Here is a 288,358-nt window from a genome sequence, read left to right on the forward strand (position 1 = left end):
ACCAAGACTGTGGGATAGTCTGCCACTGCTGAGGGGAGGACGGAGCTTCAGAGAGTGCATCGTCACCTTGTACACTCACACCCTCCACCAGTACAGATACTCTCACATCGGTGGGTATGCACTTGGGGTTAGATTCGGGCACACAACCTGGTGGACACAGCACTGACACGCCTGAGCAGCTGACAGAGGTTGGACAGCCCAGGCTTCTGACAGTCAGAGGACTGTGGGAGACCAGGCCCATGCTGAGCCACAGGCTCATGACCTGCTTCCGGTGTTGGCAGCATCATGGGAAATGCTGCAGCTGCAGCGAGAGTTCAGGCAACATCTGGAAGAGATGCCAGAGGCAATGTATACACAAGCATGGACAATGAAGAATTCCATCTAGGCCTTGCGTTCTTCCCTGTCTCTGACTGGTGCATGAGTGGCAATGTCCATTGAGAGATTGGTGGCTCTGATGAAGAACCACACCCAGCAGAGCAGGATATTCCTGCAGATCTACATACCCTTGTCTTGATCATGAGCTCAAGGCAGCAGTGAAAAGGTGAGAGGTGGACGAGGAACATGGAATGACCATCAGGTCCTCTACCCGCTGAGGTCGGCAGGGAAGCACAAGTGTGCCCTACAAGGGAAGAGGAGTGGCTGCCCCCTGCAGCTGGAGGCTCCTCTCAGGGTACTGCTGGTGTGGACAGCAGTTCCTCTGCCCCTCTGTCATTGATACCAAGGCCTCCATCATCCCTGACAACAGAGGGTGCGACTGCTCCTGTGCACGAGGATCCCAACATGCCGGGGCCCTCCAGGCTTAAGACATCCAGCGGACAAACATCAAGATCATCCCTAGCCAAAAGGCATGAAAGTCAGCAGCCTTCCCCCACCTCAGCTGACAGTGCAGAGAAGCAACACGTAGGAGTGCACACAAAAGAATAAAGAGCACCTCGAAGCACAGGGGATTCATGGGTGAATGTCTAATGCAAACAGAAAGGCTATGATTTGCTGTCAGGGATAATAAAGATAAGTTCAATCGCACAAGATCTCTTTCCTCTTATTTATGTCCTTTGGGGCTTCACATTAACCCTGCCTCTGTCAAGGGGCTCGAGGCAAGGGATCCTGCTGCAAGAGGTCAAGTCTGGAGCCTTGCCAGCTGAATGCTGTGCACCTGGGTACTGAGTGAAGTTTTGCTAAAGGAAGGAAGTTGACAACAGGGCTGCATAAAGGAAAGTCTTTATTGATCAACCTACAAATGGTAGTAAGGATCAAAGGAAACGCAAATGTATAAAGGCATCACAACCCTCCCCAGCGCGTATCTCATGGCATCTTTCCTGTTGTCCCAGGGGGCCTTCAGCTGGCATTGTTTGGCCAGCTTATTCCTCCGCATCCACATCATCTGAGGAGACGTCAAGATCCTCGCTATCCTCATTGATCAATGCCTCTCCCCTTTGTAGTGCCAGCTTGTGCATTGCACAGCAGACCACCTCAAAATGTGAGACTCTTGCCGAGGCACAGTGAACAGCTCCAACGGACACCGGACTGATCTAAGCACCTGAATCTCATCTTCAGCTGATCAGTGGCCCGATCTATAGTCATACACGTTGTCCCTTGGTAGGTGTTGCACCTCTCCTCTGCATCAGTGCGAGGGCTCCTCACAAACATCACAAGCCATGTCCTGAGTGGGTAGACCTTGTCTTCAAGGATCCATCTCTGAAGGCGGGAGGGAGGCTGGAAAAACTCTGGCACTGGACATACCGGAAAATGAGGTGTCAGCCTGGTGAAGCTGCAACATAGGACTACTTGCATGCCAAATAGTGGAAGCAGCATGCAATAGATAGGACAAAGTGATCCCACAATGAACGGATCATATCTAAGCTCTGCAGTCCTACCACATCAATTTGTGAATGGTGATGGACAGTTAAACAACTAACAGGAGGAGGAGACTCCACAAATATCCCCACCTTCAACGATGGGGGAACCCAGGACATCAGTGCAAGAGACAAGGCTGAAGTATCTGCATCCATCTTTAGCCAGAAGTGCCGAGTTGATGATTCATCTCGGCCTCCTCCTGAGGTCCCAAGCATCACAGATGCCAGTCTTCAGCCAATTCGATTCACTCCATGTGATATCAAGAAATGGCTGAAGACACTAGATACTGCAAAAGCTATGGGCCCTGACAACATTCCAGCAATACTTGTGCTCCAGAACTTGCCGTGCCCCTAGCCAAGCTGTTCCAGTACAGCTACAACACTAGCATCTACCTGGCAATCTGGAAAATTGCCCAAGTATGTCCTGTGCATAAAAAGCAGGACAATCTATCCTGGCCAATTACTGCCCTATCAGTCGACTCCTGATCGTCAGCAAAGTGATGGAAGGGGTCACTGACAGTGCTGTCAAGCGGCACCTGCTCAGCAATAACCTGCTCACTAACATTCAGTTTGAGTTCTGCCAGGGCCACTCAGCGCCTGACCTCACTACAGTGTTGCGACCAGGTAAGAAAGGGATCTCAGGCTCCCCTCTCACCCTTTTTCTGGTTTGGCCGTGACAGGGTTTAACTTTTAAAAACACAATGTTTTTAGCTTCCCCTCAGTGAGTCCTTGCTCACTGCTCTCTAATTGTACCTTTAAAGGAATCAATCAGACAGGCTTTCTCAGGTTTAAACAAGAAAGGTGTAAGTTTATTAACCTTAAAATTATATCTCAGTTTAAACTACTAAAAATACGCGACACAACCACGCTAGCATGCATACATGATAAACACACATAGAAATAGATACAGAGGAGGAGAAAGCATTAAAGGGGGAAGGTTTGAAGTAGTAAATGGAATTCAGTTACTGGTTTTGGGTTGGATGTCAAGTCTTTGATTGAAGTTAAGTCTTGCAGTTCTCATTGGGGCGCAGTGCACACTTTCAAACTTGTTTTGCTGGTACTCGGATGCTGCAGGGGTCTTCTGTCTTGAGGTTTAAGTTACTTCTGTGGGTCCCTGGAAATTTGCATGTGAGAGAGAGAGGAGAGACCTTGCTTCTCTTTGGTCTTCAAAAGCAACCTGCCTCAAAAATTAACTGTGAGTACAATTCAATCAATTCCCAGGTTGGCCAGCAGATTAGTAACGTGACTAGCTCTTTGTTTGAAACAGCATCACCTGTGAGGTTTGTTGATGCCTCAAAGCCTACTGGACACATTCATTGTGGGGCAGTGGGGTGGGTGCTGGTAGAGTGTAGGCTCTTATACAGACAATGACTCTCAATGTCTTTTGATCATCACTATTGATAAAACCTGCCTGGCTAATTGAATCAGGGAACACTCCCATTGTCTCCCTAGGCAACTGTCTCTCAGAATGCAAATGTGCAGCCGTGTTTTCAGCCACTACTCTGTTTTTTTTAAATAAGTTATGTCCAAGGTCCAGTAACAGTTCAAATAGTGTTCCATATGATGAAATTAATATGTTTCCATTTGGCAGGTAAGGTTTCCATCACAACAACGTTGGTCCAAACATGAACAAAGAGCTGAACTCCAGAGGTGAGGTGAGAGTGACTGCTTTTGCTATCAAAGCAGCATTTGACCGAGAATGGCATCAAGGAGCGCTGGCAAAACTGGAGTCAATGGGAATCAGGGAGGAAACTCTCCAGTGGAAGATTCTTGTGGTTGTTGGAGGTCAATCAGGACATCACTACAGGAGTTCCTCAGGGTAGTGTCCGAGACCCAAGCATCTTCAGCTACTTCATCAATTACCTTCCCTCTATCATAATGTCAGAAGTGGGGATGTTCACTGATGATTGCACAACGTTCAGCACCATTTATGACTCCACATGTACTGAAGCAGTCCATGTCCATATGCAGCAAATCCTGGACAACATCCAAGCTTGGGCTGATAAATGGCAAGTAGTATCTGTGCCAGGCAATGAAAATCTCAATCAAGAGAGAATCTAACCATCTCCCCTTGATGTCTAATGGCATTATGATCGCTGAATACCCCACTTTCAAAATCCTGGGGGTTATCATTGACCAGAAACTGAACTGGACCAGCCACATAAATACTGTGGCTACAAGAGCAGGTCAGAGGTGAGAATTCTGCAGTGAGTAACTCACCTCCTGTCTCGCCAATGCCTGTCCACCATCTATAAGGCACAAGTCAGGAATGTAATAGAATACTCTCCACGAGCCTGGATGGATGCAGCTCCAACAACACTCAAGACATTTGACACCATCCAGGACAAAGCAGCCTGCTTGATTGGCACCCCATCAACTGCATTCCATATTCACTCCCTTTACCACTGACTCACATAGGCCGCAGTGTGTACCATCTACAAGATGTACTGCAGCAACTCACCAAGGCTTCTTTGACAGCTCCTTCCAAACCCACGACCTCTACCACCTAGAAGGACAAGGGCAGCAGATGCTTGGGAACATTACCACCTTCAAGTTCTCCTCCAAGCCACACACCATCCTGACTTGGAACTATATTGCTATTCTTTCACTGTTGCTGGGTCAAAACCCTGGAACTCCCTTCCTAACAGCACTGTGAATGTACCTACACCCAATGTACTGCAGCCGTTCAAGAAGGCAGCTCACCACCACCTTCTCAAGGACTAGCCAGTGACTCCCACATCCCATGAATAAATGAATGAAAAAACCCAGGCATGGCCTTAAAATGTAGGCATCATGTCAACATCCCGGGAAATGTGCACAGATCTGCAGGATCCATTTCTGGCTGTTGCAGACAAGTTGTACACTGAGGAAGTGGAATCCCTTCCTGTTGTTGAACACCGCTGGCTGGTGTGCTGGAGCCTTGATGGCCACATGCATGCAGTCGATAAGACCCTGCACCTGGGGGAATCCAGCAATGGTTCTGAAACCAATGGCCCTCTCAGCTTGAGAGTTGAGATCCATGCGGAAGCCGACATAATCTCCAGCCCTCCTGAAAAAGGCATTGGTCCCCTCCTTGCTACATTGATGGACCGTTGACTGTGAGATCCCACAGGTGTCCCCAGTGGATCCCTGGAATGATCCAGAGGTGTAGAAGTTCAGTGCCAGGGTGACCTTCAGCACCAATGGCATTGGATTTCCACCAAGTCCCCTGGGACGCAGCATGTAATGAGAAGCTTTTTATGTTGTCTGATGCAACATAAATGAGATGATTGTAGTTCCGTTGATTGAAGATCTCAAACAGGTTTATTAAAGCTAACAAGTATATACAGTGCAGAGATAACTATTTACAGTTCTTGCCTCTTGGTGTTACAGTTCCAGAGAGAATCTGGCAAGCAGTCACATGACTGCATCCTGGTACTCAGTTCATTACCATACTAAGATCTTAAAGGGACATCACTCTTAAATGCAATCACACAACACAGCTCATCCTGCATCATCGTGCATAGTTTCATGACAGCCTCTCTGAAGAGACGGAGTCTTCATTGGCACTGCCTCTCGGACATCTGTAGGGAGTTGAGCCTCGACCAATAGACCCTCTCTGGAGGGTAGCTTCTTCTGTGTGGAGGATGCTGCTGTCTTTCCCCTTTGCGCCCTTCCCCACTGTCTGAAGGCCAATGCTGACCGTCCTGTGGGCTCACAAGTCTTTATGGTGCCACTGCCTATGTCTGGACCTCCCTCCCGCTCTGCTGTACCTCCACTTCAATAGGGCCCCCAAAGCCTGGATGAATGAAGCCCATGATAGGTAGTCTCCTACTAAGTTCAAGGCCTTCACTGCCAGTGGCTCTTCTCATCCAACCCACAAACATGTCACCTTGGACAAGAAAGCGCTTGCCCATTGCCTTCTCTGGTATGGTATCCCTCCAGTGCTGGCACCTTTTCCCCCACTCCTCTGACGATTCCCTTTGCCCTTGTCTACCCTGCCTGTCAGTTGATGTTGCCTCACTTGATGGCCTCCCTTTGCAGCCAGCAATGAGCTCCCACCCCCATGTTACCTCCCTCAACCAGTCGAGGCTCTGAAGCCCCGTGATTCCTGAGTGCTATTAATAAAATTTTAAACTGAGAATAAAATCTCTGTTAAAGGCCTTCGATAAAATCAGGATGGGATGTCATGAGGTTGGATTCCTGATCCAATGTCTCCCTTCCCGATTTTATGTCCTTCCCCACCTCCATTCCTGTCCCCAAAGACTGCATAAAATTCAGCCAATTGGTTTCTTTGCTTGTTTTCCTCAATTCACTGGACTTCCTGGTAATTGCAGAATCCCATATACAAGAAGTATAATATATCTACTTGGTCATCCATTGTTTCTATATTACGTTCTATTCAAGATAGGCTTTATGTAGGCGCTCTATCGATTCCCCCGTGGAGTGTTCGAAGACAGGGAAGGCATTTAATTGGGCAGGATGGTGGTGGGTGGAGACCACGCCACCTTCTCGCCTCCACCCCAATTAAGTCCGTGGTGGGAAGGTCTGTGGACAGCCTTCCCATCCTGCCACCAATTGTGGCCCTTAAGTGGGCAATTAATACCCAATTAAGGGCCTCTTTCTGCCACCTCTGGTATTAACCCAGCTGCAAGCAGGCCTGTCGCCATGTGGCGAGCATGACATACAAACCTGTACAGGGTTTCTTGTGGTCCCCCTCATTCAGAGGCACTTACTGTCTGATCAAGGGACCTGGCATTGGGAAGGGGGGGGACGCTCAGAGCCACACCCCTACCCTTGCTGCTGGCCCCCTAAGTCCCTCTCCCCCAGGACCCCCACCTGACGAAACTCCTTACGTCATCACTTACCTCTGGCCTGGGTCACTCCACGATCCTAGGCTTCTGCTGGATGCCATTCCAGTAGAAGCCACCACCACACTGGTGGCGCTGCCGAGCCAAAGAGCTGCAAGCCTCTGATTGGCCAGCAGCTCATGGCAGGTGAGACTTCCCGTTCCTGGGCTCCTGATCCCGGGAAGGCCCACCGATGGTCTCTCAAATGCCTGATTGGTTTGTGATACAGCGCGCCTTCCCCAAAGGAGGCAACGCAGATCTCTTCCCAGCTCTCCAGCCAATGACTGAGACCCTCATCGCTTCCATAAAATCCCCCTCAATGTATGCAAACTACCTTAATTTGAAGAAATTTTTAAGTTAGCCTCTCAATAGCTGTGATATAAGACACTACAGCACTGGAGCACCAGCACAGTGCTGTGGAGTAGTGCGGTGCAGATTTAATCCCTCACACAGTTATACCCAGTCATGATATACCATGCAGAGACCAGACATCTCTCTGTTGGGGGTTGGGAGGCAGGTTTGGCAGAAAAAAAACTTGATGGGAAACTAGATACTTGAATCTTGAACTGCCTTAATGAAAAACACATTTCAAAGTCTTCATTAGGGTATAATAGTTATCTCTTGGAATGTGTCCCCACAAGCTTTTAAATGAGCTTCCTCTATAAAATAGATTAAGCAGCTCATTAAAGCTCATCTCTTTGAAATGTGCTTTATCTGCTTTTTGTTCCACGCATAATTACACTAAACTACAGCATTTCTAATTTATGAAAGGTAAATATATTAGGCCATTTGCTTTTTCTTTCATTGCTGAAGGTCCCCATGTTTGACATTTTTAGCAGGAGGTTTCTCTTCAATGTATGTTGTAAAAAGTATGTTCATGAGGAGCCTGTCTGGTTCTGGCAGGCCCAGATTAGACTGACCACCAAATGAGGAAATACCTTCCTTTTCACCAAATGTCACAAGAGCTGCAGTGAGAGGCACACTTAAGTGTAATGGTGATCAGCATTTCCGAACCACATTTTTTGACACCCTGAAAGTGATGAAACCATCCTATTGATAGGATCATTTCCATTAAACTAGCTACAAAGAAAAGATGGACATTTGTTCTGAATATCAAAACTACAAATGAAATGACACAGGCACTTCTACTGTCTAGCACTCTATTTTATTACAACATATACAAGTTCAGTAACAATGTTGTTTGGTTTCAACAACACATTCTCTTCCCATCAGCTGATACCACATTAAATCCTAACATCTGATTCAAGACCATATGGATGGGGGCTGTGACCATAATGTCAGCACTAACAGAAGTGATGTTTCCCATCCTTGTCAGGTCTCCGAGTGACGGTACTCCCAATTAGTGAGCAATTTTAGAACCTGAACTTGGGTCCATGAAGAATGGCATTGAGACAGGCAAAACGTTGGACCCTAACACTCTATGGAATGAAGAAACTTTTCTCCCACCAATCTGGGCTGAATTCCAACCTAGGATCAATGGAAATGGGAACGCACAAATTTATGGGATGCTGAATATATATAGGAGTGTGCAGGACCACAATTTATCATTTTGGTCCATCAGGCTAACCCCAAAGCTCATTCTTCATTGTCTTTATCCCTCAATGATTTTCCTCTGTATGAAACATTTAGAACCGCTCTGTCCATCAATTTCCTTCTGAGCTTCAAACTTTCTGTAATTGAGAGCTGGCACAGACTTGATGGGCCAAATGGCCTTCCTCTGTGCTGTGATACAGCACATGCATTCGAATCCCACCACAGCAGATGGTGAAATTTGAATTTAATTAATAAATACCTTGAGCGGCACAGTGGCGCAGTGGTTAGCACTGCAGCCTCACAGCACCAGCGACCCGGGTTCGGTTCTGGGTACTGCCTGTGTGGAGTTTGCAAGTTCTTCCTGTGACTGCGTGGGTTTCTGCCGGGTGCTCCGGTTTCCTCCCACAGCCAAAGACTTGCAGGTTGATAGGCAAATTGGCCATTGTAAATTGCCCCTAGTGTAGGTAGGTGGTAGGAGAATTGTGGGGATGTGGTAGAGAATATGGGATTAATGTAGGATTAGTATAAATGGGTGGTTGATGGTCAGCACATACTCAGTGGGCCGAAGGGCCTGTTTCAGTGCTGTATCTCTCTATGACTAAATATGGAATTAAAAAGCTAGTCTAATGATAACCATGAAACCATTGTCAATTGCCATAAAAACCCATCTGGTTCACTAATGTCCTTTAGCAAAGGAAATCTGCTGTCCTTGTCTGGCCTACATGTGACTCCAGGCCCACAGCAATGTGATTGACTCTTAAATGCCTTTAGTGGGCAATTAGAGATGGGCATTAAATGCTGGCTTAACCAGCAATACCCACATCCCATGAACAAAAAAAAAATTATATGATTCTATTTCACAAGTCGCAACTTCTCAGGTTTCAACTTTCTGTGACAAGGATCAATAAAACCTCCTCACAGTCTTCTCTAGTACAATATATTCAGCTTTTGTATGCTCAGATTTCTGGTACCAGGTATTGGATGGCTCATCCTTTTTGCTGCACCTTTTTTGGCACAATGTTGTCCTTTCTCTAATATGGTGACCAGAAGTACACTCAGTGCTCCAGATCTGAGGTGTACTGTTGCACAATGGTTATTTTATGGGACTAGTCATCCATAGGTCTGGACTAAGGATCTGGAGACTTGAGTTCAAATCTCCATCATGGCAGCTGGGGAACTTAAATTTAACTAATTAAATAAAAATCTGGATTAAAAGCTAGTATCAGTAACAGGTGGTTGTCAAACCCTATCTAGATCACTACTGTCCTTAACTGGTCTGGTTTATATGTGATGCCAGACACACAACAATATAATTTCCCTCTGAAATAACCTGGCAAGCCACTCAGTTGTAATCAAGAAGGTGACTCACCACTGTCTTCTTAAGGCCAATTAGGAATGGGCATTAAAGTGCTGGCCTTGCCAGTCATACCCATGAATGATTAAAAAATGAGGATGAAGCTCGGTATCACATCATGTGGTTTTTGTTCTATTCAGTACACTAGACATCTTATATGCCTTATTTGTGTCAGCTGTACATCAGTTAGTAACATTCCTACTTCTGGGTCAGAAGTTTACCACTCAAGCTGAGTAACAGATTAATCCCCAACCTCGATACAACAATAATCAAAAGGACTACTGACATATTGGCTGTTATCAAAGAGGACTGGAATGCAAAAGTGAAGATGTGATGCTTCCGTATTACAGAGCTTTGGTCAGAGCCCATCTGGACTACTAATAGAAGGAAAGGCTTGCATTTATATAGAGCCTTTTAGGACCTTGGGATATCCCATAGTGCTTCACAGCCTAACGAAATTCTCAGCGTAATTGATTCTCAGTGAGTCAATCCTCAATTATGGTGAGATTTCAGATCTGACTGTGCTTTATTAAGGCACTATGGAAATCAAGGACAACAAGTTCATTTTGTCATAATGATTGGAGCCTTGTGTTGCCAGCAATAACATGTAACCACCTGCGCAACGGGACAGTGTTTGCTCCAATTCCATATTAATAACATCACATGTTGGATAGCGTGTGTACCATACCAGTGGGTGGACAAGTTAGGCAAGAAACAGCTCAGCACCTTTTCTGCAAGACCCGATAAAAATTCCCCTCACACATAGTAACGGCTAAAACCTCGAAACTTAGAAATGCTGCTCGCACCAAGAATGTATGCTCTCCTTTTCTCTCACAACAGAGTCGAGGGTGACGAAGAGATATGAAAACCTGGACAGCCAGATGCTTCTTATTTGCGATACTCATAATATCTATTTTGGCACTAACTCGAACATGGTGGTTGAGGATAGCAAAGTTTTGCCTCTGTGTCATTTTAACAATGGTACCTTTTAATTACACTGGAGTCTCATGGATATTTGCACCAATTGCTTTTGTGATAAGCCATGAAGAGGAATTAAGTGTCCAGCTACAGAAAGTCATGGGTTTAAGCCCCACTGCAGGAATTGAGCAAGATAGGTGCAGCTGACACTTCAGTGCAGTCCTGAGGGAGCAGTAGACTGTCGGATGAGGCATTAAAGTGAGGCTTGATCTGCCCTCTGAATTGGGAGTAGTCAAAGATCCCACAGCACTGTTTGTAGAAGAGCAGGGGAATGTTTCCAATGCCCTGGATAACATTTATCACTCAACCAACAGCAGCAAAATAAATGCACCGGTCATTTATCTCATTGCTGTTTGTGGGGCCTGACTGTGTGCAAGTCGACCACTGTGTTTGTCTAGATCACCACAGAGACTCCACTTCGAAAATAATTCATTGGCTGTGAGGTTCTTTGACATGTCCTGAGGACGTGAAAGGTGCAATATAAAATGCAATTTCATTCTTTTGTTTCTTCTCAAGCATTGGCCGATACTAAGTTTGCAAATTGCAGCCTGCATGGTGCTAGGGAGACTACAAACGGCTTTATCTTTCCTCTGCTGCTGAGGAGATAAAACATTAACCGACCTTTCCTTTCTGCACTTTACTCAGACCACGTCTGCTCAGTATCGAGCAGCGGTAATAAAAATAAATTGAAAAAGAAGCTTTGCTGCCATAAATTCAGTAAACGTCCTATTTACACCAGTAAATAGGGTTTCTGCCAAAGTTATGGTAGCAGAGCAGGAAAACCCCTGAGAAAATTCCTGGCATTTGTGCTCAATAATATTTTTCTGATAAATCAATGGCCCCTTTAACCTTTCCCTGATAACAGCTATCAGACTGGTTTGATTCCACACTTTGCGCTGATTAGCTTTTAAGACTTGTGTTTATCTGACTTGGCATTACAATTAGATGGGGAATAGAATGCTTATCGTAAATTCATCCCATTCAGGACAGTGTCTTTTGATGAAGTAAGTCTGTAATAAGCATATTCTAATGTTTAAGTATATGATGGTAAAGAGTGCCCTCTAGTGCTCCTTGTAGCACACTGATTAATGGAGGCTGACCAAAAGCTCCAGATGCATTGGAGGAAGAATTCTGCTGGTTGCTACATGCAACAAAATCACACATGAATTCAAAAAGAATGAGTTTATGATTTTACTGCACACATAGATCTGTGGAGTCCTTCCCCCACCCCAAAAGGAACACAAAGTGAAGCTAATGAGGTCAGTCATGAGAACAGAGAATGTTTCAGGTGCAAAGTACTGCGGATGCTGGAAATCTGAAATAATAACAGAAGATGCTGGAAATACTCAGCAGGTCTGGCAGCATCCCTGCGGTGAGAATGCTTCAGTTCTCACCTGAAATATGAATCTATTGTTCTTTTCAGAAGGTGTGCTTTCTCAGCATTGCTGAGAATTATACATTTTAAATTTCCGGCATTCCGTTTTACTTCTCATCGAGAGTAAAATTCATCTGCGCTGAGTGACTCCTCATCCTCCATCTCTATTCTCAGCTCTCCTTCCCTTTCCTCTGAATTCACTGCCCTTCTTAAAATTCTCCCTTCATTTAAACTCTCATATCCATATTCAGGGCCATCTCTTCCATCTGGCATTTTCCTATAGCCTCTCTACTGAGGTGTACAAAATCATGAGAGGTATAGACAGGGTGGATAGCAAGAAGCTTTTTCCCAGAGTGGGGGATTCAATTACAAGGGGACACGAGTTCAAAGTGAAAGGGGAAAAGTTTAGGGGGGATATGCGTGGAAAGTTCTTTACGCAGAGGGTGGTGGGTGCATGGAACGCATTACCAGTGGAGGTGGTAGACGCGGGCACGATAGCGTCTTTTAAGATATATCTAGACAGATACATGAATGGGCAGGAAGTAAAGAGATACAGACCCTTAGAAAATAGGCGACAGGTTTAGATAGAGGATTTGGATCGGCGTAGGCTTGGAGGGCCGAAGGGCCTGTTCCTGTGCTGTAATTTTCTTTGTTCTTTGTACTTCTGTGGCCTCAATCACCGAGAAGGTAATTTCTGGCCACTTTATTCTCCATCTGCAACCATCTGTGGAGTATAGAACTAGCGAGGACAGTAGAAATGCATTGGAGCAATCAAGTCTAGAGCTAACAGAGACACGGATGAGGGTTTCAGCAGGTGAGAAGCTGAGGCATGGGCAGAGTCAAGCACTGTTACTGAGGTGGAAATAGGCGATCTTACTGATAGTGAGGATATGTGCGGAAGCTCATCTTGTGGACAAATATGACACCAAGGTTGTGAACAGCAATAGGTTCAGCCCCAGACAGTTGCTAGTGAGAGGGATGGATTTGATGGCAAGGGAACAGAATTTGTGACAGGGGCCAGAAACAATGGCTTCCATCTTACCAATATTTGTCTTATGAGGAAAGGTTGGACAGGCTAGGCTTGTATCCGCTGGAGTTTAGAAGGGTAAGAGGCGACTCATGCTTCTAATTCATATGTTTATTCGCATATTTAGTTGGAGGAAATTTCTGCTTATCTGGTACTGGATGTCGGACAAGCAGTCTGACAGTTTAGAAACAGTGGAGGGGATCAAGGGAGGTGAAGGTGAGGTAGAATTAGGTGTTGTCAGCGTGTATGTGGAAGCTGACATGTTTTTGGACGATTTTGCTGAGGCCAACATGTAGATGAGAAATAAAAAGCGACCAAGGCTAAATCCTTGCAGGATACCAGAGATAATGATGTCAGAGCAGGAAGAGAAGCCATTGCAGATGATTCTTTGGCTTTGACTAGATAGATAAGAATGGAACCAAGTGAGAGCAGTCCCACCCAGCTGGACGAAGTTGGAGAGGCGCTGGAGGAGGATGATGTTGTCAACCATGTTAAAGACTGCAGAAAGGTTGTGAAGGACGAGGAAGGAAAGTTTACCTTTGCCACAGTCACACAGGATGTTATTTGTGACTTTGGTAAGAGCCGTTTCAGTACTATGGTGGGCATGGAAATCTAATAGAACGGATTCAAACATGGAGTTCCGGGAAATATTAACAAGGGTTTGGGAAGCAATGACACATTCAAGGACTTTAGTTAGCAAACATGGAATAATACAAAAATACAATGGAGAAGTGTTGTTCTCTGCCAGTGAGATGGCAGTTTTAATTATTTGATTTACAAGTCCAAAAACAGTCGCCTATTGCTACACAAATTACCTTCACTCTTGATATTTACTGTGGTGTTCGAGAAACAAAGTAAATAATAAAGGGCAGGCCAATGTTGAGATGAATACTGCAAACATTGTCACTGTCACCAGATGTTGTTGGAAGTAAGATTACTGGTCTGTAATGTAGTCACATTTGTAAGCGCTACATGCTCGGAAGTTTTGGCAACATTGTCAAAGTGGCAGATTTGTGTGGTTAAAGACTTGCGGCTCTCGGTACTCGTTCGGGCTCTGCTGAGGCGTTCTTCATTCTGACGGTCTCTCCGGAAACAAGAGAACGCAGTTTTGAACTCTTGTCGGAATTTACCTTAAAAAGAGCAAGAATATTTCAATCATTTTGGATCCTTTCAGCTAACTGATATTATTACCAACAGGACAAGGAAATAAAGACAACTGTATTTAGAATTCATATAAGTATGTTCAAGCAGAGGGTAGGATTTGTGTTGCTTGAGTGAGCTACCAGTCCAATTCAATGTGAACCTCACTGAGAATATTCATTCTTATTTCTCCTCCTCTTTACCCTTTAACAAAGTGCTGATCTTTCATTGTGGAAATCTAAGTTTCAAGTCATCTAATAAAGAACATAGGAACATAAGAAACAGGAGCAAGAGTAGATCATTTGGCTCTTGTATGGCCTCACAAATGCCCTGTGTTAATTGTATTAAGATTTCTTTACTCTTCTACTCCAATTTCTTTGTAACAAAAGCCAACATACCATTTGCCTTCCTAATTGCACACTGTATCTACATGTTAATTTTCTATGATTCATGGACAAGATCAGCCCGGACCCTCTGAATGTAACATCTTCCAGTCTCTCACCGTTCAAAAAATATTCTTTTATATTTTTCCTACGAAAGTGGATAACTTCACACTTTGCTACATTGTACTCAACCTGCCATATTCTTGCCCACTCAACCCAACCTGTCTATATCTCTCTGAAGTTTCTTTGCATCCTCCTTCCAAAGGATAAATTGCCAGATAATAGGCTTGCCAGCAAAATTGAAGCCCATGGAATAATAGGGACAATGACACTATGAATACAAAGCTGTCTGAGTGACAGGAAACAGAGTCATGGTGAATGGTTGTTTTTCAGATTGGTTGTTTTTCAGACTGGAGCAAGGTAGATAGTGGAATTCCCCAGAGGTTGGTACTAGGACCACTGTTTTCCTTGATATATATTAATGATCGAGACTTGGTTGTACAAGGCACAATTTCAAAATTTTCAGATGACAAAACCTGGAAATATTGTGAACTGTGAGAAGGACAGTGATAGACTTCAAGAGGACATAGACAGACTGGTGGAATAGGCGAACACTTGGCAGATGAAATTTAATGCAGAGAAGTGTGAAGTGATACATTTTGGCAGGATGAACGTGGCGAGGCAATATAAAATAAAGGATACAATTCTAAAGGGGGTGCAGGAGCAGAGGGGCCTGGAGATATATGTGCATAAATTGTTGAAGGTGGCAGGGCAGGTTGAGAAAATTGTTGAAAAGGCATACAGGATCCTGGGCTTTATGAATAGAGACATAGAGTACAAAAGCAAAGAAGTTATAATGGACCTGTTTAAAACACTGGTTCAGCCTCACCTGGAGTATTGTGTAAGGTTCTGGGCACTACATAGAGTCATAGAGTTATTTAGCACAGAAATAGGCCCTTCGGCCCATTGTGTCTGTGCTGGCCATCAAGCACCTAACTATTCTAATCCCATTTTCCAGCACTTGGCCCGTAGCCTTGTATGCTATGACATTTCATGTGCTCATCTAAATACTTCTTAAATGTTGTGGGGGTTCCTGCCTCTACCACCCCTTCAGGCAGTGCATTCCAGATTCCAGCCACCCTCTGGGTGAAAGTCTTTTCCTCAAATCCCCTCTAAACCTCCTGCCCCTAACCTTAAATTTATGCCCCCTGGTTATTGACACCTCCGCTAAGGGAAAACGTTTCCTCCTATCTAACCTATCAATGCCCCTCATAATCTTATACACCTCAATCATGTCCCCCCTCAGCCTTCTCTGCTCTAAGGAAAACAACGCTAGCCTATCCAGTCTCTCTTCATAGCTGAAATGCTCCAGCCCAGGCAACATCCTGGTGAATCTCCTCTGCACCCTCTCCAGTGTAATCACATCCTTCCTATAGTGTGGTGCCCAGAACTGTACACAGTACACCAGCTGTGGCCTAACTAGTGTTTTATACAGCTCCATCATAACCTCCCTGCTCTTATATTCTATGCCTTGGCTAAATATAAAGGCAAGCATCCCATCTGCCTTCCTAACCATCTTATCTACCTGTGCTGCTGCCTTCAGTGATCAATGGACAAGTACACCAAGGTCCCTCTGACCCTCTGTACTTCCTTTACACTTTAGGAAGGATGTGAAGGCATTAGAGAGGGTGCAGAAACGATTTACTAGAATAGTTCTGGGGATGAGGAACTTCAATTACATGGTTAGATTGGAGAAGTTGGGGCTGTTCTCCTTCGAGAAGAGAAGATTGAGAGGAGATTTGATAGAAATGTTCAAAATCATGAGGGGTGTAAACAGAGCAGAGAAACTGATCCCTTCGGCAGAAGGGTCAAGAACCAGAGGTGATTGGCAAAAGAACCAAAGGCCACATGAGGGAAAAAGCTTTTTTGTACAGAGATTGGTTAGGATCTGGAATATACTGCCTGAGAGTGTGGTGGAGGCAGTTTCAATCATGGCTTTGAAAAAGGGAATTGGATAAGCAGCTGAAGAAAAATCGTTTGTCGGGCTATGGGAAAAGAGCGAGGGAATGGGACTAGCTGAGTTGCTCTTGCAAAGAGCTCGCACGGACATTATAGGCCAAATGGCCTCCTTCTGTGCTGTAACTATTCTATGATTCCTCACCACGTGCTTTCCTGCCTAACTTTGTATCATCAGCAGACTTGGATATGCTACAGTCAGTCCCCTCATCTAAGTCATTAATATACATACAAATAGCTTAGGCCCAAGTACTGATACTTGAAGTATCCCACTAGTTACAGGCTAGATCAGTGCTGACTCTGTTTAATCATATTATAATTTTCTAAGTGCCCTGTTGCCACGTCCCTTATAATAGATTTTTAAGGAAGGAGAAAAGAGAAAATGAGAGTAGGTTAACAAGAGACATAAAAACAGATTGTAAATGTTTTATAGATATGTACAAGGGATGAGATTAGTGAAAGTAAAAGTGGGCCCAACAGAGGCAGAGACTGGTGAAAGTATAATGGGGAATAAGGAATTGACTGAGACATTAAACAAATACTTTCAGGTTAGAAGACACAAAAATGTTCCGAAAGTAATGGAGAACCAGGGTCTAGTGAGAATGAGGAACTTAAAGAGATCAGTATAAGTAAAGAAATAAAACTGGAGAAATTAATGGGACTAAGTGTGGACAAATCTCTGGATCTGATGACCTGCATCCTAGTGTTTTAAAAGAGGTCGCTGCTGAGATAGTAGAGGCATTAGTTTTAATCTTTCAGATCATCTAGATTCTAACATTTTGCTTACTACTGATGTTAGGCTAACTGTCCTATAATTTCCCATTTTCTCTCTTCCTCCTTTCTAAAATAGCAGGGTTAGTTTGCTACCTTTGAATCCTTGGAACTGTTCTAGAAGCTACTTGAATGAATGAGCGTCAGCTGAGAGTGGTCAGGTGGGAACAGGCTACTCTGACAGAGCAGCCAGGATGAGCTCCAGCAGATGGAAGCTCCTGGACAGCAGGAGGCCAGAGGAGCACAGCAGGGGGCTGCGAGGGAAAGAAGGCGCTACCCAAGAAATCAGGTCTACCGCCCAAGAGTCAGCTACCTGCAAATGACAGAGCACCAGTGCCGTAGGAGGCTGCACCTATCCAGACAGATGGTCTCAGACCTTTCTGCTCTGATCCACAATGGCCTGAGGCTTCCAAGCCCCCATGGCAGTCCCCTAACTGTAGCTGTCAATATCACCCTGGTGTTGAATTTCTATGCCACTGGATCATTCCAGGGATCAGCTGCAGACCTAGGTGACAACTTGCAGTCAGCACCTAATCACGCCATCAGGCAGATCACAGGTGCCCCATTCTCGAGGGCAGGAGAACACATCCATTATGAATCAGATGGATCCGCACAGGCACAGAGGGTATTGGGCTTTTCCGCCATCACTAGATTCCCTCAGACTCAGGGGTCATTGATTGCACCTATGTAGCCATCAAGGCACCACCAGACAAGCCACCCAGATTCCTGAACAAAAAAGGGTGCAACTCACTGAATGTCCAGCTGGTCTGTGACCACAGGAAGTGCATCTTGCAGGTTTGTGCTCGATTCCCGGGCAGCTGTCATGGCTGCGTTACCCACTAAGAGTCCCAGGTGCCGCACTTCTTCAGGTCCACCTTCAGACTCAGTGAGTGGCTGCTGGAGGATAATGGTAATCCCCTAAAGAGATGGCTCCTGATGCCCATCCACTACCCAGAAGATGGAAGTGCTACAACCAGAGCCATCTCCTACCACGAACCTGAATTAAACAGACTATTGGCACCTTGAAGATGCAATTCCATTGCCTTGACCGGTTGGGTGGTGCCCTCCAGTATGAGCCAGCCATAGTGTCTTATATTGTGGTCATCTGCTGTGCCTGTACAGCATGACAATACAAAGAGCCCTGGAGCTGAATGGAGAGGAGCTACTCCACCTCGAGAGAGGACTGGGAAGATGAAGAAAAGGAAGAAGATGAAGAGAAAGGGATCACTCCAGAACTGGCTGGCACCAAGCATTGGATGATGCCCGCCGATGCCGACCCAGACCTCAGGACAAATGTCAGGCTGGCATGGCTGCAAGGGCCATGCTGATTCAGCAACATTGCACTTGATTGCCTCCAAACCCTTATGACAGGTGATCCCAGAACTCACCTTCCAGCATACAGAGCTATCATTCTGTGATGACTCACATCTGTGACGTCCCACGTCCCATTGCCAGCTATGACCATGGAGAATGAGGATTCCACCACCAACATCACAGAGCATGAAAATACAACAACACCAGGAACCCCAGTCTCCTGACCACCCACTGAGACTCCATCCTCCTTTTAACATGAAGCATCAATAACACACATATCAGTTTGATAACATAAACAATTGGTATTGAGATGAAATAAAAAGAGCGGACAAATGTGGACAACAGCACCCAGATGACCCATTAAGTGAAATTAATGGCAGGGTGCCTTTCTTTCCCTACCACCTCTATGAGGTGCTCCCCCTGTGGCACAGGATGAGGTGGAGGCAGCCTGCTCCATACTCTCTGCCTCTGGCTGAGATGCCTACGGCTTCCATCTTCATCTTGGAGGTGCCCATGTGTGCACCTCTACAGGCTGCCACGCATGCATCATTGTAGGGGCTGCCTCTGTCACAGGGTGTTGGCACACAGAATTTGAGGGGGCAAGGGGCTGAAGGGTGATGCTGGTGCCCTCTGAGGCTTGGCCCCTTCATTTGCCACTTTGACTGCCTCAGCCCTTTCCTGGCACCCTTAGATGCTGGATGAGGCTGCCAAATGGGATGCAGCTGCATTCACTCCGAGCATCTCTGCGCCATCAGTGACACTGAGCAGTGTATGCTACAGAGAATCTCAGTCTTTCTGTGCATATCAGAGCACTGCTCCTGTACCCATTCAGAGTGGTGCTGCATATGGCTCTCAAAGAGGTTGCCCAATTTCTCAATGGAGAAGCTCATCTGATCAAAACCCTGAATCATGACAGAGCACATGTTTTGCATGGACTCCTCCATTGCCTGCCCATGCCTCCTCAAGACCTCAGGGAACTCCGACAAATGGGAACTTATCTGCCTCTGATTTCAAGGAAGACCTTCCATGTTTTTGATTCCCGAAGCCCAGTATCTTCACCGAGCAAAGCATCACTATGTCGGCCTTCCGTCCTAGAATCATAGAAGGTTTAAGGCACAGAAAGAGGCCACTTGACCCATCATGTCTGTGCCAGTCAAAAAACGATCCACCTAAATAATCCCATCTTCCATCATTTGGTCCCTAGTCCTGCAGTTTACAGCACTTGAGGTGCATATCTAGACTTCTTTTGAATGACTTGAGGGTCACTGCCTCAACTACCCTTTCAGGCAGTGAGTTCCAGACCCCCACCAGCCTCTGGGTAAAAAAGTTATTCCTCATCTCCCCTCATATTTTTCTACCAATCACTTTAAATCTGTGCCCCTCATCACTGACTTTTCTGTTAAGGTGAATAGACCCTTCACCTCTACTCTATCCAGGCCCCTCACAATTTTGTACATCTCAATCAAATCTCCCCTCAGCCTTCTCTGTTCCAAGGAGAACAACCTATCCAATCTTCCTTCATAGCTGCATTTTTCCAGTCCTGGTAACACCCTCGTAAATCTCTTCTGTATCCTCTCTAATGCAATTACATCCTTTCTGTAATGAGGTGACCAGAACAGCACACGGTACTCAAGTTGTGGCCTCTAACCAATGAGTTATACAGTTCCAGTATAACCTCCCTGCTCTTATATTCTATACCTCGGCTAATAAAAGAAAGGATTCCAAAAGCCTTTTTAAAAACCTTATCGACCTGTCCTGCAACCTTCAGCGATCTGTGGACATTCACTCCAAGGTCCCTCACTTCCTCTACACTTCTCAGTATTTTCTCATTAGTTGTGTATTCCTTTGCCATTTTTCTGCCCATCTGACCAGACTATCAATATCTTCCTGCAGCCTACAGCTATACTCCTCGCTATCTACTATACAGCCAATCTTCATGTCGTCTGCAAACTTCTTGATCATGCCCTCTACATTTACGTCCAAATCATTAAGACAGACCACAAAAAGCAGGGGACCAGTACTGAGGCCCACGGAATGCCACTGGAAACAGCCCTCCAGTCGCTAAAACAGCCGTCAACAGTTACCCTTTGTTTCCTGCCACTGAGCCAATTTTGTATCCCCCTTGCTGCGTTTCTGTGGATCCCATGGGATTTTTTTTAACCAATCTGCCACGTGGGACCTTGTCAAAAGTATTGCTAAAATCCATATAGACCACATCAACTGCACTACCCTCATCTATCTTCCTTGTGACTTCTTCAAAAAATTCAATCAAGTTGGTCAAACAAGACCTTCCCTTAACAAATCCATACTGACTATCCTTGATTAACCCGTGCCTTTCTAAGTGACAGTTTATCCTGTCTCTCAGAACATATTCCAATAATTTGCCCACTACTGAGGTTAGACTGACTGGCCTGTAACTATTTGGTCTATCCTTCGCTCCCTTTTTAAACAGAGGTACAATGTTAGCAATTCTCCAATCCTCCGGCACCACACTTGTATCCAATGAGGACTGTAAAATGATGGTCAGACCTTCTGCTATTTCCTCTCTTGCTTCTTTTAACAGCCTAGGATACATTTCATCTAGGCCTGGTGATTTATCAACTTTCAAGGATGCTAGTCCTATTAATACTTCCCCTCTCCCTATGTTTATCACATTCAATACTCCACACTCCTCCTTTTCTGCAGGATGAGGAGTGACTGAGTTGGCTGCCCTCCCTCACCTCTTCCAGCAGGGCATTAATATGAACTGCTGTGCCCCTCAGTGATGCCCCCTTCTGAATAGCACCCCATATGTGAGGGTGACTGCCGTCTCAGTGATGTGACTGGACGTTTGATCTGACAACATTAGGGAGAACAATAGACATCCTGTGAGTTCCGCCTGTCTGCATGCTGCTGTATACAGAGATGGTGACCTGTAACCCAGGTGCCACTTGCCACTCACCTTTCCCAACATAATTAAATTTCTTGTGCCACTGCACCCACATCCTTCAGTTCTTTGCTTGATTTGCTGATCTCCATCACCAGCTCCATCCAGGCCCTCTTTGTGTCTCTAGGAGTGTTCCCTCTCCCGGATGCTGGGAATAATATAGGTTGCCTGTTGCCTCTAGCCTTGGTTAGTGCCTCTAGTGAGACATCAGAGAAGTGTGAGGCCGCCCAGCGATGCCTGCCTGTGACAGCGCAGGCCCTTTCAGTCCCTTGCGGATCCATCTCTTCAGCGAACAGCAAGCCCAGCCATGTCTGCTCCTTGCCTTTGCAAAAGGCCTTAGTTTTCAAAGTCCTGCTTCCATACAGGTTCCAGTGTTACTAATGGGGCGCCACATTCACCCCTGGTCAATTCGTCCCTTTGTATTTAAATATTGTGTCGGGTCACGATGCGGAAATTATCCGGGCATTAGGATCCCAACCATGGAATGAAAATCCAGCCCATAGTCACTTCTCCTGTCACACTCAAAATACTTTTTTACATGAAGGGTAATCAGCTCGACTACTGGTGTAAGTTACCAAGGAAGTGTAAATTCAGCAAAGGTAAATTTAAAAAACCTGTTATTCTAAAATATGTATGGCTAAGTTCTTATTTCACTCAGAATTGAGCCTGAATTGCTACTAAATTGGCAATTTCATTCAGAGAGACTATAAAGATGGCTTGTGGAAGAAATGCTAATGTGCGCTCATGAAAAAGTTCATCTCCTGTTCACAAAACTATTTGTTCCATCTGCCTACCCACCTGTGGAGTTTTGATAGTCATGCGGTTTTATAATCTACCTGCTACTTTACTTGCCCTCCAGCAAATAAAAGCAAAGGATATGCCATTAGAAGAGTGGAATATTTATCCCAACAAGCCAAAGAGCCTTATTAAAGCAAAGTTACAGGTGATAGAGGTTATTTCTGTTCATGTGGAAAATGCCTGCAATATTTATTATTTTACAGGCTAAGAACATTTCATCATGCTTCTGTATTATAGGGACCAGTTATAACTGATTATCTGATAGTCTGTCCCGTACATTTAAAGAGACAAATCGACAGCAGTTTGTCCCACCTCTATAAGCAGTCTAATCAATAGCAGTTTGTCCTGTCTATATAAGCAGTCTAATCAATAGCAGTTTGTCCCGTCTATATAAGCAGTCTAATCAATAGCAGTTTGTCCTGTCGATATAAGCAGTCTAATCAATAGCAGTTTGTCCTGTCTAAATAAGCAGTCTAATCAATAGCAGTTTGTCCCGTCTATATAAGCAGTCTAATCAATAGCAGTTTGTCCTGTCGATATAAGCAGTCGAATCAATAGCAGTTTGTCCTGTCTAAATAAGCAGTCTAATCAATAGCAGTTTGTCCTGTCTATATAAGCAGTCTAATCAATAGCAGTTTGTCCTGTCTATATAAACAGTCTAATCAATAGCAGTTTGTCCTGTCTATATAAGCAGTCTAATCAATAGCAGTTTGTCCTGTCTATATAAGCAGTCTAATCAATAGCAGTTTGTCCTGTCTATATAAGCAGTCTAATCAATAGCAGTTTGTCCTGTCTATATAAGCAGTCTAATCAATAGCAGTTTGTCCTGTCTATATAAGCAGTCTAATCAATAGCAGTTTGTCCTGTCTATATAAGCAGTCTAATCAATAGCAGTTTGTCCTGTCTATATAAGCAGTCTAATCAATAGCAGTTTGTCCTGTCTATATAAGCAGTCTAATCAATAGCAGTTTGTCCTGTCTATATAAGCAGTCTAATCAATAGCAGTTTGTCCTGTCTATATAAGCAGTCTAATCAATAGCAGTTTGTCCTGTCTATATAAGCAGTCTAATCAATAGCAGTTTGTCCTGTCTATATAAGCAGTCTAATCAATACCAGTTTGTCCTGTCTATATAAGCAGTCTAATCGATAGCAGTTTGTCCCGTCTATATAAGCAGTCTAATCAATAGCAGGTTGTCGTGTCTTTATAAGCAGTCTAATCGATAACAGTTTGTCCTGTCTATATAAGCAGTCTAATCAATAGCAGTTTGTCCCGTCTATATAAGCAGTCTAATCAATAGCAGGTTGTCGTGTCTTTATAAGCAGTCTAATCGATAACAGTTTGTCCTGTCTATATAAGCAGTCTAATCGATAGCAGTTTGTCATGTCTTTATAAGCAGTCTAATCGATAGCAGTTTGTCATGTCTTTATAAGCAGTCTAATCAATAGCAGTTTGTCATGTCTTTATAAGCAGTCTAATCGATAGCAGTTTGTCCCGTCTATATAAGCAGTCTAATCAATAGCAGTTTGTCCTGTCTATATAAACAGTCTAATCAATAGCAGTTTGTCCTGTCTATATAAGCAGTCTAATCAATAGCAGTTTGTCCTGTCTATATAAGCAGTCTAATCAATAGCAGTTTGTCCTGTCTATATAAGCAGTCTAATCAATAGCAGTTTGTCCTGTCTATATAAGCAGTCTAATCAATAGCAGTTTGTCCTGTCTATATAAGCAGTCTAATCAATAGCAGTTTGTCCTGTCTATATAAGCAGTCTAATCAATAGCAGTTTGTCCCGTCTATATAAACAGTCTAATCAATAGCAGTTTGTCCCGTCTATATAAACAGTCTAATCAATAGCAGTTTGTCCTGTCTATATAAACAGTCTAATCGATAACAGTTTGTCGTGTCTTTATAAGCAGTCTAATCAATAGCAGTTTGTCCTGTCTATATAAGCAGTCTAATCGATAGCAGTTTGTCCTGTCTATATAAACAGTCTAATCAATAGCAGTTTGTCCTGTCTATATAAGCAGTCTAATCGATAACAGTCTGTCGTGTCTTTATAAGCAGTCTAATCGATAACAGTTTGTCCTGTCTATATAAGCAGTCTAATCGATAACAGTCTGTCGTGTCTTTATAAGCAGTCTAATCGATAACAGTCTGTCGTGTCTATATAAGCAGTCTAATCGATAGCAGTTTGTCCTGTCTATATAAGCAGTCTAATCAATAGCAGTTTGTCCTGTCTATATAAGCAGTCTAATCGATAGCAGTTTGTCATGTCTTTATAAGCAGTCTAATCGATAGCAGTTTGTCCCGTCTATATAAGCAGTCTAATCAATAGCAGTTTGTCATGTCTTTATAAGCAGTCTAATCGATAGCAGTTTGTCCTGTCTATATAAACAGTCTAATCAATAGCAGTTTGTCCTGTCTATATAAGCAGTCTAATCAATAGCAGTTTGTCCTGTCTATATAAACAGTCTAATCAATAGCAGTTTGTCCTGTCTATATAAACAGTCTAATCAATAGCAGTTTGTCCTGTCTATATAAACAGTCTAATCGATAACAGTTTGTCGTGTCTTTATAAGCAGTCTAATCAATAGCAGTTTGTCCTGTCTATATAAGCAGTCTAATCGATAGCAGTTTGTCCTGTCTATATAAACAGTCTAATCAATAGCAGTTTGTCCTGTCTATATAAGCAGTCTAATCGATAACAGTCTGTCGTGTCTTTATAAGCAGTCTAATCGATAACAGTTTGTCCTGTCTATATAAGCAGTCTAATCAATAGCAGTTTGTCCCGTCTATATAAACAGTCTAATCAATAGCAGTTTGTCCTGTCTATATAAGCAGTCTGATCAATAGCAGTTTGTCCTGTCTATATAAGCAGTCTAATCGATAGCAGTTTGTCCCGTCTATATAAGCAGTCTAATCGATAGCAGTTTGTCCCGTCTATATAAGCAGTCTAATCAATAGCAGTTTGTCCTGTCTATATAAGCAGTCTAATCGATAACAGTTTGTCCTGTCTATATAAGCAGTCTAATCGATAGCAGTTTGTCCTGTCTATATAAGCAGTCTAATCGATAGCAGTTTGTCCCGTCTATATAAACAGTCTAATCGATAACGGTTTGTCCCGTCTATATAAGCAGTCTAATCAATAGCACTTTGTCCCGTCTATATAAGCAGTCTAATCAATAGCAGTTTGTCCTGTCTATATAAGCAGTCTAATCAATAGCAGTTTGTCCTGTCTATATAAGCAGTCTAATCAATAGCAGTTTGTCCTGTCTATATAAGCAGCCTAATCGATAGCAGTTTGTCCTGTCTACACAAGCAGTCTAATCGATAACAGTTTGTCCTGTCTATGTAAGCAGTCTAATCAATAGCAGTTTGTCCTGTCTATATAAGCAGTCTAATCGATAACAGTTTATCCTGTCTATATAAGCAGTGTAATCGATAGCAGTTTGTCCCGTCTATATAAACAGTCTAATCGATAACAGTTTGTCCCGTCTATATAAGCAGTCTAATCAATAGAAGTTTGTCCTGTCTATATAAGCAGTCTAATCAATAGCTGTTTTTCCTGTCTACATAAGCAGTCTAATCAATAGCAGTTTGTCCTGTCTATATAAGCAGTCTAATCAATAGCAGTTTTTCCTGTCTATATAAGCAGTCTAATCAATAGCAGTTTGTCCTGTCTATATAAGCAGTCTAATCAATAGCTGTTTTTCCTGTCTATATAAGCAGTCTAATCAATAGCAGTTTGTCCTGTCTATATAAGCAGTCTAATCAATAGCAGTTTTTCCTGTCTATATAAGCAGTCTAATCAATAGCAGTTTGTCCCGTCTATATAAGCAGTCTAATCAATAGCAGTTTGTCCCGTCTATATAAGCAGTCTAATCAATAGCAGTTTTTCCTGTCTATATAAGCAGTCTAATCAATAGCAGTTTGTCCTGTCTATGTAAGTAGTCTAATCAATAGCAGTTGGTCCCGTCTATATAAGCAGTCTAATCGATAGCAGTTTGTCCCGTCTAAATAAGCAGTCTAATCGATAGCAGTTTGTCCCGTCTATATAAGCAGTCTAATCGATAGCAGTTTGTCCCGTCTATATAAGCAGTCTAATCGATAGCAGTTTGTCCCGTCTATATAAGCAGTCTAATCAATAGCAGTTTGTCCTGTCTATATAAGCAGTCTAATCGATAACCGTTTGTCCTGTCTACATAAGCAGTCTAATCGATAGAAGTTTGTCCCGTCTATATAAACAGTCTAATCGATAACAGTTTGTCCTGTCTATATAAGCAGTCTAATCGATAACCGTTTGTCCTGTCTACATAAGCAGTCTAATCGATAACAGTTTGTCCCGTCTATATAAACAGTCTAATCGATAACAGTTTGTCCTGTCTATATAAGCAGTCTAATGGATAACAGTTTGTCCTGTCTATATAAGCAGTCGAACCGATAGCAGGTTGTCCTGTCTATATAAACAGTCTAATCGATAACAGTTTGTCCTGTCTATATAAGCAGTCTAATGGATAACAGTTTGTCCTGTCTATATAAGCAGTCTAATCTGTAGCAGTTTGTCCCATCTATATAAACAGTCTAATCGATAACAGTTTGTCCCGTCTATATAAGCAGTCTAATCAATAGCAGTTTGTCCTGTCTATGTAAACAGTCTAATCAATAGCAGTTTGTCCTGTCTATATAAGCAGTCTAATCGATAGCAGTTTGTCCTGTCTATATAAGCAGTCTAATGTATAGCAGTTTGTCCCGTCTATATAAACAGTCTAATCGATAACAGTTTGTCCCGTCTATATAAGCAGTCTAATCGATAGCAGTTTGTCCTGTCTATATAAGCAGTCTAATCGATAGCAGTTTGTCCTGTCTATATAAGCAGTCTAATCGATAGCAGTTTGTCCTGTCTATATAAGCAGTCTAATCTATAGCAGTTTGTCCCGTCTATATAAGCAGTCTAATCGATAACAGTTTGTCCTGTCTATATAAACAGTCTAATCAATAGCAGTTTGTCCCGTCTATATAAGCAGTCTAATCAATAGCAGTTTGTCATGTCTATATAAGCAGTCTAATCGATAGCAGTTTGTCCCGTCTATATAAGCAGTCTAATCAATAGCAGTTTGTCCTGTCTATATAAGCACTCTAATCAATAGCAGTTAGTCCTGTCTATATAAGCAGTCTAATCAACAGCAGTTGGTCCCGTCTATATAAGCAGTCTAATCGATAACAGTTTGTCCCGTCTATATAAGCAGTCTAATCGATAGCAGTTTGTCCTGTCTATATAAGCAGTCTAATCAATAGCAGTTTGTCCTGTCTATATAAGCAGTCTAATCAATAGCAGTTTGTCCCGTCTATAGAAACAGTCTAATCAATATCAGTTTGTCCTGTCTATATAAGCAGTCTAATCAATAGCAGTTTGTCCTGTCTATATAAGCAGTCTAATCAATATCAGTTGGTCCCGTCTATATAAGCAGTCTAATCAATAGCAGTTTGTCCTGTCTATATAAGCAGTCTAATCAATAGCAGTTTGTCCCGTCTATAGAAACAGTCTAATCAATAGCAGTTTGTCCTGTCTATATAAGCAGTCTAATCAATAGCAGTTTGTCCCGTCTATAGAAACAGTCTAATCAATATCAGTTTGTCCTGTCTATATAAGCAGTCTAATCAATAGCAGTTTGTCCTGTCTATATAAGCAGTCTAATCAATATCAGTTGGTCCCGTCTATATAAGCAGTCTAATCCATAGCAGTTTGTCCTGTCTATTTAAGCAGTCTAATCAATAGCAGTTTGTCCCGTCTATATAAGCAGTCTAATCGATAGCAGTTTGTCCCGTCTAATATAAGCAGTCTAATCAATAGCAGTTTGTCCTGTCTATATAAGCAGTCTAATCAATAGCAGTTTGTCCTGTCTATATAAGCAGTCTAATCAATAGCAGTTTGTCCTGTCTATATAAGCAGTCTAATCCATAGCAGTTTGTCCTGTCTATATAAGCAGTCTAATCAATAGCAGTTTGTCCCGTCTATAGAAACAGTCTAATCAATAGCAGTTTGTCCTGTCTATATAAGCAGTCTAATCAATAGCAGTTTGTCCTGTCTATATAAGCAGTCTAATCAATAGCAGTTGGTCCCGTCTATATAAGCAGTCTAATCGATAGCAGTTTGTCCCGTCTATATAAGCAGTCTAATCGATAGCAGTTTGTCCCGTCCATATAAGCAGTCTAATCGATAGCAGTTTGTCCTGTCTATATAAGCAGTCTAATCGATAGCAGTTTGTCCCGTCTATATCAGCAGTCTAATCGATAGCAGTTTGTCCCGTCTATATAAGCAGTCTAATCGATAGCAGTTTGTCCCGTCTATATAAGCAGTCTAATCGATAGCAGTTTGTCCCGTCTATATAAGCAGTCTAATCGATAGCAGTTTGTCCCGTCTATATAAGCAGTCTAATCGATAGCAGTTTGTCCCGTCTAGATAAGCAGTCTAATCGATAGCAGTTTGTCCCGTCTATATAAGCAGTCTAATCAATAGCAGTTTGTCCTGTCTATATAAGCAGTCTAATCGATAACCGTTTGTCCCGTCTAGATAAGCAGTCTAATCGATAACAGTTTGTCCTGTCTATATAAGCAGTCTAATCGATAACAGTTTGTCCCGTCTATACAAGCAGTCTAATCGATAGCAGTTTGTCCCGTCTATATAAACAGTCTAATCGATAACAGTTTGTCCCGTCTATATAAGCAGTCTAATCGATAGCAGTTTGTCCCGTCTATATAAACAGTCTAATCGATAACAGTTTGTCCCGTCTATATAAGCAGTCTAATCAATAGCAGTTTGTCCCGTCTATATAAGCAGTCTAATCAATAGCAGTTGGTCCCGTCTATATAAGCAGTCTAATCAATAGCAGTTTGTCCTGTCTATATAAACAGTCTAATCGATAGCAGTTTGTCCCGTCTTTATAAGCAGTCTAATCAATAGCAGTTTGTCCTGTCTATATAAGCAGTCTAATCAATAGCAGTTTGTCCCTTCTTTATAAGCAGTCTAATCAATAGCAGTTTGTCCTGTCTATGTAAGCAATCTTAGCAATAGCAGTTTGTCCTGTCCATATAAGCAGTCTAATCAATAGCAGTTTGTCCTGTCGATATAAGCAGTCTAATCGATAGCAGTTTGTCCTGTCTATATAAGCAGTCTAATCAATAGCAGTTTGTCCTGTCGATGTAAGCAATCTTAGCAATAGCAGTTTGTCATGTCTATATAAGCAGTCTAATCAATAGCAGTTTGTCCTGTCGATATAAGCAGTCTAATCGATAGCAGTTTGTCCTGTCTATATAAGCAGTCTAATCGATAGCAGTTTGTCCTGTCTATATAAGGAGTCTAAACAATAGCAGTTTGTCCCGTCTATATAAGCAGTCTAATCGATAACAGTTTGTCCCGTCTATATAAGCAGTCTAATCAATAGCAGTTTGTCCTGTCTACATAGGCAGTCTAATCAATAGCAGTTTGTCCTGTCTACATAAGCAGTCTAATCAATAGCAGTTTGTCCTGTCTATCTAAGCAGTCTAATCAATAGCAGTTTGTCCTGTCTATATAAGCAGTCTAATCAATAGCAGTTTTTCCTGTCTATATAAGCAGTCTAATCAATAGCAGTTTTTCCTGTCTATATAAGCAGTCTAATCAATAGCAGTTTGTCCTGTCTATATAAACAGTCTAATCAATAGCAGTTTGTCCCGTCTATATAAACAGTCTAATCAATAGCAGTTTGTCCTCTCTATATAAGCAGTCTAATCAATAGCAGTTTGTCCTGTCTATATAAGCAGTCTAATCAATAGCAGTTTGTCCTGTCTATATAAGCAGTCTAATCAATAGCAGTTTTTCCTGTCTATATAAGCAGTCTAATCAATAGCAGTTTGTCCTGTCTATATAGGCAATCTAATCAATAGCAGTTGGTCCCGTCTATATAAGCAGTCTAATCAATAGCAGTTTGTCCCGTCTATATAAGCAGTCTAATCAATAGCAGTTTGTCCCGTCTGTATAAGCAGTCTAATCGATAGCAGTTTGTCCTGTCTCTATAAGCAGTCTAATCAATAGCAGTTTGTCCTGTCTATATAAGCAGTCTAATCGATAACCGTTTGTCCTGTCTATATAAGCAGTCTAATCGATAGCAGTTTGTCCCGTCAATATAAACAGTCTAATCGATAACAGTTTGTCCTGTCTATATAAGCAGTCTAATCGATAGCAGTTTGTCCCGTCTATATAAACAGTCTAATCAATAGCAGTTTGTCCTGTCGAGAGAAGCAGTCTAATCGATAACAGTTTGTCCTGTCTTTATAAGCAGTCTAATCGATAACAGTTTGTCCTGTCTACATAAGCAGTCTAATCGATAACGGTTTGTCCCGTCTATGTAAACAGTCAAATCAATAGCAGTTTGTGCCGTCTATATAAGCAGTCTAATCAATAGCAGTTTGTCCTGTCTATATAAGCAGTCTAATCAATAGCAGTTTGTCCTGTCTATGTAAGCATTCTAATCAATAGCAGTTTGTCCTGTCTATATAAACAGTCTAATCAATAGCAGTTTGTCCCGTCTATATAAACAGTCAAATCAATAGCAGTTTGTGCCGTCTATATAAGCATTCTAATCAATAGCAGTTTGTCCTGTCTATATAAACAGTCTAATCAATAGCAGTTTGTCCCGTCAATATAAACAGTCTAATCGAAAGCAGTTTGTCCCGTCTATATAAGCAGTCTAATCAATAGCAGTTTGTCCTGTCTATATAAGCAGTCTAATCGATAACAGTTTGTCCCGTCTATATAAGCAGTCTAATCAATAGCAGTTTGTCCTGTCTATATAAGCAGTCTAATCAATAGCAGTTTGTCCCGTATACATAAGCAGTCTAATCAATAGCAGTTTGTCCCGTCTTTATAAGCAGTCTAATCAATAGCAGTTTGTCCCGTCTTTATAAGCAGTCTAATCAATAGCAGTTGGTCCCGTCTATATAAGCAGTCTAATCAATAGCAGTTTGTCCCGTCTTTATAAGCAGTCTAATCAATAGCAGTTTGTCCTGTCTATATAAGCAGTCTAATCAATAGCAGTTTGTCCTGTCTATATAAGCAGTCTAATCAATAGCAGTTTGTCCTGTCTATATAAGCAGTCTAATCAATAGCAGTTTGTCCTGTCTATATAAGCAGTCAAATCAATAGCAGTTTGTCCAGCCTATATAAGCAGTCTAATCAATAGCAGTTTTTCCTGTCTATATAAGCAGTCTAATCAATAGCAGTTTTTCCTGTCTATATAAGCAGTCTAATCAATAGCAGTTTGTCCTGTCTATATAGGCAATCTAATCAATAGCAGTTGGTCCCGTCTATATAAGCAGTCTAATCAATAGCAGTTTGTCCCGTCTATATAAGCAGTCTAATCAATAGCAGTTTGTCCCGTCTATATAAGCAGTCTAATCGATAGCAGTTTGTCCTGTCTATATAAGCAGTCTAATCAATAGCAGTTTGTCCTGTCTATATAAGCAGTCTAATCGATAACCGTTTGTCCTGTCTATATAAGCAGTCTAATCGATAGCAGTTTGTCCCGTCAATATAAACAGTCTAATCGATAACAGTTTGTCCTGTCTATATAAGCAGTCTAATCGATAGCAGTTTGTCCCGTCTATATAAACAGTCTAATCAATAGCAGTTTGTCCTGTCGAGAGAAGCAGTCTAATCGATAACAGTTTGTCCTGTCTTTATAAGCAGTCTAATCGATAACAGTTTGTCCTGTCTACATAAGCAGTCTAATCGATAACGGTTTGTCCCGTCTATATAAACAGTCAAATCAATAGCAGTTTGTCCCGTCTATATAAGCAGTCTAATCAATAGCAGTTTGTCCTGTCTATATAAGCAGTCTAATCAATAGCAGTTTGTCCTGTCTATGTAAGCAGTCTAATCGATAACAGTTTGTCCTGTCTATATAAGCAGTCTAATCTATAGCAGTTTGTCCCGTCTATATAAACTGTCTAATCGATAACAGTTTATCCCGTCTATATAAGCAGTCTAATCAATAGCAGTTTGTCCCGTCTAAATAAGCAGTCTAATCGATAGCAGTTTGTGCCGTCTATATAAGCAGTCTAATCAATAGCAGTTTGTCCTGTCTATATAAGCAGTCTAATCAATAGCAGTTTGTCCCGTCTATAGAAACAGTCTAATCAATAGCAGTTTGTCCTGTCTATATAAGCAGTCTAATCAATAGCAGTTTGTCCTGTCTATATAAGCAGTCTAATCAATAGCAATTGGTCCCGTCTATATAAGCAGTCTAATCAATAGCAGTTTGTCCCGTCTATATAAGCAGTCTAATCAATAGCAGTTGGTCCCGTCTATATAAACAGTCTAATCAATAGCAGTTTGTCCTGTCTATATAAGCAGTCGAATCAATAGCAGTTTGTCCTGTCTATATAAGCAGTCTAATCAATAGCAGATTGTCCTGTCTATATAAGCAGTCTAATCAATAGCAGTTTGTCCTGTCTATATAAGCAGTCTAATCGATAGCAGTTTGTCCTGTCTATATAAGCAGTCTAATCAATAGTAGTTTGTCCCGCCTATAGAAACAGTCTAATCAATAGCAGTTTGTCCCGTCTATATAAGCAGTCTAATCAATAGCAGTTTGTCCTGTCTCTATAAGCAGTCTAATCAATAGCAGTTGGTCCCGTCTATATAAGCAGTCTAATCGATAGCAGTTTGTCCCGTCTATATAAGCAGTCTAATCGATAGCAGTTTGTCCTGTCTAAACAAGCAGTCTAATCGATAGCAATTTGTCCCGTCTATATAAACAGTCTAATCGATAGCAGTTTTTCCTGTCTATATAAACAGTCTAATCGATAACAGTTTGTCCTGTCTATATAAGCAGTGTAATCAATAACAGTTTTTCCTGTCTATATAAGCAGTTTAATCAATAGCAGTTTGTCCTGTCTCTATAAGCAGTCTAATCAATAGCAGTTGGTCCCGTCTATATAAGCAGTCTAATCGATAGCAGTTTGTCCCGTCTATATAAGCAGTCTAATCGATAGCAGTTTGTCCCGTCTATATAAGCAGTCTAATCGATAGCAGTTTGTCCCGTCTATATAAGCAGTCTAATCGATAGCAGTTTGTCCCGTCTATATAAGCAGTCTAATCGATAGCAGTTTGTCCCGTCTATATAAGCAGTCTAATCCATAGCAGTTTGTCCCGTCTATATAAGCAGTCTAATCGATAGCAGTTTGTCCCGTCTATATAAGCAGTCTAATCAATAGCAGTTTGTCCTGTCTATATAAGCAGTCTAATCGATAACCGTATGTCCTGTCTACATAAGCAGTCTAATCGATAGCAGTTTGTCCCGTCTATATAAACAGTCTAATCGATAACAGTTTGTCCTGTGTATATAAGCAGTCTAATCGATAACAGTTTGTCCTGTCTATATAAGCAGTTGAATCGATAGCAGTTTGTCCCGTTTATATAAACAGTCTAATCAATAGCAGTTTGTCCCGTCTATATTAGCAGTCTAATCAATAGCAGTTTGTCCTGTCTATATAAGCAGTCTAATCGATAGCAGTTTGTCCCGTCTTTATAAGCAGTCTAATCAATAGCAGTTTGTCCTGTCTATGTAAGCAGTCTAATCAATAGCAGTTTGTCCTGTCTATATAAGCAGTCTAATCAATAGCAGTTGGTCCCGTCTATATAAGCAGTCTAATCGATAGCAGTTTGTCCCGTCTATATAAACAGTCTAATCGATAGCAGTTTGTCCCGTCTATATAAGCAGTCTAATCAATAGCACTTTGTCCTGTCTATATAAGCAGTCTAATCAATAGCAGTTTGTCCTGTCTATATAAGCAGTCTAATCAATAGCAGTTTGTCCCGTCTATATAAGCAGTCTAATCGATAGCAGTTTGTCCTGTCTATATAAGCAGTCTAATCAATAGCAGTTTGTCCTGTCTATATAAGCAGTCTAATCAATAGCAGTTTGTCCTGTCTATATAAGCAGTCTAATCAATAGCAGTTTGTCCTGTCTATATAAGCAGTCTAATCAATAGCAGTTTGTCCTGCCTATATAAGCAGTCTAATCAATAGCAGTTTGTTCTGTCTATATAAGCAGTCTAATCGATAACAGTTTGTCCCGTCTATATAAGCAGTCTAATCAATAGCAGTTTGTCCTGTCTATATAAGCAGTCTAATCGATAACAGTTTGTCCTGTTTATATAAGCAGTCTAATCAATAGCAGTTTGTCCTGTCTATATAAGCAGTCTAATCGATAACAGTTTGTCCCGTCTATATAAGCAGTCTAATCAATAGCAGTTTGTCCTGTCTATATAAGCAGTCTAATCAATAGCAGTTTGTCCTGTCTATATAAGCAGTCTAATCAATAGCAGTTTGTCCTGTCTATATAAGCAGTCTAATCGATAACAGTTTGTCGTGTCTTTATAAGCAGTCTAATCGATAGCAGTTTGTCCTGTCTATATAAGCAGTCTAATCAATAGCAGTTTTTCCTGTCTATATAAGCAGTCTAATCAATAGCAGTTTGTCCTGTCTATATAAACAGTCTAATCAATAGCAGTTTGTCCCGTCTATATAAACTGTCTAATCAATAGCAGTTTGTCCTGTCTATATAAGCAGTCTAATCAATAGCAGTTTTTCCTGTCTATATAAGCAGTCTAATCGATAACAGTTTGTCCCGTCTATATAAGCAGTCTAATCAATAGCAGTTTGTCCTGTCTATCTAAGCAGTCGAATCAATAGCAGTTTGTCCTGTCTATATAAGCAGTCTAATCAATAGCAGTTTGTCCTGTCTATATAAGCAGTCTAATCGATAGCAGTTTGTCCTGTCTACATAAGCAGTCTAATCAATAGCAGTTTGTCCTGTCTATATAAGCAGTCTAATCGATAGCAGTTTGTCCTGTCTATATAAACAGTCTAATCGATAGCAGTTTGTCCTGTCTATATAAGCAGTCTAATCAATAGCAGTTTTTCCTGTCTCTATAAGCATTCTAATCAATAGCAGTTTGTCCTGTCTATATAAACAGTCTAATCAATAGCAGTTTGTCCCGTCAATATAAACAGTCTAATCGAAAGCAGTTTGTCCCGTCTATATAAGCAGTCTAATCAATAGCAGTTTGTCCTGTCTATATAAGCAGTCTAATCGATAACAGTTTGTCCCGTCTATATAAGCAGTCTAATCAATAGCAGTTTGTCCTGTCTATATAAGCAGTCTAATCAATAGCAGTTTGTCCCGTATACATAAGCAGTCTAATCAATAGCAGTTTGTCCCGTCTTTATAAGCAGTCTAATCAATAGCAGTTTGTCCCGTCTTTATAAGCAGTCTAATCAATAGCAGTTGGTCCCGTCTATATAAGCAGTCTAATCAATAGCAGTTTGTCCCGTCTTAATAAGCAGTCTAATCAATAGCAGTTTGTCCTGTCTATATAAGCAGTCTAATCAATAGCAGTTTGTCCTGTCTATATAAGCAGTCTAATCAATAGCAGTTTGTCCGGTCTATATAAGCAGTCTAATCAATAGCAGTTTGTCCTGTCTATATAAGAAGTCAAATCAATAGCAGTTTGTCCAGCCTATATAAGCAGTCTAATCAATAGCAGTTTTTCCTGTCTATATAAGCAGTCTAATCAATAGCAGTTTGTCCTGTCTATATAAGCAGTCTAATCGATAGCAGTTTGTCCCGTCTATATAAGCAGTCTAAACAATAGCAGTTTTTCCTGTCTATATAGGCAATCTAATCAATAGCAGTTGGTCCCGTCTATATAAGCAGTCTAATCGATAGCAGTTTGTCCCGTCTATATAAGCAGTCTAATCGATAGCAGTTTGTCCCGTCTATATAAGCAGTCTAATCGATAGCAGTTTGTCCCGTCTACATAAGCAGTCTAATCAATAGCAGTTTGTCCTGTCTATATAAGCAGTCTAATCGATAACCTTTTGTCCTGTCTATATAAGCAGTCTAATCGATAGCAGTTTGTCCCGTCTATATAAACAGTCTAATCGATAACAGTTTGTCCTGTCTATATAAGCAGTCTAATCGATAGCAGTTTGTCCCGTCTATATAAACAGTCTAATCGATAACAGTTTGTCCTGTCTATATCAGCAGTCTAATCGATAGCAGTTTGTCCTGTCTATATAAGCAGTCTAATCGATAGCAGTTTGTCCTGTCTATATAAGCAGTCTAATCAATAGCAGTTTGTCCTGACTATATAAGCAGTCTAATCAATAGCAGTCTGTCCTGTCTATATAAGCAGTCTAATCAATAGCAGTTTGTCCTGTCTACATAAGCTGTCTCATCGATAGCAGTTTGTCCTGTCTCCAAGCAGTCTAATCAATAGCAGTTTGTCCTGTCTATATAAGCAGTCTAATCGATAACAGTTTGTCGTGTCTTTATAAGCAGTCTAATCGATAGCAGTTTGTCCTGTCTCTATAAGCAGTCTAATCAATAGCAGTTTTTCCTGTCTATATAAGCAGTCTAATCAATAGCAGTTTGTCCCGTCTATATAAACAGTCTAATCGATAACAGTTTGTCCCGTCTATATAAGCAGTCTAATCAATAGCAGTTTGTCCTGTCTCTATAAGCAGTCTAATCAATAGCAGTTTTTCCTGTCTATATAAGCAGTCTAATCAATAGCAGTTTGTCCCGTCTATATAAACAGTCTAATCGATAACAGTTTGTCCTGTCTATATAAGCAGTCTAATCGATAGCAGTTTGTCCTGTCTATATAAGCAGTCTAATCGATAGCAGTTTCTCCTGTCTATATAAGCAGTCTAATCAATAGCAGTTTGTCCTGTCTATATAAGCAGTCTAATCAATAGCAGTTTGTCCTGTCTATATAAGCTGTCTCATCGATAGCAGTTTGTCCTGTCTCTAAGCAGTCTAATCAATAGCAGTTTGTCCTGTCTATATAAGCAGTCTAATCAATAGCAGTTTGTCCTGTCTATATAAGCTGTCTCATCGATAGCAGTTTGTCCTGTCTCTAAGCAGTCTAATCAATAGCAGTTTGTCCTGTCTATATAAGCAGTCTAATCGATAACAGTTTGTCGTGTCTTTATAAGCAGTCTAATCGATAGCAGTTTGTCCTGTCTATATCAGCAGTCTAATCAATAGCAGTTTTTCCTGTCTATATAAGCAGTCTAATCAATAGCAGTTTGTCCTGTCTATATAAACAGTCTAATCAATAGCAGTTTGTCCCGTCTATATAAACAGTCTAATCAATAGCAGTTTGTCCTGTCTATAGAAGCAGTCTAATCAATAGCAGTTTGTCCTGTCTATATAAGCAGTCTAATCAATAGCAGTTTGTCCTGTCTATATAAGCAGTCTAATCAATAGCAGTTTTTCCTGTCTATATAAGCAGTCTAATCGATAACAGTTTGTCCCGTCTATATAAGCAGTCTAATCAATTGCAGTTTGTCCTGTCTATCTAAGCAGTCTAATCAATAGCAGTTTGTCCTGTCTATATAAGCAGTCTAATCATAGCAGTTTGTCCTGTCTATATCAGCAGTCTAATCGATAGCAGTTTGTCCTGTCTATATAAGCAGTCTAATCAATAGCAGTTTGTCCTGTCTATATAAGCAGTCTAATCGATAACAGTTTGTTGTGTCTTTATAAGCAGTCTAATCGATAGCAGTTTGTCCTATCTATATAAACAGTCTAATCAATAGCAGTTTGTCCTGTCTATATAAGCAGTCTAATCAATAGCAGATTGTCCTGTCTATATAAGCAGTCTAATCAATAGCAGTTTGTCCTGTCTATATAAGCAGTCTAATCGATAGCAGTTTGTCCTGTCTATATAAGCAGTCTAATCAATAGTAGTTTGTCCCGCCTATAGAAACAGTCTAATCAATAGCAGTTTGTCCCGTCTATATAAGCAGTCTAATCAATAGCAGTTTGTCCTGTCTCTATAAGCAGTCTAATCAATAGCAGTTGGTCCCGTCTATATAAGCAGTCTAATCGATAGCAGTTTGTCCCGTCTATATAAGCAGTCTAATCGATAGCAGTTTGTCCTGTCTAAACAAGCAGTCTAATCGATAGCAATTTGTCCCGTCTATATAAACAGTCTAATCGATAGCAGTTTTTCCTGTCTATATAAACAGTCTAATCGATAACAGTTTGTCCTGTCTATATAAGCAGTGTAATCAATAACAGTTTTTCCTGTCTATATAAGCAGTTTAATCAATAGCAGTTTGTCCTGTCTCTATAAGCAGTCTAATCAATAGCAGTTGGTCCCGTCTATATAAGCAGTCTAATCGATAGCAGTTTGTCCCGTCTATATAAGCAGTCTAATCGATAGCAGTTTGTCCCGTCTATATAAGCAGTCTAATCGATAGCAGTTTGTCCCGTCTATATAAGCAGTCTAATCGATAGCAGTTTGTCCCGTCTATATAAGCAGTCTAATCGATAGCAGTTTGTCCCGTCTATATAAGCAGTCTAATCAATAGCAGTTTGTCCCGTCTATATAAGCAGTCTAATCGATAGCAGTTTGTCCCGTCTATATAAGCAGTCTAATCAATAGCAGTTTGTCCTGTCTATATAAGCAGTCTAATCGATAACCGTATGTCCTGTCTACATAAGCAGTCTAATCGATAGCAGTTTGTCCCGTCTATATAAACAGTCTAATCGATAACAGTTTGTCCTGTCTATATAAGCAGTCTAACCGATAGCAGTTTGTCCTGTCTGTATAAACAGTCTAATCGATAACAGTTTGTCCTGTGTATATAAGCAGTCTAATCGATAACAGTTTGTCCTGTCTATATAAGCAGTTGAATCGATAGCAGTTTGTCCCGTCTATATAAACAGTCTAATCAATAGCAGTTTGTCCCGTCTATATTAGCAGTCTAATCAATAGCAGTTTGTCCTGTCTATATAAGCAGTCTAATCGATAGCAGTTTGTCCCGTCTTTATAAGCAGTCTAATCAATAGCAGTTTGTCCTGTCTATGTAAGCAGTCTAATCAATAGCAGTTTGTCCTGTCTATATAAGCAGTCTAATCAATAGCAGTTGGTCCCGTCTATATAAGCAGTCTAATCGATAGCAGTTTGTCCCGTCTATATAAACAGTCTAATCGATAGCAGTTTGTCCCGTCTATATAAGCAGTCTAATCAATAGCACTTTGTCCTGTCTATATAAGCAGTCTAATCAATAGCAGTTTGTCCTGTCTATATAAGCAGTCTAATCAATAGCAGTTTGTCCCGTCTATATAAGCAGTCTAATCGATAGCAGTTTGTCCTGTCTATATAAGCAGTCTAATCAATAGCAGTTTGTCCTGTCTATATAAGCAGTCTAATCAATAGCAGTTTGTCCTGTCTATATAAGCAGTCTAATCAATAGCAGTTTGTCCTGTCTATATAAGCAGTCTAATCAATAGCAGTTTGTCCTGCCTATATAAGCAGTCTAATCAATAGCAGTTTTTCCTGTCTATATAAGCAGTCTAATCAATAGCAGTTTGTTCTGTCTATATAAGCAGTCTAATCGATAACAGTTTGTCCCGTCTATATAAGCAGTCTAATCAATAGCAGTTTGTCCTGTCTATATAAGCAGTCTAATCGATAACAGTTTGTCCTGTTTATATAAGCAGTCTAATCAATAGCAGTTTGTCCTGTCTATATAAGCAGTCTAATCGATAACAGTTTGTCCCGTCTATATAAGCAGTCTAATCAATAGCAGTTTGTCCTGTCTATATAAGCAGTCTAATCAATAGCAGTTTGTCCTGTCTATATAAGCAGTCTAATCAATAGCAGTTTGTCCTGTCTATATAAGCAGTCTAATCGATAACAGTTTGTCGTGTCTTTATAAGCAGTCTAATCGATAGCAGTTTGTCCTGTCTATATAAGCAGTCTAATCAATAGCAGTTTTTCCTGTCTATATAAGCAGTCTAATCAATAGCAGTTTGTCCTGTCTATATAAACAGTCTAATCAATAGCAGTTTGTCCCGTCTATATAAACTGTCTAATCAATAGCAGTTTGTCCTGTCTATATAAGCAGTCTAATCAATAGCAGTTTTTCCTGTCTATATAAGCAGTCTAATCGATAACAGTTTGTCCCGTCTATATAAGCAGTCTAATCAATAGCAGTTTGTCCTGTCTATCTAAGCAGTCGAATCAATAGCAGTTTGTCCTGTCTATATAAGCAGTCTAATCAATAGCAGTTTGTCCTGTCTATATAAGCAGTCTAATCGATAGCAGTTTGTCCTGTCTACATAAGCAGTCTAATCAATAGCAGTTTGTCCTGTCTATATAAGCAGTCTAATCGATAGCAGTTTGTCCTGTCTATATAAACAGTCTAATCGATAGCAGTTTGTCCTGTCTATATAAGCAGTCTAATCAATAGCAGTTTTTCCTGTCTCTATAAGCATTCTAATCAATAGCAGTTTGTCCTGTCTATATAAACAGTCTAATCAATAGCAGTTTGTCCCGTCAATATAAACAGGCAGGAAAAAAGACAGAGGCGCAAGGGGAGAGCCAACTGTGCAACAGCCCCAACAAACAAATTTCTCTGCAGCACCTGTGGAAGAGCCTGTCACTCCAGAATTGGCCTTTATAGCCACTCCAGGCGCTGCTTCACAAACCACTGACCACCTCCAGGCGCGTATCCATTGTCTCTCGAGATAAGGAGGCCCAAAAGAATCGATAACAGTTTGTCCCGTCTATATAAGCAGTCTAATCAATAGCAGTTTGTCCTGTCTATATAAGCAGTCTAATCGATAACAGTTTGTCCTGTTTATATAAGCAGTCTAATCAATAGCAGTTTGTCCTGTCTATATAAGCAGTCTAATCGATAACAGTTTGTCCCGTCTATATAAGCAGTCTAATCAATAGCAGTTTGTCCTGTCTATATAAGCAGTCTAATCAATAGCAGTTTGTCCTGTCTATATAAGCAGTCTAATCAATAGCAGTTTGTCCTGTCTATATAAGCAGTCTAATCGATAACAGTTTGTCGTGTCTTTATAAGCAGTCTAATCGATAGCAGTTTGTCCTGTCTATATAAGCAGTCTAATCAATAGCAGTTTTTCCTGTCTATATAAGCAGTCTAATCAATAGCAGTTTGTCCTGTCTATATAAACAGTCTAATCAATAGCAGTTTGTCCCGTCTATATAAACTGTCTAATCAATAGCAGTTTGTCCTGTCTATATAAGCAGTCTAATCAATAGCAGTTTTTCCTGTCTATATAAGCAGTCTAATCGATAACAGTTTGTCCCGTCTATATAAGCAGTCTAATCAATAGCAGTTTGTCCTGTCTATCTAAGCAGTCGAATCAATAGCAGTTTGTCCTGTCTATATAAGCAGTCTAATCAATAGCAGTTTGTCCTGTCTATATAAGCAGTCTAATCGATAGCAGTTTGTCCTGTCTACATAAGCAGTCTAATCAATAGCAGTTTGTCCTGTCTATATAAGCAGTCTAATCGATAGCAGTTTGTCCTGTCTATATAAACAGTCTAATCGATAGCAGTTTGTCCTGTCTATATAAGCAGTCTAATCAATAGCAGTTTTTCCTGTCTCTATAAGCATTCTAATCAATAGCAGTTTGTCCTGTCTATATAAACAGTCTAATCAATAGCAGTTTGTCCCGTCAATATAAACAGTCTAATCGAAAGCAGTTTGTCCCGTCTATATAAGCAGTCTAATCAATAGCAGTTTGTCCTGTCTATATAAGCAGTCTAATCGATAACAGTTTGTCCCGTCTATATAAGCAGTCTAATCAATAGCAGTTTGTCCTGTCTATATAAGCAGTCTAATCAATAGCAGTTTGTCCCGTCTACATAAGCAGTCTAATCAATAGCAGTTTGTCCCGTCTTTATAAGCAGTCTAATCAATAGCAGTTTGTCCCGTCTTTATAAGCAGTCTAATCAATAGCAGTTGGTCCCGTCTATATAAGCAGTCTAATCAATAGCAGTTTGTCCCGTCTTTATAAGCAGTCTAATCAATAGCAGTTTGTCCTGTCTATATAAGCAGTCTAATCAATAGCAGTTTGTCCTGTCTATATAAGCAGTCTAATCAATAGCAGTTTGTCCTGTCTATATAAGCAGTCTAATCAATAGCAGTTTGTCCTGTCTATATAAGCAGTCAAATCAATAGCAGTTTGTCCAGCCTATATAAGCAGTCTAATCAATAGCAGTTTTTCCTGTCGAGATAAGCAGTCTAATCAATAGCAGTTTGTCCTGTCCATATAAGCAGTCTAATCGATAGCAGTTTGTCCCGTCTATATAAGCAGTCTAAACAATAGCAGTTTTTCCTGTCTATATAGGCAATCTAATCAATAGCAGTTGGTCCCGTCTATATAAGCAGTCTAATCGATAGCAGTTTGTCCCGTCTATATAAGCAGTCTAATCGATAGCAGTTTGTCCCGTCTATATAAGCAGTCTAATCGATAGCAGTTTGTCCCGTCTACATAAGCAGTCTAATCAATAGCAGTTTGTCCTGTCTATATAAGCAGTCTAATCGATAACCTTTTGTCCTGTCTATATAAGCAGTCTAATCGATAGCAGTTTGTCCCGTCTATATAAACAGTCTAATCGATAACAGTTTGTCCTGTCTATATAAGCAGTCTAATCGATAGCAGTTTGTCCCGTCTATATAAACAGTCTAATCGATAACAGTTTGTCCTGTCTATATCAGCAGTCTAATCGATAGCAGTTTGTCCTGTCTATATAAGCAGTCTAATCGATAGCAGTTTGTCCTGTCTATATAAGCAGTCTAATCAATAGCAGTTTGTCCTGACTATATAAGCAGTCTAATCAATAGCAGTTTGTCCTGTCTATATAAGCAGTCTAATCAATAGCAGTTTGTCCTGTCTACATAAGCTGTCTCATCGATAGCAGTTTGTCCTGTCTCTAAGCAGTCTAATCAATAGCAGTTTGTCCTGTCTATATAAGCAGTCTAATCGATAACAGTTTGTCGTGTCTTTATAAGCAGTCTAATCGATAGCAGTTTGTCCTGTCTCTATAAGCAGTCTAATCAATAGCAGTTTTTCCTGTCTATATAAGCAGTCTAATCAATAGCAGTTTGTCCCGTCTATATAAACAGTCTAATCGATAACAGTTTGTCCCGTCTATATAAGCAGTCTAATCAATAGCAGTTTGTCCTGTCTCTATAAGCAGTCTAATCAATAGCAGTTTTTCCTGTCTATATAAGCAGTCTAATCAATAGCAGTTTGTCCCGTCTATATAAACAGTCTAATCGATAACAGTTTGTCCTGTCTATATAAGCAGTCTAATCGATAGCAGTTTGTCCTGTCTAAATAAGCAGTCTAATCGATAGCAGTTTCTCCTGTCTATATAAGCAGTCTAATCAATAGCAGTTTGTCCTGTCTATATAAGCAGTCTAATCAATAGCAGTTTGTCCTGTCTATATAAGCTGTCTCATCGATAGCAGTTTGTCCTGTCTCTAAGCAGTCTAATCAATAGCAGTTTGTCCTGTCTATATAAGCAGTCTAATCAATAGCAGTTTGTCCTGTCTATATAAGCTGTCTCATCGATAGCAGTTTGTCCTGTCTCTAAGCAGTCTAATCAATAGCAGTTTGTCCTGTCTATATAAGCAGTCTAATCGATAACAGTTTGTCGTGTCTTTATAAGCAGTCTAATCGATAGCAGTTTGTCCTGTCTATATCAGCAGTCTAATCAATAGCAGTTTTTCCTGTCTATATAAGCAGTCTAATCAATAGCAGTTTGTCCTGTCTATATAAACAGTCTAATCAATAGCAGTTTGTCCCGTCTATATAAACAGTCTAATCAATAGCAGTTTGTCCTGTCTATAGAAGCAGTCTAATCAATAGCAGTTTGTCCTGTCTATATAAGCAGTCTAATCAATAGCAGTTTGTCCTGTCTATATAAGCAGTCTAATCAATAGCAGTTTTTCCTGTCTATATAAGCAGTCTAATCGATAACAGTTTGTCCCGTCTATATAAGCAGTCTAATCAATAGCAGTTTGTCCTGTCTATCTAAGCAGTCTAATCATAGCAGTTTGTCCTGTCTATATCAGCAGTCTAATCGATAGCAGTTTGTCCTGTCTATATAAGCAGTCTAATCAATAGCAGTTTGTCCTGTCTATATAAGCAGTCTAATCGATAACAGTTTGTTGTGTCTTTATAAGCAGTCTAATCGATAGCAGTTTGTCCTATCTATATAAACAGTCTAATCAATAGCAGTTTGTCCTGTCTATATAAGCAGTCTAATCAATAGCAGTTTTTCCTGTCTATATAAGCAGTCTAATCAATAGCAGTTTGTCCTGTCTATATAAACAGTCTAATCAATAGCAGTTTGTCCCGTCTATATAAACAGTCTAATCGATAGCAGTTTGTCCCGTCTATATAAGCAGTCTAATCAATAGCAGTTTGTCCTGTCTATATAAGCAGTCTAATCGATAACCGTTTGTCCTGTCTATATAAGCAGTCTAATCGATAGCAGTTTGTCCCGTCTATATAAACAGTCTAATCGATAACAGTTTGTCCTGTCTATATAAGCAGTCTAATCGATAGCAGTTTGTCCCGTCTATATAAACAGTCTAATCGATAACAGTTTGTCCTGTCTATATAAGCAGTCTAATCGATAGCAGTTTGTCCTGTCGATATAAGCAGTCTAATCGATAGCAGTTTGTCCCGCCTATATAAACAGTCTAATCGATAACGGTTTGTCCCGTCTATATAAGCAGTCTAATCAATAGCGGTTTGTCCCATCTATATAAGCAGTCTAATCAATAGCAGTTTGTCCTATCTATATAAGCATTCTAATCGATAACAGTTTGTCCTGTCTTTATAAGCAGTCTAATCGATAACAGTTTATCCTGTCTATATAAGCAGTCTAATCAATAGCAGTTTGTCCTGTCTATATAAGCAGTCTAATCGATAACAGTTTGTCCTGTCTATATAAGCAGTCTAATCGATAGCAGTTTGTCCCGTCTATATAAACAGTCTAATCGATAACAGTTTGTCCCGTCTATATAAGCAGTCTAATCAATAGCAGTTTGTCCTGTCTATATAAGCAGTCTAATCGATAACAGTTTGTCCTGTCTATATAAGCAGTCTAATCAATAGCAGTTTGTCCTGTCTATATAAGCAGTCTAATCGATAGCAGTTTGTCCCGTCTATATAAACAGTCTAATCGATAACGGTTTGTCCCGTCTATATAGGCAATCTAATCAATAGCAGTTTGTCCTGTCTATATAAGCAGTCTAATCAATAGCAGTTTGTCCTGTCTATATAAGCAGTCTAATCAATAGCAGTTTGTCCTGTCAAGATAAGCAGTCTAATCCATAGCAGTTTGTCCTGTCTATATAAGCAGTCTAATCAATAGCAGTTTGTCCCGTCTATAGAAACAGTCTAATCAATAGCAGTTTGTCCTGTCTATATAAGCAGTCTAATCAATAGCAGTTTGTCCTGTCTATATAAGCAGTCTAATCAATAGCAGTTGGTCCCGTCTATATAAGCAGTCTAATCGATAGCAGTTTGTCCCGTCTATATAAGCAGTCTAATCGATAGCAGTTTGTCCTGTCTATATAAGCAGTCTAATCGATAGCAGTTTGTCCCGTCTATATAAGCAGTCTAATCGATAGCAGTTTTTCCCGTCTATATAAGCAGTCTAATCGAAAACAGTTTGTCCTGTCTATATAAGCAGTCTAATCAATAGCAGTTTTTCCTGTCTATATAAGTAGTCTAATCAATAGCAGTTTGTCCTGTCTATATAAGCAGTCTAATCAATAGCAGTTGGTCCCGAATATATAAGCAGTCTAATCGATAGCAGTTTGTCCCGTCTATATAAGCAGTCTAATCGATAGCAGTTTGTCCCGTCTATATAAGAAGTCTAATCGATAGCAGTTTGTCCCGTCTATATAAGCAGTCTAATCGATAGCAGTTTGTCCCGTCTATATAAGCAGTCTAATCGATAGCAGTTTGTCCCGTCTATATAAGCAGTCTAATCGATAGCAGTTTGTCCCGTCTATATAAGCAGTCTAATCGATAGCAGTTTGTCCCGTCTATATAAGCAGTCTAATCAATAGCAGTTTGTCCTGTCTATATAAGCAGTCTAATCGATAACCGTTTGTCCTGTCTACATAAGCAGTCTAATCGATAGCAGTTTATCCCGTCTATATAAACAGTCTAATCGATAACAGTTTGTCCTGTCTATATAAGCAATCTAACCGATAGCAGTTTGTCCTGTCTATATAAACAGTCTAATCGATAACAGTTTGTCCTGTCTATATAAGCAGTCTAATCGATAACAGTTTGTCCTGTCTATATAAGCAGTCTAATCGATAGCAGTTTGTCCCGTCTATATAAGCAGTCTAATCGATAGCAGTTTGTCCCGTCTATATAAAAAGTCTAATCGATAACAGTTTGTCCTGTCTATATAAGCAGTCTAATCGATAGCAGTTTGTCCCGTCTATATAAACAGTCTAATCGATAACAGTTTGTCCTGTCTATATAAGCAGTCTAATCGATAGCAGTTTGTCCTGTCAATATAAGCAGTATAATCGATAGCAGTTTGTCCCGTCTATATAAGCAGTCTAATCAATAGCAGTTTTTCCTGTCTATATAAGCAGTCTAATCAATAGCAGTTTGTCCTGTCTATAAAGGCAATCAAATCAATAGCAGTTGGTCCCGTCTATATAAGCAGTCTAATCGATAGCAGTTTGTCCCGTCTATATAAGCAGTCTAATCAATAGCAGTTTGTCCCGTCTATATAAGCAGTCTAATCGATAGCAGTTTGTCCCGTCGATATAAGCAGTCTAATCAATAGCAGTTTGTCCTGTCTATATAAGCAGTCTAATCGATAACCGTTTGTCCTGTCTATATAAGCAGTCTAATCGATAGCAGTTTGTCCCGTCTATATAAACAGTCTAATCGATAACAGTTTGTCCTGTCTTTATAAGCAGTCTAATCGATAACAGTTTGTCCTGTCCATGTAAGCAGTCTAATCAATAGCAGTTTGTCCTGTCGAGATAAGCAGTCTAATCGATAACAGTTTGTCCTGTCTATATAAGCAGTCTAATCGATAGCAGTTTGTCCCGTCTATATAAACAGTCTAATCGATAACAGTTTGTCCCGTCTATATAAGCAGTCGAATCAATAGCAGTTTGTCCTGTCTATATAAGCAGTCTAATCAATAGCAGTTTGTCCTGTCTATATAAGCAGTCTAATCAATAGCAGTTTGTCCTGTCTATATAAGCAGTCTAATCAATAGCAGTTTGTCCTGTCTATATAAGCAGTCTAATCAATAGCAGTTTGTCCTGTCTATATAAGCAGTCTAATCGATAGCAGTTTGTCCTGTCTATATAAGCAGTCTAATCAATAGCAGTTTGTCCTGTCTATATAAGCAGTCTAATCAATAGCAGTCTTTCCTGTCTATATAAGCAGTCTCATCAATAGCAGTTTGTCCTGTCTATATAAACAGTCTAATCAATAGCAGTTTGTCCCGTCTATATAAGCAGTCTAATCAATAGCAGTTTGTCCTGTCTATATAAGCAGTCTATTCAATAGCAGTTTTTCCTGTCTATATAAGCAGTCTAATCGATAACAGTTTGTCCCGTCTATATAAGCAGTCTAATCAATAGCAGTTTGTCCTGTCTATATAAGCAGTCTAATCAATAGCAGTTTGTCCTGTCTATATAAGCAGTCTAATCGATAGCAGTTTGTCCTGTCTATATAAGCAGTCTAATCAATAGCAGTTTGTCCTGTCTATATAAGCAGTCTAATCGATAACAGTTTGTCGTGTCTTTATAAGCAGTCTAATCGATAGCAGTTTGTCCTGTCTTTATAAGCAGTCTAATCAATAGCAGTTTTTCCTGTCGAAATAAGCAGTCTAATCAATAGCAGTTTGTCCTGTCTATATAAGCAGTCTAATCGATAGCAGTTTGTCCCATCTATATAAACAGTCTAATCGATAGCAGTTTGTCCTGTCTATATAAGCAGTCTAATCAATAGCAGTTTGTCCTGTCTATATAAGCAGTCTAATCAATAGCAGTTTGTCCTGTCTATATAAGCAGTCTAATCAATAGCAGTTTGTCCTGTCTATATAAGCAGTCTAATCGATAGCAGTTTGTCCTGTCTATATAAGCAGTCTAATCAATAGCAGTTTGTCCTGTCTATATAAGCAGTCTAATCGATAACAGTTTGTCCTGTCTATATAAGCAGTCTTATCAATAACAGTTTGTCCTGTCTATATTAGCAGTCTAATCGATAACAGTTTGTCCCGTCTATATAAACAGTCTAATCGATAACAGTTTGTCCTGTCTATATAAGCAGTCTAATCGATAGCAGTTTGTCCTGTCTATATAAGCAGTCCAATCGATAGCAGTTTGTCCCGTCTATATAAACAGTCTAATCGATAACGGTTTGTCCCGTCTATATAAGCAGTCTAATCAATAGCAGTTTGTCCCGTCTATATAAGCAGTCTAATCAATAGCAGTTTGTCCTGTCTATATAAGCAGTCTAATCGATAACAGTTTGTCCTGTCTTTATAAGCAGTCTAATCGATAACAGTTTGTCCTGTCTATGTAAGCAGTCTAATCAATAGCAGTCTTTCCTGTCTATATAAGCAGTCTCATCAATAGCAGTTTGTCCTGTCTATATAAACAGTCTGATCAATAGCAGTTTGTCCCGTCTATATAAGCAGTCTAATCAATAGCAGTTTGTCCTGTCTATATAAGCAGTCTAATCGATAGCAGTTTGTCCTGTCTATATAAGCAGTCTAATCAATAGCAGTTTGTCCTGTCTATATAAGCAGTCTAATCAATAGCAGTTTGTCCTATCTATATAAGCAGTCTAATCGATAGCAGTTTGTCCTGTCTATATAAGCAGTCTAATCGATAGCAGTTTGTCCTGTCTATATAAGCAGTCTAATCAATAGCAGTTTGTCCTGTCTATATAAGCAGTCTAATCGATAGCAGTTTGTCCTGTCTATATAAGCAGTCTAATCCATAGCAGTTTGTCCTGTCTATATAAGCAGTCTAATCCATAGCAGTTTGTCCTGTCTATATAAGCAGTCTAATCGATAGCAGTTTGTCCTGTCTATATAAGCAGTCTAATCGATAGCAGTTTTTCCTGTCTATATAAGCAGTCTAATCAATTGCAGTTTGTCCTGTCTATATAAACAGTCTAATCAATAGCAGTTTGTCCCGTCTATATAAACAGTCTAATCAATAGCAGTTTTTCCTGCCTATATAAGCAGTCTAATCAATAGCAGTTTGTCCTGTCTATATAAGCAGTCTAATCAATAGCAGTTTGTCCCGTCTATATAAGCAGTCTAATCGATAGCAGTTTGTCCCGTCTATATAAGCTGTCTAATCAATAGCAGTTTGTCCTGTCTATATAAGCAGTCTAATCGATAACCGTTTGTCCTGTCTATATAAGCAGTCTAATCGATAGCAGTTTGTCCCGTCTATATAAACAGTCTAATCGATAACGGTTTGTCCCGTCTATATAAGCAGTCTAATCAATAGCAGTTTGTCCCGTCTATATAAGCAGTCTAATCAATAGCAGTTTGTCCTGTCTATATAAACAGTCTAATCGATAACAGTTTGTCCTGTCTATACAAGCAGTCTAATCAATAGCAGTTTGTCCTGTCTATATAAGCAGTCTAATCAATAGCAGTTGGTCCCGTCTATATAAGCAGTCTAATCGATAGCAGTTTGTCCCGTCTATATAAGCAGTCTAATCGATAGCAGTTTGTCCCGTCGAAATAAGAAGTCTAATCGATAGCAGTTTGTCCCGTCTATATAAGCAGTCTAATCGATAGCAGTTTGTCCCGTCTATATAAGCAGTCTAATCGATAGCAGTTTGTCCCGTCTATATAAGCAGTCTAATCGATAGCAGTTTGTCCCGTCTATATAAGCAGTCTAATCAATAGCAGTTTGTCCTGTCTATATAAGCAGTCTAATCGATAACAGTTTGTCCTGTCGATATAAGCAGTCTAACCGATAGCAGTTTGTCCTGTCTATATAAACAGTCTAATCGATAACAGTTTGTCCTGTCTATATAAGGAGTCTAATCGATAGCAGTTTGTCCCGTCTATATAAACAGTCTAATCGATAACAGTTTGTCCCGTCTATATAAGCAGTCTAATCAATAGCAGTTTGTCCCGTCTATATAAGCAGTCTAATCAATAGCAGTTTGTCCTGTCTATATAAGCAGTCTAATCGATAGCAGTTTGTCCCGTCTTTATAAACAGTCTAATCGATAGCAGTTTGTCCTGTCTATGTAAGCAGGCTAATCAATAGCAGTTTGTCCTGTCTATATAAGCAGTCTAATCGATAGCAGTTTGTCCCGTCTATATAAACAGTATAATCGATAACAGTTTGTCCCGTCTATATAAGCAGTCTAATCGATAGCAGTTTGTCCCGTCTATATAAACAGTCTAATCGATAACAGTTTGTCCTGTCTATATAAGCAGTCTAATCGATAGCAGTTTGTCCTGTCAATATAAGCAGTCTAATCGATAGCAGTTTGTCCTGTCTATATAAGCAGTCTAATCAATAGCAGTTTTTCCTGTCTATATAAGCAGTCTAATCAATAGCAGTTTTTCCTGTCTCCATAAGCAGTCTAATCAATAGCAGTTTGTCCTGTCTATATAAGCAGTCTAATCAATAGCAGTTTGTCCTGTCTATATAAGCAGTCTAATCAATAGCAGTTTGTCCTGTCTAGATAAGCAGTCTAATCGATAGCAGTTTGTCCTGTCTATATAAGCAGTCTAATCAATAGCAGTTTGTCCTGTCTATATAAGCAGTCTAATCGATAACAGTTTGTCGTGTCTTTATAAGCAGTCTAATCGATAGCAGTTTTTCCTGTCTATATAAGCAGTCTAATCAACAGCAGTCTTTCCTGTCTATATAAGCAGTCTAATCAATAGCAGTTTGTCCTGTCTATATAAACAGTCTAATCAATATCAGTTTGTCCCGTCTATATAAGCAGTCTAATCAATAGCAATTTGTCCTGTCTATATAAGCAGTCTAATCAATAGCAGTTTTTCCTGTCTATATAAGCAGTCTAATCGATAACAGTTTGTCCCGTCTATATAAGCAGTCTAATCGATAACAGTTTGTCCCGTCTATATAAGCAGTCTAATCAATAGCAGTTTGTCCTGTCTATATAAGCAGTCTAATCGATAACAGTTTGTCCTGTCTATATAAGCAGTCTAATCAATCGCAGTATGTCCTGTCTATATAAGCAGTCTAATCAATAGCAGTTTGTCCTGTCTATATAAGCAGTCTAATCAATAGCAGTTTGTCCTGTCTATATAAGCAGTCTAATCAATAGCAGTTTGTCCTGTCTATATAAGCAGTCTAATCAATAGCAGTTTGTCCTGTCTATATAAGCAGTCTAATCGATAACAGTTTGTCGTGTCTTTATAAGCAGTCTAATCGATAGCAGTTTGTCCTGTCTTTATAAGCAGTCTAATCAATAGCAGTTTTTCCTTTCGAAATAAGCAGTCAAATCAATAGCAGTTTGTCCTGTCTATATAAACAGTCTAATCAATAGCAGTTTGTCCTGTCTATATAAGCAGTCTAATCGATAGCAGTTTGTCCCATCTAGATAAACAGTCTAATCGATAGCAGTTTGTCCTGTCTATATAAGCAGTCTAATCAATAGCAGTTTGTCCTGTCTATATAAGCAGTCTAATCGATAACAGTTTGTCCTGTCTATATAAGCAGTCTAATCAATAACAGTTTGTCCTGTCTATATTAGCAGTCTAATCGATAACAGTTTGTCCCGTCTATATAAACAGTCTAATCGATAACAGTTTGTCCTGTCTATATAAGCAGTCTAATCGATAGCAGTTTGTCCTGTCTATATAAGCAGTCCAATCGATAGCAGTTTGTCCCGTCTATATAAACAGTCTAACCGATAGCAGTTTGTCCTGTCTATATAAACAGTCTAATCGATAACAGTTTGTCCTGTCTATATAAGCAATCTAATCGATAACAGTTTGTCCTGTCTATATAAGGAGTCTAATCGATAGCAGTTTGTCCCGTCTATATAAACAGTCTAATCGATAACAGTTTGTCCCGTCTATATAAGCAGTCTAATCAATAGCAGTTTGTCCCGTCTATATAAGCAGTCTAATCAATAGCAGTTTGTCCTGTCTATATAAGCAGTCTAATCGATAGCAGTTTGTACCGTCTTTATAAACAGTCTGGCGGGCAGCCATAAAGACAGGGCTAAATTGTGGCGAGTCGAAGAGACTTAGTAGTTGGCAGGAAAAAAGACAGAGGCGCAAGGGGAGAGCCAACTGTGCAACAGCCCCAACAAACAAATTTCTCTGCAGCACCTGTGGAAGAGCCTGTCACTCCAGAATTGGCCTTTATAGCCACTCCAGGCGCTGCTTCACAAACCACTGACCACCTCCAGGCGCGTATCCATTGTCTCTCGAGATAAGGAGGCCCAAAAGAATCAATAGCAGTTTGTCCTGTCTATATAAGCAGTCTAATCGATAGCAGTTTGTACCGTCTTTATAAACAGTCTAATCGATAGCAGTTTGTCCTGTCTATGTAAGCAGTCTAATCAATAGCAGTTTGTCCTGTCTATATAAGCAGTCTAATCGATAGCAGTTTGTCCCGTCTATATAAACAGTCTAATCGATAACAGTTTGTCCCGTCTATATAAGCAGTCTAATCGATAGCAGTTTGTCCCGTCTATATAAACAGTCTAATCGATAACAGTTTGTCCTGTCTATATAAGCAGTCTAATCGATAGCAGTTTGTCCTGTCAATATAAGCAGTCTAATCGATAGCAGTTTGTCCTGTCTATATAAGCAGTCTAATCAATAGCAGTTTTTCCTGTCTATATAAGCAGTCTAATCAATAGCAGTTTTTCCTGTCTACATAAGCAGTCTAATCGATAGCAGTTTGTCCCGTCTATATAAGCAGTCTAATCAATAGCAGTTTTTCCTGTCTATATAAACAGTCTAATCAATAGCAGTTTGTCCTGTCTATAAAGGCAATCTAATCAATAGCAGTTGGTCCCGTCTATATAAGCAGTCTAATCGATAGCATTTGTCCCGTCTATATAAGCAGTCTAATCAATAGCAGTTTGTCCCGTCTATATAAGCAGTCTAATCGATAGCAGTTTGTCCCGTCTATATAAGAAGTCTAATCGATAGCAGTTTGTCCCGTCTATATAAGCAGTCTAATCGATAGCAGTTTGTCCCGTCTATATAAGCAGTCTAATCGATAGCAGTTTGTCCCGTCTATATAAGCAGTCTAATCGATAGCAGTTTGTCCCGTCTATATAAGCAGTCTAATCGATAGCAGTTTGTCCCGTCTATATAAGCAGTCTAATCAATAGCAGTTTGTCCTGTCTATATAAGCAGTCTAATCGATAACCGTTTGTCCTGTCTACATAAGCAGTCTAATCGATAGCAGTTTGTCCCGTCTATATAAGCAGTCTAATCGATAGCAGTTTGTCCCGTCTATATAAGCAGTCTAATCAATAGCAGTTTGTCCCGTCTATATAAGCAGTCTAATCAATAGCAGTTTGTCCCGTCTATATAAGCAGTTTAATCAATAGCAGTTTGTCCCGTCTATATAAGCAGTCTAATCGATAGCAGTTTGTCCCGTCTATATAAGCAGTCTAATCAATAGCAGTTTGTCCTGTCTATATAAGCAGTCTAATCGATAACCGTTTGTCCTGTCTATATAAACAGTCTAATCGATAACAGTTTGTCCTGTCTTTATAAGCAGTCTAATCGATAACAGTTTGTCCTGTCTATGTAAGCAGTCTAATCAATAGCAGTTTGTCCTGTCTATATAAGCAGTCTAATCGATAACAGTTTGTCCTGTCTATATAAGCAGTCTAATCGATAGCAGTTTGTCCCGTCTATATAAACAGTCTAAGCGATAACAGTTTGTCCCGTCTATATAAGCAGTCGAATCAATAGCAGTTTGTCCTGTCTATATAAACAGTCTAATCAATAGCAGTTTGTCCTGTCTATATAAGCAGTCTAATCAATAGCAGTTTGTCCTGTCTATATAAACAGTCTAATCAATAGCAGTTTGTCCTGTCTATATAAGCAGTCTAATCAATAGCAGTTTGTCCCGTCTATATAAGCAGTCTAATCGATAGCAGTTGGTCCCATCTATATAAGCAGTCTAATCAATAGCAGTTTGTCCTGTCTATATAAGCAGTCTAATCGATAGCAGTTTGTCCCATCTAGATAAACAGTCTAATCGATAGCAGTTTGTCCTGTCTATATAAGCAGTCTAATCAATAGCAGTTTGTCCTGTCTATATAAGCAGTCTAATCGATAACAGTTTGTCCTGTCTATATAAGCAGTCTAATCAATAACAGTTTGTCCTGTCTATATTAGCAGTCTAATCGATAACAGTTTGTCCCGTCTATATAAACAGTCTAATCGATAACAGTTTGTCCTGTCTATATAAGCAGTCTAATCGATAGCAGTTTGTCCTGTCTATATAAGCAGTCCAATCGATAGCAGTTTGTCCCGTCTATATAAACAGTCTAATCGATAACGGTTTGCCCCGTCTATATTTGCAGTCTAATCAATAGCAGTTTGTCCCGTCTATATAAGCAGTATAATCAATAGCAGTTTGTCCTGTCTATATAAGCAGTCTAATCGATAGCAGTTTGTCCTGTCTATATAAGCAGTCTAATCAATAGCAGTTTGTCCTGTCTATATAAGCAGTCTAATCAATAGCAGTTTGTCGTGTCTTTATAAGCAGTCTAATCGATAGCAGTTTGTCCTGTCTATATAAGCAGTCTAATCGATAGCAGTTTTTCCTGTCTATATAAGCAGTCTAATCAATAGCAGTTTGTCCTGTCTATATAAACAGTCTAATCAATAGCAGTTTGTCCCGTCTATATAAACAGTCTAATCAATAGCAGTTTGTCCTGTCTATATAAGCAGTCTAATCAATAGCAGTTTTTCCTGTCTATATAAGCAGTCTAATCAATAGCAGTTTGTCCCGTCGATATAAGCAGTCTAATCGATAGCAGTTTGTCCCGTCTATATAAGCAGTCTAATCAATTGCAGTTTGTCCTGTCTATATAAGCAGTATAATCGATAACCGTTTGTCCTGTCTTTCTAAGCAGTCTAATCGATAGCAGTTTGTCCCGTCTATATAAACAGTCTAATCGATAGCAGTTTGTCCTGTCTATATAAGCAGTCTAATCGATAGCAGTTTGTCCCGTCTATATAAACAGTCTAATCGATAACGGTTTGTCCCGTCTATATAAGCAGTCTAATCAATAGCAGTTTGTCCTGTCTATATAAGCAGTCTAATCAATAGCAGTTTGTCCTGTCTATATAAGCAGTCTAATCGATAGCAGTTTGTCCTGTCTTTATAAGCAGTCTAATCGATAACAGTTTGTCCTGTCTATGTAAGCAGTCTAATCAATAGCAGTTTGTCCCGTCTATATAAGCAGTCTAATCGATAACAGTTTGTCCTGTCTATATAAGCAGTCTAATCGATAGCAGTTTGTCCTGTCAATATAAGCAGTCTAATAGATAGCACTTTGTCCCGTCTATATAAGCAGTCTAATCGATAACAGTTTGTCCTGTCTATGTAAGCAGTCTAATCAATAGCAGTTTTTCCTGTCTATATAAGCAGTCTAATCGATAGCAGTTTGTCCCGTCTATATAAGCAGTCTAATCAATAGCAGTTTTTCCTGTCTATATAAACAGTCTAATCAATAGCAGTTTGTCCTGTCTATAAAGGCAATCTAATCAATAGCAGTTGGTCCCGTCTATATCAGCAGTCTAATCGACAGCAGTTTGTCCCGTCTATATAAGCAGTCTAATCAATAGCAGTTTGTCCCGTCTATATAAGCAGTCTAATCGATAGCAGTTTGTCCCGTCTATATAAGCAGTCTAATCAATAGCAGTTTGTCCTGTCTATATAAACAGTCTAATCGATAACCGTTTGTCCTGTCTATATAAACAGTCTAATCGATAACAGTTTGTCCTGTCTTTATAAGCAGTCTAATCGATAACAGTTTGTCCTGTCTATGTAAGCAGTCTAATCAATAGCAGTTTGTCCTGTCTATATTAGCAGTCTAATCGATAACAGTTTGTCCTGTCGATATAAGCAGTCTAATCGATAGCAGTTTGTCCCGTCTATATAAACAGTCTAATCGATAACAGTTTGTCCCGTCTATATAAGCAGTCGAATCAATAGCAGTTTGTCCTGTCTATATAAACAGTCTAATCAATAGCAGTTTGTCCTGTCTATATAAGCAGTCTAATCAATAGCAGTTTGTCCTGTCTATATAAACAGTCTAATCAATAGCAGTTTGTCCTGTCTATATTAGCAGTCTAATCGATAACAGTTTGTCCTGTCGATATAAGCTGTCTAATCGATAGCAGTTTGTCCCGTCTATATAAACAGTCTAATCGATAACAGTTTGTCCCGTCTATATAAGCAGTCGAATCAATAGCAGTTTGTCCTGTCTATATAAACAGTCTAATCAATAGCAGTTTGTCCTTTCTATATAAACAGTCTAATCAATAGCAGTTTGTCCGGTCTATATAAGCAGTCTAATCAATAGCAGTTTGTCCTGTCTATATAAGCAGTCTAATCAATAGCAGTTTGTCCTGTCTATATAAGCAGTCTAATCGATAGCAGTTTGTCCTGTCTATATAAGCAGTCTAATCAATAGCAGTTTGTCCTGTCTATATAAGCAGTCTAATCAATAGCAGTTTGTCCTGTCTATATAAGCAGTCTAATCGATAGCAGTTTGTCCTGTCTATATAAGCAGTCTAATCAATAGCAGTTTGTCCATTCTATATAAGCAGTCTAATCGATAACAGTTTGTCGTGTCTTTATAAGCAGTCTAATCGATAGCAATTTGTCCTGTCTATATAAGCAGTCTAATCAATAGCAGTCTTTCCTGTCTATATAAGCAGTCTAATCAATAGCAGTTTGTCCTGTCTATATAAACAGTCTAATCAATATCAGTTTGTCCCGTCTATATAAGCAGTCTAATCAATAGCAGTTTGTCCTGTCTATATAAGCAGTCTAATCAATAGCAGTTTTTCCTGTCTATATAAGCAGTCTAATCGATAACAGTTTGTCCCGTCTATATAAGCAGTCTAATCAATAGCAGTTTGTCCTGTCTATATAAGCAGTCTAATCAATAGCAGTTTGTCCTGTCTATATAAGCAGTCTAATCAATAGCAGTTTGTCCTGTCTATATAAGCAGTCTAATCAATAGCAGTTTGTCCTGTCTATATAAGCAGTCTAATCAATAGCAGTTTATCCTGTCTATATAAGCAGTCTAATCAATAGCAGTTTGTCCTGTCTATATAAACAGTCTAATCGATAACAGTTTGTCGTGTCTTTATAAGCAGTCTAATCGATAGCAGTTTGTCCTGTCTTTATAAGCAGTCTAATCAATAGCAGTTTTTCCTGTCGAAATAAGCAGTCTAATCAATAGCAGTTTGTCCTGTCTATATAAACAGTCTAATCAATAGCAGTTTGTCCTGTCTATATAAGCAGTCTAATCAATAGCAGTTTGTCCCGTCTATATAAGCAGTCTAATCGATAGCAGTTTGTCCCGTCTATATAAGCAGTCTAATCAATAGCAGTTTGTCCTGTCTATATAAGCAGTCTAATCGATAGCAGTTTGTCCCATCTATATAAACAGTCTAATCGATAGCAGTTTGTCCTTTCTATATAAGCAGTCTAATCAATAGCAGTTTGTCCTGTCTATATAAGCAGTCTAATCGATAACAGTTTGTCCTGTCTATATAAGCAGTCTAATCAATAGAAGTTTGTCCTGTCTATATAAGCAGTCTAATCAATAGCAGTTTGTCCTGTCTATATAAGCAGTCTAATCGATAACAGTTTGTCCTGTCTATATAAGCAGTCTAATCAATAACAGTTTGTCCTGTCTATATTAGCAGTCTAATCGATAACAGTTTGTCCCGTCTATATAAACAGTCTAATCGATAACAGTTTGTCCTGTCTATATAAGCAGTCTAATCGATAGCAGTTTGTCCTGTCTATATAAGCAGTCCAATCGATAGCAGTTTGTCCCGTCTATATAAATAGTCTAATCGATAACGGTTTGCCCCGTCTATATTTGCAGTCTAATCAATAGCAGTTTGTCCCGTCTATATAAGCAGTCTAATCAATAGCAGTTTGTCCTGTCTATATAAGCAGTCTAATCGATAACAGATTGTCCTGTCTTTATAAGCAGTCTAATCGATAACAGTTTGTCCTGTCTATGTAAGCAGTCTAATCAATAGCAGTTTGTCCTGTCTATATAAGCAGTCTAATCGATAACAGTTTGTCCTGTCTATATAAGCAGTCTAATCGATAGCAGTTTGTCCCGTCTATATAAACAGTCTAATCGATAACAGTTTGTCCCGTCTATATAAGCAGTCTAATCAATAGCAGTTTGTCCTGTCTATATAAGCAGTCTAATCAATAGCAGTTTGTCCTGTCTATATAAGCAGTCTAATCAATAGCAGTTTTTCCTGTCTATATAAGCAGTCTAATCAATAGCAGTTTGTCCTGTCTATATAAGCAGTCTAATCAATAGTAGTTTTTCCTGTCTATATAAGCAGTCTAATCGATAACAGTTTGTCCTGTCTATATAAGCAGTCTAATCAATAGCAGTTTGTCCTGTCTATATAAGCAGTCTAATCGATAGCAGTTTGTCCTGTCTATATAAGCAGTCTAATCAATAGCAGTTTGTCCTGCCTATATAAGCAGTCTAATCGATAACAGTTTGTCGTGTCTTTATAAGCAGTCTAATCGATAGCAGTTTGTCCTGTCTATATAAGCAGTCTAATCGATAGCAGTTTGTCCTGTCTATATAAGCAGTCTAATCAATAGCAGTTTGTCCATTCTATATAAGCAGTCTAATCGATAACAGTTTGTCGTGTCTTTATAAGCAGTCTAATCGATAGCAGTTTGTCCTGTCTATATAAGCAGTCTAATCAATAGCAGTCTTTCCTGTCTATATAAGCAGTCTAATCAATAGCAGTTTGTCCTGTCTATATAAACAGTCTAATCAATATCAGTTTGTCCCGTCTATATAAGCAGTCTAATCAATAGCAGTTTGTCCTGTCTATATAAGCAGTCTAATCAATAGCAGTTTTTCCTGTCTATATAAGCAGTCTAATCGATAACAGTTTGTCCCGTCTATATAAGCAGTCTAATCAATAGCAGTTTGTCCTGTCTATATAAGCAGTCTAATCAATAGCAGTTTGTCCTGTCTATATAAGCAGTCTAATCAATAGCAGTTTGTCCTGTCTATATAAGCAGTCTAATCAATAGCAGTTTGTCCTGTCTATATAAGCAGTCTAATCAATAGCAGTTTATCCTGTCTATATAAGCAGTCTAATCAATAGCAGTTTGTCCTGTCTATATAAACAGTCTAATCGATAACAGTTTGTCGTGTCTTTATAAGCAGTCTAATCGATAGCAGTTTGTCCTGTCTTTATAAGCAGTCTAATCAATAGCAGTTTTTCCTGTCGAAATAAGCAGTCTAATCAATAGCAGTTTGTCCTGTCTATATAAACAGTCTAATCAATAGCAGTTTGTCCTGTCTATATAAGCAGTCTAATCAATAGCAGTTTGTCCCGTCTATATAAGCAGTCTAATCGATAGCAGTTTGTCCCGTCTATATAAGCAGTCTAATCAATAGCAGTTTGTCCTGTCTATATAAGCAGTCTAATCGATAGCAGTTTGTCCCATCTATATAAACAGTCTAATCGATAGCAGTTTGTCCTTTCTATATAAGCAGTCTAATCAATAGCAGTTTGTCCTGTCTATATAAGCAGTCTAATCGATAACAGTTTGTCCTGTCTATATAAGCAGTCTAATCAATAGCAGTTTGTCCTGTCTATATAAGCAGTCTAATCAATAGCAGTTTGTCCTGTCTATATAAGCAGTCTAATCGATAACAGTTTGTCCTGTCTATATAAGCAGTCTAATCAATAACAGTTTGTCCTGTCTATATTAGCAGTCTAATCGATAACAGTTTGTCCCGTCTATATAAACAGTCTAATCGATAACAGTTTGTCCTGTCTATATAAGCAGTCTAATCGATAGCAGTTTGTCCTGTCTATATAAGCAGTCCAATCGATAGCAGTTTGTCCCGTCTATATAAATAGTCTAATCGATAACGGTTTGCCCCGTCTATATTTGCAGTCTAATCAATAGCAGTTTGTCCCGTCCATATAAGCAGTCTAATCAATAGCAGTTTGTCCTGTCTATATAAGCAGTCTAATCGATAACAGATTGTCCTGTCTTTATAAGCAGTCTAATCGATAACAGTTTGTCCTGTCTATGTAAGCAGTCTAATCAATAGCAGTTTGTCCTGTCTATATAAGCAGTCTAATCGATAACAGTTTGTCCTGTCTATATAAGCAGTCTAATCGATAGCAGTTTGTCCCGTCTATATAAACAGTCTAATCGATAACAGTTTGTCCCGTCTATATAAGCAGTCTAATCAATAGCAGTTTGTCCTGTCTATATAAGCAGTCTAATCAATAGCAGTTTGTCCTGTCTATATAAGCAGTCTAATCAATAGCAGTTTTTCCTGTCTATATAAGCAGTCTAATCAATAGCAGTTTGTCCTGTCTATATAAGCAGTCTAATCAATAGTAGTTTTTCCTGTCTATATAAGCAGTCTAATCGATAACAGTTTGTCCTGTCTATATAAGCAGTCTAATCAATAGCAGTTTGTCCTGTCTATATAAGCAGTCTAATCGATAGCAGTTTGTCCTGTCTATATAAGCAGTCTAATCAATAGCAGTTTGTCCTGTCTATATAAGCAGTCTAATCGATAACAGTTTGTCGTGTCTTTATAAGCAGTCTAATCGATAGCAGTTTGTCCTGTCTATATAAGCAGTCTAATCGATAGCAGTTTATCCTGTCTATGTAAGCAGTCTAATCAATAGCAGTTTGTCCCGTCTATATAAACAGTCTAATCAATAGCAGTTTTTCCTGTCTATATAAGCAGTCTAATCAATAGCAGTTTGTCCTGTCTATATAAGCAGTCTAATCAATAGCAGTTTGTCCTGTCTATATAAGCAGTCTAATCGATAACCGTTTGTCCTGTCTATATAAACAGTCTAATCGATAGCAGTTTGTCCCGTCTACATAAACAGTCTAATCAATAGCAGTTTTTCCTGTCGATATAAGCAGTCTAATCGATAGCAGTTTGTCCCGTCTATATAAGCAGTCTAATCCATAGCAGTTTGTCCTGTCTATATAAGCAGTCTAATCGATAACCGTTTGTCCTGTCTATATAAGCAGTCTAATCAATAGCAGTTTGTCCCGTCTATATAAACAGTCTAATCGATAGCAGTTTGTCCTGTCTATATAAGCAGTCTAATCGATAGCAGTTTGTCCCGTCTATATAAACAGTCTAATCGATAACGGTTTGTCCCGTCTATATAAGCAGTCTAATCAATAGCAGTTTGTCCCGTCTATATAAGCAGTCTAATCAATAGCAGTTTGTCCTGTCTATATAAGCAGTCTAATCGATAACAGTTTGTCCTGTCTTTATAAGTAGTCTAATCGATAACAGTTTGTCCTGTCTATGTAAGCAGTCTAATCAATAGCAGTTTGTCCTGTCTATATAAGCAGTCTAATCGATAACAGTTTGTCCTGTCTATATAAGCAGTCTAATCGATAGCAGTTTGTCCCGTCTATATAAGCAGTCTAATCGATAGCAGTTTGTCCCGTCTATATAAGCAGTCTAATCGATAACAGTTTGTCCTGTCTATATAAGCAGTCTAATCAATAGCAGTTTGTCCTGTCTATACAAACAGTCTAATAGATAACAGTTTGTCCCGTCTATATAAGCAGTCTAATCAATAGCAGTTTGTCCTGTCTATATAAGCAGTCTAATCGATAACAGTTTGTCCTGTCTATATAAGCAGTCTAATCAATAGCAGTTTGTCCTGTCTACATAAGCAGTCTAATCAATAGCAGTTTGTCCTGTCTATATAAGCAGTCTAATCAATAGCTGTTTGTCCTGTCTATATAAACATTCTAATCGATAACAGTTTGTCCCGTCTATATAAGCAGTCTAATCAATAGCAGTTTGTCCTGTCTATATAAACAGTCTAATCGATAACAGTTTGTCCCGTCTATATAAGCAGTCTAATCAATAGCAGTTTGTCCTGTCTATATAAGCAGTCTAATCAATAGCAGTTTGTCCTGTCTATATAAGCAGTCTAATCAATAGCAGTTTGTCCTGTCTATATAAGCAGTCTAATCAATAGCAGTTTGTCCTGTCTATATAAGCAGTCTAATCGATAACAGTTTGTCCTGTCTTTATAAGCAGTCTAATCGATAGCAGTTTGTCCTGTCTTTATAAGCAGTCTAATCAATAGCAGTTTTTCCTGTCGAAATAAGCAGTCAAATCAATAGCAGTTTGTCCTGTCTATATAAACAGTCTAATCAATAGCAGTTTGTCCTGTCTATATAAGCAGTCTAATCAATAGCAGTTTGTCCCGTCTATATAAACAGTCTAATCGATAGCAGTTTGTCCCGTCTATATAAGCAGTCTAATCAATAGCAGTTTGTCCTGTCTATATAAGCAGTCTAATCGATAGCAGTTTGTCCCATCTATATAAACAGTCTAATCGATAGCAGTTTGTCCTTTCTATATAAGCAGTCTAATCAATAGCAGTTTGTCCTGTCTATATAAGCAGTCTAATCGATAACAGTTTGTCCTGTCTATATAAGCAGTCTAATCAATAGCAGTTTGTCCTGTCTATATAAGCAGTCTAATCGATAACAGTTTGTCCTGTCTATATAAGCAGTCTAATCAATAACAGTTTGTCCTGTCTATATTAGCAGTCTAATCGATAACAGTTTGTCCCGTCTATATAAGCAGTCTAATCGATAACAGTTTGTCCTGTCTATATAAGCAGTCTAATCGATAGCAGTTTGTCCTGTCTATATAAGCAGTCCAATCGATAGCAGTTTGTCCCGTCTATATAAACAGTCTAATCGATAACGGTTTGCCCCGTCTATATTTGCAGTCTAATCAATAGCAGTTTGTCCCGTCTATATAAGCAGTCTAATCAATAGCAGTTTGTCCTGTCTATATAAGCAGTCTAATCGATAACAGTTTGTCCTGTCTTTATAAGCAGTCTAATCGATAACAGTTTGTCCTGTCTATGTAAGCAGTCTAATCAATAGCAGTTTGTCCTGTCTATATAAGCAGTCTAATCGATAACAGTTTGTCCTGTCTATATAAGCAGTCTAATCGATAGCAGTTTGTCCCGTCTATATAAACAGTCTAATCGATAGCAGTTTGTCCCGTCTATATAAGCAGTCTAATCAATAGCAGTTTGTCCTGTCTATAAAAGCAGTCTAATCGATAACAGTTTGTCCTGTCTATATAAGCAGTCTAATCGATAGCAGTTTGTCCCGTCTATATACACAGTCTAATCGATAGCAGTTTGTCCCGTCTATATAAGCAGTCTAATCAATAGCAGTTTGTCCTGTCTATATAAGCAGTCTAATCGATAACAGTTTGTCCTGTCTATATAAGCAGTCTAATCGATAGCAGTTTGTCCCGTCTATATAAACAGTCTAATCGATAGCAGTTTGTCCCGTCTATATAAGCAGTCTAATCAATAGCAGTTTGTCCTGTCTATATAAGCAGTCTAATCAATAGCAGTTTTTCCTGTCTATATAAGCAGTCTAATCAATAGCAGATTGTCCTGTCTATCTAAGCAGTCTAATCAATAGCAGTTTTTCCTGTCTATATAAGCAGTCTAATCGATAACAGTTTGTCCTGTCTATATAAGCAGTCTAATCAATAGCAGTTTGTCCTGTCTATATAAGCAGTCTAATCGATAGCAGTTTGTCCTGTCTATATAAGCAGTCTAATCAATAGCAGTTTGTCCTGTCTATATAAGCAGTCTAATCGATAACAGTTTGTCGTGTCTTTATAAGCAGTCTAATCGATAGCGGTTTGTCCTGTCTATATAAGCAGTCTAATCGATAGCAGTTTTTCCTCTCTATATAAGCAGTCTAATCAATAGCAGTTTGTCCTGTCTATATAAACAGTCTAATCAATAGCAGTTTGTCCCGTCTATATAAACAGTCTAATCAATAGCAGTTTTTCCTGTCTATATAAGCAGTCTAATCAATAGCAGTTTGTCCTGTCTATATAAGCAGTCCAATCAATAGCAGTTTGTCCCGTCGATATAAGCAGTCTAATCGATAGCAGTTTGTCCCGTCTATATAAGCAGTCTAATCAATAGCAGTTTGTCCTGTCTATATAAGCAGTCTAATCGATAACCGTTTGTCCTGTCTATATAAACAGTCTAATCGATAGCAGTTTGTCCCGTCTATATAAACAGTCTAATCGATAGCAGTTTGTCCTTTCTATATAAGCAGTCTAATCGATAGCAGTTTGTCCCGTCTATATAAACAGTCTAATCGATAACGGTTTGTCCCGTCTATATAAGCAGTCTAATCAATAGCAGTTTGTCCCGTCTATATAAGCAGTCTAATCAATAGCAGTTTGTCCTGTCTATATAAGCAGTCTAATCGATAACAGTTTGTCCTGTCTTTATAAGCAGTCTAATCGATAACAGTTTGTCCTGTCTATGTAAGCAGTCTAATCAATAGCAGTTTGTCCTGTCTATATCAGCAGTCTAATCGATAACAGTTTGTCCTGTCTATATAAGCAGTCTAATCGATAGCAGTTTGTCCCGTCTATATAAGCAGTCTAATCGATAGCAGTTTGTCCCGTCTATATAAGCAGTCTAATCGATAACAGTTTGTCCTGTCTATATAAGCAGTCTAATCAATAGCAGTTTGTCCTGTCTATATAAACAGTCTAATCGATAACAGTTTGTCCTGTCTATATAAGCAGTCTAATCAATAGCAGTTTGTCCTGTCTATATAAGCAGTCTAATCGATAACAGTTTGTCCTGTCTATATAAGCAGTCTAATCAATAGCAGTTTGTCCTGTCTATATAAGCAGTCTAATCAATAGCAGTTTGTCCTGTCTATATAAGCAGTCTAATCAATAGCTGTTTGTCCTGTCTATATAAACAGTGTAATCGATAACAGTTTGTCCCGTCTATATAAGCAGTCTAATCAATAGCAGTTTGTCCTGTCTATATAAACAGTCTAATCGATAACAGTTTGTCCCGTCTATATAAGCAGTCTAATCAATAGCAGTTTGTCCTGTCTATATAAGCAGTCTAATCAATAGCAGTTTGTCCTGTCTATATAAGCAGTCTAATCGATAACAGTTTGTCCCGTCTATATAAGAAGTCTAATCAATAGCAGTTTGTCCTGTCTATATAAGCAGTCTAATCGATAACAGTTTGTCCTGTCTGTATAAGCAGTCTAATCAATAGCAGTTTGTCCTGTCTATATAAGCATTCTAATCGATAACAGTTTGTCCCGTCTATATAAGCAGTCTAATCAATAACAGTTTGTCCTGTCTATATTAGCAGTCTAATCGATAACAGTTTGTCCCGTCTATATAAGCAGTCTAATCAATAGCAGTTTGTCCCGTCTATATAAACAGTCTAATCAATAGCAGTTTGTCCTGTCTATATAAGCAGTCTAATCGATAGCAGTTTGTCCTGTCTATATAAGCAGTCTAATCGATAAAAGTTTGTCCTGTCTATATTAGCAGTCTAATCGATAACAGTTTATCCCGTCTATATAAGCAGTCTAATCAATAGCAGTTTGTCCCGTCTATATAAGCAGTCTAATCAATAGCAGTTTGTCCAGTCAATATAAGCAGTCTAATCAATAGCAGTTTGTCCTGTCGATATAAGCAGTCTAATCAATAGCAGTTTGTCCTGTCTATATAAGCAGTCTAATCGATAACAGTTTGTCCCGTCTATATAAGCAGTCTAATCAATAGCAGTTTGTCCTGTCTATATAAGCAGTCTAATCAATAGCAGTTTGTCCTGTCTATATAAGCAGTCTAATCAATAGCAGTTTGTCCTGTCTATATAAGCAGTCTAATCGATAACAGTTTGTCCTGTCTATATAAGCAGTCTAATCAATAGCAGTTTGTCCCGTCTATATAAGCAGTCTAATCAATAGCAGTTTGTCCCGTCTATATAAACAGTCTAATCGATAACTGTTTGTCCCGTCTATATAAGCAGTCTAATCAATAGCAGTTTGTCCCGTCTATATAAACAGACTAATCGATAACAGTATGTCCCGTCTTTATAAGCAGTCTAATCAATAGCAGTTTGTCCAGTCTATATAAGCAGTCTAATCAATAGCAGTTTGTCCCGTCTATATAAACAGTCTAATCAATAGCAGTTTGTCCCGTCTATATAAGCAGTCTAATCGATAACAGTTTGTCCCGTCTTTATAAGCAGTCTAATCAATAGCAGTTTGTCCAGTCTATATAAGCAGTCTAATCAATAGCAGTTTGTCCCGTCTATATAAACAGACTAATCAATAGCAGTTTGTCCCGTCTATATAAGCAGTCTAATCGATAACAGTTTGTCCTGTCTGTATAAGCAGTCTAATCAATAGCAGTTTGTCCAGTCTATATAAGCAGTCTGAGCGATAACAGTTTGTCCCGTCTATATAAACAGTCTAATCAATAGCAGTTTGTCCCGTCTATATAAGCAGTCTAATCAATAGCAGCTTGTCCCGTCTATATAAGCAGTCTAATCAATAGCAGTTTGTCCCGTCTATATAAGCAGTCTAATCAATAGCAGTTTGTCCCGTCTATATAAACAGTCTAATCAATAGCAGTTTGTCACGTCTATATAAGCAGTCTAATCAATAGCGGTTTGTCCCGTCTATATAAGCAGTCTAATCAATAGCAGTTTGTCCCATCTATATAAACAGTCTGATCAATAGCACTTTGTCGTGTCTATATAAGCAGTCTAATCGATAGCAGTTTGTCCCGTCTATATGAGCAGTCTAATCGATAGCAGTTTGTCCAGTCTATATAAGCAGTCTAATCAATAGCAGTTTGTCCTGTCTATATAAGCAGTCTAATCAATAGAAGTTTGTCCCGTCTATATAAACAGTCTAATCAATAGTAGTTTGTCCTGTCTATATAAGCAGTCTAATCAATAGCAGTTTGTCCCGTCTATATAAACAGTCTAATCAATAGCAGTTTGTCCTGTCTATATAAGCAGTCTAATCGATAGCAGTTTGTCCAGTCTATATAAGCATTCTAATCAATAGCAGTTTGTCCCGTCTATATAAGCAGTCTAATCAATAGCAGTTTGTCCCATCTATATAAACAGTCTGATCAATAGCACTTTGTCGTGTCTATATAAGCAGTCTAATCGATAGCAGTTTGTCCCGTCTATATAAGCAGTCTAATCGATAGCAGTTTGTCCAGTCTATATAAGCAGTCTAATCAATAGCAGTTTGTCCCGTCTATATAAGCAGTCTAATCAATAGCAGTTTGTCCCGTCTATATAAACAGTCTAATCAATAGCAGTTTGTCCTGTCTATATAAGCAGTCTAATCAATAGCAGTTTGTCCCGTCTATATAAACAGTCTCATCAATAGCAGTTTGTCCCGTCTATATAAGCAGTCTAATCAATAGCAGTTTGTCCCGTCTATATAAGCAGTCTAATCAATAGCAGCTATTCCCGTCTATATAAACAGTCTAATCGATAACAGTTTGTCCCGTCTATATTAGCAGTCTAATCAATAGCAGTTTGTCCCGTCTATATAAACAGTCTAATCAATAGCAGTTTGTCCCATCTATATAAGCAGTCTAATCAATAACAGTTTGTCCTGTCTATATAAGCAGTCCAATCGATAACAGTTTGTCCCGTCTATATAAGCAGTCTAATCAATAACAGTTTGTCCTGTCTATATAAGCAGTCTAATCGATAACAGTTTGTCCTGTCTATATAAGCAGTCTAATCAATAGCAGTTTGTCCTGTCTATATAAGCAGTCTAATCAATAACAGTTTGTCCTGTCTATATTAGCAGTCTAATCGATAACAGTTTGTCCCGTCTATATAAGCAGTCTAATCAATAGCAGTTTGTCCCGTCTATATAAACAGTCTAATCAATAGCAGTTTGTCCCATCTGTATAAGCAGTCTAATCAATAACAGTTTGTCCTGTCTATATAAGCAGTCTAATCGATAGCAGTTTGTCCTGTCCATATAAGCAGTCTAATCGATAACAGTTTGTCCCGTCTATATAAGCAGTCTAATCAATAACAGTTTGTCCTGTCCATATTAGCAGTCTAATCGATAACAGTTTGTCCCGTCTATATAAGCAGTCTAATCAATAGCAGTTTGTCCCGTCTATATAGGCAGTCTAATCAATAGCAGTTTGTCCCGTCTATATAAGCAGTCTAATCAATAGCAGTTTGTCCAGTCTATATAAGCAGTCTAATCAATAGCAGTTTGTCCTGTCTATATAAGCAGTCTAATCGATAACAGTTTGTCCTGTCTATATAAGCAGTCTAATCAATAGCAGTTTGTCCTGTCTATATAAGCAGTCTAATCAATAACACTTTGTCCTGTCTATATTAGCAGTCTAATCGATAACAGTTTGTCCCGTCTATATAAGCAGTCTAATCAATAGCAGTTTGTCCCGACTATATAAACAGTCTAATCAATAGCAGTTTGTCCCATCTGTATAAGCAGTCTAATCAATAACAGTTTGTCCTGTCTATATAAGCAGTCTAATCGATAGCAGTTTGTCCTGTCTATATAAGCAGTCTAATCGATAACAGTTTGTCCCGTCTATATAAGCAGTCTAATCAATAACAGTTTGTCCTGTCTATATTAGCAGTCTAATCGATAACAGTTTGTCCCGTCTATATAAGCAGTCTAATCAATAGCAGTTTGTCCCGTCTATATAAGCAGTCTAATCGATAGCAGTTTGTCCAGTCTATATAAGCAGTCTAATCAATAGCAGTTTGTCCCGTCTATATAAGCAGTCTAATCAATAGCAGTTTGTCCCGTCTATATAAACAGTCTAATCAATAGCAGTTTGTCCTGTCTATATAAGCAGTCTAATCAATAGCAGTTTGTCCCGTCTATATAAACAGTCTCATCAATAGCAGTTTGTCCCGTCTATATAAGCAGTCTAATCAATAGCAGTTTGTCCCGTCTATATAAGCAGTCTGATCAATAGCAGCTATTCCCGTCTATATAAACAGTCTAATCGATAACAGTTTGTCCCGTCTATATAAGCAGTCTAATCGATAACAGTTTGTCCCGTCTATATAAACAGTCTAATCAATAGCAGTTTGTCCCATCTATATAAGCAGTCTAATCAATAACAGTTTGTCCTGTCTATATAAGCAGTCTAATCGATAACAGTTTGTCCCGTCTATATAAGCAGTCTAATCAATAACAGTTTGTCCTGTCTATATAAGCAGTCTAATCGATAACAGTTTGTCCTGTCTATATAAGCAGTCTAATCAATAGCAGTTTGTCCTGTCTATATAAGCAGTCTAATCAATAACAGTTTGTCCTGTCTATATTAGCAGTCTAATCGATAACAGTTTGTCCCGTCTATATAAGCAGTCTAATCAATAGCAGTTTGTCCCGTCTATATAAACAGTCTAATCAATAGCAGTTTGTCCCATCTGTATAAGCAGTCTAATCAATAACAGTTTGTCCTGTCTATATAAGCAGTCTAATCGATAGCAGTTTGTCCTGTCCATATAAGCAGTCTAATCGATAACAGTTTGTCCCGTCTATATAAGCAGTCTAATCAATAACAGTTTGTCCTGTCTATATTAGCAGTCTAATCGATAACAGTTTGTCCCGTCTATATAAGCAGTCTAATCAATAGCAGTTTGTCCCGTCTATATAGGCAGTCTAATCAATAGCAGTTTGTCCCGTCTATATAAGCAGTCTAATCAATAGCAGTTTGTCCAGTCTATATAAGCAGTCTAATCAATAGCAGTTTGTCCTGTCTATATAAGCAGTCTAATCGATAACAGTTTGTCCTGTCTATATAAGCAGTCTAATCAATAGCAGTTTGTCCTGTCTATATAAGCAGTCTAATCAATAACAGTTTGTCCTGTCTATATTAGCAGTCTAATCGATAACAGTTTGTCCCGTCTATATAAGCAGTCTAATCAATAGCAGTTTGTCCCGTCTATATAAACAGTCTAATCAATAGCAGTTTGTCCCATCTGTATAAGCAGTCTAATCAATAGCAGTTTGTCCCGTCTATATAAACAGTCTCATCAATAGCAGTTTGTCCCGTCTATATAAGCAGTCTAATCAATAGCAGTTTGTCCCGTCTATATAAGCAGTCTAATCAATAGCAGCTATTCCCGTCTATATAAACAGTCTAATCGATAACAGTTTGTCCCGTCTATATTAGCAGTCTAATCAATAGCAGTTTGTCCCGTCTATATAAACAGTCTAATCAATAGCAGTTTGTCCCATCTATATAAGCAGTCTAATCAATAACAGTTTGTCCTGTCTATATAAGCAGTCTAATCGATAACAGTTTGTCCCGTCTATATAAGCAGTCTAATCAATAACAGTTTGTCCTGTCTATATAAGCAGTCTAATCGATAACAGTTTGTCCTGTCTATATAAGCAGTCTAATCAATAGCAGTTTGTCCTGTCTATATAAGCAGTCTAATCAATAACAGTTTGTCCTGTCTATATTAGCAGTCTAATCGATAACAGTTTGTCCCGTCTATATAAGCAGTCTAATCAATAGCAGTTTGTCCCATCTATATAAACAGTCTAATCAATAGCAGTTTGTCCCATCTGTATAAGCAGTCTAATCAATAACAGTTTGTCCTGTCTATATAAGCAGTCTAATCGATAGCAGTTTGTCCTGTCCATATAAGCAGTCTAATCGATAACAGTTTGTCCCGTCTATATAAGCAGTCTAATCAATAACAGTTTGTCCTGTCTATATTAGCTGTCTAATCGATAACAGTTTGTCCCGTCTATATAAGCAGTCTAATCAATAGCAGTTTGTCCCGTCTATATAGGCAGTCTAATCAATAGCAGTTTGTCCTGTCTATATAAGCAGTCTAATCGATAACAGTTTGTCCTGTCTATATAAGCAGGCTAATCAATAGCAGTTTGTCCTGTCTATATAAGCAGTCTAATCAATAACAGTTTGTCCTGTCTATATTAGCAGTCTAATCGATAACAGTTTGTCCCGTCTATATAAGCAGTCTAATCAATAGCAGTTTGTCCCGTCTATATAAACAGTCTAATCAATAGCAGTTTGTCCCATCTGTATAAGCAGTCTAATCAATAACAGTTTGTCCTGTCTATATAAGCAGTCTAATCGATAGCAGTTTGTCCTGTCTATATAAGCAGTCTAATCGATAACAGTTTGTCCCGTCTATATAAGCAGTCTAATCAATAACAGTTTGTCCTGTCTATATTAGCAGTCTAATCGATAACAGTTTGTCCCGTCTATATAAGCAGTCTAATCAATAGCAGTTTGTCCCGTCTATATAAGCAGTCTAATCAATAGCAGTTTGTCCCGTCTATATAAGCAGTCTAATCAATAGCAGTTTGTCCAGTCTATATAAGCAGTCTAATCAATAGCAGTTTGTCCCATCTATATAAGCAGTCTAATCAATAACAGTTTGTCCTGTCTATATAAGCAGTCTAATCGATAACAGTTTGTCCCGTCTATATAAGCAGTCTAATCAATAACAGTTTGTCCTGTCTATATAAGCAGTCTAATCGATAACAGTTTGTCCTGTCTATATAAGCAGTCTAATCAATAGCAGTTTGTCCTGTCTATATAAGCAGTCTAATCAATAACAGTTTGTCCCGTCTATATAAGCAGTCTAATCAATAACAGTTTGTCCTGTCTATATTAGCTGTCTAATCGATAACAGTTTGTCCCGTCTATATAAGCAGTCTAATCAATAGCAGTTTGTCCCGTCTATATAGGCAGTCTAATCAATAGCAGTTTGTCCTGTCTATATAAGCAGTCTAATCGATAACAGTTTGTCCTGTCTATATAAGCAGGCTAATCAATAGCAGTTTGTCCTGTCTATATAAGCAGTCTAATCAATAACAGTTTGTCCTGTCTATATTAGCAGTCTAATCGATAACAGTTTGTCCCGTCTATATAAGCAGTCTAATCAATAGCAGTTTGTCCCGTCTATATAAACAGTCTAATCAATAGCAGTTTGTCCCATCTGTATAAGCAGTCTAATCAATAACAGTTTGTCCTGTCTATATAAGCAGTCTAATCGATAGCAGTTTGTCCTGTCTATATAAGCAGTCTAATCGATAACAGTTTGTCCCGTCTATATAAGCAGTCTAATCAATAACAGTTTGTCCTGTCTATATTAGCAGTCTAATCGATAACAGTTTGTCCCGTCTATATAAGCAGTCTAATCAATAGCAGTTTGTCCCGTCTATATAAGCAGTCTAATCAATAGCAGTTTGTCCCGTCTATATAAGCAGTCTAATCAATAGCAGTTTGTCCAGTCTATATAAGCAGTCTAATCAATAGCAGTTTGTCCCATCTATATAAGCAGTCTAATCAATAACAGTTTGTCCTGTCTATAAAAGCAGTCTAATCGATAACAGTTTGTCCCGTCTATATAAGCAGTCTAATCAATAACAGTTTGTCCTGTCTATATAAGCAGTCTAATCGATAACAGTTTGTCCTGTCTATATAAGCAGTCTAATCAATAGCAGTTTGTCCTGTCTATATAAGCAGTCTAATCAATAACAGTTTGTCCTGTCTATATTAGCAGTCTAATCGATAACAGTTTGTCCCGTCTATATAAGCAGTCTAATCAATAGCAGTTTGTCCCGTCTATATAAACAGTCTAATCAATAGCAGTTTGTCCCATCTGTATAAGCAGTCTAATCAATAACAGTTTGTCCTGTCTATATAAGCAGTCTAATCGATAGCAGTTTGTCCTGTCCATATAAGCAGTCTAATCGATAACAGTTTGTCCCGTCTATATAAGCAGTCTAATCAATAACAGTTTGTCCTGTCTATATTAGCAGTCTAATCGATAACAGTTTGTCCCGTCTATATAAGCAGTCTAATCAATAGCAGTTTGTCCCGTCTATATAGGCAGTCTAATCAATAGCAGTTTGTCCCGTCTATATAAGCAGTCTAATCAATAGCAGTTTGTCCAGTCTATATAAGCAGTCTAATCAATAGCAGTTTGTCCTGTCTATATAAGCAGTCTAATCGATAACAGTTTGTCCTGTCTATATAAGCAGTCTAATCAATAGCAGTTTGTCCTGTCTATATAAGCAGTCTAATCAATAACAGTTTGTCCTGTCTATATTAGCAGTCTAATCGATAACAGTTTGTCCCGTCTATATAAGCAGTCTAATCAATAGCAGTTTGTCCCGTCTATATAAACAGTCTAATCAATAGCAGTTTGTCCCATCTGTATAAGCAGTCTAATCAATAACAGTTTGTCCTGTCTATATAAGCAGTCTAATCGATAGCAGTTTGTCCTGTCTATATAAGCAGTCTAATCGATAGCAGTTTGTCCCGTCTATATAAGCAGTCTAATCAATAACAGTTTGTCCTGTCTATATTAGCAGTCTAATCGATAACAGTTTGTCCCGTCTATATAAGCAGTCTAATCAATAGCAGTTTGTCCCGTCTATATAAGCAGTCTAATCAATAGCAGTTTGTCCCGTCTATATAAGCAGTCTAATCATTAGCAGTTTGTCCAGTCTATATAAGCAGTCTAATCAATAGCAGTTTGTCCTGTCTATATAAGCAGTCTAATCGATAACAGTTTGTCCCGTCTATATAAGCAGTCTAATCAATAACAGTTTGTCCTGTCTATATTAGCAGTCTAATCGATAACAGTTTGTCCCGTCTATATAAGCAGTCTAATCAATAGCAGTTTGTCCTGTCTATATAAGCAGTCTAATCGATAACAGTTTGTCCCGTCTATATAAGCAGTCTAATCAATAACAGTTTGTCCTGTCTATATAAGCAGACTAATCGATAACAGTTTGTCCCGTCTATATAAGCAGTCTAATCAATAACAGTTTGTCCTGTCTATATTAGCAGTCTAATCGATAACAGTTTGTCCTGTCTATATAAGCAGTCTAATCAATAGCAGTTTGTCCCGTCTATATAAACAGTCTAATCGATAACTGTTTGTCCCGTCTATATAAACAGACTAATCGATAACAGTTTGTCCCGTCTTTATAAGCAGTCTAATCAATAGCAGTTTGTCCAGTCTATATAAGCAGTCTAATCAGTAGCAGTTTGTCCCGTCTATATAAACAGTCTAATCAATAGCAGTTTGTCCCGTCTATATAAGCAGTCTAATCGATAACAGTTTGTCCTGTCTATATAAGCAGTCTAATCAATAGCAGTTTGTCCAGTCTATTTAAGCAGTCTGATCGATAACAGTTTGTCCCGTCTATATAAACAGTCTAATCAATAGCAGTTTGTCCCGTCTATATAAGCAGTCTAATCAATAGCAGTTTGTCCCGTCTATATAAGCAGTCTAATCAATAGCAGTTTGTCCCGTCTATATAAGCAGTCTAATCAATAGCAGTTTGTCCCGTCTATATAAACAGTCTAATCAATAGCAGTTTGTCCCGTCTATATAAGCAGTCTAATCAATAACAGTTTGTCCTGTCTATATTAGCAGTCTAATCGATAACAGTTTGTCCCGGCTATATAAGCAGTCTAATCAATAGCAGTTTGTCCCGTCTATATAAGCAGTCTAATCAATAGCAGTTTGTCCCGTCTATATAAGCACTCTAATCAATAGCAGTTTGTCCCATCTATATAAACAGTCTGATCAATAGCACTTTGTCATGTCTATATAAGCAGTCTAATCGATAGCAGTTTGTCCCGTCTATATAAGCAGTCTAATCGATAGCAGTTTGTCCAGTCTATATAAGCAGTCTAATCAATAGCAGTTTGTCCCGTCTATATAAGCAATCTAATCAATAGCAGTTTGTCCCATCTATATAAATAGTCTGATCAATAGCACTTTGTCGTGTCTATATAAGCAGTCTAATTGATAGCAGTTTGTCCCGTCTATATAAGCAGTCTAATCGATAGCAGTTTGTCCAGTCTATATAAGCAGTCTAATCAATAGCAGTTTGTCCCGTCTATATAAGCAGTCTAATCAATAGCAGTTTGTCCCGTCTATATAAACAGTCTAATCAATAGCAGTTTGTCCTGTCTATATCAGCAGTCTAATCAATAGCAGTTTGTCCCGTCTATATAAGCAGTCTAATCAATAGCAGTTTGTCCCGTCTATATAAACAGTCTAATCAATAGCAGTTTGTCCTGTCTATATAAGCAGTCTAATCAATAGCTGTTTTTCCTGTCTATATAAGCAGTCTAATCAATAGCAGTTTGTCCCTTCTATATAAGCAGTCTAATCAATAGCAGCTATTCCCGTCTATATAAGCAGTCTAATCAATAGCAGTTTGTCCTGTCTATATAAGCAGTCTAATCAATAGCAGTTTGTCCCGTCTATATAAGCAGTCTAATCAATAGCAGCTATTCCCGTCTATATAAACAGTCTAATCGATAGCAGTTTGTCCCGTCTATGTAAGCAGTCTAACTGATATCCAAGAACTTACCACTAAAGAGTGACATCCATGATACTTCAACGTAATTGGCTATTACATGAAGTAGTGCACTATAATGCCTGCTCTGTGCTGGCTGAGCACTGTTATATATTGTAACTTTGAAGAACCTTTGCTGTTTGTGGTATAATTAGTACTCGAGAGGGATGAGGTGATGAAATGAATCAAGTTCAAACTTTCCATATGGCACATGCGATTGTTTTCTACTAATCAATCGAATCAAGCAGTACAGCTGAGCCTGAATCTCCCATGCGGTGCCTGACCAGGAAGTGAGGCTGAAATATTTATTCACACCAGAGAATGTTCACGCACGGGGCAGGATGCACTGCACACATCTATTCGTCTTGTCCTAGGCTGCACATAATATTCGTGCTGTGTGGTGATTGTAATGAGTCAGGTGTGCAGACAATGCACTTATTGGTTGCCTGCCTATTTGGGATCTGTGATGCCCTTAAAGGCACCCACCACCTCTTCAAGGAGAAGTGCACGCTGAGCACCGCAGAAGGAAGGAACCGCGTCAGGAAAGAAATGGGTGCTAGACCTGCAGATAGCACATCCAGGTTTTCTGATGCTGCCTTGGAGGCCCTGGTGCAGGCAGTGCCTGGAGCAGGGAGATCCTGTTTCACCACAGGGGGCAGAGAGCCCTCCAGGCAACAACTCAACACCAGTGGGAAGACATCGCAGAGGTCAGTGGCTCCCAGAACATGGCTGCAATGGTGAAAGAGGCTCATTGAGTTCTCTGCTCACACATCTACCATATCCAGTCTTACTACTCACAATACTCCCATCCCCACTGACCACTGACCTTCACTCTCTGACAATCATTTCACTACATCTCCTCCTCCTATTCACACGCTTACCACTTTAGCAATCCTCACTTTCCCACACCTCACGCCTGACACAAAAAGGTTAAGGGACACCGTGATCTTGACAGCCTTATGCATTGTTGTCCATGATAGGGTTCATGGTTCGAGCTGTGGTTGCAGCAGGTGATGTAGAACAGAAGCAACTTCCTTTGTGAAGCGAAGGTACCTCATACATTGCTCCTCAGTGAAATTCATGGTGGAGCACTCTCTGAGTATCCACGGCAGATAATGTTGACTTCCTTACTGCTCTTCCTCATCCTCCAGCTCCAAACGCAGCTCTACCAGACCACCCATGACTGCAGTCAAATTGTTTAGAAGGCTGTCAAACAGTGCAACACCTGCAAAATCTTCTTCTCAACAGTTAGAATTAAATTTCCAGTGTCAAGTAACAGGCAAGAAATTCCCAGGTGTTAACCAGCAGCCTGAAATATCAAATCAGCCACTAACCTGGAGGTGCTGCATGATCCCTTTAAATCACGCACTGCTGAAGGGTGTTCCCTGCTTGTTAGCACCATGTGTTTCTGGGCCTGCTCATCACATGGTGAGCCAGATGTTGGGGCAACCCAATATCACAAATAGATCCTTCAACAAATCTGGGATCCTAATTTGAATGTTTCAGTCAATGCTTGAAGTAGCTTTGGTGTGTGCCTACAGAGCAGCTCAACCCACTATGGCAGGAGATGTACTTCAGGCTCGTAATGAGCATGGGCTTCCTAACTGTCATTTTGGATATTTATGCTGTTTAGCACTGAAAAATGTGAGGCGGGGTGCTTGAATTTGCAGTTTTTAACAGTTTCTCTTTGCACAATATTCTATAATAGAAAATGCATTTAGTTCTCCCCTATCAGTTATCTTGCCTGAGGAAGCTTGGTTGGAGCTGTCAGGTAGTCGCAAAACCATACTTTGCAGACCTGCCACTAGACTACAAATGAGAAACAGCCATCTAGATCTCACTGAATGCCTTCGGATGCTGAAGTGATAACAGAGAGGCAGCGCAAATCTGGATCCTTGATTTGCTGCCCACAGATGTGTCAAAAGCTAACAAATATTTCCTTCAGGAGAGTTAACACTTTCATAACATTCACCACTGAGCAATAAGAGCAGTATGAAAAAGCTGTACAATGCTATCACACAGATTGCTTAACCTGACTATGAAGGCTGATTAATTTCACCCAGTTGATTAATTGGCTCCCTATTCATATTGCTGTACCCTATAACAACAGAAAAGGATTATACTCTTTCAGTGTACAGCTGGTCTGCGACTGCCAGTACAAAATCATACAGGCCAATCTTCACTTCCTTGGCCGCACACATGATACATTTATTTTGCACCACTTATTAGCGCTTGCTTTTTTGACGGGAAAGATAGAGTGGAAGGATCATGTCTAGCTAATGACATTGTGCGGCAGTCATGAATGAAATCCAAGTGTTGATACAAGGGTGTCCAATATTAACAACAACTTAGTGCCTTTAACAGAAAAAAGCATTCCAATTTGCTTCGCAGGAGCATTGTAAGGCAAAATTAGACCGAGCCATTAAAGGCGATATTGGGGCAGAAGGCTTGATCAAAGTGGCAGATTTTAAGTAGCATCTTAAAATAGGAAAGAGAGGTGGAGTGTTGGAGAGGTTTAGGGAGGGAATTCCCGAGCTTAGGGACACCAATGGTAGAGGCATTAAAATCGGGATTGCTCAAGAGGCCAGAATTAGAGGAGTGAAGATATCTAGGAGGGTTGTGAGGCTGGAAGAGATTACAGAGTTGGGAAGGGCAAGGCCATGAAGGAGTTTAAAAATAAGGATGAGAATTTTAAAATCAAGGTGTTGCTTGACTAGGAGCTAATGTAGATCAGCATGGACAGGGGTGATAGATGAACAGGACTTTGTGTGAGTAAGGACACAGGCAGAAGAGTTTTTGATGACCTCAAGTTTATGGAGGGTAGAATTTGGGAGGCCAGCTAGGAGTACGTTGGAATAGTCAGCTTATTTAATAGTCAGCATTGAGCTTATCAATGATGTCCTGAAGCAACACTTCAACTGGGTGGATCAATCAGAGGGTCCATTACAGTACAGCTGCACTCCACTCCCCCCACTGCCCCCGTGTCCCCCACCCCTCCCCCCATCTGCACCCCACCCCACCACCATCTCCAGGAACATTGTTGCATGTTGCCTGCTCCATTACTTTTTTCTGTAAAGTCCTAAACCTGGAGAAAGAAAAGTAGAATTCAGAAGGTTTGCCAACCTTGAATGGAGGCAGTGACAGTGAGGAAGTAGCTCATGAAATAGTATCAGAGTCAGGTATACTGCTGCACCAGGTGCTAATACTAGGTGCATTTAACAAAGTGCCTCATTTAAGGAATCTCCCTGTTCACATTTACCAAATATCTACAACAACAACTTATGTTTATATCATACCTTATAAAACAAAGTATGACATTGAGCCACAAAAGGAGATATTAGGTCAGATGACCAAAAGCTTGGTCAAAGAGGTAGCTTTTAAGGGGTGTCTTAAAGGAGGAAAGCGAGGTCGAGAGGCAGAGAGGTGTAGGGACGGTATTCCAGAGTTTAGGGCCCAGGCAACTGAAGGTGTGGCCACCAATGGTGGAGCGATTAAAATCAAGGATGCTCAAGAGGCCAGAATTAGATGAGTGTAGATATTTCATAGGGTTGTGGGGATTGGAGAAGATTACAGAGATCGGGAGAATTCAAAAACAAAGATGAGAATTTTAAAATCAAGACATTGCTTGACTGGAAGTCAATGTAGGTCAGCGAGAAGAGGAGTGATAGGTGAATGGGACTTGGTTCAATTAAGGACATGGGCAGCAGCGTTTTGGATGACCTCTTGTTTACAGAGGGTAGAATGTGGGAGACCAGCCAGGAGTGCATTGGAATAGTCAAGTCTCGGGGCAACAAAGGCATGAATGAGAGTTTCAGCAGCAGATGAGCTGAGACAGGCAAAGTTGGGTGATATTATAGAGGTGGAAATAGCTGTCGTCGTGATGGTGCAAATATGTAGTCAGAAACTCATCTCAGGGTCAACTATGACAACAAGGTTGTGAACAGACTGGTTTAGTATCGGCCCGTTGCCAGGGTGAGGGATGGAGTCGGTAGCTAGGGACCGGAGTTTGGAGCAGGACTGAGAACACTGGCTTCAGTCTTCCCAATATTTAATTGGAGGGAATTTTTGGTTATCTAGTATTGGATGTCGGATAAGCAGACTGATAATTTAGCAACAGTGGAGGAGTCAAAAGAAGATGTAGAACTGAGTGTTGTCAGTATACATGTAAAAACTAAAGCTGTGCTTTCAGATGATGCTGCTGTGGGGTAGCATGTTGATGATAAATAGGAGAGGGTCAAGGATGGATCCTTGGGAGACACCAGAGGTCACAGTGCCAGAGTAGGAAGAGAAGGCATTGCAAGTAATACTCTGGTCACAATTAGCTAGATAAGAATGGAACCAGGTGAGAGCAGTCCCACCCAGCTGGATGGCAGTGGAGAGGTGTTGGAGGAGGATGGTGTGGTTAACCCTGTTAAAGGTTGCAGACAGGTTGAGAAGGATGAGGGAGGATAGTTAGCCTTTGTCACGGTTATATAGGGTGTCATTTGTGAAAATCTAGCTCAAAACACTTGCAGTAACATTGTCCTCACCATTTCCTTCACTCCCACCAGTACCCATATTTTACACTGGCATTACATCATTCTGGTCAATCATCAAAGACATTCTTCACAAAACATACAAATCAAATGCATAAAACTTATTGAACGAATTGTGTGATGTTCAAATAACCCCAGTGTGATTTATCACATGCTGATGGATTAGGTATAACATCTGACCTATTACTTCTTCCTCATGATTTTCACATGGTAGGAGCAAATGTGCGGGCTGGCAGCAGGGATTTACTGACACTTTGGGTGTGAGGAGATGACCATTAGTCTCATGTGGTGTGTGGCTCCTAATGCTGAGTATTTACAGTAGGACCTCCAGACACATTCCTTATCTGTGAAGCCAAACTCTGCAGGAGTTTTTCTCAGTGAACATCTGTGCTTGTTTTCTTCCTACTAGATTGGAAAGAGTAGGTCATAAACTGTTTCCACTCACAGGAGGGCAATAACCAGAGGACTCCAATTTTTAAGACAATTGTCTAAAGCAACAGAGGGAAGATGAGGATTGTTATGATCTGGAATGCATTGTCTGAAAAGGTGGTGGAAGCAGATTCAATGGTAAGTTTCTGAAGGGAGCACAAGAACACAAGAAATAGGAGCAGGAGTAGGCTATTTAGCCTTTTGAGCCCGCTCTGCCATTCAGCAAGATTATGGCTGATCATCTACTTCAACACCATTTTCCTGCACTATCCCCGAAACCCTTGATGTTTTTAATATGTAGAAATCATTCGATCTCAGTCTTGAACATACACAACAACTGAGCCTCCACAGCCCTCTGGGGCAGAGAATTCCAAAGATTCACCACCCTTTGAGTGAAGAATTTCCTCCTCATCTCAGTCCTAACTGGACTCCCCAGCCAGGGGAAACCTCCTTCCTGCATCTACCCTGTCGATCCCTGTAAGAATTTTGTCTGTTTGAAAGAGACCATCTCTCATTCTTCTAAACTCCGCAGAATAAAGCCCCAGTCTATTTAATCTTTCCTCATAGGGCAAATCCTCCATCCCAGGAATTAGTTTGGTGAACCTTCGTTGCACTCCCTCTCTGGCAAGTATATCTTTCCTTAGATAAGAAGACCAAAACTGCTCACAATACTCCAGGTGCTGTCTCACCAAGGCTCTATAAAATTACAGAAAGATATCTTTACTCCTATACTCAAATCCTCTTGTAATGAAGGCCAACATATCATTTGCCTTCTTAATTGCTTGCTGTTCCTGCATGTTAGCTTTCAATGCCTCATGAACAAGGACACCCAAGTCCCTTTGAAATTCAACATTTCCCAGCCTCTCACCAAAGTGGATAACCTTACATTTCTCCACATTGTATTCCATCTGCCCAATTTTTGCCCACTCGCTTAGCTTCTCCAAATTCCCTTGAAGCGTCTTTGCATCCTCCTCACAACTCATACTTCCACCTAGTTTTGTGTCATCTGCAAACTTGTAAATATTACATATAATCCTCACATCCAAATCATTGATATAGATTATGAATAGTGGGGCCCAAGCACTGATCCTTGTGGTACACCATTAGTCACAGCCTGCCAATCTGAAAATGACCCATTTATTCCTACTCTCTGTTTACTGTCTGTTAACCAGTTTTCAGTCCATACCATTATATTCCCCCCAATCCCATGTGCTCTAATTTTGTTCACCAACCTCTTGTGTGGAACCTTATCAAAAGCATTCTGAAAATCTAAATATGCCACATCCACCTTATCTGTTCTGCTAGTTACATCCTCAAAAAACTCCAACAGGTTTGTTAAACATGATTTCCCTTTCACAAATCCACACTGACTCTGCCCAATCCTACCATTATTTTCTAAGTGTCCTGTTATTACATCCTTTATTCTAGATTCTAGTATTTTCCCTAGGCTAATGGTCTGTAGTTCCCTGGTTCCTCTCTCCCTCCTTTCTTAAATAGTGGGGTTACATTTGCTACTTTTCCAATCTGCAGGAACCATTTCAGAGTCTATAGAATTTTGAAAGATGACCACCTATGCATCTAATCTTTTCCTTTTTACATACCTATAGAAATTTACAGTCCATTTTTATGTTTCTCGCTAGTATACTTTCATATTCTATTTTCCCTTTCTTAATCTTTTTCTTGCTCCTCCTTTGAAGAATTCTGAAATGCTCCCAATCCTCAGGATTACCAGTTTTTGGCAACTTTTCCACCTCTTCATTTGTCCTAATACAATCCTTGATTTCTTTCATACACCACGGTTGGAACACTTTCCTTGCTGGGTTCTTGTGCATTAAAGGAATGTATTGTTGTTGTAAACTATGCATTAGTTCTTTAAAGGTTAGCCAATGCCTGTCTACCATCATACCTTTGAACATAGTTTCCCAATCCATCATAGTCAATTTGCCCTTCATACCTTCATCGTTTGCTTAGATTTAAGACCCTCGTTTCTGATTGAATTACATAACTTTCAAACTTAATGTAAAATTCTATCATATTATGGTCACTCCTCCGTAGAGTTTCTTTTGCAATGAGATTATTAATTTGCCCTTTTTCATTGCTCAATACAAGATCTAAAATGGCCCTTTCCCTAGTTGGTTCCTCAATGTAGTTCTATAGAAAACCATCTCGCATACATTCCAAGAATTTGTCCTCCACAACATTAGTACTAATAAAGTTTACCCAGGCTATATTTAGATTGAAATGCCCCATAATTACTGTATTACCCTTGTTACATGCACCTCTAATTTCCTGATTTATACTGTGATTTGCATTACCACTGCTGTTTGGTGGCCTATAAATAACTCCGACCAATGTTTTCTGGCCCTTACTGTTTATTAGTCCCACCCAAACTGATTCTCTGTCTTGATATTTAGAACTAAGGTCATCTCTCACTACAGTACTAATGCTCTCTTTAATAAACAGAGCTACCCCACCACCTTTTCCCAGCTTCCTGTCCTTCCTGAATGTCATGTACCCTTGGATACCCTTGGCTTTGGTTTCTTTGCAGCTATGTCTCTGTACTAGCTATCAGGTGATACATATGAATTTCTGTTTGAGCTGACAATTCATCTGTTACATTGCGAATGCTGCAGGAATTCAGACACAGAGCCCTTAATTCATTTTTGCTACTGTTTTTGTAAACTCTGGCCCTATTCCCTAGTACAATCTTAATGTTGCAATCACTGTCCCTTCCTGCCATACTCTGATCATCATTACCTTTATTTCTACCTTGATCTATTGCCTTTTCATTTCCCTTTAATTTACTCAATCTTCCCCTAAATGATCCCTTCCCCCCTCTAGTTAATTTAAAGCCCTCTCTACTTCCCTAGTTATATGACTCACTAGAACACTGGTCTCAGCCCGGTTCAGATGAAATCCTTCCCAACGGTACAGCCTCCACTTTCCCCAGTACTGATGCCAGTGCCCCACGAACTGCAACCTACTTCTCCCATCCCAGTCTTTGAGCCACACATTCATCTGTCTATTCTTATTTACCCTATACCAATTTGCATGTGGATCTGGTAATAATCCAGTGATTATTACCTTTGAGGTTCTGCTTTTCAATTTGGCACCTAGCTCCTCATACTCCCTATGCAGAACCTCTTTCCTAGTCCTATCTATGTTGTCGGGTCCTACATGGACCACAGCAACTGGATCCTCCCCCTCCCACTGCAGGTTCCACGCTAGCCCTGAGAAGATGTCCTGAACCCTGGCGCCGGGCAGCCAACACAGCCTTCTGGACTCTCGCTCTCAGCTGCAGAGAACAGTGTCTATCCCCCTGATTATACTGTCCCCTACAACCACTACATTCCTTTTACCTCCCCCACTTGAATGCCTTCCTGTAGCATGGTGTATTGGTCGGTCTGCTCAACCATACTACAGCCCTCGCTCTTTTCCATACAAGCTGCAAGAACCTCAAACTCGTTGCTCAGTTGCAAGGACTGAGGCTGTTCCACTTCCACCTTCTCAATCCCATTACCTACCTGATTCGTAGTCACACCCTCCAGTCCCTGATCACTGAGCAAATCAGATGACACTATCCTAAGGGGTGTGGCTGCCTTCTGGAACAAAGTGTTCAGGTAACTTTCCCCCTCCCTGATGCTTTCCAAGGCAGATTCCAAGGGAATTTGATAAATGCGTAGAAAGGAACAATTTGTAGTGATATGGGGAAAGGGCACTAACTGGATAGCTGTTTCAGAGATCTGACACAGGCACAATGCACTGAAGAGCTTCCTTCTACCCTGTATGACTCTATGGCTGGGTTTTTACCAGCCTTTTGGAGACAGGCTGGGAGGTGGAAGTGTTGGTAAAATGGTAGCAGAAGGTGTCGGGAGAGAAGCCCGACATTTTCCCGCTGCCATAAGATATTTCAAAAGGCAAGAACGGCCCACCGACCAGAGGCAGACTATATTTGCCTATATTGTTGAGGTGACTGCCTGAATCAGTCACATCAATTGCCAGGAAAACAGCAGCATAAAACAAATTGTGGGAACAGAGTGGTAAACATACCACTTTCATTATAACTCCCATTCCGGCTGGGCAGAGGGAATTAAAATCCGTCTTTATGTGATTTACACCCTCCCTTTCACAACCCGAAGTGGCATTCGGTAGATATGGGAGGAGGTGACTGAAAGGGTGAATGTAGCGTCCAGGAGCTGGAAAGACATCAGAAATAAGATGCAGAAATTTGATAAGCTAAACTAGTTTTACATGACAAGTACATGCCACAAATACACATTGGAAAAACACCTCTCCCTTAACAATTTAATCTGTAAATGCTGGGAGATGTAAAGTGGTAAGAATAGGTTACCTGGATGCAGTGCCATCACAATAGAACAGGGCGTGGAATGCTTTGTTTGAATGGGCCATTTAAGAAATATGCTAAAGTTACAATGAAGCAGTTGACCAATCTGTGTGCGCTGCAACAGTTCTTAAAAGGGCTTTACACAAGAAAAATTGCATCCTCAATTTGTAGTGTGCAGAACACCTGGAACTGTGCAGCTGTAAGTTATTGTTTCTGTTTGATTTACTTTTATTGTCTCCATGTTATTTTTTGTTTGTAGGACAAAATAACCTTTAATGACAATGAACTTTTCATAGAATCATAGAATGATATTGCACGGTTCACCGTGCCTGTGCCCGCTCTTTGACAGAGCTATCCAATTAGTCCCACTCCCCTACCTTTTTCCCATAACCCTGCAATCTTTTCCCTTTCAAATATTGATCCAATTCCATTTTGAAAGTTATTGTTGAATCTGCTTTCAGGCCGTGCATTCCAGATCATAACAAGTCACAGCGTAAAAAAATTTCCTCATCTCGCCTCTGGTTTATTTGTCAATTACCTTAAATCTGTACAGGAGGTGGCAAGGGGTAACTTAAGACAATCCCTTCTCTCGAAGAGGTCACCTGAGAATTAATTGAGGGAATGGCAGCTGGTGAAGCCAGAAGCCTGTCGAATTGAAGGCTAGTTCGAGATTGTCAATGCCATGCCATGCAACATTCATTCAAAGGGCTGTAGGGGTAAACATTTTCATGGGCAGTAGCACAAAATTGGCAATAGCGAATTGACGGTTTGTTTAACATCCAATCGAATTTCTTATCAATGCTCTTCCATTGAAATCAGGTGGGGTGCAAAGCTGTCATAACTCTCCCATTTCGTAGCTGTGACTAGTACAATAGACATTTTGTGCAGCATACAGGCAGGATATGATGGTACATCCTATGTGCCAACTGATATCACAGCTGCCCTTTCCTGCTCTCACTAGTACTTCTTTGCAATGCTAATAGGGCACTGACTCAACATTTTTAATTCAACCACAGTACATTTCTGCCTTTTAATACAATAATAAATATAAAAAAGTACAAAATTTACAAGAAAGTCATTAAATGAGCCTGCAGAATCACATTTTCTGTGGTCAAAACGCCTCGAAAAGCATTTTCCATCAAAGACTTGCAGCTCTAAGTAGCCTGAAGCTGGAATTTATGAAGCTTCCAACAGCTATCTATTCTTCAGTTTAAGGAAGCTCCTAAAAGGTAGCAGGCTACAGTGCTCAGTATGCAAACAAGCATACAAAAAATGGTAGACAGGAATATACCTATTGGTGCTTCCAGCGTTTCCCATATAATTATGTCTGGTACATCACAATACCTACCCTTCTTACTCAACCTGGACTCCAGGTAATCTCTTGGGAGAGGTGGAAAACCAGATCAAAATTCCAGGGCAATTGTGGGAAAAGATCTGGAATATTCCCTCCACTCCCCCAGGCTGTTGAAACTAGTCGAGGAGATCACTGACCCTGTTTAATATTATATGGTACATGTCTCTTGAACAGGGTGATTTCTGGCCCAGCCAGAAATGGGTCCTGATCTCACTTATGGATTTGAGTTAATCGGCATGAGCTGGCTGCCTGTTGCACAGGACTACTATTCTCTGGGGGGAAAAGCTACACTCTAAAATCTAGCCTTGGGCTGGTAGTCAAAAACTTGAGGTTGTGACCCTTGGTCCTCCCTGTCTTAGTTAAAAGAAACTGTCTACACAAACACAATCTAGTCCCTTCATCATCTTATAAACATTGATCAAATTATCCCTAAGTAATCGACCTGAAACGTTAACTCTCTTTCTCTCTCCACAGATGCTGCCAGACCTGCTGTGCATTTCCAGCATTTTCTGCTTTTATTTCAGATTTCCAGAATCTGCAGTATTTTGCTTTTGTACCCCTAAGTCCACGCTTCTGTAAAGTATAGAGTCCCAGCTCTTCTAGCCTATCTTGATAACTAAGTCTAACTTGAGAATTAGTCTAGTGGCCCTTCTCTGTACCCTTTACAAAGCCCCAATATCACCCACAATGTGAGAAGACCAAAACTGGACACAGTATTCCAAATGAGACCTAACAAAGGTCTTGTATCAGGACTAAATAGTACTCTTTGTTTTACAGTGATTTGTCCTGTAAACACACCCTAGCACCTGATTTACTCTAGTTCTTGGCTCACAGCATTGGTCATTAACCTTTGTAGATCGATATACTACAATGTCAAGATCTCTCTCGAACTGGCTTTAGTTATTTTTCCTGAAGGGAGTATATATGATCAGCATTCACCCTTCAGTGCTCAGTTGATGATTGCATTCAAGACAGCATTGATATATATCTGGGTACTAAGGGAATTAAGGCATATGGGGCTAGTGAGGGAAGGTGAAGTTGAGATAGATGAACAGCCATGATCTTGTTGAATGGGAGAGGAGGCTTGAAGGGCCAAATGGCTTACTCCAGCTCCTATTTCTTATTTTCTTATGTCATGCTTTTCATGACCTCAGGGTGTCCCAAAGTGCTTTAGAACCATTGAAGTACTTTTGAAGTGCAGCCACTGTTGTATTAAGTAAAATTGCAGCTAATTTGCAAGACTCCATCAACAGCAATGTAATAATGTTCAGTTGATCTATTTTGATGATGTTGTTGAGGGATAAATATTGGCCAGGACACCAGCAACAACAACAACTTGCATTTATATAACCCCTTTAATATAGTAAAATATTCTAATGTGCATCACAGGAGCATTGTCAAGCAAAGTTTGACACCGAGTCACATAAGGAGATATTAGGACAGAAATGGCTGAATTTTACAGCCACCAACGCCCCCCCACCCCCGGCATCGGGGGTCATGAAAGAGGGGACCAGAAAATGCCTCCGGCAGAGGCCCGCCACGGACCTCGATGCCGGGAAGGCCCAGCCCAATATTGCCAGCAGCGGTCAGGCCACGTGGTGGCACCACACCACCCACCACCCCCCCCCCCCACCCCACCACCACCGCCGCTCGGCAACAGAAAGCAAATTTACATATGCATATACATAAACATATGTCCGTTCCATGATGATATTGGTGCTGATGGGCCGGCACTCCGGTGGGAGGGGGAGCAGGTATGTTTTTTAGTGCGGGGTGTGGGGGAGCAGGATCAAACTCATCTGATTGGTGTAGGGGATGGTGGGAAGGGGTAAAGTTCACAGTTTGTGAACTGTGGGGGGGGGCAAAGGTCAAGTGCACAAGGTAAATATTTTGGGGTGAAGAGGGCAAGGAATGAATTCTATCATTAGTGGGGGGGGGGTTGGGAGAGGGGCTAGAAACATTTATTTAATTTTTTGAATCAATTTGAAATGACTATACCTTTAAATATTTTAATTAAATGGAAGAGCTCGAAGCCCTTTTAAAATGACATCAGTGCCTGCACAAAGGCTGCGGATGCCATTGCCGGGACGGATAGCCCGCCCCCTCCTCGTCATCGGGGTGGGCGGTTTGCCCCGGCCATTTAAATGAGCCACCGTGCTGAATATTGTGGCGGCCGCGCGGACTGCCATTGTTTATCGGCGGCGGAAATGTAAAATGCAGTCCAAATTGTTGAATCTAATATTGACTACAGCAAGCTGTAAGCACCTAATTTAAAATTGAAGTGCTGTTCCTTGAGGTTACACTGCGCTTTATTGCAACAGTGTAGGAGGTCAGAGAGGTCAGAATGGGATTGGGCCAGAGAATTAAATTGGCAGGCCATTGGAAGCTCGGGGTCATGCTTGCAGACTGAACGGAGGTGTTCCGCAAAGCGATCACTCAATTTGCATTTGGCCTCCCCAGTGTAGAGGAGACTGCAACCTGAGCAGCAAATACAGTATACTAAATTGAAAGAAGTACAAGTAAATCATTGTTTCACCTGGAAGGAGTGCTTGGACAGTGGCAAGTAGGGGTGTAAAAGGGCAGGTGTTGCATCTGGAAACATTCCGAATTCAACAATTTTAGATCATAAACACTGTTATTATTTGGACAGCAGTTATTGGTAATGATTCTGTTATTGCCATTTTTACCTCTAGGTCCATCTTTTTTTACTTGTTTCATTACAATCCCCTTTTGCCTTGCACCATTATCCCTTTCGTCATCTGATCTTTCCTGTCTTCCACTCTAGCATAGACCCTCCCTTTTGCTCTTTTCTCCCCTCCTCCATTTCCCTGATTCTGTACTTTTTAAAATCTGTGACAACTCTAACTTTTTCCAGTTCTGATGAAATGTCACTGACCTGAAATGTTAACTTTGTTTGTGCCTCCACAGATGTGGCCTAACCTGCTGACTATTTCTAGCATTTTCTGGTTTTATTTCAGAATTCCGTCATCTACAGTATTTGCTTTTCTATTTGGTGGAATGATGCGCATCAAAAGAAAGGTTAGTGAGCTTTCCTGGTTTACCCATGAGAAAACACATCACATCTGATTTGTCCTGCACTGTTTTGTGGAGAGCTCACATTGTGTTAGTGATTGTTTCTTTTTAAATTCTTGGGATGTGGTCATTGCTGCCACAGCTGGCATTTATTGTCCATCCCTAGTCATCCGAAAAAGATGGTGATGCAACTGAATGGCTTGCAACACCATTTCAGAGAGCAGTTAATAGTCAATCATGTTGGTGTGGGACTGAAGTCACATATAGGCCAGTCGGGTATGGACAACATGGTTCCTTCCTTACTGGACTTTAATGGACCAGTTGGTTTCCAGACATCAATTCACCATTAGTTGTCTACCCCCATCCTTCGATGGTACTGAGCTATGCAGATCAGGTTCTAAGTTAATTTTGTCGCCTGGGCTGTATTAGTCTTATCTCAATTGGGCGAAGGGAGGTGCACTTCATTTGGATACAATGTCCCAAGGGTAAGTTGGGGGGGAGGAGGTTTGAAATCAGTCACTTGACTGAGATCACACCCAGTGATCCTTGCTAGAACAGATGTGTGAGTGTGGATGTCCAGTGCGGACAGGACTAAGCGTTGTTGTGATAGTGCCTACTGATGAATGCCCTGCCAGCGCTCCCTGTTTGGGTTCACAGATGAGGAATGGGCATTTGGACCAGATACTAGAGGGCAGCAGGTGACTGTAGAAAGCTGAAATAAAAACAGAAAGTGCTGGAAATACTCAGTCGGTCAGGCAGCACCTTTGGAGAGAGAAGCAGAGTTAACGTTTCATCAGAAATCCAACTGAGTCACCACTTTAAGAAAAGGATTAAAGGGGAGAAGCTGTTTTCAAATCTGTATCAAAGAAATCATGTATATACAATTATTGCCATGGTAGCCCTACAACCACCAGTGGACAAACACCACATAGCACAAGTAACTCATAAAATTAAAAAGTTTTTGATGAAATCATGTCCTCTATAATAAATAGGCAGTAAGATATCCCCTGCATCAATAAGCACAATGAATTCCAATATGTGGTATAATGTCACAGACTGACAAGCAGGCAAAACAGAAAAATAGAAAATGCTAAGCAACCCAGTTTTTGGTAAATTATACAGGATTGCGCTCAATGGTGTTTGTTCCAAACCACTGATCAGACCCGAGGTGGGGACACGAATAAATTGCATCAGTTTAATGATATCAACTTTAACCTTCAATGTGTTTTCTCCGGTTTTTTTTGGTATGAATCATGTTCAGAACAAAAACATGACATTCTATCTGATCTAATGAGAAATAACATCACAATATTCAAGCAACATGAAGCAGTTCAAATCCACAGCACATGAAACTGATAGAAATCAAGAGGCCTTGATATTAAAGTGTATGGAAATTGATGTTGAGGAGACACATACTGAGTGTTTATAATCTGTGACTTTTCTAATATTTGTCAGTTCCGAAGAAGGGTCACTGACCCGAAACGTTAACTCTGCTTCTCTTTCCACAGATGCTGCCAGACCTGCTGAGTGAATCCAGCATTTCTTGTTTTTGTTTCAGATTTCCAGCATCCGCAGTATTTTGCTTTTATTTGAGTGTTTCTTTGTTTGTTATAAGGAAAATATTTTTGAAATAACACCTGTATTCTTCAAATTCAGTAAAGAACAGAATAATGCTAGTTTATGCCTGATATCCTATCAGAAGCTAAAATGTCATCATTTTGGAGAAGTTCATCATGCCACTATCATTTAAAGGGGCAGCCAGATTGGATGACTGGCTACTAGGTAATCAAGGATGACCAGTAGAACCCTGGCCAATACACCAAATAGAACACAAAAGCTCATGCATCCAATCAAATTCTGAGAAAGCATAGAATTGGCATACTGGAGCAGAGATTGCTCTGTCTGGTCAGATAAAGTGGGGTATTGCTCTATCGATGTAACCATGGCTGTAATTTTATGCCCCCCTCCCCGCGGAAGCGGGCTGGAGGCAGGGAGAGGCATAAAATTGTGTGGGAGGCGGAGGTGCCGTACCTGTCGCCTTCCCGCCCCCGCTGCAATTTACAAGCAGTGGGGGAGGTGAAAAATGGCCTGCCCACTCCAGGCCAATTGAGACCCGTAAGTGGCCAATTAATTGCCACTTGATGGGCTTCCTCCCACCACCGCTTGTATTTTACCAATGGCAGCCAGGAACTTCAGCACCTGTGGAGGCTGTCCGGTTAAGCTGGGCAGGACTCCTTGCAGGCCCAGGGTGGGTGGGGCCCTCCTGATCGGGCACCCTGTACCCCAAGGAAGCCCCTCCCCAGCAGGACAAGCAAACCCCGCTGGAGCACTTCCTTCCGCCCTCCTGAACGACCCCCACCCGCCTTGCCAAGGCCCAGCTGATTGTCCCCAGTGAGGCCTGAATGCCGACTCACCTTTATTGAGGCTGATGTCCATGGTCCTCTTCTGAATGGGTGCAGTCCCAGCAGTGGTCACCCCTCCCAGTGGTGCTGCTGCGCCTGAGGAGCTGCTGGCCTGCTGATTGGCCAGCAGCTCTTGGAAGCAGGCCCTCCTGCCTCAGAGAGGTGGAAGTCACGCCCAGGATCAATTAAGGGCCTAGGCCACATTAAATTTCAGCATGGCTTCCAGGCCCAGCAGAGGTGGGCTCGCCCCCGACTTTATGGCCGGTGGGTGGGGCCTTCGTCCTGACCTAAAATTATGGTCCATTAGCATCTGTTATACCTTGTGCAATTTTACAATCCAGAGAGAGGAAATCCTTCAGTAAAAAGGCCAAGAAGACTCAGTGAAGGAGGAGGACAAAGGAGGAAGGCAAGAAAGAAGTAAAAATTGTCAAAGGTAGCACGAAATCGGAAAGCATCATTGATTAGCAGGACTACTAAGTCAATTTGTAAATGGGGCTCTACGTGAACAGTTTTATGCCCTTCGTCATAAAATGGAATGTTAGCTGACATTTTCAAAGTGTTCAATTTGATTCACAATTCCGCAGATCACAGAATCACAGAATTGTAACAGTGCAGAAGGAGGCCATTCAGCCCATCGTGTTTGCACCGGCTCTCTGAAAGAGCAACTCACTCAGTTCCATTCTCCCGCCTTCTCCCCTTCACCCTGTACATTATGAACTTACCAGACAATGAGACAGTCTATGCCCACGTGCAGCAAGACCTGGACAACATTCAGGCTTAGGCTAATAAGTGCCACATGACACAGGCACGATGGGCCAAATGGCCTCTATCTCTGCTGTGTTATTCTCTGATTATATGTTTCTATAAGCATCAGAAAATGATCATCTTCAGCAAGAGAGAATCTAACTGCATCCCCTTGATATTACCATTGCTGAATCTCTCACCAACATCCTGGAGAGTTGTTATTGACCAGACTTCGACTGGACCAGCCACATAAATGCTATGGCTCCCCAAAGCCTCTCCATCACTTCCAAGACAAAAGCCAGGAGTGTGATGGAATACTCTCCACTTGCCTGGATAAGTGTAGCTCTAACAACACTCAAGAAGCTCACTACCATCCAGGCCAAAGCAGCCTGCGTGATCGGCACCCCATTCACCACCTTCAACATTCACTCCCTCCATTGCCAATGCACCATGGCTGCAGTGTGTACCATCTACAAGATGCAGTGCAGCAACTCGCCAAAGCTTCTTTGACAGCACCTTCCAAATCCATGACTTCTACAACCTAGAAGACTTTTCTTCCATCTTTGTCATATTGTCCATAGAAATATTAAGTAAATGGCAAGCACCTGAAGAATGCAATCTTCAGAAAAGGGGCAAATGTTATGCCCCAAGGGACAGTAGACCTCAAATGAACAAAAAATAATGGACAACTGAAAGGATTTGAGCAATTTTATGAGTAAGTTTAATGTTTTTGTAAATTTTTCTTTGTTTGTTATGTTATAAACACTTTGATGACCAGCTGGCTGAAGAAATAACATTGTGGCCAAAGGAAATTACAAACAGAAAATGAGCAATTTAACTGACTTGTTCCGTTATAATTACTGGTTCCAGATTGGTAAGTTTGAAAAAATAACAGGGCATCTAATGGTGTCAGCTGTTGCTTATACTTGCCCCTGAACCCTTCAGTTCAGAAGAATTTTGCCCACTAAGATGTTGAAAGTCTGAGCTAACAATGGTGCATCTGGGGCCTCAGTGAACAGGGCAAACAACAGGGTATTTCCTTAATCAATTAGAATTAAGGATTGGGAAATAAACAGCGGAAGGATCAAGAAGAAGGGTGAATTAGAGTGGGTGAATTCAATGTCAAGTCAAGTACAGAAAGACAAATAAAGAGATGGCGAAGAAAGATTGGATTAAGAGAGAGAAAAGGGAGAGAAAAGAGAAACAGAAAGAAAAAGAAAAACAAATTTAACATTTAAGATTTGAAATTTTTTTAAATTCCCCAAAATTCAAAATCTGAACATTACTTTCTGTGGAAAGCTTAAAGGGCAAATACAGCAAGTTTGTAAAAAAAAAAATCGGGAAGCGAAGAGTAAGAAGACCAACAGAGTGGCACGACTCAGACATCAACATTTGGATATTCACATTTAATAGGGCATCTGCTTCTCACCTGAAGTTACTGTACTATTTACCCATTAATAACAGTATGCGCCATTAGCCTTGCCATTATTTTGACAGCAAGTTCTGGTCCATTGAGTGATTTGATTAGTTTTATATGGATTGGTGGTTCACAATCGGTAGCTTTTCTTACCTATCGGTTTGAAACTGATAGGTTTTCCTATATATCTATATTTGGGTGGAACAAAATGTTCAATTTAACAAATACTAATTATACCAGCTAATCAGATGCCTGTGTGACATACATGTTGCATATGTTACACTTTGAGATATGGCAAATGAACACCAGATGGAAGATACAAAATACAGAACAACTAATTTTAATGTCATTAAGTTCTTGGTCAATCACTTCCCAATATTCACTAGGAATTTCTGAATGAATTAAATCTGTGGATAATTTAATTATAGAAGATGTAGAAAAGCTTCCTTGCTATGATATAAGGAAAAGTACGAAGTTTGTTATCGCATCAGTAATTAGACAGGATTGAACTTCTCATAACAGCCGGCATACTTATAAGGAGTTCCTTTGTAATTGACTCATATGGTACTGGCAAATGATTAGCACCTTTTGTCCAATATAGATGGCTGCCTTTGATGGCTGCCAGAGGCTGACATCGCTTTGTTTATATTACTGAGTGTGTTGAGAGGACGGGTCAGTGATCAGAAGTCAAACTGTACTCTGAAGTTGCTTGTTGTGGAAATGTGCAGCTGTTGAGGGGAGCTCTGGATAAGGAAGCGATATAAAACTGGGACTGAGCTCTCAGGAGCTGAACCGATTGCCAAATCAAACAGTGCCCAGAAATGTCCAGCCTTTTTCTTACCAGTTACTGACTTTACCCACCAGTGGTACATCGGGTTCACTTTTAATGTGGGCAGAAGCAGAGGCAGGCTTGGCTCTTTTAAAGCGTCAAGCGTCATTAATATACTGCTGGCTAATGTTCTGACCAAATGGCTGGAAAATGCTTGGGAAGCAGCTGCTCAGCAATTAAAATCAGGCGGCAGGGGAAGTTGCCAGGAGTTCACAGGAATGGTAAGAGTTTGAGGGATGAAAATCCCAAATCCGGTAGGAGGAGTAGGAGAGGGAGGTCCAATGTTTTACCTTGTCGTGTCTAGAGAAACACTCCTGTTCCTCCAAGCTCCTAGAAGCATAAGTCAAAGTTTAAAAACTACCTTGTCCTCCCTGCTCCTTCCCTGGCTCCTGTTTCCGGCAGGTTTGGCCTGGCAAGGAAGCCTCTGGTTAAAGTAGCATATTTAAAGAGGGTCCAGCAATCAGGCAGATTGGGTCAGGGAGAACAGTGGGTAAGTCCCTTGCTCCATTTTAACTGCATCCTCCGCTCCCCCACCACCGCCCAACACCCACCCCACCTCCCCCCCCCCCCCCACCCCACCTCCACCCTGACAAAGTGCCACAAAACAGTTGAATTTGAGGTCAAGAACCTTTTAACAGATTTTTGAAGCAGAGTCGGTGGGAGAGGGTTAGAAGGTACAGATGTGCTTCTATCAATCTATCTGTTTGTTGTTCCTTTCTGTCTGTCTGTTTGTCTATCTTTGATTGCTTGTCTGTCTATCTGTCTGTCTGGTTGAAGACACGGTTGCCAATGGTGAGGTGAATAGAGGGGAAGAATGCACAAGTGGCCAGACAGTGGGAGGAATGTGGGGGTACTGTTGGTCTGGAGGGGGCTGCAGAGGTAGGAAAGGGTGAAGCCATAAAGGGAATTATACACAAGATGAACATTTTAAATTGGGGGTGTTAGGGGACCAGGAACCAAGACCGGAATTTTACCTGGTCAAATCGGGCGTCCTCCAAGGCGGCCGAGGTGAGAAATGGTGGGCGATGAGGTCGGGTTGGGTCTCCGACGTCATTACGTCCAATCCCCATTTTACGTAGGGCAGACAGCGGACGGGATCGAGGTACCGTTCGCCGTCCGATTTGTAGAAATTGAGGGCCAATTGAGCTACTCTACAGTCCAATTGACAGCCATTTTACATCGGCTGTCACAATTTACATCTGGCAAATGAGTCGAAGGTGGAGTCAGGAACCCAGCAGCTTTAAAAGAGCGGCAACCAGTGTGTCTGTGAAGGAGTTGGAGGTACTGGACTTTTCATTACTCCCTGATAGATTTGTGCATTGTTTGCAAGGTTGGGGCAGTTTTTGCTTGTTCACCATGGTTCACCTGAGTGAGTGAAACTCCTGGTCGGGGCCACAGGATCACTGATTTATTCTGTGTAGGGGAGAGGGGTTGTGAGTGCCTGTCCTCATAACATTTCTGGGATACTGCAGCCATGGGAATTTTCCATTCTGGAGGCGGCTCGTCGAGTGAGGAAGGCTATGCCACAAGGAGGGACAGGAGGACAAGTGGCCAGGGAAATCAGCAACATGCTGGCCAGGTGCAGCCTGGTAATGGGGGAGGGGGCAGAAGGTCACATAGTGCGCTGAGAGAAACCACCTGTGAGGAGACGAGTCTACCCCGTAGACAGGGTCTACCGTCTGCGGTTGAGCTTTCTTCAGATGCCAGAGCGCCAGTGCCAAAGAAGACTGCGCCTGTCCCGAGAGACTGTCACATCTCTGTGTGAGATGCTGGCAGTGGAAGTCACTTCAAACTTCGTGGGTGGCAATCCAATGCCAGTCGCACTAAAGCTAACAGTCGCTCTGAACTCTACGCATCAGGCTCCTTCCAGGCTTCATCAGAAGACACGTGCGGAGTCTCGCAGTCGTCAGAGCAGTACTGCATTAAGGTGATAACTGATGCCCTATTCAGGCGTGCCAACCAGTTCATCAAATTCCAGACAGACACTGCCAATCAGGCCAAGAGAGTTCCATCTCATGCAAGACAGCAAGATCGCCTAAAGCATCATCACTGACTTGAGACAGATAAAAATGCCAAGTGAGAACTTTAATAAGTTTTGTGTGAAGTCTACCAGCAAATAAATAATTCTAAATCACACCAGTGATCCCTGAGTGCAGTTACTGTGATTTCTTGAAAAGTTTCCAAGTACTCACACGTGTCGAAGACCTCTTGCTGCCAGCCACGGCAGAGGCAGGTGGCTGTTCAGGATGCCCGTAGCTTGGGATGACCTTGGTGGGTGTCCTCTGACTGCCCCAGGCTGTGAGGGCCCCGGCATGTTGAGGTGACCCTAAACAGTCTCAAGCCCACCCTCTGACACTCTGGGATTCTGAGGGGCTAATGTCACTGGCAGAGGGGACAAGGAGCTACTGTACGCATCAGGAGCACCCTGAGCGGAGCCCACAGGGGCATTCTGCTGTTGCTCCTGTGCCCTTGCAAGGCTCAATTGGGCCTCCCTGCTGACCTCAGAGGGATGAGCAGCTGTTGGATGTCGCAGGAGCCTCGTCGATAGATCGTTCAGGCTCTGCTGCATAGAATTCGCTTTCTCTGTGAGCATTTGCAGGGCCTGCAGGATCAGGCCCTCCACTGCAACTACCAATCTGTCAATGGAGGAAGCCAGATGCACAGAGGACAGGGACTGTGTGGTACTCATGACCTGGATGGAGATGTCCAAAGCCTGAGCCAGAGCATGCATTGTCTCTGGTATCTCCGCCAGATCTCCAAACACTTCACGCTGCACCTGCAGCATCTCCCGCTGAATGGATGACCTCAGAGGCTCATCATCAGCATGGGGCTGGGAACTGGCCTGCCCTCCCACAGTCCTCCGAGTGTCAGAGGCATCGGCCGATACTGCCTCTGGCAGTTAGTCTGGCACTTGTGTGGTGCTGGTACCAGGTTGTGACCACGAATCCGAAGAGGCAACCCAGCCCAACCAAGGTGACTGTATCTGAGCTGGTGCTTGGTGCGGGGAAAGGATGTGTCCTCAGAGGAGATCCCCTCCTCCTTCTCAAAAGTGGACGGATGTGCCCTGGACACATCACCTGGCCGCTGCTGTGTTTTACCTGCAGAGCAAAACAGAATGATCAGGTGTGAGCGGCACTCTGGACTGAAGGACATATCATAGACTGCAGTATGGCCACCTTCATTGCTTGAGCCACCTCACCCCACACTCCCCCTTCCACCCCCTGCCCCCACACCAGCCCCATGCCCATGCTCTGGGGAACTCACCCCCCTGGCCAGGTGCTCCGGCCTCACCATCAGAAACTGAACAGACTCTGTCCTCCCCAGCAAGCAGCAATGCCTCCTCCTCCACACTGGTGAGAAATGCTGCATTTGGCACTCCGCCACCGATCCGTGCCCTCTCACGGGCATTCTAGGCCCTCTTCTACTGTGCAGACACATGACAATCATTTCAGTTACTTGGCTTGAAGGAGCACCCGCTCATCCCTTGTGCTGCATGCTGTCTCTGGGACCATTGCCATTGAAGTGTATGGTTGGCACACTTCTGGTCCATTGTGCGACTCAGATATGCCCAGCATATGCCCCAATACAGGGCTGCAGCCATTCACTCGAGATAATGGCTTCAACTTTGTAGCATCAACACCTGATGATAGGCCCCTTACCCTGGCAGAGCGGAGAAGGTCATTGACCTGCTTGCAGCATTGTATCCATATCCTCCGGATTACACCCCAGCTGCTGACCTCCATCCAGGCCTTCTTGGTGATCTGGAGAGGCCTCCTCCTTCTGTCTGGTGGGAAGTGGATGTCCCACCTTGCCTCAGCCGCCTGGAGGAGGACATGCAGGGAGGCATCGGTGAACCTTGGAGCCATGCGGTTGGTTCCCTCTGACATTGTCGCAAGCAGGTTCTGGTCCTCAAACGTCTCAGGTGGCTTTATGGAAAATGACAGTGGGTCATACCTTTAATTGCCAGGACGGCTCCTGTTCCCCACAGCCTAGTATCTAAGTGACAGGACATCTCCTGTTCCCCTCAGCCTGGTATCTAAGTGACAGGACACCTCCTGTTCCCCTCAGCCTGGTATCTAAGTGGCAGAACATCTCCTGTTCCCCTCCGCCTTTTTTCAAAGTGACAGGACAGCTCCTGTTGCCCTCAGCCTGGTATCTAAGTGACAGGAGAGCTCCTGTTCCCCTCAGCCTGGTATCTAAGTGACAGGACAGCTCCTGTTCCCCTCAGCCTGGTATCTAAGTGACAGGACAGCTCCTGTTCCCCTCAGCCTGGTATCTAAGTGACAGGACAGCTCCTGTTCCCCTCAGCCTGGTATCTAAGTGACAGGACAGCTCCTGTTCCCCTCAGCCTGGTATCTAAGTGACAGGACAGCTCCTGTTCCCCTCAGCCTGGTATCTAAGTGACAGGACAGCTCCTGTTCCCCTCAGCCTGGTATCTAAGTGAAAGGACAGCTCCTGTTCCCCTCAGCCTGATATTTGTGTGCTGTTGCACTCTTGCTCCTCCCACTGTCCTCTGAGTAGCAAGCAGCCTTCTCAAAGCCACTAAAATGCTGACAACCCTTTTAAATGGCTGTCAGCAATTTCTTCCGGCATTTGCCCCGCCCCCGCCAACGCTGACCTTCCCGTCCGCGCGGGCCTTTTCTGTTCAAAACTCCGCCAGTGAGACTCTAATTGGTCACTTAGCGCTCAATCGTAGCAGCAGCAGCAGCTAAGCGCGGAGCAGGAGCGACTTCAGCACCCGCTTCTGCCTCTGGGACTGCGGACCCGCCAAGACAGGTAAATTCTGGTCAGCAAGGATTGGGTAATGGGTGAGCTTATGGCAGAATAAAAAGACTTGCATTTATATTGCTCCTTTCGTGACCTCAGGATATCCCAAAGCGTTTTACAGCCAATAAAGTACTTTTTAGAGTGCAGTAACTGTTGTAATGTAGGATAGCATGACAGCAGCAGAGTTTTGACTGAGTTGAAGTTCATGGAAGCTGGAAGGCTGACTAGGAGAAAATTGGAATAGTTGAGTCTGGGGGTCTGAAAGGCATGGATAAGGATTTCAGTGGCAGATGGGCTGAGATAATGGCCGAGGTGTACAATATTATGGAGGTGGAAGTAGATGGTCTTTGCCTTTGTAATATATGGAATCAGAAGCTCAAATCTGGGTTGAATGGGACATGGAGGTTGCAAGCAATTTGATTCATCTGGAAACATTGGCAGGTGAGGAGGATGGAATCAGTGGCAAATGTATAGAATTTGTAGCAGGGACTGGCAATGATGTCTTTGGTCTTCCTAATGTTTAACTGGAAGTATAGAAGTGGAATACCCCGAGTGTGTTTGTGTGTCTGTGTGTTTAGGAGAGGGGAGGAAGGGAAGATATTAAAACTGTAAAAAAAAAATTCTGTGAGGGAAAAAAAAATCACAATAAATAACAGAAACCAGAAATGTTGTCAATATTAGTGGATGACCGCTTAAAATGTTCCCATGAAATTCTCTGCCCTTTATTTAACACAGACATTAAGTTGTTACTTTGGGTTAACAACTCTGCTAAACTAATAAACAAAGAAACATCACCTAAACTCCTTAAGTGTTCACCAGCTAAAATCAGCAACAGGCTTAGATTTCAGTGGGAATAAGCTGAATGGGACGAGGTGCCTATTCTCATTCCTGTATTTCTAAGGACCAATTTTGTGTACTTCTTCAACATTGTAAATACATCTACTAATGCTTATGCTGGCAAATAATTCAGCAGCTGCCTCAACTTTGTAACCAGTGCATTCCTCAGATTAACCCCAGTGATGATTTTTCAGCACAGTTTAACAAAGCACAAACAATTCAAAGCTAACTGTAATAACAATTAGAATTAAATCTGGATATTTAGGTAAGACAAAAAAATTAATTGAAAAAAAAACTTACCACTCAGAAAGTTATAAATTATAGGATTTGCTGCACTGTTGGCATACACCAGCCAATGTGAGAATGTAAACCATGCGTAGAGAGTTGCTCTGTTGTTAACATTGTCAAAAATTCCAAACACCCTGAGGGAGCAAGCAGGAAAGACTGGATCAATCTGTGAAGGCACTTTATAGAAATAAATCACAACTGCAAATTTAATTTTAAAGGCATCACCTCACAATTGTGTTTTATGGTGCAAACCATGTTAAGGGATTGAGTCGAATGTTTGGGGATTTTGAGTGGATTTGCTTCCTGTGCAGCCTGCTCTGAAAATTCAAGATTCTAAAGAGGAAAATAAGGCAGGGAAGATCTCACATGGATAAGGCAGCCCGCTCAATCTTCTACCATTAATTCAGAGGGAGGAAAAATTGGTTGAACTCTGTTATTGGCGTGTGTTCATCCCCAACTGATTTTCAACTGTGCCCAAGCAATAACAAGAGCAATAACAGGAGCAATAACAGAACACATTGCCTCATATGTGCTGCAGTGTGCAGTAACATGATCTAGTTTTCGTGGAATGTTTCATGATCCTTACCATGATCGAGGCAAATTTACTTATCAAGGTATGGCTGGGTTTCAGGAATTAATTTTTACATTTCACACACATTCTGATTGTCTAACCATGATATCACCATGTCAATCTTGAGGCTCTAAGTGATTGATTGGCCTTTGGAGCCAGATTTGGCCAATGAACATCCAATATTTTGGAATTTGTTCCTACCTCCAAAGTGGATGGTAAGGATGTGGGAAAAGCAGGAGACAGATTCACTACAAGCCTTACGGTGATTCCATAGTCATTGTTCAAATTACAAATTCATATTTTAACAATAATAAAAACAGAAAATGATGGAAATACTCAACTGGTCAGACAGCATCTCTGGCGAGAGAAACAGAGTTACTGGTTCAAGTCGAAGACCTTTCATCAGAACTGGCAAAAGTTAGAGATGTAACAAGTTTTAAGCAAGTACAGAGGCAGGGAAAGGGGAGTGGGGGAAAGAACAAAAGGGAAGTGCGGAAGGCAGGAGAGATAAAATGACAAAAGGGATGATGGTACAAGGCAAAAGAGCGTGGTAATAGAACAAATAAAGCAACAAAAGGTAGGTCTAGAGGAGGTGTAAATAAGAACAGCAGAATCATTACCAACAGCTGCTGACTGAAATAATGGCAGAGCTTATGGTCTGAAATTGTTGATCCCAATGTTGGGTTCTGCTGAGTATTTCCAACATTTTTTCTTGTTATTTCAGATTTCCACCATTCACAGTATTTTGCTTTCATATTTTAACAAAGTCATTGATCCCTTTATTTTCAACTATGTTGTAATTTCTGTTGCTTTTTTTTACATGAAGAAGAAATTCAATGCAGCAGCAATGAGCAAATCTGTGATACGTTTCACAATAAAGTTACCTCAGTCACTCCCAAAGTGTGGTGCTCCTTCATTTCTTCCAATTGTTCTGTGGCGGCAGCGGCCATAAAAGAGCGGGAGAGAGGAGGACCCAGACGTTGGAATTCCAAGTGACGTCAGGATTCAAAAAGTGACGCGGGCGCAGGGAAGCAGCTGGTTGGTAAGTAGGTTCAGGTGAGTTTCTCTACTTTTTCTACCATTTATACTACTGCATTAGCTTCCAAAATAAAGGTTAGGACTTCGGATTGTAGTGGGTAGTGTTTGGAGTAGTGTAATTAGTATTTTTTAATTAAAGGGAGTACCTACGTAATCTAACGGTAAGTCATGGCAGGAGAACTCACACCCGTGATATGCTCCTTCTGCGCTATGTGTGAAATCAGGAACGCTTCCAGTGTCCCTGACGACCTTATGTGCAGGAAGTGTATTCATCTGCAGCTACTGGCTACCCGCATTATGGAGCTGAGCTGCGGGTGGATTCACAGTGGAGCATCTGTGATGCTGAGATCATCGTGGATAGCACATTTAGTGAGGTGGTCACACCGCAGGCAAATGCTGCAAAGGCCAAAAGGGAATGGGTGATGACCAGGCAGAGTAGAGAAAGGCAGGTAGTGCAGGAGTTCCCTGTGGTCATCCTCTCTCTAACAGATATACACCTTTGGATAATGTTGCAGGAGATGGCTCAGGGGAAAACAGCAAGAGCCAAGTTCATAGCACCATGGGTGGCACTGCTGCGCAGGAGGGAAGGAAGAAGAGTGGCAGGGCTATAGTGATAGGTGATTCAATTGTAAGGGGAATAGACAGGCATTTCTGTGGCCACAAATGTGACTCCAGGATGGTATGTAGCCTCCCTGGTGCTAGGGTAAGGACATCTCTGAGCGGCTACAGGGCATTCTGAGGGGAGAGGGCGAGTAGCCTGTTGTCCTGGTACATATTGGTACCAACAACATAGGTAAAAAAAAGGGATGAGATCCTACAAGCCAAATACAGGGAGTTAGGATGTAAATTAAAAAGTAGGACCACAAAGGTAGTCATCTCAGGATTACCACCAGTGCCACATGCTGGCGAGAGCAGAAATAGGATATATCAGATGAATACGTGGCTGGAGAAATGGTGTAGTGGGGAGGGATTCAGATTCCTGGAACATTGGGATCGGTTCTGGGGAAGGTGGGACCAGTACAAGCTGGACTGGTTGCATCTGGAGGACAGGCACCAATTTCCTCAGGGTGGGGGGTGGTGTTTGCTAGTGCTGTCGGGGAGGGTTTAAACTAGAATGGCGGGGGATAGGAATTTGAGCAGGGAGACAGAGGAGGGGGAAACAAGGATAGAAATGAAAGACAGAAAGGTAAGAAGCAAAAGTGGAAGGCAGAGAAAACAAAGGAAAGAAACAAATGGGGCCAAATTGCAAAATAAAGCTAAGGTGACTAACAATGTTAAAAAAACAAGTCGATAGGTATTGTGTCTTAATGCGCGGAGCATTCACAATAAGGTAGACGAATTAACAGCGCAAATAGATATAAACGGTTATGATATTGTTGCGATTACGGAGACATGGCTGCAGGATGACCAAGGATGGGAACTGAACATCCAGGGGTATTCAATATTTAGGAAGGACAGGCAAAAAGGGAAAGGAGGAGGGGTAGCGTTGTTAGTAAAGGAGGAAATCAATGCAATAGTGAGGAAGGATATTGGCTCAGAAAATCATGATGTGGAATCTGTCTGGGTGGAGCTAAGAAACACCAAGGGGCAGAAAACTTTGATGGGGGTTGTCTATAGGCTCACAAACAGTAGTGGAGATGTCAGGGATGGCATTAAACAGGAAATTAGAGACACATGCAATAAGAGTACAACTGTAATCATGGGTGAATTTAATCTACATATAGATTGGTCAAACCAAATTAGCAATAATACCATGGAGGAGGATTTCCTGGAGTGTGTATGTGACAGTTTTTTAGACCAATACATTGAGGAACCAACTCGAGAACAGGTTATCCTAGACTGGGTATTGTGCAATGAGAAAGGATTAATTAACAATCTTGTTGTGCGCGGTCCCTTGGGGAGGAGTGACCATAACATGATAGAATTCTTCATGAAGATGGAGAGTGAAGTAGTTGAATCCAAAACTAGGGTCCTGAATCTAAATAAAGGAAACTGCAAAGGTATGAGGCGTGAGTTGGCTATGGTAGATTGGGGAACCTTACTAAAAGGGTTGACAGTGGATAGGCAATGGATAATATTTAAAGTACGTATGCATGAATTACAACAATTATTAATTCCTGTCTGGTGCAAAAATAAAACCAGAAAGGTGACTCAACCGTGGCTTATAAAAGAAATTAGGGATAGTATTAGATCCAAAGAGGAGGCATACAAAATTGCCAGAAAAAACAGCAAGTCTGAGGATTGGGAGCAGTTTAGAAATCAGCAAAGGAGGACAAAGAGGTTGATTAAGCGGGGGAAAATAGAGTATGAAAGTAAACTTGCAGGGAACATAAAAACTGACTGTAAAATCTTCTATAAATATGTGAAGAGAAAAAGATTAGTGAAGACAAATGTAGGTCCCTTACAGTCAGAAACAGGGGAAATTATAATGGGGAACAAAGAAATAGCAAAACAATTAAACACATACTTTGGTTCTGTCTTCACAAAGGAGGACACAAATAACCTCTCAGAAATGTTAGGGAACCACGAGTCTAATGAGAGGGAAGAACTGAAGGAAATCAATATTAGTAAAAAAATAGTGCTAGGGAAATTAATGGGGTTAAAGGCTGATAAATCCCCATGGCTTGATAATCTACATCCCAGAGTACTAAAGGAAGTGGCCCTGGAAATAATGGATGCATTGGTGGTCATCTTCCAAACTTCTATAGACTGTGGAGTAGTTCCTACAGATTGGAGGGTGGCAAATGTAACCCCACTATTTAAAAAAGGAGGGAGAGAAAAAACAGGGAATTACAGACCATTTAGCCTTACATCAGTAGCAGGGAAATGCTAGAGTCTATTATAAAGGATGTGGTAGCAGAACACCTGGAAAGCATAAACGGGTTTGGGCAAAGTCAGCATGGGTTTATGGAAGGGAAATCATGCTTAACAAATCTACTGAAGTTTTTTGAGGATGTAACTAGTAGAATAGATAAGGGAGAACCAGTGGTTGTGGTGTATTTGGATTTTCAGAAGACTTTTGATAAGGTCTCACATAAGAGGTTAGTGTGCAAAATTAAAGCGCATGGGGTTAGGGGTAATATACTGGCATGGATTGAGAATTGGTTGACAGACAGGAAGAAAGAGAGTAGGAATAAACAGGTTTTTTTCCGGGTGGCAGGCAGTGACTAGTGGGGTACCACAGGGATCAGTGCTTGGGCCCCAGCTATTCACAATATATATTAATGACTTGGGTGAGGGAACTAAATGTAACATTTCCAAGTTTGCAGGTGACACAAAGCTGGGGAGGAAAGTAAGCTGTGAGGAGGATGCAAAGAGGCTCCAATGTGATTTGGACAATTTGGGTGAGTGGGAAAATGCATGGCAGATGTAGTATAATGTGGATAAATGTGAGGTTGTCCACTTTGGTTATAAAAACAGAAAGGAAGATTATTATCTGAATGGTGATAGATTGGGAAAGGGGGAGGTGCAATGAGACCTGTGCGCCCTTGTACAGCGGTCGCTGAAAGCAAGCATTCAGGTGCAGCAAGCAGTCAGGAAGGCCTTCATTGCAAGAGGATTTGAGCACAGGATGTCTTACTGCAGTTATACAGGGCCTTGGTGAGACCACACCTGGAGTATTGTGTGCAGTTTTGGTCTCCTTATCTGAGAAAGGATGTTCTTGCCGTGGAGGGAGTGCAACGAAGATTTGCTAGGCTGATTCCTTGGATGGCAGGATTGACATATGAAGAGAGATTGGGTCGACTAGGCCTATATTCACTAGAGTTTAGAAGAATGAGAGGGGATCTCATAGAAACCTATAAAATTCTAACAGGACTAGACAGGCTGGGTGCAGGGAAGATGTTCCTGATGGCTGAGGAGTCCAGAACTGGGGGTCACTTACGGGGTATGCCATTTAGAACCGAGATGAGGAGAAATTTCTTCACTCAGAGGGTGGTGAACCTGTGGAATTCTCGACCACAGAAGGCAGTGGAGGCCAAGTCATTAAATATATTCAAGAAGGAGATAGATATATTTCTTAATGCCAAAGGGATCAAGGGATACAGGGAGAAAGCTGGAAGAGGGCACTGAATTAAACGATCAGCCATGATCTTTTTTGAATGGCGGAGCAAGCCCGAAGGGCCGAATGGCCTACTCCTGCTCCTATTTTTCTACGTTTCTATGTACTGATATTGCCACTTAATAATTATCTAAATACAATTTAACATAAAAATGAAGATATTTTACCCTAAATAAACTGTACTGCATGTGGGAGATATATAAAGACAGTTTGGTAAATTATTTTTCTTTAGCTTTACATACAGATCTAAATATAACTTGAGCAATTTCAAAGATATGAAGCCTATAGAAATAGGAAGGAGTACTCGGTGTGATGTTTAACGAATGCTTCTTGATTTTGGCTACATGTCAACTGTTCTTATTAACTTTCAATGATTCCCAAATCCTTTTCCTAACTGATTTTGATCAGTGTTGTGGATTACATTACATTTATCTCAAACAAATACTAATCAGATGTCCCAGCACTTAATCTCTTTAAATCCTTTTGTATGAACTTCAATGGCTTGACAGAATTTAACATTCTATACAGAATTGTGATGCAGTGCACTTGAGAATGATCTCTAATTCTTCCAAGACTAGTAATGTCTGGTAAAAAGCCAAAGACCAATTCCAGTGGAAATTAACCCCCACATATTGTTCTCAAATGAATCATTCCCATTTGTAACTATCTTTACTTTCAATTGTGTAGGCAGGTTTTTAGTTAATGATCATATGAGCTATAGCCTTTAAGTCGCCTTGTCATGTTGTCATGATCCTGCCTTTTTTTTCCAGGAAAAATGCGGTGTGCCTTTAGGCTGAAAAATGAGCCGTACTGCTTTCAGGCAGCAAGCTCTAAAGATTGAGTCAAAGAATGCATTCTCGTTGCCTCAATCAGAACAGCATATTTTGATTGGTGGTTTTGACTGGAGCGGTTGGTTGTAACAATGTACTTTACAAAAGCCTAACTAATGTTGAATACAAAAATAAAAGCAAAATACTGCAGATGTTGGAAATCTGAAATAAAAACAAAAAATGCTGGAAATACTCAGCAGGTTTGGCAGCATCTGTGGAGAGAGAAGCAGAGTTAATGTTTCAGGTCAGTGACCCTTCTTCAGAACTGACAAATATTAGAAATGTAAAAGATTTTAAGCAAGTAAAGTGGGTGGTAGGTCAAGAGATAACAAAAGAGAAGGTGTTGATAAGACAAGGTCACAGAAAATAACTGACCAGAAGGTCATGGAGCAAAGGCAAATGGTATATTAAAGGTGTGCTGAAAGACAAAGCGTTAGTACAGACAGGGTGTGAAAACAAAACACTCACTTACTTAAATAGTGTTATGACCAAGGCGGGAGTAATGCACTGTCAATTCAGTCCCATTATTGCACAATTCACAACATATTATAAAAGTTTCCCTACTGGAAATTAGCCAAATTAAATACTTTATTAACCCCCAGAATAAAACGCACCAACCAGGTATCTTTAACTATTTATTAACAAATTAACTATTTATTAATAAACTAAATCTTAAAAAATACTGAGATAAATCTATGTCTGAAAAGACTTTATAACTTCTTATTCCTCCTAACCCTCATGCACACACACATACATTCAAAAGCCAATGGTTAGCCAGTTTTAAAAATGATGTTTTAAATTAGAGCTGTTTCTTAGGAATAATAAAATAACTGGGTTGTAAGTCCTATGTTTTTTCCCAGAGTGGTGAGGTGTCCCAGAGTTGCATAGTCAGATGCCACTCAAAGTCTCCAGGCAAGTTTGATGAACAGTTTGTAATGGATAGGCCTTTGGCTGCAGCAGATGTCACACAGATCTTTCAACAAGGAGTATAGCCAACAGGTCTGTTTAGATTTTGAATTAGCAGTTTAACAGTTGACACTTTACGAGAATTCCAGAACTCCCAGAACCACAAAAGACAACAGAAAGTCACTCCTGAGGCAGAGACTTCTCAGAGACTGGAAGTAAAAAGGAATTTGCTACCTCCAACAATGCAAAGATCCTTTCCAGGGATCTATTCCTCTCTAGGTGAAAAACAGCCTGTAGGCCAATGTAGATTTTCTGCTGAGAGAGACAAATTCTTCCTTCAGGGGAGAGCATGCTTCACTAGTCTGCCAGATCAAAACTGTTCCAGCCAGTCGTTACACACAGTCAAACTGGCACAATACAGCATGTGACCTCTCTCTCTTGCTGTTGCTTAGGAACAGGCTTGCTGCTCACACACAGTATTCCCAGAAAATATAAAAACTTCTCTCAGTCATAAAGGCACACACACCTCCCCTTAGTTTTTAAACAAAAAAGAATACTTCCATGAGATCTCCGCCCTTGACGAAATGAAATGTCATTATTGTATGCGTTTCATTACAATACAAAACAGAAACTGAAAAAACACTCTAAGCATCTTTTTTTACAATCATGCCCCCATTCATTCTACTGGTAATTAATAGAATTTTTCTTTGTACCATTGTTATTCATGTAACTTAGCAAGGTTACATTTGTGACAAAGCATTGGCGATGACATTATTTTCCCCAAAATATGTGCAATCTTTAAATAATAAGGCTGTAACAATAAATTCCATCTGAATATTCTAGAATTTTGGCTTTTAAATTTTTCACAAACGTTAATAGGTTATGGTTAGTATATATTAGTGTTTCTTTGTAGTCTTGGCAGACATATACGTAGAAATATTTAAGAGCCAGCATTAGTCCTAATATTTCTTTTTCCACAGTGGAATACTTTTTTTGGTGGCTGTTTATTTTTCTTGAAAAGTACCCTACTGGCTACTCTATGCCTGAATCATCATCTTGCAATAGGACTGCACCAACCCCCAGGTTGCTAACATCAATTGCTATCTTGAAGGGTTCAGCAAAATTTGGAGCAGCTACTTGTTCATTAGTTAAGATTGCCTTTAACTTGTCAAAAGCTGCCTGGCATTCATTTGACCATACTACTTTGATTTTCTTTTTTTTTGTCGCAAATTGGTTAATGGAGCAGCTAAAATTCCGTACAAACTTCCTGGAGAAACCGCACATCCCTAAAAACCTCATGATTTCATGTTTAGTTTTAAGAATAGGGAACTCTGCTAAGGCTTGTACTTTTGCTATACTTGGCAATACTTGTCCTTGCCCTATTAAGTGTCCAAGGTAAGTTACTCTTGCTTTTCCAAATTCCTTTTTTGCCAGATTTACCACTAAGTCCACTGCTTGCAGTTTTTCAAACAGAGTTTTTAGCTGGTTTAAGTGTTCTTTCCATGTGTTACTGTATATTAGTATATCATCAAGATACACTACACAGATGGGAACACTGGCTACCACCTGATTCATTAATTTTTGAAAAGTGGCTGGGGCATTTTCTAACCTGAATGGCATTACTCGGCACTGATAAAGAGGATCTGGTGTGACAAAAGCTGATATTTCTTTAGCTCGAGGAGTCAAAGGAACTTTCCAGTATCCCTTTAACAAGTTGATCTTTGTAAGAAACCTAGCACTTCCCACTCTGTCAATACAGTCTTCTAAGCAAGGAATTGGGTAGGAATCTGCCTTCATTACTGCACTGACTTTTCTGTCGTCTATGCAAAGTCAGGTTGACCCATCAGGTTTAGGCACTGAGACTATTGGTGAACTCCAGCTGCTTTGACTAGGTTCAATTACGTTATTTTCAAGCATGTATTGGATTTCTGCTTTTACTTGTCCGGACTTAAGCAGTAAGGATGTTGATTTAGAGGAACGGATTCCCCTATCTCCACATCATGTGTGGCTAAGGTTGTACATCCTGGCTTATCCCTACAAACTCTTTTAAATGTTTTGAAAAGCCTAGTTAGGTCTTCATGTTGTTTTGCATCTAAGTGCAAAAGAATGTTGTCCAATTTTCCTAGCCATTCTGTATTTGCTAACCGGATAGTTAGAGGTTCAATCTGAGAATTGTTTAGGTCGCCTTCTCCCTCATCCTCACTATCCTTTTCCTTTTCAACAGTCCCCATTACCTAACATACCTGTGCTGGATTATCCTCCTCCCTGTGATAATATTGCTTTAACATATTGATATGGCACAACCGATTCTTCATCCGGCGATTAGGGGTGTCAATCAAGTAATCTATCTCACCCACTCTTTTAATCGCTTTATATGGGCCTCTGAACCATGCTTTTAGTGGTTCACCCTGTAATGGTAAGAATAATACTTCATCCGCTGGTTGAAAATTGCGGGTCTTTGCATTTTTGTCTGCCCATTTTTTCATAGAGATATAGAGTCATAGAGTTATACAGCACAGAAACAGGCCCTTTGGCCCATCATGTCTTTGCCGGCCATCAAGCACCTAACTATTCTAATCCCATTTTCCAGCACTTGGCCCATAGCCTTGTATGCTATGGTGTTTCAAGTGCACATCTAAATACTTAATAAATGTTGTGAGGGTTCCTGCCTCTACCACCCCTTCAGGCAGTGTGTTCCAGATTCCAACCACCCTCCGAGTGAAAAATGCTTTCCTCTAATCCCCTCTAAACCTCCTGCCTCTTACCTTAAATCTATGCCCCCTGGTTATTGATCCCTCCGCTAAGGGAAAAAGTTTCTTCCTATCTAACCTATCAATGCCCCTCATAATTTTGTATACCTCAATCAGGTCTCCTCTCAGCCTTCTCTACTCTAAAGAAAACAACCCTAGCCTATCTAGTCTCTCTTCATAGCTGAAATGCTCCAGCCCAGGCAACATCCTGGTGAATCTCCTCTGCACCCTCTTCTGTGCAATCACATTCTTTCTATAGTGTGGTGCCCAGAACTGTACACAGTACTCCAGCTGTGGCCTAACTAGCATTTTCTACAGCTCCATCATAACCTCCCTGCTCTTACATTCTACGCCAGCCAATATTTATATTATATTAGCTTGGGATGCTTTAAGGTGTTCCTGAGCCACACTGCAAACTTTTGTGAGCCTTTTCCGGAACATTGACACATAGGCCGGAACTTTACATGACCTCAACTAGCGTAAAATGGAGCGGAAGGCTCTTTACGTAGGGCGGGGTGGGCGATAAATGGGCTGCCCGCCCCAGACCAATCAAGGTCCTTAAGTTGCCAATTAACAGCCTCCACGCGAGTTTTAATTGTGGCAAGTAGGCGTCCTGGAGCTGGGAAAGGCCGCCTGGGAAAAGCTGTCGACCTCTCCGTGCCCCGGGATGGGCCCTGGCACAGGGTGCCCGATTGAGGGCCACCCCCACTTCCCAACAACCCCCAGGACCAAAGATGATCACCCCCTTCACCCAAAATGACCCATGGCCCCCGAGCAATGCAACCCAAACTTACCTAGATTCCTGGTTCCATGTCCTCGGCTGGGCTGCAGTCCCAGCAGCGGCCACCGCTGCCGGTGGTGCTGCTGGGATTAAGAGCTGCTAGCCCGCTGATTGGCCGGCAGCTTAATGAGGCGGGACTTCCCACCTCAAGTGGGTGGAAGTCCCACCTTGGAACAAGTAAAGCCTGCGGGCCGGATCCCCAGGCTAGGCAGAAGCGGGTTCACCACCGACTTTTACATCATTGGCCAGCTCCCGTCCGTCCACCGTAAAATCCATCCCATTGTCTAGTATTGAAGATTAGTTTTTTTTCCCTAAGAATCTGTCTTTGATGAGTTTTAGAGGGCCTCTTACTTCATGTCCCTAAACCAATTCGCAAGGACTAAAACCTGTAGACTCATTCATTGAATCTCTGTTGGCAAATAGAAGAAAGTCTAGCCCTTTGTCGCAGTCATGCGGATATGCGTGACAGTATGCTCTAATAATTGTTTTCAGAGTTTGATGGTACCTCTCTAAAGCTCCCTGTGTCTGTGGATGATATGCTGAAGATTTCAACTGTTTGATACCCAAATTGCCCATGACTTCTTGAAATATCTTGGACCTGAAATTAGAATCTTGATCCGATTGAACTGCAAGTGATAATCCATATCTTGTAAAGAATTGGGTGAACTTTTCTACTACTATTTTAGCAGTAATTGTCCTCAAAGAAATGGCCTCTGGAAATTGAGTAGCCATATCCATGATAGTAAGTATGTATTGATGTCCCGCTTTTGTTTTTGGCAAGGGTCCTACACAGTCTACCAATACCCTGCGATATGGTTCCTCAATCACTGGTATGGGAATTAGTGATGCAGGTTTGATGGTAGGTTGCGGTTTTCCCATCACTTGGCATGTATAGCATGTCCTACAAAATTGTCTCATGTCCTTTGTAAGGCCTGGTCAGTAATAATGTTGACTTAAATGTGATTTTGTCTTCCGAATCCCCCCATATCCTGCAAAAGGAATGTCATCTGCTAGCCTTAATAATTCCTGGTGATATTTAGGTGGTACCACAATCTGTCCAGTCTTCGTCCGCAGGTCTATGAGGTGGTCTCCATTTCCTCCTCATAACCCTGTCTTCAATATAATAGCCTTCTGGAACTCCTGTCGCCTCAGCTTCTGTCAGAGCCAACTGTGCTATTCTGTATAACTGGATCAGCTTGCTATGCTGCAATTATAGAAAATCTGTTAAACATCTCATTTGGATCATCTAAATCCCCAAATAAGGTTTCAGATACTCGGCTATCTGTTTGTGGTGCCAATTTTACCTCCAACAATGGATCCTGTTTAGCCATTGCTCGGATTACTACACACGCAGGAAATATTCCTGGAAATTGTTCCTGTAATGGTTCTGTTTGACTTGGTTTCTCAGTAATTAGAGGAGAAACTGATACTTTTGATCTGGCCAAATCATTTCCGAGGAGTAGATCATCTCTACTGGCAAACTATGGACAACTCCTACAGTTGCCATCCCAGATATTAGGTCACATTCCAGGCACACTTTATATAAAGGTATGCGGATATACTCCTCGCCAATTCCATGAACTAAAACTTTAGCGTTCAGGGTGCTCTCTGGTGTAAACAGTATACCTTTCCCGAGCAAAAGTGTTTGGGTTACTTCTGTATGTGAAAAATGCCTCTATGTCCCTTTCCTCAAACTGAGGAAGAGCTTGTATAAATTTAAACAGCTTTTCGCTGGGTCCTGGGCTGAATTCAGATTCTCCCTAACCAGAACTTTCCCTGGATTCAAGACTACCACTTTGTCTAAGTTCTATCTCTTTTAACTTTTCTTTCCTTTTCTCTCTGAAGTGCTCTCTCTTTCTCCCTTTCCTCTTTTTACAATTCAAGTTTTCTTCGTTCCCTTTCAGCATCAAGTTTTTTTATTTCTTTTTCCTGTTCAAGCCTGAATTTTTTCATTTCTAACTGAATCTTCGCCACTTCAACTGCATCACTCTCTGACTTGCTATCTTCTTGTTAGAATTAGAATTAGAACATTACAGCGCAGTACAGGCCCTTCGGCCCTCGATGTTGCGCCGACCTGTGAAACCATCTGACCTACACTATTCCATTTTCATCCATATGTCTATCCAATGACCACTTAAATGCCCTTAAAGTTGGAGAGTCTACTACTGTTGCAGGCAGGGCGTTCCACGCCCCTACTACTCTCTGAGTAAAGAAACTACCTCTGACATCTGTCCTATATCTATCACCCCTCAACTTAAAGCTCTGGCCCCTCGTGTTTGCCATCACCATCCGAGGAAAAAGACTCTCACTATCCACCCTATCTAACCCTCTGATTATCTTATATGTCTCTATTAAGTCACCTCTCCTCCTCCTTCTCTCCAACGAAAACAACCTCAAGTCCCTCAGCCTTTCCTCGTAAGACCTTCCCTCCATACCAGGCAACATCCTAGTAAATCTCCTCTGCACCCTTTCCAAAGCTTCCACATCCTTCCTATAATGCGGTGACCAGAACTGCACGCAATACTCCAGGTGCGGTCTCACCAGAGTTTTGTACAGCTGCAGCATGACCTCGTGGCTCCGAAACTCGATCCCCCTACTAATAAAAGCTAACACACCATATGCCTTCTTAACAGCCCTATTAACCTGGGTAGCAACTTTCAGGGATTTATGTACCTGGACACCAAGATCTCTCTGTTCATCTACACTACCAAGAATCTTCCCATTAGCCCAGTACTCTGCATTCCTGTTACTCCTTCCAAAGTGAATCACCTCACACTTTTCCGCATTAAACTCCATTTGCCATCTCTCAGCCCAGCTCTGCAGCCTATCTATGTCCCTCTGTACCCTACAACAGCCTTCGGCACTATCCACAACTCCACCGACCTTCGTGTCATCCGCAAATTTACTAACCCACCCTTCTACACCCTCTTCCAGGTCATTTATAAAAATGACAAACAGCAGTGGCCCCAAAACAGATCCTTGCGGTACACCACTAGTAACTAAACTCCAGGATGAACATTTGCCATCAATCACCACCCTCTGTCTTCTTTCAGCGAGCCAATTTCTGATCCAAAGCTCTAAATCACCTTCAACCCCATACTTCCGTATTTTCTGCAATAGCCTACCATGGGGAACCTTATCAAACGCCTTACTGAAATCCATATACACCACATCCACTGCTTTACCCTCATCCACCTGTTTGGTCACCTTCTCGAAAAACTCAATAACGTTTGTGAGGCACGACCTACCCTTCACAAAACCGTGCTGACTATCGCTAATGAACTTATTCTTTTCAAGATGATTATAAATCCTGTCTCTTATAATCTTTTCCAACATTTTACCCACAACCGAAGTAAGGCTCACAGGTCTATAATTACCAGGGCTGTCTCTACTTCCCTTCTTGAACAAGGGGACAACATTTGCTATCCTCCAGTCTTCCGGCACTATTCCTGTCGACAATGACGACATAAAGATCAAGGACAAAGGCTCTGCAATCTCCTCCCTGGCTTCCCAGAGAATCCTAGGATAAATCCCATCTGGCCCAGGGGACTTATCTATTTTCACACTTTGCAAAATTGCTAACACCTCCTCCTTGTGAACCTCAATCCCATCTAGCCTAGTAGTCTGAATCTCAGTATTCTCCTCGACAACATTTTCTTTCTCTACTGTAAATACTGACAAAAAATATTCATTTAACGCTTCCCCTATCTCCTCTGATTCCACACACAACTTCCCACTACTATCCTTGATTGGCCCTAATCTAACTCTAGTCATTCTTTTATTCCTGATATACCTACAGAAAGCCTTAGGGTTTTCCCTGATCCTATCCGCCAATGACTTCTCGTGTCCTCTCCTTGCTCTTCTTAGCTCTCCCTTTAGATCCTTCCTGGCTAGCTTGTAACTCTCAAGCGCCCTAACTGAGCCTTCACGTCTCATCCTAACATAAGCCTTCTTCTTCCTTTTGACAAGCGCTTCAACTTCTTTAGTAAACCACGGCTCCCTCGCTCGACAACTTCCTCCCTGCCTCACAGGTACATACTTATCAAGGACACGCAGTAGCTGCTCCTTGAATAAGCTCCACATTTCGATTGTTCCCATCCCCTGCAGTTTCCTTCCCCATCCTATGCATCCTAAATCTTGCCTAATCGCATCATAATTTCCTTTCCCCCAGCTATAATTCTTGCCCTGCGGTATATACCTGTCCCTGCCCATCGCTAAGGTAAACCTAACCGAATTGTGATCACTATCACCAAAGTGCTCACCTACATCTAAATCTAACACCTGGCCGGGTTCATTACCCAGTACCAAATCCAATGTGGCATCGCCCCTGGTTGGCCTGTCTACATACTGTGTCAGAAAACCCTCCTGCACACACCGGACAAAAACTGACCCATCTAAAGTACTCGAACTGTCGTATTTCCAGTCAATATTTGGAAAGTTAAAGTCCCCCATAACAACTACCCTGTTACTCTTGCCCCTGTCGAGAATCATCTTCGCTATCCTTTCCTCTACATCTCTGGAACTATTCGGAGGTCTATAGAAGACTCCCAACAGGGTGACCTCTCCTCTCCTGTTTCTAACCTCGGCCCATACTACCTCAGTAGACGAGTCCTCAAACGTCCTTTCTGCCGCTGTAATACTCTCCTTGATTAACAATGCCACACCCCCTCCTCTTTTACCATCTTCTCTGTTATTACTGAAACATCTAAATCCCGGAACCTGCAATATCCATTCCTGCCCCTGCTCTACCCATGTCTCCGAAATGGCCACTACATCGAGATCCCAGGTACCAACCCATGCTGCAAGCTCACCCACCTTATTCCGGATGCTCCTGGAGTTGAAGTAGACACACTTTAAACCAAGTTCTTGCTTGCCAGTGCCCTCTTGCGTCCTTGTAACCTTATCCCTGACCTCACTACTCTCAACATCCTGTACACTGGAACTACAATTTAGATTCCCATTCCCCTGCTGAATTAGTTTAAACCCCCCCGAGGAGCACTAGCAAATCTCCCCCCCAGGATATTGGTACCCCTCTGGTTCAGGTGAAGACCATCCTATTTGTCGAGGTCCCACCTACCCCAGAAAGAGCCCCAATTATCCAGGAAACCAAAACCCTCCCTCTTACACCATCCCTGCAGCCACGTGTTCTTTGTTTTCTTCTTCTACTTTTAAATATTGGGCGATGTCGTCAATTATCTCTGCTTTTTTAGCATCTGATTTCAATTCTAACCCCAGCTTTGCAGCCAAATCTTTTAGTTTAATCTTGGTTAAAGTTGTCAAGTCACTGAGCAACACATTCTCCTTTCCCAGAAACTCTGCAGCAACTGCTAATGCCATTCTGATGAATTAGCCTTTCTCCTATTATACAAGAAACCTGGTTCCTTTTATTTTTTTCTCTTTCAAATTATTACTCCCCTTATAATTCACATAATTGGCATTGGATTTGGATCCCGGACGATTGAGCCCCCAATTAATATGTTACGACTGAAGCGGGAGTAATACACTCTCAATTCAGTCCCATTACTCCAAAGGACACAGCATATTATTAAAGTTTCCCATCTACTGGGAATTAGCCAAATTAATCACTTTATTAACCCCCAAAATAAAACACACCAAACCAGGAATCTTTAAACTACAACAAATTAACTATTTATCAATAAACTAAATCTTCAACAATCTATGTCTGAAAAGACTTTATAACTTCTTATTCCTCCTAAACCTCATGCACACACACATACGTTCAAAAACCAAAAGTTAACCAATTTTAAAAGGATGTTTTAAATTAGAGCTGTGTCTTAGGAATAATAAAATAACTGGGTTGTAAGTCCTGGTGTTATTTTCCAGGAGCGGTGAGGTGTTGCAGAGTCAAATAGTCAAATGCCACTCGAAGTCTCCAGGCGAGTTTGATGAACAGTCTGTATTGGATAGACATTCATGGCATTTTGGCTGCAGCGGGCGTTACACAGATCTTTCAACAAGGAGTATAGCAGCAGGTTTAGTTGGATTTTGAATTAACTGTTTAACTTTACAGAGAATTCCAGAACACACAGAAACACAAAAGACAACAAAAGTCATGCCTGAGGCAGAGACTTCTCAGAGACTGGATATAAAAACGTCTCTCAGTCTTAAAGGTACACAGGCACCCCCCCCCCCCCCACCCTTAGTTTTTAAACAGAAAAAAAAACACTTCCATGACAATAGACGTATCTTTGAAGAGGAAGAATAAGTTTGAAAGACACTGGGGTCCATGCAATTATGACTTGTGTTTATATAGCGTTCCTCAGCTGCAAGAAGTTGTCTCAAAGTGCAGTAAGGTGTAACAGGTGACAAGAACAACTGTATTGAGGTTTGAAACTCAGGGTAAGTCATAGACTTTCTGCCATGGTCATACCCTGATGCCCAAGGGCCCATGAAATATGCTGCTCATTTCATAGGATCATAGGAGGATACAACACAGAAAGAGTCCCATCAGCCCATGGTGCCTGTGCCAGCTCTTTGAAAGAGCTATCCAATTAGTCCTATTCCATGTCCTTACCCCTGCAACTTTGTTTTAAAATGTTAAATAACTTTGGATACATGTTGCATGTCATGGATATTTTTTTAAAAAGATAAATATATCAATAAATCAATATCGATGGATAGATACATAAAGATAAATGGATAGATAAGACATCCTATCCTCAAAAAATGAGATGTTAAGTCGTTATACAGAATCCTTATCACAGCCAATCAAGGAGCCAACATCATAAACTTCATGTAAATGTAACTTGTGAATGTTTCAGATTGTGTATTAATTTAATGACAGTATTTTCAGCATCCAGGAAATACCAAACTCACCTTTTCAGAACATTTAGAACACTTATTGGAAGGTAGCAAAGTGTGAAAAAAACAAAAACCACCAGAAGCATCCGTGCTGTCTTCCGTCTTGTTTGGATCTGTTTGATTTCTGCAGCAACAGCACTTGTTCGTGTCTTGGTCTGGACCCTACCGGCCTTCTGGGATGAACACTGCAGGGCAAGAGGCTTCCAATTTCTTTGTACTACCGAGGAAGTCCCCGGAATCTGTAATTTAAGTCAGAAAGTACTGCATATGGCAACCTTTGTGTGCTTCAAAATAATCTTACTGTAGATGGCGTTGTCCCATACTTACCTGTCGACACCAAAGTTTTCGAAATATTTGAAAGTAAGCCAAAATCATTAGACACAAGGGGGCCATATATGTAACAATGAAAAAGCAGATGTGATAGATCTTGGGATAAATGTCATCTGTAATGAAAAAAGAAAGTATAATCAGAAGTGTATATTAAAGTTTCACAAAATTATTAATTATTTATTTGGGCAATAGAACATTCCAATAATATTGATCCACCACCTAGTTTTAATTTAAACTTCATATCCCTCCAGTTACCAAAAATTGTCGATGGAAAGTTCAAGATAATATATTCAGCGAACTACACATGGTATTACAAAACATAGAAGATTGTATTAATAGCTGATCACTGTCCAACAATTTCTTTATCTTCCAAGATTTTTAGTGGTAGTGGAACATAACTCAGGATGGGAAATCTGGAACTTTGCATGAACTATTAAGAATGTGCTGGAAACAACTGTCTCTGAAATATAAGCATTTCTATTCCACTTAAAAACTTTACAAGGTGAAAGGATGAGCTGCAAACCACTGACAATTCTCAATTGTACATATGTGCCATGTTTTACTCGCTCTGTTTGTCATTTCACAACAAAGCTGCATTATAGACTAGACATAAACAGCGGCAAATCTAGCATCAAATCACTGCAATACATAACCATCCCCGTTTACATTTAGATTAGAGGTAGTATCTGTCCAAATAGCATTACTCTTTAATGAGATTATGACACTGACCATTTTTTGGTCAACCAGTTGTCTAATACTCACAGAAAAACATCACCGTGTCTAACTGTCTTCAAAGCAACAAACTGAAAAGTTCACACAAGCAGAGTTTATCTGATGTGGAGTTCATGGTCTCTCCTGCTTTCAAATTGAGGAACCCAGAACTTAAATGGATTCCAGGCAGTCCCAAAGGTCAGATTTAGATCCATTCCTCATCAGATGTCTGTATTTGTTGTTTATGCACATGCTAGGGTACATCTTAACTTTGTGTGATAGTGTAAAATGGGTGATAGCGAGTTGACAGTCCAATTTTTATGACATAGAGCTCAATGGAAATAAAAATTGAGAGCGATTAAAAATGGGCTGCCCACCTGTTGTCACTCAATTTACACAGTCGCACAAAACTAAGGTCTGTTCAACTATTTCTATTGCTGTACAGTAATAAAAAAACAGGTTTTCTATAATAACGTGTAGCTAAACCTATCTTTTGGACATTAACACAAGCGTCCCTTTGGGGTATATGAGTATTTTCATGGGAGCACCCCACACAGCTAAGTGTTAAGAACATTGCTATGGTGTTACACGCCACTGACCCGAGCCCACAGAACTTAGACACAGTCAAATAACCAAGGTTTAAAGACCTCTGAGAGTACATTGGGGCATTGCTGGAGTTTATCCAGCTTAAAGTAGACAGCTTGCCATCAGAAAGCACTGATACACTCCCTGTTGCTTGCTCAGCTAGAACTGTGCTATTTGTTAAGGGATTAGCTAGTCGAATTATTTTGAAACCATATTGGAAAATCTAAGCCCCAGTGCCCGAAGCTCCAAGTATTGTTAATGAGTCCGTTAGATGTTAACCATCAATAGCACACTGAAGTATTGCAACCTCAGGAATTGGATTAGTGGTCCATAGAGGATCAACACAGTTTTGATCTCCCATCACTAAGCATGTCAACTTGGAGTTAACCTGACTCCAAAATGATTCCACTCAGCTTCCTTCTCCCTTTTGCACCAAGAAAGATAGGAACTTGCTGATTAGGCAATTGACAAGTCATCACTGGATGGACAGCAAGATCAAGAACTGACTGGAATTATGCTATTTACCTTGAAACAATGTTGTTTGATAATATTGCTCCTCCAGCTAAATTCTCCCAAGGTTTGCTCATTTTCTGCTCACTTCCGTTTTGTTGACTGACCGCTTAGATTTTTAAGGATACTGACCTAGAAATTCAAGTGTGCCCACAAACAGACACACAGAGGGAGCAGGAATGATATCCATTTCCCCATTCCTGAAAGGATAGGTCTGAGGCACGCTTGATATTGAGCTGGAAAGCTGTGGACACCTAATGAAAATTCAGGAAGTGGGTGGGGGGGGATTGCGATGATCAGGAATAGTGAGTAGCAGCTGGTGGCAATTAGGGGCAATTAGGGAGAGGTCAAGGTTGCAATGGTGGGCGAACATTGGCCAGGAGAAGCCTGTGTGATTATAATGTTGGTGGGGTGGGGGGGGGGGGGGGGCGCGGGGGGAGGGGTGTCGGAAGGAGCACTCCTGTTTCTCCTGGCTCCACAATCTATGTTAAACACTTAGCTTGCTGGTGATGGCCTGAACTGATTACTTTAAAGACCACTGGTTAGGCTGCATGTAGATCTGATTTTCCTGCATGCAGTCGACCTAGCACTAGCTGTGTTCAAGGCAAACCAATATGGCCGTAAAGACCTCAAGCAAATGTTAGACCATCATTTGAATATTCAGAAGCTGAATATTTCTTTCAGGTTTGAGCCCTAGATGCTGATGTTTTTTTTACCTACACTAATATAGCAATGCGCTTAGCGGCTATGACAGGTTCCAGCTCTTCGTTATGAGATTGAAACCAGTCTGCATTTCTCTTCGCACTTTTGCTGTAGGTGGTCAAAGCTGACTCATAGATGGCCTCTCTGATGTGGGCCCACTTGGTCTCAGCATCCCCTGTGGGAGTGTTTTGAAGGGCTGTTACAAGTGAATTTAGAAATTTTTGTAACAGCTGTGGGTGAGAAATTCTGCTCGTGTTGATGCGCGGGTGGCCCTTCTGCTTGGAATGATGCAACTTCTTTGGTCTGAGTCTAACCTTGCTGCACACCAGGGAGTGGTCGGTGTCGCAGTCCGCACTGTGGAAGCTGCGTGTGATTTGAACACTGTTTAAGGCGGCTCGCCTTGTGACAATGAGGTCTAGCTGGTGCCAACAACGCGATCTTGGGTGCCTCCATGAAACCTGGTGACACATTGCATTGCACTGTTGAACTACAAGAAAGCCCCCAGCGATTTAACATCCGCAGCACTTAAAGCAGCCAGAAGTACTGCACAAAGAACAGCTAGGCGTTGCGCAAACGACTACTGGCAACACCTATGCAGTCATATTCAGCTGGCCTCAGACACCGGAAACATCAGAGGAATGTATGATGGCATGAAGAGAGCTCTTGGGCCAACCATCAAGAAGATCGCCCCCTTCAAATCTAAATCGGGGGACATAATCACTGACCAACGCAAACAAATGGACCGCTGGGTTGAGCACTACCTAGAACTGTACTCCAGGGAGAATGCTGTCACTGAGACTGCCCTCAATGCAGCCCAGCCTCTACCAGTCATGGATGAGCTGGACATACAGCCAACCAAATCGGAACTCAGCGATGCCATTGATTCTCTAGCCAGCGGAAAAGCCCCTGGGAAGGACAGCATTACCCCTGAAATAATCAAGAGTGCCAAGCCTGCTATACTCTCAGCACTACATGAACTGCTATGCCTGTGCTGGGACGAGGGAGCAGTACCCCAGGACATGCGCGATGCCAATATCATCACCCTCTATAAAAACAAAGGTGACTGCGGTGACTGCAACAACTACCGTGGAATCTCCCTGCTCAGCATAGTGGGGAAAGTCTTTGCTCGAGTCGCTCTGAGCAGGCTCCAGAAGCTGGCCGAGCGCGTCTACCCTGAGGCACAGTGTGGCTTTCGTGCACAGAGATCGACCATTGACATGCTGTTCTCCCTTCGTCAGATACAGGAGAAATGCCATGAACAACAGATGCCCCTCTACGTTGCTTTCATTGATCTCACCAAAGCCTCTGACCTCATCAGCAGACGTGATCTCTTCAGACTACTAGAAAAGATTGGATGTCCACCAAAGCTACTAAGTATCATCACCTCATTCCATGACAATATGAAAGGCACAATTCAACATGGTGGCTCCTCATCAGAGCCCTTTCCTATCCTGAGTGGTGTGAAACAGGGCTGTGTTCTCGCACCCACACTTTTTGGGATTTTCTTCTCCCTGCTGCTTTCACATGCGTTCAAATCCTCTGAAGAAGGAATTTTCCTCCACACAAGATCAGGGGGCAGGTTGTTCAACCTTGCCCATCTAAGAGCGAAGTCCAAAGTACGGAAAGTCCTCATCAGAGAACTCCTCTTTGCTGACGATGCTGCTTTAACATCTCACACTGAAGAGTGCCTGCAGAATCTCATCGACAGGTTTGCGGCTGCCTGCAATGAATTTGGCCTAACCATCAGCCTCAAGAAAACGAACATCATGGGGCAGGACGTCAGAAATGCTCCATCCATCAATATTGGCGACCACGCTCTGGAAGTGGTTCAAGAGTTCACCTACCTAGGCTCAACTATCACCAGTAACCTGTCTCTAGATGCAGAAATCAACAAGCGCATGGGTAAGGCTTCCACTGCTATGTCCAGACTGGCCAAGAGAGTGTGGGAAAATGGCGCACTGACACGGAACACAAAAGTCCGAGTGTATCAGGCCTGTGTCCTCAGTACCTTGCTCTATGGCAGCGAGGCCTGGACAACGTATGCCAGCCAAGAGCGACGTCTCAATTCATTCCATCTTCGCTGCCTCCGGAGAATACTTGGCATCAGGTGGCAGGACTATATCTCCAACACAGAAGTCCTTGAAGCGGCCAACACCCCCAGCTTATACACACTACTGAGTCAGCGGCGCTTGAGATGGCTTGGCCATGTGAGCCGCATGGAAGATGGCAGGATCCCCAAAGACACATTGTGCAGCGAGCTTGCCACTGGTATCAGACCCACCGGCCGCCCATGTCTCCGCTATAAAGACGTCTGCAAACGCGACATGAAATCGTGTGACATTGATCACAAGTCGTGGGAGTCAGTTGCCAGCATTCGCCATAGCTGGAGGGCAGCCATAAAGACAGGGCTAAATTGTGGCGAGTCGAAGAGACTTAGTAGTTGGCAGGAAAAAAGACAGAGGCGCAAGGGGAGAGCCAACTGTGCAACAGCCCCGACAAACAAATTTCTCTGCAGCACCTGTGGAAGAGCCTGTCACTCCAGAATTGGCCTTTATAGCCACTCCAGGCGCTGCTTCACAAACCACTGACCACCTCCAGGCGCGTATCCATTGTCTCTCGAGATAAGGAGGCCCAAAAGCAATATAGCAAGAGGCACCCCACTGGCTGGCAATTTGCGTGCACCTACTGCCCACCATATTGGGTGCTTTGGAGGCCATTTTTCAGGCACTGCACAGTCAAATTTCAAGGCCACAGTCTATTAATTCCCTGACTATCGATTTCTCATTTGAGATGACCTAGGTGTAGTGCACATTTTACACCTTTTTCCACTGTTCTAAAATTAGTTAATGAGGTACCAAACCCATATTTCCCTCTTTGTTTGTATTTCTCCGTTTTCCACTGGTTAGATCTGAACTCTTGCCTGGTACCGTCCCTCCCCCTCTTTGCCTGCCTCAGAAAAAGGGGCAGTATCATTAAACCTTCTTGGCTTTTGCATTCTGCTTGGCTTAAAGTGTATTTTTATCATTTCTGATTTTATTTTTCACTTCCAGCAATCACTGTTTGTCTTTATGTTTGCATTATAATGCTTTCTAAATATATGTGTAAATCATTATTCCACAAGTTATATTCAGTATAATTAACATAGTAAAAACATAACACATTTATTCCCAGTGCACTGTGAGCAATCAGTGCCATTTTCAATTATTTCTGCAAATATTTGTATTTTTTCCCAATTATTAATAACACCTTAGATTTTTCAGTGTTGCATTAGGCTTGGCTGAACAATGGTTATAAATTCAGTACTGTGATGGTAAAGCAGAAAAGCAGTTGTTACACGAGTTCTGTAATTTCTTTTATAAAAAAAACAAACAAAAAGAGAGCACAGTATAATATTTGCTAAGTCTAATTTGGTTCTGTGGATTTCAGAATGGCATGATATCAGTGCCTAAAAAAGTGCTGACAGGCTGTATTTTTGTGATTTATTTTATAAAACATAAGCTGTACAACAATTCAATATTGTTTTTACCTCCCCAGTGCTCATCACAGATGGTGAACAAAAGCGTTTTGTTTGCTAACTCTGGCACCATGATGTTGCATTCCATTACAATTGCCTGGGGAATCATTAGTACACAGGATACAATCCATATCATTATTATGCTGTTTCGTGCTCGCTTGGCTGTACTTTTGAACATAAGTGGATGACATATAGCATACCAGCGATCCAATGCTATGCAGCTAAGTGTTAGTACAGATACAGACACCGCAACAGTCTGTAAGAAAGAAAATATATTTATTAAACCTCATTTCTAGATTCTATCATCAGTTAACGGCACCAAAAGGACAAATGTATTGGCAGTGAATTTAGTTGGGGCCTCTCCTGCTTTGTGCTCTAAATCTGTTTACCTGTGTAAATTAATTTTATGCAGTCTGACCAACCTCTGCTCACATCACCATGCTGGGGACCGATTTTAATATTTTGTCACTCATTTTGGCCTCAAAGTGGTCAGAGCCTGGCCTTTTTCAAAGCTGTTTTAAAGCGGCAAATTGTGGGCATCAAACATCTGACAAATCTTCCTGAATTTTTTGAGGAGGTCACTAATGTGGTAAATAAGAGAAGTGTCTACAGATATTACCTAGATGGACATCCATTAGGTATTTGTTAAGATTCTGCCAAGAGAATATTGGCATTTGAGCTTATCTTGTGGTTCAGTTGCTAGAGTCTTGCTTTAGAGTTAGAAGGTTCTAGATTCAAGTCCTACTCCACGACTTGAGTACTAAAATCAAGGCTGATGCTCTGAGGTGGCGCATGGTGGAGATGATGTCTTCTGGATGCAATGTTAAACTGATCTTCTGTCTGTCCTTTCATGTGGATATAAAAGATCCTATGGTTCTTTTTGGGAGATAAACAAGGGAGTTATTCCAGTTTCCCTCAAACAACCTCACAAACGCAAATTATCTGGTCATTATTACACTGCTAGTTGTGAGAGTTTGCAATGTGCGAATTGGCTGCCCTGGTTTCTACATTACAGCAGTGCCTACACTTCAAAACTCTTTGGCTGTAAGTGCTATGAGATGTCTGGTGGTCATAAGAAGTACGACATAAATGGCAGTCTTTCTTTCTTAGGTTCGGAGGCAGAGCTAGCATAAAGGGAAAAAGGGAATGTACTCTGATTATTGGGATGTGGCATGCAATGTTCCCCAGGGGTCTTATACTGGAGCCTCAGCTTTTCAACATATACATCAATGACTTGGATGAAGGAATAGAGAATTGTATATTCAATTTTGTAAATGATTCTGTTAGAAGAAACAGTAAGTTGTGTAGATCAGAGCAGGAAATTACAAAGGGACATAGACAGATTAAGTAAGTGGGCAAAACTGTAGCACATGGAATTTAATGTGAGAAAGTGTGGGTTCATTCACATTAGATCCAAAGAAGCCAACTCGGAATATTTTCTTAATCGTGAGAGACAAGGAGCTATGGAGGATTTGGGTGTCCATGTACACAAATCACTAAAATCTCGTGCACAGGTATAAAGGTTAATGGAATGTTTGCTGTTATGTAAAGGGAGATGGAATACAAAAGTGAGGAAGTGATGCTTCATTTGTACAGAGCCTTGGTTAATCCCCATATACTGCATCGGTTCTGAGTACCAAATCTCAGGAAAGCTGTATTGACCTTGCAGGAAATACAGCACAGAATCACCAGAATGATATTAGGGCTTAAGAGGTAAAATTATTGAGGGCTGTTTTCACAAAGTTAGTTTGCATTCTTTAGAGTTTAGGCGATAGCGGGTGGAACTAATCGAGGTATTTGAAATTATAAAAAGATTTGATAGAATAGTTACAGAGAAACACAGCTTTTCTTATATAGCAGTTGTAGCTCAGTTAGTAGCACACTTGCCTCTAACTCAACAATTTCTTGCTTCAAGTCTCACTCCAGGAGTTATGCCTTTCACGTCCCCAGCACACCCGCTTGCCACAGGTTTTTTTTTTGTTCATTCATGGGATGTGGGCGTCGCTGGCCAGGCCAGCATTTATTGCCCATCCCTAATTGCCCTTGAGAAGGTGGTGGTGAGCTGCTTTCTTGAACCGCTGCAGTCTATGTCGGGTAGGTACACCCACAGTGCTGTTAGGAAGGGAGTTCCAGGATTTTGACCCAGCGCCAGTGAAGGAACGGCGATATAGTTCCAAGTCAGGATGGTGTGTGACTTGGAGGGGAACTTGCAGGTGGTGGTGTTCCCATGCATTTGCTGCCCTTGTTCTTCTAGTTGGTAGAGGTCGCGAGTTTGGAAGGTGCTGTCTAAGGAGCCTTGGTGCGTTGCTGCAGTGCATCTTGTAGATGGTACACACTGCTGCCACTGTGCATGGTGGTGAAGGGAGTGAATGTTTGTAGATGGGATGCCAATCAAGTGGGCTTCTTTGTCCTGGTAAAATACCCGTGGAGGTGGGTGAGGGCCCTTAAGTGGTTGTTAAGTGGCCACTTAAGGGCCTTGATTGGCCTCAGGCGGGTGGGCCATTTCCCCCGCCCGACTGCCATAACGTCGACTGGAGGCAGGAGTGGGGTGGGTAGGCCTCCTGGAGCCTCCTGCTCAATTTTACACCGCCCCCATGCCACTATCTAACCCGCTGGGGTGGCGTAAAATTCAGCCCATGGTCTTAGTTTAATGTTATGTCTGAATGACAGAACCTTCGGCAGTGCAGAACTCCCTCAGTACTCCCTCAGTACTGCACTAAAGTGTCAGACGTCAGATAATCTATCTTGAATCTTGTATACTATCACTGAGTCAGAGCTGACACCTAAAGCATGAGAAAAATAAAGAAATATAGATCTATGAGAGAGAAGTTAACATCCCAAACCTGAACATGTTAATTCATCATACAGAAAGGTGGTTCAGCGGGTCACAGTATTAACTTTGTATTTTAATATTTGATTTTCCCTATAATTCCAGGTATCGATCATTCTTTGAATAAAGTAGTGCTTCCTAACAGCAATCCTGAACTTGCCTTTTGCCCATTTCTACCCTGTCCACTTGTTCTGCAGTCATGGCTTAACTTGAAACAGTACTCAGGTTTAATCTTTTCTATTCCATATAGTATCTTAATAATATATAAGACCCCCTGTCATATGACTTTCTTCAAGGTTGAAGATTCAAACTTTCCCAATCTTTCCTCATAGCTCAGGCTTTCGAAACTGGGGATCAATCCAGTTGCCATTCTCTGTATTATTCCAGGGTTGGATTTTTCCCTCATGAACAGGATTGAAGATATATTCAATGTTGGGTTTGACCAGAACACCAAACAGTCTCATCTTAATTGTCTCAGAATTAAATTCAATTTATTTAACAATATTCTGTTTGCTCTGCTCATTGCTGCTGTGCACTGACTGGTGATGATCAGCATAGGGTCTAGGATCACTCTGAGCCCTCTTTCAGCTGCTCTCTTAGTTTGTTCAGCGCTACCATTAAATATGCTCTTTTTTTTCCCCAGTATATAAGACTTGCAATCATGGGTGGAATTTTACCAATCTCCAGGTAGTGGGAACGGAAGTGGGGGATGCTAAAATGCTGGGGAGCTGTACCAGGACAGATCCTTAATGCAGTCCCACCGCCAAGGAATTTTCCTGGTGGCGGGAATGGCAGCTGCTAGGCTGCCAATTTGAATGATTAATGGTCCAGTTGAGAGTAGTTTTCCCAAACCGCTGCCATTTTGCCAGTGACAGAGCGGGTGCCTGCCAGGTGGGGAAGCTGCCAGCTGTATGAAGGCAATCTCCCAGTGGCTTCCCGAGAGGGCCATTGGATCCAGAGGCTCTGTGATGAAGGGAGGGGAACACTGATAGCAAATGGTGGCACCTGCGGCCCCAACGCTGCCACTAATGGTGTCTCCCCGCCATTCTCCGGGTCCTGCCTGTTCGGCCTACATAAAAATATATTTAATGCTAGCCCTTCAAAATGGAGGTTCTCTTGCATTCTCCTTGCTGCCTCAGCAGTGGCCACCTCTCCCAGTGATGCTGCCGAAGCTCCAGAGCGGCCACCTTCTGATTGGGCCAGCAGCGTGGACAGCCCATCCACCGTCCTTAATTGGCCACCTCTCCTGCCTGCCTGCTCTTAACTGCCTGCTATTGGAAGTATCGCGGGGGAAGTCCCACCTCCTACACGAGGATGCGGGCCACCAGTAAACCACCCCGACTATGGGACCTCCACCACTTTGGCAAAATCTTACCCGATGTGCACGAAATTTCACAGGTGAATGGAGGGAGGCAGCCGAGCCGCTGCCACTGGGAAATATCCCCTGCGGCAGGACTGCATTGGGGAGCTGTCTTGACATGGCTCCCCAGCATTTTACTGCTCTCCTGGCCTCCGTTCCCGCCACTCGGGGACCGAAAGATTCTGACCTACATGTCATGGTAAAACCTACTTGCGTGCATTGTCTACATTTCTGTGAAATTCCTCAGCTATGACATCAGATTCTAGCATCAGGTCAAATATGGGCAAGGAAACCTCCTGCTGAATACCACCTACTGCCCACAACCGCCCCCCACCCCCACTCCCTCGACTGAAGAACCAGCGTTTCTCCATGTTGAATACCAACTAGAAGAAGCACTGAGGGTAGCAAGAACACACAATGTACTCTGGGTGGGGGACTTCAATGTCCATCACCAACAGTGGCTCGATAGCACCACTACTGACCGAGCTGGCCAAGTCCTAAAGGACATAGCTGCTAGACTGGGTCTGCGGCAGGTGGTGAGGGAACCAACAAGAGGGAAAAACATATGTGACCTCGTCCTCACCAATCTATGTGTTGCAGATGCATCTGTCCTTGACAGCATTGGTAGAAGTGACCACCGCACAGACCTTGTCTTCATACTGAGGATACCCTGCATCATGTTGTGTGGCATTATCACCGTGCTAAATGGGCTAGATTTCGAACAGATCTAGCAGCTCAAAACTGGGCACCCAGGGGGTGCTGTGGACCGTCAGCAGCAGCAGAAATTTATTCAACCACAATCTGTAACCTTATGGCCTGGCATATCCCCCACTCCACCATTACCATCAAACTGGGGGACCAACCCTGGTTCAATGAAGAGTACAGGAGGATAAGCCAGGAGCAGCACCAGGCATACCTCAAAATGAGATAGCAACCTGCTGAAACTACAACACAGGACTACTTGCATGCCAAACAGCAGAAGCAGCATGTGATAGACAGGGCTAAGCGATCTCACAACCAACAGATCAGATCTAAGATCTGCAGTCTTGCCACATCCAGTCATGAATGGTGGTGGACAATTAAACAACTAACTGGAGAAGGAGGCTCAACAAATATCCCCAATGATGGGGGTGCCCAGCACATCAGTGCAAAAGTCAAGGCTGAAGCATTTGCATCCATCTTCAGCCATAAGTGCCGAGTGGATGATCCATCTCAGCCTCCACCTGAGTTCCCCAGCATCACAGATTCTAGACTTCAGCCAATCAGATTCACTCCACCTGATATCAAGAAACGGCTGAAGGCACTGGATACTGCAAAGGCTACGGGCCCTGACAATATTCTGGCAATAGTACTGAAGACCTGTGCTCCAGAACTAGCTGCACCCCAAGTCAAGCTGACCCAGTGCAACTACAACACTGGCATCTATCCTGCAATGTGGAAAATTGCCCAGGTATGTCCTGTACACAAAAAGCAGGACAAATCCCCAACCCGGCCAATTACCGCCCAATCAGTCTACTCTCAATCATTAGCAAAGTGATGGAAGGTGTCATCAACAGTGCCATCAAGCGGCACTTGCTTAGCAATAACCTGCTCACTAACGCTCAGTTTGGGTTCCACCAGGGCCACTCAGCTCCTGACCTCATTACAGCCTTGGTTCAAACATGGACAAAAGGGCTGAACTCCAGAGGTGAGGTGAGAGTGACTGCCCTTGACATCAAGGCAGCATTTGACCGAGTATGGTATGAAGGAGCCCTAGCAAAACTGGAGTCAATGGCAATTGGGGGAAAACTCTCCGCTGGTTGGAGTCATACCTAGCGCAAAGGAACATGGTTGTGGTTGTTGGAGGTCAATAATCTCAGTCCCAGGACATAGAACCATAGAACCACAGAAAAATTACGGTACAGAAGGAGGCCATTCAGCCCATCCTGTCCGTGCCGGCCGAACAAACCCATCATCCAGCACCTGGTCCATAGCCTTACAGGTTACAGCTTTTCAGGTGCATGTCCAGGTACCTTTTAAAAGAATTGAGGGTGTCTGCCTCCACCACCATTTCTGGCAGTGAATTCCAGACACCCACTATTCTTTGTGTGAAAAAGTTTTTCCTCATGTCCCCTCGAATCCTTCTACCAATCATCTTAAATCTGTGCCCCCTGGTAACTGACCTCTCCGCTAGGGGAAACAGGTCCTTCCTGTCTCATCTGTCTAGGTCCCTCATAATGTTGTACACCTCAATTAAGTCACCCCTCAGTCTCCGCTGTTCTAAGGAAAACAACCCTAGCCTATCCAATCTTTTCCCATAGCTTCAACTTTCGAGCCCTGGCAACATTCTTGTAAATCTCCTCTCTACTCTCTCCAGAGCAATTATATCCTTTCTGTAATGTGGTGACCAGAACTGTACGCAATACTCCAGCTGTGGCCTAACCAGCATTTTATACAGTTCCAGCATTACATACCTACTTTTGAATTCTATACCTCGACCAATAAAGGAAAGCATTCCATATGCCTTTTTCAACATTCTATCTACCTGTCCTGCCACTTTCAGGGACTTGTGGACATGCATTCCAAGGTCTCTTACTTCTTCTACCCCTCTCAATATCCTCCCATTTATTGTGTATTCCCTCGCTTCATTTGCCCTCCCCAAATGCATTACCTCACATTTATGTGGAGTGAATTCCATTTGCCACTTTTCCACCCACTCAACCAAATCATTGATATCATTCTGGAATGGATGGCTATCCTCTTCACTATCAACTACACGGTCAATTTTTGTGTCATCAGCAAATTTCCCAATCATGCCTCCCAAATTTAAGTCCAAATCATTAATATATACCACAAACAGCAAGGGACCCAACACTGAGCCCTGTGGAACACCACTGGAAACAGCTTTCCATTCACAAAAACATCCATCGACTACTACCCTTTGTTTCCTGTCCCTGAGCCAATTATGGATCAACCTGCCACATTTCCTTGTATCTCACGGGCTTTCATTTTACTGACCAGTCTGCTATGTGGGACCTTGTCAAATGCCTTACTAAAATTCATGTAGATCACATCCACCGCACTATCCTCATCAAGCTTCCTTGTTACTTCCTCAAAAAACTCAATTAGGTTCGTAAGATATGACCTTCCCCTAACAAATCCATGCTGACTATCCCTGATTAATCCGTGCCTTTCTAAGTGGTGGTTTATCCTGTCCCTCAGAATTGATTCTAACAAGGTCAGACTGACTGGCCTATAATTATCACTGCAGGAGTTCCTCAGGGTAGTGTCCTAGGCCTAGCCATCTTCAGCTGCTTCATCAATGACCTTCCCTCCATCATAAGGTCAGAAGTATGGATGTTTGCTGATAATTGCACAATGTTCAGCACCATTTGCTCTGATCTGGAAGCAAGATCTGGACAACATCCAGGCTTGGGCTGATAAGTGGCAAGTAGCATTCGCACCACACAAGTGCCAGGCAATGGCCATCTCAAACAAGAGAAAATCTAACCATCTCTCCTTGATGTTCAATGGCATTACCATCACTGAATCCCCCACTGTCAACATCTTGGAGGTTACCATTGACTAGAAACTGAATTGGACCAGCCACATAAGTACAAGAGCAGGTCAGAGGCTGGGAATTCTGTGGTGAGTAACTTAGCTCCTGACTCCCCAATGCCTGTCCACCATCTACAGGGCACAAGTCAGGAGTGTGATGGAATACTCCCCATTTACCTGGATGGGTGCAGCTCCAACAAACCTCAAGAAGCTCGACACCAGCCAGGACAAAGCAGCCCGCTTGATTGGCACCCCATCCACCACCTTCAACATTCACTCCCTTTACCACTGACGCACAACGGCATCTGTGTGTACCATGTGCAAGTTGCACTGTAGCAATTCATTATGTCTCCTTCGACAGCACCTTTCAAACCCATGACCTCTACCACCTAGCAGGACAAGGGCAGTAGATGCATGGGAACACCATCACCTGCAAGTTCCCCTCCAAGTCACACACCATCCTGACTTGGAACTATATCACTGTTCCTTCACTGTCACTGGGTCAAAATCCTGGAACTCCCTTCTTAACAACACTGCTGGTGTACCTACCCCACATGGACTGCAGTGGTTCAAGAAGTCAGCTCACCACCACCTTCTCAAGGGCAAATTAGGGATGAGCAATAAACGCTGGCCCAGCCAGGGATGCCCACATCCCATGAATGAATAAAAGAAAGATTCTATACCCACCCCAGTTTAGGATCTGAAAGTTTGACCAAGTTAAATTGAATTTAGAATCTGGAGAATGTATGTGGATCAGAAACAGTAGCATTACAGCACTGGTCACTGGGACACTCCAATCAACACATATTCTCCAGCCTGACATCACTGTCTTAACTAATGCCTGCTTCTTCCAATTTTTCAAACAATGCCTTCTCCACCTTTAAGTTTCATCCAGGACAGCCTCAAGCTCCTGTCGCAACTTTCAACGGAACTCTATCAAGGCTTTTCTGGAAGTCTGGTAACACTAAATCATAGTGCAGTCAAACTTTTATTTGATGCGTCACTTCCTGAAACAAAATCTAGGAAGTTGGTCAGGAAGAATGTGCCCTTTCTGTGAGGAAGGTGTGAGGAGGGTGTGAGGAGCGCTGTGAACTCTTTGCTATTGCTGCAACAATTTCTGGGCTATTGAATATTTAATTACAGTTTTAGAGAGCTTGAAGTTAGATCAGACATTGTTTCAGATTTTCTCCTGGAATCTATTGAAATATTTCCTTCCCCCTGAAAGTATGATGATCTGTGAATTTATTATGTACTGAAGAAAGCAGTGTGCTTATGGATTCAAGTTTTATTACAATTACGCTCACTTGACATAAAAGTCAATTACATCATTCAAAGTTACCTTTGGAATACAAAAGGTTTGGAGTGAGAAAAGTTTCATACTTAATATTTAAACATTTTGTGGAGGGTGAGAATATCTAAGAGAAATGCAATAGGGTTTTATGACTCTCTACTCAGGTTTTGGAGCCTCACTTGACAGGTATGTGCTTCAGAGAATTAAAGTTAAACCACTTGAAAGTCAAATATGATGCAAACTGAGTGTGTTGGCCCCATGTCAGATTCAAATTAGTGCCAATTATATAGCATAATCAGTTATTGAACCACCGATAACAGGAATTTGTTTAAAAGCTTGCTACACTTGACAATCTTACTGGAAAAGGGATAGAGTGAAAAGAATTTGATAGTCTTGAAGCTTTTTTGAAAAAATGAATTGTTTTCTGCACGATTTCTCAAACTAACTAGTATAACAGAATGAACAAATTCTCATCCCTCTTTTCAATTTCCTCCATGGCCTCGACCCTCCCTATCTTTGTAATCTCCTTCAGCCCCACAACCCTCCGAGATATCTGCACTCCTCTAATTCCAGCCTCTGGAACATCCCCAATTTTAATCATTCCACTATTGGTGGCCATGCCTTCAGCTGCCTGGGCCCTAAGCTTTGAAATTCCATCCCCAAATCTCTCCTCCTCTTTACCTCTCTTTCCTCCTTTGAGGCACTCCTTAAACCTACCTTTTTGACCAAGCTTTTGGTTATCTTCTCTAAGATCTCCTCATTGGCCCAGAGGCAAGTTCTGTTTGATAACACTCCTGTGAAATGTCATGGGACATTTTACCACATTAAAGACATTATATAAATATAAGTTGTTTTTGTTGAAACTGGAATAAATGTTGGTGCCTCAGCAACGACATTGTTGAGAATGTAGGAAGATCCTTTCGGAATTCAAAATCATGAGGGGTCTGGACAGAGTGGATAGGGAGAAACTGTTCCCACTCATGAAACGATCAAGAACGAGAGGGCATAGATTTAGGGTAATTGGCAAAAGAAGCAATGGAGATATGAGGAAAAACTTTTTCACACAGCGAGTGGTTAGGATCTGGAATGCAGTGCCAGAGAGTGCGGTGGAAGCAGTTCAATTGAGGCATTCAAAAGAGAATTAGATTGTTACCTGAAAAGGATGAATGTGCAGGGTTATGGGGAGAAGGCAGGGGATTGGCACTAAGTGCACTGCTCACTCGGAGAGCCGGTGCAGCCACCATGGGCTGATGGTCTCCTTCTGTGCTGTAACAATTCTGTGATCCTGTGAATTGATACTGTCAGGAGACCACAGCTTTTCCCCATTGTATGACGGATGCTCCAAAAGTATTGGAACAAAATATAGATCATTCTGAATTCTAGATTCTTCACAATACATCACTCTGAAACAGCTATATAGGAGAGGAGTACTGTAAATCTTTTTTTTAAGTTTTCTCTGTTTCTTCTGAAGGTGCCAGCTTCTGCTGAAGGGTACTTTGCTATCAGAATTAGATACTCTAATCGCACCACCCAAGTGGCCATTTTTTTATTGGCAAGTCCAGACAGTACCATGTGCATTGGCTATTTGACTATATGGTGGGGGGAGTTGGAGGCAAGGGAGGGACAATTATATCTTCAACTGGTATCCACACATGCACACCTTTTAGTAGGGTCACCAGCTAGTAATCAGGACCAGGAATCTTGGTTGTTTCTTTCCCCTTCTCCTAGTACAAAGATGTTGAGACTAATACATAGCACATCAACTTCTGCATTGGCTGAGATTAGCTAACTCAACTCAGAATTGAATATGGGACCTTCCTGGTCTGTATGTCCCAGGTCCATACTGGACAAGTGCAGCACATTAACAACAGTGTGATCAAGGGAGACTGAGTGTGAATCAGGGGGGGGGTGATTATCAGTGCTTCTCCACAGTAAAACAGTAAGCTTTGCTCTGTGCGCTGCATGAAGTCAAATTAGAAATGCAATCTTTAGAAATGGATTTATGACTTTATTACACTTAGCAGGGAAAGGAAGCCTTCTCAATGCCACCCCATCACCTTGTTTACGAGTCAAGTGCTCATGCCACTTAAGGCCACTCAGGCCACATCCTCCAATTAAATAACCTTTTAGGTTACACTGATTTTTAAAAAATTAAACAGATTGATGATGTTTCAGCTGTCACCAATCAATGTGCCTCTACAGTCATTTCTGCTTCCATTTCCAATATTCACAATTTACTTTTACTCCCTAATTTTTAAACTTTCATTGTGTACATTTGTTTTGTTTTAAACCAGTTTTGAGACATCCGGTGAACACTACCAACACTCGCTTGGAACTTACATGAAGTCTCAAATGATTGAGTACTTACCTGTAGGTATGGAATTATTTTGCAGAAAACTTGCCCAAAAAACCACGTCTCGGTTATATCAACGAGCAGACTGGCAGGAAGACAGATAATTGTAACCAGGATATCAGCAAATGACAAGTTAACTATGAAATAGTTTGTGACTGTCCGCATGTGGTGATTCTTCCAAACTGCAATGCAAACTGAAAGATAAAGAAAGAATTAGAAATAGCAAAGATAAAGTCCAGTCTTTTCACTACTTGCACATTCCTTTGCCCTTTCTGTAGGTTTGCTTTAACAGCCTAGTGGGAAGCTGGCAGGAAAGGGTAAGCGGGGATGGCGGGGGAAGGTGGGGGACAATGTTCCACTAGCTGGGGAGTCTGCGTGGGAGGCCTATTACCCCAGGGTGATTTTAACAGACGAGCCTGATTTGCATCCTGTCAGCCAGCTTCCCCACTGAAGTTGATGGAAAGGGGTAGTTAGCTGGCCTTAGCCAGGTAAACAACCCAGGTCACTGAGGCTGCATCAAGGCATGTTGCAGGAGGTGGGAGAATCAGAGCCATTTCAAGGATGGGAATGGTTGGGGACTCCTCTGAACCTCACTTTGTAGATGCTTTGACTTACCTTCGAAGGCCTGCCCTTCTTCCCTGTCATAAATTAATGCGTTGGATACCGTCATGGGCTCAGCACTCAGTAGGGCATTAAAATGCCATTCGGGTCTGAATTACATCAGAGAAACCAATTTTCATGCTTCCTGCAGGTACCTTAGCTGCCTAAAAAATATGTGCCATGAAATAGTGGCCAGTGGGAATCGAGCCAGAATTGGAAATAAGTACTGCTCGTCCCATTTTAACTGTACCCACTGAATCCAATTTTCACTTAAAAGATGCAATGTTCTCTGGCTCAACCCTTCCTTGTGGTAAGGCATTCCATGTTCCAACAATCTACTGAATAAAGAAATTAGTCCTCACTCTCAGTGGCAAATTTAAATTAATGACTCTTCACTGAGTCCCCAGTCAGAAGAAATAGTCTTCCCCAATTAATCTATCAAAATCCTTCAAATTAAAAATCAAATTGGACTTTCTAGGCTCCAACGGAGATATTCCGAGTATCTCAGGTCACTCCTATACTATAGTTTCCCGTTCCTGGTGTCATCCTGGTGAATCCACACTTTTCTATAGGTGCCAAAAATAGAAAGCAATACTCTGAATATGGCTTAATCATAGTTTTGTATAAATTTATCATGACTTCATTACACGGTACACTGTGTCACTATTTATAAAGGCCAAAAAGCTGTTGGTCTTGTTATGTCTTACAGTCATAGAGTTATTTATGGCACAGAAAGAGGCCATTCAGCCCATTCAGTCCATGCCAGCTCTCCACGGAGCTATGCAGTCAGTCCCACTCCCCGCCTCAATCCCTGTAGCCCTGCAAGTCTATTTCTCTCGGGTGGCCAACCAACTTCCTCTTGAAGTCAGTGATGGTCTCTGCTTTATCTTTATCGACCTGCACTCATGCTTACAAGAAATTATGTAAATTAACCTCTCGGTCCCTCTGTGCGTCCACAAACCTCAGTGTCTTCTCATTAAATTTTAACACCCTCTTAAAAATATTGGGTCTGCCCTATATATTCTCTGAGATGCAACAGTGCTGGTCACTCCCATAAGCATTCTAAGGAGCTTGTGCTTCGGCATGTAGCTGTACCATCCAATATTTACTTACACAATAGCATAACCTGTTAGGTTAACAATACCTTGCAATATTGAAATTGATATCATGTCTTTCTCAAGGGTGTTAATCCAATCTTTCAATGGGGGGATTAAGAAATAATTCAATGTGACAAAGCTCAATAGAAATTGTTGAGCTCGTTGATTTTATAGTCAAGAAATGAACCTACAGAAAATAGCTGTAAACAAACCTCATCGTCGTCACTTAATTTCATTTCTCTCTTCGAAATTAAATCACATTACTAACTACAGCTAACCTCCTGCATTTTAGCTTCCAAGACAGTCTCCTGTTTGCTCATTACTCTTTGCTTTCCTTTCCTTCCTCACTTCATTCACAGGAAGTTTGAGGGTGGCGCCTTTGGCTCCTTCCACATTCAGGGATTTGTGAGCAGACCCATCAACCCAACTGACTATCCCCGCACCCAAGATTATGTTCTCAGAACTCATCTCATACGAGGCTCACATGAATAGAATCATCACCATAATACATGTTTCTTAGGCCACCTGAGAGGAGATAACAAATTAGTGATGTCCTTGATCACAGTGGAAAAGTGTAGGGATAGTTGGTTCATTAACAAATCAAACTCATCCTCTCCCTCAATGGCTGCAGCATGTGGCTTATAAAACAATGTAAGTTCACATTGTTTTAAAGGAGAATCATGGAATGGTACAGCACACAAGGAGGTCATTCATCCCATCAAGTCTGTGCTCACTCTTTCAAAGAGAAATCCTGTTAGTCCCATTCCCCTGCTCTTACCCCATATTTGTGCATTTGTTTCTCCCTCAAGCACTTATTCAACTCCCTTTTGGAGTCTACTATTGAAACCATATCCACCACCCTATCAGGCAGTGCATTCCAAATCCAAATCACTCATTGCATAGAAAAGGTCATGTCACTTCTGGTTCTTTTGCTAATTATATTAAATTTTCTCCTCTCATTATTGACCCTTCAGCTATTGGAAACAGTTATTTCTTTATTTACACTGTCTAAACACTTCATAATTTTAAACACTTCTATCAAATCTCCTCTTAGCCTTTTCTCCTCTGAGGAGAACAACCCAGCTTCTCCAGTCTATCCATTTAACTGTAATCCCTCATCCTTCGAACCATTTTAGTAAATTTCTTCTGTACCCTTACCAAACCCTTCACACTCTTCCGAAAGTACACTTGCCCAGAATTAGACACAATACTCCAGCTGGGGCTGGACTTGTGTTTTATATAGGACTAACATAACTTCCTGTCTTTTGTACTCTATGCCTCTATTTATAAAGCAGAGGATCACTTATGCTTTGTTAACTGCTTTGTTAATATGGCACCTTCAGAGATATGTGCATAAACACCCCCAGATCTCTCCGTTCTTGCACCTCCTTTAAAATTCTCCCATTTAGCATGTATTGTCTCTCCTCATTCTTTCTACCAAAATTTATCACCTCACATTTTTCTGCATTGAGTTTCATCTGCCATGTGTCCAGCCTGTATCGGTCTTCTTGAAGTCTATTACTATCTTCCTCACTGTTTACTACACTTCTAAGTTTGGTGCCATCTACACATTTTGAAATTTTGCCCTGTATTCCTAAATCCAAGTCATTAATGTATATCAAAAACAGCCATGGTCCTAGTAAAGGATCTTGGGGAACTCCACTGTATACCTTCCTTCAGTCCAAAAGATAGTCATTCACTACTACTTCTCTGTTTTCTATCCCTTAGACAATTTTGTATCAATTCCTTTTTTACTCTTTCCTGGGATATGGACATCACTGGCTAGGCCAGCATTTATTGCCCATCCCTAATTGCCCTTGAGAAGGAGGTAGTGAGCTGCCTTCTTGAACCGCTGCAGTCCATGTGGGGTAGGTACATCTACAGTGCTGTTAGGAAGGGAGTTCCAGGATTTTGACCCAGCGACAGTGAAGGAATGGTGATATAGTTCCAAGTCAGGATGGTGTGTGGCTTGGAGGGAACTTGCAGGTGGTGGTGTTCCCATGCATCTGCTGCCCTTGTCCTTCGAGGTGGTAGAGGTCACAGGGATGCTGCTACTGCTCCTTTTATCCCAATGGCTTCAATTTTGCTGACAAGTTTAATGTGTGATACTTTATCAAATGCCTTTTGAAAGTCCATATGCACAACATCAACTACACAACCGTCATCCAATCTCTGTTCTCTCATCAATAAACTCAATCAAGTTAATCAAACCCAATTTGCCATTAACAAATCCTTGCTGTTTCTCCTTTATTAGTCCATGCTTGTTAATTTTCTCCTGGATTATAGATTCTAAAATGTTCCCCACCACTGGCCTGCAATTGCACGATTCATCCTTCTCCTCTTTTTTGAACAACAGTAGAACATTTGCAATGCTCCACTCTTCAGGCATCACCACTCTATCTAAGGAGGATTGCAAGATTGTTGTTACCACTTCCACAATTTCTACCCTTACTTCCCTTAGCAACCTAGAATGTTTCCCATCCACACAAGGTGACTTATCTACTTTAATTACTGCCAGCTTTCCGAGTACCTCCTCTTTATCTATCTTGTCCAGTATCCCAGCAACCTCCTTCTTTATCATAGCTTTGGCAAAGTCATCTTCCTTAGTAAACACTGATGCAAAGTACTCCGTTAGCACCTTAGCCATACTTCTGTCTCCACCAGTAATCTCCATTTTGGTATATAATCACCCCACCATTCCTCTGGCAACACTTATATAGTTAATATGCCTACAGAAGACCTTTGGATTCACTTTTATGTCTCTTTTCCCTCTTATTTCCTTTTTCACTTCTCTTTACTTTTTATACTCATCCTGATTCTCCCTTCTATAATCATGCTGACATCTGTCTTATGCTCCTTTTTTCTGCTTCATCCTACTCTCTAACTCCTTTTTCATCCAGCGAGTTCTGACTTTGATTACTCTCCCTTTCCCCCTCGACTGTGCTCATCAGCTCTTCAAAGGACATCCAATGCTTCACTACATTTCTGACTGCCATTCTTTTAACTCCAATTTACTTGGGCCAGTCCCTCCTCTATTTGCTGAAATGAGATCTCCTCCAGTCAACTATTTTTGTTCTAGATTGCTCCCTGACCTTTTCCATAAATAATCTAAACTGTACGCTACTATGATTACTATTTCCAAGATGCTTCCTGATTGTAAAATTCTCCAATAAAATCAGAAAGTGCTGGAGAGAGAAACAGAGCTAACGTTTCAGGTGTGTGACCTTTCATTAGAACTAGAAAAGGTTAGAAAAGAATTAGGTTTTAAGCAAGTGAAGGAAGTGGGGGAGGGGGGGCAGTGATGGTGGGTAACAGAACAAAAGGGGAGGTGTCTGATAGGGCAGAGGACAGGAGAGATTAAATAATGAAACTATCCTGGGATAAAGGCAAAGAGTGTGTTAATGCTTGTGGTGAAAGACAAAGCATTAGTCCAGAGAGGGTGTTAATAGCAGAATAATGAGCAGCTCTGTCTACATGAAAAATAGGCACATGGTTAAAAAATAAAATAAAATAAAAAATACAAAAATATAAAAGAAAAGGCCAGTCATGCTCTGAAGTCATTGAACTCAATGTTCAGTCCACAAGGCTGTAGAGTGGCTAATCAAAAGATCAGGTGCTGCTCCTCGAGCTTGCATTGATGTTCACTGGAACACTGGAGTAGGCCAAAGACAGAAAAGTTGGCATGAGAGCGGGAGGGGCAGTGTTGAAATGGCAAGCGACTGGAAACTCAGGGTCATGCTTTCGGACTGAGCGGAGGTGTTTCGCAAAGCGGTCACCCAATCTGTGTTTGGTCTCCCCAACATAGAGACAACCACATTATGAGCAGCGAATATAGCACACTAAATTGAAGGAAGTACAAGTAAATCGTTGCTTCACCTGGAAGGAGTGTTTGGGGCTTTGGATGGTGAGGAGAGAGGAGGTAAAAGGGCAGGTATTACACCTCCTGCGATTGCATGGGAAGGTGCTGTGGGAAGGGGACGAGGTGCTGGGTGATGGAGGAGTGGACCAGGGAGTCACGGAGGGAACAATCCCTTCGGAATGCTGACAGGGGAGGGGAAGGAGAGATGTGTTTGGTGGTCGCATCATGCTGGAGGTGGCAGAAATGGCGGGGGATGATCCTTTGGATGTGGAGCGTGGTGGGGTGGAAAGTGAGGACAAGGGGAACCCTGTTGAGGTTCTGGGAGGGAGGGCAAGGGGTAAGGGTAGAAGTGCAGGAAATGGGTCAGACACGGTTGAGGGCCCCGTCAACCACAGTGGCGGGGATCCTCAGTTGAGGAAAAAGGAAGACATGAAGACATGTCAGAAGCGCTGTCGTGGAAGGTTGTATCATAAGAACAGATGTGTCGGAGATGGAGAAACTGGAAGAATGGGATGGAGTCCTTACAGGAAACAGGGTGCGAGAAAGTGTAGTCAAGGTAGCCATGGGAGTTAGTAGGCTTATAATGAATATTAGTAGACAGCCTATCCCCAGAGATGGAGACAGAAAAGTCGAGGAAGGGAAGGGAAGGGAAGTGCCAGAAATAGACCAAGTAAAGGTGAGAAAAGGGTGGAAGCAAAGTTGATGAAGTTTTCCAGTTCGGGACAAGAGCAGGAAACAGCATCGATACAGTCATCAATATACCGGAAAAAGAGATGGGGAAGGTGGCCTGTGCAGGACTGGAACAAGGAATGTTCGACATGTCTCACAAAAAGACAGGCATAACTACAACCCATGCAGGTACGCATAGCAACACCTTTTATTTGAAGGAAGTGAGTGGAGTTGAAGGAGAAGTTGTTCAATGTACGAACAAGTTCAGACAGGCAGAGGAGAGTGGTGGTGGATGGGGACGGGTTGGGCCTCTGTTCAAGGAAGAAGCCCTCAAACCGTTCTGGTGGGGGATGGAGGTGTAGAGAGATTGGACGTCCATAGTGAACAGGAGGCGGTTGGGGCCAGGAAACTGGCGTCACGGATGTAGGTGGGAAGAGACTGGACCAGCGGAGAAACGATAGAGTCAAGATAGGAAGATATAAGTTCAGTGGGGCAGGAACAGGCTGAAACGATGGGTCTGCCAGGACAGTCCTGTTTGCGAATTTTGGGAAGGAGCTTTTGCTTTTATTTTATGTATCATTCTCCACTTGGCCTTCTTCAGTCCTCAGGCCTAGATCCAACAATGCCTCCTTCCTTGTTGGCGAGGAAACATACTGATCAAGGAAATTCTCCTGAACAAGCTATAGAAATTCCGCCCCTTCTCTGTCCTTAATACAATCACCATCCCACCCAATAATGGGCTGGTTAAAGTCTCCCATTATCATTACTCTATTGTTCTTGCACCTCTCAGTGATTTCTTTGCAAATCTGCTTCTCTATCTCCTGCCTACTATTTGGTGGTCTATAAAATACGCCAAGTAGCAAAATTGCTGCTGTATTGTTTCTTAACTCCAACCAAATAGATTCTATCTTTGATGCCTCAAGGACATTCTCTCTTTCTAATACAGTAATACTCCTGTGTTCAGAAGATGGGAAAAGCTTATAACAGGATGTCTAGTTTGAATAAAAGAAAAATACTGCGGATGTTGGAAATCTGAAATAAAAACAAGAAATGCTGGAAATACTCAGCAGGTCTGGCAGCATCTGTGGAGAGAGAAGCAGAGTTAACGTTTCAGGTCAGTGACCCTTCTTCTGAACTGGCAGATATAAGAAATGTAAAAGATTTTAAGCAAGTAAAGTGGGGTGGGGCAAGAGATAACAAAAGAGAAGGTGTTGATAGGACAACGTCACAGAATAGCTGACCAGAAGGTCATGAAGCAAAGGCAAACAATATGTTAATGGTGTGCTGAAACACAAAGCATTAGTACAGATAAGGTGTTAATGGACTGAAAACTGAACAGTCACAAGCATGAAAAAAAAGTGGGTAAGCACAGTAGAAACAAACTGAACAAACTAAAATAAAATAAACACAAAAAATAAAAGAAAAAAGAGAAAAATAACTAAAGATAAAAGTAAAATGGGTGGCCCGTCATGCTCTGAAATGATTGAACTCACTGTTCAATCCATCAGGCTGTAGCGTGCCTAATTGGTAAATGAGATGCTGTTCCTCAAGCTTGCATTGATGTTCTTTGAAACACTGCAGCAATTCCAGGTCAGAGATGTGAGCATGAGAGCAGGGGGGTGTGCTGAAATGGTCAGCAACCGGAAGCTCAGGATCATGCTTTTGGACTGAGCAGAGGTGTTCCGCAAAGCGGTCATCTAGTCTCCGTTTGGTCTCCCCAATGTAGAGGAGACCACATTGTGAGCAGCGAATACAGTATACTACATTGAAAGAAGTACAAGTAAATCGCTGTTTCACCTGAAAGGAGTGTTTGGGGCCTGGGATAGTGAGGAGAGAGGAGGTAAATGGGCAGGTATTACACCTCCTGCGCTTGCAAGGGAAGGTGCCTTGGGAAGGGGATGAAGTGGTGGGGGTAATGGAGGAGTGGACCAGGGTGTCACAGAGGGAATGATCCCTTCAGAATGCTGACAGTGGAAGGGAGGGGAAGATGCCTTTTGGTAGTGACATCACGATGGAGATGGCGGAAATGGTGGAGGATGATCATTTGGATACGGAGGCTGATGGGTTGGAAAGTGAGAACAAGGGGAACCCTGTCGTGGTTCTGGGAGGGAGGGGCAGGAGTGAGGGTAGAGGTGCGGGAAATGAGCCGGACACGGTTGAGGGCCCTGTCAACCACAGTGGGGGGGGAACCTTCGGTTGAGGAAAAAGGAAGACATATCAGAAACGCTGTCATGGAAGGTAGCATCATCAGAGCAGACGCGTCGGAGATGGAGAAAATGGGAAAATGGAATGGAGTCCTTACAGGAGGCAGGGTGTGAAGATGTGTGAATTAAAAAAGATATATATATTTGGGTAAAGACTTGGGGACCAATGTAGTATAAGGGTATGAAAGGATTAATGTTGAGAGAGTGTAAAGAATACCTCCTACCATGATGATGTGAGAGATCACATCCGAGAGAGACTTGAAGAGAGATGCAGTGTGGCTTCAGAGGAGTCACACAGACTGGAGTGAAGCTGTACATAGTTAGAATGCAATAGAGGTTAATGTTCAAAGTACTCAAGATTAAGTAATTTCTCTAAGCTAGACTAACTAAGCATAGTAAGGTGGCAGCATACCAACCGAAAATACAACAATCGGGGAGTTGAGCTGCAGTGAACAAGGGGGTGAGCTGTAGTGATCGGGGTATGGGGAAGTGGTAGTGATGACCCACATTCTTTAAATGTGGGGTCAAGGCAGCATTCGTATAATATAAATATATTTCCAAAACCCACCTTCTTCGTTGTGGCCTAACAGGTGGGCCCAAGGCCTGATTTTCCTCAGTGCAGCAGGTGCTGGCCTTAGGACAAACCAATCTTATACTAGAGGCCACAAGAAATGTCAGAGAAAAAAAAATGAACAAATCACTAAAGTAGTCAGGAACACAATTTTGAAACCTGGGGGTTAATTTTTAACTTCCATCGCTCAGTCAGTAATGCGACAGAGTGATTGGCCACCCATTAAAGAACTCAGTGATCTCCACCCAATTGAAATCATAGATAGCTACCTAATACTTTCAAAATACACCCACAAAGAAATGAAATGAGGAGAAATCTTACTGATCAACAGCCCTGCACCTCTCCCTCCCAATTTACTGGTTACAAAGACTTAATGACTGTATCTTTCTCATTAATTCTAACTACATAAGTAACCCATTGATCTGCTTAAGCTATAAACTTGTGTGAAGCTTAAGCAAATAAGCTGAGTTAACAGTAGGTAATTGTTGTTTACAAATAAAAGTTAGAGTACTAAAAGCTGCTCAAGTTTAAAATTAATGGACTTGTTTTGCAAGCGAGGTGACATTCCTCTGCATGGCTGAAAAACAAACATTTTGAAAAACTGCCTCTTTATTGTAACCATCCCTTTGCTTTTCACCCACGCCAATTTGGTGTTTCTGCTTTCGACTAAAACACTCTCATAATCCAAATGACAGTATTTTTAGTGAGACTTGTGATTATCTTAAAATTGAGCTCTCTTGTTGAAGAATTGAAACAATTTATCACGGCTTATAGCCCTTTCTAACCATAGAGGTCACCCTTCAAATTTCTCTACTCCAGTGAAAGTAGCTGTAACTTCACAAGTCTCTCCTTATGACTGCAAACGTTTATTTCTGGTAGCATCTTAATGAATCTATGCTGCATCTTTTCCATTACTTCTTTAGCTTTCCTATAATGGACTGTCCAAAACTGTACATTGTTTCCCAGCTGTGGGTTAATCAAGGTATTAAATATTATCTCCATGCTTTCATATTCTGCATCACTAGGTACAAGAGCAAGGATCCATTTGCTTTATTATGGCCTTATTTACTTGCACTGCCCAATTTAATGACCTATGAACCTACACATCAATATTCCTCTTACTCACTTAAAATCTTGCCATTTAAATGTGTATTTCCTTTCCAGATTCTTACTTCAAAAATGCATTACTTCACGCATCTCTACATTGTTCTGCATTCTGTTGGCCTATGCCCCTTGCAGTCTTTCTATTCCTCTCACAATTTCCCATACCACCAAATCTGCAAATTTCAACATTGTTCCCTCAATTCCTGAGTCCAAATGATTCATTTACATGTGGTTCAAATCTCAATGCATACGGTAACATTCTCCTTGCTTTCAAGTGCCATTACCTTTGCTGAAAGTTTCTAATGTGATAATTTATCAGAAACCTTTTGGGAAGTTATATAAACCTGTTACATATTCTTTATCGACCTTCCCTCTTGTTTCTTCAAATAATTCGATAAAGGTTGGTCAAACATGACCTGTAGTTTAGAAATCTGTGCTGACTGGCCCTGATTAACTTGTGTTTCTCCACGTGCTTAGTATTGAGAGTCAGGATGAGCACTCCTGCTGTTCCTGTCTGCACAGTAAGTTATACTTTTATAAGGGTGGCACAGTGGTTAGCACTGTAGCCTCACAGCTCCAGCGACCCGGGTTCAATTCTGGGTACTGCCTGTGCGGAGTTTGCAAGTTCTCCCTGTGACCTGCGTGGGTGTTCTCCCTGTGACCCTCTGGGTGTTCTAGTTTCCTCCCACATGCCAAAGACTTGCAGGTTAATAGGTAAATTTGGTCATTGTAAATAGCCCCTCGTGTAGGTAGGTGGTAGGAGAATTGTGGGGATGTGAGAGGGAAATGGGATAAATGTAGGATTAGTATAAATGGGTGGTTGATGGTCAGCACAGACTTGGTGGGCCAAAGGGCCTGTTTCAGTGCTGTATCTCTCTATGACTCTAAAAACTGAAGTAGCTTATCTTTAGTCAATGGCCGCAATGCCTACTGATTTCTACCCTATTTTAATTTATCTAATAGCCAAAACATTAAAGAGAACTCTTTGCAGGAAGACTCATGCACAAATATTAATATCCCCATCTTACAAGGTGGGAAACATGACTTTTATCCATGCCATTAATCTTCATTAGGCCTGATACACTCGGACTTTTGTATTTAGAAAACAAAGATCGAATCAGCCCAAAAGAGTTATAGTCTGCTTTTTGGAACATGTTTTTTGTATGGTTTTCTTATTTACAGCACTTTTACGTGAACTTGGACAAAAGTCCGAGTGTATCAGGCTTGTGTCCTCAGTACCTTGCTCTATGGCAGCGAGGCCTGGACAACGTATGTCAGCCAAGAGCGACGTTTCAATTCATTCCATCTTTGCTGCCTCCGGAGAATACTTGGCATCAGGTGGCAGGACCGTATCTCCAACACAGAAGTCCTCGAGGCAGCCAACATCCCCAGCTTGTACACACTACTGAGTCAGTGGCACTTGAGATGGCTTGGCCATGTGAGCCGCATGGAAGATGGCAGGATCCCCAAAGACACATTGTACAGCGAGCTCGCCACTGGTATCAGACCCACCGGCCGTCCATGTCTCCGCTTTAAAGACGTCTGCAAACGCGACATGAAATCCTGTGACATTGATCACAAGTCGTGGGAGTCAGTTGCCAGCGTTCGCCAGAGCTGGCGGGCAGCCATAAAGACGGGACTAAAATGTGGCGAGTCGAAGAGACTTAGTATTTGGCAGGAAAAAAGACAGAGGCGCAAGGGGAGAGCCAACTGTGCAACAGCCCCGACAAACAAATTTCTCTGCAGCACCTGTGGAAGAGCCTGTCACTCTAGAATTGGCCTTTATAGCCACTCCAGGCACTGCTTCACAAACCACTGACCACCTCCAGGCGCTTACCCATTGTCTCTCGAGATAAGGAGGCCCAAAGAAATCTTCATTAAGCAAAGATATAAAGTAATTGGTAGCAGGATTAGAGAGGAGTTAAGGAGATTTTTTTCACTCAGCAAGTGTTGAGGGTCTGGAATTCACTGCCTGAAAGGGTGGTAGATGTAGAAACCCCCATTGCATTTAAAAAAAAAATTACTTGACTAGGCACTTTAAGTGCCGCAACCTACAGGACTGCAGAGCTGGAAAGTGAGATTAGGCTGTATAGCTCCTTTGTCGGCTGGCAGCAACATAATGGGCTGAATGGCTTCCTTCGGTGCCATAAATTTCTGTGATTGCGCTGTCACATAGGTTGCTCCTGCCTCAAGTCTGACAGGGCCTTTGAAATTCATCAGCTGACTGGGAATCACAATCAGCACATACAACATTGAATTGTGAAAGCCATTCAAAAAAATTCACGTAAAAGTGCTGTAAATAAGAAAACCATACAAAAAACATGTTCCAAAAAGCAGACTATAACTCTTTTGGGCTGATTCGATCTTTGTTTTCTAAAAGTTCTACTTTCTGTAGCTTGCTGAGTCTTACTGCTTCGTTATTTCTATCCTAACTGTAAAATTGATCCAGTAGTTTTAGCCTGTAGACATTAGACATTGGCCTGATCCTGATATAGTGATACTTTTCACCATTGGAAGAGAACATAGTGAGCACGCCATGTTGCAATCACAGAATTTCATACCATGCTATCCCACTTGTGGGACAGCAAGTTTCAAGTACATAGGGGCTCAACCTCCTTGTGAAAACTGTCATTTGCTGTGAGTACAACTATTGAAGAAGCCCTTAGTTATGTCAGAGCAGTTGCTGTCCTTCATTGTCACTGGGCCAACATCCTGGAACTTCCTACCAGACAGTATTGTGGAAGCACCTTCACTGCACAGACTCCAGCAGTTCAAGAACAGTTCAAGCCCAACACCACCATCTTCTCAAGCAACTAGAGATGGCCAATGAATGCCAGTCTTGCCAGTGACACCCACATCCCAAATGTGAATTAGAAAACTGTCAGCAAAAAGGGTGTTCACAGCTTAAATTAGTGAAGAAAATCAAAGAAGTATTTAATATGACCATATGTTATTTTCCATCTCTCCCTCTTTCTGCATATTGTCCAGGCAGCACTCAGAGTAGGTGTGCCAGTAGATAAGATAAAAGCACCAGGCAAGTTGGGAGCAAAAACAGAAAGTGCTGGAAATATTCAGCAGGTCGGCAGCATCTGTGGCGAGAAAAACAGAGTGGTATTTGCCAGGAATGCTGGGTGGGAAATTACTGACTTTGCAGTATCTAATGTCGCATCCGTTTTAATTAATAGATGAGAAAAAAAATGCAACTCCAACTTTTTGTAAATTCCAGCAATGTCTTGGACTACAGATTAGAGAGTTCCCTGTCAGGAGTACTAAATTAATCATGCGCAGCACTGGATGTCAGCACTTACATACACATTTGTAGAACTACAGGATGTTTACAGAATCATTTGTTATAATAAATAAATACTACACAACACTGACCACATTTAACCTGCTTTAGAAGATTCTCTCCCTGAAAGCAAAAGATTTAAACCGTAACCCTCGAATTTCCTGCAATTTACAGGTTTATTTGTACCTTTTCCACCCCAATATACATCTAGATGTCGGATTCCCTCCCCACCATGCCTCCCCCATATATACCTCACAGCAATTACAGCTGTGTTCTATCTAATTGTAAATCAGTACTGGACATGTACTGGAAGTAAACCCAACTCCTGTCAGTACACAGTAGGTGCTGTTCAATGAGCTGGAGCTTTTGTGGTGAATCAGTGAATTGCCTTCTAAATGTGTAGGTGTTTCTTTATACTATACAAGGGCTAGATTTCTATGGATTCAAATATTTCTTTTAAAATTAATGCTTCATTAATTTGTAACTCACTGAACTACTTAGCTAGTTCAACCATACTGAATATTGATGATGTTCTTTATATACGACTTATATTCAAATCCTTTTCAATTTCCCTGAATAAATTATACTTCTTCTCTGCCTTTTCACATTCTTTGCATTTAATGTTGTGCAATCGAATAATATCAGAATGATGCCTGCACTGTCAACATTCATTTCAGGAATAGTTTGAATTGGAGAAATGAGTTAACGTGACTGATAGAATGTTTTGCTGTTGCATCATTTGAATGATGATGAAGTTGAAAGATTTAACTATTGCCAATATCTCCAGAATGTTATATGAGGCATGCACAGTTAGAATTATTTTGTCACCGCTCAGCAGATCTGTACATATTCACTACAACTCTGGCTTATGACACTTTTAGATTAGTCTGAAAGTTCAGCACAGAACAGGCACCATGAGGAAAATGGTACTGACTCACTGAGCAGAGCTTTTGAAGCACCACTTACCTGAATATACTGCGTGGGCTGGGTGCTTGTAGTATGCCCAGAACACATTGGCAAAACAGTGATGCACTGCAGGTGGCACAGTGTTGCAATCTAAAAACATACTCAATTCAAAGGGGAGCAACAGTCAGTGGATGTAAAACAGGTTGATGGATTTGATAGCGTCATACCCAGTAGCATTAGTAAGGTACAGGGAAATATTATTTTATCAGCTTATGATTGACAAGCTCTTTCGGTTGAAGTATGAATGTAATCCTAAAATAGGACACTGGAGTGAGCCTTTGACTTTGTGGTAGCATTCCCACATCGGAGTTGGAAGGTGTAAAGTTCAAACACCCTTCCGAAGAAGGGTCACCGACCCGAAACGTTAACTCTGCTTCTCTTTCCACAGATGCTGCCACACCTGCTGAGTGGTTCCAGCATTTCTTGTTTTTGTTCCCATCCACCACCACCTTGCTCTGCCTGACTGAACTTGTTCTCACATTGGACAGCTTCTCCTTTGACTACACTCTCTTCCTCCAAATAAAAGGTATTGCTATGGGAATATGTATGACTCCTAACTATGCCTGCCTTTTTGTGCAATATGTGGAATATTCCTTGTTCCAGTCCTACTCAGATCCCCTCCCTCACCTCTTTTTCTGGTACATTGATGACTGTATCGGTGTTGTTTCCTGCCATCGTCCCGAACAGGAAAATTTCATCAACTTTGTTCCAGTTTCCACCCTTACCTTCACATGATCCATTTCCAACAGTTCCCTTCACTTCCTCCATCTCCATTTCTGAAGCTAGGCTGTCAACTAATATCTACAATAAGCCCACTGACTCCTATAGCTACGTTGACGACACTTCCTCACACTCCGCATTCTGTAAGGACTCTATTCCATCCTCCCAGTTTCTCCATCTCTGTCACATCTGTTTGGATGTTGCAGCCTTCCATACAAGCGCTTCCGATCTGTCTTTCTTTTTCCTCAACAAAGGATTCCTCTCCACTGTGGTTGACAGGGCCCTTGACCATGTCTGTTCCATTTCCTGCACTTCTGCTCTCACCCCTTCCCCTCCCTCCCAGAAGCATGATAGGATTCCCCTTCCATCCCATCAGCCTCCGTATTTCCCCCGCCATTTCTGCCACTTCCAGTATGATACCACCACCAAATACATCTTACCCTCCCCTCACCTTTCAGCATTCCGAAGGGACTGTTTCCTCGGTGACACCCTGGTCCAACCTGTCAGCCCCCCTAGCACCCCCTCCCCTTCCCACGGCACCTTTCCATGCAAGCGCAGGAGATGCAGCACCTGCCATATTACATCCTCTGTTCCTATCGTCCAAGGCTCCAAACACTCCTTCTAGGTGAAGCAGCAATTGACCTGTACTTCTTTCAATTTAGTTTGCTGTATTCACTGCTCACGATGCAGTGTCCTGTACATTACGGAGACCAAATGCAGACGGGGCGATCATTTTTGCAGAACATCTCGCTCAGTCTGCAAACGTGACCCTGAGCTTCCGGCAGCCTGTCATTTTAATTCTCTGCTCCACTCCCATTCTTAGCTCTCTGTTCTTGGCCTCCTACTCTGTTCTATTGACACTCAGTGAAAGGTTGAGGAACAGCAACTCATCTTTTGATTGGGCAGTTTACAGCCTTCCAGACTCAACAATTTCAGATCATAACCATGACTTTCATTTTTTCAGACAGCAACTGTTGATAATGATTCTGTGATTGCCATTTTCACATCACAACTTTTGTTTCTTTGTTTGTCCCATTACTTTTACCTTGCACCATCATCCCTTTTGTTGTTTAATCTCCCCTCTCTCCACCTATCACAGACCTTTCCTATAGTTCTTTCTTCCTTCCCCCTTTCTCAGCTTCTGTACTTGCTTAAAATCTGTTACATCCCTAACTTTTTCCAGGTCTGATGAATGGTCATCAATTTGAAATGTTAACTCTGTTTCTCTCTCAACACATGCTACCTGACCTGTTGAGTATTTCCAGTATTTCTGTTCTGATTTCAGATTTCCAGCATCTGCTGTAGTTTGCTTTTGTTTAAATTATCTTAATTGTTTTACTTATGTTAATACCTATCACAAAAGTGTACCCATGTAGAACCTTAGAACCATAGAAAAGCTACTGCGCAGGCCGTTCAGCCCATAGTGTCTTCACCTGCTGTAAAAACTAGCCACCCATTCTAATCCCACCTTCCAGCATCTGGTCCATAGTCTTGCAGGTTACAGCACTTCAGGTGCAGGTCCAAGTACCTTTTAAATGAGTTGAGGGTTTCGGCCCCCACCACCAATCCAGGCAGTGAATTCCAGGCACGTACACACCACCCTCTAGATGAAAAGGTTTTTCCTCATGTCTTCTCTAATCCTTCAACCAATCACCTTAAATCTGTGCCCGCTGGTAATTGACCTCTCCGCTAAGGGAATCCTCTGAGACAGGATTAGTTGGTAACCTCATGGTAAAGGGGCCACAAGGTGACAGTGATCATAAAAGAAAAGAATTACATGTTCAGTTTGAAGGGGAGAAGTGTGGGTCTAAGAATAGTGTTTTAATCCTAAATAAAGGTAATTACAAGGTTATGAGGACAGAGCTGGCTACAGTGAACTGGGAAACTAGGTTAAGGGGTAGGACAGTAGAGATGCAGTGGGAGACTTTTAAGGAGATATTTAATAACTCTAAGCAAGTGAGCAAGTAAGCAGTGAGAAAGAAAGATTCTTTGAAAAGAATGCATCATCCATGGATAAATAAGGAAGAATAATATCAAATTAAAAGAAACACGGTATAAAGCTGCAAAGATTAGTAGTGGGTCAGATGAATGGACAGATTTTCAGAACCAGAAAAGGATGATCAAAAATATAATTAAGAGGGAAAAGTAGAGTATGAGAGAAAACTAGCTAGTAATATAAAACAAATAGTAAGAGTTTCTACAGGTATTTAAATAGGAAAAGAGTAACTAATTTGAGTGCTGATCCTCTAGAGAGTGTGTCTGGGGGATTGATAATGGAAAACAAGGAAATGGCAGAGGTGTTGAACAGGTATTTTGTGTCTGTTTTCACTGTAGAAGACTTAGAAAACTAGCCAAAAATACTTGAAAGTCTAGAGGTGAAAGGGAGGTAAAAAAGTACTGAGAAAACTACTGGACCTAAATGCTGACAAGTCCCCAGGGCTAGATGGTCTGCATCCTAGGGTCTTAAAAGAAGTGGCTGCAGAAATAGAAGAGACTTTGGTTATAATCTTCCAAAATTCCACAGATTATGGAACATTGGAAAATAGCAAACGTAACACCTTTATTCAAGAAAGGTGGCTGATAGAAAGCAGGAAACTATTGGTTAGTTAGCCTAACATCTGTCATTGGGGAATTGCTAGAATCCATTAAGGAGGTTATAGCAGGATACTTAGAAAATCACAATGGGATCAGACAGAGTCATTTTGGCTTTGTGAAAGGGAAATCATGTTTAACTAATTTATTAGAGTTATTCGAGGAAGTAACAAGCAAGGTGGATAAAGGAAAATCTGTGGATGTGGTGTACTTAGATTTCCAAAAGGCATTTGATAAGGTGCCACATCAAAGGTTACTATACAAAATGAGAGCACATCTTGTAGGGGGTAACATATTAGCACAGATAAAAGACTGGTTAGCTAACAGGAGGCAGAGAGTAGGGATAAATGGATTTTTTCAGGTTGGCAAGCTGTAACTAGTGGAGTGCCACAGGGATCAGTGATGGGGCCTTAACTATTTTACAATTTATATCAAAGACTTGGATAAAGGGGCCCAATGTATGGTAGCTAAATTTGCCAATGACACCAAGATAGGAAGGAAAGTAAGTTGTCAAGAGAAGGTAAAGAGTCTATAAAAGGAGAGAGATAGGTTAAGCGATTGGGCAAAAATTTGGCAGATGGAGAATAATGTGAACTTGTTCACTTTGGCAGGAAGAATAGAAAAGCTGTATACTATTTAGATGGAGAGAGATTGCAGAACTCTATGGTACAAAGGGATCTGGGTGTCCTGGTACATGAATCACAAAAGGTTAGTTTGCAGGTATAGCAAGTGATTAAGATGACAAATGGAATGTTGGCGATAATTGCAAAGGGAATTGAGTATAAAAGTAGAGAAGTTTTACTGCAGCTGTACAGGATCTTGGTGAGACCACATCTGGAGTACTGTGTACAGTTTTGGTCTCCTTATTTGAAAAAGGATATACTTACATTAAAAGCACTTCAGAGAAGGTTTACTTGACTAATTCTGGGCATGAAGGGCTTATCCTATGAAGAAAGGTTGAACAGGTTGGACCCACTGGAGTTTAGAAGAATGAGAGGTGATCTTATTGAAACATATAAGGTCCAGAGTGGACTTGATAAAGTAGTTACCAGTAGTTGTGGGGGAGACGAGAACTAGGGGATATAGTTTAAGAATAATTTTAGGAGATGAGGAGAATTTTTTTTCTCAAAGGATCGTTAGTCTCTGGAATTCTCTTCCCCAGAAACAGTGGAGGCTGGGTCATTAAATTTATTCAAGGCTGAGTTAGATAGATTTTTGATAGACAAGGGAGTCAAGGGTTATCGGAGGCAGACAGGAAGTGCAGTTGAGACCACAGTCAGATCAGCCATGATCTTATTGAATGGCAGAGCAGGCTCGAAGGACCGAATGGCCTACTCCTGTTCCTGAGTCCTATGTTCCTGTCTACTCTATCTAGGCTTCTCATAATTTTGTAAACCTCAGCCTTCTCTGTTCTAAGGAAAACAACCCAGCCTGTCCAATCTTTCCACATAGCTGCAATTTTCCAGCCGTGGCAACATTCTTGTAAATCTTCTCTGTCCTCTCTCCAGAGCAATTATGTCCCTCCTGTACTGTGGTGACCAGAACTGTATGCAATACTCCAGCTGTGACCTAACCAGCATTTTACACAGTTCCAGCATAAAAGTATATCCTGCTTTTGTATTCTATACCTCGGCCAATAAAGGAATATAAATGTACTTCAGTGCTACCCACTTTTGCATCATTTGCCATCTCTGCCTCATGCTGTCTTGGCATGAGATTTCTGAATCATTAATACTGGTTTGCGGTGTTGTTCCAGTTGCATCAAAGTGTCACATCTTGTATTATCAACCCATCACATTGGCAGTAAATGAGGGATTATTCATGAGAGGTCTCCTATTTTCTAGGTGTGGACACATCCACTGCAGCTGTTTTGGACGTTGGTATGGTGTCAGTAGCAGTCTGAAAGACAGACACGATGGTACTAAGGTTGGTCACAGCGACAGTAAGCCGAGTGCATGACACAGGAACACTATAACACCCCCAATGTCAACCAAGGAACAACCTGAATCATTGCAATTACTGCAAAAGCAGCATTCTCCTTTTAGAAGTAGTCACGGTGATATCTGATTGTCTGAGCACTGCTCACTTGTAGTCACTTCACCTGGACCTTCCTTACCCAAACATGACCTCGTGAACCCATTTCTAACCCAATGTCTAAGCTGCCCTCAGTGAGTGTGTCTGTGAAGCTGCTTCTTTATGTTGCTGGTGGTACTGGGAGTATTTTGGCTGCTGCCTGTAGAATAGAGCTGCGTTTAACTTCCTCTGAGAAATCTAAAGAGAAAAGAAAAGTCTGCTTGGAGTTCATATGTCATACCAGGCCAGACATCATGGGCTACCTGCAGTGGCACAAGGCACTAGCTGAAGGTATAACCTTTAAACCACACAAGGACATGCACTATCAAGGGTATTGGCTGGTATTTGTGGCCTCCACACCCACTATCACCTACACTGTAAGGTCTCACAAGCCAAACCATCCACAATTAACTCCTCAAATGGTGGTTAACATATAGATCTGGGAAAAGTCAACTTCCAGTCACCTGTTGCTGCCTTCTGTTATACATTCATAGACTCAGAGAAGGTTTATGGCACAGAAAGAGGCAACTTGTCCCATCGTGTCTGTGCCAGCCAAAAAAACTTTCCACCAATTCTAATTCCACCTTCCAGCATTTGGTCTGTAGCCCTGCAGATTATGGCACTTGAGGGGCATATTCAGACTTCTTTTGAATGAGTTGAGGGTTTCTGCCTCAACTACCCTTTCAAGCAGTGAGTTCCAGAACCCCACCACCCTCTGGGTGAAAAAACTTTTCCTCATCTCCCCTCTAATCTTTCTACAAATCACTTTAAATCTAAATCCCCTAGTCACTGACCTTTCTGCAAAGGTTATGTGTTAATTTAACTGGTGAAAGGGGAAATGTGTAGGCATTCGAGCAGCAGTTACACTATGCCTGGATCTTGTGTGGAAGCAAGGTAATCTTAGTAGTAACTGTTGCTAGTGTGCTATTAGAATAAGCATTTGCCCGTTATGGTCCAAGAAATTCATCAAAACAGGGTACTTCCTGAAATTAAACTGTTCATGCTACTCTTACAGTAGTGACCAGGTGCGAAAGGTGTCTAGGGGTCTGTTACTATCTTCACCTGGTCTTATTGTAACACGGTTTAATTTTAAACACACTGTGTTTTGAGTTCCCCCTTTGTGAATCCTTGTTCACAGCTTTCCAATTATAAGACAAAGAAACCAATTCACACAGGTTTTCTGAGGTTTAACGAAGATGAATTTTATTAAAACTTAAACTTTAATATGGTTAACACCCACAGATATACAACGCACCCATGCTAGCATGCACACGCAATACACACATGCAAATAGGGACAGAAAAGGAGAGGAAAATATAGTAGAGAGTTGTTTGAGGCAATATCAGACGAGTTTCTTGTTTCCTGTGCTTCGAGCTCACTTGATTGTAGGTAGTCTTGCTGTTTGTCAGGGCCCAGTGTTCTTCTTAAATCTTGTTCATGTAGGAGACTTTTCCTTCTTTGAGGTTCACGTGTTTTCACAAGATTCAGTTCCGTGGGAAAGAGATGAAAGCAGGCAGGACTGGAGAGGAGGTTCCGTTCCAACCGGGAGCACACAGCTTTTTGATTTCAAACACTGTTTTCTCTAATTTAAAACTCTCAGTTCAAACCTCTGCAACAGCCAGTTAGTCATGTGATTAAAACTGGTCTGACCACTTCTTCTGTGTATCGGGGAAGCAATGACTGGGTCCCCATTGTTCCAGCACTGTCTGTTACTGTGCAAATGTCTTTCCAGTCAGGGGCTTGCAATTTTAAGTTTTAGTGTTCATGTTTAGTTTAGAGATACAGCACTGAAACAGGCCCTTCGGCCCACCGAGTCTGTGCCGACCATCAACCACCCATTTATACTAATCCTGCACTAATCCCATATTCCTACCACATCCCCACCTGTCCCTATATTTCCCTACCACCTACCTATACTAGGGGCAATTGTTAATGGCCAATTTACCTGCCAACCTGCAAGTCTTTTGGCTTGTGGGAGGAAACCGGAGCACCCGGAGGAAACCCACGCAGTCCCAGTCTTGGTAGGTGGGGGGCTTGCCTGACAATAGCCTGAATTACATAGTATGTACAGCACAGAAACAGGCCATTCAGCCCATCTGGTCTATACTGATGTTTATGCTTCATTTGAGCCTCCTCCAACCTTACTCCATTTAACCCTATCACCATAAACTTCAATAACTGCAAAAATAACCATGCTAACACCATCTAGACTCCAGCATTCCATCCAGTCATACAACAATTCCTTCCTTTCCTGCCAAGTGCATGGAGAAATTGGATACTATTTTCACCTCAACTTTACCAGATCTGTTCCGCTCCCTGTTGGACTGTAGTGGTCTGCCCAGGCTCCCCCAGGGATTTCTCTGTCCACTCCACACACATGCCTTTGGGGATCCCCGCCTTGAGTCTTGCTGCTTGTTAACCCCCATTCTCCACTAAAATTGATCGCCCTCCGGCAGCAAGATCTAAAATCTTAAAGATTTAGAGTAGCTTGCTTAAGGGTGATTGACGTTCATTTTCCATTAACCGGCGCGCGTTAAACACCTTAACTGCGAACAGTCTTCACCTGGACAGGGATTTGTTTTTAACTAAGCGCGATTCCGATCGAAAGGTCCCAGAGGATCGGAGTGAATGAAGTTAAGAGCCCCATTTAGTCATGTCCTTTTAGCAGCTCCAGTGTGTTCAGGTATTTTGAAGTGTTTGCTCGCACAGCTCTTTCCCATCTTTTTAATTCGGTCTAGCAATGAGCTAACGTTGTGTTCTTTTGTGCAAGACTGGATGTTATACTGATAGTATTAACAACTTTAACACAGATTCAGTGCCAGTTTGGCGAATGTCACAAAATCACTGAAAATGTATTTCTTAGACAAATAACACAAGTTCTCGCTAACCACCGGACCTGTGCCTTTAGTTCCAAGGCTCTGAGCGCTGTAGCTACAGAACTGCTATTACTTCAGTTCTAATTCCGGCGCTGCTGGTGATGAATGGGAGATTTTGGTCCTCGCCTTTTGGATAATGCTGCTCCGGACCATCTGACTGTCACTGAAGCATCCAGGGACTGAAAGGAAATCATTTCCCCTCTTTCCCTGGTTCTGGGAGCACCCAACCCGAAGTGATACTTCAGCAAACCTTTTTTTAAAAGCATTCAATTTATTAAAATCTTAGCCGTCACATTTTTTCCACTATAATTTCCTATGTTCTCATTTATAACGGGAACACTCTATGTAAACATATCACATTGCAATCGCAACCTCTCTGTTGAAGGTGCTGCAGTCTCACTGACAGGATGGTGTAATTGCATGGCAAGTTTATATTGGCAGTTTCCATTCTAAATCTGGGTATAGGAATTTAAAGTGGCACAGAATGTCGGACTTGTGGAATTTAAAATGGCAGCTGAATTATGTCTACCTGGCCAGTCTACTTATAGAATCATAGAATGATACAGTGTAGCTGGAGGCCATTCAGCCCATCGTGCCTGTGTCAGCTCTTTGAAAGAGTGATCCAATTAGTCTCACTCCCCTGCCCTTTTGCCATTGCCCTGCAATTTTTCTCCTTCAAGTATTAATCCAATTCTATTTTAAAGCTTATCATTGAATCTGCTTCCACCAGGCAGTGCATTCTAGATGTGAACAACTCACTGTATAAAACACTCAAGTCACTTCTGATTCTTTTTCCTCTGGTTACCAAACCTCTATTAAATCTTCCCGTAATCTTCTCTGCTCGCTGTGGAAATCTACTCTCCAACCTTGCTTTACCTACTAAAGACTATACTTGGGTTTGACTCTTTGAGTGGAATAGCTGATTTGGGGGGGGGGGGGGGTGAGGTGGGGGATGAGGGGGGTGGGGGGCAGTAGGTGTAGAATACAGACACTATGAATGGAATTCATTTCCACACACAATGTGGACAGCAGGGAAAGTTAACTAAAGAAATTCCAACATTACAGGCTGTTCAGATTTAAATTTTTACATGGTGTCTTCTGGTTTATTTTAAGCACTGTTTTACTTTACAATTGATAGATTCTTAATCTAAAAAGAACAGGAAAACTAACCTAGTATTTGGGATTATTCATACTTAAGATCACAAGATATCACAGATGAGGAAGGATATTAGAACCATCCATTGAGAATGACCTTAAAGTCCCCCATTGCAACATTCAATTGACTATTTAATGATTCTAGAGTTTCATTCCATGTAATGACCTAGCTTTGTGCGAAGAAAAACTTCCGGACATCTATCCTAAATGGACCTTTTCCTAGTTTGAACCTGTGGGCCAGTAGTAATGTGATTTAGTTTAAAGTAATTATCCAGATTTACCTTATGCATACTACTTATTGGCTTATATACCTCTATAATTCACATCTGACATCTCCTTTCAAAGTTGAACAGCTCAGCTCTCTCCAATTTTCACTCACAACTCAGACATCTAACACTGGGAATCATTATTGTAGTTCTTTGTACTGCATCCAACATTTGAATGTCTCCTTTGCGTTTTGGTGACCAGAAATTAACACAATCAACAGCTGAACCAAACTTTCACTTCCCCAAAAATTATCTCAAAAGTCACTTTGCCTTCTTCACAGAGGAGTCTATTCCTCTGACACGTACCCCCAGTTCAAAAGACATTCATTCTCTCCAACTCCTCCCAGTTTACAGGAACACTCCTCCACACAATCCCCGAATTTGTAGATGCACTCTTTTTCTCCAATACCTCTCCCAAGGTCACAGAGACACTCTACCACCTTGATGTACTTTTTTTTTCTATCAGTCCTGGCTGTCCTCCTACTGGCCATGGATTCATTCTGTGCTGATTTATCCTAAGATCAGGAATTCCTATTTGTGGCACAGAAAGGGTGTCTATTGGCAGTGGCCTTACCTCTTTCAATGCAGTCTGCTTTGAAGTCCAACCACCACAAGAGAAGTACAAATGAGGGAGGTCTTTTGGCCTATCTAGCTCATCCTTTATCTGGGGGCAAAGCAACATTTCCAGATATCAGCTGCAGCCAGTACGAGCAGGAACAAGAAACTAGAAAATGAGGTGCGGCAGTCAGTTTGCAGCCTAATCTTCTGGGGAAATAAATCAGCAGCTGCAATCATATATATATATATATATAGTTGCTCCAAAATGATTAAGAATAAAAGCTCAATAATTTTGCCTGTCAGTTAGTGGCTGCTGTGATACTATACAGGCCATAATAAAATGGTATTTGTAGAATCTGACAGTTATTAAGACATACTGGCAGAGCTATTTCAATACAGGTTGTACACAGCTCAACATGTATGCTTGAATGCCCTCTCCTTTCCTTGGTCAGGGAGTTGGAAGAGTGGGATAGCTGACCTGTCAGTGAGCATGCACCGTTTACATAGGAATTTCAAGTGTCTAAAAGATTAAATGACACTGCTGTGATTGCTTGTTCCCTGTTCTAAATGCTTTGACTCGCTACGCAGTGGTTTCCTCAACTTATCTTGTAAGAACATAAGACCATAAGAAATAAGAGCAAGAGTACGCCATTCAGCCCTTCAAGCCTACTCTGCCATTCAGTGAGAGCATGGCTGATCTACTTCAATACCATTTTCCTGCACTATCCCCATATCCCTTATCTTGGTCATATGTGTAGCTCTATGCATTTCCTGAGTGACTAGTCTTTAATGTTATGAGAGAGTGGGTGGCAGCATGGAGAAAAAAAGTTTGTAAACTTTTCAGGAAGTCCAATGGACCACTTGGGCACTTGTGAACTGTGGTTTTCACAAGGCTGGGTGTTAAGGTGTCAACTGGAGACAGTTTCACATCTCTCAAAGCAGTCTGTTTGGGAGTCAGATCACCACAAGCTAAGTTTGACCTGTTTAGCTCATCCTTGCATAGAAACCCGCAATTCCCCTATCACCGCATCTACATGCCTGTTGAATGATGTGATATTTTGCTTCCAATCAAACTCCTAAGCTATACTCTACTGCGACTTTTCTATCAATGCACACCGCAAATTGCTTGGGATCAATTTTGAAGCGAGTGCTGTAACTATATCCTAGAGCAACCATAGGTTTAGGAATCCACAGTTTTATGTCTCCTTACTACTCTTTGAACATCTCTCCTTAACCTGATACTCGGAGGCATTTTTTTTTAAATGACCCCCCAAAAAAACACGTTGCATACAGTCAGGATAAGTTGAGAAAGGCACAGCACAGTCAAGTAAACACAAGGGCAAAGACAGCACCAGCTATTACTTTAGGTACTTGGCATTCCAGTGTATACTCCACCTTTATAGTTCATTCTCTGATTTGGTCCAAATCCCTGACCAAGTGAGTGAGAAACACGAACATGAGCAATTTAGAAGCACTCCCTCAGATCTCTGCAACTATGGACTGCATTAACATCCACAGACATGGCAACACAATTACCAAACAGAGTTAATATGTCAGGTCAATCACCTTTCATCCAAGGTCACAGACCTGAAAGGTTAACTCTGTTTCTCTCTCCACAGATGCTGCCCGACCTGCTGCGTATTTCCAGCACTTTCAGTTTTTATTTCAGATTTCCAGCATCCGCAGTATTTTCCTTCTGCAACACACTTACTAAGTTTGGCTCATTTGGTTTGACAATCACTTTCTATGTCACTGACACATAACCCTCTGTCCTTACGTCCAATCGGCTCACTCTGAACATTGCACCGATGTTAACAGCTCTTGGAGACTGGCGACAACATGGGTTCAAACTACATGGTTAATGCACAGTCTATAATGAAGCTTCCGAACTGAAATTCCACAACCTTTAGTCCTGCAGTGGCACTAGATGGAAATAAACGTGCTTTGAAATATAACGGCTGCATTCCATACTTGCTTTAAAAGTTCCCGGCTACCTACAGTAATTTATCTTCACTTCTGATCGGATAGCGGGAGGGTCTGCTGAGGCTGGACGAGGAAGAGGCACAGGTAACGGAACAGGAATAAATACGATACAGGTGAAGTACCAGGGGCAGAGCAGGAAAGTGTTACTCACCCAATATGTTTCCAACCAGAGCAACAATGAATACTATAATATAAGCAACGATGAGGACCCACTCGTACTCCTTAGGATATAAATACTCCTTCCATAGGTATCGAATAAATTCATCGTCGTAATCAGCGCTGGAACTGAGCAATGCGCTGCTGTTGGTATCATTGAGCCCGAGGAGATCAGCCTTGGTGCTGGAAATCTCCATCTCTTAACGCGGTGCAATTGCAGTGTCTGCTCACAGACTGCCCATTCCTCAGCACCGGTCCGTTCCGCACTGAAGGTGGTAAGGGATTGAATGAAAGCGGTGACGCTGCTCAGGGTTGGGGGAGTAAGTTTACTGAATGGCTGGCTCGGGTGACGCTTTTCCACTCCACACTCACAACAAACTTTATTCACCAGTCCACATCTCTCGCCAGCCTCGGAAACTCCACTTGCCCCTTCATGTCACATGGTTCAGAGAGGACGGGGCTATGCAGTTGTTTCAAAGCGACAACCTGCAGAGAATCTCAGTAACTCTCATTAACACTACTGCACAGGCAGAGAATCGCGCTTTGGAGCCAATGCGTACGTTCCTCTGCGCTTCTGAAAACTCGGCTGTTAAAAGCGGGAGGACATTCTTTAAGGACTTATACTCAAATATAGATGTGAACGGATTTGTTGTGACGAGAATGCACATCGGGATATCTCAAAACGTACCGCTCACGAACCTGGGGGACAGAATTGCGTCGTGTCTGTGGGCTACAAAACCAGCAGTGCCAACCATTGCAGCATGTACACTTTCACATGTACTGAGAAGCATGTACACTTTTACATGCACCCAGGGGCATGTACTCTCTCACATGTACCCAGGGGCATGGACCCTCTCACATGTACCCAAGAGCATGTACTCTCTCACACGTATCCAAGAGCATGTACTCTCTCACATGTACGCAAGGACATGTACTCTTTCACATGTACCTGAGAGGGATGTACTCTTTCTCATGTACCTGAGAAGCATGTACTCTCTCACATGTATCCAAGAGCATGTACTCTCTCACATGTACGCAAGGACATGTACTCTTTCACATGTACCTGAGAGGGATGTACTCTTTCACTTGCACCCAAGAGGGATGTACTCTTTCTCATGTACCTGAGAAGCATGTACTCTCTCACATGTATCCAAGAGCATGTACTCTCTCACATGTACGCAAGGACATGTACTCTTTCTCATGTACCTGAGAAGCATGTACGCTCTCACATGTACCCAGGGCATGTATCCTCTCACATGTACCCAAGAGCATGTACTCTTGCTCATGTACCCGGGGCATGTACTCTTTCACGTGTACCCGAGAGGGATATCCTCTTTCCAATATACCCAAGAGGGATGTACTTTTTTACACACATCTACCCGAGAGGAATGTACTCTTTCACATGTACCCGAGAGGGCTGTACTTTTTTACACACATCTACCCGAGAGGAATGTACTCTTTCACATGTACTCGAGAGGGATGTATGCTTTCAAATATACACGAGAGGGATGTATGCTTTCAGATATACACGAGAGTGATGTACCCTCAAACACATCTACCCGAGAGGGATATACTCTTTCACATATACCCAAGAGGGATGTACTCTTTCACATGTACCCAGGAGGCATGTACTTGTTCACATGTACCCGAGGGATGTACTCTTTCACAGGTACCTGAGGGGCATGTACTCTTTCGCAAGTACCCGAGAGGGATGCACTCTTTCACATATACCTGTTACGACTGGGTGAGGAAGAGGTCTGAGGCTCCCCTCTGGCCCCTTTACTGGTTGACTGTAACAGCGTTTAACTTTTAAAACACAGTGTTTTTAGCTTAACCCCTCAGTGAGTCCTTACTCACTGCTCTCTAATTGTAATTGTAAATGAACCAACCAGACAAGCTTTCTTAAGTTTAAACAAGAAAGATGTAAGTTTATTAACCTAACCACTCTAACTTGGTTAAAGTAACATAATACACGACGCAACCACGCTAGCATGCATATGTGAGAAACACACATACAAACAGATATAGAAGGGGGGTTATCTGCCCTCTTGAGGACTTTCTTTGTCCTTGCAGGTTTCTGTAAATGCTGTTCGCAACCCGGGTGGGGTACTTTTGGTGTCTGGCTTGGAGTAGTAGATGGAATTCAGTTACCGTCTTTAGTTTTGCTGTGAGGTCTTTGGTTGGAATTGCAGTCTTATAGTTCTCACTGGGCCCCAATGCACATTTTCAAACTTGCTTCTCTGGTACCATGTACTTTTTCACAAATACCCAAGAGGGATGTACTCTTTCACATATACCCGAGGGGCACGTTCTGTTTCACATGTACCCAAGAGGGATGGACTTTTTCACATGTACCTGAGAGTGATGTATTCTTTCGTATATACCCGAGGGGCATGTACTCTCTCACATGTACCCGAGAGGGATGTACTCTTTTGTTTATACCCGAAAGCAATGTACTCCTTGACATGAGTCCAGGCACATGTACTCTCACATGTACCCAAGGGGAATGTACTCTTTCACATGTACCTGCGAGGGATGTACTCTTTCACATGTACCTGAGAGGAATGTTCTCTTTAACATGTACTCAAGAGGGATGTAGTCTTTCACATGTACCCAGTAGGGATGTACTCTTTCACATGTATCCATGAGGCATGTATTCTTTCCCATGTACCTGAGAGGGATGTACACTTTCACATATACCCGAGAGGGAGGTACTTTTTCGCATGTAACTGAGCGTGATTTACTCTTTCACATGTACCTGAGAGGGATGTACCTTCTCACATTTGTCTGAGGGGCATATTCTCTTTCACATATACCCAAGAGGGATGTACTCTCTCACACACACCCGAAAGGGATGTAATCTTTCACATATACCCAAAATGGATATACTCTTTCACATGTACCCAAAAGGGTTGTACTCTTTCACATATACCCGAGAGAGATGAACTCTTTCACATGTACCTGAGAGGGATGTACCATCTCACATTTATCTGAGGGGCATATTCTCTTTCACATATACCCAAGAGGGATGTACTCTCTCACACACACCCGAAAGGGATGTAATCTTTCACATATACCCAAAATGGATGTACTCTTTCACATGTACCCGAGAGGGTTGTACTCTTTCACATATACCTGAGAGAGATGAACTCTTTCACATGTACCCGTGGGACATGTACTCTTTCACATGTACCTGAGGGGCATGTCCTCCTTTACATGTACCTGAGAGGGATGTACTCTTTCTCATATCCCCGAGAGGGGTGTGCTCCTTCACATCTGCCTGAGAGGCATGTACACTCTCACAAGTACCTGAGGCACATGTACTCTCTCACATGTATCTGAGAGGGATGTACCCTTTCACATATACCTGAGACTGATGTACTCTTTCACATATACCTGAGAGGGATGTACTACTTCACATGTGCCTGAGGGGCATGTGCTCTCTCACATGGCATGTACTCTTTCTCATATCCGCAAGAGGGATGTGCCCCTTCACATGTGTCCGAGTGACATGCACTCTGTCATAAGTACCTGAGGGGCATGTACTCTCTCACATATACCCAAGAGGGATGTACTCTTTCACATGTACCCGAGTGGGATGTACTCTTTCAGATGTACCCGAGGGGCATGTACTCTCTCACATATATCCAAGATGGATGTACTCTTTCACATGTACCCAAGATGGATGCAATCTCTCACAGGTGCCCAGCAGGGATGTACTCTTTCACATGTACCCATGAGCATTGTACTGTTTCACATCTACGTGAGGGGCATGTACTCTTTCCCATCTCCCCAAGAGGGAATCACTCTTTCACAAATACCCGAGAGGGATGTACTCTTTCACATATACCCGAGACTGATCTACTCTTTCACATATACCCGAGAGGGATTTTCTCTTTCACATATACCCAAGAGGGTGGTTCTCTTTTACCTGTACCCGAGGTGCATGTACTCTCTCACATGTACCCAGGGGCATGTACTCTTTCATATTTATGTGGAGACGTGTTCTCGTTGACATGTATCCCAGGGAAATGTACTCTTTCACATGTACATGAGAGGGATGTACTCTTTCACATGTACCCAAGGGGCATGCACTCTTTTACTTGTAACTGAAGTGCATGTGTTCTTACACATGTACTCGAGGAGCATGCACTCTTATACAGATATCTGAAGAGCATGTGCTCCTGCACATGTACCCGAGGGGGGTGTGCTCTCTCTCACAGGTACCCTAAAGGCATGCACTCCTTCGCATGTACCCGAGGGGCATGTACTCTTTCACATGTACCCAAGGTGCATATACACTTTCACATGTACTGGAGAGGAATGTACTCTTTCACTTATACTTGAGAGGGATGTACTCTCTCACATGTACCCGAGAGTGATGGACTTATTCACATGTACTCGAGGAGCATGTACTCTCTCACAAGTACCTGAGGATCATGTACTCTCTCACATATACCCGAGAGGGATGTACTCTTTCACATATACCCGAGAGGGATATATTCCTTCACACATACCCGAGGGGCAGGTACCCTCTCACATGTACCAGAGTTGCATGTACTCTTTCACATATACCAGAGAGGAATGTACTCTTTCATATATACCCGAGAGGGATGTACTCCTTCACATGTACCCGAGGGGCATGTACTCTCTCATAAGTACCTGAGGGACATGTATTCTCTCACATATCCTCAAGAGGGATGTACTCTTTCACATGTACCCACGAGCATTGTACTGTTTCACATCTACGTGAGGGGCATGTACGCTTTCCCATGTACCCGAGAGGGAAGTACTCTTCCACAGATGCTCGAGGGGGATGTAGCCATTTGCATATAACCAAGAGTGATGTACTCTTTCATATATACCCAAGTGGGATGTACTCTTTCACACATACCCAAGAGGCATGTACTTTTTCACATGTACCTGAGGGGCATGTACGTTCTCACATGTACCCAAAAGTCATATACTCCTTCACATGTAGCTGAGGGGCATGTATTCTTTTACCTGTACCCAAGGGGCATGTACTCTCTCACGTACCCAGGGGCGTGTGCTTTTTCATATTTATGTGGAGGCATTTTCTCATTCACATGTATCAGAGGGACATGTACTCTTTCACTTCTTCATGAGAGGGATGTACTCTTTCCCATGTACCCAAAGGGCATGCACTCTTTTATGTGTAACTGAAGGGAAATTGTTCTTACACATGTACCCAGGAGCATGTATGCTTACACACATACCTGAGGAGCATGTGCTCCCAGATATGTACCCAAGGGGCATGGGCACTCACACATGTAATTTTTTTTTTATTCATTCATGGGATGTGGGCATCACTGGCTATGCCAGCATTTATTGCCCATCCCTAATTGTCCTTGAGAAGGTGGTGGTGAGCTACCTTCTTGAACCGCTGCAGTCCATGTGAGGTAGGTACACCCACAGTGCTGTTAGGAAGGGAGTTCCAGGATTTTGACCCAGCGACAGTGAAGGATCGGCGATATAGTTCCAAGTCAGGATGGTGTGTGACTTGGAGGGGAACTTGCAGGTGGTGGTGTTCCCATGTATTTGCTGCCCTTGTCCTTCTAGCTGGTAGAGGTCGCGGGTTTGGAAGGTGCTGTCTAAGGAGCCTTGGTGTATTGTTGCAGTGCATCTTGTAGATGGTACACACTGCTGAAACTGCGTCAGTGGTGAGGGAGTGAATGTTTGTAGATGGGGTGCCAATCAAGCAGGCTGCTTTGTCCTGGCTGGTGTCGAGCTTCTTGAGTGTTGTGGGAGCTGCACCCATCCAGGCAAGTGGAGAGTATTCCATCACGCTCCTGACCTGTGCCTTGTAGATTGTGGACAGGCTTTGGGGAGTCAGGAGGTGAGTTACTCGCCTCAGGATTCCTAGCCTCTGACCTGCTCTTGTAGCCACGATATTTATATGGCTACTCCAGTTCAGTTTCTGGTCAATGGTAGCCCCTAGGATGTTGATAGTGGGGAATTAAGCGATGGTAATGTCGTTGAATGTCAAGGGGAGATGGTTAGATTCTCTCTTGTTGGAGATGGTCATTGCCTGGCACTTGTGTGGCGCAAATGTTACTTGCCACTTATCAGCCCAAGCCTGGATATTGTCCAGGTCTTGCTGCATTTCTACACGGACTGCTTCAGTATCTGAGGAGTCATGAATGGTGTTGAATGTTATGCAATCATCAGCGAACATCCCCACTTCTGATCTTATGATTGAAGGAAGGTCACTGATGAAGCAGCTGAAGATGGTTGGGCCTAGGACACTACCCTGAGAAACTCCTGCAGTGATGTCCTGGAGCTCAGATGATTGACCTCCAACAATCACAACCATCTTCCTTTGTGCTAGGTATGACTCCAACCAGCGGAGGGTTTTCCCCCTGATTCCCATTGACCTCAGTTTTGCTAGGGCTCCTTGATGCCATACTCGGTCAAATGCGACCTTGATGTCAAGGGCAGTCACTCTCACCTCACCTCTTGAGTTCAGCTCTTTTGTCCATGTTTGAACCAAGGCTGTAATGAGGTCAGGAGCTGAGTGGCCCTGGCAGAACCCAAACTGAGCGTCACTGAGCAGGTTATTGCCAAACAAGTGCCACTTGATGGCACTGTTGATGACACCTTCCATCACTTTACTGATGATTGAGAGTAGGCTGATGGGGCGGTAGTTGGCCGGGTTGGACTTGTCCTGCTTTTTGTGTACAGGAAATACCTGGGCAATTTTCCACATTGCAGGGTAGATCCCAGTGTTGTAGCTGTACTGGAACAGCTTGGCTAGGGGCGCAGCAAGTTCTGGAGCACAGGTCTTCAGTACTATTGCCGGAATATTGTCAGGGCGCATAGATTTTGCAGTATCCAGTGCCTTCAGTCATTTCTTGATATCACGCAGAGTGAATCGAATTGGCTGAAGTCTGGCATCTATGATGCTGGGGACTTCAGGAGGAGGCCGAGATGGACCATCAACTCGGCACTTCTGGCTGAAGATTGTTGCAAATGCTTTAGCCTTATCTTTCGCACTTATGTGCTGGGCTCCCCCATCATTGAGGATGGGGATATTTGTGGAGCGACCTCCTCCAGTTAGTTGTTTAATTGTCCACCACCATTCACGGCTGGATGTTGCAGGACTACAGATCTTAGATCTGATCCGTTGGTTATGGGATCGCTTAGCTCTGTCTATCGCATGCTGCTTAAACAGTTTGGCACGCAGATCGTCCTGTGTTGTAGCTTCACCAGGTTGACACCTCATTTTGAGGTATGCCTGGTGCTGCTCCTGGCATGCCCTCCTGCACTCTTCATTGAACCAGGGTTGGTCTCCTGGCTTGATGGTAATGGTAGAGTGGGGGATATGCCGGGCCATGGGGTTACAGATTGTGGTTGAGTACAATTCTGCTGCTGCTGATGGCCCACAGCGCCTCATGGATGCCCAGTTTTGCATTGCTAGATCTGTTCAAAATATATCCCATTTAGCACGGTGGTAGTGCCACACAACACGATGGAGGGTATCCTCAATGTGAAGGCAGGTCTTCGTCTCCATAACGACTGTACGGTGGTCACTCCTACCAATACTATCATGGACAGATGCATCTGTGGCAGGCAGATTGGTGAGGATGAGGTCAAATATGTTTTCCCCTCTTGTTGGTTCCCTCACCACCTGCCGCAAACCCAGTCTAGCAGATATGTCCTTTAGCACTCAGCCAGCTCGGTCAGTAGTGGTGCTACCGAGCCACTCTTGGTGATCGACATTGAAGTCCCCCACCCAGAGTACATTCTGTGCCCTCGCCACCCTCAGTGCTTCCTCCAAGTGCTGTTCAACATGGAGGAGTACTGACTCATCAGCTGAGGGAGGGCAGTAGGTGGTAATCAGCAGGAGGTTTCCTTGTCCATGTTTGATCTGATGCCATGAGACTTCATGAGGTCCAGAGTCGATGTTGAGGACTCCCAGGGCAGCTCCCTCCCTACTGTATACCACTGTGCCGCCACCTCTGCTGGGTCTGTCCTGCCGGTGGGACAGGACATACCCAGGGATAGTGATTGCAGAGTCTGGGACATTGTCTGTAAGGTACGATTCGGTATGACTATGTCAGGCTGCAGTCTCAACTAGTCTGTTGAACAGCTCTCCCAACTTTGGCACAAGCCCCCAGATGTTAGTAAGGAGGACTTTGCAGGGTCGACAGTGCTGGGTTTGCCGTTGTCGTTTCCGGTGCCTAGGTCGATGCCAGATGTTCCGTCTGGTTTCATTCCTTTTTATTGACTTTGCAGCGGTTTGATACAACTCTGGGTTACTAGTCCAGTGACAATACCACTACACCACCGCCTTCCCCTATATAATTGAGGGGCATATACTCTCATAAATGTACCTGAGGGACATGTACTCTTATACATGAAATTGAGGAGCATTTACTTTCACACATGTATCCGAGTGCTTTGTACCCCTCCACCTGTACCCAAAGTAGAAGTACTCTTGCATATGAAAGTGAGGAGCATGTACTGTTACACATATACCTGAGGGACATGTACGCTTACACATATACCCAATGAAAATGTACCATTATACATGCGATTGAGGAGTGCGCACTCTTAGACATGTACCTGAGCAGCATGTACTCTTATACAGGTACCCAAGAGGCATGCACTCCTATAAATGTAATGATTTTTCCATTATCGATTGTGACAATAGTGATATAATTTTCTTTTATTCTTTCATAGTATGTGGGCATCACTGGCTGGACCAGAATTTATTGCCAATCCCTAATTTCCCTTGAGAAGGTGGTGGTAAGCTTTCTTCTTGTACTGATGCAGTCCATCTGGTGTGGGTACACCCACAGTGCTGTTAGGGAGGGAGTTGCAGGATTTTCGAAGCGCTCTCTGTAAAGATAAGACACTCGAAGCAAAATGCAGAGAACTTCAGCCTGAATGGATTGACTGTGACCATGTTTCATTGAGATTGCAGTGAGTAAGATGTCTCGGGAGAGATCTGACCTGCATGAATGGATCAAGAATGAGTAACATGATCCAGTGACAGTGAAGGACTGGTTATATAGTTCCAAGTCAAGATGGTGTGTGGGTTGGATGGGAACTGGCAGGTAGTAGTGCTCCTATGCACCTGCTGCCCTTTTCCTGCTAGGTGGTAGAGGTCACGGGTTTAGAAAGTGCTGTCAAAGGAGCTTGGTGAGTTGCTGCAGTGCAACTTATAGATGGTACACACTGCAGCCACTGTGCGTCAGTGGTGGAGGGAATGAATGTTTAAGGTGGTGAATGGGTTGCCGAAAAAGCGGGCTGTTTTGTCCTGGATGGTGTTGAGCTTCTTGAGTGTTGTTGGAGCCGCACTCATCCAGGCAAGTGGAGAGTATTTCATCACACTCCTGACTTATACCTGGTAGAAGGTGGACAGGCATTGGGGTGTGAGGAGGTGAGTTGCTTTCCATAGAATTATTAGTCTCTGACCTGCTCTTGTAGCCACAGTTTTGGTGTGGCTGATCCAGTTCAGTTTCTGGTCAATGGTAAGCCCCAGGATGTTGATAGTGGGGGATTCAGTGATGGCAATGCTGTTTAAATGTCAAGGGGAGATACATAGATTCTCTCTTATTGGAGATCGTTATTGCCTGGCACTTGTGTTGCATGAATGTTACCTGCCATTTATCAGCCCAAGCCTGAATGTTAGAAATCATAGAAAGTTAAAGGAACAGAAAGAGGCCACTTGGCCCATCATGTCTGTGCTGGCCGAAAAACAATCCACCTATTCTAATCCCACCTTCCAGCATTTGGTCCCTAGCCCTGCAGCTTATGGCATTGAGGTGCATATCCAGACTCCTTTTGAATGAGTTGAGGGTTTCAGCCTCAACTACCCTTTCAGGCAGTGAGTTCCAGACCATCACCACTCTCTGGGTGAAAAGTTTTTCCTCATCTCCCCTCTAATTTTTCTACCAATCACTTTAAATCTATGCCCTCTCATCACTGACCTCTCTGCTAAGGTGAATAGACCCTTCACCTCCACTCTATCCAGGCCCCTCACAATCAGATCTTCCCTCAGCCTTCCCTGTTCCAAGGAGAACAACCCCAGCCTATCCAATCTTTCCTCTTAGCTGCATTTTTCCAGTCCTGGCAACATCCTCGTAAATCTCCTCTGTACCCTCTCCAATGCAATTACATCCTTTCTGTAATGAGGTGACCAAAACTGCACACAGTGCTCAAATTGTGGCCTAACCAATGAGTTATACAGTTCCAGCATAACCTCCCTGCTCTTATATTCTACACCTCGGCTAATAAAGGAAAGGATTCCATATGCCTTCTTAACCAGCTTATCAACCTATCCTGCTACCTTCAGGGATCTGTGGACACTCACTCCAAGGTCCCTTACTTCCTCTACACTTCTCAGTATTTTCCCATTATTCATGTATTCCTTTGCCTTGTTTGACCTCCCCAAATGCATCACCTCACACTTCTCCAAGTTGAATTTAATTTTCCACTTTTCTGCCCGTCTGACCAGACCATCAATATCTTCCTGGAGCCTATAGCTGTCCTCCTCGCTATCTACCACACGGCTAATCTTTGTGTCGTCCACAAACTTCTTGATCATGCCCCCTATATTTACATCCAAGTCGTTAATATACACCACTAAAAGCAAGGGACCCAGTATTGAACCCTGCGGAACGCCACTGGAAACAGCCCTCCAGTCGCTAAAACAGCCATCAACAATTACCCTTTGTTTCCTGCCACTGAGCCAATTTTATATCCACCTTGCTGCATTTCCCTGGATCCCATGGGACTTTATTTTTTAACCAGTCTGCCATGAGGAACCTTGTCAAAAGCCTTGCTAAAATCCATATCGACCATACCAACTGCGCTACCATCACCTATCTTTCTTGTTACTTCTTCAAAAAAATCAATCAAGTTGGTCAAACGAGATTTTCCCGTAACAAATCCATGCTGACTATCCTTGATTAACCTATGCCTTTCGAAGTGACAGTTTACCCTGTCTCTCAGAATAGATTCCAATAATTTGCGCACTACTCAGGTTAGACTGACTGGCCTGTAATTATTCGGTCTATCCTTCGCTCCCTTTTTAAACAGAGGTACTACTTTCGCAATTCTGCAATCCTCCGGCACCACACTTGTATCCAGTGAGGACTGGAAAATGATGGTCAGACCCTCTGCTATTTCCTCGCATGCTTCTTTTAACAGCCTGGGATACATTTAATCTTTCTCTAATCTTTCTTTAATACTTCCTCTCCCTGTTTATCACATCCAATACTTCACACTCTTCCTCCTTAACAACAATATCTGCATTGTCCCCTTCTTTTGTGTTGACCAGGTCTTGCTGCATATGGATTATCCATTATTGATTGTGAGAGCAGTGATGTGATGGGTTGTGTGTATTCTGTTTAGACAGTAGTGATGTAATGGGTTGTCTGTAAGCGATAGTGACAATAGTGATGTAATGGGCTGCCTGTTATTGGTTGTGACAGTAGTGATGTAATGGGCTGCCTGTTATTGGTTCTGATAGTAGTGATGTAATGGAGTTACTGTTATTGGTTGTGACATAGTAATGTAATGGGGTTTCTACTATTGGTTGTGACAGTAATGATGTAATGGGGTTTTTTGTTATTGGCTGTGACAGTAGTGATGTAATGGGGTTTCTGTTATTGGCTGTGACAGTTGTGATGTAATAATTTTTCCATTGTCGTTGTGACAGTAGTGATGTAATGGGCTGCCTGTTATTGGTTGTGACAGTAGTGATGTAATGGGCTGCCTGTTATTGGTTCTTATAGTAGTGATGTAATGGAGTTACTGTTATTGGTTGTGACATAGTAATGTAATGGGGTTTCTACTATTGGTTGTGACAGTAATGATGTAATGGACTTACTGTTGTTGGTTGTGACAGTAGTGATGTAATGGGGTTTCTGTTATTGGTTGTGACAGTTGTGATGTAATAATTTTTCCATTGTCATTGTGACAGTAGTGATGTAATGGGCTGCCTGTTATTGGTTGTGACAGTAGTGATGTAATGGGCTGACTGTTATTGGTTCTGATAGTAGTGATGTAATGGAGTTACTGTTATTGGTTGTGACATAGTAATGTAATGGGGTTTCTACTATTGGTTGTGACAGTAATGATGTAATGGACTTACTGTTATTGGTTGTGACAGTAGTGATGTAATGGGCTGCCTGTTATTGGTTCTTATAGTAGTGATGTAATGGAGTTACTGTTATTGGTTGTGACATAGTAATGTAATGGGGTTTCTACTATTGGTTGTGACAGTAATGATGTAATGGACTTACTGTTGTTGGTTGTGACAGTAGTGATGTAATGGGGTTTTTTGTTATTGGCTGTGACAGTAGTGATGTAATGGGGTTTCTGTTATTGGTTGTGACAGTTGTGATGTAATAATTTTTCCATTGTCATTGTGACAGTAGTGATGTAATGGGCTGCCTGTTATTGGTTCTGATAGTAGTAATGTAATAGGCTGCCTGTTATTGGTTGTGACAGTAGTGATGTAATGGAGTTACTCTTATTGGTTGTGACAGTAATGATGTAATGGGGTTTCTGTTATTGGTTATGACAGTAATGATGTAATGGGGTTTCTGCTATTGCTTGTGACAGTAATGATGTAATGGGGTTTCTGTTATTGGTTCTGATAGTAGTGATGTAATGGGTTATCAGTTATCAGTTGTGACAGTAGTGATGCAATGGGCTGCCTGTTATTGGTTCTGATAGTAGTGATGTAATGGAGTTACTGTTATTGGTTGTGACATAGTAATGTAATGGGGTTTCTACTATTGGTTGTGACAGTAATGATGTAATGGACTTACTGTTATTGGTTGTGACAGTAGTGATGTAATGGGGTTTCTGTTATTGGTTGTGACAGTAATGATGTAATGGGGTTTTTTGTTATTGGCTGTGACAGTAGTGATGTAATGGGGTTTCTGTTATTGGTTGTGACAGTTGTGATGTAATAATTTTTCCATTGTCATTGTGACAGTAGTGATGTAATGGGCTGCCTGTTATTGGTTGTGACAGTAGTGATGTAATGGGCTGCCTGTTATTGGTTCTGATAGTAGTGATGTAATGGAGTTACTGTTATTGGTTGTGACATAGTAATGTAATGGGGTTTCTACTATTGGTTGTGACAGTAATGATGTAATGGACTTACTGTTATTGGTTGTGACAGTAGTGATGTAATGGGGTTTCTGTTATTGGTTGTGACAGTAATGATGTAATGGGGTTTTTTGTTATTGGCTGTGACAGTAGTGATGTAATGGGGTTTCTGTTATTGGTTGTGACAGTTGTGATGTAATAATTTTTCCATTGTCATTGTGACAGTAGTAATGTAATGGGCTGCCAGTTATTGGTTGTGACAGTAGTGATGTAATGGGCTGCCTGTTATTGGTTCTGATAGTAGTGATGTAATGGAGTTACTGTTATTGGTTGTGACATAGTAATGTAATGGGGTTTCTACTATTGGTTGTGACAGTAATGATGTAATGGACTTACTGTTATTGGTTGTGACAGTAGTGATGTAATGGGGTTTCTGTTATTGGTTCTGATAGTAGTGATGTAATGGGTTGTCAGTTATTGGTTGTGACAGTAGTGATGTAATGGGTTGTCAGTTATTGGTTGTGACAGTAGTGATCTAATGGAGTTTCTGTTATTGGTTCTGATAGTAGTGATGTAATGGGTTGTCAGTTATTGGTTGTGACAGTTGTGATGTAATAATTTTTCCATTATCATTGTGACAGTTGTGATGCAATAATTTTTCCATTATCATTGTGACAGTAGTGATGTAATGGGGTTTCGTTATTGGCTGTAACAGTAGTGATATAATAGGGTTTCTGTTATTGGTTGTGACAGTAGTGATGTAATGTGTTGTCTGTTATCAGTTGTGACAGTAATGATGTAATGGCTGTCTGTTATTGGTTGTGACAGTAGTGATGTAATAGGGTTTCTGTTATTGGTTCTGATAGTAGTGATGTAATGGGTTGTCAGTTATTGGTTGTGACAGTTGTGATGTAATAATTTTTCCATTATCATTGTGACAGTAGTCATGCAATGGGGTTTCGTTATTGGCTGTAACAGTAGTGATGTAATAGGGTTTCTGTTATTGGTTGTGATAGTAGTGATGTAATCGGTTGTCAGTTATTGGGTATGACAGTAGTGATGTAATGGAGTTTCTGTTATTGGTTGTGACAGTAGTGATGTAATGGGTTGTCAGTTATTGGTTGTGACAGTAATGATGTAATGGAGTTTCTGTTATTGGTTGTGACAGTAATGATGTAATGGCTGTCTGTTATTGGTTGTGACAGTAGTGATGTAATGGGTTGTCAGTTATTGGTTATGACAGTAGTGATGTAATGGAGTTTCTGTTATTGGTTCTGATAGTAGTGATGTAATGGGTTGTCAGTTATTGGTTGTGACAGTTGTGATGTAATAATTTTTCCATTATCATTGTGACAGTTGTGATGTAATAATTTTTCCATTATCATTGTGACAGTAGTGATGTAATGGGGTTTCGTTATTGGCTGTAACAGTCATGACGTAATAGGGTTTCTGTTATTGGTTGTGATAGTAGTGATGTAATGGGTTGTCAGTTATTGGTTGTGACAGTAGTGATGTAATGGAGTTTCTGTTATTGGTTGTGACAGTTGTGATGTAATGGGTTGTCAGTTATTGGTTGTGACAGTAGTGATGTAATGGAGTTTCTGTTATTGGTTGTGACAGTAGTGATGTAATGTGTTGTCTGTTATCAGTTGTGACAGTAATGATGTAATGGCTGTCTGTTTTTGGTTGTGACAGTAGTGATGTAATAGGGTTTCTGTTATTGGTTCTGATAGTAGTGATGTAATGGGTTGTCAGTTATTGGTTGTGACAGTTGTGATGTAATAATTTTTCCATTATCATTGTGACAGTTGTGATGTAATAATTTTTCCATTATCATTGTGACAGTAGTCATGTAATGGGGTTTCGTTATTGGCTGTAACAGTAGTGATGTAATCGGTTGTCAGTTATTGGTTATGACAGTAGTGATGTAATGGAGTTTCTGTTATTGGTTGTGACAGTAGTGATGTAATGGGTTGTCAGTTATTGGTTGTGACAGTAGTGATGTAATGGAGTTTCTGTTATTGGTTGTGACAGTAGTGATGTAATGGGTTGTCAGTTATTGGTTATGACAGTAGTGATGTAATGGAGTTTCTGTTATTGGTTGTGACAGTAGTGATGTAATCGGTTGTCTGTTATTGGTTATGACAGTAGTGATGTAATGGAGTTTCTGTTATTGGTTGTGACAGTAGTGATGTAATGGGTTGTCAGTTATTGGTTGTGACAGTAGTGATGTAATGGAGTTTCTGTTATTGGTTGTGACAGTAGTGATGTAATGGGTTGTCAGTTATTGGTTGTGACAGTAATGAAATAATGGCGTTTCAGTTATTGTTTGTGAAAGTAATGATTTAATAGAGTTTCTGTTATTGGTTGTGAAAGAAATGATGTAATGGGGTTTCTGTTATTGGCCATGACAGTAGATTTTTTTATTCGTTCATGGGATGTGGGCATCGCTGGCAAAGCCAGTATTTATTGCCCACCCTAATTGCCCTTGTGAAGGTGGTGGTGAGCTGCCTTCTTGATCCACTGCAGTCCATGTGGTGTATGTACATCCACAGTGCTGATTAGAAGGGAGTTCCAGGATTTTGACCCAGTGACAGTGAAGGATGGCGACATAGTTCCAAGCGAGGATGGTATGTGATTTGGAGGGGAATCTGCAGGTGGTGGTGTTCCCATGTGTCTGCTGCCATTGTTCTTGTAGGTGGTAGGGATCGCAGGTTTGGAAGGTGGTGTCAAAGAAAGCTTGCTCCAATATATCTTGGATATGGTACACACTGCAGTTACTGTGCGCCAGTGGTAGTAGGGGGTGTGAATTTTTAAGATGGTGGGTGAGGTGCCAATCAAGCAGATTGTTTTGCCCTGAATGATGAAGAGCTTCTTTATGTGGCTGGTCCAGTTAAGTTTCTGGTCAATAGTAACCCCCCAGGATGTTGAAGGTGATTCAACAGTGGTAATGTCAAGGAGAGGTAGGTAGATTCTCCCCAGTTTGAGATGGTCATTCCTGGCACTTGTGTGGCATGAATGTTACTTGCCACTTATCAGCCCAAGCCTGAACATTGTCCAGGTCTTGCTGCATGTGGAGACAGACTGCTTCTTTACGCCACACTCAGTCAAATGTTGTCTTAATGTCAAGGGCAGTCACTCTCACCTCACCTCTGCAATTCAGCTCTTTTGTTCAAATTTGGACTAAAGCTGCAATGAGGTCTGGAGCCGAGTCTTCCTGTCGGAATTTAAACTGTGCATTGGTTATTGCTAAGTGCTACTTGATAGCACTGTCAATGCCAGCTTCTATCACTTTGCTGAAGGATTGCTCAGTTCTGAATGCTTGTAGTAGTGTTGGGCTCTTCTTCTACATCATCCAGCTCCTCATCCCCTTCTTCATCTTCCTGCTCCACTTTTTCCTCCTCAAATATCTCCATGGCAACTCTGTTTTGAATTGTGAGGTTGTGGAACATGCAACACATAATGAAGAAACTTGCAATTGGCTCTGGGTTGTATTGAAGAATCCCTCCCAATCTGCCTGGACAGTGGAATGGTACCACCAACAAAACTTTGCTCCAACTAGCTATTGGGAAGACAGAAGCCTTTGACTTCTGTGCAGAACACAAACTCTGTTCCCTAGCCACCAACTCCATCCATCTCCCAGAGGCAGAACCGGACTGTTTGCAACCTTCCAGTTGCATTTGAATTTGAGATGAGCTTCCGACCACATATCCATGCCATCACTAAGATCACCTATTTTCACCTTTGTAATATCCCCTGACTACACGCCTGCCTCAGCTCATCTGCTGCTGAAACCCTCTTCCATTCCTTTGTAATCTCTAGACTTGAGTATTTCACCACACTCCTGGCCAGCCTCCCAGATTCTACCCTCAATAAACGTAAGGTCATCCAAAACCTATATTCTAACAGGCATCAAATTCCGTTCACCTATCCCCACTGTGCTCACTGAACAACAATGGCTCCCAGTACGGCAATGGCTCAATTTTAAAATTCTCAACCCTGTTATCAAATCCCTCCATGGCCTTACCCTATCTCTCTAACCTCCTCCAGGCTCACAGTCCTCCGATATCCTCCAATTCTGGCCTCTTGCACATCCCCAATTTTAATTGCGCTACCCTTGATGGCCATACTTCCAGCTGCCTAGGCTCTAAGCTCTGAAATTCCCGTTCTAAACTTCTCCATCTCTAACTCTCTCTCTCCTCCTTTAAGACACTTTTTAAAGCACACAGGGCCTCTTGCTGTCAATGGTGAGACCACGGGGCAACGTACTGTAAATGGGGAACACGTAGGGCCTCGTGTTGTTGATGGGGAACATGTGGGGCCTCATCCTCTCGATGGGGAACACGCGGGGCCTCGTCCTCTCGATGGGGAACACGCGGGGCCTCGTGTTGTCGATGGGGAACACGCGGGGTCACGTCCTCTCGATGAGCAACATGCGGGGTCACGTCCTCTCGATGAGGAACACGCGGGGCCTCGTGTTGTCGATGGGGAACACGCACAGCCTCATCCTCTCAATGAGGAACACGCGGGGCCTCGTGTTGTCAATGCGGAACACGCGGGGCCTCATCCTCTCGATGAGGAACACGCGCGGCCTCGTCCGCTCGATGGGGAACACGCACAGCCTCGTCCTCTCGATGAGGAACACGCGGGGCCTCGTGTTGTCGATGCGGAACACGCGCGGCCTCGTCCTCTCAATGAGGAACACGTGGGGACTCGTCCTCTCGATGAGAAACACGTGGGGCCTCGTCCTCTTGATGAGGAACACGCGGGGCCTCGTCCTCTCGATGAGGAACACGCGGGGCCTCGTCCTCTCGATGGGGAACACGCACGGCCTCGTCCTCTCGAGGAGGAACACGCGGGGCCTCGTCCTCTCGATGGGGAACACGCACGGCCTCATCCTCTCGATGAGGAACACGCACGGCCTCGTCCTCTCGATGAGGAACACACGGGGCCTCGTCCTCTCGATGAGGAACACGCGGGGCCTCGTCCTCTCGATGGGGAACACGCACGGCCTCGTCCTCTCGATGAAGAACACGCGGGGCCTCGTCCTCTCGATGGGGAACACGCACAGCCTCGTCCTCTCAATGAGGAACATGCGCGGCCTCGTCCTCTCGATGAGGAACACGCGGGGCCTCGTCCTCTCGATGGGGAACACGCACAGCCTCGTCCTCTCGATGAGGAACACGCGGGGCCTCGTGTTGTCGATGAGAAACACGTGGGGCCTCGTCCGCTCGATGGGGAACACGTGGGGCCTCGTCCTCTCGATGGGGAGCACGCGGGGCCTCGTCCTCTCGATGAGAAACACGTGGGGCCTCGTCCTCTCGATGAGAAACACGTGGGGCCTCGTCCTCTCGATGAGAAACACGTGGGGCCTCGTCCTCTCGATGAGAAACACGTGGGGCCTCGTCCTCTCGATGAGGAACACTCACGGCCTCGTCCTCTCGATGAGAAACACATGGGGCCTCGTCCTCTCGATGAGGAACACTCACGGCCTCGTCCTCTCGATGAGAAACACATGGGGCCTCGTCCTCTCGATGGGGAACACGCACAGCCTCGTCCTCTTGATGAGGAACACGTGGGGCCTCGTCCTCTTGATGAGGAACACGCGGGGCCTCGTCTACTCGATGAGAAACACGTGGGGCCTTGTCCTCTCGATGGGGAACACGCACAGCCTCGTCCTCTCGATGAGGAACACGCGGGGCCTCGTCCTCTCGATGGGGAACACGCACAGCCTCGTCCTCTCGATGAGGAACACGCGGGGCCTCGTGTTGTCGATGAGAAACACGTGGGGCCTCGTCCGCTCGATGGGGAACACGTGGGGCCTCGTCCTCTCGATGAGAAACACGTGGGGCCTCGTCCTCTCGATGAGAAACACGTGGGGCCTCGTCCTCTCGATGAGAAACACGTGGGGCCTCGTCCTCTCGATGGGGAGCACGCGGGGCCTCGTCCTCTCGATGAGAAACACGTGGGGCCTCGTCCTCTCGATGGGGAACACGCGGGGCCTCGTCCGCTCGATGAGAAACACGTGGGGCCTCGTCCTCTCGATGAGAAACACGTGGGGTCTCGTCCTCTCGATGAGGAACACTCACGGCCTCGTCCTCTCGATGAGAAACACATGGGGCCTCGTCCTCTCGATGGGGAACACGCACAGCCTTGTCCTCTCGATGAGGAACACGCGGGGACTCGTCCGCTCGATGGGGAACACGCACAGCCTCGTCCTCTTGATGAGGAACACGTGGGGCCTCGTCCTCTTGATGAGGAACACGCGGGGCCTCGTCTACTCGATGAGAAACACGTGGGGCCTTGTCCTCTCGATGGGGAACACGCACAGCCTCGTCCTCTTGATGAGGAACACGCGGGGCCTCGTTCGCTCGATGAGGAACACTCACGGCCTCGTCCTCTTGATGAGGAACACGTGGGGCCTCGTCCTCTCGATGGGGAACACGCACGGCCTTGTCCTCTGGATGAGGAACACGCGCGGCCTCGTCCTCTGGATGAGGAACACGTGTGGCCTCATCCTCTCGATGGGGAACACGCACGGCCTTGGTCTCTGGATGAGGAACACGGACGGCATCGTCCTCTCGATGGGGAACACGCGGGGCCTTGTCCTCTCGATGATGAACACGCACAGCCTCGTTCTCTCGATGAGGAACACGCAGGGCCTTGTCCTCTCGATGAGAAACACGCGGGGCCTCGTCCTCTCGATGAGAAACACGCGGGGCCTCGTCCTCTCGATGAGAAACATGTGGGGCTTCGTCCTCTGGATGAGGAACATGCACGGCCTCGTTCTCTGGATGAGCAACACGTGTGGCCTCATCCTCTCGATGGGGAACACGCACGGCCTTGTCCTCTGGATGAGGAACATGCACGGCCTCATCCTCTCGATGAGGAACACGCGCGGCCTCGTCCTCTCCATGAGAAACACGTGGGGCTTCGTCCTCTGGATGAGGAACATGCACGGCTTTGTCCTCTCGATGAGGAACATGCGGGGCCTTGTCCTCTCGATGAGGAACATGCGAGGCCTCGTCCTCTCGATGAGGAACACGCGAGGCCTCGTCCTCTCGATGAGGAACACGCGGGGCCTCGTCCTCTCGATGAGGAACATGCGAGGCCTCGTCCTCTCGATGAGGAACACGCGCGGCCTCGTCCTCTCGATGAGGAACACGCGCGGCCTCGTCCTCTCAAGGAGCAACACGCGCGGCCTCGTCCTCTCAATGAGCAACACGCGAGGCCTCGTCCTCTCGATGGGGAACACGCGGGGACTCGTCCGCTCGATGGGGAACACGCACAGCCTCGTCCTCTTGATGAGGAACACGTGGGGCCTCGTCTTCTTGATGAGGAACACGCGGGGCCTCGACTACTCGATGAGGAACACGCGCAGCCTCGTCCTCTCAATGAGGAACACGCGAGGCCTCGTCCTCTCAATGAGGAACATGCGAGGCCTTGTCCTCTCGATGAGGAACACGTGAGGCCTCATCCTCTCGATGAGGAACACGAGCGGCCTCGTCCTCTCGATGAGGAACACGCACGGCCTCGTCCTCTCGATGAGGAACATGCGGGGCCTCGTCATCTCGATGAAGAACACGCACGGCCTCTGGATGAGGAACACGCACGGCCTCGTCCTCTCGATGAGGAACATGCGGGGCCTCGTCATCTCGATGAAGAACACGCACGGCCTCGTCCTCTCGATGAGGAACACGCACGGCCTCGTCCTCTGGATGAGGAACACGCGCAGCCTCGTCCTCTCAATGAGGAACATGCGAGGCCTTGTCCTCTCGATGAGGAACACGCACGGCCTCGTCCTCTGGATGAGGAACATGCGAAGTCTGGTCCTCTCGATGAGGAACACGCACGGCCTTGTCGTCTCAATGAGGAACATGCGAAGACTGGTCCTCTCGATGAGGAACACGCACGGACTTGTCCTCTCAATGAGGAACATGCGAGGCCTTGTCCTCTCCATGAGGAACACGCACGGCCTCGTCCTCTGGATGAGGAACATGCGAAGCCTGGTCCTCTCGATGAGGAACACGCACGGCCTCGTCCTCTGGATGAGGAACATGCGAAGCCTGGCCCTCTCGATGAGGAACACGCACGGCCTTGTCCTCTCAATGAGGAACACGCACGGCCTTGTCCTCTCAATGAGGAACATGCGGGGCCTTGTCCTCTTGATGAGGAACATGCGAGGCCTTGTCCTCTCGATAAGGAACATGCGAGGCCTCGTCCTCTCGATGAGGAACACGCGGGGCTTCATCCTCTGGATGAGGAACACGTACGGCCTTGTCCTCTGGATGAGGAACATGCGGGGCCTTGTCCTCTTAATGGGGAACAGGCGGGGCCTCGTCCTCTCGATGGGGAACAAGCGGGGCCTCATGTTGTCGATGGGGAACACGCGAGGTCACGTCCTCTCGATGAGGAACACGCGGGGCCTCGTCCTCTCGATGCGCGGCTTCGTCCGCGCGATGAGGAACACGCGGGGCCTCGTCCTCTCGATGAGGAACACGCGGGGTCTCGTCCTCTCGATGCGTGGCCTCGTCCGCTCGATGGGGAACACACACAGCCTCGTCCTCTCGATGAGAAACACGTGGGGCTTCGTCCTCTTGATGAGGAACACGCGGGGCCTCGTCCTCTCGATGAGAAACACGTGGGGCTTCGTCCTCTTGATGAGGAACACGCGGGGCCTCGTCCTCTCGATGAGAAACACGCGGGGCTGCGTCCTCTGGATGAGGAACATGTGTGGCCTCATCCTCTCGATGGGGAACACGCACGGCCTTGTCCTCTGGATGAGGAAAACGAACGGCCTTGTCCTCTCGAAGGGGAACACGGACGGCCTTGTCCTCTGGATGTGGAAGACGGACGGCCTCGTCCTCGCGATGGGGAACATGCACGGCCTTGTCCTCTCGATGGGGAACACGCGCGGCCTCGTCCTCTCGATGAAAAACACGCGCGGCCTCGTCCTCTTGATGAGGAACACGCGGGGACTCGTCCTCTCGATGAGGAACACGCACGGCCTTGTCCTCTCAATGAGGAACATGCGCGGCCTCGTCCTCTCGATGAGAAACACGCGCGGCCTCGTCCTCTTGATGAGGAACACGCGGGGACTCGTCCTCTCGATGAGGAACACGCACGGCCTTGTCCTCTCAATGAGGAACATGCGAGGCCTTGTCCTCTCGATGAGGAACACGCGCAGCCTCGTCCTCTCAATGAGGAACATGCGGGGCCTCGCCTCTTAATGAGGAACACGCACGGCCTCATCCTCTGGATGAGGAACATGCGAGGCCTTGTCCTCTCAATGAGGAACATGCGAGGCCTTGTCCTCTCGATGAGGAACATGCGAGGCCTTGTCCTCTCGATGAGGAACACGCGCAGCCTCGTCCTCTCGATGAGGAACACGCACGGCCTTGTCTTCTCAATGAGGAACATGCACGGCCTCGTCCTCTCTATGAGAAACACGCAGGACCTTGTCCTCTCGATGGGAAACACGCAGGGCCTCGTCCTCTCGATGAGGAACACGCACGGCCTCGTCCTCTCGATGAGGAACACGCACGGCCTCGTCCTCTCGATGGGGAACACGCACGGCCTCGTCCTCTCGATGGAGAACACGCGCGGCCTCATCCTCTCAATGAGGAACACGCACGGCCTTGTCCTCTCGATGAGGAACACGCGGGGCCTAGTCCTCTCGATGGGGAACATGCACGGCCCTGTCCTCTCAATGAGGAACACGCACGGCCTCGTCCTCTCGATGAGGAACACGCGCAGCCTCGTCCTCTCAATGAGGAACATGCGGGGCCTTGTCCTCTCGATGAGGAACACGCACAGCCTCGTCCTCTAGATGATGAACATGCGAGGCCAGTCCGCTCAATTTGGAACACGCACGGCCTCGTCCTCTCGATGGGGAACACGCACGGCCTCGTCCTCTGGATGAGGAACATGCGAGGCCTTGTCCTCTCGATGAGGAACACGCACGGCCTTGTCCTCTCGTTGAGGAACATGCAAGGCCTTGTCCTCTCGATGAGGAACATGCACGGCCTTGTCCTCTCGATGAGGAACACGCGCAGCCTCTTCCTCTCAATGAGGAACATGCGGGGCCTTGTCCTCTCGATGGGGAACACGCACAGCCTCGTCCTCTCAATGAGGAACATGCGGGGCCTCGTCCTCTCGATGGGGAACACGCACGGCCTCGTCCTCTCGATGGGGAACACGCACGGCCTCGTCCTCTGGATGAGGAACACACACGGCCTCGTCCTCTGGATGAGGAACATGCGAGGCCTTGTCCTCTCGATGAGGAACACGCGCAGCCTCGTCCTCTCAATGAGGAACATGCGGGGCCTCGCCTCTTAATGAGGAACACGCACGGCCTCATCCTCTGGATGAGGAACAAGCGAGGCCTTGTCCTCTCAATGAGGAACATGCGAGGCCTTGTCCTCTCGATGAGCAACATGCGAGGCCTTGTCCTCTCGATGAGGAACACGCGCAGCCTCGTCCTCTCGATGAGGAACACGCACGGCCTTGTCTTCTCAATGAGGAACATGCACGGCCTCGTCCTCTCTATGAGAAACACGCAGGGCTTCGTCCTCTTGATGAGGAACACGCGGGGCTTTGTCCTCGCGATGAGGAACACGCACGGCCTCGTCCTCTCGATGGGGAACATGCAGGGCCTTGTCCTCTCGATGGGAAACATGCGGGGCCTCGTCCTCTCGATGAGGAACACGCACGGCCTCGTCCTCTCGATGAGGAACACGCACGGCCTCGTCCTCTCGATGGAGAACACGCGCGGCCTCATCCTCTCAATGAGGAACACGCACGGCCTTGTCCTCTCGATGAGGAACACGCGGGGCCTAGTCCTCTCGATGGGGAACATGCACGGCCCTGTCCTCTCAATGAGGAACACGCACGGCCTCGTCCTCTCGATGAGGAACACGCGCAGCCTCGTCCTCTCAATGAGGAACATGCGGGGCCTTGTCCTCTCGATGAGGAACACGCACAGCCTCGTCCTCTAGATGATGAACATGCGAGGCCAGTCCGCTCAATTTGGAACACGCACGGCCTCGTCCTCTCGATGGGGAACACGCACGGCCTCGTCCTCTGGATGAGGAACATGCGAGGCCTTGTCCTCTCGATGAGGAACACGCACGGCCTTGTCCTCTCGATGAGGAACATGCAAGGCCTTGTCCTCTCGATGAGGAACACGCGCAGCCTCTTCCTCTCAATGAGGAACATGCGGGGCCTTGTCCTCTCGATGGGGAACACGCATGGCCTCGTCCTCTGGATGAGGAACACGCGCAGCCTCGTCCTCTCAATGAGTAACATGCGGGGCCTAGTCCTCTCGATGGGGAACACGCACGGCCTCGTCCTCTCGATGGGGAACACGCACGGCCTCGTCCTCTGGATGAGGAACACACACGGCCTCATCCTCTGGATGAGGAACATGCGAGGCCTTGTCCTCTCGATGAGGAACACGCGCAGCCTTGTCCTCTCAATGAGGAACACGCACGGCCTCGTCCTCTGGATGAGGAACATGCGAGGCCTTGTCCTCTCGATGAGGAACACGCACGGCCTCGTCCTCTGGATGAGGAACATGCGAGGCCTTGCCCTCTCGATGAGGAACACGTGCAGCCTCGTCCTCTCAATGGGGAACACGAGGGGCCTCATCCTCTCAATGGGGAACACGCGGGGTCTCGTCCTCTCGATGGGGAACACGCGGGGTCTCGTCCTCTCAATGGGGAACACGCGGGGTCTCGTCCTCTCGATGGGGAACACGAGGGGCCTCATCCTCTCAATGGGGAACACGAGGGGCCTCATCCTCTCAATGGGGAACACACGGGGTCTCGTCCTCTCGATGGGGAACACGCGGGGTCTCGTCCTCTCAATGGGGAACAAGCGGGGTCTCGTCCTCTCGATGGGGAACACGAGGGGCCTCATCCTCTCAATGAGGAACACGAGGGGTCTCGTCCTCTCAATGGGGAACACGCGGGGTCTCGTCCTCTCGATGGGGAACACGCGGGGTCTCGTGTTCTCGATGGGGAACACGCGGGGTCTCGTCCTCTCGATGGGGAACACGCGCAGCCTTGTCCTCTCAATGGGGAACAGGCGGGGCCTCGTCCTCTCGATGAGGAACAAACGGGGCCTCATGTTGTCGATGGGGAACACGCGGGGTCGCGTCCTCTCGATGCGGAACACGCGGGGCCTCGTCCTCTCGATGCGCGGCCTCGTCTGCTCAATGAGGAACACGCGGGGCCTCGTCCTCTCGATGAGGAACACGCGGGGCCTCGTCCTCTCGATGCGTGGCCTCGTCCGCTCGATGGGGAACACGCACAGCCTCGTCCTCTCGATGAGAAACACGCGGGGCTTCGTCCTCTTGATGAGGAACACGCGGGGCCTCATCCTCTCGATGAGATACACGCGGGGCTGCGTCCTCTGGATGAGGAACACGTGTGGCCTTGTCCTCTCGATGGGGAACACGGACGGCCTCGTCCTCTCGATGGGGAACACGCGCGGCCTCGTCCTCTCGATGAGAAACACGCGGGGCTGCGTCCTCTGGATGAGGAACACATGTGGCCTCGTCCTCTCGATGGGGAACACGGACGGCCTGGTCCTCTCGATGGGGAACACGCGGGGCCTCGTCCTCTCGATGGGGAACACGCGGGGCCTTGTCCTCTCGATGAGGAACACGCGCGGACTCGTCCTCTCGATGAGATACACGCGCGGCCTCGTCCTCTTGATGAGGAACACGCGGGGCCTTGTCATCTCGATGAGGAACACGGACGGCCTCGTCCTCTCGATGGGGAACACGCGCGGACTCGTCCTCTCGATGAGATACACGCGCGGCCTTGTCCTCTCGATGAGGAGCATGCGAGGCCTTGTCCTCTCGATGAGGAGATTGCGGGGCCTAGTCCTCGCGATGGGGAACACGCACGGCCTCGTCCTCTCGATGGGGAACACGCGCGGACTCGTCCTCTCGATGAGATACACGCGCGGCCTTGTCCTCTTGATGAGGAACACGCGGGGCCTTGTCATCTCGATGAGGAACACGCGCGGCCTTGTCCTCTCGATGAGGAACACGCGCGGCCTTGTCCTCTCGATGAGGAGCATGCGAGGCCTTGTCCTTTCGATGAGGAGATTGCGGGGCCTAGTCCTCTCGATGGGGAACACGCACGGCCTCGTCCTCTCGATGGGGAACACGGACGGCCTCGTCCTCTCGATGGGGAACACGGACGGCCTCATCCTGTCGATGGGGAACACGGACGGCCTGGTCCTCTCGATGGGGAACACGCGGGGCCTCGTCCTCTCGATGGGGAACACGCAGGGCCTTGTCCTCTCGATGAGGAACACGGACGGCCTCGTCCTCTCGATGGGGAACACGCGCGGACTCGTCCTCTAGATGAGGAACACGCGGGGCCTTGTCACCTCGATGAGGAACACGCACGGCCTTGTCCTCTCGATGAGGAGCATGCGAGGCCTTGTCCTTTCGATGAGGAGATTGCGGGGCCTAGTCCTCTCGATGGGGAACACGCGCAGCCTCGTCCTCTCAATGAGGAACACGCACGGCCTCATCCTCTGGATGAGGAACATGCGAGGCCTTGTCCTCTCGATGGGGAACACGCATGGCCTTGTCCTCTCAATGAGGAACATGCGAGGCCTTGTCCTCTCGATGAGGAACATGCGAGGCCTTGTCCTCTCGATGAGGAACACGCACGGCCTCGTCCTCTCGATGAGGAACACGCACGGCCTCGTCCTCTCAATGGGGAACACGCACGGCCTCGTCCTCGCGATGGGGAACATGCACGGCCTTGTCCTCTCAATGAGGAACATGCACGGCCTTGTCCTCTCAATGAGGAAGAAGCACGGCCTTGTCCTCTCGATGAGGAACACGCGCAGCCTCGTCCTCTCAATGAGGAACATGCGGGGCCTTGTCCTCTCGATGAGGAACACGCACAGCCTCGTCCTCTAGATGAGGAACATGCGAGGCCAGTCCTCTCGATGGGGAACACGCACGGCCTTGTCCTCTCGATGGGGAACACGCACGGCCTCGTCCTCTGGATGAGGAACATGCGAGGCCTTGTCCTCTCGATGAGGAACACGCAAGGCCTTGTCCTCTCGATCAGGAACATGCGAGGCCTTGTCCTCTCGATGAGGAACACGCAAGGCCTTGTCCTCTCGATCAGGAACATGCGAGGCCTTGTCCTCTCGATGAGGAACACGCGCAGCCTCGTCCTCTCGATGAGGAACATGCGGGGCCTAGTCCTCTCGATGGGGAACACGCACGGCCTCGTCCTCTCGATGGGGAACATGCACGGCCTCGTCCTCTCGATGGGGAACACGCACGGCCTCGTCCTCTGGATGAGGAACACGCACGGCCTCGTCCTCTGGATGAGGAACATGCGAGGCCTTGTCCTCTCGATGAGGAACACGCGCAGCCTCGTCCTCTCAATGAGGAACATGCACGGCCTCGTCCTCTGGATGAGGAACATGCGAGGCCTTGTCCTCTCGATGAGGAACACGCACGGCCTTGTCCTCTCGATGAGGAACACGTGCAGCCTCGTCCTCTCGATGAGGAACACGCGCAGCCTCGTCCTCTCAATGAGGAACATGCACGGCCTCGTCCTCTGGATGAGGAACATGCGAGGCCTTGTCCTCTCGATGAGGAACACGCACGGCCTTGTCCTCTCGATGAGGAACACGTGCAGCCTCGTCCTCTCAATGGGGAACACGCGGGGTCTCGTCCTCTCGATGGGGAACACGCGGGGTCTCGTCCTCTCGATGGGGAACACGCGGGGTCTCATCCTCTCGATGGGGAACACGCGCAGCCTTGTCTTCTCAATGAGGAACATGCGAGGCCTTGTCCTTTCGATAAGGAACACGCGAGGCCTCGTCCTCTCGATGTGGAAAACGCACGGCCTTGTCCTCTCAATGAGGAACATGCGAGGCCTTGTCCTCTCGATGGAGAACATGCGGGGTCTCGTCCTCTCGATGAGGAACAAACGGGGCCTCATGTTGTCGATGGAGAACACGCGGGGTCACTTCCTCTCGATGAGGAACACGCGGGGCCTCGTCCTCTCGATGCGCGGCCTTGTCCGCTCGATGAGGAACACGCGGGGCCTCGTCCTCTCGATGAGGAACACGCGGGGCCTCATCCTCTCGATGAGAAACACGCGGGGCTGCGTCCTCTGGATGAGGAACACGTGTGGCCTTGTCCTCTCGATGGGGAACACGGACAGCCTCGTCCTCTCGATGGGGAACACGCGCGGCCTCGTCCTCTCGATGAGAAACACGCGGGGCTGCGTCCTCTGGATGAGGAACACGTGTGGCCTTGTCCTCTCGATGGGGAACACGGACGGCCTCGTCCTCTCGATGGGGAACACGTGCGGCCTCCTCCTGTCGATGGGGAACACGGAGAGCCTGGTCCTCTCGATGGGGAACACGCGGGGCCTCGTCCTCTCGATGGGGAACACGCGGGGCCTTGTCCTCTCGATGAGGAACACGGACGGCCTCGTCCTCTCGATGGGGAACACGCGCGGACTCGTCCTCTCGATGAGAAACCCGCGCGGCCTCATCCTCTTGATGAGGAACACGCGGGGCCTTGTCATCTTGATGAGGAACACGCGCGGCCTTGTCCTCTCGATGAGGAACATGCGAGGCCTTGTCCTCTCGATGAGGAGATTGCGGGGCCTAGTCCTCTCGATGGGGAACACGCACGGCCTCGTCCTCTCGATGGGGAACACGCGCAGCCTCGTCCTCTCAATGAGGAACACGCACGGCCTCATCCTCTGGATGGGGAACACGCACGGCCTCGTCCTCTGGATGTGGAAAACGCACGGCCTTGTCCTCTCAATGAGGAACATGCGAGGCCTTGTCCTCTCGATGAGGAACACGCGAGGCCTCGTCCTCTCGATGAGGAACACGCACGGCCTCGTCCTCTCTATGAGAAACACGCAGGGATTCGTCCTCTCGATTTGGAAAACACACGGCCTCGTCCTCTCGACGGGGAACATGCACGGCCTCGTCCTCTCGATGAGGAAAACACAGGGCCTCGTCCTCTCGATGGGGAACATGCACGGCCTCGTCCTCTCGATGAGGAAAACACAGGGCCTTGTCCTCTTGATGGGGAACATGCACGGCCTCGTCCTCTCGATGAGAAACCCGCGCGGCCTCATCCTCTCGATGGGGAACACGCGGGGCCTCGTCCTCTCGATGAGAAACACGCGGGGCTGCGTCCTCTGGATGAGGAACACGTGTGGCCTTGTCCTCTCGATGGGGAACACGGACGGCCTCGTCCTCTCGATGGGGAACACGTGCGGCCTCCTCCTGTCGATGGGGAACACGGAGAGCCTGGTCCTCTCGATGGGGAACACGCGGGGCCTCGTCCTCTCGATGGGGAACACGCGGGGCCTTATCCTCTCGATGAGGAACACGGACGGCCTCGTCCTCTCGATGGGGAACACGCGCGGACTCGTCCTCTCGATGAGAAACCCGCGCGGCCTCGTCCTCTTGATGAGGAACACGCGGGGCCTTGTCATCTCGATGAGGAACACGCGCGGCCTTGTCCTCTCGATGGGGAACACGCGCGGACTCGTCCTCTCGATGAGAAACCCGCGCGGCCTCGTCCTCTTGATGAGGAACACGCGGGGCCTTGTCATCTTGATGAGGAACACGCGCGGCCTTGTCCTCTCGATGAGGAACATGCGAGGCCTTGTCCTCTCGATGAGGAGATTGCGGGGCCTAGTCCTCTCGATGGGGAACACGCACGGCCTCGTCCTCTCGATGGGGAACACGCGCAGCCTCGTCCTCTCAATGAGGAACACGCACGGCCTCATCCTCTGGATGAGGAACATGCGAGGCCTTGTCCTCTCGATGAGGAACACGCATGGCCTTGTCCTCTCAATGAGGAACATGTGAGGCCTTGTCCTCTCGATGAGGAACACGCGCGGACTCGTCCTCTCGATGAGAAACACGCGCGGCCTCGTCCTCTTGATGAGGAACACGCGGGGCCTTGTCATCTTGATGAGGAACACGCGCGGCCTTGTCCTCTCGATGAGGAACATGCGAGGCCTTGTCCTCTCGATGAGGAGATTGTGGGGCCTAGTCCTCTCGATGGGGAACACGCACGGCCTCGTCCTCTCGATGGGGAACACGCGCAGCCTCGTCCTCTCAATGAGGAACACGCACGGCCTCATCCTCTGGATGAGGAACATGCGAGGCCTTGTCCTCTCGATGAGGAACACGCATGGCCTTGTCCTCTCAATGAGGAACATGTGAGGCCTTTCCTCTCGATGAGGAACAGGTGCAGCCTCGTCCTCTCGATGAGGAACATGCACGTCCTCGTCCTCTCGATGAGGAACACGCACGGCCTTGTCTTCTCAATGAGGAACATGCGAGGCCTTGTCCTTTCGATAAGGAACACGCGAGGCCTCGTCCTCTCGATGTGGAAAACGCACGGCCTTGTCCTCTCAATGAGGAACATGCGAGGCCTTGTCCTCTCGATGAGGAACACGCGAGGCCTCGTCCTCTCGATGAGGAACACGCACGGCCTCGTCCTCTCTATGAGAAACACGCAGGGATTCGTCCTCTCGATTTGGAAAACACAGGGCCTCGTCCTCTCGATGGGGAACATGCACGGCCTCGTCCTCTCGATGAGGAAAACACAGGGCCTCGTCCTCTTGATGGGGAACATGCACGGCCTCGTCCTCTCGATGAGGAAAACACAGGGCCTCGTCCTCTCGATGGGCAACACGCACGGCCTCGTCCTCTCGATGAGGAAAACACAGGGCCTTGTCCTCTCAATGAGGAACATGCACGGCCTCGTCCTCTGGATGAGGAACACGCGCGGCCTCGCCCTCTCAATGAGGAACATGCGGGGCCTCGTCCTCTCGATGGGGAACATGCACGGCCTCGTCCTCTCAATGAGGAACACGCACGGCCTTGTCCTCTCGATGAGGAACATGCGGGGCCTAGTCCTCTCGATGGGGAACACGCACGGCCTCGTCCTCTCGATGGGGAACAAGCGGGGTCTCGTCCTCTCGATGGGGAACACGCGGGGTCTCGTCCTCTCAATGGAGAACACGCGGGGTCTCGTCCTCTCGATGGGGAACACGCGGGGTCTCGTCCTCTCGATGGGGAACACGAGGGGTCTCGTCCTCTCAATGGAGAACACGCGGGGTCTCGTCCTCTCGATGAGAAACACGCGGGGCTCCGTCCTCTTGATGAGGAACACGCGGGGCCTCATCCTCTCGATGAGAAACACGCGGGGCTGCGTCCTCTGGATGAGGAACACGTGTGGCCTTATCCTCTCGATGGGGAACACGGACGGCCTCGTCCTCTCGATGGGGAACACGCGCGGCCTCGTCCTCTCGATGAGAAACACGCGGGGCTGCATCCTCTGGATGAGGAACACGTGTGGCCTTGTCCTCTCGATGGGGAACACGGACGGCCTCGTCCTCTCGATGGGGAACACGGACGGCCTCATCCTGTCGATGGGGAACACGGACGGCCTGGTCCTCTCGATGGGGAACACGCGGGGCCTTGTCCTCTCGATGAGGAACACGGACGGCCTCGTCCTCTCGATGGGGAACACGCGCGGACTCGTCCTCTAGATGAGAAACACGCGCGGCCTCGTCCTCTTGATGAGGAACACGCGGGGCCTTGTCACCTCGATGAGGAACACGCACGGCCTTGTCCTCTCGATGAGGAACATGCGAGGCCTCGCCCTCTCAATGAGGAACATGCGGGGCCTCGTCCTCTCGATGGGGAACATGCGAGGCCTCGCCCTCTCAATGAGGAACATGCGGGGCCTCGTCCTCTCGATGGGGAACATGCACGGCCTCGTCCTCTCAATGAGGAACACGCACGGCCTTGTCCTCTCGATGAGGAACATGCGGGGCCTAGTCCTCTCGATGGGGAACACGCACGGCCTCGTCCTCTCGATGGGGAACAAGCGGGGTCTCGTCCTCTCGATGGGGAACACGCGGGGTCTCGTCCTCTCAATGGAGAACACGCGGGGTCTCGTCCTCTCGATGGGGAACACGCGGGGTCTCGTCCTCTCGATGGGGAACACGAGGGGTCTCGTCCTCTCAATGGAGAACACGCGGGGTCTCGTCCTCTCGATGAGAAACACGTGGGGCTCCGTCCTCTTGATGAGGAACACGCGGGGCCTCATCCTCTCGATGAGAAACACGCGGGGCTGCGTCCTCTGGATGAGGAACACGTGTGGCCTTATCCTCTCGATGGGGAACACGGACGGCCTCGTCCTCTCGATGGGGAACACGCGCGGCCTCGTCCTCTCGATGAGAAACACGCGGGGCTGCATCCTCTGGATGAGGAACACGTGTGGCCTTGTCCTCTCGATGGGGAACACGGACGGCCTCGTCCTCTCGATGGGGAACACGGACGGCCTCATCCTGTCGATGGGGAACACGGACGGCCTGGTCCTCTCGATGGGGAACACGCGGGGCCTCGTCCTCTCGATGGGGAACACGCAGGGCCTTGTCCTCTCGATGAGGAACACGGACGGCCTCGTCCTCTCGATGGGGAACACGCGCGGACTCGTCCTCTAGATGAGGAACACGCGGGGCCTTGTCACCTCGATGAGGAACACGCACGGCCTTGTCCTCTCGATGAGGAACATGCGAGGCCTTGTCCTCTCGATGAGGAGATTGCGGGGCCTAGTCCTCTCGATGGGGAACACGCACGGCCTCGTCCTCTCGATGGGGAACACGCGGGGCCTCGTCCTCTCGATGAGAAACACGCAGGGCTGCGTCCTCTGGATGAGGAACACGTGTGGCCTTGTCCTCTCGATGGGGAACACGGACGGCCTCGTCCTCTCGATGGGGAACACGCGCGGCCTCGTACTGTCGATGGGGAACACGGACGGCCTGGTCCTCTCGATGGGGAACACGCGGGGCCTCGTCCTCTCGATGGGGAACACGCGGGGCCTTGTCCTCTCGATGAGGAACACGGACGGCCTCGTCCTCTCGATGAGAAACACGCGCGGCCTCGTCCTGTCGATGGAGAACACGCGGGGCCTTGTCATCTCGATGAGGAACACGTGCGGCCTTGTCCTCTCGATGAGGAACATGCGAGGCCTTGTCCTCTCGATGAGGAGATTGCGGGGCCTAGTCCTCTCGATGGGGAGCACGCACGGCCTCGTCCTCTCGATGGGGAACACGCGCAGCCTCGTCCTCTCAATGAGGAACACGCGCAGCCTCGTCCTCTCGATGAGGAACATGCACGTCCTCGTCCTCTCGATGATGAACACGCGCGGCCTTGTCTTCTCAATGAGGAACATGCGGGGCCTAGTCCTCTCGATGGGGAACACGCACGGCCTCGTCCTCTCGATGGGGAACACGCGGGGTCTCGTCCTCTCGATGGGGAACACGCGGGGTCTCGTCCTCTCAATGGAGAACACGCGGGGTCTCGTCCTCTCGATGGGGAACACGCGGGGTCTCGTCCTCTCGATGGGGAACACGAGGGGTCTCGTCCTCTCGATGGAGAACACGCGGGGTCTCGTCCTCTCGATGGGGAACACGCGGGGTCTCGTCTTCTCGATGGGGAACACGCGGGGTCTCGTCCTCTCGATGCGTGGCCTCGTCCGCTCGATCGGGAACACGCACAGCTTTGTCCTCTCGATGAGAAACACGCGGGGCTGCGTCCTCTGGATGAGGAACACGTGTGGCCTTGTCCTCTCGATGGGGAACACGGACGGCCTCGTCCTCTTGATGGGGAACACGCGAGGCCTCGTCTTCTCGATGGGGAACACGCAGGGCCTTGTCCTTTCGATGAGCAACACGAACGGCCTCTTCCTCTCGATGAGGAACACGGACGGACTCGTCTTCTCGATGGGGAACATGCGATGCCTTGTCCTCTCGATGGGGAACACGCGCGGCCTCGTCCTCGTGATGAGGACCACGCGGGGCTTCGTCCTCTCGATGAGGAAAACACAGGGCCTCGTCCTCTCGATGGGGAACATGCACGGCCTCGTCCTCTCGATGAGGAAAACACAGGTCCTCGTCCTCTCGATGGGGAACATGCGGGGCCTCGTCCTCTCGATGGGGAACATGCACGGCCTTGTCCTCTTGATGAGGAACACGCGGGGCTTCGTCCTCTCAATGAGGAAAACACAGGGCCTCGTCCTCTCGATGGGGAACACGCGGGGCCTTGTCATCTCGATGAGGAACACGCACGGCCTTGTCATCTCGATGAGGAACACGCGGGGCCTTGTCCTCTCAATGCGGAACATGCACTGCCTCGTCCTCTGGATGAGGAACACGCGCGGCCTCGCCCTCTCAATGAGGAACATGCGGGGCCTCGTCCTCTTGATGGGGAACATGCACGGCCTTGTCCTCTCGATGAGGAAAACACAGGGCCTCGTCCTCTTGATGGGGAACATGCACGGCCTCGTCCTCTCGATGAGGAAAACACAGGGCCTCGTCCTCTCGATGGGGAACATGCACGGCCTTGTCCTCTCGATGAGGAAAACACAGGGCCTCGTCCTCTTGATGGGGAACATGCACGGCCTCGTCCTCTCGATGAGGAAAACACAGGGCCTTGTCCTCTCAATGAGGAACATGCACGGCCTCGTCCTCTGGATGAGAAACACGCGTGGCCTCGCCCTCTCAATGAGGAACATGCGGGGCCTCGTCCTCTCGATGAGAAACACGCGGGGCTGCGTCCTCTGGATGAGGAACACGTGTGGCCTTGTCCTCTCGATGGGGAACACGGACGGCCTCGTCCTCTCGATGGGGAACACGTGCGGCCTCCTCCTGTCGATGGGGAACACGGAGAGCCTGGTCCTCTCGATGGGGAACACGCGGGGCCTCGTCCTCTCGATGGGGAACACGCGGGGCCTTATCCTCTCGATGAGGAACACGGACGGCCTCGTCCTCTCGATGGGGAACACGCGCGGACTCGTCCTCTCGATGAGAAACCCGCGCGGCCTCGTCCTCTTGATGAGGAACACGCGGGGCCTTGTCATCTCGATGAGGAACACGCGCGGCCTTGTCCTCTCGATGGGGAACACGCGCGGACTCGTCCTCTCGATGAGAAACCCGCGCGGCCTCGTCCTCTTGATGAGGAACACGCGGGGCCTTGTCATCTTGATGAGGAACACGCGCGGCCTTGTCCTCTCGATGAGGAACATGCGAGGCCTTGTCCTCTCGATGAGGAGATTGCGGGGCCTAGTCCTCTCGATGGGGAACACGCACGGCCTCGTCCTCTCGATGGGGAACACGCGCAGCCTCGTCCTCTCAATGAGGAACACGCACGGCCTCATCCTCTGGATGAGGAACATGCGAGGCCTTGTCCTCTCGATGAGGAACACGCATGGCCTTGTCCTCTCAATGAGGAACATGTGAGGCCTTGTCCTCTCGATGAGGAACACGCGCGGACTCGTCCTCTCGATGAGAAACACGCGCGGCCTCGTCCTCTTGATGAGGAACACGCGGGGCCTTGTCATCTTGATGAGGAACACGCGCGGCCTTGTCCTCTCGATGAGGAACATGCGAGGCCTTGTCCTCTCGATGAGGAGATTGTGGGGCCTAGTCCTCTCGATGGGGAACACGCACGGCCTCGTCCTCTCGATGGGGAACACGCGCAGCCTCGTCCTCTCAATGAGGAACACGCACGGCCTCATCCTCTGGATGAGGAACATGCGAGGCCTTGTCCTCTCGATGAGGAACACGCATGGCCTTGTCCTCTCAATGAGGAACATGTGAGGCCTTTCCTCTCGATGAGGAACAGGTGCAGCCTCGTCCTCTCGATGAGGAACATGCACGTCCTCGTCCTCTCGATGAGGAACACGCACGGCCTTGTCTTCTCAATGAGGAACATGCGAGGCCTTGTCCTTTCGATAAGGAACACGCGAGGCCTCGTCCTCTCGATGTGGAAAACGCACGGCCTTGTCCTCTCAATGAGGAACATGCGAGGCCTTGTCCTCTCGATGAGGAACACGCGAGGCCTCGTCCTCTCGATGAGGAACACGCACGGCCTCGTCCTCTCTATGAGAAACACGCAGGGATTCGTCCTCTCGATTTGGAAAACACAGGGCCTCGTCCTCTCGATGGGGAACATGCACGGCCTCGTCCTCTCGATGAGGAAAACACAGGGCCTCGTCCTCTCGATGGGGAACATGCACGGCCTCGTCCTCTCGATGAGGAAAACACAGGGCCTCGTCCTCTTGATGGGGAACATGCACGGCCTCGTCCTCTCGATGAGGAAAACACAGGGCCTCGTCCTCTCGATGGGCAACACGCACGGCCTCGTCCTCTCGATGAGGAAAACACAGGGCCTTGTCCTCTCAATGAGGAACATGCACGGCCTCGTCCTCTGGATGAGGAACACGCGCGGCCTCGCCCTCTCAATGAGGAACATGCGGGGCCTCGTCCTCTCGATGGGGAACATGCACGGCCTCGTCCTCTCAATGAGGAACACGCACGGCCTTGTCCTCTCGATGAGGAACATGCGGGGCCTAGTCCTCTCGATGGGGAACACGCACGGCCTCGTCCTCTCGATGGGGAACAAGCGGGGTCTCGTCCTCTCGATGGGGAACACGCGGGGTCTCGTCCTCTCAATGGAGAACACGCGGGGTCTCGTCCTCTCGATGGGGAACACGCGGGGTCTCGTCCTCTCGATGGGGAACACGAGGGGTCTCGTCCTCTCAATGGAGAACACGCGGGGTCTCGTCCTCTCGATGAGAAACACGCGGGGCTCCGTCCTCTTGATGAGGAACACGCGGGGCCTCATCCTCTCGATGAGAAACACGCGGGGCTGCGTCCTCTGGATGAGGAACACGTGTGGCCTTATCCTCTCGATGGGGAACACGGACGGCCTCGTCCTCTCGATGGGGAACACGCGCGGCCTCGTCCTCTCGATGAGAAACACGCGGGGCTGCATCCTCTGGATGAGGAACACGTGTGGCCTTGTCCTCTCGATGGGGAACACGGACGGCCTCGTCCTCTCGATGGGGAACACGGACGGCCTCATCCTGTCGATGGGGAACACGGACGGCCTGGTCCTCTCGATGGGGAACACGCGGGGCCTTGTCCTCTCGATGAGGAACACGGACGGCCTCGTCCTCTCGATGGGGAACACGCGCGGACTCGTCCTCTAGATGAGAAACACGCGCGGCCTCGTCCTCTTGATGAGGAACACGCGGGGCCTTGTCACCTCGATGAGGAACACGCACGGCCTTGTCCTCTCGATGAGGAACATGCGAGGCCTCGCCCTCTCAATGAGGAACATGCGGGGCCTCGTCCTCTCGATGGGGAACATGCGAGGCCTCGCCCTCTCAATGAGGAACATGCGGGGCCTCGTCCTCTCGATGGGGAACATGCACGGCCTCGTCCTCTCAATGAGGAACACGCACGGCCTTGTCCTCTCGATGAGGAACATGCGGGGCCTAGTCCTCTCGATGGGGAACACGCACGGCCTCGTCCTCTCGATGGGGAACAAGCGGGGTCTCGTCCTCTCGATGGGGAACACGCGGGGTCTCGTCCTCTCAATGGAGAACACGCGGGGTCTCGTCCTCTCGATGGGGAACACGCGGGGTCTCGTCCTCTCGATGGGGAACACGAGGGGTCTCGTCCTCTCAATGGAGAACACGCGGGGTCTCGTCCTCTCGATGAGAAACACGTGGGGCTCCGTCCTCTTGATGAGGAACACGCGGGGCCTCATCCTCTCGATGAGAAACACGCGGGGCTGCGTCCTCTGGATGAGGAACACGTGTGGCCTTATCCTCTCGATGGGGAACACGGACGGCCTCGTCCTCTCGATGGGGAACACGCGCGGCCTCGTCCTCTCGATGAGAAACACGCGGGGCTGCATCCTCTGGATGAGGAACACGTGTGGCCTTGTCCTCTCGATGGGGAACACGGACGGCCTCGTCCTCTCGATGGGGAACACGGACGGCCTCATCCTGTCGATGGGGAACACGGACGGCCTGGTCCTCTCGATGGGGAACACGCGGGGCCTCGTCCTCTCGATGGGGAACACGCAGGGCCTTGTCCTCTCGATGAGGAACACGGACGGCCTCGTCCTCTCGATGGGGAACACGCGCGGACTCGTCCTCTAGATGAGGAACACGCGGGGCCTTGTCACCTCGATGAGGAACACGCACGGCCTTGTCCTCTCGATGAGGAACATGCGAGGCCTTGTCCTCTCGATGAGGAGATTGCGGGGCCTAGTCCTCTCGATGGGGAACACGCACGGCCTCGTCCTCTCGATGAGAAACACGCAGGGCTGCGTCCTCTGGATGAGGAACACGTGTGGCCTTGTCCTCTCGATGGGGAACACGGACGGCCTCGTCCTCTCGATGGGGAACACGCGCGGCCTCGTACTGTCGATGGGGAACACGGACGGCCTGGTCCTCTCGATGGGGAACACGCGGGGCCTCGTCCTCTCGATGGGGAACACGCGGGGCCTTGTCCTCTCGATGAGGAACACGGACGGCCTCGTCCTCTCGATGAGAAACACGCGCGGCCTCGTCCTGTCGATGGAGAACACGCGGGGCCTTGTCATCTCGATGAGGAACACGTGCGGCCTTGTCCTCTCGATGAGGAACATGCGAGGCCTTGTCCTCTCGATGAGGAGATTGCGGGGCCTAGTCCTCTCGATGGGGAGCACGCACGGCCTCGTCCTCTCGATGGGGAACACGCGCAGCCTCGTCCTCTCAATGAGGAACACGCGCAGCCTCGTCCTCTCGATGAGGAACATGCACGTCCTCGTCCTCTCGATGATGAACACGCGCGGCCTTGTCTTCTCAATGAGGAACATGCGGGGCCTAGTCCTCTCGATGGGGAACACGCACGGCCTCGTCCTCTCGATGGGGAACACGCGGGGTCTCGTCCTCTCGATGGGGAACACGCGGGGTCTCGTCCTCTCAATGGAGAACACGCGGGGTCTCGTCCTCTCGATGGGGAACACGCGGGGTCTCGTCCTCTCGATGGGGAACACGAGGGGTCTCGTCCTCTCGATGGAGAACACGCGGGGTCTCGTCCTCTCGATGGGGAACACGCGGGGTCTCGTCTTCTCGATGGGGAACACGCGGGGTCTCGTCCTCTCGATGCGTGGCCTCGTCCGCTCGATCGGGAACACGCACAGCTTTGTCCTCTCGATGAGAAACACGCGGGGCTGCGTCCTCTGGATGAGGAACACGTGTGGCCTTGTCCTCTCGATGGGGAACACGGACGGCCTCGTCCTCTTGATGGGGAACACGCGAGGCCTCGTCTTCTCGATGGGGAACACGCAGGGCCTTGTCCTTTCGATGAGCAACACGAACGGCCTCTTCCTCTCGATGAGGAACACGGACGGACTCGTCTTCTCGATGGGGAACATGCGATGCCTTGTCCTCTCGATGGGGAACACGCGCGGCCTCGTCCTCGTGATGAGGACCACGCGGGGCTTCGTCCTCTCGATGAGGAAAACACAGGGCCTCGTCCTCTCGATGGGGAACATGCACGGCCTCGTCCTCTCGATGAGGAAAACACAGGTCCTCGTCCTCTCGATGGGGAACATGCGGGGCCTCGTCCTCTCGATGGGGAACATGCACGGCCTTGTCCTCTTGATGAGGAACACGCGGGGCTTCGTCCTCTCAATGAGGAAAACACAGGGCCTCGTCCTCTCGATGGGGAACACGCGGGGCCTTGTCATCTCGATGAGGAACACGCACGGCCTTGTCATCTCGATGAGGAACACGCGGGGCCTTGTCCTCTCAATGCGGAACATGCACTGCCTCGTCCTCTGGATGAGGAACACGCGCGGCCTCGCCCTCTCAATGAGGAACATGCGGGGCCTCGTCCTCTTGATGGGGAACATGCACGGCCTTGTCCTCTCGATGAGGAAAACACAGGGCCTCGTCCTCTTGATGGGGAACATGCACGGCCTCGTCCTCTCGATGAGGAAAACACAGGGCCTCGTCCTCTCGATGGGGAACATGCACGGCCTTGTCCTCTCGATGAGGAAAACACAGGGCCTCGTCCTCTTGATGGGGAACATGCACGGCCTCGTCCTCTCGATGAGGAAAACACAGGGCCTTGTCCTCTCAATGAGGAACATGCACGGCCTCGTCCTCTGGATGAGAAACACGCGTGGCCTCGCCCTCTCAATGAGGAACATGCGGGGCCTCGTCCTCTCGATGGGGAACACGCACGGCCTCGTCCTCTGGATGGGGAACAAGCGGGGTCTCGTCCTCTCGATGGGGAACACGCGGGGTCTCTTCCTCTCAATGGAGAACACGCGGGGTCTCGTCCTCTCGATGGGGAACACGCGGGGTCTCGTCCTCTCGATGGGGAACACGAGGGGTCTCGTCCTCTCAATGGAGAACACGCGGGGTCTCGTCCTCTCGATGGGGAACACGCGGGGTCTCGTCCTCTCAATGGAGAACACGCGGGGTCTCGTCCTCTCGATGGGGAACACGCGGGGTCTCGTCCTCTCAATGGAGAACACGCGGGGTCTCGTCCTCTCAATGGAGAACACGCGGGGTCTCGTCCTCTCGATGGGGAACACGCGGGGTCTCGTCCTCTCAATGGAGAACACGCGGGGTCTCGTCCTCTCGATGGGGAACACGCGGGGTCTCGTCCTCTCGATGGGGAACACGCGGGGTCTCGTCCTCTCAATGGGGAATACACGGGGTCTCGTCCTCTCGATGGGGAACAAACGGGGCCTCATGTTGTCGATGGGGAACACGCGGGGTCACGTCCTCTCGATGAGGAACACGCGGGGCCTCGTCCTCTCGATGCGCGGCCTCGTCCGCTCGATGAGGAACACGCGGCGCCTCGTCCTCTCAATGCGTGGCCTCGTCCGCTCGATGGGGAACACGCACAGCCTCGTCCTCTCGATGGGGAACACGCGGGGCTGCATCCTCTGGATGAGGAACACGTGTGGCCTTGTCCTCTCGATGGGGAACACGCGGGGCCTTGTCCTCTCGATGAGGAACACGGATGGCCTCGTCCTCTCGATGAGGAACACGGATGGCCTCGTCCTCTCGATGGGGAACACGCGCGGACTCGGCCTCTCGATGAGAAACACGCGCGGCCTCGTCCTCTTGATGAGGAACACGCGGGGCCTTGTCCTCTCGATGAGGAACATGCGAGTCCTTGTCCTCTCGATGAGGAGATTGCGGGGCCTAGTCCTCTCGATGGGGAACACGCACGGCCTCGTCCTCTCGATGGGGAACACGCGGGGCCTCGTCCTCTTGATGAGAAACACGCGGGGCTGCATCCTCTGGATGAGGAACACGTGTGGCCTTGTCCTCTCGATGGGGAACACGGACGGCCTCGTCCTCTCGATGGGGAACACGCGCGGCCTCGTCCTGTCGATGGGGAACACGGACGGCCTGGTCCTCTCGATGGGGAACATGCGGGGCCTCGTCCTCTCGATGGGGAACACGCGGGGCCTTGTCCTCTCGATGAGGAACACGGACGGCCTCGTCCTCTCGATGGGGAACATGCGGGGCCTCGTCCTCTCGATGGGGAACACGCGCGGACTCGTCCTCTCGATGAGAAACACGCGCGGCCTCGTCCTCTTAATGAGGAACACGCGGGGCCTTGTCATCTCGATGAGGAACACGCGCGGCCTTGTCCTCTCGATGAGGAACATGCGAGGCCTTGTCCTCTCGATGAGGAGATTGCGGGGCCTAGTCCTCTCGATGGGGAACACGCACGGCCTCATCCTCTCGATGGGGAACACGCGCAGCCTCGTCCTCTCAATGAGGAACACGCACGGCCTCATCCTCTGGATGAGGAACATGCGAGGCCTTGTCCTCTCGATGAGGAACACGCGCAGCCTCGTCCTCTCGATAAGGAACATGCACGTCCTCGTCCTCTCGTTGATGAACACGCACGGCCTTGTCTTCTCAATGAGGAACATGCGAGGCCTTGTCGTTTCGATAAGGAACAGGCGAGGCCTCGTCCTCTCGATGTGGAAAACGCACGGCCTTGTCCTCTCAATGAGGAACATGCGAGGCCTTGTCCTCTCGATGGGGAACACGCACGGCCTCGTCCTCTCGATGGAGAACACGCGGGGTCTCGTCCTCTCGATGGGGAACACGAGGGGTCTCGTCCTCTCGATGGGGAAAACGCGGGGTCTCGTCCTCTCGATGGGGAACACGCAGGGTCTCGTCTTCTCGATGGGGAACACGCGGGGTCTTGTCCTCTCGATGAGAAACACGCGCGGCCTCGTCCTCTTAATGAGGAACACGCGGGGCCTTGTCATCTCGATGAGGAACACGCGCGGCCTTGTCCTCTCGATGAGGAACATGCGAGGCCTTGTCCTCTCGATGGGGAACACGCGCGGACTCGTCCTCTCGATGAGAAACACGCGCGGCCTCGTCCTCTTAATGAGGAACACGCGGGGCCTTGTCATCTCGATGAGGAACACGCGCGGCCTTGTCCTCTCGATGAGGAACATGTGAGGCCTTGTCCTCTCGATGGGGAACACGCGCGGACTCGTCCTCTCGATGAGAAACACGCGCGGCCTCGTCCTCTTAATGAGGAACACGCGGGGCCTTGTCATCTCGATGAGGAACACGCGCGGCCTTGTCCTCTCGATGAGGAACATGCGAGGCCTTGTCCTCTCGATGAGGAGATTGCGGGGCCTAGTCCTCTCAATGGGGAACACGCACGGCCTCATCCTCTCGATGGGGAACACGCGCAGCCTCGTCCTCTCAATGAGGAACACGCACGGCCTCATCCTCTGGATGAGGAACATGCGAGGCCTTGTCCTCTCGATGAGGAACACGCATGGCCTTGTCCTCTCAATGAGGAACATGCGAGGCCTTGTCCTCTCGATGAGGAACACGCGCAGCCTCGTCCTCTCGATGAGGAAATCGCACGGCCTTGTCTTCTCAATGAGGAACATGCGAGGCCTTGTCGTTTCGATAAGGAACAGGCGAGGCCTCGTCCTCTCGATGTGGAAAACGCACGGCCTTGTCCTCTCAATGAGGAACATGCGAGGCCTAGTCCTCTCGATGGGGAACACGCACGGCCTCGTCCTCTCGATGGGGAACAAGCGGGGTCTCGTCCTCTCGATGGGGAACACGCGGGGTCTCGTCCTCTCAATGGAGAACACGCGGGGTCTCATCCTCTCGATGGGGAACACGCGGGGTCTCGTCCTCTCGATGGGGAACACGAGGGGTCTCGTCCTCTCGATGGGGAACACGCGGGGTCTCGTCCTCTCGATGGGGAACACGCAGGGTCTCGTCTTCTCGATGGGGAACACGTGGGGTCTTGTCCTCTCGATGGGGAACACACGCGGCCTCGTCCTGTCGATGGGGAACACGGACGGCCTGGTCCTCTCGATGGGGAACACGCGTGGCCTCGCCCTCTCAATGAGGAACATGCGGGGCCTCGTCCTCTCGATGGGGAACATGCACGGCCTCGTCCTCTCGATGGGGAACACGCACGGCCTCGTCCTCTCGATGGGGCACAAGCGGGGTCTCGTCCTCTCGATGGGGAACACGCGGGGTCTCTTCCTCTCAATGGAGAACACGCGGGGTCTCGTCCTCTCGATGGGGAACACGCGCGGCCTCGTCCTGTCGATGGGGAACACGGACGGCCTGGTCATCTCGATGGGGAACACGCGTGGCCTCGCCCTCTCAATGAGGAACATGCGGGGCCTCGTCCTCTCGATGGGGAACATGCACGGCCTCGTCCTCTCGATGGGGAACACGCGGGGTCTCTTCCTCTCAATGGAGAACACGCGGGGGCTCGTCCTCTCGATGGGGAACATGCGGGGTGTCGTCCTCTCGATGGGGAACACGAGGGGTCTCGTCCCCTCAATGGAGAACACGCGGGGTCTCGTCCTCTCGATGGGGAACACGCGCGGCCTCGTCCTGTCGATGGGGAACACGGACGGCCTGGTCCTCTCGATGGGGAACACGCGTGGCCTCGCCCTCTCAATGAGGAACATGCGGGGCCTTGTCCTCTTGATGAGGAACACGCGGGGCTTCGTCCTCTCAATGAGGAAAACACAGGGCCTCGTCCTCTCGATGGGGAACACGCGGGGCCTTGTCATCTTGATGAGGAACACGCACGGCCTTGTCCTCTTGATGAGGAACACGCAGGGCTTCGTCCTCTCAATGAGGAAAACACAGGGCCTCGTCCTCTCGATGGGGAACATGCGGGGCCTTGTCATCTTGATGAGGAACACGCACGGCCTTGTCCTCTTGATGAGGAACACGCAGGGCTTCGTCCTCTCAATGAGGAAAACACAGGGCCTCGTCCTCTCGATGGGGAACACGCGGGGCCTTGTCCTCTCAATGAGGAACATGCACGGCCTCGTCCTCTGGATGAGGAACACGCGCGGCCTCGCCCTCTCAATGAGGAACATGCGGGGCCTTGTCCTCTCGATGGAGAACACGCGGGGCCTTGTCCTCTCAATGAGGAACATGCGTGGCCTAGTCCTCTCGATGGGGAACATGCACAGCCTTGTCCCCTCGATGGGGAACACGCACGGCCTCGTCCTCTCGATGGGGAACATGCACGGCCTCGTCCTCTCGATGGGGAACACGCACGGCCTCGTCCTCTCGATGGGGAACATGCACGGCCTTGTCCTCTCGATGGGGAACATGCACGGCCTCGTCCTCTCGATGGGGAACACGCACGGCCTCGTCCTCTCGATGGGGAACACGCACGGCCTCGTCCTCTCGATGGGGAACACGCGCAGCCTCATCCTCTCAATGAGGAACATGCGGGGCCATGTCCTCTCGATGGGGAACACGCACGGCCTTGTCATCTCGATGGGGAACATGCGAGGCCTCGTCCTCTCGATGAGGGACATGCGAGGCCTTGTCCTCTCGATGAAGAACACGCACGGCCTTGTCCTCTCGATGGGGAACACGCACGGCCTCGTCCTCTCAATGAGGAACATGCGGGGCCTTGTCCTCTCGATGGGGAACATGCGGGGTCTCATCCTCTCGATAGGGAACACGCGGGGCCTCGTCCTCTCAATGGGGAACACACGGGGCCTCGTCCTCTCAATGGAGAACACGCGGGGCCTCGTCCTCTCAATGAGGAACACGCGGGATCACGTCCTCTCGATGAGGAACATGCGGGGCCTCGTCCTCTCAATGGAGAACACACGGGGTCTCGTCCTCTCGATGGGGAACACGCGGGGCCTTGTCCTCTCGATGAGGAAAATGCGCGGCCTTGTCCTCTCAATGAGGAACACGCACGGCCTCGTCCTCTCAATCAGGAACACGCACGGCCTTGTCCTCTCGATGAGGAACATGCGGGGCCTTGTCCTCTCGATGGGGAAATCGCACGGCATTGTCCTCTTAATGAGGAACATGCGAGGCCTTGTCCTCTTAATGAGGAACACGCGAGGCCTCGTCCTCTCAATGAGGAACACGCAAGGCTTTGTCCTCTCGATGAGGAACACGCGGGGTCACGTCCTCTCGATGAGGAACATGCGGGGTCTCGTCCTCTCAATGGGGAACACGCGGGGTCTCGTCCTCTCGATGGGGAACACGCGGGGTCTCATCCTCTCTATGGGGAACACGCGGGGTCTCGTCCTCTCGATGGGGAACACGCGGGGTCTCGTCCTCTCGATGGGGAACACGCGGGGCCTTGTCATCTTGATGAGGAACATGCACGGCCTTGTCCTCTTGATGAGGAACACGCAGGGCTTCGTCCTCTCAATGAGGAAAACACAGGGCCTCGTCCTCTCGATGGGGAACATGCGGGGCCTTGTCATCTTGATGAGGAACACGCACGGCCTTGTCCTCTTGATGAGGAACACGCAGGGCTTCGTCCTCTCAATGAGGAAAACACAGGGCCTCGTCCTCTCGATGGGGAACACGCGGGGCCTTGTCCTCTCAATGAGGAACATGCACGGCCTCGTCCTCTGGATGAGGAACACGCGCGGCCTCGCCCTCTCAATGAGGAACATGCGGGGCCTTGTCCTCTCGATGGAGAACACGCGGGGCCTTGTCCTCTCAATGAGGAACATGCGTGGCCTAGTCCTCTCGATGGGGAACATGCACAGCCTTGTCCCCTCGATGGGGAACACGCACGGCCTCGTCCTCTCGATGGGGAACATGCACGGCCTCGTCCTCTCGATGGGGAACACGCACGGCCTCGTCCTCTCGATGGGGAACATGCACGGCCTTGTCCTCTCGATGGGGAACATGCACGGCCTCGTCCTCTCGATGGGGAACACGCACGGCCTCGTCCTCTCGATGGGGAACACGCACGGCCTCGTCCTCTCGATGGGGAACACGCGCAGCCTCATCCTCTCAATGAGGAACATGCGGGGCCATGTCCTCTCGATGGGGAACACGCACGGCCTTGTCATCTCGATGGGGAACATGCGAGGCCTCGTCCTCTCGATGAGGGACATGCGAGGCCTTGTCCTCTCGATGAAGAACACGCACGGCCTTGTCCTCTCGATGGGGAACACGCGGGATCACGTCCTCTCGATGAGGAACATGCGGGGCCTCGTCCTCTCAATGGAGAACACACGGGGTCTCGTCCTCTCGATGGGGAACACGCGGGGCCTTGTCCTCTCGATGAGGAAAATGCGCGGCCTTGTCCTCTCAATGAGGAACACGCACGGCCTCGTCCTCTCAATCAGGAACACGCACGGCCTTGTCCTCTCGATGAGGAACATGCGGGGCCTTGTCCTCTCGATGGGGAAATCGCACGGCATTGTCCTCTTAATGAGGAACATGCGAGGCCTTGTCCTCTTAATGAGGAACACGCGAGGCCTCGTCCTCTCAATGAGGAACACGCAAGGCTTTGTCCTCTCGATGAGGAACACGCGGGGTCACGTCCTCTCGATGAGGAACATGCGGGGTCTCGTCCTCTCAATGGGGAACACGCGGGGTCTCGTCCTCTCGATGGGGAACACGCGGGGTCTCATCCTCTCTATGGGGAACACGCGGGGTCTCGTCCTCTCGATGGGGAACACGCGGGGTCTCGTCCTCTCAATGGGGAACACGCGGGGTCTCGTCCTCTCGATGGGGAACACGCGGGGTCTCATCCTCTCTATGGGGAACACGCGGGGTCTCGTCCTCTCGATGGGGAACACGCGGGGTCTCATCCTCTCTATGGGGAACACGCGGGGTCTCGTCCTCTCGATGGGGAACACGCGGGGTCTCGTCCTCTCAATGGGGAACACACGGGGTCTCGTCCTCTCGATGGGGAACACGCGGGGTCTCATCCTCTCTATGGGGAACACACGGGGTCTCGTCCTCTCGATGGGGAACACGCGGGGTCTCGTCCTCTCGATGGGGAACACGCGGGGTCTCGTCCTCTCGATGGGGAACACGCGGGGTCTCATCCTCACAATGGGGAACATGCGGGGACTCGTCCTCTTAATGTGGAACACGCCGGGCCTCGTCCTCTAGATGGGGAACACGCGGGGCCTCGTGTTGTCGATGAGGAACACGCGGGGTCACGTCCTCTCGATGCGCGGCCTCGTCCTCTCGATGGGGAACACGCGGGGTCACGTCCTCTCCATGAGGAACACGCGGGGTCACGTCCTCTCGATGAGGAACACGTGGGGTCACGTCCTCTCGTTGCGCGGCCTCGTCCTCTCGATGGGGAACACGTGGGGTTACGTCCTCTCGATGAGGAACACGTGGGATCACGTCCTCTCGATGAGGAACATGCGGGGCCTCGTCCTCTCAATGGAGAATACGCGGGGTCTCATCTTCTCAATGGAGAACACGAGGGGTCTCGTCCTCTCGATGGGGAACACGCGGGGTCTCGTCCTCTCAATGGAGAACACACGGGGTCTCGTCCTCTCGATGGGGAACACGCGGGGCCTCGTCCTCTCGATGGGGAACACGCGGGGCCTCGTCCTCTCGATGGGGAACACGCGGGGTCTCGTCCTCTCGATGGGGAACACGCGGGGTCTCGTCCTCTCAATGGAGAACACACGGGGTCTCGTCCTCTCGATGGGGAACACGCGGGGCCTTGTCCTCTCGATGGGGAACACGCGGGGCCTCGTCCTCTCGATGGGGAAAACGCGGGGTCTCGTCCTCTCAATGAGGAACATGCGGGGTCTCGTCCTCTCAATGAGGAACACGCGGGGTCACGTCCTCTCCATGAGGAACACGCGGGGTCACGTCCTCTCGATGAGGAACACGTGGGGTCACGTCCTCTCATTGCGCGGCCTCGTCCTCTCGATGGGGAACACGTGGGGTTACGTCCTCTCGATGAGGAACACGCGGGGTCACGTCCTCTCGATGAGGAACACGTGGGGTCACGTCCTCTCGATGCGGAACACGCGAGGCCTTGTCCTCTCAATGAGGAAAATGCGCGGCCTTGTCCTCTCAATGAGGAACACGCACGGCCTTGTCCTCTCGATGAGGAACATGCGCAGCCTCGTCCTCTCAATCAGGAACACGCACGGCCTTGTCCTCTCGATGAGGAACACGCAAGGCCTCGTCCTCTCGATGAGGACCATGCGGGGCCTTGTCCTCTCGATGGGGAAATCGCACGGCATCGTCCTCTTAATGAGGAACATGCGAGGCCTTGTCCTCTTAATGAGGAACACGCGAGGCCTCGTCCTCTCAATGAGGAACACGCAAGGCTTTGTCCTCTCGATGAGGAACATGCGGGGTCTCGTCCTCTCGATGAGGAACACGCAAGGCTTCGTCCTCTCAATAAGGAACACGCAAGGCCTCGTCCTCTCGATGAGGAACATGCGGGGCCTTGTCCTCTCGATGAGGAACATGTGGGGCCTTGTCCTCTCAATGAGGAACACGCGCGGCCTTGTCCTCTCAGTGAGGAACACGCACGGCCTCGTCCTCTCGATAGGGAACACGCGCGGCCTTGTCCTCTCGATGAGCAACATGCGGGGCCTTGTCCTCTCAATGAGGAACACGCGCGGCCTTGTCCTCTAGATGAGGAACATTCGGGGCCTTGTCATCTCGATGAGGAACACGCAGGGCCTCGTCCTTTCGATGTGGAACATGCGGGGCCTCTTGCTGTCAATGGGGAACATGCCCGGCCTCATGTTGTTGATGGGGAACACACAGGGCCTTGTCATCTCGATAGGGAGTGCACGGGACCTCGTGCTGTCAATGGCGAGCACACAAGGCCTCACACAGTTGAAGGTCCCCTGCACCTGCAGGAATCCAGCAATGTGGGTAAATCCAAATGTTTTCTTTTTGCTGGTCTGCCTCTATGTGGAAGATGCTGAACTGCTGATACCTCATAAACAATGATTTGCCAGATCACTGTGCGTACAGAAAACTGACTGATGTTGCTGATATGATAGGAAGCAGTTTGGAAGGAGCCAGAGGCATACATTTTAAAGCTAAGGTGACCATTATTCTGACAGACAGTAGACTGCTTGCTGTAGTGTTGGGCTTCAATTAAACCTGCATTAGGTGGCATAGGTCAGTGACTGTCTGCCTGTTGAAATGCAATTCCCCTCACACACTGTCTCAATTCTGGGATGTCCAGCTACGATAATTGTTCATGTTCCTTTGCCATCTTCGTGCAGCCTGTCAAGGTCTTTGCTACCTTCATGGCTGCTGCTCCTCCTCCTCGTATGAGGGCAGCAATGGTAGCCTAGCAACATGCCCATGTTCAGCAATTCACAACAACAAAATTCAAGGAAACTGTTGCAGCCCGTCACAAGTGGACTTTACAAATCTGTTTAACAGTAGTCAAAACAGCCATAATGATGATCCAAAAACCTAATCTAACAGGATAAAATGAGTAACCAGAAAATTGCCTTAGTAGATACAAATTCCTTTCAATGCCACGAACTACTTAAAGCTGCTTACTGATTATTCCCACCATGATGTGCTGGGCGAGTTAAGGGAATGATCTTTCAGATGCACTTGGCCGGAATTTTATGCACCCCACCCTCCACCCCTGGGAGCAGACTGGAGACAGAGGTGGGGTGGGTGCGTAAAATTGAGTGGAGGGCAGGGGGTGCCGTTACCATCACCTTCCCACTCCTTTGCAATTTTACAAGCGGTGGGAAAAGTGAGAAATGGCTCTCCTGCCCCAGCCCAATTGAGCCCCTTAAGTGGCCATTTAATTGCCACTTAAGGGTCTCCCCTACCCCAGGGATCTGTGGCGGACGGCCACGTCGCCAGATGAGAAGGCCGCTAAATTAAACCAGGCAAACTGCTTGCAGGCTCGGGGGGCAGGGGGCTCTCCTGATCGGGCTGGAGCACCTCCCTCCCATCCTCTCAACCACCTCCTCCCCTCCCCACCTAGCAGGGGGCCCAACTGATTGTCCCCAGCGAGGCCCCGCACACTTACCTCTTTTCCGGGGCTTTCAGCATTGCTGCTCCTGTCGCTGGGTGCCGTTCCAGCAGTGGCCACTGCTCCTGGTGGCGCTGATGGGTCTGAAGAGTTGCCAGCTCGCTGATTGACCGGCAGCTCTTGGAGGTGAGATCTCCTGCCTCAAAGGGGCGGAAGTCCTGCCTGAGACCAATTAAGGGCCTGGGTCATGCAAAATTATGCTGTGGCTTCCAGGCCCAGTGAAGGCGGGCTTGTCCCAAACCTTTGGCCAGTGGGCAGGGCCTCCACGCCAAAATAAAATTCTGGCAATGGGCACCAAGTTCAGAAAAATCCCCTGATAATAATTAATTTATAATATTTAAATGATAACAACAGCAACTACTAATATTTATATAGCACCTTTAACATAATATAACACCCAAGGTGTGTCACAAGGGCATTATAAAATAAAATATGACACCAAGCCAAATCAGGAGATATTAGGGCAGTTGACCAAAAGCTTGCTCAAAGCGGTATGTTTTAAGGATCGTCTTAAAGAATGAACAAGGTAGAGAGGTGAAGAGATTTAAGGAAGGAATTCCAGAGCTTAAGGTCTTGGCAGCTGAAGGCATGGCCACCGATGGTGGAGCGATTAAAATTCCTTCTTCTCCAGTATTAGAGGAGTGCAGATATCACAGATTAGAAAACTGGATGATAAGAATTTTACAATCGAGGCACTACTTAACTGGAAGCCAATGTAGGTCAGTGAACACAGGAGTGATAGGTGAATGGGACAAGTTAAGACACAAGCAGCAGAAGCTTGGATGATGTCCAGTTTATGGAGGGGAGAATGTGGGAGACCAGCCTGAAGTGCATTAGAGTAGTCAAGTCTGGAGGTAACAAATTCAGTCACTAGTGAAATAAATTTTATTCCAGGCACTGAAGACAATGGCTTCAATCTTTCCAATATATAATTGGAGGAAGTTTCCACTCATCCAGCACTGGATGTCCAGCACTGATCCAGCAGTCTGACAATTTAGACACAGTGGAGGAGTCGAGCAAGGTGGTTGTTAGGTAGAGCTGGGTGTTGTGATTTGATGCTGTGTTTGTGGATAATGTCGCTGAGTGGCAGCATGTAGATGAGAAATAGGAGGGGCCAAGGATAAACCCTTGGGGGACAAGAGAGCTATCCATACAGGAGTGGGAGAGAAGCTATTGCAGGTGATTATCTGGGTACAATTAGATAGATAAGAATAGAACTAGGTGAGTGCAGTCCCTCCCAACTAGACGATGATGGAGAGATGTTGGAGAAGGATGGTGTCATTAACCCCGTCAAAGGCTGCAGACAGGTCGAGAAGAACGAGGAGTGAAAGTTTACCTTTGTCACAGTCAGATAGGTTGTCATTTGTGACTTTGATAAGAGCTGTGGTGGTGGGGGGGAGGAAACCAGATTGAAGGGATTCAAACATGGAGTTCTGGGAAAGATGGGCACGGATTTGAGAGGTGACAACACATTCAAGGACTGAGAGAGGAAAAGGAATTTTAAGGTGAGGTTGTAGTTCTCAAGGACGGTAGGGTCAAGTGTTTATTTTTTGAGGAAAGGGTTGACAGTGACAGATTTGAAGGAGAGGAGGCCAGTACCTGAGGAGAGAGAACAATTAACAACATCAGCTAACATGGGAGCAAGGAACAGGTATTGGGTGGTCAGTGGTTTAGTGGGTACAGAGTTCAGAGAACAGGTGGTTCTCATGGACAAAGTAAGCTCGGAGAGCGGAGGTGGGAGAGAAATTAGAGAAATCAGGGCTCATGCAGGTGGAAACTTAGAGAAAGTTTGTCCTGTTGGGCAAACTGCGGGAGGGAGGGAAGTGGCAGAGGCAGCTGATCGAATGATCTCCATCTTCGTGACAAAGAAATCCATGAGCTCCTCACACTTAGTGTTGGAGATGAGTGTGGAGGAGACAGGTTTCAGTCGAGAAAAGAAGGTTAACTTTGCATTTCAGCATGATAAAGAGTGATCAATTTTCACAGATGAGAGCAGGACGTGAGCTTTACGTGGTCCAATCAGATCTGCGGTGAATGACTAAGCCGGTTGTTCGCCATATCCATTCAAGTCTGCATTTCTTGGACTTAAAGGAGTGGAGATGAGGGCTGTACTGGGGGAACAGCCAGGCTGAGAGAGAGTACTGGTATTAATGAGGACCAGAGCATCACAGGTGGAGGTGAGGGTGCGGTTGAGCAGATCGGCAGCTGCAGAAGTGTTGTGGTGAATAAATGGCAAAAGGCTACACGTTGGGAATTTGACAGTGTAGTTCCAAGTAAGTTAGGAGAGTGTTTTTTTCCAGGGGCAGACACAGAAGGAAGTGATACAAATGATGCCTGCACTTGTTGCAGGTGGCTATGGGGAACATCTATCGAGCGCCTGGATCAATGTGGCATTTCACAGTCTTCAGGAGCTTTTCTGGCACATGATATCATGGTCCTGAATTTGACTCTGTGCTGCCCAATTTGGACGCTGAAAATGTGCAAGATGTTTTATAATTTCTACCCTTATATTTTGAAACCATGTGCTCCCACTGTAAATTATGACAAAAAAGTCTAATCCTGTTTTAGACTAAAAGGGAAAATATCTCTCAAAGAGATCTTTAGTGCTTCTGACAGCTGGAAGTTTCTTATTGCAGAATGGAGTCAGTTTATAGCTATTAATAGCTATGGACTAAACCATGTTATCTTTATTGTGAGTACATTTTTGTATAACTTTTTCAGGGGAAAGAAAATGAGAATTTATTTATGGAGTATTAGGATTTTTATTTAATTTATTTTATCATGGTAACAGTTTAAGATACAATTTGTTTTTGTCACAACTACTGCTTACCAGATGATAAGAATCATTTGAGAGAAGTTTGTTTACCGAATATAATTTAGATATTGGCATTTGATGTTCCACACATGAATTTCACCTTTGCATTTTATGAGATACTTTTGCATCCTTCATATTGTCAGGCTTACATATAGAAGAATAAGTTCCTATTTTGCAATGTTGATATGGGGCAATGGGCCAAATGTTTTACCCTTTTGCAATCTACCAGAAAGATTTAATCTGCCAATGCCAAAAAATAAATGTTTTAGTCATCATATCCTGAATATATTTCAAAATTACAACTCACACAGTATTTAATTTGTTTTTTTATTAATTGTTCAGTAGCTTGGGAGCAAGCACAGCTCAGTCTGCTTCTTGAAGAAACCTGGTACCTGGCAAGGTATTAGCAATAGCAGAACCTGTTGCTGGAGAAATGCAGCTGCTCTGGTTCTGACTGTGTACCAGTAAGAAACAACAAATAAAGTATCAGGCAATATTGATGCCCAGACCTTCCTGTATAATATTTCAAGTGGTGCATCCGAGTGTATCAAGCCTGTGTCCTCAGTACCTTGCTCTCTGGCAGCGAGGCCTGGACAACGTATGTCAGCCAAGAGCGACGTCTCAATTCATTCCATCTTCGCTGCCTCCAGAGAATACTTGGCATCAGGTGGCAGGACCGTATCTCCAACACAGAAGTCCTCGAGGCGGCCAACATCCCCAGCTTATATACACTACTGAGTCAGCGGCACTTGAGATGGCTTGGCCATGTGAGCCGCATGGAAGATGGCAGGATCCCCAAAGACACATTGTACAGCGAGCTTGCCACTGGTATCAGACCCATCGGCTGTCCATGTCTCCGCTTTAAAGACGTCTGCAAACGCGACATGAAATCCTGTGACATTGATCACAAGTCGTGGGAGTCAGTTGCCAGCGTTCACCAGAGCTGGTGGACAGCCATAAAGGCGGGGCTAAAGTGTGGCGAGTCAAAGAGACTTAGCAGTTGGCAGGAAAAAAGACATGGCGCAAGGGAAGAGCCAACTGTGTAACAGCCCCGACAATCAAATTTTTCTGCAGCACTTGTCACTCTAGAATTGGCCTTTATAGCCACTCCAGGCACTGCTCCACGCACCACTGACCACCTCCAGGCGCTTACCCATTGTCTCTCGAGATAAGGAGGTCAAAGAAGGCTTATCAACACCCACGTTTCTTTGTTATACATGTACAATGGTAAGAACATAGAGACGGAAATTTGGTAGCATTCTAAAATTCTTCCCTTAAAGCTAGCCATTAAAGCTGCACAATGAAAGAAAACCAAAAGTACATTTCAGAGCACTCTTCGAGTTCTGTAGAGTATACTGCAACTCCCACTCACCTGCTCTTTTCAATAAGCCAGCAATTTCCCCACAACCACCAAGCTGCACGCTTCAAGTATTTATTCAATACCTTTTCAATGCTACTATTGAATCTGCTTCCACTAGCCATTCAGTGCCTTCCAAATCATTACAACTTGCTGTGTAAAAATATTCTCCTCATCTCCATCCCTGTTTCTTTTGTCAATTATCTTAAATCTGTATCTTCCAGTTACCAACCCTCCTGTCAGTGAAAATTGTTTCTCCCTATCTTCTCTCACAACCACTCCATTATTTTGAGCACCTGTATTAAATCTGCCTTTAATCTTCTCTGCTCTAAGCAGAAAAATACCAGCATCTCTAGTCCCTTCACATAACCGTAGTCCCTCAGCCCTGATCCCATTCCAATTAATTTATCTACACCCGCTCCACTGTCTCCTAAAGTGTGTTGCCCAGAATTAAATACAATTGCCTGCTGAGGCCCAACTAGTGATTAGCATAATCTTCTTGCTTTTGTAGTCTATGCCATTACTTATAGAGCCAATAATCCCATATTTTTTTCATAGCCTTATCAGCTAGTCCTGCCATCTTCAAAGATTTGTGTACACACATCCAGATCTGTCTATTCTTGCACCACCTTTATAATAGTACCATTTAGTTTATATTGCCTCATTTTTCCTTCCAAAAGGCATCATTTCACACATAGAATCACAGAATTATAGAATCATACAGTACAGAAGGAGTCCATTTGGCACATCGTGCCTGTGTCAGCCCTCTGAAAGTGCTAAATAATTAATCCCACTCCACTGTCCTTTCCGCATAGCCCCAATTTTTTTTTTCCTTTTTTAAGTAGAGATCTAATTCCCTTTTAAAAATTATTATTCCACCACCCTTTCAAGCAATCCAGATCATAACAATTTTCCTTCTTTGGTAATTATCTTAAATCTGTGTCTTCTGGCTACCTTCTGCCACTGGAAACTTTTGTTTTTCCTTTTTACTGTGTCAAAGCCCTTCATAATGTTGAACACCTCTTAAATCTTCACTATGCTTCGCTGCTCTAAAGGAGAACCCCAGTCGCTCTAGTCTCTCCACATTACTGAATATCCTAATCCTTGGTACAATTCTAGTACAATTCCTCTGCCTGTGCGGAGTTTGCAAGTTCTCCCTGTGTCTGCGTGGGTTTTCGCTGGGGGCTCCGGTTTCCTCCCACATGCCAAAGACTTGCAGGTTAATAGGTAAATTAGCCATTATAAATTGCCCCTAGTGTAGGTAGGTGGTAGGGAATATGGGATTACTGTAGGGTTAGTATAAATGGGTAGTTGGTGGTCGGCACAGACTCGGTGGGCTGAAGGGCCTGTTTCAGTGCTGTATCTCTAAATAAATAAAAGAACTGGATACAATAAGCTAGCTAATGCCTAAGGGGTGATTTATAAAGATTTAGCATAACTTTCTTACTTTTGTACTCTATGCCACTACTTATAAAGCAAAGAATCGCTTATTTTTCTTTAACAGATTTGCCAACTTGGCCTGCCACCTTATAACATTTGTGTACCCAGGTCTGTCTTTTCCGACATTTACTTTAGAATTGTACCATTTAGTTTATACTACTGTTACGACCTGATGAGAAAGGTGTCTAGCGTTCCCTTTCATGCTTCACCTGGTCTTACTGTAATGGGGTTTTATTTTTAAACACACTTTGTCGCTCCCCCTTGGTGAATCCTTGTTCACCACTTTCCAATTATAAAGTAAAGAAACCAGCACACACACAGGTTTTCTTAGGTTTAAAGAAGAAAGATTGAAATTTATTGAACTTAAACTCTAATTTGGTTGATACCTACGGATACATGACGCGCCCCACGCTGGCATGCATACTCAATACACACATGCAGAGACAGAAAAGAGCAGAAGAAAAATTAAAGTGGAAAGGTTTGAGGCAATATCTGACGAGTTTTTGTTACAGTTCTTCGAGCTCACTGCAGAGTCCTTGATTGTAGGTAGATCTTGCTTTTCGCTAGGGCCCAGTATTCTTCTTAAACCTTGTTCACTGTAGGAGACTTTTATCTCTTGGGGTTCATGTGCCTTCAGTGGGTTTTTGGAGTTCCATTAGAAAGGGATGGGAGCAGACAGGAGAGGTTGTGGTGAGCCAACCAGGAGAGGTCTTTACAATTCAGGAGCAAACAGCTTTCTGCAGGCTCTCAGTTCATAAAACTGTACAATTCAGAAAAAAAAAACAGACTGCCAAGCAGGTTAGTCATGTGATAAACTGGTTTGACCAGGTCTGTTTGTGGACTGTATTGGAGCAGGGGATAGCTCCTTTGTTCCAACACTGTCTGTTAATATGCAAAAATGTCTTTCCAGCCAGGGGCCTGGAAACCCCTTGTCACAGGCCTTCTCTTCTTCCCAGCAACAATTTGAAATTTAATGTCCATGTGGTGAAATTAATGTGCCTCATTCTTGGCAGGTGGGGGCCTGCATGACCTTTCCTCATTTTTCTTTCGCAACTTCACATTTACCTGCATAAAAGTTCATCTGCCCTTGTGTCTGCCTATTTCATCAGTCTGTCTACATCTTCCTAATGTCTGATACTATCCTCTTCACTTTTTGCTGCATTTCAGAGTTTTGTGTCATCCTCTGACTTTGAAATTACACCCAATTCCAAGACATTAATATATATCAAATTAAAAGCAAAATACTGCGGATGCTGGAAATCTGAAATAAAAACAAGAAATGCTGGAAATACTCAGCAGGTCTGGCAGCATCTGTGGAGAGAGAAGCAGAGTTAACGTTTCAGGTCAGTGACCCTGCTTCAGAAAATATATCAATACTGATCCGAGGGACAGCACTGTATACTTCCCGCCTCTCTGTAAAACAATTATTCACCATGACTCTGCTTTCTGTCCCTTAGTCAATTCTGTATCCACACTGCCACTGCCCCTTTAATCCCGTCAGCTTTGCTGACAGTTGTGTGAAAAAGAATTTCCTGATATCGGTCCTAAAATTCCCCCTTACTAGTTTGAACCTCTGAGCCACTGTCTTACTCTCATAATTTAATTTGAGCTGATAATTTGGATTTACCTTTCCATTCCTTAACTATCTTCTATATCTCCAGAAATTCGCCTCTCATATGCCTCTTTTTTCATAATGAAAAGCTTAAGTCTTACATACCATGTGTGTACAGTTTTGCAATTCAATTCAGTTTATTAATTGTCCATAGGGAAATTCATTTCGGGTGCATTGCTCATTCATTAATATATTGCATATGAACAACAATAAGAAAGAAAATTACTCTATCACAAAAAGTCTAACTTGATTAAAATATATGTTGCAAACTAATCCCAGTACGTTAAAATAATCAATGAGTCCCATCATGAGTGCATATTCTCATCCATTCATCAAGCTCCCGTTAAAACTTCATAGAGAAAGGCACAAATGATGTCCAATGCTATGGTAAGTTGGCAAACCCATGCTGCTATGCTGATTTGCTACTACTAAGGTTCTATTGGGGCAGGTCACTGCCATCTACTTATTGACGATAATCTCACTGGCAGTCCTGACTGCAGCTCATTTGGTTCAGAGGGAAACTATGTATTAGACTGCAAATTTTAAATTCTCATCCTCTCATCCTTCTGTTTAAATCCATTTATGGCCTCCCCTCCCCCCTCCCTCTCTCTGTAACTTCCGCTGGCCCTACAACCCCCATCCTCTGACCTTGACCTCATTCATCCCTCTCAGTTCCCGTCATGATTGGCAACCGTGCCTTCAGCAACCTCACCCTAAACTGTGATATTCCCTCCCTGAAACTCTCTGCTTCTCCACCTCCAACTCTTCTTTTAAGACCTTTCTTAAAACCCACCACATCAAGCAAACATTTGCTCACCCTTCCTAATATCTTTCTTTGGTTCAGTGTTTATTCTTTTATGCTTGCGTCTCTGAATCACCTTGAGACATTTTTCTTCATTAAAGACATTACATAATGTTATTGTTGATGATGTACTTTGCTGCCATTTTCCAGCAATCTTGGTATAAATACAGCTGTTCTTAATTTGTCCAGCACATACAAGCTGCTATGTCTCCTTAACGCTGCTTAGGGTTGCACGTCCTTGTGCTGCCATTATGACTCACTTTGGATAGTGGACAACAGATGCATGAATTATTAAGAACAGATGTGAAAAATTAGTCAGAAAGAAAGAAGCAATTGCAAAAATCTGCTAATTAATATAAGACAAATACTGCAACATTTGGAAGATTTATTGGAGGTAGCAAAGTATGCAGCTATTTATTGTGCATTGTAAATGTTTTGCATGGATAATACACATGTACACTGGGCATCGGGCAAAGCATCAAAAGTGCTCTGCAAGCTTTACAAACATTACAAATTGAAGCACTAAACAATCAAATTGTCAATTTGTGTGATACATTTGCAATTACTGTATGAACAAAGTTACCAAATTTGGATGAAAAGTATATTAGATATAGGCTGGAGAAGCAATCAATTCCATTTATAACGAAAATAAGTGGAACTAGGAATTAACTTTGATACCCCACGGCTTTGGTTTCACTTCTCCGACATCAATCCTCTGCACATTTAGATTGACTCCTGAGTTCACCTGCTGCTTTTGCAACATTGCCAAGATGAAGACAAACATGTGATGACATTCAGAGATGTATAGGTAGAAATGCACCTTGTTATAACCATTTTATTAGTATAAAACAGCCAACACAATGGCTACTTTTGAGGGCCAAAGTCTTGCACCCCAAGGATGTCTGAAAAACATCTGACCCAAAATTGATTTTGCTACTAGGGTTTTAACTCCTTGTGTTTTATTTGTCAAATAAACAGACAGTGACATGTTCTCTTGTAGGTTTAAAACAGAAGATTAACTACTTGAACAATATTCATTAACTCATTCAAGGTCTCAGTTTTATCCCTTACGCCTCCACCTCAACGAATTTCACACTCAGCATGACGTTGAGCTCTTCTTCCGTTGTCTTCACCGTCGGGCTTACTTCTTTGATCAGGAGTTCTTCCCCCGACCAGCGGACCCGTTCACCCACCTCCAGCATTCTCCCTCTACCTGGAACTCTCCCCCTAGCCTCTTACCCACTCTTGATCTTTTCATTGAAAACCGTCGGCGAGACATCGGCCATCTCAATTTCTCTACCCCCCTCACTCACTCTAATCTGTCCCCTTCTGAACTTGCTGCACTCCGTTCTTTCAGGCCTAACCCCGACATTGTCATCAAACCTGCAGACAAGGGTGGTGCTGTTGTTGTCTGGCGTACCGACCTCTACCTTGCAGAGGGTCAGCACCAACTCTCAGACACTTCTTCCTACTTCACCCTGCACCATGACCCCACCACCGAACGTCAAGCAACTGTCCACAGGACTGTCACTGAACTCATCTCCTGTGCAGATCTTCCCTGTACAGCTTCCAACCTCATAGTCCCGCAACCCCAGACAGCCCGCTTCTACCTCCTTCCCAAAATCCACAAACAGGACTGTCCCGGCAGACCCATTGTTTCAGCCTGTTCCTGCCCCACTGAACTTATTTCTTCTTATCTTGACTCTATCTTTTCTCCCCTGGTCCAGTCTCTTCCCACCTACATCCACGGCTCTTCTGACACCCTGGGAAGGAGATAGAAGCGGGCTGTTTGGGGTTGCGGGACGATAAGGTTGGAAGCTGTAGAGGGAAGATCTGCAGAGGAGATGAGTTCAGTGACAGTCCTGTGGACAGTTGCTTGACGTTCGGTGGTGGGGTCATTTTGACAATTTCCAGTTTCCTGGCCCTAACCGCCTCCTCTTCACTATGGACATCCAATCTCTCTACACCTCCATCCCCCACAGAATGATTTGAGGATTCTCCGCTTCTTCCTTGAATAGAGGCCCAACCAGTCTCCATCCACCACCACCCTCCTCTGCCTGGCTGAACTTGTTCTCATATTGAACAACTTCTCATTCAACTCCACTCACTTCCTTCAAGTAAAAGGTGTCGCTATGGGTACCCGCATGGGTCCTGGTTATGCCTGTCTTTTTGTGGGATATGTCGAACACTCCTTGTTCCAGTCCTACTCAGGCCCCCTCCCCCAACTCTTTTTCCGGTACATTGATGACTGTATCGGTGCCGTTTCCTGCTCCCACCTGGAACTGGAAAACTTTATCAACTTTGCTTCTAATTTCCACCCTTTTCTCACCTTTACGTGGTCCATCTCCGACACTTTCCTTCCCTTCCTCGACTTCTCAGTCTCTGTTGCTGGGGATATGCTGTCTAATAATATCCATTATAAGCCCACCGACTCCCACAGCTACCTCAACTAAACTTCTTCACACCCTGCCTCCTGTAAGGACTCCATTCCATTCTCCCAGTTTCTCCATCTCCAACGCATCTGCCCTGATGATGCAACCTACCATGAAAGCGCTTCTGATAAGTCTTCCTTTTTCCCCAGCCGAGGATTCCATCCCCCATTGTGGTTGACAGGGCCTTCAACCGTGTCCGGCCCATTTCCCGCACCTCTACCCTCATCCCTTCCCCTCCCTCCCAGAACCGCGACAGGGTCCCCCTTGTCCTCACTTTCCACCCCATCAGCCTCCATATCCAAAGGATCATCCTCCCTCATTTCTGCCAGCTCCAGCGTGATGCCACTACCAAACGCATCTTCCCCTCCCTCCCCCTGTCAGCATTCTGAAGGGATCGTTCCCTCCGCTAAACCCTGGTCCACTCCTCCATTACCCCCACCACCTCGACCCCGTCCCATGGCACCTTCCCCTGCAATCGCAGGAGGTGTAACATCTGCCCTTTTACCTCCTTTCTCCTCATTATCCAAGGCCCCAAACAGTCCTTTCAGGTGAAGCAGTGATTTCCTTGTACTTCTTTCAATTCAGTATGCTGTATTCACTGCTCACAATGTGGTCTCCTCTACATTGGGGAGACCAAACGCAGACTTGGTGACTGCTTTGCAGAACACCTCCGTGCAGTCCGAAAGCATGACCCCGAGCTTCCGGTTGCTGGCCATTTCAACACCCTCCCCTGCTCTCATGTTCACATCTCTGTCCTGGGATTGCTGCACAGTGTTGCAGTAAACATCAACACAAGCTCAAGAAACAGCATCTCATTTACCGATTAGGCACGCTACAGCCTGCCGGACTGAACATTGAGTTCTATAGCCTCAGAGCATGACGGGCCCCCTTTTTATTTTTGTTTTAGCTATTTTTTATTTTTTTTATGTGTTTGTTTTATTTTAGTTTGTTTCCACTTTGCCTACCCACTGTTTTTTCTTGTTTGTGCTTGGGGCCAGGCTTTCAGTTTTCTGTCAATTAACACCCTCTCTGTACTAACGCTTTGTCTTTCAGCACACAATTAACATACCGTTTGCCTTTGCTCCATAACCTGTTGGTGATTTATTCTCTGTGACCTTGTCCTATCAACACCTCTTTTGTTGTCTGTTGCCGCACCCCGCTTTACTTGCTTAAAACCTATTACATTTCTGGCTCTGCCAGTTCTAATGAAGGGTCACTGACTTGGAACGTTATCTCTGCTTCTCTCTCCACAGATGCTGCCAAACCTGCTGAGTATTTCCAGCATCTTGTTTTTATTTCAGATTTCCAGCATCGGCAATATTTTGCCTTTATTATTATGAACAATATTCATTCCTGAAATGGTCACAACTGCACCCACACACACACTGACACACACACACACAAATAAATATAGAGGAAAAGGGTAAATGTTTTTAAATGAGGTAGATGTTCAGGGTTCACTGTAAACATGTTGTATCTTCTTGGTGGACTGTTTCTTTTTAAAGTTGCAGGCCTGGATATTTGTAGTTTTCTTGCTTAAAACTTCAGACTGTAGGCAGTGGTCACTTTCAGTTCTCCGCTGCATGAAGTTGAAGTGTAGAATTTGCAGCAGGGCTCCTTTGGTTTTTGCTGGGCTACTTTTCACAGCCCTTAGCTGGACAGCTTTTCGTTGATGTTCTTGTGATCTGTCTCTCTCTTTCTCTTTCCAGAGATCTACCTTTTAAGGTAAAAAAAACTCTCACATTAGTCTCTGTTAGGAGACACATGACCCCTCCGTGTTTTGACCACACAATGGCCCAGGATGTTGCTACTTCACACCTTCTTTGTTTTAGAAGAACCCATTCAATTTAGGAATGGCTCGATGGATTCAGGGTGGGTGTAATTGACATCTCTTAGCTTGGAATATATCTTTTGTGCTTAACAGACAGTGAGACAGTTGAATATGCAGGCAAAGTCAGTCTGACCTTCAGTGGCCATTTTGCAGCACATTGTCCTCTTTTTAACAGAACAATTAACGTTTTAGAACTCTTCAGTTTGGTTCTGTATTTTCATCTCTGCGCTTTTCATGAGTGAGACATTCCACATTGAGAGAGTTTCTGTTTGCCCAATATGGTATGCACATTCCACTTACCTAAAGTCAAGATCCTTTTCTTGATAGTCATTTTATTCACAGAATACATTACACATCTCTGTCTTCAGTTCACCAACCACACTTGTGTCCAGCAGGTTCTTTTTATATTCACTTCAAATCCTTAATTGAACAATGTCCTTCAGCTGTTTACCTTTAACAACATAATTAACCAATGACAGATTCCTCTTTCTTTAAAATAAACTTAAACAATTACAAAACAAAAGAGAAAAAAATTAAAGTTTCATACAACTCATATTACAAGGTGTCCCTCTTCTCGGACTTCCAACAATTTCTTGGAACAAGCATTCCTTTTAGTAAAACAGTCCAATAATTGGTGACTTGCATCGACCTATTTAATCTTAAAGATTTCTTTTCTCTCCCAACATTTCTTTGATACTGGCAAAGTCAATCCTTAAACTTTTCTTAGTGACATTCTTTGTCGAGTGAGAGTTATCCCAAAGTGATGTTGGCTAGTGCTGAGACTTAGGGACTCCCATGTGTGTCTCTCAGGGAATCAGGGGAGTGGGCGGGAAAGTGGAGTTGAGGCACAAGATCAGCCATGATTGCATTGAGGGGCCGTATGGTCTACTCCTGTTCCTATTCCTTATGTTCATATGTTCTTCAACAAAAACCATGCAACTTAAACAGTAGAGTGCACCTTTTTAACTCACAATTGTTAGGCGTTTAACGTAAAATAATTATAGGAAAAATATAAGCTATGTAGTTCTATAAAAATCATGTTCAATAGAACAATCAGGCCACCAGTAGCTAGCTTGACAATCACTCTTCCCTTTAAGCCTCTGCCACACCCAGTTTACAGAGGCTACCTTGCTATCCATGCTGTTTCTAGCTTGCAGCAACATTCACTGTAATGTATTTGCATATTATGCTCATGAGTGATGATGTAATGATATGATGACATAATGATGTAAATAAACCCTTCGTTGAACTGGCCATGTTTTGTGTCCATTTTGACTGCTCGTGACACAAATAGAGACTGAAAATGGTGACAAAGATGAGATAAAAGTCTGTAAATACAGGCAGCAAATGGCAGCAGGGACTGCAGTGAAGAAGTTTAGCCAGCTTCTGACCCACCTGCTTGGATGGTGGAGACTTTGGCTGGATTGTGCGAAGGCTGAGACTCAAACTGTCTCCTCAATTGAATGGGATGCCGCAGGGTCCCAATGTGAATTGGATTCAAAGTGCTCATTCGGGTAAGAGAATATTTTCAACCACCGACTAGACTGGTTTTAGGTATCACTGTTACAAACAGCTGCAGAAAAGCATTTACTGGATTACTGCGAATTTGGAAATGGCACAATATGGCTGTGTCCATGGGATACATCCGAAGGCAAGGGACATATGAGAGGTCTCGAGAACCATTCAGTTCATATATTGAAAGAATGAACATGTTTTTCAGAACAAATGACATTTTCGAACTTGAAGGTGATAGTGAAAAGGCCAAGACTCAGAATAAGGCAATTCCTGAGCGCAAGAAAGCTATTTTGCTACCGGAAATTGATTCGGGAGTGTATGGCATGCTAACATACCCTCTTGATCCCAAAAAGGTAAAGGATGTGCCATTCAAAACAATCATCATCAAATTGGAGGAACATTTCAACCCTCAGCTGCTACAGATATTGGAAGCTATAAATTTGGAACCAGAAAAGTGAAACCATTGGTGAGTACATTGAAGCACTGAAGAATTTATCACTATATTGCAGTTTTGGCACATTTTTAGACCATGCATTAAGAGACAGATTTGTGTGTGGATGAAAAAATCCAATCACTATTATTGAACACAAAATCTTACATTTGAGCTGGCGTGTAATATTGTTCTTTCTATGGAGATGGCATCAAAGAATGCACGGGAATTTCATCCTATGCAAGTGACTAGTACAGCTTCTGCCCACTATCGGAAGGCTTCCCCCCATGCCTAAGGTGGAGAGACCTAGTCAGAAGAGTGCTGGTGATAGAGATTTAGTGTGTTAAATTGATCCTAGTGAAATAACGAAGAATTAAAGTAGATGCAGATCCTTTTCTTGATAGTCAGTTTATTCACAGAATACATTACTCATCTCTGCCTTCTGATCACCAACTACACTTGTGTCAAGCAGACTCTTTTTATATTCACTTTAATTACATAGAAACATAGAAAATAGGAGCAGCAGTAGACCATTCGGCCCTTCGGGCCTGCTCCGCCATTCAAAAAAGATCACAGCTGCTCGTCTAATTCAGTACCCTCTTCCCGCTTTCTCCCCATATCCCTTGATCCCTTTGGCATTAAGAAATATATCTATCTCCTTCTTGAATATATTTAATTACTTGGCCTCCACTACCTTCTGCTGTAGAGAATTCCACAGGTTCACCACCCTCTGAGTGAAGGAATTTCTCCTCATCTCAGTTCTAAATGGCACACCCCATATCCTGAGACTGTGACCCCTGGTTCTGGACTCCCCAGCTGTCAGAACATCCTCCCTGCATATAGCCTGTGCGAATTTTGTAGGTTTCTATGAGATCCCATCTCATTCTTCGAAACGCCAGTGAATGTAGGCCTAGTTGACTAATCTCTCCTCATACATCAATCCTGCCATCCCAGGAATCAGCCTAGTAAATCTTCTTTGCCCTCCCACAATGGCAAGAACATCCTTCCTCAGATAAGGAGACCAAAACTGCACACAATACTCCAGATGTGGTATCACCAAGACCCTGTATAACTGCAGTAAGGCATCCTTGCTCCTGTACTCAAATCCTCTTGCAATGAAGGCCAACATACCATTCGCCTTCCTAACTGCTTGCTGCACCTAAATGCTTGCTTTCAGCGACGGTGTACAAGGACACCCAGGTCTCGTTGCACCTCCCCCTTTCCCAATCTATCACCATTCCTCCTTTGTGAAGACAGAGCCAAAGTATATGTTGAATTGTTCTGCCATTTCTTTGTTCCCCATTATAATGTCCCCCATTTCTGACTGTAAGGGACCTACATTTGTCTTCACTAATCTTTTTCTCTTCACATATTTGTAGAAGCTTTTACAGACAGTTTTTATATTCCCCGCAAGTTTACTCTCATTCTATTTTCCCTGCTTAATCAACCTCTTTGTCCTCCTTTTCTGAATTCTAAGCTGCTCCCAATCCTCAGACTTGCTGCTTCTTCTGGCAATTTTGTATGTCTCCTCTTTGGATCTAATATTATCCCTAATTTCTTTTGTAAGCCACAGTTGAGCCACCTTTCTGGTTTTATTTTTGCACCAGACAGGAATGAATAATTGTTGTAATTCATGCACACGTACTTTAAATATTATCCATTGCCTATCCGCCGTCAACCCTTTTAGTAAAGTTCCCCAATCTACCATAGCCAACTCACGCCTCATATCTTCGTAGTTTCCTTTATTTAGATTCAGGACCCTAGTTTCGGATTCAACTACTTCACTCTCCATCTTAATGGAGAATTCTATCATGTTATGGTCAATCCTCCCTAAGGGACCCTGCACTACAAGATTGTTAATTAATCCTTTCTCATTGCACAATACTCAATCTAGGATAGCCTATTATCTAGTTGGTTCCTCAACATATTGGTCTAGAAAACCATTACGTATACACTCCAGGAAATCCTCCTCCACAGTATTATTGCTAATTTGGTTTGACCAATCTATATGTCGATTAAATTCACCCATGATTACAGTTGTACCGTTATTGCATGTGTCTCTAATTTCCTAATTAATGCCATCCCTTACATCTCCACCACTGTTTGGGGGCCTATAGACAACCCCCACCAACGTTTCTGCCCCTTGGTGTTTCTTAGTTCCACCCATACTGATTCCACATCACGATTTTCCGAGCCAATATCATTCCTCACTATTGCATTGATTTCCTCCTTTACTAACAACACTACTCCACCTCCTTACCCTTTTTGCCTGTCCTTCCTAAATATTGAATACCCCTGGATGTTCAGTTCCCATCCTTGGTCATACTGCAACCATGTCTCTGTAATCACAACTATATCATAACCGTTTATATCTATTTGCGCTGTTAATTCATCTACCTTATTGCAAATGCTCCACGCATTAAGACACAATACCTGTAGACTTATCTTTTTAACATTGTTAGTCATCTTAGCTGTGTTTTGCACTATGGCCCCATTTGTTTCTCACTCTTGTTTTCTCTGCCTTCTACTTTTGCTTCTTACCTTTCTGTCTTTCATTTCTATCCTTGTTTCCCCCTCCTCTCTCTCCTGCTCAGATTTCCATCCCCCTGCCATTCCAGTTTATCCCTCCCCGACCGCAGTAGCAAACACTTCCCTCAGCCGCCCCCCCCCTCCCCCCACCCCCCCCCCACCCCCAACAAGGAAATTGGTCCCGGTCCAACCCAGATGCAACCAGTCCAGCTTGTTCTGGTCCCACCTTCCCCAAAACTGGTCCCAATGTCCCAGGAATCTGAATCTCTGCCCCCCTACACCATTTCTCCAGCCACGTATTCATCTGATCTATCCTGCTATTTCTGTTCTCGCTAGCACGTGGCACTGGTAGTAATCCTGAGATTAATAACTTTGAGGTCATACTTTTTAATTTATGACCTAACTCCCTATATTTGGCTTGTAGGACCTCATCTCTTTTTTTACCTATGTCGTTGGTACCGATATGTACCAGGACAACAGGCTGCTTGTCCTCCTCTCTCAGAATGCTAATTGAACAATGTCCTTCAGCTGTTTACCTTTAACAACATAATCAACAATTAACATAGTGTTGTTATCGCTGTGAGGGCAATCACATAGTGCAACCATGTCAGTACAGAAATATCAAGTGCTTTAGTTGCCAAAAGAATGGCTATAACGCAACTACATGCCGAGCAAAGGCCAAAGGAGGAACGAGAACTCATTCCAGCGGTAATGGAAAACAGCGATGCCATTAGGGTGGAGTTCACAATCTTGAGGTGAATCTAGAGTACCTAAACGAAGAGGAGCTAGGCTGGTACTCGCAATCATTAAAATGACAGAGACTTTTGTACAAAAGTGTTGGGAAATCAATAGTACATCAACATGCAAATTGATAAGGCTGCAGATTGCTCCATTATGACGAGAGATATGTACGGGAGCAAGTTCAGCGAAGTACCTCGAACTGAGAGCACAGTTTAGTAGAATACCTAGCTTGGTGAAGTGTTAGAAACATGCAGACAAATGGAGTGCAATGTCTAATATCAGGGTGAGTCCCTCAAGTTATCCATTTTTGTAACCAGATATGTTAGCAAGACAACATTAATGGGAGAAAACTGGCTTCATAAGCTGAAGCTAGACTGGAAGCATGTTTTCCAAGTTGAGATGACCAAGAAGCTTGATCAGCTATTGAATAGTTACAACAATATTTTTAAAAGCAGCTACGAAGCATAATTGGTGTGAAAGCACATGTCTGAATCAGGCCTGATGCAAAACCAGTATATTGCAAGGCTAGGACACTTCCTTATGAGCTGGAATTTTACATCGGGGCAGAGGGCCCACCCATTGGCTAAAATGTCAGGGGAGAGACTGTCTCTTCCGGGCCAGGGACCACACATAGATTTTGCATGGACCAGGCCCTTAAATGGCCTTGGGAGGGACCTCCGCTCCTCAGAGGTAGCTTCTCAGTCCCAGTAGCGCCACCAGGTGTGGTAGCCACTTTTGGGACTGCACACAGCTTCAGGAGGATCTTGGATGCTGGTGCCAAATATGTTAAGTGGCATTTTGGGCTTCGCGGGGACAATCGATTGGGCCCCGGTGAGGGGGGGTGGGGGTGGGGTTCAATCAGGAAGGCAGTGGTAAGTGCACTAGCGGGGGTGGCAGGAGCTGCTGCGAGGGCATCCTCCATGGGGCACAGGGTGCCTGATCAGGAGGACCCACACCCGCCCTCAGGCCCTCAAGGCGGCCGTCTGGTATTACTGGGCAGCCTCCGCAGCTGACAAAGTGCCAGTCCGCCACTGGTAATATGCCTGCGGCAGCGGGAGAAGGCCCTTAAGTGGCAATTAATTGACCACTTAAAGGCCTCAATTGGCCAGGGGTGGGTAGGCCTTTTGTCATCTTTCCCACTGCTCGTAAAATTGTAGTGGGGGTGGGAAGAAGACAGGAATGGCATCCCCCGCCTCACACACAATTTAATGCTGCCCCTCCCCACTTCCAGCCCGCTCCTGCAGGGGGGTGGGCATAATATACCGGCCATGGTCTCAAACCCCAGGTTGAAGAGTAACTAAAGAAGCACGAGAGGAATGTTGTGCTGGTGAAAACTGATGATAGTGATTGGGCAACCCCAATTGTAGTAGTGCCCAAGTCAGAAAAACTGTAAGACTATGAGGGAACTACAAAGCCACAATCAACCAGGCAGTGGATGATAAGCATCTACTACCAACCTCTCAAGATTTGTATGTGGGATTAAAGGGATCCAAGCTAGTCACAAAGTTGGATTTGTCCCATGCTTATGCACAGCTCAATGTGGATAGAGAGTGTCAGCAGTATCTCACAATAAACACACACATGGGGTTATACTACACAAAGCTCCCCTATGATGTGTAGTCTTCTCCAAAAATCTTCCAAGCTACAATGGATAAGATTTTGCAAGGAGTGCTGCATTGCTTGTATAATCAGGATGATGTGTTGACTGCAACTGCAACAGAGAAAGAGAATCTTAATAAAAGCAAAATACTGCGGATGCTGGAAATCTGAAATAAAAACAAGAAATGCTGGAACCACTCAGCAGGTCTGGCAGCATCTGTGGAAAGAGAAGCAGAGTTAACATTTTGGGTCAGTGACCCTTCTTCGGAACTGACAAATATTAAAAATGTCACAGGTTATAAGCAAGTGAGGTGGGGGTGGGGCAAGAGATAACAAAGGAGAAGGTGTAGATTGGACAAGGCCACATAGCTGACCAAAAGGTCATGGAGCAAAGGCAAACAATATGTTAATAGTGTGTTGAAAGACAAAGCATTAGTACAGAAAAGGTGTTAACGGACTGAATATTGAACAGCAGCAAGTGCAAACATGAAAAAAAACAGTGGGTAAGCAAACTGAACAAACTAAGATGAAATGAAATAAATGCAAAAAAAGGTTGTAAAAAAAGAAAAAAAGAAAAAAGAAGAAACAGCTAAAAATGAAAGTAAAATGGGGGGCTGTCATGCTCTGAAATGATTGAACTCAATGTTCAGTCCGGTAGGCTGTAGTGAGCCTAATCGGTAAATAAGATGCTGTTCCTCGAGCTTGCGTTGATGTTCACTGGAACACTGCAGCAATCCCAGGACAGAGATGTGAGCATGGGAGCAGGGGGGAGAGAATCTTAAAGTTGGATGAAGTGTTAAAAAGGTTCAATGATCACAATGTGAAGTTGAAAAAGAGCAAGTGCAATCTGAGGTCGTGTACTTTGGCCTGAAAATCAATGAAAAAGGACTACAGCCAGTGAAGGAGAAGATAGAGACTATAGTCAAGGCAAATGGTATGTTAATGGTGTGCTGAAAGACAAGCCTTAGTGCAGAGAGGGTGTTAATTGACAGTAAAATGAACAGCCCTGGCCCAAAGCACAAACATGAAAAAAACAGTGGGTAAGCACCTGGTAAAAAAATGAATGATGAAACAAACTGAAATAAAATAACTAAAAGGGCCCCCATCTTTATTTTTATTTATTTTTTATTTTTTATTTGTTTATTTTATTTTACATACCGTTTGCCTTTGCTCCATGACCTTCTGGTCAGTTATTTTCTGTGACCCTCTGTCCTATCAACACCTTGCCTTTTCTTATCTCTTGCCCCACTTCTGCCTTATTTGCTTAAAACCTATTACATTTCTAACATTTGTCAGTTCTGATGAAAGGTCACTGACCTGAAACATTAACTCTGCTTCTCTCTCTCCACAGATGCTGCCAGATCTGCTGAATATTTCCAGCATTTCTTGTTTTTATTTCAGATTTCCAGCATCTGCAGTGTTTTGCTTTTATTCTATAATTTGCCTTCCTAATTATTTGCTGTACCTGCATGCTAGCTTTTAGTGACTCATGAGCAAGGACACCCAGATCCCTTTGGACATCAACACCTCCCAATCTCTCAACATTTAAGAAATACTCTGCATTTCTGTTTTTTCTACCAAAGTGAATAATATTCACATGATATTCCATCTGTCATGTTCTTGCCCACTCATTTAGCCTGTCCAAGTCCCCTTGAAGCCTCCTTGCATCCTCCTCACAACTTACATTTCCACCTAGTTTTGTGTCATCAGCAAATTTGGAAATACTACATTTGGTCCCCATATCCAAATCATTTATATAGATTGTGAACAGCTGTGGCCCAAGCACTGATCCTTGTGGTACCCACTAGTGACAGCCTGCCATCCTGAGAATGACCCGTTTATTCCTACTCCCTGTTTTCTGTTTGTTAACCAATTCTCAATCCATAGCAGTATATTACTCCCAATCCCATGTGCTCTAATTTTGTTTTCCCACCTCCTGTGTGGGACCTTATCAAAAGCCTTCTGAATCCACTGGTTCTCCTTTATCTATGCGACAAGTAACATTGTCAAAAAAAGCTCCAACAGGTTTGTCAAACATGATTTCCCTTTCACAAATGCATGGTGACTTCTGCCCAATCATATTATTTTCTAAGTGTCTAGTTATTACATCCTTTCCAATAGATTCTAAACATTTTCCCTACTACTGATGTCAAACTAACAGGTCTGCAGTTCCCTGTTTTCTCTCACGTTCCTTTTTTAAAGAGTGGCCTTACATTTACTACTTTCTAGTCTGCAGGAAACTTTCCAGAATCTATTGAATTTTGAAAGATACTCACCAATGCATCCACTATCTCTATAGCCACCTCATCTGACACCCTGGGATGTAGCTCAGTTGGTCCAGGGGATTTATCAACTTTCGATCCAATTAATTTTTCAAGTGCTACATCATTATTAATAGTAATTTCTTTCAGTTCCTTAGTTTCACAAGTGCCTTGGTTCCCTAGAATATCTGGGAGATTTTCTGTATTTTCCTCCGCGAAGAGAGACACAAAGTAATTGTTTAGTTTCTCTGCCACTTCCCTATTCTCCATTATAAATTCTCCTGTCTCTGCCTGTAATGGACCCACATTTGTCCTTGCTAATCTTTTCCTTTTCGCATAGCTAAAGAAACTTTTACAGTCCACCTTTATGTTTCTCACTAGTTTGCATTCATATTCTTTTTTCACTTTATTTATCAGTTTCTTGGTCATCCTTTGCTGGATTCTAAATTGTTCCCTATCCTCAGGTTTACCACTTTTTCTGCGAACCTTATTAGCCACTTCCTTTGATTTAATACAATCTTTAACTTCTTTTGTTAGCCACAGTTGATTCATCTTTCCTGTTGGGTTTTTGTTTCTTAGGGGAATGTATATTTTTTGTAGACCCATGTAATCCTTCTTTATATACCAGCCATTGCCAGTTTACTGTCAAATCTTTAAGTGTATTTTCCCAATCCACTATAGCCAACTTTCCCCTCATACTTCATAGTATCCTTTGTTCAGATTTAAGACCCTAGTTTCGGAATGAGCTATATCACTTTCAACCTTAATGTAAAATTCTATCATATTATGGTCACTATTTTCCAAAGGCTTCTTTACAGCAAGGTTATTAATTAGCCCTTTCTCATTACATAATACAAAAGCTAAAATAGCCCGATCCCTAGTTGTTTCTTCAACGTACTGCTCCAGAAATCCATCATAGGAATTCATCCTCCACAGCATTCGTGCTGTTTAGGTTGACCCAGTCTATATTTAAATTGCAGTCACTCATTATTACTGTCTTACCCATGTTACATGCACCTCTAATTTCCTGATTTATACCATGCCCAACATTACCACTGCTGTTTGGTGGCCTATAAACAACTCCCACCAATGTTTGCTGCCCCTTGCTGTTTCTTAGCTCCACCCAACTTGATTCTACATCTTGATCCTTCGATGGAAGATTCTCTGTCACTAATGTACTGATCTTGTCCCTTATTAAAAGCGCTACCCCATCACCTTTTTCCCTCTGCCTATCCTTCCTAAATGTTGAATATCCTTGAATATTCAGTTCCCAGTCTTGGTCACTCTGTAACCACGTTTCTGTAATGGAAATTAAATAATACCCATTTACCTCTACGAGTATGAAAATGTTAAATTGCACTGGGGGACTGGAAACCAATTCAGTTGGCAAGGACAGGGGGGAATGGATGTGCAGAGCTTGGTGTGAGATAATATTTGAGGAAGAGAGTTTTGGATGAGCTGAAGTCCACAGAGGGTGGGGAATGGGAGGCCGGCCATGAGAGCCCTGAAACAATCATGTCTGGAGATGACAAAGGCATGAGTGGGGATTTCAACAGTAGAATCAGTGTGATATCACTGTAGAAGTTGTATTCAGTGACAAGTCTATGATAACCAAAATGGCAACAACCTCAAAGAGTGCAGGTATTGCAAGTTAATGGAGCCATTACTCAATTTGTGAACTTTCACATGACCTGCACTATTCTTCACTATTAGTGGCTTTACCATTGCTTCAAGGCTGCTGAGAGTGAAGGCCACAATAAAAATTGAAGATACATCAGTCAAATTCATCCCAGGAGACAGAAGTCACAAAATACAGCACCTTCACCACTTTGCACCTTCACTCCACCTTCTGGGTTAGAAGTCATGAATTGGGATCCAGTGTTCTGTGAGAAGCACATCTCAAGAAATCATGCATGTGTAGCCTGTGACTTTCCTGCCATTCATTTTAACAAACTGAAACATCAAAGCACATGCATCACCAATTTTGTGAGATGCACTCCCCAAGCAGCACCCCTGAATTTCCAGGGTGAACTTCCACATGTCAGTCATCTGTTCCATTAGTAGAGATACACAGCTGGTAAACATCTCATAACATCTTTTTAAAGTCTGTCAAGTGGTAGTAGCCAACAAAGAGGCTGCATGCCATTTGTTACTGTTTTGGTAGTTGCTGACTGCTTGGAAGTTATAGTTTGGTCTTTTAGAAATGTTTGGGAAGCAGACCACAGTATTACATGAGCTCTGTGCTTTACTCTGACTGTGAGAACAGTCATTCATGGTGAAGCATTTTATTTCTGTCAATTTGTTAAAGTCGCAGAGAAGCACTCCTTACATTTTTCATGCATTCTGTGGAATGCAACATTTTGGAATTATTATAGGCAGAAATATTGCGATGGTATCATGGCGCTGTGAAAGACATCTCCAGCCAGCTTTCACTGTTCAGTGACCAATTTGTGCACTTGACAACCTGTGGTTGCATTGTTGCTGCTGTGTGATAACACAGCCGCTGTTAACAAATGTTCTTCAATCCAGGAACACAGTATTTCAATGAAAGCAAAATACTGTGGATGCTAAAAATCTGAAAAACAAACGGAAAATGCTGGAAATAGCAGGTCTGCCAGCATCTGTGGAGAGAGAAACAGAGTTAACGTTTTGAGTCGGATATGACTGTTCTTAAAAACAGCACTTCCTTTTTACACAGCATTTCAACATCATTTGTAATCACTGTAGGAGGATTGAGCAAGGATCCACATTGAAAACAATAATGAGTTTGTCACATATGCCTCACCCTTTTTTCTGACAAGCTAGCATACGTTGCCTAGGAATAGTAATGATTGCACTGTGCTGCAAATGTTGATCTATAGGTCTCATTTACAACATCAGCTATATATGAGAGGCGACTTCTCTGTAAGAATTTGACCACAACCTCATGTCCATGATATTCTGATAAACTGTCAATTATCACTGCACAGATTTTGTGTACAATTACACGTTGCAACAAATGTGCAGGATTCACAAAGTGCTGCCGTTCTCTACAATATTGTAAATAATTAGAGCCCTGCACAGTAGGGTTGACAACCTCCAGGATTGCCCTGGAGTTTTCAGGAATTAAAGACTAATCTCCAGGATACTGCTGCCAGGAGAACCTAGGAGACAATCATAGGGGCATTAAAAATTTGTTTTTTTTTACTTTTCACGAACACTTCCGTTTATTTGTTATAAAAATATGGGTCATGGGGAAAAAGGCTGTTGACTAAAATCTGGCTCGGGTATAAAATTAAAACCCGGCCCAGGTCCGACCTGACCTCAGCTAACCCGAACCCGAGTCCTTTAATTTTTTTCGCGCCCAACCCAACCCGACCCGACACGAATCTCCTTCATCTGTTCCAGAAGCAGGCAATTCCTGCAGCTGGAGCTGTGGGGAATCACAGGTAAGCCTGATCCCGTGACTTCCCGGAAGCAGCACTGTCCAGCCCGACGCGACCCGAGTCCGAATGCTGGACTTGGAATATAGACCCGGCCCAAACCCAACATATGTAGTTGGGTCTAGTCGGGTTCATGTTGGGTAGCCAGGCTTTACTGTTGACTGACAGCGACAAAGCATCCAATCGGGTCATACAGAGTCTATTGGCGTTAGAAGGTGACTGTGAAGGTGCACGTCTCTGGTGAACAATGGTGGAAGTGTGGGGGCTGAATGGTTGGAGGTAGAAAGTCGTGTGAAAGAACCTCCAGGAATATGTCCAAGTTAGAAACACTACTGCACAGGTGACATGCTAGCATAAGTTATCTACAGCAAAGAAAGTATCTTTTCATCCTCATTTTATATCCAGTTCGCAGGTGTGAATCCCTTAACTATGCATTCAACCCAAAATTGCTTTGTATAGTCGGCTGTGGTAACACACCTTTGCCAATTTTCTTTCTGTATTTCTACAAAATACCACATGTGATGTCAAGCAGCAACCTCTGGAATATTACTATGAAAGGAATGTATTTGCATTGTTTACTGATAGTGTCTTCCCATGCTCCGCTCACACTCTTGTTACAAGTGCTGGTTCACCTTATTATCGAGGACTAAGCTCCCAGGCCTCATGGAGAGGTATAATGCACTGGGAAAATGCCAGTAGTACCAAAAGCTCAGGCTCCAGTTGTAAGAAAGTCTGATTAAGGAATCAATTTTCATATAAGAATATTTAATTGAGCACAAATCTCCATTTTGCTGGATTTTTTGCTCCCTTTACTTCTTTTTCTTCACTGCCCATTTGGAATGGGAGTGATGAACATTCCGTAGGTGTAGCAGTCCTCAAAGTGACAAAAGCTTTCTATTTCTTTTTCTTTTCAATATTTATCTTCCTACTATAATGTTGATTCAGATTCCAGATTTGTTTTATAATTTAAGATTTTAAACTCTTAAGCAATATTTCAGAATAATTTGGGGAGAACCTCTTCTTTTCTCCTTAAGGTTTGTTTCCAGAATGCTTCAAATACTTTATGTTGTTGCTTAGGTGGCACGAGATGAAAGAGGATGCTAAGGAGATCAGATGGCTCCAGACTATGGGACCCAATTTTCCAAGCTCAGCAAAAATAGGCTTGTGTTGGCCTAAATCTTAGATCCACCCACTCCCGTAGTGCAGGGATGGGCTACATCCAATTTTCTATCCCAATCTCCACCCCTTGTTTTGTCTAGGCTGCAGAATAAAATACTTGCCATACCCTATTAACAGGCCTCTTGAGCTCTAAGAGATCTCATTGCACTCAAACCTTATGGATTCACTCTCGTGAGGAACCAAAACATCCAGTGCAAGGTGATTTGCATGAAATTAAGAGGCCTTCATGGACCGACATCACAAATCAGTCACTTGAAACCTTGTAGCTGATTTTTCAATTGATATTGGCAGTGTGTGGGGGCCTACTAGTGTGCACACTTAATTGCCAATAGCTGAGGACAACTGTCTCAACTATCTTTGGTCAGCACATTGACTGTTGAAAACTGCAGGGAAACTGCAATATAGGTATGGCACTGCCCTCTTACCATTATGCTTGCAACTTATTGTCACCTGACACTGAAGTATCAGTTCATGTGCTGCTCATAGGCTAAACAGATACACAATTTATCAGTCTGTACAGCCTGCGCTTCCTCACTGAATAGCATTACAGCATCATCCAATGGCAAATGAACAGTGCAGTGACAACAAACAAGAAACCAGTGATGATAGTGAGTGACAATGTGTTTATTGCATCATAGTTTGATGTACAAAGTCCTTGGAAGATGCAAAGTTGACAGGTTTTCTGTGGTAAAGTGCAACTGCGAGTAGTTAGAAATCTGGAATGCAGAGCCTTAGAGTGCGGTGGTGGCAGATTCAATCGTGGCTTCCAAAAGGGAATTGGATAATTATCTTAAGAGAAAACTTGCAGGGCTACGAGGAAAAGGCAGGGGAGTGGGACTAGCTAAATTGATCATACAGAGAGCCAGCATGGACACAATAGGCCGAAGGGCCTCCTTCCATGTATGAATGTGTGCCCTCCTGAAGTATGTCTTTGGTTTTTAAACTCTGCTCAGGTTCTGTGGCATCAACCGCTCCCATATGTGGCCTTACATTTTCGATGCCATGGGTTCGCAACCAAAAATAACAAATGTGTGGAAGATGGGCCTTACGCAATCTACTGCTTCTCTCTCTCTCGAATGAGTGTCATTGTACTTTCAAAACGACATTTTTGATTTATGATCTCTGAAATAATTTGGAGTTTAATTGGAATAAAAAGACATCTCCTTTCAGGGAGAAGGACCCGGAGACAGACAGCAGCAACTAAAAGAGCGGGAGAGCAGGACACGGAGAGTGACAGTAGCTCCTGTAGCAGCAGTACAGAGAAGGTCCCGGAGACAGACAGCAGCTCATAAAAGAAAGGGAGAGAGGAAGACCCAGAGACAGACAAAAGCTCCTAAAAGTGCGGAGAGAGGAGGACCCGGAGACACAAAATAGCTCCTAAAAGTGTGGGAGAGAGGAGGACCCAGAGACGGACAACAGCTCGTGAAAGTGCGGAGAGAGGAGGACCCGGAGACACAAAATAGCTCCTAAAAGTGTGGGAGAGAGGAGGACCCAGAGACGGACAACAGCTCGTGAAAGTGCGGAAGAGAGGAGGACGTGGAGACACAAAATAGCTCCTAAAAGTGTGGGAGAGAGGAGGACCCAGAGACGGACAACAGCTCGTGAAAGTGCGGAAGAGAGGAGGACGTGGAGACAACAGCTCCGAAAAGTGCGAGAGAGAGGAAGATCCGGAGGGAGACAACAGCTCCTAAAGGGGTCGTAGAGAGGAGGACCCGGAGAGAGAGAGTAGCTCCTGAGAATGCGGGAGAGAGAAGGACCCGGAAAGAGACAGCAGGTGCTAAAAGTGCAGGAGAAAGGAGGAAATGGAGAGGGGCAACAGCTCCTAAAAGTGCGAGAGAGAGGAGAACGCGGAGACAGACAACAGCTCCTAAAAGTGCGGGACAGGAGGGCCCAGAGAGAGACAGGAGCTGCTGAAAGTGCAGCTGAGAGGAGGACCCGGACACAGACAGCAGCTCCTAAAAGTGTGGGAGAGGGGAGGACCCGGAGAGAGACTGCAGCTGCTAATTGTGCAGGCGAGAGGAGGAAATGGAGAGGGACAACAGCTCCTAAAAGTGCGAGAGAGTAGAGGACTCGGAGACACAGAATAGCTCCTTAAGAGTGTGGGAGAGAGGAGGACAAAGAGAGAGACAACAGCTCCTAAAATTGCGGGAGATAGGAGGACCAGTAGAGAGAAAACAGCTCCTGAAATTTCAGGAGCGAGGAGGACCCGGAGAGAGACAACAGCTCCTAAGATTGCGGTAGGAAGGAGGACCCGGAGACAGTGAGCAGCTCCTAAAAGTGTGGGAGAGAGGAGGACCCAGAGACAGCAGGTGCTGAAAGGGCAGGAGAGAGGAGGAAATGGAGAGGGACAACAGATTCTAAAATTGCGGGAGAAGGGAGGACCAGTAGAGTCAGGCGCTCCGAAAAGTGCTGGAGAGAGGAAGACCCTGAGAGAGAGAGCAGCTGCTAAAAGTGCGGGAGAGAGGCGGACCCGGAGAGAGACAACAGCTCCGGAAAGAGCGGGAGAGAGAAGGACCAGGAGAGAGACAACAGCTCCGAAAAGAGCAGGAGAGAGGAGGACAGAGACAGACAACATCTCCTAAAAGTGCGGGAGAGAGGGGGACCAGGAGAGATACAACAGCTCCGGAAAGAGCGGGAGAGAGAAGGACCAGGAGAGAGACAACAGCTCCGAAAAGAGCAGGAGAGAGGAGGACAGAGACAGACAACATCTCCTAAAACTGCAGGAGAGAGGGGGACCAGGAGAGAGACAACAGCTCCCAAAACCGCGGGAGAGAGGAGGACCCGGAGAGAGAGAGACGGAAGCTCCTAAACTTGCGGGTGAGAGGAGGACCCAGAGAGACACAAGAGCTCCTGAAAGTGTGGGAGAGAGGAGGACCCGGTGAGAGACAACAGCTCCTGAAAGTGCGGGAGAGAGGAGGACCCGGAGAGAAACAACAGCTCCTAAAGGTGCGGGAGAGAGGAGGACCCAGAGAGAGAGAACAGCTCCTAACAGAAAGGGAGAGAAAAGGACCCAGAGAGAGACAGGAGCTCCTGAAAGTGCGGGAGAGAGAAAGACCCAGAGAGAGACAACAGCTCCAAACAGAAAGGGAGAGAGAAGGACCCAGAGAGAGACAGGAGCTCCTGAAAGTGCGAGACAGAGGAGGACCCGGAAAGAGACAGCAGCCGCTAAAGGTGCGGGAGAGAGGAGGAACGGAGAGAGAAAACAGCTCATAAAAGTGCGGGAGAGAGGAAAAAATGGAGAGGGACAATAGCTCCTAAAAGTGCGGGAGAGAGGAGGACCCGGAGAGAGACAGCAGCTGCTGAAAGAGCAGGAGAGAGAAGGACCAGGAGAGAGACAGCAGCTCATGAAAGAGCGGGAGAGAGGAGGATCCGGAGAGAGACAACAGCTCCTGAAAGTTCGGGAGAGAGGAGGATCCGGAGAGAGACAACAGCTCCTAACAGAAAGGGAGAGTGAAGGACCCAGAAAGAGACAACAGCTCCAAAAGGTGTGGGAGAGAGGAGGACCTGGAGAGAGAGAACAACTCCTAAAACTGCGGGAAAGAGGAGGACCCAGAGAGACAGGAGCTCCTGAAAGTGCGGGAGAGTGGAGGATCCGGAGAGTGACAACAGCTCCTAACAGAAAGGGAGAGAGAAGGACCCATAAAGAGACAACAGCTCCTAAAAGTGCGAGACAGAGGAGGACCCGTAAAGAGACAGCAGCCGCTAAAGGTGCGGGAGAGAGGAGGAAACGGAGAGAGAAAACAGCTCATAAAAGTGCGGGAGAGAGGAAAAAATGGAGAGGGACAATAGCTCCTAAAAGTGCGGGAGAGAGGAGGACCCGGAGAGAGACAGCAGCTGCTGAAAGAGCAGGAGATAGAAGGACCAGGAGAGAGACAACAGCTCCTGAAAGTGCGGGAGAGAGGAGGACCCGGAGAGAGACAGCAGCTGCTGAAAGAGCAGGAGAGAGAAGGACCAGGAGAGAGACAGCAGCTCCTGAAAGTGCGGCAGACAGGAGGATCCGGAGAGAGACAACAGCTCCTGAAAGTGCGGGAGAGAGGAGGACCCGGAGAGAGACAACAGCTCCTAAAAGTGTGGGAGAGAGGAGGACCCGGAGTCAGACAGCAGCTCCTAAAAGTGTGGGAGAGAGGAGGACCCGGAAAGAGACAGAAGCCGCTTAAGATGCGGGAGAGAGGAGGAAACGGAGAGAGAAAACAGCTCCTAAAAGTGCGGGAGAGAGGAGGACCCGGAGAGAGACAACAGCTCCTATAAGTGTGGGAGAGAGGAGGATCCGGAGAGAGACAACAGCTCCCAAAAGTGCTGGAGAGAGGAGGATCTGGAGGGAGACAGCAGCTCGTGAACGTGTGGGAGAGAGGAGGACCCGGAGAGAGACAACAGCTCCTATAAGTGTGGGAGAGAGGAGGATCCGGAGAGAGACAACAGCTCCCAAAAGTGCTGGAGAGAGGAGGATCTGGAGGGAGACAGCAGCTCGTGAACGTGTGGGAGAGAGGAGGATCCGGAGAGAGACAACAGCTGCTGAAACTGCGCGAGAGAAGAGGACCAGGAGAAAGGCAACAGCTCCGATAAGTATGGGAGAGAGGAAGACCCGGAAACAGACAAAAGATCCTGAAATTGTGCGACAGAGGATAAGTCTGGAGACAGACAGCAGGTCGAAAAGGGAGGGAGAGAGGAGGACCCGGAGACGGGGGGCAGCTCCTAAAAGTGTGGGAGAGAGGAGGACCCGGAGTAAGACAGCAGCTCCTAAAAGTGTGGGAGAGAGGAGGATCCGGAGAGAGACAACAGCTCCTGAAATTGCTGGAGACAGGAGGACCCGGAAAGAGACAGCAGCTCCTGAAAGTGTGGGAGAGTGGAGGACCCGGAGTCAGACAGCAACTCCTAAAAGTGCGGGAGAGAGGAGAACCCGGAGAGAGACAACAGCTCCTAAAAGTGCAGGAGAGAGGAGGATCCGGAGAGAGACAACAGCTCCTGAAATTGCTGGAGACAGGAGGATCCGGAAAGAGACAGCAGCTCCTGAAAGTGTGGGAGAGAGGAGGACCCGGAGAGAGACAGCAGCTCCTAAGAGGACGGAGAGAGAAGGATCCGGAGAGAGACAACAGCTCCTGAAATTACGGGAGACAGGAGAACCCGGAAAGAGACAGCAGCTCCTGAAAGTGTGGGAGAGAGGAGGACCCGGAGAGAGACAGCAGCTCCTAAAAGTACGGAGAGAGGAGGACCCGGAGAGAGACACCAGCTCCTAAAACTGTGGGAGGGAGGAGGACCCAGAGTCAGACAGCAGCTTCGAAAAGTGTGGGAGGGAGGAGCACCCAGAGAGAGACTACAGCTCCTAAATGTGCGGAGACAAGAGGACCCAGAGAGAGACAACATCTCCTAAAAGTGCGGGAAAGGAGGACCTGGAGAGAGACTGGAGCTCCTAAAATTGCGGGAGAGAAGAGGACCCAGTGAGAGACAACTCCTTAAAGAACGGGAGAGAGGAGGACCTGGAGAGAGAGAACAGCTCCGAACACTGCGGGAGAGAGGAGGACCCAGAGAGAGATAACAGCTGCTGAAATTGCGGGAGAGAGGAGGATCCGGAGAGAGACAACAGCTCCTAAAAGTGCGGGAGAGAGGAGGATCTGGAGAGAGACAACAGCTCCTAAGTGCGGGAGAGAGGAGGATCCGGATAGAGACAACAGCTCCTAAAAGTGCGGGAGAGAGGAGGACCCAGAGAGAGACAACAGCTGCTGTAATTGCGGGAGAGAGGAGGATCCGGAGAGAGACAATAGCTCCTAAAAGTGCGGGAGAGAGGAGGATCCGGATAGAGACAATAGCTCCTAAATGTGCGGGAGAGAGGAGGATCTGGAGAGAGACAACAGCTCCTAAAAGTGCGGAAGAGAGGAGGATCCGGAGAGAGACAACAGCTCCTAAAAGTCCAGGAGAGAGGAGGATCCGGAGAGAGACAACAGCTCCTAAAAGTGCGGGAGAGAGGAGGATCCGGAGAGAGACAACAGCTCCGAAAACTGCGGGAGAGAGGAGGATCCGGAGAGAGATAACAGCTCCTAAAAGTGCGGGACAGAGGAGGATCCGGAGAGAGACAACAGCTCCTAAAACTGCGGGAGAGGGGAGGATCCGGAGAGAGACAACAGCTCCTAAAAGTGCGGGAGAGAGGAGGATCCGGAGAGAGACAACAGCTCCTAAAAGTGTGGGAGAGAGGAGGACCCGGAGTCAGACAGCAGCTCCTAAAAGTGTGGGAGAGAGGAGGACCCGGAAAGAGACAGAAGCCGCTTAAGATGCGGGAGAGAGGAGGAAACGGAGAGAGAAAACAGCTCCTAAAAGTGCGGGAGAGAGGAGGACCCGGAGAGAGACAACAGCTCCTATAAGTGTGGGAGAGAGGAGGATCCGGAGAGAGACAACAGCTCCCAAAAGTGCTGGAGAGAGGAGGATCTGGAGGGAGACAGCAGCTCGTGAACGTGTGGGAGAGAGGAGGACCCGGAGAGAGACAGCAGCTGCTGAAACTGCGCGAGAGAAGAGGACCAGGAGAAAGGCAACAGCTCCGATAAGTATGGGAGAGAGGAAGACCCGGAAACAGACAAAAGATCCTGAAATTGTGCGACAGAGGATAAGTCTGGAGACAGACAGCAGGTCGAAAAGGGAGGGAGAGAGGAGGACCCGGAGAGAGACAACAGCTCCTAAAAGTGTGGGAGAGAGGAGGACCCGGAGACGGGGGGCAGCTCCTAAAAGTGTGGGAGAGAGGAGGACCCGGAGTAAGACAGCAGCTCCTAAAAGTGTGGGAGAGAGGAGGATCCGGAGAGAGACAACAGCTCCTGAAATTGCTGGAGACAGGAGGACCCGGAAAGAGACAGCAGCTCCTGAAAGTGTGGGAGAGTGGAGGACCCGGAGTCAGACAGCAACTCCTAAAAGTGCGGGAGAGAGGAGAACCCGGAGAGAGACAACAGCTCCTAAAAGTGCAGGAGAGAGGAGGATCCGGAGAGAGACAACAGCTCCTGAAATTGCTGGAGACAGGAGGACCCGGAAAGAGACAGCAGCTCCTGAAAGTGTGGGAGAGAGGAGGACCCGGAGAGAGACAGCAGCTCCTAAGAGGACGGAGAGAGAAGGATCCGGAGAGAGACAACAGCTCCTGAAATTACGGGAGACAGGAGAACCCGGAAAGAGACAGCAGCTCCTGAAAGTGTGGGAGAGTGGAGGACCCGGAGAGAGACAGCAGCTCCTAAAAGTACGGAGAGAGGAGGACCCGGAGAGAGACACCAGCTCCTAAAACTGTGGGAGGGAGGAGGACCCAGAGTCAGACAGCAGCTTCGAAAAGTGTGGGAGGGAGGAGCACCCAGAGAGAGACTACAGCTCCTAAATGTGCGGAGACAAGAGGACCCAGAGAGAGACAACATCTCCTAAAAGTGCGGGAAAGGAGGACCTGGAGAGAGACTGGAGCTCTTAAAATTGCGGGAGAGAAGAGGACCCAGTGAGAGACAACTCCTTAAAGAACGGGAGAGAGGAGGACCTGGAGAGAGAGAACAGCTCCGAACACTGCGGGAGAGAGGAGGACCCAGAGAGAGATAACAGCTGCTGAAATTGCGGGAGAGAGGAGGATCCGGAGAGAGACAACAGCTCCTAAAAGTGCGGGAGAGAGGAGGATCTGGAGAGAGACAACAGCTCCTAAGTGCGGGAGAGAGGAGGATCCGGATAGAGACAACAGCTCCTAAAAGTGCGGGAGAGGAGGACCCAGAGAGAGACAACAGCTGCTGTAATTGCGGGAGAGAGGAGGATCCGGAGAGAGACAATAGCTCCTAAAAGTGCGGGAGAGAGGAGGATCCGGATAGAGACAATAGCTCCTAAATGTGCGGGAGAGAGGAGGATCTGGAGAGAGACAACAGCTCCTAAAAGTGCGGGAGAGAGGAGGATCCGGAGAGAGACAACAGCTCCGAAAACTGCGGGAGAGAGGAGGATCCGGAGAGAGACAACAGCTCCTAAAAGTGCGGGAGAGAGGAGGATCCGGAGAGAGACAACAGCTCCGAAAACTGCGGGAGAGAGGAGGATCCGGAGAGAGACAACAGCTCCTAAAAGTGCGGGACAGAGGAGGTTCCGGAGAGAGACAACAGCTCCTAAAACTGCGGGAGAGGGGAGGATCCGGAGAGAGACAACAGCTCCTAAAAGTGCGGGAGAGAGGAGGATCCGGAGAGAGACAACAGCTCCTAAAACTGCGGGAGAGGGGAGGATCCGGAGAGAGACAACAGCTCCTAAAAGTGCAGGAGAGAGGAGGATCCGGATCGAGACAAGAGCTCCTAAAAGTGCGGGGGAGAGGAGGATCCGGAGAGAGACAACAGCTCCTGAAAGTGCGGGAGAGAGGAGGATCCGGAGAGAGACAACAGCTCCTAAAAGTGCGGGAGAGAGGAGGATCCGGAGAGAGACAACAGCTCCTAAAAGTGCAGGAGAGAGGATGATCCGGAGAGAGACAACAGCTCCTAAAAGTGCGGGAGAGTGGAGGATCCGGAGAGAGACAATAGCTCCTAAAAGTGCGGGAGAGAAGAGCATCCGGAGAGAGACAAGAGCTCCGAAAAGTGCGGGAGAGAGGAGGATCCGGAGAGAGACAACAGCTCCTAAAACTGCGGGAGAGAGGAGAATCCGGAGAGAGACAACAGCTCCTTAAACTGCGGGAGAGAGGAGGATCCGGAGAGAGACAACAGCTCCTAAAAGTGCAGGAGAGAGGATGATCCGGAGAGAGACAACAGCTCCTAAAAGTGCGGGAGAGGGGAGGATCCGGAGAGAGACAACAGCTCCTAAAAGTACGGGAGAGAGGAGGATCCGGATAGAGACAACAGCTCCTAAAAGTGCGGGGGAGAGGAGGATCCGGAGAGAGACAACAGCTCCTAAAAGTGCGGGAGAGTGGAGGATCCGGAGAGAGACAACAGCTCCTAAACCTGCGGGAGAGGGGTGGATCTGGAGAGAGACAACAGCTCCGAAAAGTGCGGGAGAGAGGAGGATCCGGAGAGAGACAACAGCTCCTAAAACTGCGGGAGAGAGGAGAATCCGGAGAGAGACAACAGCTCCTAAAAGTGCGGTAGAGTGGTGGATCCGGAGAGAGACAACAGCTCCGAAAAGTGCGGGTGAGAGGAGGATCCGGAGAGAGACAACAGCTCCTTAAACTGCGGGAGAGAGGAGGATCCGGAGAGAGACAACAGCTCCTAAAACTGCGGGAGAGTGGAGGATCCGGAGAGAGACAACAGCTCCTAAAAGTACGGGAGAGAGGAGGATCCGGATAGAGACAACAGCTCCTAAAAGTGCAGGAGAGAGGAGGATCCGGATAGAGACAAGAGCTCCTAAAAGTGCGGGAGAGAGGAGGACCCAGAGAGAGACAACAGCTCCTAAAAGTGCGGGAGAGAGGAGGATCCGGAGAGAGACAACAGCTCCTAAAACTGCGGGAGAGGGGAGGATCCGGAGAGAGACAACAGCACCGAAAAGTGCGGGAGAGAGGAGGATCCGGAGAGAGACAACAGCACCGAAAAGTGCGGGAGAGAGGAGGATCCGGAGAGAGACAACAGCTCCTAAAAGTCCAGGAGAGAGGAGGATCCGGAGAGAGACAACAGCTCTTAAAACTGCGGGAGAGAGGAGGATCCGGAGAGAGACAACAGCTCCTAAAAGTGCAGGAGAGAGGATGATCCGGAGAGAGACAACAGCTCCGAAAAGTACGGGAGAGAGGAGGATCCGGAGAGTGACAACAGCTCCTAAAAGTGCGGGGGAGAGGAGGATCCGGAGAGAGACAAGAGCTCCTAAAAGTGCGGGGGAGAGGAGGATCCGGAGAGAGACAACAGCTCCTAAAAGTGCGGGAGAGTGGAGGATCCGGAGAGAGACAACAGCTCCTAAACCTGCGGGAGAGGGGTGGATCTGGAGAGAGACAACAGCTCCGAAAAGTGCGGGAGAGAGGAGGATCCGGAGAGAGACAACAGCTCCTAAAACTGCGGGAGAGAGGAGAATCCGGAGAGAGACAACAGCTCCTAAAAGTGCGGTAGAGTGGTGGATCCGGAGAGAGACAACAGCTCCGAAAAGTGCGGGTGAGAGGAGGATCCGGAGAGAGACAACAGCTCCTTAAACTGCGGGAGAGAGGAGGATCCGGAGAGAGACAACAGCTCCGAAAAGTGAGGGAGAGAGGAGGATCCGGAGAGAGACAACAGCTCCTAAAAGTCCAGGAGAGAGGAGGATCCGGAGAGAGACAACAGCTCTTAAAACTGCGGGAGAGAGGAGGATCCGGAGAGAGACAACAGCTCCTAAAAGTGCGGGACAGAGGAGGATCCGGAGAGAGACAACAGCACCGAAAAGTGCGGGAGAGGGGAGGATCCGGAGAGAGACAACAGCACCGAAAAGTGCGGGAGAGGGGAGGATCCGGAGAGAGACAACAGCTCCTAAAACAGCGGGAGAGGGGAGGAAATGGAGAGAGACAACAGCTCCTAAAAGTACGGGAGAGAGGAGGATCCGGAATGAGACAACAGCTCCTAAAAGTGCGGGAGAGAGGAGGATCCGGAGAGAGACAACAGCTCCTAAAAGTGCGGGAGAGAGGAGGATCCGGAGAGAGACAACAGCTCCTAAAACTGTGGGAGAGAGGAGGATCCGGAGAGAGACAACAGCTCCTAAAACTGTGGGAGAGAGGAGGATCCGGAGAGAGACAACAGCTCCTAAAAGTGCGGGAGAGAGGAGGATCCGGAGAGAGACAACAGCTCCTAAAACTGTGGGAGAGAGGAGGATCCGGAGAGAGACAACAGCTCCTAAAACTGTGGGAGAGAGGAGGATCCGGAGAGAGACAACAGCTCCTAAAAGTGCGGGAGAGAGGAGGATCCGGAGAGAGACAACAGCTCCTAAAAGTGCAGGAGAGAGGAGGATCCGGAGAGAGACAACAGCTCCTAAACCTGCGGGAGAGGGGTGGATCTGGAGACAGACAACAGCTGCGAAAAGTGCGGGAGAGAGGAGGATCCGGAGAGAGACAACAGCTCCTGAAAGTGCGGGAGAGAGGAGGATCCGGAGAGAGACAACAGCTCCTAAAACTGCGGGAGAGAGGAGAATCCGGAGAGAGATAACAGCTCCTTAAACTGCGGGAGAGAGGAGGATCCGGAGAGAGACAACAGCTCCTAAAAGTGCAGGAGAGGGGAGGATCCGGAGAGTGACAACAGCTCCTAAAACTGCGGGAGAGAGGAGGATCCGGAGAGAAATAACATCTACTAAAAGTGCAGGAGAGAGGAGGATCCGGAGAGGGACAACAGCTCCTAAAAGTGCGGGAGAGAGGAGGATCCGGAGAGGGACAACAGCTCCTAAAAGTGCGGGAGAGAGGAGGATCCGGAGAGAGACAACAGCTCCGAAAAGTGAGGGAGAGAGGAGGATCCGGAGAGAGACAACAGCTCCTAAGACTGCGGGAGAGAGGAGGATCCGGAGAGAGACAACAGCTCCGAAAAGTGCGGGAGAGAGGAGGATCCGGAGAGAGACAACAGCTCCGAAAAGTGCGGGAGAGAGGAGGATCCGGAGAGAGACAACAGCTCCTAAAAGTACGGGAGAGAGGAGGATCCGGAGAGAGACAACAGCTCCTGAAAGTGCGGGAGAGAGGAGCATCCGGAGAGAGACAACAGCTCCGAAATGTGCGGGTGAGAGGAGGATCCGGAGAGAGACAACAGCTCCTTAAACTGCGGGAGAGAGGAGGATCCGGAGAGAGACAACAGCTCCTAAAAGTGCAGGAGAGGGGAGGATCCGGAGAGTGACAACAGCTCCTAAAACTGCGGGAGAGAGGAGTATCCGGAGAGAAATAACATCTACTAAAAGTGCAGGAGAGAGGAGGATCCGGAGAGGGACAACAGCTCCTAAAAGTGCGGGAGAGAGGAGGATCCGGAGAGAGACAACAGCTCCGAAAAGTGAGGGAGAGAGGAGGATCCGGAGAGAGACAACAGCTCCGAAAAGTGCGGGAGAGAGGAGGATCCGGAGAGAGACAACAGCTCCTAAAAGTGCGGGACAGAGGAGGATCCGGAGAGAGACAACAGCTCCGAAAAGTGCGGGAGAGAGGAGGATCCGGAGAGAGACAACAGCTCCTAAAAGTGCGGGAGAGAGGAGGATCCGGAGAGAGACAACAGCTCCTAAAAGTACGGGAGAGAGGAGGATCCGGATAGAGACAACAGCTCCGAAAAGTGCGGGAGAGAGGAGGATCCGGAGAGAGACAACAGCTCCTAAAAGTACGGGAGAGAGGAGGATCCGGATAGAGACAACAGCTCCGAAAAGTGCGGGAGAGAGGAGGATCCGGAGAGAGACAACAGCTCCTAAAAGTACGGGAGAGAGGAGGATCCGGATAGAGACAACAGCTCCTAAAAGTGCAGGATAGAGGAGGATCCGGATAGAGACAAGAGCTCCTAAAAGTGCGGGAGAGAGGAGGACCCAGAGAGAGACAACAGCTCCTAAAAGTACGGGAGAGAGGAGGATCCGGATAGAGACAAGAGCTCCTAAAAGTGCGGGAGAGAGGATGATCCGGAGAGAGACAACAGCTCCGAAAAGTGCGGGAGAGAGGAGGATCCGGAGAGAGACAACAGCTCCGAAAACTGCGGGAGAGAGGAGGATCCGGAGAGAGATAACAGCTCCTAAAAGTGCAGGAGAGAGGAGGATCCGGAGAGAGACAACAGCTCCTGAACCTGTGGGAGAGAGGAGGATCCGGAGACAGACAACAGCTCCTAAAAGTGCGGGAGAGGGGAGGATCCGGAGAGAGACAACAGCTCATAAAACTGCGGGAGAGAGGAGGATCCGGAGAGAGATAACAGCTCCTAAAAGTGCGGGAGAGAGGAGAATCCGGAGAGAGACAACAGCTCCTAAAACTGCGGGAGAGAGGAGAATCCGGAGAGAGACAACAGCTCCTAAAAGTGCAGGAGAGAGGAGGATCCGGAGAGAGACAACAGCTCATAAAACTGCAGGAGAGAGGAGGATCCGGAGAGAGACAACAGCTCCGAAAATGGCGGGAGAGAGGAGGATCCGGAGAGAGACAACAGCTCATAAAACTGCAGGAGAGAGGAGGATCCGGAGAGAGACAACAGCTCCGAAAAGTGCAGGAGAGAGGAGGATCTGGAGAGAGACAACAGCTCCTAAAAGTGCAGGAGAGAGGAGGATCTGGAGAGAGACAACAGCTCCTAAAACTGTGGGAGAGGGTAGGATCCGGAGAGAGACAACAGCTCCTAAAACTGCGGGAGAGAGGAGGATCCGGAGAGAGACAACAGCTCCTAAAACTGTGGGAGAGGGTAGGATCCGGAGAGAGACAACAGCTCCTAAAAGTGCGGGAGAGAGGAGGATCTGGAGAGAGACAACAGCTCCTAAAACTGCGGGAGAGAGGAGGATCCGGAGAGAGACAACAGCTCCTAAAACTGCAGGACAGTGGAGGATCCGGAGAGAGACAACAGCTCCTAAAACTGCGGGAGAGAGGAGGATCCGGAGAGAGACAACAGCTCCTAAAACTGCGGGAGAGAGGAGGATCCGGAGAGAGACAACAGCTCCTAAAAGTGCGGGACAGAGGAGGATCCAGAGAGAGACAACAGCTCCTAAAACTGCGGGAGACGGGAGGATCCGGAGAGAGACAACAGCTCCTAAAACTGCGGGAGACGGGAGGATCCGGAGAGAGACAACAGCTCCGAAAAGTGCGGGAGAGAGGAGGATCCGGAGAGAGACAACAGCTCCTAAAAGTGCGGGAGAGAGGAGGATCCGGAGAGAGACAACAGCTCCTAAAACTGCGGGAGAACGGAGGATCCGGAGAGAGACAACAGCTCCTAAAAGTGCGGGAGAGGGGAGGATCCGGAGAGAGACAACAGCTCCTAAAAGTACGGGAGAGAGGAGGATCCGGATAGAGACAACAGCTCCTCAAAGTGCGGGAGAGAGGATGATCCGGAGAGAGACAAGAGCTCCTAAAAGTGCGGGAGAGAGGAGGATCCGGAGAGAGACAACAGCTCATAAAAGTGCGGGAGAGGGGAGGATCCGGAGGGAGACAACAGCTCCTAAAAGTACGGGATAGAGGAGGATCCGGATAGAGACAACAGCTCCTAAAAGTGCGGGAGAGAGGAGGATCCGGAGAGAGACAACAGCTCATAAAAGTGCGGGAGAGGGGAGGACCCAGAGAGAGACAACAGCTGCTGAAATTGCGGGAGAGAAGTGGATCCGGAGAGAGACAACAGCTCCGAAAAGTGCGGGAGAGAGGAGGATCCGGAGAGAGATAACAGCTCCTAAAAGTGCAGGAGTGAGGAGGATCCGGAGAGAGACAACAGCTCCTAAAACTGCGGGAGAGAGGAGGACCCAGAGAGAGATAACAGCTCCTAAAAGTGCGGGAGAGAGGAGGATCTTGATAGAGACAACAGCTCCTAAAACTGCAGGAGAGAGGAGGATCCGGAGAGAGACAACAGCTCCGAAAAGTGCGGGAGAGGGGAGGATCCGGAGAGAGACAACAGCTCCTAAAAGTGCAGGAGAGAGGAGGATCCGGAGAGAGACAACACATCCTAAAACTGCAGGAGAGAGGAGGATCCGGAGAGAGACAACAGCTCCTAAAAGTGCGGGAGAGTGCAGGATCCGGAGAGAGACAATAGCTCCTTAAAGTGCGGGAGAGAAGAGCATCTGGAGAGAGACAACAGCTCCGAAAAGTGCGGGAGAGAGGAGGATCCGGAGAGAGACAACAGCTCCTAAAACTGCGGGAGAGAGGAGAATCCGGAGAGAGACAACAGCTCCTTAAACTGCGGGAGAGAGGAGGATCCGGAGAGAGACAACAGCTCCTAAAACAGCAGGAGCGGGGAAGATCCGGAGAGTGACAACAGCTCCTACAACTACGGGAGAGAGGAGGATCCGGAGAGAAATAACATCTACTAAAAGTGCGGGAGAGAGGAGGATCCGGAGAGAGATAACAGCTCCTAAAAGTGCAGGAGAGAGGAGGATCCGGAGAGAGACAACAGCTCCGAAAAGTGCGGGAGAAGGGAGGATCCGGAGAGAGACAACAGCTCCTAAAACTGCGGGAGAGAGGAGGATCCGGAGAGAGACTACAGCTCCGAAAAGTGCGGGAGAGGGGAGGATCCGGAGAGAGACAACAGCTCCTAAAAGTGCGGGAGAGAGGAGGATCCGGAGAGAGACAACAGCTCCTAAAAGTGCAGGAGAGAGGATGATCCGGAGTGAGACAACAGCTCCTAAAAGTGCGGGAGAGAGGAGGATCCGGAGAGAGACAACAGCTCCTGAAAGTGCGGGAGAGAGGAGGATCCGGAGAGAGACAAGAGCTCCTAAAAGTGCGGGAGAGAGGAGGATCCGGAGAGAGACAAGAGCTCCTAAAAGTGCGGGAGAGAGGAGGACCCAGAGAGAGACAACAGCTCCTAAAACTGCAGGAGAGGGGAGGATCCGGAGAGTGACAACAGCTCCTAAAACTGCGGGAGAGAGGAGGATCCGGAGAGAGACAACAGCTCCTAAAAGTGCAGGAGAGAGGATGATCCGGAGTGAGACAACAGCTCCTAAAAGTGCGGGAGAGAGGAGGATCCGGAGAGAGACAACAGCTCCTGAAAGTGCGGGAGAGAGGAGGATCCGGAGAGAGACAAGAGCTCCTAAAAGTGCGGGAGAGAGGAGGATCCGGAGAGAGACAAGAGCTCCTAAAAGTGCGGGAGAGAGGAGGACCCAGAGAGAGACAACAGCTCCTAAAACTGCAGGAGAGGGGAGGATCCGGAGAGTGACAACAGCTCCTAAAACTGCGGGAGAGAGGAGGATCCGGAGAGAAATATCATCTACTAAAAGTGCGGGAGAGAGGAGGATCCGGAGAGAGACAACAGCTCCTAAAAGTGCAGGAGAGAGGAGGATCCGGAGAGAGACAACAGCTCCGAAAAGTGCGGGAGAGAGGAGGATCCGGAGAGAGACAACAGCTCCTGAAACTGCGGGAGAGAGGAGGATCCGGAGAGAGACAACAGCTCCTAAAACTGCGGGAGAGGGGAGGATCCGGAGAGAGACAACAGCTCCTAAAAGTGCGGGAGAGAGGAGGATCCGGAGAGTGACAACAGCTCCTAAAACTGCGGGAGAGAGGAGGATCCGGAGAGAAATATCATCTACTAAAAGTGCGGGAGAGGGGAGGATCCGGAGAGAGACAACAGCTCCTAAAACTGCGGGAGAGAGGAGGATCCGGAGAGAAATATCATCTACTAAAAGTGCGGGAGAGAGGAGGATCCGGAGAGAGACAACAGCTCCGAAAAGTGCGGGAGAGAGGAGGATCCGGAGAGAGACAACAGCTCCTAAAACTGCGGGAGAGAGGAGGATCCGGAGAGAGACAACAGCTCCTAAAACTGCGGGAGAGAGGAGGATCCGGAGAGAGACAACAGCTCCTAAAACTGCGGGAGAGAGGAGGATCCGGAGAGAGACAACAGCTCCTGAAAGTGCGGGAGAGTGCAGGATCCGGAGAGAGACAACAGCTCCTAAAAGTGCGGGAGAGAAGAGCATCCGGAGAGAGACAACAGCTCCGAAAAGTGCGGGAGAGAGGAGGATCCGGAGAGAGACAACAGCTCCTGAAACTGCGGGAGAGAGGAGAATCCGGAGTGAGACTTCAGCTCCTTAAACTGCGGGAGAGAGGAGGATCCGGAGAGAGACAACAGCTCCTAAAACTGCGGGAGAGAGGAGGATCCGGAGAGAAATAACATCTACTAAAAGTGCGGAAGAGAGGAGGATCCGGAGAGGGACAACAGCTCCTAAAACTGCGGGAGAGAGGAGGATCCGGAGAGAGATAACAGCTCCTAAAAGTGCATGAGAGAGGAGGATCCGGAGTGAGACAACAGCTCCGAAAAGTGCGGGAGAGAGGAGGATCCGGAGAGAGACAACAGCTCCGAAAAGTGCGGGAGAGAGGAGGATCCGGAGAGAGACAACAGCTCCTAAAAGTGCGGGAGAGAGGAGGATCCGGAGAGAGACAACAGCTCCTAAAACTGTGGGAGAGGGAAGGATCCGGAGAGAGACAACAGCTCCTAAAAGTGCGGGAGAGAGGAGGATCCGGAGACAGACAACAGCTCCTAAAAGTGCGGGAGAGAGGAGGATCCGGAGAGAGACAACAGCTCCTGAAAGTGCGGGAGAGTGGTGGATCCGGAGAGAGACAATAGCTCCTAAAAGTGCGGGAGAGAGGAGAATCCGGAGAGAGACAACAGCTCCGAAAAGTGCGGGAGAGAGGAGGATCCGGAGAGAGACAACAGCTCCTAAAACTGCGGGAGAGAGGAGAATCCGGAGAGAGACAACAGCTCCTTAAACTGCTGGAGAGAGGAGGATCCGGAGAGAGACAACAGCTCCTAAAACTGCAGGAGAGGGGAGGATCCGGAGAGTGACAACAGCTCCTAAAACTGCGGGAGAGAGGAGGATCCGGAGAGAGACAACAGCTCCTTAAACTGCTGGAGAGAGGAGGATCCGGAGAGAGACAACAGCTCCTAAAACTGCGGGAGAGGGGAGGATCCGGAGAGAGACAACAGCTCCTAAAAGTACGGGAGAGAGGAGGATCCGGATAGAGACAACAGCTCCTAAAAGTGCAGGAGAGAGGAGGATCCGGATAGAGACAAGAGCTACTAAAAGTGCGGGAGAGAGGAGGACCCAGAGAGAGACAACAGCTGCTGTAATTGCGGGAGAGAGGAGGATCCGGAGAGAGACAACAGCTCCTAAAACTGCAGGAGAAGGGAGGATCCGGAGAGTGACAACAGCTCCTAAAACTGCGGGAGAGAGGAGGATCCGGAGAGAGACAACAGCTCCTAAAACTGCGGGAGAGAGGAGGATCCGGAGAGAGACAACAGCTCCGAAAAGTGAGGGAGAGAGGAGGATCCGGAGAGAGACAACAGCTCCTGAAACTGCGGGAGAGAGGAGGATCCGGAGAGGGACAACAGCTCCTAAAACTGCGGGAGAGGGGAGGATCCGGAGAGAGACAACAGCTCCTAAAAGTGCGGGAGAGAGGAGGATCCGGAGAGTGACAACAGCTCCTAAAGGTGCGGGAGAGAGGAGGATCCGGAGAGAGACAACAGCTCCTAAAACTGCGGGTGAGGATCCGGTGAGAGACAACAGCTCCTAAAAGTGCAGGAGAGAGGAGGATCCGGAGAGAGACAACAGCTCCTAAAACTGCGGCAGAGAGGAGGATCCGGCGAGAGACAACAGCTCCTAAAAGTGCAGGAGAGAGGAGGATCCGGAGAGAGACAACAGCTCCTAAAACTGCGGCAGAGAGGAGGATCCGGCGAGAGACAACAGCTCCGAAAAGTGGGGGAGAGAGGAGGATCCGGAGAGAGACAACAGCTCCTAAAACTGCGGGAGAGAGGAGGATCCGGAGAGAGACAACAGCTCCTAAAACTGCGGGAGAGGGGAGGATCCGGAGAGAGACAACAGCTCCTAAAAGTGCGGGAGAGGGGAGGATCCGGAGAGAGACAACAGCTCCTAAAGGTGCGGGAGAGAGGAGGATCCGGAGAGAGACAACAGCTCCTAAAACTGCGGGAGAGAGGAGGATCCGGAGAGAAATATCATCTACTAAAAGTGCGGGAGAGAGGAGGATCCGGAGAGAGACAACAGCTCCTAAAACTGCGGGAGAGAGGAGGATCCGGAGAGAGACAACAGCTCCTAAAACTGCGGGAGAGAGGAGGATCCGGAGAGAAATATCATCTACTAAAAGTGCGGGAGAGAGGAGGATCCGGAGAGAGACAACAGCTCCTAAAACTGCGGGAGAGAGGAGGATCCGGAGAGAAATATCATCTACTAAAAGTGCGGGAGAGAGGAGGATCCGGAGAGAGACAACAGCTCCTAAAACTGCGGGAGAGAGGAGTATCCGGAGAGAGACAACAGCTCCTAAAACTGCGGGAGAGAGGAGTATCCGGAGAGAGACAACAGCTCCTAAAACTGCGGGAGAGAGGAGGATCCGGAGAGAAATAACATCTACTAAAAGTGCGGGAAAGAGGAAGATCCGGAGAGAGACAACAGCTCCTAAAACTGCGGGAGAGAGGAGTATCCGGAGAGAGACAACAGCTCCTAAAACTGCGGGAGAGAGGAGGATCCGGAGAGAAATAACATCTACTAAAAGTGCGGGAAAGAGGAAGATCCGGAGAGAGACAACAGCTCCTAAAAGTGCGGGAGAGAGGAGGATCCGGAGAGAAATAACATCTACTAAAAGTGCGGGAAAGAGGAAGATCCGGAGAGAGACAACAGCTCATAAAAGTGCAGGAGAGAGGATGATCCGGAGTGAGACAACAGCTCCTAAACCTGCGGGAGAGGGGTGGATCTGGAGACAGACAACAGCTGCGAAAAGTGCGGGAGAGAGGAGGATCCGGAGAGAGACAACAGCTCCTGAAAGTGCGGGAGAGTGGTGGATCCGGAGAGAGACAATAGCTCCTAAAAGTGCGGGAGAGAGGAGCATCCGGAGAGAGACAACAGCTCCGAAATGTGCGGGTGAGAGGAGGATCCGGAGAGAGACAACAGCTCCTAAAACTGCGGGAGAGAGGAGAATCCGGAGAGAGACAACAGCTCCTAAAACTGCAGGAGAGGGGAGGATCCGGAGAGTGACAACAGCTCCTAAAACTGCAGGAGAGGGGAGGATCCGGAGAGTGACAACAGCTCCTAAAACTGCGGGAGAGAGGAGGATCCGGAGAGAGACAACAGCTCCTAAAACTGCGGGAGAGAGGAGGATCCGGAGAGAGACAACAGCTCCTAAAACTGCGGGAGAGAGGAGGATCCGGAGAGAGACAACAGCTCCTAAAACTGCAGGAGAGGGGAGGATCCGGAGAGTGACAACAGCTCCTAAAACTGCGGGAGAGAGGAGGATCCGGAGAGAGACAACAGCTCCTAAAACTGCGGGATAGAGGAGGATCCGGAGAGAAATAACATCTACTAAAAGTGCAGGAGAGAGGAGGATCCGGAGAGGGACAACAGCTCCTAAAAGTGCGGGAGAGAGGAGGATCCGGAGAGAGACAACAGCTCCGAAAAGTGAGGGAGAGAGGAGGATCCGGAGAGAGACAACAGCTCCTAAGACTGCGGGAGAGAGGAGGTTCCGGAGAGAGACAACAGCTCCTAAAAGTGCGGGACAGAGGAGGATCCGGAGAGAGACAACAGCTCCGAAAAGTGCGGGAGAGAGGAGGATCCGGAGAGAGACAACAGCTCCTAAAACTGCGGGAGAGTGGAGGATCCGGAGAGAGACAACAGCTCCTAAAAGTACGGGAGAGAGGAGGATCCGGATAGAGACAACAGCTCCTAAAAGTGCAGGATAGAGGAGGATCCGGATAGAGACAAGAGCTCCTAAAAGTGCGGGAGAGAGGAGGACCCAGAGAGAGACAACAGCTCCTAAAAGTACGGGAGAGAGGAGGATCCGGAGAGAAACAACAGCTCCTAAAAGTACGGGAGAGAGGATGATCCGGAGAGAGACAACAGCTCCTAAAAGTGCGGGAGAGAGGATGATCCGGAGAGAGACAACAGCTCCTAAAAGTGCCGGAGAGAGGATGATCCGGAGTGAGACAACAGCTCCTGAACCTGTGGGAGAGGGGAGGATCTGGAGACAGACAACAGCTCCTAAAAGTGCGGGAGAGGGGAGGATCCGGAGAGAGAAACAGCTCCTGAAAGTGCGGGAGAGTGGAGGATCCGGAGAGAGACAATAGCTCCGAAAACTGCGGGAGAGAGGAGGATCCGGAGCGAAATAACATCTACTAAATGTGCGGGAGAGAGGAGGATCCGGAGAGGGACAACAGCTCCTAAAACTGCGGGAGAGAGGAGGATCCGGAGAGAGATAACAGCTCCTAAAAGTGCAGGAGAGAGGAGGATCCGGAGAGAGACAACAGCTCCTAAAACTGCGGGAGAGAGGAGGATCCGGAGAGAGACAACAGCTCCTAAAAGTGCGGGAGAGAGGAGGATCTTGATAGAGACAACAGCTCATAAAACTGCAGGAGAGAGGAGGATCCGGAGAGAGACAACAGCTCCTAAAAGTGCAGGAGAGAGGAGGATCTGGAGAGAGACAACACATCCTAAAACTGCGGGAGAGAGGAGGATCCGGAGAGAGACAACAGCTCCTAAAAGTGCAGGAGAGAGGAGGATCCGGAGAGAGACAACAGCTCCGAAAAGTGCGGGAGAGAGGAGGATCCGGAGAGAGACAACAGCTCCTAAAACTGCGGGAGAGTGGAGGATCCGGAGAGAGACAACAGCTCCTAAAAGTGCAGGATAGAGGAGGATCCGGATAGAGACAAGAGCTCCTAAAAGTGCGGGAGAGAGGAGGATCCGGATAGAGACAAGAGCTCCTAAAAGTGCGGGAGAGAGGAGGATCCGGAGAGAAACAACAGCTCCTAAAAGTACGGGAGAGAGGATGATCCGGAGTGAGACAACAGCTCCTAAAAGTGCGGGAGAGGGGAGGATCCGGAGAGAGACAACAGCTCCTAAAAGTACGGGAGAGAGGAGGATCCGGATAGAGACAAGAGCTCCTAAAAGTGCGGGAGAGAGGAGGATCCGGAGAGAGACAACAGCTCCTAAAAGTACGGGAGAGAGGAGGATCCGGATAGAGACAAGAGCTCCTAAAAGTACGGGAGAGAGGAGGATCCGGATAGAGACAAGAGCTCCTAAAAGTGCGGGAGAGAGGAGGATCCGGAGAGAAACAACAGCTCCTAAAAGTACGGGAGAGAGGAGGATCCGGAGAGAGACAACAGCTCCTGAACCTGTGGGAGAGAGGAGGATCTGGAGACAGACAACAGCTCCTAAAAGTGCGGGAGAGGGGAGGATCCGGAGAGAGAAACAGCTCCTGAAAGTGCGGGAGAGTGGAGGATCCGGAGAGAGACAACAGCTCCGAAAACTGCGGGAGAGAGGAGAATCCGGAGAGAGACAACAGCTCCTTAAACTGCGGGAGAGAGGAGGATCCGGAGAGAGACAACAGCTCCTAAAACTGCAGGACAGTGGAGGATCCGGATAGTGACAACAGCTCCTAAAACTGCGGGAGAGAGGAGGATCCGGAGAGAGACAACAGCTCCTAAAACTGCAGGAGAGGGGAGGATCCGGAGAGAAAAAACATCTACTAAAAGTGCGGGAGAGAGGAGGATCCGGAGAGAAATAACATCTACTAAATGTGCGGGAGAGAGGAGGATCCGGAGAGGGACAACAGCTCCTAAAACTGCGGGAGAGAGGAGGATCCGGAGCGAAATAACATCTACTAAATGTGCGGGAGAGAGGAGGATCCGGAGAGGGACAACAGCTCCTAAAACTGCGGGAGAGAGGAGGATCCGGAGAGAGATAACAGCTCCTAAAAGTGCAGGAGAGAGGAGGATCCGGAGAGAGACAACAGCTCCTAAAACTGCGGGAGAGAGGAGGATCCGGAGAGAGACAACAGCTCCTAAAAGTGCGGGAGAGAGGAGGATCTTGATAGAGACAACAGCTCATAAAACTGCAGGAGAGAGGAGGATCCGGAGAGAGACAACAGCTCCTAAAAGTGCAGGAGAGAGGAGGATCCGGAGAGAGACAACAGCTCCTAAAACTGTGGGAGAGGGTAGGATCCGGAGAGAGACAACAGCTCCTAAAAGTGCGGGAGAGAGGAGGATCTGGAGAGAGACAACAGCTCCGAAAATGGCGGGAGAGAGGAGGATCCGGAGAGAGACAACAGCTCCTAAAACTGCGGGAGAGAGGAGAATCCGGAGAGAGACAACAGCTCCTTAAACTGCGGGAGAGAGGAGGATCCGGAGAGAGACAACAGCTCCTAAAACTGCCGGACAGTGGAGGATCCGGATAGTGACAACAGCTCCTAAAACTGCGGGAGAGAGGAGGATCCGGAGAGAGACAACAGCTCCTAAAACTGCAGGAGAGGGGAGGATCCGGAGAGAAAAAACATCTACTGAAAGTGCGGGAGAGAGGAGGATCCGGAGAGAGACAACAGCTCCTAAAACTGCGGGAGAGAGGAGGATCCGGAGAGAAATAACATCTACTAAAAGTGCGGGAGAGAGGAGGATCCGGAGAGAAATAACATCTACTAAAAGTGCGGGAGAGAGGAGGATCCGGAGAGAGACAACAGCTCCTAAAACTGCGGGAGAGAGGAGGATCCGGAGAGAAATAACATCTACTAAAAGTGCGGGAGAGAGGAGGATCCGGAGAGAAATAACATCTACTAAAAGTGCGGGAGAGAGGAGGATCCGGAGAGAGACAACAGCTCCTAAAACTGCGGGAGAGAGGAGGATCCGGAGAGAAATAACATCTACTAAAAGTGCGGGAGAGAGGAGGATCCGGAGAGAGACAACAGCTCCTAAAAGTGCGGGACAGAGGAGGATCCAGAGAGAGACAACAGCTCCTAAAACTGCGGGAGACGGGAGGATCCGGAGAGAGACAACAGCTCCGAAAAGTGCGGGAGAGAGGAGGATCCGGAGAGAGACAACAGCTCCTAAAACTGCGGGAGAACGGAGGATCCGGAGAGAGACAACAGCTCCTAAAAGTACGGGAGAGAGGAGGATCCGGATAGAGACAACAGCTCCTAAAAGTGCGGGAGAGAGGATGATCCGGAGAGAGACAAGAGCTCCTAAAAGTGCGGGAGAGAGGAGGATCCGGAGAGAGACAACAGCTCATAAAAGTGCGGGAGAGGGGAGGATCCGGAGGGAGACAACAGCTCCTAATACTGCGGGAGAGGGGAGGACCCAGAGAGAGACAACAGCTGCTGAAATTGCGGGAGAAAAGTGGATCCGGAGAGAGACAGCAGCTCCTAAAAGTGCGGAAGAGAGGAGGATCTGGAGAGAGATAACAGCTCCTAAAAGTGCAGGAGTGAGGAGGATCCGGAGAGAGACAACAGCTCCGAAAAGTGCGGGAGAGAGGAGGATCCGGAGAGAGATAACAGCTCCTAAAAGTGCAGGAGTGAGGAGGATCCGGAGAGAGACAACAGCTCCTAAAACTGCGGGAGAGAGGAGGACCCAGAGAGAGATAACAGCTCCTAAAAGTGCGGGAGAGAGGAGGATCTTGATAGAGACAACAGCTCCTAAAACTGCAGGAGAGAGGAGGATCCGGAGAGAGACAACAGCTCCTAAAACTGCGGGAGAGAGGAGGACCCAGAGAGAGATAACAGCTCCTAAAAGTGCGGGAGAGAGGAGGATCTTGATAGAGACAACAGCTCCTAAAACTGCAGGAGAGAGGAGGATCCGGAGAGAGACAACAGCTCCGAAAAGTGCGGGAGAGGGGAGGATCCGGAGAGAGACAACAGCTCCTAAAAGTGCAGGAGAGAGGAGGATCCGGAGAGAGACAACACATCCTAAAACTGCGGGAGAGAGGAGGATCCGGAGAGAGACAACAGCTCCTAAAAGTGCGGGAGAGAAGAGCATCCGGAGAGAGACAACAGCTCCGAAAAGTGCGGGAGAGAGGAGGATCCGGAGAGAGACAACAGCTCCTGAAACTGCGGGAGAGAGGAGAATCCGGAGTGAGACAACAGCTCCTTAAACTGCGGGAGAGAGGAGGATCCGGAGAGAGACAACAGCTCCTAAAACTGCGGGAGAGAGGAGGATCCGGAGAGAAATAACATCTACTAAAAGTGCGGAAGAGAGGAGGATCCGGAGAGGGACAACAGCTCCTAAAACTGCGGGAGAGAGGAGGATCCGGAGAGAGATAACAGCTCCTAAAAGTGCATGAGAGAGGAGGATCCGGAGTGAGACAACAGCTCCGAAAAGTGCGGGAGAGAGGAGGATCCGGAGAGAGACAACAGCTCCTAAAACTGTGGGAGAGGGAAGGATCCGGAGAGAGACAACAGCTCCTAAAAGTGCGGGAGAGAGGAGGATCCGGAGACAGACAACAGCTCCTAAAAGTGCGGGAGAGAGGAGGATCCGGAGAGAGACAACAGCTCCTGAAAGTGCGGGAGAGTGGTGGATCCGGAGAGAGACAATAGCTCCTAAAAGTGCGGGAGAGAGGAGAATCCGGAGAGAGACAACAGCTCCGAAAAGTGCGGGAGAGAGGAGGATCCGGAGAGAGACAACAGCTCCTAAAACTGCGGGAGAGAGGAGAATCCGGAGAGAGACAACAGCTCCTTAAACTGCTGGAGAGAGGAGGATCCGGAGAGAGACAACAGCTCCTAAAACTGCAGGAGAGGGGAGGATCCGGAGAGTGACAACAGCTCCTAAAACTGCGGGAGAGAGGAGGATCCGGAGAGAGACAACAGCTCCTTAAACTGCTGGAGAGAGGAGGATCCGGAGAGAGACAACAGCTCCTAAAACTGCGGGAGAGGGGAGGATCCGGAGAGAGACAACAGCTCCTAAAAGTACGGGAGAGAGGAGGATCCGGATAGAGACAACAGCTCCTAAAAGTGCAGGAGAGAGGAGGATCCGGATAGAGACAAGAGCTACTAAAAGTGCGGGAGAGAGGAGGACCCAGAGAGAGACAACAGCTGCTGTAATTGCGGGAGAGAGGAGGATCCGGAGAGAGACAACAGCTCCTAAAACTGCAGGAGAAGGGAGGATCCGGAGAGTGACAACAGCTCCTAAAACTGCGGGAGAGAGGAGGATCCGGAGAGAGACAACAGCTCCTAAAACTGCGGGAGAGAGGAGGATCCGGAGAGAGACAACAGCTCCGAAAAGTGAGGGAGAGAGGAGGATCCGGAGAGAGACAACAGCTCCTGAAACTGCGGGAGAGAGGAGGATCCGGAGAGGGACAACAGCTCCTAAAACTGCGGGAGAGGGGAGGATCCGGAGAGAGACAACAGCTCCTAAAAGTGCGGGAGAGAGGAGGATCCGGAGAGTGACAACAGCTCCTAAAGGTGCGGGAGAGAGGAGGATCCGGAGAGAGACAACAGCTCCTAAAACTGCGGGTGAGGATCCGGTGAGAGACAACAGCTCCTAAAAGTGCAGGAGAGAGGAGGATCCGGAGAGAGACAACAGCTCCTAAAACTGCGGCAGAGAGGAGGATCCGGCGAGAGACAACAGCTCCTAAAAGTGCAGGAGAGAGGAGGATCCGGAGAGAGACAACAGCTCCTAAAACTGCGGCAGAGAGGAGGATCCGGCGAGAGACAACAGCTCCGAAAAGTGGGGGAGAGAGGAGGATCCGGAGAGAGACAACAGCTCCTAAAACTGCGGGAGAGAGGAGGATCCGGAGAGAGACAACAGCTCCTAAAACTGCGGGAGAGGGGAGGATCCGGAGAGAGACAACAGCTCCTAAAAGTGCGGGAGAGGGGAGGATCCGGAGAGAGACAACAGCTCCTAAAGGTGCGGGAGAGAGGAGGATCCGGAGAGAGACAACAGCTCCTAAAACTGCGGGAGAGAGGAGGATCCGGAGAGAAATATCATCTACTAAAAGTGCGGGAGAGAGGAGGATCCGGAGAGTGACAACAGCTCCTAAAACTGCGGGAGAGAGGAGGATCCGGAGAGAGATAACAGCTCCTAAAACTGCGGGAGAGAGGAGGATCCGGAGAGAGACAACAGCTCCTAAAACTGCGGGAGAGAGGAGGATCCGGAGAGAAATATCATCTACTAAAAGTGCGGGAGAGAGGAGGATCCGGAGAGAGACAACAGCTCCTAAAACTGCGGGAGAGAGGAGGATCCGGAGAGAAATATCATCTACTAAAAGTGCGGGAGAGAGGAGGATCCGGAGAGAGACAACAGCTCCTAAAACTGCGGGAGAGAGGAGTATCCGGAGAGAGACAACAGCTCCTAAAACTGCGGGAGAGAGGAGTATCCGGAGAGAGACAACAGCTCCTAAAACTGCGGGAGAGAGGAGGATCCGGAGAGAAATAACATCTACTAAAAGTGCGGGAAAGAGGAAGATCCGGAGAGAGACAACAGCTCCTAAAACTGCGGGAGAGAGGAGTATCCGGAGAGAGACAACAGCTCCTAAAACTGCGGGAGAGAGGAGGATCCGGAGAGAAATAACATCTACTAAAAGTGCGGGAAAGAGGAAGATCCGGAGAGAGACAACAGCTCCTAAAAGTGCGGGAGAGTGGAGGATCCGGAGAGAGACAACAGCTCCTAAAAGTACGGGAGAGAGGAGGATCCGGATAGAGACAACAGCTCCTAAAAGTGCAGGATAGAGGAGGATCCGGATAGAGACAAGAGCTCCTAAAAGTGCGGGAGAGAGGAGGACCCAGAGAGAGACAACAGCTCCTAAAAGTACGGGAGAGAGGAGGATCCGGAGAGAAACAACAGCTCCTAAAAGTACGGGAGAGAGGATGATCCGGAGAGAGACAACAGCTCCTAAAAGTGCGGGAGAGAGGATGATCCGGAGAGAGACAACAGCTCCTAAAAGTGCCGGAGAGAGGATGATCCGGAGTGAGACAACAGCTCCTGAACCTGTGGGAGAGGGGAGGATCTGGAGACAGACAACAGCTCCTAAAAGTGCGGGAGAGGGGAGGATCCGGAGAGAGAAACAGCTCCTGAAAGTGCGGGAGAGTGGAGGATCCGGAGAGAGACAATAGCTCCGAAAACTGCGGGAGAGAGGAGGATCCAGAGCGAAATAACATCTACTAAATGTGCGGGAGAGAGGAGGATCCGGAGAGGGACAACAGCTCCTAAAACTGCGGGAGAGAGGAGGATCCGGAGAGAGATAACAGCTCCTAAAAGTGCAGGAGAGAGGAGGATCCGGAGAGAGACAACAGCTCCTAAAACTGCGGGAGAGAGGAGGATCCGGAGAGAGACAACAGCTCCTAAAAGTGCGGGAGAGAGGAGGATCTTGATAGAGACAACAGCTCATAAAACTGCAGGAGAGAGGAGGATCCGGAGAGAGACAACAGCTCCTAAAAGTGCAGGAGAGAGGAGGATCTGGAGAGAGACAACACATCCTAAAACTGCGGGAGAGAGGAGGATCCGGAGAGAGACAACAGCTCCTAAAAGTGCAGGAGAGAGGAGGATCCGGAGAGAGACAACAGCTCCGAAAAGTGCGGGAGAGAGGAGGATCCGGAGAGAGACAACAGCTCCTAAAACTGCGGGAGAGTGGAGGATCCGGAGAGAGACAACAGCTCCTAAAAGTGCAGGATAGAGGAGGATCCGGATAGAGACAAGAGCTCCTAAAAGTGCGGGAGAGAGGAGGATCCGGATAGAGACAAGAGCTCCTAAAAGTGCGGGAGAGAGGAGGATCCGGAGAGAAACAACAGCTCCTAAAAGTACGGGAGAGAGGATGATCCGGAGTGAGACAACAGCTCCTAAAAGTGCGGGAGAGGGGAGGATCCGGAGAGAGACAACAGCTCCTAAAAGTACGGGAGAGAGGAGGATCCGGATAGAGACAAGAGCTCCTAAAAGTGCGGGAGAGAGGAGGATCCGGAGAGAGACAACAGCTCCTAAAAGTACGGGAGAGAGGAGGATCCGGATAGAGACAAGAGCTCCTAAAAGTGCGGGAGAGAGGATGATCCGGAGAGAGACAACAGCTCCTAAAAGTGCGGGAGAGGGGAGGATCCGGAGAGAGACAACAGCTCCTAAAAGTGCGGGAGAGGGGAGGATCCGGAGAGAGACAACAGCTCCTAAAAGTACGGGAGAGAGGAGGATCCGGATAGAGACAAGAGCTCCTAAAAGTGCGGGAGAGAGGAGGATCCGGAGAGAAACAACAGCTCCTAAAAGTACGGGAGAGAGGAGGATCCGGAGAGAGACAACAGCTCCTGAACCTGTGGGAGAGAGGAGGATCTGGAGACAGACAACAGCTCCTAAAAGTGCGGGAGAGGGGAGGATCCGGAGAGAGAAACAGCTCCTGAAAGTGCGGGAGAGTGGAGGATCCGGAGAGAGACAACAGCTCCGAAAACTGCGGGAGAGAGGAGAATCCGGAGAGAGACAACAGCTCCTTAAACTGCGGGAGAGAGGAGGATCCGGAGAGAGACAACAGCTCCTAAAACTGCAGGACAGTGGAGGATCCGGATAGTGACAACAGCTCCTAAAACTGCGGGAGAGAGGAGGATCCGGAGAGAGACAACAGCTCCTAAAACTGCAGGAGAGGGGAGGATCCGGAGAGAAAAAACATCTACTGAAAGTGCGGGAGAGAGGAGGATCCGGAGAGAGACAACAGCTCCTAAAACTGCGGGAGAGAGGAGGATCCGGAGAGAAATAACATCTACTAAAAGTGCGGGAGAGAGGAGGATCCGGAGAGAAATAACATCTACTAAATGTGCGGGAGAGAGGAGGATCCGGAGAGGGACAACAGCTCCTAAAACTGCGGGAGAGAGGAGGATCCGGAGCGAAATAACATCTACTAAATGTGCGGGAGAGAGGAGGATCCGGAGAGGGACAACAGCTCCTAAAACTGCGGGAGAGAGGAGGATCCGGAGAGAGATAACAGCTCCTAAAAGTGCAGGAGAGAGGAGGATCCGGAGAGAGACAACAGCTCCTAAAACTGCGGGAGAGAGGAGGATCCGGAGAGAGACAACAGCTCCTAAAAGTGCGGGAGAGAGGAGGATCTTGATAGAGACAACAGCTCATAAAACTGCAGGAGAGAGGAGGATCCGGAGAGAGACAACAGCTCCTAAAAGTGCAGGAGAGAGGAGGATCCGGAGAGAGACAACAGCTCCTAAAACTGTGGGAGAGGGTAGGATCCGGAGAGAGACAACAGCTCCTAAAAGTGCGGGAGAGAGGAGGATCTGGAGAGAGACAACAGCTCCGAAAATGGCGGGAGAGAGGAGGATCCGGAGAGAGACAACAGCTCCTAAAACTGCGGGAGAGAGGAGAATCCGGAGAGAGACAACAGCTCCTTAAACTGCGGGAGAGAGGAGGATCCGGAGAGAGACAACAGCTCCTAAAACTGCAGGACAGTGGAGGATCCGGATAGTGACAACAGCTCCTAAAACTGCGGGAGAGAGGAGGATCCGGAGAGAGACAACAGCTCCTAAAACTGCAGGAGAGGGGAGGATCCGGAGAGAAAAAACATCTACTGAAAGTGCGGGAGAGAGGAGGATCCGGAGAGAGACAACAGCTCCTAAAACTGCGGGAGAGAGGAGGATCCGGAGAGAAATAACATCTACTAAAAGTGCGGGAGAGAGGAGGATCCGGAGAGAAATAACATCTACTAAAAGTGCGGGAGAGAGGAGGATCCGGAGAGAGACAACAGCTCCTAAAACTGCGGGAGAGAGGAGGATCCGGAGAGAAATAACATCTACTAAAAGTGCGGGAGAGAGGAGGATCCGGAGAGAAATAACATCTACTAAAAGTGCGGGAGAGAGGAGGATCCGGAGAGAGACAACAGCTCCTAAAACTGCGGGAGAGAGGAGGATCCGGAGAGAAATAACATCTACTAAAAGTGCGGGAGAGAGGAGGATCCGGAGAGAGACAACAGCTCCTAAAACTGCGGGAGACAGGAGGATCCGGAGAGAGACAACAGCTCCTAAAAGTGCGGGACAGAGGAGGATCCAGAGAGAGACAACAGCTCCTAAAACTGCGGGAGACGGGAGGATCCGGAGAGAGACAACAGCTCCGAAAAGTGCGGGAGAGAGGAGGATCCGGAGAGAGACAACAGCTCCTAAAACTGCGGGAGAACGGAGGATCCGGAGAGAGACAACAGCTCCTAAAAGTACGGGAGAGAGGAGGATCCGGATAGAGACAACAGCTCCTAAAAGTGCGGGAGAGAGGATGATCCGGAGAGAGACAAGAGCTCCTAAAAGTGCGGGAGAGAGGAGGATCCGGAGAGAGACAACAGCTCATAAAAGTGCGGGAGAGGGGAGGATCCGGAGGGAGACAACAGCTCCTAATACTGCGGGAGAGGGGAGGACCCAGAGAGAGACAACAGCTGCTGAAATTGCGGGAGAAAAGTGGATCCGGAGAGAGACAGCAGCTCCTAAAAGTGCGGAAGAGAGGAGGATCTGGAGAGAGATAACAGCTCCTAAAAGTGCAGGAGTGAGGAGGATCCGGAGAGAGACAACAGCTCCGAAAAGTGCGGGAGAGAGGAGGATCCGGAGAGAGATAACAGCTCCTAAAAGTGCAGGAGTGAGGAGGATCCGGAGAGAGACAACAGCTCCTAAAACTGCGGGAGAGAGGAGGACCCAGAGAGAGATAACAGCTCCTAAAAGTGCGGGAGAGAGGAGGATCTTGATAGAGACAACAGCTCCTAAAACTGCAGGAGAGAGGAGGATCCGGAGAGAGACAACAGCTCCTAAAACTGCGGGAGAGAGGAGGACCCAGAGAGAGATAACAGCTCCTAAAAGTGCGGGAGAGAGGAGGATCTTGATAGAGACAACAGCTCCTAAAACTGCAGGAGAGAGGAGGATCCGGAGAGAGACAACAGCTCCGAAAAGTGCGGGAGAGGGGAGGATCCGGAGAGAGACAACAGCTCCTAAACCTGTGGGAGAGAGGAGGATCCGGAGAGAGACAACAGCTCCTAAAACTGCGGGAGAGAGGAGGACCCAGAGAGAGATAACAGCTCCTAAAAGTGCAGGAGAGAGGAGGATCCGGAGAGAGACAACACATCCTAAAACTGCGGGAGAGAGGAGGATCCGGAGAGAGACAACAGCTCCTAAAAGTGCGGGAGAGAGGAGGATCCGGAGAGAGACAACAGCTCCTAAAACTGTGGGAGAGGGTAGGATCCAGAGAGAGACAACAGCTCCTAAAAGTGCGGGAGAGAGGAGGATCCGGAGAGAGACAACAGCTCCGAAAAGTGCGGTAGAGAGGAGGATCCGGAGAGAGACAACAGCTCCTAAAAGTGCGGGAGAGGGGAGGATCCGGAGAGAGACAACAGCTCCTAAAAGTACGGGAGAGAGGAGGATCCGGATAGAGACAACAGCTCCTAAAAGTGCGGGAGAGGGGAGGATCCGGAGAGAGACAACAGCTCCTAAAAGTGCGGGAGAGAGGAGGATCCGGATAGAGACAACAGCTCCTAAAACTGCGGGAGAGGGAAGGATCCGGAGAGAGACAACAGCTCCTAAAAGTGCGGGAGAGTGCAGGATCCGGAGAGAGACAACAGCTCCTAAAACTGCGGGAGAGGGGAGGATCCGGAGAGAGACAACAGCTCCTTAAAGTGCGGGAGAGAGGAGGATCCGGAGAGAGACAACAGCTCCTTAAAGTGCGGGAGAGAAGAGCATCTGGAGAGAGACAACAGCTCCGAAAAGTGCGGGAGAGAGGAGGATCCGGAGAGAGACAACAGCTCCTAAAACTGCGGGAGAGAGGAGAATCCGGAGAGAGACAACAGCTCCTTAAACTGCGGGAGAGAGGAGGATCCGGAGAGAGACAACAGCTCCTAAAACAGCAGGAGCGGGGAAGATCCGGAGAGTGACAACAGCTCCTACAACTACGGGAGAGAGGAGGATCCGGAGAGAAATAACATCTACTAAAAGTGCGGGAGAGAGGAGGATCCGGAGAGAGACAACAGCTCCTAAAAGTGCAGGAGAGAGGAGGATCCGGAGAGAGACAACAGCTCCGAAATGTGCGGGAGAAGGGAGGATCCGGAGAGAGACAACAGCTCCTAAAACTGCGGGAGAGAGGAGGATCCGGAGAGAGACAACAGCTCCTAAAAGTGCGGGAGAGAGGAGGATCCGGAGAGAGACAACACCTCCTAAAAGTGCAGGAGAGAGGATGATCCGGAGTGAGACAACAGCTCCGAAAAGTGGGGGAGAGAGGAGGATCCGGAGAGAGACAACAGCTCCTAAAACTGCGGGAGAGAGGAGGATCCGGAGAGAGACAACAGCTCCTAAACCTGCGGGAGAGGGGTGGATCTGGAGACAGACAACAGCTCCTAAAAGTGCGGGAGAGAGGAGGATCTGGAGAGAGACAACAGCTCCTGAAAGTGCGGGAGAGTGGTGGATCCGGAGAGAGACAACAGCTCCGAAAAGTGTGGGAGAGAGGAGGATCCAGGGAGAGACAACAGCTCCTAAAAGTGCGGGAGAGAGGAGGATCCGGAGAGAGACAAGAGCTCCTAAAGGTGCGGGAGAGAGGAGGATCCGGAGAGAGACAACAGCTCCTAAAACTGCGGGTGAGAGGAGGATCCGGAGAGAGACAACAGCTCCTAAAACTGCGGCAGAGAGGAGGATCCGGCGAGAGACAACAGCTCCTAAAAGTGCAGGAGAGAGGAGGATCCGGAGAGAGACAACAGCTCCGAAAAGTGGGGGAGAGAGGAGGATCCGGAGAGAGACAACAGCTCCTAAAACTGCGGGAGAGAGGAGGATCCGGAGAGAGACAACAGCTCCTAAAACTGCGGGAGAGGGGAGGATCCGGAGAGAGACAACAGCTCCTAAAAGTGCGGGAGAGGGGAGGATCCGGAGAGAGACAACAGCTCCTAAAGGTGCGGGAGAGAGGAGGATCCGGAGAGAGACAACAGCTCCTAAAACTGCGGGAGAGAGGAGGATCCGGTGAGAGACAACAGCTCCTAAAACTGCGGGAGAGAGGAGGATCCGGAGAGAAATATCATCTACTAAAAGTGCGGGAGAGAGGAGGATCCGGAGAGAGACAACAGCTCCTAAAACTGCGGGAGAGAGGAGGATCCGGAGAGAAATATCATCTACTAAAAGTGCGGGAGAGAGGAGGATCCGGAGAGAGACAACAGCTCCTAAAACTGCGGGAGAGAGGAGTATCCGGAGAGAGACAACAGCTCCTAAAACTGCGGGAGAGAGGAGGATCCGGAGAGAAATAACATCTACTAAAAGTGCGGGAAAGAGGAAGATCCGGAGAGAGACAACAGCTCCTAAAACTGCGGGAGAGAGGAGGATCCGGCGAGAGACAACAGCTCCTAAAAGTGCAGGAGAGAGGAGGATCCGGAGAGAGACAAGAGCTCCTAAAACTGCGGGAGAGAGGAGGATCCGGAGAGAGACAACAGCTCCTAAAAGTGAGGGAGAGAGGAGGATCCGGAGAGAGACAACAGCTCCTGAAACTGCGGGAGAGAGGAGGATCCGGAGAGAGACAACAGCTCCTAAAACTGCGGGAGAGGGGAGGATCCGGAGAGAGACAACAGCTCCTAAAACTGCGGGAGAGGGGAGGATCCGGAGAGAGACAACAGCTCCTAAAAGTGCGGGAGAGAGGAGGATCCGGAGAGTGACAACAGCTCCTGAAACTGCGGGAGAGAGGAGGATCCGGAGAGAAATAACATCTACTAAAAGTGCGGGAAAGAGGAAGATCCGGAGAGAGACAACAGCTCCTAAAACTGCGGGAGAGGGGAGGATCCGGAGAGAGACAACAGCTCCTAAAAGTGCGGGAGAGAGGAGGATCCGGAGAGTGACAACAGCTCCTGAAACTGCGGGAGAGAGGAGGATCCGGAGAGAAATAACATCTACTAAAAGTGCGGGAAAGAGGAAGATCCGGAGAGAGACAACAGCTCCTAAAACTGCGGGAGAGAGGAGGATCCGGCGAGAGACAACAGCTCCTAAAAGTGCAGGAGAGAGGAGGATCCGGAGAGAGACAACAGCTCCGAAAAGTGAGGGAGAGAGGAGGATCCGGAGAGAGACAACAGCTCCTGAAACTGCGGGAGAGAGGAGGATCCGGAGAGAGACAACAGCTCCTAAAACTGCGGGAGAGGGGAGGATCCGGAGAGAGACAACAGCTCCTAAAAGTGCGGGAGAGAGGAGGATCCGGAGAGTGACAACAGCTCCTGAAACTGCGGGAGAGAGGAGGATCCGGAGAGAGACAACAGCTCCTAAAACTGCGGGAGAGAGGAGGATCCGGAGAGAAATATCATCTACTAAAAGTGCGGGAGAGAGGAGGATCCGGAGAGAGACAACAGCTCCTAAAACTGCGGGAGAGAGGAGGATCCGGAGAGAAATATCATCTACTAAAAGTGCGGGAGAGAGGAGGATCCGGAGAGAGACAACGGCTCCTGAAAGTGCGGGAGAGAGGAGGATCCGGAGAGAGACAACAGCTCCTAAAGGTGCGGGAGAGAGGAGGATCCGGAGAGAGACAACAGCTCCTAAAACTGCGGGAGAGAGGAGGATCCGGTGAGAGACAACAGCTCCTAAAAGTGCGGGAGAGAGGAGGATCCGTAGAGTGACAACAGCTCCTAAAACTGCGGGAGAGAGGAGGATCCGGAGAGAGACAACAGCTCCTAAAACTGCGGGAGAGAGGAGGATCCGGAGAGAAATATCATCTACTAAAAGTACGGGAGAGAGGAGGATCCGGATAGAGACAACAGCTCCTAAAAGTGCGGGAGAGAGGAGGATCCGGATAGAGACAAGAGCTCCTAAAAGTGCGGGAGACAGGAGGATCCGGAGAGAGACAACAGCTCCTGAAAGTGCGGGAGAGAGGAGGATCCTGAGAGAGACAACAGCTCCTGAAAGTGCGGGAGAGAGGAGGATCCGGAGAGAGACAACAGCTCCTAAAAGTGCGGGAGAGGGGAGGATCCGGAGAGAGACAACAGCTTCTTAACGTGCGGGAGAGAGGAGGATCCGGAGAGAGACAATAGCTCCGAAAAGTGCGGGAGAGAGGAGGGTCTGGAGAGAGACAACAGCTCCTGAAAGTGCGGGAGAGAGGAGGATCCGGAGAGAGACAACAGCTCCTAAAAGTGCGGGAGAGAGGAGGATCCGGTGAGAGACAACAGCTCCTAAAAGTGCGGGGAGAGGAGGATCCGGATAGAGACAACAGCTCCTAAGAGTGCGGGAGAGAGGAGGATCCGGAGAGAGACAACAGCTGCTGAAATTGCGGGAGAGAGGAGGATCCGGAGAGAGAAAACAGCTCCTAAAACTGTGGGAGAGAGGAGGATCCGGAGAGAGAAAACAGCTCCTAAAACTGCGGGAGAGAGGAGGATCCGGATAGAGACAACAGCTCCTAAAACTGCGGGAGAGAGGAGGATCCGGATAGAGACAACAGCTCCTAAAAGTGCGGGAGAGAGGAGGATCCGGATAGAGACAACAGCTCCTAAAAGTGCGGGAGAGAGGAGGATCCGGAGAGAGACAACAGCACCGAAAAGTGCGGGAGAGAGGAGGATCCGGATAGAGACAACAGCACCGAAAAGTGCAGGAGAGAGGAGGATCCGGAGAGAGACAACACCTCCTAAAACTGCGGGAGAGAGGAGGATCCGGAGAGAGACAACAGCACCGAAAAGTGCGGGAGAGGGGAGGATCCGGAGAGAGACAACAGCTCCTAAAACTGCGGGAGAGAGGAGGATCCGGAGAGAGACAACAGCTCCTAAAACTGCGGGAGAGAGGAGGATCCGGAGAGAAATATCATCTACTAAAAGTGCGGGAGAGAGGAGGATCCGGAGAGAGACAACAGCTCCTGAAAGTGCGGGAGAGAGGAGGATCCGGAGAGAGACAACAGCTCCTAAAACTGCGGGAGAGAGGAGGTTCCGGAGAGAGACAACAGCTCCTGAAAGTGCGGGAGAGAGGAGGATCCGGAGAGAGACAACAGCTCCTAAAAGTGCGGGAGAGAGGAGGATCCGGATAGAGACAACAGCTCCTAAAAGTGCGGGAGAGAGGAGGATCCGGAGAGAGACAACAGCACCGAAAAGTGCGGGAGAGAGGAGGATCCGGATAGAGACAACAGCACCGAAAAGTGCAGGAGAGAGGAGGATCCGGAGAGAGACAACACCTCCTAAAACTGCGGGAGAGAGGAGGATCCGGAGAGAGACAACAGCACCGAAAAGTGCGGGAGAGAGGAGGATCCGGAGAGAGACAACAGCTCCTAAAACTGCGGGAGAGAGGAGGATCCGGAGAGAGACAACAGCTCCTAAAACTGCGGGAGAGAGGAGGATCCGGAGAGAAATATCATCTACTAAAAGTGCGGGAGAGAGGAGGATCCGGAGAGAGACAACAGCTCCTGAAAGTGCGGGAGAGAGGAGGATCCGGAGAGAGACAACAGCTCCGAAAACTGCGGGAGAGGGGAGTATCCGGAGAGAGACAACAGCTCCTAAAAGTACGGGAGAGAGGAGGATCCGGATAGAGACAACAGCTCCTAAAACTGCGGGAGAGAGGAGGATCCGGAGAGAGACAACAGCTCCTAAAACTGCGGCAGAGAGGAGGATCCGGAGAGAGACAACAGCTCCTAAAACTGCGGGAGAGAGGAGGATCCGGAGAGAAATATCATCTACTAAAAGTGCGGGAGAGAGGAGGATCCGGAGAGAGACAACAGCTCCTGAAAGTGCGGGAGAGAGGAGGATCCGGAGAGAGACAACAGCTCCGAAAACTGCGGGAGAGAGGAGGATCCGGAGAGAGACAACAGCTCCTAAAAGTGCAGGAGAAAATAGGATCCGGAGAGAGACATCAGCTCCGAAAACTGCGGGAGAGGGGAGTATCCGGAGAGAGACAACAGCTCCTAAAAGTACGGGAGAGAGGAGGATCCGGATAGAGACAAGAGCTCCTAAAAGTGCGGGAGACAGGAGGATCCGGAGAGAGACAACAGCTCCTGAAAGTGCGGGAGAGAGGAGGATCCGGAGAGAGACAACAGCTCCTAAAAGTGCGGGAGAGGGGAGGATCCGGAGGGAGACAACAGCTCCTAAAACTGCGGGAGAGGGGAGGATCCGGAGAGAGACAACAGCTTCTAAACGTGCGGGAGAGAGGAGGATCCGGAGAGAGACAACAGCTCCGAAAAGTGCGGGAGAGAGGAGGGTCTGGAGAGAGACAACAGCTCCTGAAAGTGCGGGAGAGAGGAGGATCCGGAGAGAGACAACAGCTCCTAAAGGTGCGGGAGAGAGGTGGATCCGGAGAGAGACAACAGCTCCTAAAAGTGCGGGAGAGAGGAGGATCCGGTGAGAGACAACAGCTCCTAAAAGTGCGGGGAGAGGAGGATCCGGATAGAGACAACAGCTCCTAAGAGTGCGGGAGAGAGGAGGATCCGGAGAGAGACAACAGCTGCTGAAATTGCGGGAGAGAGGAGGATCCGGAGAGAGAAAACAGCTCCCAAAAGTGCGGGAGAGAGGAGGATCCGGATAGAGACAACAGCTCCTAAAAGTGCGGGAGAGAGGAGGATCCGGAGAGAGACAACAGCTCCTAAAAATGCAGGAGAGAGGAGGATCCGGAGTGAGACAACAGCTCCTAAACCTGCGGGAGAGGGGAGGATCTGGAGAGAGACAACAGCTCCTAAAAGTGCAGGAGAGAGGAGGATCCGGAGAGAAATACAACAGCTCCGAAAAGTGCGGGAGAGAGGCGGATCCGGAGAGAGACAATAGCTCCTAAAAGTGCGGGAGAGAGGAGGATCCGGAGAGAGACAACAGCTCCTAAAACTGCGAGAGAGAGGCGAATCCGGAGAGAGACAACAGCTCCTAAAACTGCGGGAGAGAGGAGGATCCGGAGAGAGACAACAGCTCCTTAAACTGCGGGAGAGAGGAGGATCCGGAGAGAAAAAACATCTACTGAAAGTGCGGGAGAGAGGAGGATCCGGAGAGAGACAACAGCTCCTAAAACTGCGGGAGAGAGGAGGATCCGGAGAGAAAAAACATCTACTGAAAGTGCGGGAGAGAGGAGGATCCGGAGAGACACAACAGCTCCGAAAAGTGCGGGAGAGAGGAGGATCCGGAGAGAGACAACAGCTCCTAAAAGTGCGGGAGAGAGGAGGATCCGGAGAGAGACAACAGCTCCTAAAACTGCGGGAGAGAGGAGGATCCGGAGAGAGACAACAGCTCCGAAAAGTGCAGGAGAGGGGAGGATCCGGAGAGAGACAACAGCTCCTGAAAGTGCGGGAGAGAGGTGGATCTGGAGAGAGACAACAGCTCCTAAAAGTGCGGGAGAGAGGACGATCCGGTGAGAGACAACAGCTCCTAAAAGTGCGGGAGAGAGGAGGATCCGGATAGAGACAACAGCTCCTAAGAGTGCGGGAGAGAGGAGGATCCGGAGAGAGACAACAGCTGCTGAAATTGCGGGAGAGAGGAGGATCCGGAGAGAGACAACAGCTCCCAAAAGTGCGGGAGAGAGGAGGAATCGGATAGAGAAAACAGCACCGAAAAGTGCGGGAGAGGGGAGGATCCGGAGAGAGACAACAGCTCCTAAAAGTGCGGGAGAGAGGAGGATCCGGAGAGAGACAACAGCTCCTAAAAGTGCAGGAGAGAGGAGGATCCGGAGAGAAAAAACATCTACTGAAAGTGCGGGAGAGAGGAGGATCCGGAGAGACACAACAGCTCCGAAAAGTGCGGGAGAGAGGAGGATCCGGAGAGAGACAACAGCTCCTAAAAGTGCGGGAGAGAGGAGGATCCGGATAGAGACAACAGCTCCTAAGATTGCGGGAGAGAGGAGGATCCGGAGAGAGACAACAGCTCCGAAAAGTGCGGGAGAGAGGAGGATCCGGAGAGAGACAACAGCACCGAAAAGTGCGGGAGAGGGGAGGATCCGGAGAGAGACAACAGCTCCTAAAAGTGCGGGAGAGTGGAGGATCCGGAGAGAGACAACAGCTCCTAAAACTGCGGGAGAGAGGAGGATCCGGAGAGAGACAACAGCTCCGAAAAGTGCGGGAGAGAGGAGGGTCCGGAGAGGCACAACAGCTCCTAAAAGTGCGGGAGACAGGAGGATCCGGTGAGAGACAACACCTCCTAAAACTGCGGGAGAGAGGAGGATCCGGAGAGAGATAACAGCTCCTAAAAGTGCGGGAGAGAGGAGGATCCGGAGAGAGACAACAGCTCCTAAAACAGTGGGAGAGGGGAGGATCCGGAGAGAGACAACAGCTCCTAAAAGTGCGGGAGCGAGGAGGATCCGGAGAGAGACAACAGCTCCTAAAAATGCAGGAGAGAGGAGGATCCGGAGAGAGACAACAGCTCCGAAAAGTGCGGGAGAGAGGCGGATCCGGAGAGAGACAACAGCTCCTGAAAGTGCGGGAGAGAGGAGGATCCGGAGAGAGACAATAGCTCCTAAAGGTGCGGGAGAGAGGAGCATCCGGAGAGAGACAACAGCTCCGAAAAGTGCGGGAGAGAGGAGGATCCGGAGAGAGACAACAGCTCCTAAAACTGCGGGAGAGAGGCGAATCCGGAGAGAGACAACAGCTCCTAAAACTGCGGGAGAGGGGAGGATCCGGAGAGTGACAACAGCTCCTAAAACTGCGGGACAGAGGAGGATCCGGAGAGAGACAACAGCTCCTAAAACTGCGGGAGAGAGGAGGATCCGGAGAGAAAAAACATCTACTGAAAGTGCGGGAGAGAGGAGGATCCGGAGAGACACAACAGCTCCGAAAAGTGCTGGAGAGAGGAGGATCCGGAGAGAGTCAACAGCTCCTATAAGTGCGGGAGAGAGGAGGATCCGGAGAGAGACAACAGCTCCTAAAACTGCGGGAGAGAGGAGGATCTGGAGGGAGACAACAGCTCCGAAAAGTGCGGGAGAGAGGAGGATCCGGAGAGTGACAACAGCTCCTAAAACTGCGGGAGAGGGGAGGATCCGGAGAGTGACAACAGCTCCTAAAACTGCGGGACAGAGGAGGATCCGGAGAGAGACAATAGCTCCTAAAAGTGCGGGAGAGAGGCGGATCCGGAGAGAGACAACAGCTCCTGAAAGTGCGGGAGAGAGGAGGATCCGGAGAGAGACAACAGCTCCTAAAGGTGCGGGAGAGAGGAGGATCCGGAGAGAGTCAACAGCTCCTATAAGTGCGGGAGAGGGGAGGATCCGGAGAGAGACAACAGCTCCTAAAAGTGCGGGACAGAGGAGGATCCGGAGAGAGACAACAGCTCCTAAAACTGCGGGAGAGAGGAGGATCCGGAGCGAGACAACAGCTCCGAAAAGTGCGGGAGAGAGGAGGATCCGGAGAGAGACAACAGCTTCTAAAACTGCGGGAGAGAGGCGAATCCGGAGAGAGACAACAGCTCCTAAAACTGCGGGAGAGGGGAGGATCCGGAGAGTGACAACAGCTCCTAAAACTGCGGGACAGAGGAGGATCCGGAGAGAGACAACAGCTCCTAAAACTGCGGGAGAGAGGAGGATCCGGAGAGAAAAAACATCTACTGAAAGTGCGGGAGAGAGGAGGATCCGGAGAGACACAACAGCTCCTAAAACTGCGGGAGAGAGGAGGATCCGGAGAGAAATATCATCTACTAAAAGTGCAGGAGAGAGGAGGATCCGGAGAGAGACAACAGCTCCTAAAAGTACGGGAGAGAGGAGGATCCGGATAGAGACAACAGCTCCTAAGAGTGCGGGAGAGAGGAGGATCCGGAGAGAGACAACAGCTGCTGAAATTGCGGGAGAGAGGAGGATCCGGAGAGAGACAACAGCTCCTAAAACTGCGGGAGAGAGGAGGATCCGGAGAGAAATATCATCTACTAAAAGTGCAGGAGAGAGGAGGATCCGGAGAGAGACAACAGCTCCTAAAAGTACGGGAGAGAGGAGGATCCGGATAGAGACAACAGCTCCTAAAAGTGCGGGAGAGAGGAGGATCCGGATAGAGACAAGAGCTCCTAAAAGTGCGGGAGACAGGAGGATCCGGAGAGAGACAACAGCTCCTGAAAGTGCGGGAGAGAGGAGGATCCTGAGAGAGACAACAGCTCCTGAAAGTGCGGGAGAGAGGAGGATCCGGAGAGAGACAACAGCTCCTAAAAGTGCGGGAGAGGGGAGGATCCGGAGAGAGACAACAGCTTCTTAACGTGCGGGAGAGAGGAGGATCCGGAGAGAGACAATAGCTCCGAAAAGTGCGGGAGAGAGGAGGGTCTGGAGAGAGACAACAGCTCCTGAAAGTGCGGGAGAGAGGAGGATCCGGAGAGAGACAACAGCTCCTAAAAGTGCGGGAGAGAGGAGGATCCGGAGAGAGACAACAGCTCCTAAAAGTGCGGGAGAGAGGAGGATCCGGTGAGAGACAACAGCTCCTAAAAGTGCGGGGAGAGGAGGATCCGGATAGAGACAACAGCTCCTAAGAGTGCGGGAGAGAGGAGGATCCGGAGAGAGACAACAGCTGCTGAAATTGCGGGAGAGAGGAGGATCCGGAGAGAGAAAACAGCTCCTAAAACTGTGGGAGAGAGGAGGATCCGGAGAGAGAAAACAGCTCCTAAAACTGCGGGAGAGAGGAGGATCCGGATAGAGACAACAGCTCCTAAAACTGCGGGAGAGAGGAGGATCCGGATAGAGACAACAGCTCCTAAAAGTGCGGGAGAGAGGAGGATCCGGATAGAGACAACAGCTCCTAAAAGTGCGGGAGAGAGGAGGATCCGGAGAGAGACAACAGCACCGAAAAGTGCGGGAGAGAGGAGGATCCGGATAGAGACAACAGCACCGAAAAGTGCAGGAGAGAGGAGGATCCGGAGAGAGACAACACCTCCTAAAACTGCGGGAGAGAGGAGGATCCGGAGAGAGACAACAGCACCGAAAAGTGCGGGAGAGGGGAGGATCCGGAGAGAGACAACAGCTCCTAAAACTGCGGGAGAGAGGAGGATCCGGAGAGAGACAACAGCTCCTAAAACTGCGGGAGAGAGGAGGATCCGGAGAGAAATATCATCTACTAAAAGTGCGGGAGAGAGGAGGATCCGGAGAGAGACAACAGCTCCTGAAAGTGCGGGAGAGAGGAGGATCCGGAGAGAGACAACAGCTCCTAAAACTGCGGGAGAGAGGAGGTTCCGGAGAGAGACAACAGCTCCTGAAAGTGCGGGAGAGAGGAGGATCCGGAGAGAGACAACAGCTCCTAAAAGTGCGGGAGAGAGGAGGATCCGGATAGAGACAACAGCTCCTAAAAGTGCGGGAGAGAGGAGGATCCGGAGAGAGACAACAGCACCGAAAAGTGCGGGAGAGAGGAGGATCCGGAGAGAGACAACAGCACCGAAAAGTGCAGGAGAGAGGAGGATCCGGAGAGAGACAACACCTCCTAAAACTGCGGGAGAGAGGAGGATCCGGAGAGAAATATCATCTACTAAAAGTGCGGGAGAGAGGAGGATCCGGAGAGAGACAACAGCTCCTGAAAGTGCGGGAGAGAGGAGGATCCGGAGAGAGACAACAGCTCCGAAAACTGCGGGAGAGGGGAGTATCCGGAGAGAGACAACAGCTCCTAAAAGTACGGGAGAGAGGAGGATCCGGATAGAGACAACAGCTCCTAAAACTGCGGGAGAGAGGAGGATCCGGAGAGAGACAACAGCTCCTAAAACTGCGGGAGAGAGGAGGATCCGGAGAGAGACAACAGCTCCTAAAACTGCGGGAGAGAGGAGGATCCGGAGAGAAATATCATCTACTAAAAGTGCGGGAGAGAGGAGGATCCGGAGAGAGACAACAGCTCCTGAAAGTGCGGGAGAGAGGAGGATCCGGAGAGAGACAACAGCTCCGAAAACTGCGGGAGAGAGGAGGATCCGGAGAGAGACAACAGCTCCTAAAAGTACGGGAGAGAGGAGGATCCGGATAGAGACAAGAGCTCCTAAAAGTGCGGGAGACAGGAGGATCCGGAGAGAGACAACAGCTCCTGAAAGTGCGGGAGAGAGGAGGATCCGGAGAGAGACAACAGCTCCTAAAAGTGCGGGAGAGGGGAGGATCCGGAGGGAGACAACAGCTCCTAAAACTGCGGGAGAGGGGAGGATCCGGAGAGAGACAACAGCTTCTAAACGTGCGGGAGAGAGGAGGATCCGGAGAGAGACAACAGCTCCGAAAAGTGCGGGAGAGAGGAGGGTCTGGAGAGAGACAACAGCTCCTGAAAGTGCGGGAGAGAGGAGGATCCGGAGAGAGACAACAGCTCCTAAAAGTGCGGGAGAGAGGAGGATCCGGTGAGAGACAACAGCTCCTAAAAGTGCGGGAGAGGGGAGGATCCGGAGAGAGACAACAGCTCCTAAAAGTGCGGGGAGAGGAGGATCCGGATAGAGACAACAGCTCCTAAGAGTGCGGGAGAGAGGAGGATCCGGAGAGAGACAACAGCTGCTGAAATTGCGGGAGAGAGGAGGATCCGGAGAGAGAAAACAGCTCCCAAAAGTGCGGGAGAGAGGAGGATCCGGATAGAGACAACAGCTCCTAAAAATGCAGGAGAGAGGAGGATCCGGAGAGTGACAACAGCTCCTAAACCTGCGGGAGAGAGGAGGATCCGGAGAGAGACAACAGCTCCGAAAAGTGCGGGAGAGAGGCGGATCCGGAGAGAGACAATAGCTCCTAAAAGTGCGGGAGAGAGGAGGATCCGGAGAGAGACAACAGCTCCTAAAACTGCGAGAGAGAGGCGAATCCGGAGAGAGACAACAGCTCCTAAAACTGCGGGAGAGAGGAGGATCCGGAGAGAGACAACAGCTCCTTAAACTGCGGGAGAGAGGAGGATCCGGAGAGAAAAAACATCTACTGAAAGTGCGGGAGAGAGGAGGATCCGGAGAGAGACAACAGCTCCTAAAACTGCGGGAGAGAGGAGGATCCGGAGAGAAAAAACATCTACTGAAAGTGCGGGAGAGAGGAGGATCCGGAGAGACACAACAGCTCCGAAAAGTGCGGGAGAGAGGAGGATCCGGAGAGAGACAACAGCTCCTAAAAGTGCGGGAGAGAGGAGGATCCGGAGAGAGACAACAGCTCCTAAAACTGCGGGAGAGAGGAGGATCCGGAGAGAGACAACAGCTCCGAAAAGTGCAGGAGAGGGGAGGATCCGGAGAGAGACAACAGCTCCTGAAAGTGCGGGAGAGAGGTGGATCTGGAGAGAGACAACAGCTCCTAAAAGTGCGGGAGAGAGGAGGATCCGGATAGAGACAACAGCTCCTAAGAGTGCGGGAGAGAGGAGGATCCGGAGAGAGACAACAGCTGCTGAAATTGCGGGAGAGAGGAGGATCCGGAGAGAGACAACAGCTCCCAAAAGTGCGGGAGAGAGGAGGAATCGGATAGAGAAAACAGCACCGAAAAGTGCGGGAGAGGGGAGGATCCGGAGAGAGACAACAGCTCCTAAAAGTGCGGGAGAGAGGAGGATCCGGAGAGAGACAACAGCTCCTAAATGTGCAGGAGAGAGGAGGATCCGGAGAGAAAAAACATCTACTGAAAGTGCGGGAGAGAGGAGGATCCGGAGAGACACAACAGCTCCGAAAAGTGCGGGAGAGAGGAGGATCCGGAGAGAGACAACAGCTCCTAAAAGTGCGGGAGAGAGGAGGATCCGGAGAGAGACAACAGCTCCTAAAACTGCGGGAGAGAGGAGGATCCGGAGAGAGACAACAGCTCCGAAAAGTGCAGGAGAGGGGAGGATCCGGAGAGAGACAAGAGCTCCTAAAAGTGTGGGAGAGAGGAGGATCCGGAGAGAGACAACACCTCCTAAAACTGCGGGAGAGAGCAGGATCCGGAGAGAGACAACAGCTCCTAAAAGTGCAGGAGAGAGGAGGATCCGGAGAGAGACAACAGCTTCTAAACGTGCGGGAGAGAGGAGGATCCGGAGAGAGACAACAGCTTTGAAAAGTGCGGGAGAGAGGAGGGTCTGGAGAGAGACAACAGCTCCTAAAAGTGCAGGAGAGAGGAGGATCCGGAGAGAGACAACAGCTTCTAAACGTGCGGGAGAGAGGAGGATCCGGAGAGAGACAACAGCTTTGAAAAGTGCGGGAGAGAGCAGGATCCGGAGAGAGACAACAGCTCCTAAAGGTGCGGGAGAGAGGTGGATCCGGAGAGAGACAACAGCTCCTAAAGGTGCGGGAGAGAGGTGGATCCGGAGAGAGACAACAGCTCCTAAAGGTGCGGGAGAGAGGAGGATCCGGATAGAGACAACAGCTCCTAAAAGTGCGGGAGAGAGGAGGATCCGGAGAGAGACAACAGCTCCCAAAAGTGCGGGAGAGAGGAGGATCCGGATAGAGACAACAGCTCCTAAAAGTGCGGGAGAGTGGAGGATCCGGAGAGAGACAACACCTCCTAAAACTGCGGGAGAGAGGAGGATCCGGAGAGAGACAACAGCTCCTAAATGTGCAGGAGAGAGGAGGATCCGGAGAGAGACAACAGCTCCTAAAAGTGCGGGAGAGTGGAGGATCCGGAGAGAGACAACACCTCCTAAAACTGCGGGAGAGAGGAGGATCCGGAGAGAGACAACAGCTCCTAAATGTGCAGGAGAGAGGAGGATCCGGAGAGAGACAACAGCTCCGAAAAGTGCGGGAGAGAGGAGGGTCCGGAGAGGCACAACAGCTCCTAAAAGTGCGGGAGACAGGAGGATCCGGTGAGAGACAACACCTCCTAAAACTGCGGGAGAGAGGAGGATCCGGAGAGAGATAACAGCTCCTAAAAGTGCGGGAGAGAGGAGGATCCGGAGAGAGACAACAGCTCCTAAAACAGTGGGAGAGGGGAGGATCCGGAGAGAGACAACAGCTCCTAAAAGTGCGGGAGCGAGGAGGATCCGGAGAGAGACAACAGCTCCTAAAAATGCAGGAGAGAGGAGGATCCGGAGAGAGACAATAGCTCCTAAAGGTGCGGGAGAGAGGAGCATCCGGAGAGAGACAACAGCTCCGAAAAGTGCGGGAGAGAGGCGGATCCGGAGAGAGACAACAGCTCCTGAAAGTGCGGGAGAGAGGAGGATCCGGAGAGAGACAACAGCTCCGAAAAGTGCGGGAGAGAGGAGGATCCGGAGAGAGACAACAGCTCCTAAAACTGCGGGAGAGGGGAGGATCCGGAGAGTGACAACAGCTCCTAAAACTGCGGGACAGAGGAGGATCCGGAGAGAGACAACAGCTCCTAAAACTGCGGGAGAGAGGAGGATCCGGAGAGAAAAAACATCTACTGAAAGTGCGGGAGAGAGGAGGATCCGGAGAGACACAACAGCTCCGAAAAGTGCTGGAGAGAGGAGGATCCGGAGAGAGTCAACAGCTCCTATAAGTGCGGGAGAGAGAAGGATCCGGAGAGAGACAACAGCTCCTAAAACTGCGGGAGAGAGGAGGATCTGGAGGGAGACAACAGCTCCGAAAAGTGCGGGAGAGGGGAGGATCCGGAGAGTGACAACAGCTCCTAAAACTGCGGGAGAGGGGAGGATCCGGAGAGTGACAACAGCTCCTAAAACTGCGGGACAGAGGAGGATCCGGAGAGAGACAATAGCTCCTAAAAGTGCGGGAGAGAGGCGGATCCGGAGAGAGACAACAGCTCCTGAAAGTGCGGGAGAGAGGAGGATCCGGAGAGAGACAACAGCTCCTAAAGGTGCGGGAGAGAGGAGGATCCGGAGAGAGTCAACAGCTCCTATAAGTGCGGGAGAGGGGAGGATCCGGAGAGAGACAACAGCTCCTAAAAGTGCGGGACAGAGGAGGATCCGGAGAGAGACAACAGCTCCGAAAACTGCGGGAGAGAGGAGGATCCGGAGCGAGACAACAGCTCCGAAAAGTGCGGGAGAGAGGAGGATCCGGAGAGTGACAACAGCTCCTAAAACTGCGGGACAGAGGAGGATCCGGAGAGAGACAACAGCTCCTAAAACTGCGGGAGAGAGGAGGATCCGGAGAGAAAAAACATCTACTGAAAGTGCGGGAGAGAGGAGGATCCGGAGAGACACAACAGCTCCGAAAAGTGCGGGAGAGAGGAGGATCCGGAGAGAGACAACAGCTCCTATAAGTGCGGGAGAGGGGAGGATCCGGAGAGAGACAACAGCTCCTAAAAGTGCGGGAGAGAGGAGGATCCGGAGAGAGACAACAGCTCCTAAAACTGCGGGAGAGAGGAGTATCCGGAGAGAGACAACAGTTCCGAAAAGTGCAGGAGAGGGGAGGATCCGGAGAGAGACAAGAGCTCCTAAAAGTGCAGGAGAGAGGAGGATCCGGAGAGAGACAACAGCTCCTAAAAGTGCAGGAGAGAGGAGGATCCGGAGAGAGACAACAGCTTCTAAACGTGCGGGAGAGAGGAGGATCCGGAGAGAGACAACAGCTCCTAAAGGTGCGGGAGAGAGGTGGATCCGGATAGAGACAACAGCTCCTAAGAGTGCGGGAGAGAGGAGGATCCGGATAGAGACAACAGCTGCTGAAATTGCGGGAGAGAGGAGGATCCGGAGAGAGACAACAGCTCCCAAAAGTGCGGGAGAGAGGAGGATCCGGATAGAGACAACAGCACCGAAAAGTGCGGGAGAGGGGAGGATCCGGAGACAGACAACAGCTCCTAAAAGTGCGGGAGAGTGGAGGATCCGGAGAGAGACAACAGCTCCTAAAAGTGCAGGAGAGAGGAGTATCCGGAGAGAGACAACAGCTCCTAAAACTGCGGGAGAGAGGAGGATCCGGAGAGAGACAACAGCTCCTAAATGTGCAGGAGAGAGGAGGATCCGGAGAGAGACAACAGCTCCTAAAAGTGCAGGAGAGAGGAGTATCCGGAGAGAGACAACAGCTCCTAAAACTGCGGGAGAGAGGAGGATCCGGAGAGAGACAACAGCTCCTAAATGTGCAGGAGAGAGGAGGATCCGGAGAGAAAAAACATCTACTGAAAGTGCGGGAGAGAGGAGGATCCGGAGAGACACAACAGCTCCGAAAAGTGCGGGAGAGAGGAGGATCCGGAGAGAGACAACAGCTCCTAAATGTGCAGGAGAGAGGAGGATCCGGAGAGAAAAAACATCTACTGAAAGTGCGGGAGAGAGGAGGATCCGGAGAGAGACAACAGCTCCTAAAACTGCGGGAGAGAGGAGGATCCGGAGAGAGACAAGAGCTCCTAAAAGTGTGGGAGAGAGGAGGATCCGGAGAGAGACAACACCTCGTAAAACTGCGGGAGAGAGCAGGATCCGGAGAGAGACAACAGCTCCTAAAAGTGCAGGAGAGAGGAGGATCCGGAGAGAGACAACAGCTTCTAAACGTGCGGGAGAGAGGAGGATCCGGAGAGAGACAACAGCTCCGAAAAGTGCGGGAGAGAGGAGGATCCGGAGAGAGACAACAGCTCCTAAAAGTGCAGGAGAGAGGAGGATCCGGAGAGAGACAACAGCTCCTAAAACTGCGGGAGAGAGGAGGATCCGGAGAGAGACAACAGCTCCGAAAAGTGCATGAGAGAGGAGGATCCGGAGAGAGACAACAGCTCCTAAAACTGCGGGAGAGAGGAGGATCCGGAGAGAGATAACAGCTCCTAAAAGTGCGGGAGAGAGGAGGATCCGGAGAGAGACAACAGCTCCTAAAACTGTGGGAGAGAGGAGGATCCGGAGAGTGACAACAGCTCCTAAACCTGCGGGAGAGGGGAGGATCTGGAGAGAGACAACAGCTCCTAAAAATGCGGGAGAGAGGAGGATCCGGAGAGAGACAACAGCTCCGAAAAGTGCGGGAGAGAGGCGGATCCGGAGAGAGACAACAGCTCCTAAAAATGCAGGAGAGAGGAGGATCCGGAGTGAGACAACAGCTCCTAAACCTGCGGGAGAGGGGAGGATCTGGAGAGAGACAACAGCTCCTAAAAATGCGGGAGAGAGGAGGATCCGGAGAGAGACAACAGCTCCGAAAAGTGCGGGAGAGAGGCGGATCCGGAGAGAGACAACAGCTCCTGAAAGTGCGGGAGAGAGGAGGATCCGGAGAGAGACAACAGCTCCTAAAACTGCGGGATGGAGAGGCGAATCCGGAGAGAGACAACAGCTCCTAAAACTGCGGGAGAGGGGAGGATCCGGAGAGTGACAA

General features: G+C 46.1%; 3 protein-coding genes across 3 annotated transcripts; all 3 read right to left on the reverse strand.

Moving 5' to 3' along the window:
* Positions 1-13,757: 13,757 nt before the first annotated feature.
* hcrtr2 (hypocretin (orexin) receptor 2) lies at positions 13,758-163,129 on the reverse strand. The gene is made up of 7 exons (XM_068028445.1): positions 162,928-163,129; positions 136,210-136,388; positions 124,836-125,079; positions 118,799-118,914; positions 118,487-118,710; positions 100,726-100,847; positions 13,758-14,100 (listed from the first exon to the last, which is right to left on the reverse strand). Exons 1-7 carry the CDS (start codon positions 163,127-163,129, stop codon positions 13,880-13,882), a joined length of 1,308 nt encoding a protein of 435 aa, XP_067884546.1. The 3' UTR covers positions 13,758-13,879.
* A 31,478-nt stretch (positions 163,130-194,607) lies between these two features.
* Positions 194,608-195,414, reverse strand: LOC137366895 (adhesive plaque matrix protein-like). Its single transcript, XM_068028456.1, has one exon. It carries the CDS (start codon positions 195,412-195,414, stop codon positions 194,608-194,610), a length of 807 nt encoding a protein of 268 aa, XP_067884557.1.
* A 4,703-nt stretch (positions 195,415-200,117) lies between these two features.
* Positions 200,118-200,924, reverse strand: LOC137366905 (adhesive plaque matrix protein-like). The gene has a single exon (XM_068028463.1). The coding sequence runs from the start codon at positions 200,922-200,924 to the stop codon at positions 200,118-200,120; it is 807 nt and encodes a 268-aa protein (XP_067884564.1).
* Positions 200,925-288,358: the final 87,434 nt, after the last annotated feature.

Source organism: Heterodontus francisci, chromosome 3 (assembly GCF_036365525.1).
Source record: "Heterodontus francisci isolate sHetFra1 chromosome 3, sHetFra1.hap1, whole genome shotgun sequence".
NCBI classification, from domain to species: domain Eukaryota; kingdom Metazoa; phylum Chordata; class Chondrichthyes; order Heterodontiformes; family Heterodontidae; genus Heterodontus; species Heterodontus francisci.

Bases quoted from the DNA above. Each gene is read 5' to 3' on its own strand.
- hcrtr2 (XM_068028445.1), bottom strand. From the start codon at position 163,129: ATGGAGATTTCCAGCACCAAGGCTGATCTCCTCGGGCTCAATGATACC. The intron at 118,915-124,835 runs GTAAAAACAATA...TTTTCATTACAG, and splicing joins CTGTGATGAGCACTGGGGAG to ATGACATTTATCCCAAGATC. The intron at 14,101-100,725 runs GTAAGTTTTTTT...GCTCTTTTTAAG, and splicing joins AATTTATAACTTTCTGAGTG to GTAAATTCCGACAAGAGTTC.
- LOC137366895 (XM_068028456.1), bottom strand. From the start codon at position 195,414: ATGAGGCCGTCCGTGTTCCCCATCGAGAGGACGAGGCCGTCCGTGTTC.
- LOC137366905 (XM_068028463.1), bottom strand. From the start codon at position 200,924: ATGAGGCCGTCCGTGTTCCCCATCGAGAGGACGAGGCCGTCCGTGTTC.